This window comes from Lepidochelys olivacea (genome assembly GCF_965140295.1).
Source record: "Lepidochelys olivacea isolate rLepOli2 genome assembly, chromosome: 5".
Taxonomy (NCBI): domain Eukaryota; kingdom Metazoa; phylum Chordata; order Testudines; family Cheloniidae; genus Lepidochelys; species Lepidochelys olivacea.
Genome location: NC_140415.1, coordinates 89,822,164 through 90,065,956, shown reverse-complemented (window position 1 = coordinate 90,065,956; position 243,793 = coordinate 89,822,164). Strand labels below are relative to the sequence as shown.

The 243,793-nt window shown below is 42.2% G+C and overlaps 2 protein-coding genes across 4 annotated transcripts in view; both read right to left on the bottom strand.

Annotated features, from left to right (window-relative positions):
• Positions 1–922: 922 nt before the first annotated feature.
• On the bottom strand, positions 923–159,659 carry FANCC (FA complementation group C). Of its 2 annotated transcripts, XM_084629085.1 has the most exons (16): positions 159,556–159,659; positions 125,657–125,830; positions 123,963–124,047; positions 117,114–117,208; positions 81,428–81,547; positions 80,582–80,646; positions 77,172–77,336; positions 68,703–68,859; positions 43,822–43,874; positions 31,263–31,362; positions 22,230–22,305; positions 21,292–21,373; positions 18,675–18,849; positions 15,395–15,595; positions 12,411–12,509; positions 3,473–3,533 (listed from the first exon to the last, which is right to left on the bottom strand). In XM_084629085.1, exons 2-15 carry the CDS (start codon positions 125,819–125,821, stop codon positions 12,459–12,461), a joined length of 1,590 nt encoding a protein of 529 aa, XP_084485211.1. In that variant the 5' UTR covers positions 125,822–125,830; positions 159,556–159,659; the 3' UTR covers positions 3,473–3,533; positions 12,411–12,458. The 2 variants fall into 2 exon arrangements, with proteins under 2 accessions (XP_084485210.1, XP_084485211.1); XM_084629084.1 differs by lacking the exon at positions 12,411–12,509 and having other exon boundaries at positions 923–3,533.
• Positions 159,660–207,682: 48,023 nt separating this feature from the next.
• PTCH1 (patched 1) overlaps positions 207,683–243,793 on the bottom strand; it is a gene marked incomplete at its 5' end in the record, with an annotated part of 82,814 nt that continues 46,703 nt past the window's right edge. For both annotated transcript variants that reach the window (XM_084629080.1, XM_084629079.1), the window contains 12 exons: positions 207,683–208,006; positions 209,938–210,469; positions 211,622–211,876; positions 213,633–213,732; positions 216,678–216,820; positions 220,595–220,732; positions 222,298–222,578; positions 224,157–224,340; positions 226,868–227,010; positions 232,489–232,798; positions 233,322–233,721; positions 236,194–236,312. In XM_084629080.1, coding sequence (XP_084485206.1) covers positions 209,939–210,469; positions 211,622–211,876; positions 213,633–213,732; positions 216,678–216,820; positions 220,595–220,732; positions 222,298–222,578; positions 224,157–224,340; positions 226,868–227,010; positions 232,489–232,798; positions 233,322–233,721; positions 236,194–236,312 — 2,604 coding nt within the window. In that variant the 3' untranslated portion in view covers positions 207,683–208,006; position 209,938. The remainder of the gene's footprint in view (positions 208,007–209,937; positions 210,470–211,621; positions 211,877–213,632; positions 213,733–216,677; positions 216,821–220,594; positions 220,733–222,297; positions 222,579–224,156; positions 224,341–226,867; positions 227,011–232,488; positions 232,799–233,321; positions 233,722–236,193; positions 236,313–243,793) is intronic.

Sequence of the window (243,793 nt, the reverse complement as noted above, 5' to 3'; positions counted from 1 at the left end):
ATCTAGAACGTGTAGTAACACACTTCTTTTAGATTTGTTTTTAAAGTTTATATATATAATCCAGATTGAACATGTGTAAGCACAAAATAAGGGTTGAGTAAGGCTACAGAAAACAAGATCCAACAAAAGACTCAGGAGGAAAGCAAACAAAACAAAACAAACAAAAAACTTGCTTTGTTGAAAGACAAATTAATTTTAGATTTCTTGTCATATAAGGAAGAACATTCCTCACATTTGTTCCCACTGGACAAATTCCTTGGATTTTTTTTTTTTTTTTTTTTTTTTTGTCAACAGCGACAGCCTCCTTAGTTTCAGATCTATTCCATGCCTTTCGGAAGCAATACCTAGGAAGATGAAAACTAGAATGCCTGTTTTTCTTATGTGTATACCTTGCTCCTAATAAGTGAAAAGATGCAACAGCCAACAGTTCACTATTGATTTTTCTTTTTTATTTAAAAAAGTGCTCTTGAACCAAATAAACTCTTTGCTAAATCTTTACTATTGCTACATCTGCTCTGAAAGAAATACCATGAGCACTTTAATAAATGGATTAGAAGACGAGGGAATGGTCTATACCAAGGGCAGGCAAACTTTTTGGCCTGAGGGCCACATCGGTTTTCCAAAATTGTATGGAGGGCCAGTTAGGGGAGGCGGTCTCCCCCCAAACATCCAGGTGTGACCCGGCCCCTGCCTCCAATCCAACCCCCACCGCTTCTCGCCCCCCTAGGACTCCTGCCCCATCCAACCCCCCCCCCCCCCGATTATCCCCGGACGCTCCACCCCTGCATGCCCCCTGCCGCCCCATCCAACCCCCCCACAATTCCTGACTGCCCCCCCGGGACCCCTGCCCCATCCATCCCCCCTGTTCCCCACCCTCTGACCCTCCCCGACCTCTATCCACACCCCTGACCACACCCTGAATTCCCCTGCCCTCTAGCCAACCCCCCCATCCTCCTTACCGTGCTGTCTGGTACACCGGTGGCTGGTGGTGCTACAGCCATGCCGCCCAGAGCACTGGCTCAGGCCACAGCTCTGCAACTTCGCTGCCTAGCTGCCCAGAGCATGGCGCCGGCGGTGCAGTGCACTGAGGCTGCGGGGGAGGGGGAACAGTAGGGGAGGGGCCAGGGACTAGCCTCCCGGGCCAAGAGCTCAGGGGCCGGGCAAGAGGGTCCCGCAGGCCGGTTGTGGCCCGGGGGCCATAGTTTGCCCACCTCTGGTCTACACTATACCGTTAAGTCGACAAGAGAGGCTGGTCTACACGATACAGTTAGGTCGATGAGAGAGGCGTAAGACTTATGTCAGTGTAGTTAGGGTGACACAGTGTCTGTGTAGACACTGCGTTCCTTACATGGATTGTTGGCTGTCTTGTCAATTTCATGGCAGAAGCCCTGAAATTGAAAAGAAAGCCGGGCAGCTAGAGCCCAGCTGTGCCCCCGCTCTCTTGGAGTGCAGAGTGGCTGGACCTTGCTCCCAGCTGGGAGCCGGGGCGAGAAGCCTGGTTGCCTCCTGCTCCGCCACTGGGAGCCAGGCAGCCTGGCACCTTTTAGGGAACAGGGTTGAGAAGCCAGGGCAGCTGGACCCTGCTCTCCAGGGCTTAGAAACCCTGGGCGGCTTCCTGCCGACTCCCGGTGGGGAACAGGGAGGCAAGACGCCCTGGGCGGCTTCCCCCACACTCCAAGTGAGGTGAGAAGCCTCGGGTGGCTTCCCCCCTGCTCCTGGTAGGGAATGGGGAGCAGAGGGGGATGACAGCCCATTGGGGACCTGAGGAGCTGCCAGTGAAGCTGAGAGACTGGGCTTTCAGCTCCCCACACTGTCCCTCTTAGGTCAGTGGAAGTGTTCCTGGTGAGGATGTGCACCACCGACCCAAGGAGGGTAGTGTGGACATGCACCACCACAGTAATTACTGCAGTGGCTGTAGGTCGATCTAATATAGGCAGGCTTATGTTCTAGTCTTACATACCCTTTGTAACCTCTGTAACTCTTTCTTTTATGATTTACCATAGGTATTAATGTAAGAAATTCCTAAACTGTATTTCAGCAAACCTCCCTACTCCATCTAGAGCAACAGGATACTAGGTGAACAGTTTTAGTTCTGCTATGGAAGAAACATGATACTCACAAAACTGTGATAATCAGGTTAACTGCAGCACATGTGCACACACACACAAATATAAACACACACTGCACATAAAGTACAGATTTTGAAACTAGACAACATATGACAACAAAGGACTGAATATAGTAGCACCCTCCTTCACCAGATGCTACCCACATTTTTTTTTCTTCCAGATAATGGTAGGTATAATAGTTTCACAAACTTTTGGATCATTTTCAAAAGATGGCACAGTGGATGGGCTACAATCCCTCCTTATACCCCTGTCATTACAGGCAAATAGCAATTTGTGTACTTTACTTCACTGTGTACCTGTCTGTATACAGAAATGTGGGAATTTACAGGTGCACCCATTATGTGGTCCTCTGAAAATTTTCCCTTTAAATCTGAAACAACTTTCCTTAACCCTATATTGTGCTTGTCCTCCTTTAACTAATATGGGGTAAAAAATTTCTTCCTGATATAGAGAATCTCCAGCATTAAAGCGAGATCATTTTACAGTCTGCACCGAATCCTCTCTGCGGTATTCTTGACATTGCTAAAAGTACTGTGGTACAAACTATAGAGAACATTACCTTGAAGAATACACTTTCTGATGAATGCCATATACTAAACCTGAGATGAGTTTCATTTTGTAAAATCACTTATAAGAATTTAAGGAGTTGATTTGTCTTTCAATTTCATGAAATTGTATTTCATGGAAGCACATATTCAGAAGGAACCATTAATGATCACTTGTTTGTGATCAGGCTTAGATTTTCACCAAAGCAGAATTCCAGGATCAAATTGTTAAATTACTACCAAACAGCTAGAAATAACCGACTAGTAAATAACATAATTTTTCTGAACTTCATCTCTTCCTTGTAACATTCAAACAGTAGTTTTGATTTATCAGTAATTATTTTACAGAAGGAAAGGCCTCTTCCTATTATTATAGCTTTTGTTTCCGCCTCTAACTGCTGCATTTGCTGGACTAAGAATTTACAGAAAATCTAGACCACAACTAGGACATAATGTGGGCAATGAGGCTGTGAATAAACAGTGTTTAGATAACACAGGTCCCTTGTAAAATAAAACACTACGAACAACATTTTTAACCACCTTTAAAGATTACTGCTATATTCTAACAGAATGACATTTCCAAACATTTTCTGTTTTCACACATGGGGAAAGAGGAATATAAATAAAAAAAAATGAGTTCCCTTTCACACTTTACCGTAGAAAAGATCTGATTAGCTGGTCTAGTCACTGGGTTGATTTGGACAACAATACAAAACTAATCCGTAAATCTTAATTCTTGAAGAAGTTCATTCACCAGCTTCACAGCCCTTTGGTTTTTTAATCCAAGTTGGTTAAATCTGTAGGCAGTACGTATAAGAAGGTCAAAAACTTCATTGGTTGTATTGCTTGCCAGAATCACCTGAAGGAAAAACAGAATGGAGGAAAAGAGGAAATCATTTAATTTAGATTTATTACTCCAAGTGCAATCATTTATAGCTGTGTACTATGTGCTACATGTTGTTTTCTTCTAACTCCCCACAACCCTCCCCCATTTAGTCATTGATGTCATCTGAAAAGCAACTAAATTCCATAAAGCATGAAAATAAATTCCCCTCTGAGAAAGGAAGGAAGAAAGGAAGGAAGGAAGGAAATAAAGCCCAGGGACTAGATCTCAAAGTGCAACAGACCAGCACGTAGTGCACCAGGGAGGAGTTTTATTCCATCCATCCAGCTGCTGATCCCTGAGGGCTGCTCCACACTCTGCATCCCACTCTGGTTCCAACTCCTGCTTCTCATATGTCCTCAGCCCATCCTGGAAAGTTCCCTATGCCAGGAGGGGAAAATGTAGGAGGGGCTGGCATAGCTTCCCCTATGCTAGCTCAGGACTCCCTTGCACTAGGGGAATTCTAAGCTGTTGCCTTAAGGCAACTTTAAATTCTTTTTGTGCTACTGGTTCAACAGGACCATGGATCTTGTCTTCAGTCTTTCAATAAAGGGTTGTTATAGCACAATAAGGTGCTGCAGCCTAACTGTTAAAGGGTTTCACTGGTCTATAAAGGGAAGAAAGCACATAAGACTTGGAAAATAAACAGACCCAAATGAAAAGTTATGTATGCTTCCAAACAACTTTAAAATACATCATTTTTATGTTAATGAATAATCAACAGTCATTTTCTGTAATACACCCAAGATTTCTAACATATCCTAGCAGTGCTTAAAGAAAGTAATGTTATATTTGTTTATTCCAACTAACAGCAGCTAAAAGGCATAATCAACAACAATAATGTTCTAGTTCCACTCACTGCAAAATGAATTTTCTCATGTGTTACAGGCCTTATAAAAGATAAAAGGAGTACAGTACTTTTCCACTGAGAGGAAGAATTTCCAGACAAAGTGCTAAAGCAAAATAATGATGTGAAGTCCTGGCCTGCTTGTATCAGAGGGTTTGACTTCTTATTGTACAACATGACCTATAAATATATGTAACAAATGTAGTAGCTAAAGAACAATATAATAATAATCTAACATTTATGTAGCACTTTATGTATTAATCTTAAAAGGATCCCAAAGCACTTCATGGTGTCTATTATGTCTGCAAATTGGTTCATCCATCAGTGAAATGCAGTCACTTCTGGGGTGAAACATGACAATTATTTAACAGTTCCCAGCAAACAACTCTACGTAAGAGAAAAAAAAAATTAAAGAATACTGGGTTTTCTTGATAGTCTTTCGACTGTACAATATGAGAATCAAAATTCAGAACTGAAGATAAGTCCCCTGTTGCTGGGTTAAAATGGACTCAAGATGCTGTTAAGGTATATTCAGTCCCCAATACAAGGATAACCTTATATTACTATGTAGCAAAACTTTTACCTACCACTGGGCTCCATAGAGAACTGTGACCAGCACTCCTTGCTGAAATGAATATTATTTAATCACGGGACTTAAGAGTTGGAGTATTTAAATATGGACTATTATATCTGTGTTCCACACTAATTTAGAAAGAGATTAGTTAATAATGGGAAGGACTAATTGAATTAGGTCATCTTGTCCATTCTTCTGCAAGTGTAGGATTATATAAACGCAGATCTCAGAATGGATCCTTGTGCTGGTGCACACATTTTCCACGTGTGCAACAATCAGATTATTTTGACCACCAGTTTCCACTGAGGCCATGCTCATGCCCTGGATGTTCTCATATGCGTCCTCCATCCAAGGGCATAAAGGGCAGAGTGGGTCCAACTGTCCCTCAGTTCCTTTGCCAATAGAGAATTCCAGAGCTATAAGACTCCATACAAATGGGGAAGGAGAGTGCGTCATGGGAGTCATGTGGACAATATATCTCAATGAACCACAGTTAATTTAAGATAAGTAACTTGTTTTGCCAAAGAACATACTGATATTTTTGTCAAAAAAAATTAATGCCCAAAAGTGAAATATTCCAATTCAAAATGATGCTACAGTGTCTGTCTTATCTCTGTAAGATAAGTAACTGTTCTTTCTTCAATTATTTGTCCACATAGATCCCACTACTGGTGACTAGTACCTCCTGGCTTGGAGGTGGATGGTATGAGTCCTATTTAAATGAGGATTGCAGGACAGCTCTACCAAAGCAAGCATCCAATATGCAAGTCTCAACTAAGAAATAGTCTTGGGAGAACATGTGGACAGATCACTATGTAGCGTCCTCCAAATTTCTAAGAACATAAGAAGGGTCATTACTGGATCAGACCAATGGTGCACCTAGCCCAGACTCCAACAGTGGCCAGTGCCAGATATTTCAGAGGGAATGAACAGAACAGGCAATTTTCAAGTAATCCATCTTCTGCCATCCAGTCCCAGCTTCTGGCAGTTAGAGGGTTAGGGACACCCAGAGCATCTTTTCTAATTGCCATTGATGGACCTATCCTCCTTGAATTTATCTAATTCTTTTTTGAATGCAGTTATACTTTTGGCCTTCACAACATGAGTTCCACAATGAGTTCCATGGGTTGACTGTGTATTGTGTGAAGAAGTACTTATGTTTGTTTTAAACTTGCTGTCTAATAATTTCATTGGGTGACCTTTGGTTCTTCTGTCATGTGAATTTCCTTAACACTTAACACTTCCTTATTTGCTTTCTCCACATCATTCATGATTTTATAGACCTCTATCATATCCCTACTTAGTCGTCTCTTTTCTAAGATGAACAGTCTAGTCTTTATAATCTCTCCTCATATGGAAGCTGTTCAGACCCCTAATAATTTTTGTTGCCTTTGTCTGTACTTTTGCCAATTCTAATATATCTTTTTTGAGATGGGGCAACCAGAACCACATGCAGTATTCAAGGTGTGGATGTACGGTGGATTTATATAGTGGCATTATGATATTTTCTTTCTATTTTCTATCTTTTTCCAAATGGCTCCTAACATCCTGTTAGTTTTTTGACTGCCACTGAAAATTGAGTAGATATTTTTCAGAGAACTATCCACGATGACTCCAAAATCTCTTTCTTGAGTGACAATAGCTTATTTAGACCCCATCATTTTGTATGTATAGTTGAGATTATGTTTTCCAGTGTGCATCACTCTGTATTTATCCACATTGAATTTCATCTGCCATTTTGTTGCCCACTTACAAAGGGATCTCATAAAACTGGGTAACTCTTCAGAGTCAGTTTTGGACTTAACTGTCTTGAGTAATTTTGATCATATGGATATTTTGGCACCTCACTGTTCACTCCCTTTTCAAGGTCATTTATGACTATGTTGAACACCACAAGTCCCAGTATAGGCCTTTGGGGGACCCAACTCTCTCTGCTATGAAAACTGACCATTTATTCCTACTTTGTTTCCTATCTTTTAACCACTTACTGAACCATGAAGGGACCCTTCCCTCTTATCCCATAACTGTTTACTTTGCTTAAGAGCGTTTGGTGTGGGACCTAGTCAAAGGCTTTCTGAAAGTCAAGTACACTATATCAACTGGCTTCAGAGTAGCAGCTGTGTTAGTCTGTATCCGCAAAAACAAAAGGAGTATTTGTGGCACCTTAGAGACTAACAAATTTATTTGAGCATAAGCTTTCGTGAACTACAGCTCACTTCATCAGATGCATGCAGTAAAAAATACAGTGGCGGGAGATTTTATATACACAGAGAACATGTAACAATGGGTGTTCCCGTACACACTGTAACGAGAGAGATCAGGTAAGGTGAGCTATTACCAGCAGGAGAGCGGGGGGAAAAAACCTTTGTAATGATAATCAAGGTGATAATCAAGGTCTGTAATCGAGTGACCAAAGAGATTGAAGTGTTCTCCAACTGGCCCTTGAGGAATTCCACCATGATGTCAACAATTTCCATCCCACCATCAAACTCTTCAACAAAAAAAACTTCAAAAACAGACTCCAACGAGAGACTGCCGAATTGGAATTAATTTGCAAACTGGATACAATTAACTTAGGCTTGAATAAAGACTGGGAGTGGATGTGTCATTACACAAAGTAAAACTATTTCCCCATGTTTATTTCCCGCCCCCGCCCCTACTGTTCCTCACACGTTCTTGTCAACTGCTGGAAATGGCCCACCTTGATTATCACTACAAAAGGTTTTTTCCGCCCTGCTCTCCTGCTGGTGATAGCTCACCTTACCTGATCACTCTCGTTACAGTGTGTATGGTAACACCCATTATTCCATGTTCTCCGTGTATATAAGTCTCCCCCCACTGTATTTTCCACTGAATGCATCTGATGAAGTAAGCTGTAGCTCATGAAAGCTTATGCTCAAATAAATTTGTTAGTCTCTAAGGTGCCACAAGTACTCCTTTTCTTTTTGCGGATACAGACTAACACGGCTGCTACTCTGAAACCTGTCATTATGCAAGGCACTGAATTTAGCCGCATGGAATGGAAATTTATCAACTTCATGAAAAAACTCATACAGATACAGACAGACATCATCTTCCTTTTCAAATGCAAACAGATGGACATCATACCAAAAGGACTGAAGGTAAAAAATCCATTACAATCTTCATACCACACAGACTATGGTGACAGCTTGTGCCACACACTCTCAAAGAAACTATGGAACCACCTGATCAACATCCTCTACATCAAACAGGGAAAGATTGAGAATGAGCTCTCAAAACTGGATACTCTCATAAAAAAACAACCTTCCACACAAACTTCCTTGTGGCTGGACTTTACAAAAACTAGACAAGCCATTTACAACACACACTTTGCTTCTCTACAAAAGAAAAAGGACACTAAACTATCTAAACTACTACATGCCACAAGGGGCCACAACAGTGGTTCCCTTAACCCACCCAGCCATTACCCTCTGATCCCACTGAGGGTTAACAAAAGAAACTACACCATTTGCTCAAGAAACTCCCTGAAAAAGCACAAGAACAAATCCACACAGACACACCCCTAGAACCCCGACCAGGGGTATTCTATCTGCTACCCAAGATCCATAAACCTGGAAATCCTGGACGCCCCATCATCTCAGGTATTGGCATCCTGACAGCAGGATTGTCTGGCTATGTAGACTCCCTCCTCAGGCCCTACGCTACCAGCACTCCCAGCTATCTTCGAGTACCACTGACTTCCTGAGGAAACTACAATCCATCGGTGATCTTCCTGAAAACACCATCCTGGCCACTATGGATGTAGGAGCCCTCTACACCAACATTCCACACAAAGATGGACTGCAAGCAATCAGGAACAGTATCCCCAATAATGTCACGGCAAACCTGGTGGCTGAACTTTGTGACTTTGTCCTCACCCATAACTATTTCACATCTGGGGACAATGTATACCTTCAAATCAGCGGCACTGCTATGGGTATCCGCATGGCCCCACAGTATGCCAACATTTTTATGGCTGACTCTGAACAACTCTTCCTCAGCTCTCGTGCCCTAATGCCCCAACTCTACTTGTGCTACATTGATGACATCTTCATCATCTGGACCCATGGAAAAGAAACCCTAGTCAAAGGCTTTCTGAAAGTCAAGTACACTATATCAACTGGTTTCAGAGTAGCAGCTGTGTTAGTCTGTATCCGCAAAAACAAAAGGAGTATTTGTGGCACCTTAGAGACTAACAAATTTATTTGAGCATAAGCTTTCGTGAACTACAGCTCACTTCATCAGATGTATGCAGTAAAAAATACAGTGGCGGGAGATTTTATATACACAGAGAACATGTAACAATGTATGTTCCCGTACACACTGTAACGAGAGAGATCAGGTAAGGTGAGCTATTACCAGCAGGAGAGCACTACATTGATGACATCTTGATTCCACCATGATTTCAACAATTTCCATCCCACCAGCAACCTCAGCCTGGACCAGTCCACACAAGAGATCCACTTCCTGGACACTACGGTGCTAATAAGCGATGGTCACATAAACACCACCCTTTACCAAAAACCTACTGACTGCTATACTTACCTACATGCATCCAGCTTTCATCCAGACCACACCACATGATCCATTGTCTACAGCCAAGCTCTACGATACAACCGCATTTGCTCCAACCCCTCAGACAGAGACAAACACCTACAAGATCTCTATCAAGCGTTCTTACAACTACAATACCCACCTGCTGAAGTGAAGGAACAGATTGACAGAGCCAGAAGAGTACCCAGAAGTTACCTACTTACAGGACAGGCCCAACCAAGAAAATAACAGAACGCCACTAGCCATCACCTTCGGCCCCCAACTAAAACCTCTCCAACGCATCATCAAGGATCTACAACCTATCCTGAAGGATGACCCATCATTCTCACAGATCTTGGGAGACAGGCCAGTCCTGGCTTACAGACAGCCCCCAACCTGGAGCAAATACTCACCAGCAACCACACACCACAAAACAGAACCACTAACCTAGGAACCTATCCTTGCAACAAAGCCCCTTGCCAACTGTGTCCACATATCTATTCAGGAGACACCCTCATAGCGCCTAATCACATCAGCCATGCTATCAGAGGCTCGTTCACCTGCACATCTACCAATGTGATATATGCCATCATGTGCCAGCAATGCCCCTCTGCCATGTACATTGGCCAAACTGGACAGTCTCTACATAAAAGAATAAATGGACACAAATCAGACGCCAAGAATTATAACATTCAAAAACCAGTCGGAGAACACTTCAATCTCTTTGGTCACTCGATTACAGACCTAAAAGTGGCAATTCTTCAACAAAAAAACTTCAAAAAAGACTCCAATGAGAGACTGCTGAATTGGAATTAATTTGCAAACTGGATACAATTAACTTAGGCTTGAATGAAGACTGGGAGTGGATGTGTCATTACACAAAGTAAAACTATTTCCCCATGTTTATGCCCCCTCTCCCCTCCCAGTTCCTCACACATTTCTTGTCAACTGCTGGAAATGGCCCAACTTGATTATCACTACAAAAGGTTTTTTCCCCCGGCTCTCTTGCTGATAATAGCTCACCTTACCTGATCACTCTCGTTACAGTGTGTATGGTAACACCCATTGTTTCATGTTCTCTGTGTATATAAATCTCCCCACTGTATTATCCACTGAATTCATCCGATGAAGTGAGCTGTAGCTCACAAAAGCTTATGCTCAAATAAATTTGTTAGTCTCTAAGGTGCCACAAGTACTCCTTTTCTTTTTACTGTATCAACTGGATCACTTTTGCTGAGTCCCTCAAAGAATTCTAATATACTGGTGAAGCATGATTTCCTTTTGCAAAAGGGATGTAATAGGGATGCCTCTTCAGGAAGTAAAAGGCTGCCTGAGCCCAGCTGCAATGGCCTGTAATGCACACAGGTGGAGCAAACCTGGCTAACTTGTAGCAGGATCTTATCTAGTTAAATACAATAGTCTTTGAAAAGTGATAGCCTCACCCTTAGGGTGTTCCTGAAAGGTCTTTGTTTCATAAGAGGACTCTTACAAACAAAATTGGGTCTTTATCAACAGAACTATTTACAGAGGTTCTGCAACTCCAGCTAGCATTCCAGCCATAGGCACACAGACTGGCTTTCTGGTATGTCCTCCAAATTCTTCCCGCCTGCAACCTGTGCTCCCTCCCTCTCAGTTCTAGGTAGGTTGTTACATTTTTCCTTTTAAACATCTGTTGTTATATCTTTTGTGCAAGCATTTGCTGACTTGCTAACGCATAGCCCACCCTAGGGAGATGGTCTTTACCAGTCTGTGGCAGCGTTTTAGACATAATATTCCTTCAAGTGTGCTGGTTTTCAAAATACTCTATTTCTTGTTTAAATTATCCCTGTTGATAGGGGACTTGGTTCCACACCCTGTTTCTGCCTCCTTTCTGTTAGGTGGTATCCTATTGGTCCTCTGTATTGCTCTTAAACATTGTTTCTTCTACATTAGGCCATCTGGTAGCTGCAGAGGCTCTTTCTAAGCCCTTGTCTTGGCCTCAACCTCATCTTGCAGACATAACTCATCCCTCACATAGCAGTAGGGGGTCACCTTCTATGGCACTTGCTCTCTTTGATCTAGCTATCCCTGAACTATGAATTGTGTTACTGCCTGTGGCACCCCATCCTGGTCAGTGCTCCGTTGGATTGTCTGGAACCTCTATCAGAGATGGAAAGGTTCTGTAGCATGTTGATACACTCTCTGTGTGTAGTACTCTGAAAGGTATGCCCACTGCTCAGTGTACCTGCCACCACTCGTGACTTTCCTGGGCAGATCATTATCTTCATGTCATAGAGCTGAAGTTCCTGTAACATGCATTGTAGCTGCTTGGGTGCACTCAGCTGTGGGTTCTTCATGATGCTTTCTAATATAATCAGACTGCATGTCCATCTTGTGCCAACAAGTAACCTGAAGGAATCATTCCATTCCACAGAGCACAACGTGTAGTTCCTTTTTTATCTGAACATATCCACTTTCTGTGTCTGGTAGGGCCTCAGTAGCAAAAGCTATGGGCATTGCATTAGTGTTGCTCCTAGGCCTCCTTCTGAGGCATCATACTGTAGCTCTAGATGCTCCACAGATTTGTAGTATTATAGGACTGATGCATCACTTATCATTTCTTTACTTTTAAAAAAAAAATGCCTGTTCTTGGGTCTCTAACTATCTGTATGCTGCATCACTGGGTTTAACGGTCTCAAAGGCTCTCACAGGCTTCTGATAGGTGTGTGCAGAATCTGGAAAGATAGCTGGCTATTCCTATAAATTGCTAGATTCCCTTCAAATCCTTTGGTCTTGGCATTTCCTCAATAGCTCATAGTTTTCCAAGGTCTGGCCAGATTCCCTCAAGTCAACAGATGTCTGATTTAGGGGACCTCCGTTCTCCTCAGCTTCATCTTACCTGCATTCAGCCTACTATTCCACTCCTGGCACTTGTTTAGGAGTTGTCTCAGCTTAGTATCATGGCTCTGCATTTCCTCTTCCTTGGCGTCTCCTTCTCCTGTAGTAAGAAGTCATCAGCTACAATATGATGCCTGAGAGTCTAACTAGTGCCCAGTTTAGTTTATATTGGAACTACGTCATCTAAGTCCAGGAAGTCATATGACCCAGAAGAGTGAAACACATTCTTGCTTGTGTCTTTGGGTAAGCCTGTTGGTGGTTGACAAGGTTCAATAAAGTTTGAAATATTTTTTATAGGTGATAAGCCTTCAATGACCTTGAATCTAACATGGCTCCTATGAACTCTATGCTTTGAATTGGAGCAAAACTAGATTTTTCTCTGCTTATTTTGAGGGCCAGAGTAGCAAATGGCCTTTGGATTACATGGATTGAGCTGGTTGTCTGGTGAGGTGATTTCCCTCGGATAAACCAATCGTCAAGTTAGAGGTATGTAAACCTGGATACCTTGCCATCTCATGTAAGCTGCCACAACAGCCAGCTACACTTGGTGGAAACCCTCAGTGCTACAGAAAGCCCGAAGGGTGGGACACAATACTGGTAGCAAATCTCTCATACTAAGAATCTAAGGTATTTCTTGTGAGCTGGATATATGGACAGGTGAAAATAGGCATCCTGAAGGTTGAGAGTCACAAACAGTCTTGATTATAGAGGCTGAAGTTATCATCCTGAAAACCTGAAGCAATGAATGAAAGTAATCCAAGCATTGAAGGTCCAAGACAGGGCATCAACTCCCTTTCTTTTTCAGACTAGAAAATAATGGGAGTAGAACCTCTTGCCCCTGAACTCTAAAGGCACCTCCCCCACTGCTCTACATTGCAGAAGGGAGTCCACCTGCTGTTTCAACAATGTCTCATGAGAATGGTCCCTAAAGAGGGATGGGATAGGAAGGCAGGGGTAGGAAGCGCTTGGAACTGTACGCCTTTGTTGACCAACTCTAAGGGCTTGTCTACGCAGGTAATTCACAGGGAAGTTAGGGCAAAAGAACTAGTGTGTGAATTTAAAGTGAAATAACTATTTCACACAAACTCCGTGTGGACACTCTTATTTCGCACTGAGAGTGCCTTTGTGCAGTTTTGGTTAATCCAATTCCAAAGTGGAGCTTAAGACAAGTCTAACACCTGGTCACATGCGTCTCATTTTCATAGGCAGTGAAGTGAGTCACCTACATCTTGGCTCTGGAGGAGGATTTAGCTGCTCTGCCTGTCTCAGAAGTTGTTGCCTCCTATGTCTAGTGAGCCAAAGAGCTCAAAATTGAGCCACAGTTTACAGGAACGCGGGAAATCACCTCACCAGGAATTAAGTCTGTTCAGATTTGGTAGAGAGCCTTTTCCCTCCGGATCGGAGGACACTCATTGAATGATCCGGAAAGAAGAGTTTATGGAAAACTCTCTCACTTTCTGAGTTCTTCTAAAAAAGGAATGACAAATTGAGGCCATGTCAAGTGTCCATTGTTCAGCATAATAAGTGCTTCACAAAAAGGAGCAAGCTTTGAACCCTGGAACGTTACTTCAGCCACAGAGGCCTAGTTTCTGGTACCGAAGAAGTCCCTAACACTAATAAATCTTTTTTTAAGCCTGTGGGTATAAAAATAATCAGAAAACTAACTCTCTTACCTAAACTAATATACTGATTATTTATATAAAGAGATTTAAATCACACAGTGGGCAAGATACACTACCAAATGTTCCATCTCGCAGCCACAGGTGGTTAGAAGAAACCGAAGGACAGTTAGGCCCACTCTGCCCTTTATGTCTTTGGAGGGGATGGGGGGCCGAAGGGCATCCAGGACACAGACGCAAGGGACACTGCTGGCCAAAAGAATCTGATCTCATATGCACTGTGGCACATGTAATCAGAAATGGTACCCACATGGACAATCACTCGAAGAGTAAAGCTCCCACTGACTTCAGTGGAGCCAAGATTTCACCAAAGGAGTTGAGTCTTAGCCATATTATCTTCTCTCCCAAATCTTCTCTACTTCCTCCATTCTCTATGGCTATTGACACCATTATTACCCCACCCCATCACTCATGCCTGCAATTCCTCCCTGTCTTTTGCCCCCAACTAGCAAGTCACAGCCAGATTCTGTCACTTTTCCCTCCTCAACATCTTCACCACACGTTCTTTTCTTTCCATCCCCATAGCTAACTCTTTCATTCAGGGTCTCATTATATCTTATCTCAGCTTCTAAAACATCCTCCTCTCTGGTCTCCCTAAAATGCCAATTCCCTCCACCTATTCAGTGCTAGCACTAATTACAGGAAAATGGGCAGTGGATGGTTCCATAACCACTCCAGCTGCTAAACAGAGTGGGAAGTGATTGATGCCTGGGAGGGCAAAGCGTATACACTCTTAGGCTATGCGTATACTAGAGAGCTACAGCAACACAGCTGAACTGATGCAGCTGTGCCGCTGTAAGATCTTTCATGTAGCTGATCCACGCTGAAGGGAGAAAGAGCTCTCCTGTTGACATAATTAAACCGCCCACAATGAGTGGTGGCAGCTATGTCAGTGGGAGAAGCTCTCCTGGCGACATAGTGCTGTACACACTACCACTTTATTCCAGCGAAACTTAGGTCGTTCAGGGGTGTATTTTTTCACACCCCTGAGCAACATAAGTTTTGCCGACATAAGTGGTAGGGTAAACATGGTCTAAATCTATAGAATGTAAGGTGTGAGGGAACTACATACACCCCTGTACTGTTAGCTACTACTCAAAACATTTCTGTGGCTCTATAGGCAATGACTTCTCCAATGGGACCCTGTGGAAGCACTGTCAAGGAAGAGGATATTTTAGCTGTTCTTATTTAGGTTAGCATGATTTTCTTTAATTCTCTGTGATCAGCTTTTTCGTAAGAAGGAGAAATTTTCAACATGTGAATAATACAAAAGAAAAAGCTTGTTGAAAAACATGGAAACACTTACATGCGAAATAAACTCTTGGGCAATCTTGTGTCCACCCGAAGAAAAGAGCAGAAAACTAAGAAGAAGATGCCTGACAAGGTGTTTGGTGCAAGGTTGCCTTTTATCTGTTTTAGTGCTAGCTGCAGCCTGCAGATCTGTGATAGAGAGGGTTGTACAGCTGAAGAGCATCATCAAACGATCATACACTGCTCGAGCTTCTACCTGTAAGGAACAATTTCAAAAGATAAAGGATCGGAGAAGAATAAAAATTGTGTTTATGGAGTTTTTTTGTTGTTGGTTTTTTTGAGATTTGTTCACTAACAGACATCTGAATCCTTGGAAGAAATTGTAAAAATATGTCAAGAGCTTGAGTTTAAGAGGCACTGTAGAGAACAGGGAAGGAAGGGGGAGGCACATTTTGCTTACGCTGGTTCACACAAACATAAATGGACAAAATGGAAAATTCTTTACTTTCTTTGGTCTTGCAAACTAAGCAGCCAAGGCATCGAGCCAAGTTTTGACCTTTTTTGTCATGAAAGGAAATGGAGAAAATCCCTCAGTAGAATGCAGTCAGATTCTTACATTGTGGGAAAAAGAACAGAAGGCTCCTTGAAGGCTCACTTCAATATTGCAGCTACAAATCAATTAAACCCCCATGCAATCTGACCTCAACTGATAAAACGTTCTGATAAGAACAACGGGTTTTGGCTTCTTCCTGTATTACTTGCAACATGTTTATTTTGTTTGCCTCTTGGAGCAGCCAATATAAATGTATTGTCAAAACAGAGAATGACGATTTTGGTGTCTACATAATAGAAGTTGTTAGTTCATCATAAGCAGCTATTAAAAACATATTTCATTGTAATAATACTGTTCATTACATAAAAAACAGGAAACATAAGGACAAAAGCAAAACATACCACCTAGGACTCAAGGAAGTAGGACACCAGCCCCACAAGTGTTCTTGAGTTCCTTTTAGTTTTCGCTATTTGTTTCCTAGCACTTACTGATTTTTTCACATTAACATTTCTATATATGCTAGCTTGAAAGAGTTTGCTTTTCTCGAAAGGTAATTTCTCATTGAAGTCTGTCCCAGGTTACACTAGGGATGCTACATGGCACTAATGAGACCACAATAAAAGTTTATGAGACATAATGAAATGTTATTGTTCCATTGAGATTGGATTGCCTCCAAACAAGGGCACCTGAATCTTACTCCTTCCCATTTCACTACACCTGCACTGATTCCCCCATTCAACCACTCCTGAGCTGAATCAATAAGGAAGAGTGGCTACAATATATCTAAACCTCTTTAATGGTAAAAATATTTTGGATTTTAAATCGTGCCCCACTACTCCATGATATTCAAAGCAGATGTTATGATTTCAGCTTCCACCTAGTGCTGCATCTGTTAATGTGTGTCTGGTTGCAGTGTTTCAGTCTCTCTTTCACATAACCAGGTGCTACAAAATCCTCTTCTTCCTCCTCTCTGCTGAAATGACTAAAGGCTCCCGTACCTATCAGTCTTCACATTCTTTTTTCTCTGTGTTCTCATTCCCCTGTGCTAGGACTAGAGAAAAGAGGGTGGCAGGGGGGTGAGGGAGGATGAGATATTTTGACTGAGCAGTGGCAAGTTAGGAACAAGGTGGTGTGAAGAAACTACAACTCTAAAGTGCACTTCTGAGGAGCGATCAGGACTTTAATGAAACTGGAACAACAGCAAGAAGCACTAAGAAACGGGGAAGGAAACAATAGACAAAGGGATCCCTCTATGCATATGGAGTACTGTCCTTTCCCCACCACTCCCTGCCACAAAAGAAAACTAACAAATGGGTTAAACCAATTTGTCTCAAACATAAAGTGATTTTTTCTATCATCAGACTGGTATTTTCAAGAGAAATTCATAAAAAACTTTGGAAAGAGACAATGTCTTCCATTGAGATCAGGTGCAATATCCATATCCAAAGGACTTGCATCCTAATTCAGTATTGCTTTCATTGTATTTACAGAGACGCCATTATCTTTTTCTACAGAAGTATGCCAAGTTTGATTATTTAAAAAGTTAGCACCTTCCTCCCATTCATAAGGGATTTTTTTATGCTGAAGTATAAACCTTTAAAAACAAACATTTATAATGGAAGTATCAATTATCCTAACTGTGACACTTGAGCACACCTTCTTATATTATTCAAAGTAAAATAAACACTATTTTCCCAAGTATATTTAACCAGTTATTAGTTAAATAGTGTCTTCTGATATCCCACAAACAAAATGTCCACGATCCTTTTCAGAAACACAGAGAATTTTAATTGTGTGAGATAACTTGAGGTTTTAACTAACACCAAGAAAATACTATTTGCTCAAGACCTGATCGTGCATTGTGCTACTTCCTCTTTGGGGCCATATGACGCAAAATTTAAACGCTGGGTAATATCTGTGACAAAGGAGGATTCCCTGGGTTGGGTAGAACTGGGATAACAGCTCTATACCACACATGCCCACACAGTCTGTATGTAAGGATAGGGTGTGTGGTCAGAATGCAGCTGTACTCCAACGATTCCCGCCTACTGCAATAGTCCCTACAGTCATAGGTAGCTACGGCTAAATTAGTGCAGTTCTTAGGCTGCTTTAACTTACTCAGGGCATCCAATAGGTCCCATGCTGGGTCCAGAATAGGGAAATGCAAAGCTAGCATAAGGCCCACCTTTGTCCTTCTCCCCTCTGTTCCTATGCTGAGTGGAACAGAGAACCAGACCTTTAGTGTTTAAAACAAAACTAAGTAGCCATGACACAAGCTAATATAAGAAAGACTGAATTACATCCTCAGATCACTGCCTAGATTCTATGATGACAGGTGCAACAGAAATCAAATTAGATAGATAATGTTAATTCAGATTCACTGCTGCTGAATGTGAATGAAAAATGCTGCACTGTTTTTATTAGTTCTCTCACTTTTAAAGCACGGCTGTCTTACAAGACTATGTCACAGGAGCTCTGAAATCCTGCCACACACAGATTCAAAAGGAACAGTTACAGGTGTACCAATCAAGCTGATTTGACACAGTCATATTTTTCAGAAAAAAAGTAAATAAAGGCATTCTGGCCTTCAGTACACTTGACAAACCCAGTTTCCAAATGTTCACAGTTGAAAGAGCCACAAAAATTATCTTGGATCCCCTCTACTGCAGAATTTTACAATTCCAGGAGGACCCTGCAAACCCCAGCCACTTTCCCACATAAATGCCTCAATTTTCAGGTATACAATTGGCTAAATACTCTCAGCCATGGCTACACCACCCACCACAATTTGAGTCCTCTTCTCTTTATCATTGTGGGGACTGTAGTAAAATGCAAGCAGCCACAGAAAAGTATCTGAGGATTCATCTTCAGACTTCAGCAACTGCTCTACAGCGATATCAGCCCATTCTCCAAAACGAACAAACAAAAACCAGCTCTCAAAGAGGTCAGCGTAAGATCTGCAAAAGAATCAAAATACATTTCAGTTTTGCTGGCTATTCATGATCTTGTGGGATGCAAAAAGGTTCCCAGCAGGGCTTCCCCATTAGGTGAAGATGCTGTTTAGTAAGGAATTGTGCAGTTCCCACTTGTGGTCAGTGCTAAAGGGCCTGCTGATGTTGTCCACCCATGAACTGTGAAAAGCTGAGGGCTATACTGCTGACACGGTAATGTGGCTTTGACACTTTCTTGAGGTGCCAGGACTGTAAGTCAACTGTGTTACCCCCCTGACTCAGTGAGAGGGAGTCTTTGTTGTGGAAGGTGGGTGACAGCTCCCTGACACTACCAACCCTTCAGCACTCTCTTCTGGGCTCTACCCGCTGCTACTTTGCTTTTCAAGTAAAACATTAGGTGTACCTCAGAACTCCTCAAAAGCATCCACCCTGTAGCCTCCAGCCTCCGTCACTAAACACACATAATAATTACCAGGAATAGTACATATACACCAACTTGTTTGAGTCAACTGTATATCAGCTCCAATATAACAACACAGCACTGTAAACTATTTATAATAAACGTTTATGAACAAATGTAGAGATTTAAGAGATAGTGAGCAAGGACAATAACAGGTTACAAATAAAACAAAAGTATAACAGGCTTCTACTAGAACAAGACTTACTTTTAACAGGCTACAAACATTTGTCTAAAACAGTCTCTCAGCTGATCTTTTCCTGCAAAGTGTGCTGGTTTTCAGTCAAACTAGGATCCACAACACTCATGAATCATTCCCCCCCACACCTCCCGCCCAGGAGGTTTCTCAGTGAAACGGGTAACAAAACGTCCTTTTGCTTTTCCTTATATTTTCCAGAGTTCATTGTCTTTATTCCCAGAGTCAGAATTATTCTCCTCTGTAAAGGCGGTTTCCATTGTATTGACTTACAATGCTTCATTTATAAATGAACCTAGGTAGACAAGTAAACCAACAGTCCTTTTTCTAGGAAAAACTTGATAGTCAACCCTGCCTGGGATGCAGATTCTGAAATATATTTTTCAATACATACATACAACTTTCAACGCAAATTCTTAAATATCATCTATACATACATCTCATAATGCTTATATGTCACCAGTTTTTATTTGATACCTTACAAGATACTATTTATGGATAAAACCATGAAAGCAGAATATTAGGTGTAGTAAGTTTTTCAGGCTTAATAGGAGTTGCTGTTACAGAACAGTGAACCCTTTGCCAGTTGGCACTGAGGGGGTCTTAGGATTAGTGGTGTTGGATACACAAGTTCCATAAATTAACTGTTTCCATGCACAGAAGGATGGATTTAGCTCTGTTAGTTAATATAGAGCGTGGTTGATATGTTGTTGGACATTACTAGGATGTGTCGGAATCATGAGTGGTGTGAACACTTGTAGGCTTCCCAGACAGCTCTCAGCTCCAGGAGATTTATTTGCATTCTGGTCTCTCGAGGGATCCAGGTGCCTTGTGCTGTGAGTCATCCATATGGGCTCCCCAGTCCCGTTGGGAGGCATCCGTAACTAGCTTCTTCTCAGGTATGGGCAGGCAGAGGGGAACTTCCATGAATATACGCTTGGAGTCTTTCAACCACATCAAGGGAGAATAATCACTATTGTGTACATACTGTCTTCCTGGCACATTTACCACACAGCACTTGCCCTGACCTAGTCTATAGTCGCTCCTATGAATTCTATAGTTTGTGTCAGATTTAGGATAGACTATTCCATGTTTATACCAATTCCCAGGGCCATTAGGTGATGGAGCAGCAATGATGTCAATGTCAAAACTTCTAGACAGGACCTTCCTGTCAGGAGCAAGTCATCTAGATATGGATGACAACGGAGCCATTGCAACAGGCCTCTGCTGCTACTATTGCAAACTTCTTTGTAAATAGCCTGGGTGCTGCTGCTAAGCCAAATGGAAGAACCCTTATTAGTAGTGGTTGGGACCAGCCACTAACCTAAGGAAACACACACAGGGACCTGGCTGGAGGGCCAAGTCAGGAAGAAGGAGCATCCTGAGTTTCAGAGAGGGAGAGCAGCAACAGAGTGTGCAGCATGCAGCAGAAGGGGGCCTCAGATCTGGAAGGAACTAATCCCCAGAGTGGCTAGAAGGAGGTACACCTTGCGGTGAGTGGAGCCTTTCACAGAGTAACTATAAGGCCTGATTTTCTGAAGTGCTCATTGACTTGAACTGTGGGCACTTGAGACCTCTGAAAAATCAGGTTAATAGTTTAGCAGGCCTCCTTATATCCTAGGATATCCTATTTTCCTATCCTTAAAACAGAGGTTGAATTTGGGAACTAATAAGAAAATGGCAACTAAAGAGAACTAAGCATTAATGAACCAAGATTATGAACCACATGACTTTTCACAAAGTAATAGAAGAACAGGTAGAAATGATGAGGGATAGTCTAAGTATTTTTATTTACCTAATGCTTTTATCTTCTATTATTGCTTTAAGCATGTCAGTAATGTATTTCAGGTGCTGAGACCAGAGCGTAGCTGGCAAATCTGGAAAACAATAAGAAGAAATGTTGTACCTAATGAAACAATATTTGGTGTGGTATCAAGCTAGAACTAGAACTTGCTGGACACATGATTCAGTCTTCAGTAATTGCTTCTCATTTTTAAACTTTCCCATAGTTTTCAACCATATCCATAATAAATTATTTTTTAGGACAAAAGTTCAGTTGCAAAATACAGAACTAAAGTTCAGGCTATTCATCAAATTAGGCATAAGTGTGTGTACACACACACGCATGCATACACACACAAACAAACATATATATATATAGTTTCTCATCAATACTAATCTAGTATCTCTGTTATCCCAGTCAACTGCCCGTCCTTAGCAGAAATTGCCAATCATGCAAAACTGCTTCACATGAAACATTAGTTTTCTGATATGCATAAATGAGAGACAATGGAGACCAAACTTATTTTCATTTGTGACTTAACTGAAATCAGATTTCCAGATTTTAGAGAGGAGAAAGGCAACACAATGCATTAAACGTCTTATGGGCGTTTTCACAGTGATCATTATTGGGCTTACAAGACATGAACATTGAATACGTTTCCAGTGCTTGATAACTGTTTTTTAATTCCTAGCATTGGCTTTATTATATTGAAAATAATTTGCCTTTCTTCTATTACTCTTATTTGGTTTTAATTTTGTTTAAATCTACGCCATTGTATATAAAAGTTACACAAAAACCTACGTTAAAAGAGCATTACAAAAGTGGCAAAGTCAAGCTCTCAGAATTAAGGTAACCCTTGTGCATTATTTTTGAGGTTATCTATTGTGCAGAAAAATAAATGAAAATGCAGATTCTGTTAATGCTGCAAAACAATTCAAGGCAGAACTTACCAAAAGGATGTTTGAGTAAGGCTATCACAAGATGCTGATGATGATGAGGAAAGTAGGCCTTCAGGGGACATTTATGCTAAAACAAAAAGTCAGTATTTTAAAAGAGCTTTGTGGTCAGCTTCTGAGAATATAAAACCTAAAGATACTATAGGTTCACCTAATGTAATAACCACATACAATAATGGTGCTGTCTGGCATAAAGAGTGTTTAATTAGTTTTAGACCTAACATTTAAGATTTTGTATGAAGAAGGAGGGAATAGAAAAGAGGGAAGGAGGCTTACAAAACCTAGTTATTTATGTTACTGGAATTATTTTACCTCAGTGAAAACAGGCTTTTGGGGATGGTGGGAGTTTAAATCTAAATGTTCCCATACAGTGTTTGTGAATACAAAAAGCAATTTTGTTCTAATGTATAAGAACCAGAAAGAGTAACTGACTAATGTAATTTAATTCCAACAGATGCATAATTCAAAAAGTAAACAAATATTTTGTTATTATTTGTGAAAATTAAGGGACTAGCAGCAGTGGAACCCAAACTATTTTATTTTACAAGCACCTGTTCGGTATACTTAGGACAATGCAGTGAGTTATCCCACTAGCTACCTTAACTCTAGCCTGCATTCTCTAGGTGAAGGGACTATTCAGTCTCGACACCAGCTCTTGAACACAGACAGCATATTATGCCAAATTACATGACAGATCTAAGTATCAGAGGGTAGCTGTGTTAGTCTATATTCACAAAAACAAGGAGGTTTTTTTACCCACTGTTTTTTTACCCACAAAAGCTTATGCCCAAATAAATCTGTTAATCTTTAAGGTGCCACCAGACTCCTCATTGTTTATGACAGGTCTGTAATTCCGAACTCTATCCAATGAGGACTGTGCTTAGGGTATGTCTACACTACGGAATAAGGTCGAATTTATAGAAGTCAGTTTTTTAGAAATCGTTTTTATATATTCGAGTGTGTGTGTCCCCACAGAAAGTGCTCTAAGTACATTAAGTGCATTAACTTGGCGGAGTGCTTCCATAGTACCGAGACTAGAGTCGACTTCTGGAGTGTTGCACTGTGGGTAGCTATCCCACAGTTCCCGCAGTCTCCGCTGTCCATTGGAATTCTGGGTTGAGATCCCAATGCCTGATGGGGCTAAAACATTGTCACAGGTGGTTCTGGGTACATATCGTCAGGCCCCTGTTCCCTCCGTCCCTCCGTGAAAGCAAGGGCAGACAATCGTTTCGCGCCTATTGTCCTGAGTTACCTGTGCAGACGCCATACCACGGCAAGCATGGAGCCTGCTCAGGTAACCGTCACCATATGTCTCCTGGGTGCTCGCAGACACGGTACTGCATTGCTACACAGTACCAGCAACCCATTGCCTTGTGGCAGCAGACGGTACAGTACGACGTAGCCGTCATCGTCATGTCCGAGGTGCTCCTGGCCACATCGGCCATGAGCGCCCGGGCAGACATGGACGCAGGGACTAAATTTGGAGTGACTTGACCAGATCATTCTCTTTAGTCCTGCAATCAGTCCTATTGAACCGTCTTATGGTGAGCAGGCAGGCGACACGGATTGCTAGCAGTCCTATTGCATCATCTTCTGCCAGGCAGGCAAGAGATGAGGATGGCTAGCGGTCCTACTGCACCATCTTCTGCCGAGCAGTCATGAGATGTGGATGGCATGTAGTCCTTCTGCACCGTCTGCTGCCAGCCAAAGATGTAAAAGATAGATGGAGTGGATCAAAACAAGAAATAGACCAGATTTGTTTTGTACTCATTTGCCTCCTCCCAGTCTAGGGGACTCATTCCTCTAGGTCACACAGCAGTCACCCACAGAGAAGGTGCAGCGAGGTAAATCTAGCTATGTATCAATCAGAGGCCAGACTAACCTCCTTGTTCCAATAAGAACAATAACTTAGGTGCACCATTTCTTATTGGAACCCTCCGTGAAGTCCTGCCTGAAATACTCCTTGATGTAAAGCCACCCCCTTTGTTGATTTTAGCTCCTGTAAGCCAACCCTGTAAGCCATGTCGTCAGTCGCCCCTCCCTCCGTCAGAGCAACGGCAGACAATCGTTCCGCGCCTTTTTTCTGTGCGGACGCCATACCAAGGCAAGCACGGAGGCCGCTCAGCTCACTTTGGCAATTAGGAGCACATTAAACACCACACACATTATCCAGCAGTATATGCAGCACCAGAAGCTGGCAAAGCGATACTGGGCGAGGAGGTGACGTCAGCGCGGTCACGTGAGTGATCAGGTCATGGACACAGATTTCTCTGAAAGCATGGGCCCTGCCAATGCATGCATCATGGTGCTAATGGGGCAGGTTCATGCTGTGAAACACCCATTCTGGGCTCGGGAAACAAGCACAGACTGGTGGGACCGCATAGTGTTGCGGGTCTGGGATGATTCCCAGTGGCTGCGAAACTTTCACATGCATAAGGGCACTTTCATGGAACTTTGTGACTTGCTTTCCCCTGCCCCGAAGCGCATGAATACCAAGATGAGAGCAGCCCTCACAGTTGAGAAGCGAGTGGCGATAGCCCTATGGAAGCTTGCAACGCTAGACAACTACCGGTCAGTTGGGAATCAATTTGGAGTGGGCAAATCTACTGTTGGGGCTGCTGTGATGCAAGTAGCCCACGCAATCAAAGATCTGCTGATATCAAGGGTAGTGACCCTGGGAAATGTGCAGGTCACAGTGGATGGCTTTGCTGCAATGGGATTTCCTAACTGTGGTGGGGCCATAGACGGAACCCATATCCCTATCTTGGCACCGGAGCGCCAAGCCGGCGAGTACATAAACCGCAAGGGGTACTTTTCAATAGTGCTGCAAGCGCTGGTGGATCACAAGGGACATTTCACCAACATCAACGTGGGATGGCTGGGAAAGGTACATGACGCTCGCATCTTCAGGAACTCTGGTCTGTTTCAAAAGCTGCAGGATGGGACTTTATTCCCAAACCAGAAGATGTTGGGGATGTTGAACTGCCTATATGTATCCTTGGGGACCCAGCCTACCCCTTAATGCCATGGCTCATGAAGCCGTACACAGGCAGCCTGGACAGTAGTCAGGAGCTGTTCAACTACAGGCTGAGCAAGTGCAGAATGGTGGTAGAATGTGCATTTGGATGTTTAAAGGCGCGCTGGTGCAGTTTACTGACTCGCTTAGACCTCAGCGAAACCAATATTCCCACTGTTATTACTGCTTGCTGTGTGCTCCACAATACCTGTGAGAGTAAGGGGGAGACGTTTATGGCGGGGTGGGAGGTTGAGGCAAATCGCCTGGCTGCTGGTTACGCGCAGCCAGACACCAGGGCGGTTAGAAGAGCACAGGAGGGCGCGGTACGCATCAGAGAAGCTTTGAAAACCAGGTTTCATGACTGGCCAGGCTACAGTGTGAAAGTTCTGTTTGTTTCTCCTTGATGAAACCCCCCGCCCCTTGGTTCACTCTACTTCCCTGTAAGCTAACCACCCTCCCCTCCTCCCTTCGATCACCGCTTGCAGAGGCAATAAAGTCATTGTTGCTTCACATTCATGCATTCTTTATTCATTCATCACACAAATAGGGGGATGACTACCAAGGTAGCCCAGGAGGGGTGGTGGAGGAGGGAAGGAAAATGCCACACAGCACTTTAAAAGTTTACAACTTTAAAATTTATTGAATGACAGCCTTCTTTTTTTGGGCAATCCTCTGTGGCGGAGTGGCTGGTTGGCCGGTGGTCCCCCCACCGCGTTCTTGGGCGTCTGGGTGTGGAGGCTATGGAACTTGGGGAGGAGGGCGGTTGGTTACACAGGGGCTGTAGTGACAGTCTGTGCTCCAGCTGCCTTTGCTGCAGCTCAACCATACACTGGAGCATACTGGGTTGGTCCTCCAGCAGCCTCAGCATTGAATCCTGCCTCCTCTCATCACGCTGCCGCCACATTTGAGCTTCAACCTGTCTTCAGCCCGCCACCTCTCCTCCCGGTCATTTTGTGCTTTCCTGCACTCTGACATTATTTGCCTCCACGCATTCGTCTGTGCTCTGTCAGTGTGGGAGGACAGCATGAGCTCGGAGAACATTTCATCTTGAGTGCGTTTTTTTTTCTTTCTAATCTTCACTAGCCTTTGGGAAGAAGAAGATCCTGTGATCATTGAAACACATGCAGCTGGTGGAGAAAAAAAAAAAGGGACAGCGGTATTTAAAAAGACACATTTTATAAAACTGTGGCTACACTCTTTCAGGGTAAACCTTGCTGTTAACATTACGTACGTAACACATGTGCTTTCGTTACAAGGTCGCATTTTGCCTCCCCCCACCGCGTGGCTACCCCCTCAACTCTCCCCCCTCCCCGTGGCTAACAGTGGGGAACATTTCTGTTTAGCCACAGGCAAACAGCCCAGCAGGAATGGGCTCCTCTGAGTGTCCCCTGAAGAAAAGCACTCTATTTCAACCAGGTGACCATGAATTATATCTCACTCTCCTGAGGATAACACAGAGAGATAAAGAACGGATGTTGTTTGAACGCCAGCAAACACACACTGCAATGCTTTGTTGTACAATGATTCCCGAGTACGTGTTACTGGCCTGGAGTGGTAAAGTGTCCTACCATGAAGGAGGCAATAAGGCTGCCCTCCCCAGAAACCTTTTGCAAAGGCTTTGGGAGTACATCCAGGAGAACCGCGAATGCCAGGGCAAAGTAATCCTTTCACATGCTTGCTTTTAAACCATGTATAGTATTTTAAAAGGTACACTCACCGGAGGTCCCTTCTCCGCCTGCCGGGTCCAGGAAGCAGCCTTGGGTGGGTTCAGGGGGTACTGGCTCCAGGTCCAGGGTGAGAAACAGTTCCTGGCTGTCGGGAAAACCGGTTTCTCCGCTTGCTTGCTGTGAATTATCTACAACCTCATCATCATCTTCTTCGTCTCCAAAACCTGCTTCCGTGTTGCCTCCATCTCCATTGAAGGAGTCAAACAACGCGGCTGGGGTAGTGGTGGCTGAACCCCCTAAAATGGCATGCAGCTCATCATAGAAGCGGCATGTTTGGGGCTCTGACCCGGAGCGGCCGTTCGCCTCTCTGGTTTTCTGGTAGGCTTGCCTCAGCTCCTTCAGTTTCACGCGGCACTGCTTCGGGTCCCTGTTATGGCCTCTGTCCTTCATGCCCTGGGAGATTTTGACAACGGTTTTGGCATTTTGAAAACTGCAACGGAGTTCTGATAGCACGGATTCCTCTCCGCATACAGCGATTAGATCCCATACCTCCCGTTCGGTCCATGCTGGAGCTCTTTTGTGATTCTGGGACTCCATCATGGTCACCTCTGCTGACGAGCTCTGCATGGTCACCTGCAGCTTGCCACGCTGGCCAAACAGGAAATGAGATTCAAAAGTTCACGGTTCTTTTCCTGTCTACCTGGCCAGTGCATCTGAGTTGAGAGTGCTGTCCAGAGCAGTCACAATGGAGCACTCTGGGATAGCTCCCGGAGGCCAATACCATCTAATTGCGTCCACAGTACCCCAAATTCGAGCCGGCAAGGCCAATTTAATCCACTTGTCAGGGGTGGAGTATGGAAATCGATTTTAAGAGCCCTTTAAGTCGAAATAAAGGGCTTCATCGTGTGGACGGGTGCAGGTTTACATCGATTTAACGCTGCTAAATTCGACCTAAAGTCCTAGTGTAGACCAGGGCTTAGACTACCACGCTCATTTTACTTGGATTTTTGTCATGTATACTCAGATACCATGGTGATGTGCATTTTATAAATACATGTAATGATATTCTTTCCCGTCACTTTAATGAGTTTTTCTTTTTTGTCTCCACCCATGAATGCAGGAAAACCAATTTGTTGTAAGCAATTTCTACATCACTCTTTATACAAGGCATCAAAATAGCTAAACAAGGCAACATCAGGGAAAAACAAGTTTAGATGTGTCTGGATCTAATAGTTGACATAAAAGTACAATTGAAAGTCAAAGTTTAGTTTTTATACAAAAAGATATTTGTTCAACTAATGATTAAAAAGAAAAATCAGACATACATTTAATGAACATTCCCAGGCGAAAAATGGTTGTTAACTTGATGTTACTGTTGAAACACTCACTTACTGTGTGGGGGGGGAGGGAGGGGGAACAGACAACAAGAGAGAAGTTTAGCTTTCTCCAAAAACACAGGTTCAAAGTTTAAATGTCCAAAACTAATGTCGCTCAGACAGCCCTAGGTCTGATCTGAACATTGTTAGAAACTTTTAAACAGCTTTATTTGAACATAACACATGGGTTCATCTCTCCAGTGACCTCAGGGCCAAGCCTTTCAACAAGGGTGCCTAACAATAGGTTCCTAAGTCCTCATTTAGGCATCTACATAAGTGGCCTGATTTACAAACATGGGGTAAATCAGTTTGATCTACAAACAAGCTCCCAACAACCCAAGGGAAACATATGCACTGCTACCTCCCCTAAACAGCACTCCTCTACACTCCCCAGCTATGCCATGCCCTTTCTCACCCATTCTAAGTGATCTATAAGGATATTAGAAGGGACTGTGATTGTGGCCAGCCATTATACTGGGGGGAGTACAGGGTTTTCTGTGAACTCTTTCCTACCCTGCACACCTCTGTGGACACAACCTGGTTCTTAGAAAGATTCACAAGATACATCTGTTTGCCTAGCCTTTTTTCCAATTAGCTGAACTATAAATTCCTGGGGTCTCAAACAACTGGCCAGATCCTTCTTCATTCTCAGTCTTTAGTGTTCCTCTTATTTGAAATGTTAATGGAGCAATTTATGTCCCATTAAGTACATGCAGACATAGAGATGGGTACCTTATAAATGCATGTAATAACTGTTACAGTTTCAGGGTAACAACTATATTTGCACCCTCCCCATTCCCATGGTCCACTTCAGGAGCATCCAGTCAGGTCTCAGTTCTCCAGCTGTCACCTGTCTCTGGATAGGGGCCTTGTACTACTCCCTTCTGACCAGGGGTTTCAAGGCTGCACAGCCACCAGCCATACACTGTGATAACTCCAGCAAGCTAGCCTGCCTAACGGCCAGCATCTGTGACTTGCTTTCTCTCCGAGAGCTATAAACAGTGTATTGCCAGCAGTTACCACACAGATCTTTCTAAACAAGTACATTTATTCTTAGGGCAGAAACATTACAAAGAAAATAAAAACCCCCCCCTACCCCCCGCCCGCAAGTTCCTACAGATTTACTAAAAGTCTACCAGAGGTCACTCCTAACCCCCCCAGGGAGTGGTACCTCTCTGAGGTTGTTTACAGTTTCAGCAACTTGCCTTAATCATGCCCCCCTGTTTTTAGTTCCTGGAGGAGCTGTGGTAACCTGTCCCCATGAATTTATAAACCATTCATAAATTTAATACAATAGTTCTCAAAGATACGGTGTGAAGTTGCAATGTCTACAATTATAATATTATTCAGAAAGCAAAAACAATACAATCAAATTAATTTAAACCAAATTTATTATCCTAGTCTGAGACCTTGTATGCTAAATTGTAGCAAATTTTACAGTTGATTTATAAACTCTTGGGGGGGGAAAAAAAGATTTATAATGCAAATGCTCACAGGCACCACCTTAATTATAGCAGTGTGAATATGCACACATAAATTGCATAAAGAAGATCTATTTCATATTTAAAGCCAGCTTCACATAAAAAAGTGGGCAATAATCCATGACATGATGTCATCAAGTGAAGAACTTTCACCATAAAACACATGCAGAGCCAGCACAACGAATTTAGCCCTTCAGCAAGTTGAAGAGTGCAGAATTTCTGCTTATGATCTCCAACCCACCACCCCTGCCTCCCTGGGGCTGCACAATGTACTGCTAACATGCAACCAGGATGGAATAAAATTAATGTGTGTGGCATTTATTCATATTAAATAAGACAGCTGCAGTTTCATCCCTAATTCATACACCTGAAGCTAGAAGACAGATTTAATCACAATGCTAATTAGAGGCAAGTATATCACGGATTCCAAGACCCACCCCTTCACCAACCACTATCTCCCAAAAAGATGTGGAAATCAAAGAAAGTAGAAATTCTCTGGAGTTTGTTTAGAGGTTAAATATATTCAATAGTAGAATAGCTTCCCAACCCAGTGTTCCTGCCATGTCAAACTGCACTGGACAAATTAATGAAATGATTAGAGTAAGAAATTTTGGTACAGGCTAGGAACCTAATGAAAGCTTGTGACCTATAAATATAATTACAATTTTCAAGTCCCCTGTTCTTGGATTTTAAACTCTGAGGGGCTGATTCTCCTCTTAGTTAAGTTCGTGAAAAACACAAGTAATTTCACTGCAGTCAATTGAGTAAGAGTGCTGTAAAATTACCATGAGAGGAGAATAAGATCCTGAGTGGGGAAATTTTAAGCCTCATCTGAACTCTTGGATGATCAAACCTGACTATTTTGTACCGTTGTATTTATTTTTCTTTGTTTTTTTCTTATTACATTCAGCACAGTGCTCAGTAGGATCCCTGCTGCTGCAAAAGAAATACTTGCCTATGGTCTCCCTCACTCTTTCAGTACAAGATTGAGCATCATGCTGTAATTCAGCATGCAGGCAAATGCTGCAGGGCCGGGATAACAATATAATATATGCCGTGCTTAATTTGCACCAGGGCTTGCCAGGGCTGAGCCCTTGCACCTCTAGGCTTAGCAGTTCATAGCCCTGGAACCTCTGGGCTTGCTGCATCAGTTATGAATGTAAAATAATTCCTTTAGCCCTGGCACCTCTTTCATTACAAATTAAGCACTGAATATAAGGGCAAGATAACTTATGTTGGTGAAATGCTACAGCATAACAAATAAATTACTCCTATTTTGCAAAAGGCATAATAGTTTTGCACCTCTATGTCTGATGCCAGTTAAAGGGCCTCAACTATGTCTTGGCATCCATCTATAGTAGTGATGTGAGACCACTATTTGGCTCATTTTATTCCATCAGCATTCTAAAATTTAAAATTGTTCTTTTCATGCTAAATCTGAAAACCTCTCATTAAAAAGTTATCTAAAGAAATAGAGCTTGACTAACCTGCTTGTTATCCTTCTGGTGAGCTTGAACAAAACACCATGTAAACATCTGTATTATGGTCATTACTTCTGGAGTTCCACCGGTTTCCAGTAGTGCATTCCTGAGCATTGAAAAGTTAAATTACGACAGGTCAGATTATTAGTCTGTTAATCACACAGCTTTTAACTGAAGGATAAAGAGAGCGAGAGAGAGAGAGTGCGCATTCTTTCTATATTGTAGCCTTGAGCTGTGTCTGAACTCATCAGGCTATAATGCCAGCATGAAAACTGAAGAAACTAACTTCACTTTAACATTTTTTAAAGAACACACACACACAAACACACACACCTTTTGTGATAAACACAGCATTGTCCTTTGACAAATATTTCACACTTTGAGCTTAATTTTTAAAGGAGGACAGATCCAGACTTTTTTTTTTTTGCAGCTGTGACCCATGCATTTAGAGGTCTAAATGGGGCAGCTATGTACTTAGGTGTCTACATGATAGGGTTTGCATCTGCAACAAATTGTAGCGCAGGGAAAAAAGGGCAACATTAAAAAAGCAGGCTGGCATAAAAAATGGATTTTAAAACTCCAATCCTGCAAAGCACTTAAGCACAAACTTAACTTTAAGCTTCAGTTGAACTACTCACATACTTTACATTTAGCATGTTCTTAAGTGCTTAGCTGGATCAGAGCCCATAAGCAGTTCCAGGGCTTGTTTACAAGGGGAAACTCAGAAAAGTTAAGTCCAATAAACTGAAGGTGTGACGTCAACGTGCCTACATTAAAGCATATTAAACCCCCACCTGGATGCTCTTGTTCAGGAGTAAGCGGCCTCCATTTGCTGTAGCTTAATCTCTCAAATTACAGCTAAATAAATGCACTTTACTCCTAAATTCTATCATCCGCATGGGTGAGGAGGAAGGTACTTTAACATGCTCTAATTTATTAGTATTGACTTCATACATTTGGACAACTTGCCTTAACTTTCCCGAGTGTTCCCATGTAGACATGGCCTAAGATTCAACAAGTAGAATCCACTTGGCCATGTTGCAAGGTGCAAGAATAGCATTCACATTGCCTAAAATTGTTCATTGTTCACAGTTGCTCTCTCACTGTAAGTTCCAAGAAGAAAGTTCAACCCAATTCATATTTAGATTAGGCAATGAAAAGATTTAAAAAATTGAAAAGACCACACAAAGAGATGGAACTTTATAATTTAGTAATACAGTTACAGCTTAGTGATTTAGAAAAATAAACAGCAACATAAACAGAGATAAGGAGGACTTGTGGCACCTTAGAGACTAACAAATTTATTGGAGCATAAGCTTTCGTGAGCTACAGCTCACTTCATTGGATGCATTCAGTGGAAAATACAATGGGGAGATTTATATACACAGAGAACATGAAATAATGGGTGTTACCATACACACTGGAATGAGAGTGATCAGGTAAGGTGAACTATTACCAGCAGGAGAGCAGGGGTGGGGGTGGGGGGGGAAATTATCACTTTTGTACTGATAATCAAGGTGGGCCATTTCCAGCAGTTGACAAGAACATCTGAGGAACAGCGGGCAGGGGCGTGGGATAAACATGGGGAAATAGTTTTACTTTCTGTAATGAACCATCCACTCCCAGTCTTTATTCAAGCCTAAGTTAATTGTATCCAGTTTGCAAATTAGATGAATGAATGTTGTACCAAAATCATATTGTACAGCTGCAGTTTGTACAGCAGTAGCATAATCAGAGCCTCGTGCACTCCGTAATGATTTCAGTTGTGAAATAACAAAATCAATCCAGGCAGTTTCATCTGTCGGGCAGGTGAAACGCTTAAATTGTCGCTCCACAGGACATAATGTGTAACCCTGAGCAAGTCTAGCAGGCAGTGTAAAGGCAGCTAAAGCTAAGGGCAGGGAAAACTGCTTTCCATTCCCCTCTTTGAAAAGCATGTAATGATAGAAAAAACAGATTCTCCATTTCTCCTGGGAACAGTATAGCAAGTTCAGGGTAAGAGGTCTAGTGGGATACCACGAAAATCAGTGTTAGTGTCTTATTTAACATTTTCATTAATGATCTGGAAGAGGAATACATATTATATTGCTAACATTCAGAGATGATACTAAATTGGAAGTAGATGTGATCACCAGCAAAAACAGAGAAACATTACAAAGGAGCCTCCAGAGGTTAGATACATGAGCCGAAAACAATTAAGTAAGATTCAACTTGGAGAAACAAAAGCTAATATGTCTGGGATAAAATAATCCAAAACACAAACTCATGGAAACCATGTTTGTCTGGGCCATGTTGGTGCAAGGTTGTCAGCGTCTCGTCTGTCTCTGTTTGCAGCATTGGTTGTAGTGTCTTTGAGGTTGGGTGTATGGGGAAGTCCAGAATCACTGATTATAGAATCTGCCTTGTTTCTTTTTTGTTTGCAAGGACTTAGATTCCAAGTGTCTTTAACGTTGCCTGGGAGTCCTTCAAGGTGTGCAAGGAGACGTCTGTGCTCGCTGCAAACAATTTTTGGCCTTCAAAAGGTATGTCCTCTACGGCTGCTTGAACTTCCCTGGGAAATCTGGAAAGATGGAGGCAGGAAGCCCTACACATGGACTATGGACATAGCGATGGATCATGCCACCATGTCAACAGAATCAAGAGAAGCCTGCAGGGCCGTTCTGGCAATGAGGGAACCTTCTAAAATGTTGGCCTTGTAGTGCTCCTTTTTGTCTTCTGGAAGATGTTCAATAAAGGTTGCCATGTGAGAAAACATGTTGTGTGTGTATTTGGCTAGTAAGGCCGAGAAGTTGGCTATGCAGAATTGGAGGGTAGCCGACGAGTAGGCTTTCCTTTCGAAAAGGTCTAGTCTTTTCCAGTCTTTATTGTAAGGGGTAGTTCTTGACTGATGTGGCTTCCCCCTTTGATTAACCACTTCTACCACCAATGAGTTTGAAAAAAAAAGCTCAGCCCCCTTAGCCAGTACATAGTACTTCTTGTCGGATCTCTTACAAGAAGGCGGAGCTGTGGCTGGTGTCTGCCAGACAATTTTTGCTGGGTCCATAATGGCTGCATTAATGGGTAGTGCAAACTTGGCTAATGGAGAAGCCTGGAGTATATCTATCGGTTTACGTTCTCTCTCTGGTAGCCCTGCTATGATATGTCAAGGGAATCAGCTACCCATTTAAACAGATCTTGAAAGGATTTAAAGTCGTCTCTAGATGTGGGGGGAGGCAGCATTATTGTTTCATCTGTGACGAAGAGGAGATATGGGTAGGTGGGATGGTATCGCCCTCAGGCACATCCTCAAGTTCTTCTACTTCCTCCTCCAACATTTCTGAGGGAGCTTGGGCAGGTGGTGAAGGTGATTGTGTTGTTCTGGACCTGGGTGGGTTGGGGGGCCTGATGTATAATGCCCATGGGTCCCAGTATGTCCAGTGCAATGGGAGAGCAGGGAGGGTGGCACCCATTGTGGAGCCTGCCAGCCTCTTCCATCCAGAGATGTTTGGTGCACGAGGGTCCAGGTTTGGGTGAGGAATGGCGAGGGGTGTACATCCTTGCCTCCACTTCCTCCTCCTTATTGCTGGAAAGAGGAGGGGACTAAGCCTGCAGGGGTAATAGCCAAGCTTGGTCCCAGTCTGGCTGGGGTGCCATCGGTGCCAAAAAAAGCGGAATCCCCACAGTTGAAGTAATCAGGAGGTTTGCCTGTCTGACAAATTGTTGCGGTACCAGGAGGCACAGTATCGAGGACAGAGGTAGACTCTGGCTGGAACTCAGAAGAAGGAAGGGCTGCTGGTGCCCCAGGCTTGCTGCATTGTATCAGTGCAGCAGGTGCCATTGTCTGGGTTTTCTTTGGCTCCACCGGTGCCGAGCTAGGAGCTTTGGTATGTGCAACTCCATGAGAGCTAGATTGCACCGGGTCTTTAGCTCCTTGGGACATCTTGGTGCCATTGGTACCGGGGCAGACTCTGCGGTCGGAGATCGCTTTTTCTGAGCGGAATCTCACTGTGGTAAAGAGTGAGACCTCTTTTTTGTGGCTTTTTTAGGAACAGAGTCCTTAGTTGCCTTTTTAGAGGAAGATCCCATGTCTGAGGCTGCTGTTGGTGACCACTGGCCAGGAAGTATCCTGGACTCTGGGCCAGAGGCTGGTCTAAGGGATTTCTCCATCATCAGGAATTTCAACTGGAGATCCCTAGGCTTCCTTGTCCTGTCAGTTTTTTGCAGTGGAGACACTTTTGAGATATATGTGTCTCCCCCAGGCAACAGACACACTGTGTATGGCCATCAGAGACCAGTATAGAGAGTCTGCAAATAAGACAGCGTTTGAAGCCTGAAGAACCAGGCATTTCTGAGGCTATGTGGAAAGGAAGAATGGGAATAATCTATTCTTATGCCTCTTATGTCATTGGGAGTTACCCGCCTGAGGCAGGGGAAAGGGGAGGAGTAGGGAAAAAAAAGGGGGGGGTTTAATATGGTAAAAGAAAATTAAAGGAGAGAGATACTAGCTGGGAAAGAACTGAAATAATAGAAACAGCTAAAGCCGTGAGTGCGCTGCTCTTGTTCTGACCAAAGCCAAAGGCAGTAGAGAAGGAACTGGGAGATGGTTGGCTGCGCACATGGGATAACCACTTGGAGCGATGTGAGATGGCTGCCGCACGTGGGCGGCCAGCCGGGGCACTGCTACTACAAACCTCCGATTAGAAGTACAGGGCGCCAAGACACCTAAAGTGGAGCACCCAAAGGGACACTCCTCGAAGAACTCCACATAGTGATGCAGCTGGTAATCCATTTTGACAGTCGCTGTGCTGCATCAGGTTGACCTCTCATTTGTTCCACATAGGAAACAAATAGCTGAGAAGAACCCTGAAAGGCATTTTCTTCACCAGGCAAAAAACCAAAGCCCTATGTTCATCCAGAGTGTGCAGCCTTCATTCATCTTTGTGAGCTTGGGACGTTTGGAAGGAAACGGTTAAGGAAACCATTAAGTGTATTGACTGATTCAGGTGAAAAATCAGTCTCACACAGAAACTTAGAATGAGGCCTAAGTTGGACTTTGTCTTGGTAGAAAACAGTGCACATAACTCTCCCACTCTCCTAAAGGAGGTGACAGGCACTATGAAAGCCATCTTGATTGAGAGGTGCAGAAGTGAGCAGGAAGCTAAAGGGTGAAATGGAGGTCCCATAAGAATAGACAACACTAAATTTAAATCCCAAGTTGGCAATGGACCCTGAATCCATTTGTTCCACAGGGAACTATCTAGTCATGATAGGATTAGTAAAAACAGTTCTACCCTTGATTCACAAGTGATACACTGAGATAGCAGCCAGATGTACTCTAATGGAGCTGAGGGCTTGATCTGACTCCTTAAGATGTAAGAGCTAGTCCAGAATTGTTTGAATCAAAGTGACACATCATGTGAGGCCCATATGAACAAGCGTTCCCAGTTACTAAGGTAAGCCACCTCTTGTGGAAGGTTTTCTATTATTAAGGAGAACAATGGCAGTCCAGAATGAACAGTGAACCTCCTGTGCATTTAATCACTGATGAACCATGCTCTTGTACGCAGCACCTGAGGATTCGGGTGTAGCACTCACCCATGATTCTGAATTAGGAGATCCTTTATGATGCGCTGGAGAAGTTTTAGTTGGGGGCCAAAGGTGATGGCTAGTGGCGTTCTGTTATTTCTTTGTTGGGCCTGTCCTGTAGTAGGTGACTTCTGGGTACTCTTCTAGTTTGGTCAGTCTGTTTCTTCACTTCAGCAGGTGGGTACTGTAGTTGTAAGAATGCTTGATAGAGATCTTGTAGGTGTTTGTCTCTGTCTGAGGGGTTGGAGCAAATGTGGTTGTATCTTAGAGCTTGGCTGTAGACAATGGATCATGTGGTGTGGTCTGGATGAAAGCTGGAGGCATGTAGGTAAGTCTAGTGGTCAGTAGGTTTCTGGTATAGGGTGATGTTTACGTGACCACTGCCTATTAGCACTGTAGTGTCCAGGAAGTGGATCTCTTGTGTGGACTGGACCAGGCCGAAGTTGATGGTGGGATGGAAATTTTTGAAATCATGGTGGAATTCCTCAAGGGCTTCTTTTTCATGGGTCCAGATGATGAAGATGTCATCAATGTAGTGCAAGTAGAGTAGGGGCGTTAGGGGACGAGAGCTGAGGAAGCATTGTTCTAAGTCAGCCATAAAAATATTGGCATACTGTGGGGCCATGCGGATACCCATAGCAGTGCCGCTGACTTGAAGGTATACATTGTTACCAAATGTGAAATAGTTGTGGGTGAGGACAAAGTCACAAAGTTCAGCCACCAGTTTTGCTGTGACATTATCAGGGATACTGTTCCTGATTGCTTGTAGCCCACCTTTGTGTGGAATGTTGGTGTAGAGAGCAATGCCATGTGCCCCAGAGGGAATGAACAGAACAGGTAATCATCAAGTAATCCATCCCCTGTCGCGCATTCCCAGCTTCTGACAAACAGAGGCTAGAGACACCATCCCTGCCCATCCTGGCTAATAGCCATTGATGGACTTATCCTCCATGAATTTATCTAGTTCTTTTTTGAACCTGTTATAGTCTTGGCCTGCACAACATCGTCTGGCAACGAGTTCCACAGTTCAAAATAAATTCTAGACAATCCCACTGGTTTTATAGCATATTCACAAACAAAATCACAAGGGAATGTATATTTAAACTTTCTTTAAGGGTTTCCTATTTCCCACCTCCACCCCCACCCCCGTAGTAAGATGAGGCCCTGAAACATAAACCCTTGTATCAGAGGCCTGGTATGAGGCATAATGCCTGAACTAAAGTAATGGTCAAGACTTCGTTAACATAAAGCAAAGTTAAGCTGTGAGCAAGAGACAGGTCCTGCACATAGTCTGGCAAGGATAGGGCTGATGTTGCAGAAACACACATACCTAAAAGGTACTGGACACTAGAGATATAAACATGTGCAAGGATGGTACCAAGAACGTTCTGATACTAGTACATTCCACACAGACGCATCCCAAAGACAGGGTCAAAAGGATGCGATGGATAAAGTTGTTTTGTTCAAACCAACATGTACCAGGTGAGAGGCAGCACCCTAACATGTAGAGGGGTTGTATCTTAATACATCAGAGTGATGTGTAACTTGTTTGTACTTGTGTATAAGAATGCACCCCAAGGAGGTGTCTTTGTCTGGCCTAGGGGGCAGTGGTAAATCCCATCACTGACTGAGCCGGTCCATTGTCAGGGAGCACATATGTAACTAGCAGAACTGTAGACATCTGATCTGGGGAGCTAGAGACTGCATTTCATTTGGCAATAAACCTGGCTGGGTGCCTTCGTACCTTATCGGAGCCTGTGGTCACTGGGTGGTTCGCTCGAGATCTGCTGTGCAAGCTATCTCCGCAGCGCTGGGACAGCACACAGGCGGGGTGGTGAGTTGTATGGGCCCTTGGTGCCCGGGCTCCACCAATATTCAGGGCTCCACCAATGTGTGGGTCTGGGTCTCTCCCCCATCCCCACCTGCTGCCCCCGCGCACCTCCCCTGAGTGTCCCCCAGTCCCCATTTGCTCCCCCCACGCGCCTCCCCTGGCCCCGGAATGTCCCTACAGCTCCACGCTGCCTCAGCTCTGCTGGCTCCCGGCATCAACTGCTGCCGCAAGGTCCTAATGCCCCCCTCCCGCTAGTGCCAGGGCAGGCTGACCTTGCCCCTGCCCTTCCGCCTCAGACCCTTCCCTTTTCCAGCAGGACCCTTCACCAGCACGGGGGCTGCCCTGCCCACAGTCACTGCTCCTTCTCCACGCTGGACAAGGGGCAGCCCCACCCCCAATGAGGCTACAGTGAGGGGCAGCAGCAGGAGAGGAAGCACACATGTGATGGTAGTCTCCGCCCTTGCACCCATCACAGGGGAGGCGAGGGGGCTTTCTGGACCTCAGAGGGGCTCTAGGAGCATGCACACTGGCAGTGGTATGAGGTGAGTGTGGTGCAAGGGGGAAGAGGGGAGCCCCTCCCCTGGAGCTTGCTGCTGCTGGCGGGGAGAGGGCTGGGGGGAGTCCTCCTCTCTGGCCTGCCTGTACCTCAAACTCCTAATCACCAGCCCAGAGCCCTCACCCCAACCCTCTGCCCTAGCCCTGAGTCTCCTCCCACACCGCTGCACCCCTCATCCCCAGCCCCACCCCACTGCCCTGACCCATGCACCCCAACCCTCTGCCTGAGCCCCTCCCACATCCCAAACCCTCATCACCAGCCCCACCCCAGAGCCCTCACATTTTTACATTATTTTTAAAAATATACAGTAACTCCTCACTTAACGTTATAGTTATGTTCCTGAAAAATGCTACTTTAAACAAAATGATGTTAAGCAAATCCAATTTCCCCATAAGAATTAATGTAAAGGGGTGGGGGGTTAGGTTCCAGTGAATTTTTTTTTTGCCAGATGAAAGACTATATTTTAATACATATACACAGTATAAGTTTTAAACAAACAATTTAATACTGTACACAGCAAAGATGATTGTGAAACTTGGTTGAGGTGGTGGAGTCAGAGGGTGGGCTATTTCCCAGGGAATGCCTTACTGCTAAATGATGAATTAGCACTCTGCTGAGCCCTCAAGGGTTAACACATTATTGCTAATGTAGCCTTACACTCTACAAGGCAGCACGAATGGAGGGAGGGGAGACAGAATGGCAGAGAGACAGACAGACACAGAGTGTGTGTGTGTGTGAGAAGCACTGCCCATTTAAGTTGGCTGACCCCACTCTAAGTATATTGCCTTTTTAATTAGATCAGCAAGTTGAGACAGCAGCTGCTGCCAGCAAGCTCCCTTGGTCCTGAGCCCTGTCATGTCCCCCTACTGTTCTGTGGAGATGGGGGGCAGGAGTGGGGGAAGGGGACACCCTGACATCAGCACCCCTCTGTCTTCCTCCCCCCACCCCGCACAGCAAGCCGGAGGTTCACAGGAGTAGTTCCAAGGCAGAGGGCTGGAGCAGCACACGGCAGTGTGGGGAGGGACCCTGAACTGGCCAGCAATTGACAGCTTGCTGGGCAGCTGCCACACAGGGAACTTAGGGGAGCTGATGGGGAGGCTGCCCGCCCACCCTGGTTCCAAGCCCCCACCAGCTAGCTCCAATGGGCTGCTTTCTGTGAGTGGTGGACAAAGCAGGCAACTACCAAACAACGTTATAAGGGAGAATTGCGCTACTTTAAAAGATCATGTTCTCTAATTCAGAGGTTCTCAAACTGTGGTCCATGAGCTCCAGACAGGTGGTCCATGAGCTCCATTCAGGCACCTGAGGGGCCGCACATGACAGAATGAAGGGCCACCCTCCTAATTAGTGGAGCTGCGCAGGCGTGGCTCCACTAATTAGGTGCCTGGACCCTGGAGAAGATGCACACGTAAGGTCAGGTGGTGGACTTGGGGGGAATAGGGAGGAAGTGGGAGGGGGCAGTGGTGTGAGAAGAGGGGGTTGGGGTAATTTGGGATGTGCAGAGCTGCAGCGGCCAGAGAAAGAGGCGTCTTTCCCGAGCTCCAGCTGCCAGAGAGACGGCCCTCCTTCCCAGCCTCAGCTCTGTGGCTGCTGTGGCGGGGGAGAGACCCCCCCCTCATTCCCAGCCCCAGCTTGGGGGCTTCTGCGGTGGAGGAGAGAGGGAGAGACCCCCCCCCACTCCTTCCCAGCCCCAGCTTGGGGGCTGCCCCGGTGGAGGAGAGAGGGCACATCCATCACATTAGAAAGGTTAAGACTACCGATATTAAAATATGAGTTGTGTGCTTTTATGTGTAGAAGAAAAAAAACGTTAATTATTATTAATATAGCACTTTTATCCAAAGCACTTTACAATAGTTAGCTAATGGCACAAACAACATTTGGAAAGATCATTAAAGTGGTCCACCAAGACCTGCAGCTATTTTCAAGTGGTCCGCGAAAAAACAAGTTTGATCAGCAACATAACAAAACAATGTTAACCAGGACGACTTTAAGTGAGGCGTTACTGTATATTGGCTTACAAGGTAGGTGTCGGGGGGGGGGGGGAAGGGTGGGACTTGGACCTGTTCTGGGCACCACCAAAAATTACACAAACCTGCCACTCCTGCATACAGGGAGAACACATATGCATGCAGCCGACTTATCAACATTGGATAGAGCAGAGCACCACACTGGTGACATCTGATTGCAGATATCGTCAGACACATATTGCATGCTGTAAAAAGGAATTTAAATTTGCTGCGAAATTTTATGCCACAGAAATTGGGACCCTTGTTGCAGAATTTAGGTCCAGTATATACCACAGAACCCACAGGTCCCTGATTACAATTTACTATTATTCTGAGATATCAAACCACTGAAAACTAAGCGATTCCCAAATGTATATGAAATAGCAACTCACCTGCATCTTAATCAGGGACCTCATCAATCAGAGATGTTCTATAACTACTACCAAGAAGATCCCTCGACATTTAAATAATTGTGAAAGAAACTTTCGCCCTTCCCAAGGACAGGTCAACTTTAAGATTCTGTGATTGAGAAAAGCAAATCCTACGCCAGTGAACACCTCACATCTGAGCTGTAAATCCAATCTAATGCAATTCCCAGGAAACAGATATATCCCTAAAAGCTGTTTTTCCTTATGAAGGAGAACATTTGATGAGCTGTGGCTCATAAATGTCTGGTTTACACTAAATATACCATCACGTATTTAAAACTGCTACTTCATCAGTGTGAAACGGGCTATTTGCCTTTTTAAAGGAATGATATAAATAAATGAGTGCAAGTGATAGTCAAGTAAAGAAAAAAAGAAAAAACACTGAAAACCCACTACAAAGAATTGGAAGCCCCCATGTGGCGAATTGTGTATAATGCTTCAGGTTATTTTTAATGCACTGAAAAACTCACATTCCTTATCTACTGGTTGTTCAATACCTTACTAATACAAAGATCAGATTCACTGTCATAGTTGAAGATATCACACAAGTCTGCTGGCTGTCTTATCAACAGGGGCAAATATTTTAGTTAATCCTCAAGTCTTTACACTGCCAACAGTACAATAATTGGAGTATTTACATTTTTAACATTCTGTCTTTCAACCACAAGTTTGTCTTGAAATATAAAACAAATTCAGTTTTGAGGGCCAAAGTATAATCTAGTCAACTGTATCAACAGTAGTTCTTGGGCCCAGATCCCCAAAGGGACTTAGATGCCTAAAGCACAGATTTATGCACCTAAATCCCAGTTTAAGGCATCACTGCAATCCACAGAAGGCCCACGTGGCTCCCGCCCAACACTGTAGGAGCCTAAACTCACTCAGCACCTCAATTTCCATTATAGACATTCCTTAGGCTCCTAAATTTGTGCTTCTGGACAAGTGCACTGCTGCCTCATTCTAGGCACCTGGACACCTATTTCCCATCCATGCCCTAGTGTGAACCACAAATCAGGGGAAGACAGATGGAAAAATGCCTGTCTCACTTCCAGGGCCCTCTCCTGTAGGCGTACTCAGACCACCCCTAACCGGATCATGCCCCATTCAAAATGTGGCAGCAGCAGGTAGTGGTGCTGCCACTGCCCACCTTATAACTTTTAGTCCAGTTGTTAGAGCACTCACCAAGGATGTGGGAGACCCTGGTTCAATTCCCCCTTCTGCCTGGTTCTGAGAAAGGATCTGAACAGGGGTCTCCCAACTCTCAGGAGACTAACCACAGATTATGGGATATTTTTATGTGGGGCTCCCTCAGTCTCTCCTGTTGAAGCTGTTCCACTATGTTTAATAGTTATAGAAGAGTCACTGGAGCAGGGAGACTGGACCCTGGGTCTCCTACCTCTCAGGTGGGTGCCTCCAACCACCAGGCTAGAGAGTCATTCTCTCACTTTCTCTTTCTGACAAAATGGCTCTGTTTATACATAGTGGACCAGCTTCAGCAGGAGACTGAGGGAGACCCATGTCAGAATATCCCATCACCCAGTAGTATGGGCACTCTGAGAGCTGAGAGACTGCTGTTCAAATCCACTCTCAGAATCAGGCCGAGGGGGAAATTGAACCCGAGTCTCCCACATCCTGGATGAGTGCTATAACTGCTGACTGAACTGCACCAGCACCACCTCCTTCTTCTCTGCCCCGCACCATTTTGTGTGGAGTGAGGCAGGCACCCAACTCATTCTTGCAAAAAACAGATTAGCCAGCTAAGCCACCTGATTCTAGGAGAGGGGTTCCTGACTGTGGAGTGCAAGCAGAGATAGAAGCCTGGGTTTAGGTTCCTAACTCTGTGAGAGGTGCAGGGCTTCGGATATACCTCTCTCATCAGCATGCCTGAGTCACCTTTGTGGATCTAGGCCATAATGCCTTTTATATGAGGATCTCAAGGTGCTCTACATTCATTAGGTTTCACAATACTACATGACACAGGTATTATACTCATTTTACAGAACAGTAAACTAAGGTACAGAGTTTATCAGAGATCACATATCTAAACAATGACACAGTTAGGCCCCGCAATTCCGAACTCACAGTCCTCTGTTTATAATCAATCAACATACCCTTATATCAACATTCTGTCTAAAAGTTGAACATTTAAAATCCTCACTGTAAAAGTTACCAAAAAACTTACTTGAAAATTTCATCAACAATTTTGAAGATGGCAGGGTGGCATGCTGCTTGTGGCTATCAAAAAAGAAATGGAAGAAAATTAGACCCTAATTAAGATGCAACTCATACACAGTTAGCTTTCATTGTACAATGTACAACATTGCCAGTGGACACTACTATGCTGCAGTTACTAAACTAGAGATCTTGGACCAAACCCTGTAAAGGGCTCAGCATCCCAGGATTAGACTCCTTAAAAACAACAAGGAAGACACGAGACTGACAGTTACACTAGGCAGACTAGACAGGTCAAATGTACAGATCTGGGATCTAGAACTGTGTATGACAAGTATCTAGAAAATATTAATGGTGGCAGACAGGTGAAAAGGGGGTTTTATGCATGTAACTCCTGCAGCCAACAGAAAGGAGCAGATGAACAAACTTTTTTTTCCCTTTTCTCTGTATACTAGCCCTGTTGGATGCACTCTGACGTTCTGGTTACATCAACAAAACTAATGACAAGAAATTAATTTGCCTTCTTTTCTCCGTGGTTCAGCAACTACAGTATACACTTTGGTCTGACACATTTTTTCATAATCCCATACCCTTCTATGTATCTTGGCATTTCTAATGTTACCTAAAAACATTTACTGCATCTTAGAGACCAAAAATGTGTTTTTAAATTAGTGACTTTTTCAGCCTCTCTGTGCCATTATATAACAGCACACATAAGACCATCACATTTTATGGCCGTTATTAAACGAGATGGTATATTAGTAAATGTAAGCTCCAAAATAAACCCATATTTTTCACTTATAAGATTTAGGCTCTTTTACAGCACTCATAACAGTGGCAACAAAATAAACACTTGCATAAACCCTTATTTTAATTTTTATAAAACAAAAAAGAGTGACAAACATAATTTTTTGATAAAGAAAACACCTAAAGATTTGGTAAGAAAGCAAGTCCTGAAGAATAATTCCATTTTTTTAAAAAAAGTTTCTAATAAAATGCTTTTTATAGACTTCAGGATCCAGGGATGGAATAGTGTTTCCACGTGGTATTTACTGCCATGGCTCTTACTCAAAGTGCCTGAAACACCAGTTTAAATTAAAATTCTGTGCATCTAGTTCAAGCTGAAAAGCATCTAGCACCTTAAAAAAGCGTTGTTTTTTTTAAAAACAGCTTATAGGTAAATGGAGAGTTTACCAGACACATAAACCTTAAAAAAAAAAATAATTATAACCATTAGTATAAACTGTCAAGGAAAGCTCTAAAAAGGCCAGTTCCTTGTTTCTCCCAGCTATCTTTACCATATTGGAAATATTAGGTGGCACTTCATTTTCATGTTTTAAACACTCATTTTTTCTGTCAGACGGGGTAGTTTTGTTGTCATATTGAACGTATGCCACCTAGTGTTTAAGAGTATTCATAGCCGGCTCTTTAGGCATGTGTGAAAAACAGCCTGCGGCTTGTTGCAAGGCTGAAGTCTCCAAACATCCAGGGCTTGGAAGAACACTACGTGGACGAGTTAGGTGGATGTGATTTTTACAGGAAAATATTGTTATTTTAAAGGTACTTTACAAAATATATTGATACCTTTTAGTTTTTTAGGGTAACCATCTTTGTTTTATTTTATTTTTTTCAGCTACAGCATGTATATCTTTTAAAATAACATCATTTGTACATTTGCTTTTAAAAAGACCAATTTTTACATAAATTTCAGGGCAAGCACCACAAAAGTTTTATGAAATTTTCACTTTATGATACTTTCACGTTCTATCCCATAGATATAATTAGAGTTAAATACAATTTTTTATCATTTTTTAAATTAAGTAACCCAATGAATAGTGTACTGGTTGTATCATTAGTTTTCATATTTAATTCAATACAAACATCCATATTTTAATTTATCTGAAATTGACATAATTTCCAGCCTTCTGTACTTGAGTTCCATAGGCCTTGGGTCCCTTGCTGCAGAATTTAGGACAAATTTGATACAGAGCTCACAGGGCCTTGACTATAGCTGTTGCTAGTGCTTTGCCTATAGTAGTACAGTGGTAGAAAAGTGACTATATAACCAAATAAGCCATTTACTTACATGCTGGTGGCGTCAACAGTGGTTACACTGCCACTGGATACTGGAGGACCAAATCCTATTCTTGGAGCAAAGCCCAACTACATGCGCTTTGTGCAAGGAACAGAACTTTTCCATCCAACTCAGTGGCAGGGTGCAGTGAAATAGCACAGTCATTACCAGAGCCCATGGCTTATTATTATTTATTACTTGCATTATCATAGTCCCTAGGAATCGTAGTAATGGATCAAGATCTCATTGTGCTAGGCACTGTACAAACAGAGAACAAAAAGATGGTCCTTATCTCAAGGAGCTTTCCCATCTAAGGATAAGACATGAGACAGAAGATGGATACAGACAGATGGGGGAGTATAAGGAAACAAAGAGCCAATATTGGCTATGGCAAAGAAAGTTATTTATCTTACCTGACTGGAGGTTCTTTGAGATGTGTGGTCCCTATCTGTATTCCACTGTGGACACACATGTGCTCCATCTGCCTGGAGCTGTAGAATTTGGAAAGCAGCGTCCATTGGTCCGCACATGCGCCCTGGCTCACCTCGCCCCTCCAACTGAGCGGATAAAGGGTGGGACAAACTGATCGTCTCTCCATCAAGAATCAGAGAAGACCCAAAGAAGAGGGAAAGGAGAGAAGATAGTGTAATACAGATAGGGACCATACATCTCAAAGAATCTCTACTAACTGTAAGATAAGTAGCTCTCTTTCTTTGAGTTGTGGTCCTTGTGTACATTCCACTGTGGTTGATTGATAAACAGTATTCATATAGGAGGTACGATGCACGATCACAGATGGCAGAGCCGAACAAAGGACCGCTGTTACAAAAGATGCATCAGTGGAGGACTCCTGTACCAAGATATGTATTTAGCCAATATGTGGATTGAGCTCTATGCAGCTGCCTTACAAATATCAAGCAGAGGCACATCTTGAAGTGATGCCATAGATGTTGCTTGAGCTCTTACCGCATAAGGAGGGGGAAGATTAGACAGCTGCCAGCAGAGCAAGATACAGCCCAAGATCCATTTCAAGATTCTTTGGGAGGATATAGCCTGACCCCAGCCTCTCTGCTATGATGACAAATAGTCTAGGGCAGTGTTTCGCACTTTTTAATACCAGGGACCAGTTTGCTGCCTTCCTAAAGTGTGTCAGGGAAATTTCAGGGTCTGGCACCAGTCCACAGACCAGTCATTGAGAAACACTGGTTTAGGAGATTTCCTGAATATTTTCATTCTCTGCAGGTAAAAGACTATGGCTCGCCGAACATCGATGGAATAGGGCCTCCTTTCTTCTGAAGATGCGTGAGGCTTTGGGAAGAACACAGTACTTCTTAGTGGATAGACTGGTTCAGGTGAAACTCAGAGACTACTCTGGGGGTGAATTTAGGGTGTAAACATAATGAAACCTCGTTCTTAAGAAATATAGTGCTAGGAGGATCTGCCATCAATGCCCAAAGCTCACAACCCTGTTGGCTGAGGCGATGGCTACCAGGAATGCAACCTTCATGGATAGGAGAGACATAGGCCAAGAAGCTAATGGTTCAAAAGGAGTCTTAGTGAGTACTGAGAGAACAAGGTTCAAGTCCCATTGAGGAGTAGGTAGAAAGGTTCTGATCAGGCCTTTCTAGAATCTGCTAGTCAGAGGGTGGGCAAAGATCGAGTAGCCCTGTGAAGACAAATGATATGCACTGATTGCTGTCAAGTGAGCCTGTTAGAAACCATTGGACAAACCTGCTGTCTTCAAGGAAAGAATATAGTCCAGAATGAAAGGAGTATCTGTGTCTTCTGGAGAAATAGGTCTTTGATGTGCCCAGTCAGAGAAATGTTTCCACTTAGTAGTAAGGATTCCAGTAGGAAATATTACCTAGCTATTAGAAAGGATGTTCTGTTCAGCTTTACACAATTGCTGTAAGAATGATGCCCATCCAAAAAACAGACTCCAGGATGAAGCAGCCATTGTCTGGGATGCCTGATATTGCTGTTCCCTTGAGCCAGGAGATTGGGACGTGTGTAGGAGGTTAGGGAACCAAAACCGTCTGAGCCAGCGGGAACAATGAGAATAACTTGTGCTCTATCCTACTGAATCTCGTGCAAAACTCGCAGCAGGAGCGGTAATAGAGGGAACAGATTTTTTCAGCATTTACGCAGATGCCCAGAAAGGAGAGCTCGTGGACTGCCAGTTTGGCAAGTACACAGTTTGAAGCCATGCTTGTAGGCAACTAAGATGGAGTCTTGCAAAAGGCGTGAAAGTTTAAGCTTTGGACATTGGGGGTTCCAATCCAGACCAAGCAGCAGTGAGAAGGAACTAGAGAGGAAGTCAGTACACCCCGTCCTTTATTTCCTTGGTAGGAAACACAAGGTGAGCCAGGACACATGTGCAGAGCAGCCACCACTGCTTTCAAAATTCTCCAGCTCCGGGCACATGGAGAACATGTGTACCCACAGTGAAATACACATAGGGACCAGAACTCGAAGAAGTTACTCATCTTGTGCAGTAACGATGGTTCTTCAAGATGTGTCCCCCTGTGCGTTCTCCACTCTAGGTGTCGGTGCGTCCTTGCGCTGGAGATCGGAGATTTCTCGCAGCAGTACTCAGTCAGGGAAAGGGCGCGCACAGGAGTAGTCTCATGCAGCCGTTGGCACCTCCTGTAGCATGCATTCCCCCCACTGTCCCCTCCGTTCCTTCTCTACTGCAGAGCTCGGCTGTGTGAACTCCGAAGTAGAGGGAAGGAGGGTGGGTAGTGGAGCACCCACAGGGGGATGCATCTCGAAGAACCATCGTTACTGCACAAGGTGAGTAACTTCTTCTTCAAGTGGTGTCCCTGTGGGTAGTCCACTCTAGGTGTTTGTAGAGTAGTACCCCACCAGGGGTAATAGGGGTTCGGAGTTATGTATAAGTATGTGATGAGAGCACTGTAAGGCCAACGATAGAGTCTGAGACAAGGCCTTGGGTGATAGCATAATGCTGTGCAAAGTGTGCTCTGATGTCCTGGTTGCAGCTCTACAAATATATATTAAGGGGACATTGTTCAAGAATGCAGTCAATGTTGCCATGGCTCGCGTTGAGTGAGATCTGATGCCCACGGGGGGGTTCTTTGTGATGCAGGTGGTAGCAAGTTTGAATACAGGTAGAGAGTCTCTGGGTCAATACTGTAGAGCCCTTGGAGTGCTCTGCTGTAGAGACAAATAGTCTTGCTGACTTATGAAATGGTTTAGTTGTGCCCAAGTAAAAGGATACAGCCCATCTGACATCTAGCATGTGCAACGTTGCTTCTTGGGAGTCATTATGTGGCTTGGGATAGAAGGCAGGTGAGTGTATGGTTTGGTTAATATGAAAATTTGTAGTCACTATGGGCAAGAATTTTGGGTGAGGACGTAACATGATTTTGTCTTTGGTAAATACAGTGTACGGTGGTTCAGCCATCAATGGTCCTATTTCGCTGACACGTCTGGCAGATGTGATTGCCACTAGGAAGGCGACCTTCATTGACATATGAAGAAGCGAGCAGATTGCTAGAGGCTCAAAGGGTAGCCTTGTGAGACATTTGAGCACAAGATTGAGATCTCATGGTGGTGGAGGTTGGCATACTTCTGGGTGCATGCTTTGTATACCTGCTAGAAAGCACTGTATAGTTGGGTGAGCGAATATTGAAGCCCCTTCTATCTGTTCGTGGAGGGCCATAATGGCAGTGAGGTGTACTTTAATAGAGCTTATGGCTAACCCCATTTCCTTCAGTTCTAGTAGGTAGTCTAGGATCATAGATAGAGGCACCTTGGTCGTGTCCAGCTGTTTTTGCTGACACCAAAGGGAGAATCTGCTCCACTTGTGGCAGTAAGTATATTTAGTGGTGAGGCGATGGCTATTTAGTAATATCTGTTTTACCTTCTCTGAACAGTTCTATTCCCCATGTTGGAAACAGAGAAGAACCATGCTTTGAGATGGAGTTTCACTGGGTCTGGATGGAGCGTCAGGCCCTTGTTCTGGGACAGGAGGTTCATCCAGAAAGGCAGCGGTTGTGGGGCACAGACTGCTAGATGTGAGAGGTATGGAAATCAAGTCTGTCTGGGCCATGTGGGGACAATGAGAATGATGTATGCACTGTCAAGACATTTCTTGCAGATGACCAGTGGGATCAGTGGGAAGGTGTACATGAGTGACGCGTTTCACGGGATTACGAAGGCATCCCCTAATGATCCCGGTGCCAGGCCTGCCTTGGAGCAAAATAGGGGACATTTGTGATTTGTGGCTAAGGTGAAAAGGTCGATTACTGGGTGACCCCATTTTTGGAATATTGTGTGGAGAACACGGTCATGGATTTCCCACACATGTTCCAGTGAGAAGTGCCTGCTGAGGTTGTCGGCTGTAGTGTTTTGGCACCCTGATAGGTCTGATGCTGTGATGTTTATATTGTTGCAGAAGTTCCATAAATTGATGGCTTCTACGCATAGCGAGTGAGACCTGGCTCCTCCTTGGTGATTGATGTAAAACATGCACGCCACATTGTCAGTGAGAATAGAGATTGAGGTTTCTCGTATGAGTGGGAGGAAGTGTTGGTATGCATTGTGTACCATGCAGAGTTGCAGGAGATTGATGCGTAGTCGGGTTTCCATCGCAGGCCACTCGCCTTGTACATTGTGGTACAAGTGGGCGCCCCAACCTATCAGGGAAGAATCTGCTGTAATAGTCACTGATGAGGGGGTCTTGTTGAAAGGGAATCCCGGAGAATACATTCCCTGGCTGTATCCACCATTGTAGAAAGAGGATAACCCTTGGTGGCAGTGTCACATGTCTGTTCAGAGAGTGTTTGCGGGATGTACAGACCGTGCTCAACCGGTGCTGCAGACAGTGCATACGGAGTCTGGCATACTTTACTACGAAAGTCGTAGCTGCCATATGTCCCAGAATCTAAAGACATGTCCTCACTGAAATTTGTGGGCTGATGGTCACCGTGAAAATAAGATTGGTCAATGTAGTGAATCTGTGGTTTGGCAATATTGCCTTGGCTTGTATGGAGTCTAGGTCGGCTCCAATAAACTCCAGTCGCTGGGTTGGTCCCAGAGTGGATTTCTTTTCATTTATCTGTAGACCTAGCTGGTGAAACAGGTCTATTGTGGTCTTCAGCATGCCTGCTGTCTTGTTGGTTGGCACCCTTGAGTAGGCAATCATCTAAATAGGGGAAGATTATGACTCCTTTGTGTCGAAAATGTGCTGCTACTACCACAAGCATTTCTGAGAATACGCGGGGAGCAGTGGACAGTCTGAAGGGAAGGAACCTGTATTGGCTGTGGTTGTGTCCAACTGTGAACCTCAGGAACTGTCTGTGGGCAGGATGTATTGTAATATGGAAGTACGCATCTTGGAGGTAGAGGGCTGCAAACCAGTCCCCCACATTTAGTGCTAGGATTATTGTGGCCAGAGTGGCCATTTTGAACCTGTGGTTGTGTATGAACCTTTTGAGTTTTTGGAGATCAAGATTGGTCTCAATCCCTCTTCTTTCTTCTCTCTCAGGAAATATTTGGAATAAAAACCCCTCCCTCGGTATTGATGTGGTACTGGTTGTACAGCACCTAGCAGTAGGAGGCGGTTTACTTCCTGTGGCAGGAGGTGCTCGTGAGAGGGGTCTCTGAAGAGGGACAGGGAAGGGGAGAATCTAGGGGGGGGTGGCTGTGAAAGGAATGGTGTGACCAGATTGTACAATCTCCAAAATCAATTGATCTGTGGTTATCGCAGCCCAGGCATGGTAAAATGGCCTTAGGCGCTGACCACAATTTTGGGATAGGGTATCTGTTGGCGCTAGAGGTGTGAGGAGGTCATGCATACTCTCAACCAAGACTTCAAAAATTGTGGCTTAGATGTAGATGGACATGTGGACGAGGCCTGGTTCTGTGCAGCTTGTCGTCTCTGAGCCTGTTGTTTGGGTTTGTTCTGAGTGAAGTATCGTGGTTGTTGATGGTTAAACAAGGTGTCTAGTGACATCTAGTGGGTGTATGCCTAGTGTACGCAGCATCGTTCGGGAGGCCTTCGTGGTATAGAGGACGTCATCTGTTTGAGACGAGAATAGTTGATCCCTATCAAAGGGGAGGTCCTCCACTTTTAGTGGTAGTTCTTTTGGGATTCCCGAAGCCTGCAACCATGCTGTTCTTCTCATAACCACAGCTGTTGTGGTTGTCCGCTACATCCATTGAGGCTTGCAGCGTTGCACAGGCTATTACCTGACCCTCGTTGATAATGGCGTTGAGTTGAGGACGTTTATGTTCAGGGAGGTCTTCCATGAGCTCTTGTATTTTACTATAGTTAGTCATAATTTGCTAGTAGAGCAGAATAGTTGGCAACTTTAAGCAGAAGGGTGGCTGATGAGTAAACTTTCCGACCCAAGAGGTCCAGTCTCTTGTGTTCATTATCTTGCAGTGAAGAGAGGAAATGAGGCTGTTTACTGTGCTGATTAACAGCCTCTACTACCAGAGAACAGGCTTGAGGGTGTGAAAAGAAAAATTCCATGCCTTTGGCTGGAACGAAGTCTTTTCTGTCAACCTTTTTGTTAGTGGGTGGTGCCAATGCTGGTGTTTGCCATATTACCTCTGCAGGCTCTATTATAGCCTCATCCATGGGGAGGGAAATCTTGGTCGATGATGCTGATTGTAAGATTTTTAACAACTTATGTTGTTTCTCCTGAACCTCATGTAAGGCAATTTCTTGGCTGTTTGCTACTCTTTTGAAGAGTTCTTGGAACTGTTTCAGGTTATCTGGTGTCTTAGGGGTAGATGGCGTCACCACTTCATCTGGTGCAGAAGATGAGTGCGGGGCACGTGGTGAATCATCCAGATCTGCCTGAGATAGTATCTCTTCTTCTTCTCTCTCTGTCTCAGGGGGGGTCAGAGGTTTCTCTATGTGGTAATGATGGGTGTACTCTGGAACCTCTTGTTGCTGGGGAAGGGGGACCAGAATAGGGGTTCTGGTATGTGGGCCAAGGACCTCATTGTGGCCATTGCATGGGGTAAGGCAGTAATGGGTAAGACCAGTGCTGTGCATAGGGCTGTGACTACTCGGAGGGGTGAGGCTTAGGCTTCACAGCATTCCATGTAGGTCTCATCTGTGATGGGGATGAATGTTGAGAGGAGAAGCGGTTGTCCTGCACGTCTCCTTCCTCACCACTATGCATGGAGAGTAGTGCAGGAGATGAAGGATGGTACTGTGTTATGTAGCTCAGGGACTGTTTGGTGCCGAGCAGTGGTGACTGCGGTGCAGAAGAAACTGCTATGTCAGCAGGACGCAGGAGTTGCGATGGTCCCGCCTTGGGGTTACGGTCGACCATTGGAGTGCTGACCGGTGCTGGATTCGACTTGTTAGGTGGCAGCAAGTCTTGGCTCAGTGCCAGTGGTGGCAGCATTGATCGTGGTGCCGCTGCCTGTGCGGCGTTCTATACCTGGGGTAGTCGGTGCTGTGGAGGAGACTTGACATCTCAACTCCGGGGCCGCGCATTGGGGCTCAGAAGGGGTCCACTGAGGGACGGTGCCGGAGGAGTCTGGTGCCTCATAAGTCCTCACTCTGGATGAGTGGAGCACTGAGGGTAAAGACCTCGCTGGGGAAGCTCTCTTTTTCTGAGAGACCCTTGCTGGAGAGGTCGAGGCTCACTTCCTGACAGTTTTGGAAGTCGGAGCCTTATCAGAGCTCAGGGATCTCGGTTTATGAGACTTCCCGGAGGACATCTCTTGCCGAGGTTGGAGGGATTTCTCCAGCAGAAGCATTTTCAAGCTGAGATCCCTGTCACGTCTTGCCCTTGTTGTTAAGTTGGTGCAATGTATGCATTTCTGGGAGATATGAGTTTCTTTCAGACAGTGAATGCAGAATGTGTGGCCGTCAGAGACTGGCATCGGTTCACAGCAGGAGTCACACTTTTAAAATCCTGTTGAGCCCCGCATAACTGCAGTTAAGCCTCTCCCACCTCTCAAGAGATACCGGTGGGAGTTAATTGTAATGGTAAACTGTAGAAACTGTTCCCAAACGGGGAATTAAGGAGAGAAAAGTCTTCTTTCTTCTCTTTTCCTTTTTTTTCTTCTTTTTTATGAAAAACCTCTAAGAGGAACTAAGGAAACTATGTAACTATGTACAGACTAAGACTAACTAAACAATGTAACTAAGGGTACACTAAAAAGAAGTTCCTATGTAACTTGTAACTTTTTTTTCTCCCCATAAAGTATCAAAGAGCACTGCTGTGGAGCTTGTCTGCAGCCGGTTGAGAGGACGGTTGAGAAGGAACTGAGGGGATGGTTGGGGGAGCGCACACTACAGGAGGTGCCAACAGCTGCATGAGACTACTCCTGTGTGCGCCATCCCCCCCGACCAAGTACTGCTGCGAGAAATCTCTGATCTCCGGCGCAGGGATGCACAGACACCTAGAGTGGAGCACCCACAGGGACACCACTTGAAGCAGATGATGGGATTTTCAGGATGCCATGGTTATCACCTAATCTTTTCAAAAGGTGCCATGGATCTCATATCCCAGGTAGCCCTTGAATTTACCTTGGCAAACGCTCTCTCACACATGGGAAAAAGCATCAGAAAAAGCTTTGCAGGACTGGCATCATCCTCTCTGGACCCTCTCCTGATCAATTTCAAAATCTGCATGATCTGTAGAGCACAATTCAACCTAGAATGCACAGCCAGACGAAGGATATTGAAATTGCAGGTCTGATCTAATGATTTCAGGTGTATATTTCTCATACAATCAAAGACATTGACACCTTTATTTTTTTCCTTTTTAAAAGAAAATTAAACAAAAAAATTGCATAACAACATTACAGTGGAGATGCTACATGCATACACACACAAACCATGTAAAATTCAGCTACTTTTTCTATTATGCATTTTTCTAATTCACAATTAATAGGAATAAGAAAAAACACTGATTTATTTTAACAATGAACACAAAAACAAATATACAGAGAAATAAAGGAGAAAACGTGTATGTGCTTATACATATACAAGTGTTAATGTATGTATAAGTAATAGACACATGTTATGTGTTTTATCAATACATCTAATGTGCTTTACATAAACAAGTATTATCCTCAAAAAGTATATACAGACGAAGAAACTGAAGTACAGAAGTTAAGTGACTTGCCCTAGATCACAGAGCACGTGAATGGAAGAGATGGGAACAGAACTAAAGTCCTCTGGACTCCCAGTCTCATGTCCTATTCATTGGATCCAGCTGTTCTATGGCTAAATAATTCTAACTTTAAGAAACTATTACACTTCTGTACTTTACCTGATTGTTTGTATTTCCAAGTTTTATTTTTTATTAGCACTATACAAAAATATTGCTTAAATTAGTGATAAACATGTCACTCCTGAATTTTTGTTTTAACTTTAACAAATGCCAAATGCATCTTTATTCTATGTATACAAATCTATTTTAAGAGCTTTAAGTTTAGCTGACTTTTAGTAACAAGTACTAAGCAACTGAAAGTCTTCAATTTTAAATTACATAACTTGGTGAGTTCAAAAAGGTAGGATCTATTCACATGCTTAAAGGACTCCTATGTAGAAGACAGAAAAGCTCTTCAGTAATACAGAACATTAGCAGAAACTAGCTCACGAGCAGCCCACTGACGAGTCAGTCCAAATTTGCTGCAAAGCAAACTGTGATTTTATTTTCAATAGCTATTAAAAAGGGAATATCATTTAATATCTTTTATAGAATTCTTGTAGTGAAGAGCATGAGGAATTCACCAAGAGCACAAGCAAAATTAATCCACACTATACCCAGTAAAAAGAAAAGGAGTACTTGTGGCACCTTAGAGACTAACAAATTTATTTGAGCATAAGCTTTTGTGCGCTACAGCTCACTTCATTGGATGCATTCAGTGGAAAATACAGTGAGGAGATTTATATACACAGAGAACATGAAACAATGAGTGTTACCATACACACTGTAACGAGAGTGATCAGGTAAGGTGAGCTATTACAAGCGGGAGAGCGGGGGGGGACGACCTTTTTGTAGTGATAATCAAGGTGGGCCATTTCCAGCAGTTGACAAGAACGTGTGAGGAACTGTGGGCGGGGGAGATAAACATGGGGAAATAGTTTTGTGTAATGACACATCCACTACCAGTCTTCATTCAAGCCTAAGTTAATTGTATCCAGTTTGCAAATTAATTCCAATTCAGCAATCTCTCGTTGGAGTCTGTTTTTGAAGTTTTTTTGTTGAAGAATTGCCACTTTTAGGTCTGTAATCGAGTGACCAAAGAGACTGAAGTGTTCTCCGACTGGTTTTTGAATGTTATAATTCTTGATGTCTGATTTGTGTCCATTTATTCTCTTATGTAGAGACTGTCCAGTTTGGCCAATGTACATGGCAGAGGGGCATTGCTGGCACATATCACATTGGTAGATGTGCAGGTGAACGAGCCTCTGATAGTGTGGCTGATGTGATTAGGCCCTATGATGGTGTCCCCTGAATAGATGGACTACAAGCCATAAGGAACAGTATCCCCAATAATGTCACGGCAAACCTTGTGGTTAAACTTTGTGACTTTGTCCTCACCCATAACTATTTCACATTTGGGGACAATGTATACCTTCAAATCAGTGGCATTGCTATGGGTGCCCGCATGGCCCCACAGTATGACAACATTTTTATGGATGACTTAGAACAACGCTACCTCAGCTCTTGTCCCCTAACGCCCCTACTCTACTTGCGCTACATTGATGACATCTTCATGATCTGGACCCATGGAAAAGAAACCTTGAGGAATTCCATCATGATTTCAACAATTTCCATCCCACCATCAACTTCAGCCTGGACCAGTCTACACAAGAGATCCACTTCCTGGACACTACGGTGCTAATAAGCGATGGTCACATAACCACCACCCTATACCGGAAGCCTACTGACCACTATGCCTACTTGCATGCCTCCAGTTTTCATCCAGACCACACCACATGATCCATTGTCTACAGCCAAGCTCTACGATACAACCGCATTTGCTCCAACCCCTCAGACAGAGGCAAACACCTACAAGATCTCTATCAAGCGTTCTTACAACTACAATACCCACCTGCTGAAGTGAAGAAACAGATGGACAGAGCCAGAAGAGTACCCAGAAGTTACCTACTTACAGGACAGGCCCAACCAAGAAAATAACAGAACGCCACTAGCCATCACTTTCAGCCCCCAACTAAAACCTCTCCAACGCATCATCAAGGACCTATCCTGAAGAACGACCCATCATTCTCACAGATCTTGGGAGACAGGCCCAGTCCTTGCTTACAGACAGCTCCTCAACCTGAAGCAAATACTCACCAGCAACCACACACCACACAACAGAACCACTAACCCAGGAACCTATCCTTGCAACAAAGCCCGTTGACAACTGTGTCCACATATCTATTCAGGGGACACCATCATAGGGCCTAATCACTTCAGCCACACTATCAGAGGCTCGCTCACCGGCACATCTACCAATGTGATATATGCCATCATGCGCCGGAAATGCCCCTCTGCCATGTACATTGGCCAAACTGGACAGTCTCTACGTAAGAGAATAAATGGAAACAAATCAGACATCAAGAATTATAACATTCAAAAACCAGTCGGAGAACACTTCAACCACCCTGGTCACTCAATTACTGACCTAAAAGTGGCAACTGCCCACCTTGATTATCACTACAAAAGGCTTTTTTCCCCTCCGCTCTCCTGCTGGTAATAGCTCACCTTACCTGATCACTCTCGTTACAGTGTGTATGGTAACACCCACTATTTCATGTTCTCTGTGTATATAAATCTCCCCACTGTATTTTCCACTGAATGCATCCGATGAAGTGAGTTGTAGCTCATGAAAGCTTATGCTCAAATAAATTTGTTAGTCTCTAAGGTGCAACGAAGTACTCCTTTTCTTTTTGCGGATACAGACTAACATGGCTGCTACTCTGAAAACTATTCCCAGTGTTTCAACTCAAGGATATATCCTTTTGAGGATGGATTCTTTTATAAAATACACTGTTAAGGAAATGTATTGTATCTGTTGAACTTTACTTAGCTAGGATACTCTACAAGGAAATTCAATTTAAAACAAAAATCGTCTTGCCTCTCCCAATTTCTCTCTTACATCTCCCCCATCTTTCTCCCTTTTCTCTGCCTCTTTCACTGGAAGGTCTAGATATGAAAGATGACTCTGGATCCAGCCAGAATATAACTGGGTGGATCAGTCAAAGCAGGAGGGCAATGTAGGAGCATAGGAACTAGGGTACAACCCCAAATTTTAGTATGGCAGCACAACAGAGTATCACTACCCCACCTAATAAGTGAAACTTTTCACTCTGCAGTGCTGAATCAAAAACAATAGCATTTGAGGGTCCACAACCTGAATTTCAGCTGGAAAGCATAACATAGTTTTGATTCTGGGCCAGACTTTGGAAAGATGATGATGCCAGGAGAACGGCATACTTACAGAATGGCTTACAATCTCAAGAACAACATAAGTTTTAAGGGTCAGAACCTAAAGCCAACGATTAAGGTTTTCTTATGCCCTGCCTTTCAAAGGAGCACAACTACGTCCGCTTCCAAAAGTACTAACTAAAATCTGCACAGACATTACTATTGGCCCTGTATGTGCATGTAGTGAGGACTGTACAAAAACCCTGAAAGCTTAACACACCACCACATAGATATTACGAACACATATATACATACACACACATATATTATACACTTATGTACACTTCAACCCTCAAAAATGCAAGAGCTCCCAATTTCTGAGATGCCAAAGAATATTCATGTAGATTATTTCACTATATGCAATGTGTGTAACACTGATCTTTTGTTTTTATTGCTTCCTAGTAACTACAAAATTTCCAATACTAATTCCAGTTTCTTCCAAGAGATGTAAACTTAATTAACTGCACACCATATAAAATACAAGTTACTAGACCATCACACTCTAATTACAGCTGGAATCCAAATATAACAGTATTGGATATCAAGTTTCGTTCATATAAAGCACAGCAGTCTTCTATCTAGGTCCTGCAGATCTCTAAGGGCAGGTCTACACTACTGCTTAAGTTGATCTAACTTTCATCGCTCAGGGGTTGAAAAAGGCCCCCGCCATGAGCAACAGAAGTTTCACACTGTCTACACTGGTGCTAGGTCAGCGGCCAACATAGCTTCCGCTTCTCGCTGAGGTGGAATAATTATGTCGATGGGAGAGGGTTCTTCCATCAGCATAGTGCATCTTCACCAGATGCGCTACAGCTGTGCAGATGTAGCACTGTAGTGTAGACTGGCCCTAAGATATTTACCTACAGTTATGACACTGTGCTGAGATAATTCATTGTGATAAATGACTCAGATGATGCAGTTCTGAAGCAGCTTATTCACCTTACCTAATTTAGCCACATAACCAATTTTTTTCTGGTTGCTCTTTTGTTCTATATTGTTTTTATTGCAAATAGGAAAAAGAGACTAAATCAATCAGTAATTTTTGGCTCATCATTTTGTATTGTAATTGCCATAAACCATAAGGCACATAGAGGTCACATCCTGGAAATGTCATAATCAATCAAAAACACATACGCACGTACCTCTAAATAAATGTTCTAAATATATTTTAGATGGGATATATTCATCACATTAGCAGATCCAATGTTTCTACTTACTGTAATCTAAATAGCCTTTAAAATAGCATGTAATAAGGGAATTATTAGACCGACTGACCATTGCTCTGACCACATCATCCACCCCCCCTACCAGCTCCGGCTATCATGCTTCACTGCAAGAAGATCAAGCTTCCTGTCATCACCCTCTCAACTGTACCCTCATATCCCTCTTGCATACTCTGGTCTCTTAATGCATTTCCTCCTACCAACAAAGCAAGGCTTATCTGCCTATTTCTCAAATTCTCATCTTTGTGCCTTCATCCACACTACTCCTTTACACAGAATGCCCTCATCTTCTTCATCTCTGTGTGTCATTTGTCTTCTCAGAGTGCAAATTTTTGGGGGCAGGGGCTGAATTTTCAAGTATGTACAATAGGAATGTGCCCAGCACAATATGGTCCCAATCCTGCTGTGGGGCTCTGTGTGTGAATGGAATATAAATATTAAATAAATAAATACAGAATATACCCAAGATTAAAACAGAGATTTTACTTTTTCTATACTGAACCAATGTTTTCTGTAAGCTATGTATAGCACCTATATATTATGGTGAATGATGGCTTTAGAAATATAGAGGGATGGATAGATGGATAAGACCGTTGTATTTTATAGATTATGGGGGAGAGATACTCCTGTGACCACTTTACAGGTGGAAAAGAGAGAGCTGAGAATGTATACAGGCACAGAACCTTCTGTAATTTTGAGTTCTGAAATGTTCAGATCCCTGATTGATGCATAAGCAGGGTCAATGCTAGCAATTATGTAGCTTGTCCGCATGGTACACAACACCTACAATGGGGATCTGCAGAGGCAATGAATAAGAAACAGTTACCTACCTTTCTGTAATTGTTCTTCGAGATGGGTTGCACATGTCCATTCCCCTGTAGGTATGTGTGGGAGCCCCATGCACAGCTGTCAAAGATCTTTTTCCCCTCAGCAGTACCCATCAGGGCAGCTTGAGTGCCCTCTGCCATTGCATGACACTATGGGCAGGCATAAGAGGGCAGAGCCACCCCAATCCACCTCAGTTCCTCTTACTGGGACAGATTTTGATAGAGAGGGGAAAGAGAGTGGGTCCTGGAATGACATGTCCACACATCTCAAAGAACAGCTGTTAGAGACAGGTGGGCAGTTTCTTCTTCTTTGATTGCACGTCCATTCTGCTGGATGTGGGCTCAGAGTCTACAGGAACAGATTGGAAAACAACACATCCAACAGTGACATGGCTTCTGGACTGCTTGACTACAGCATAATGAGAAGCTAACACGTGCACTGATGACCAAGTTATCCAGAATAGGTAGTTGCGCTTGGAAAGCTACTGATGCTGCATATGCTCTAGTGAAATGGGCCAACACTCTAGCTGGTGGCATCACATTAGCCAACTGCCAACACAAACAAATGCACAAAGAAACCCAGGGTGAAAACCTCTGAATGGAAACTGGGTGTCCTTTCATTCTATCCACAACCGTGACAAACAACTGCGTTGAGGAATCATAGAATATCAGGGTTGGAAGGGACCCCAGAAGGTCATCTAGTCCAACCCCCTGCTCGAAGCAGGACCAATTCCCAGTTAAATCATCCCAGCCAGGGCTTTGTCAAGCCTGACCTTAAAAACCTCTAAGGAAGGAGATTCTACCACCTCCCTAGATAACGCATTCCAGTGTTTCACCACCCTCATAGTGAAAAAGTTTTTCCTAATATCCAATCTAAACCTTCCCCCCCGCCCTGCAACTTGAGACCATTACTCCTCGTTCTGTCATCTGCTACCACTGAGAACAGTCTAGAGCCATCCTCTTTGGACCCCCCTTTCAGGTAGTTGAAAGCAGCTATCAAATCCCCCCTCATTCTTCTCTTCTGCAGACTAAACAATCCCAGCTCCAAAGGAACCAAAGGACTTCATGGAAAAAAAGCTAAAGCTCTTCTAACACCTAATGAATGAAGTTTCTCCTCATCTCTATGACTGTGAAGTTTCAGAAAGAAAGTCAGCAAATAAATTGCCTAGTTAATGTTAAAATTGGAGACCACCTTTATTAAGAACTTTGGGTGAGGGTGGAGGTAAACATTATCCTTACGGAAAACTGTATAGGGAGGCTCTGGTACCAGAGTTCTCAACTCACCACTTTCCTCATAAAGGTAATCACAGTCAAAAAGTCCACATTTACAGAGAGGTAGAGAAAGGGAGCAAGTTGCAAGAGGTTCAGAAGTGGCCCCATTAATTTTGGGAACACCAAAATCAGATCCCATAGGGGAATAGGATCTTTCACCTAAGAGTATAATCTGTCCAAACCCTTTAGAAATCTGATGGTGATAGGGTTGGAAAAAAAGATCTATTATCTACCAAGGGGTGGAAAGCTGAGATAGCTTCCAGAGGTACTCTGATAGAGCTAACTGATAGACTTTGATGTTTTAGGTGTAAAAGACCACCCAATACATGACTGATAAGAGCTTATTTGGAGGGAACATTTTTGTCGGGACCAGATGAAAAAACATTTCTATTAGCCAGATAAGTACCCCTTCTTGAAGCTTTATACTATTCAGAAGTACTTTCTGTATGTTCTTAGAGCAAGCCCTTTCCAATGGTGTTAACCATGAAGCATCCACTCTGTCAAATGGAGTGCTTGTAGGCTGGGGTGAAGCAGATGCCAATGGCCCTGGGTAATCATGCATAGATCCAACGGGAGAGATAATGGAGGTCTGACAGACAAGATTGGCAGGGTTGAGTACCAGTGTTGCTGAGGCCATGCTGGTGCTATAAGTATGAGGTGAGCCCGGTCATTGACAAGACTCTGCGCAGTAATGGAATCAGAGGTAAGGCATATAAAAGTAATTCTTCCAGGATAGCAGGAATGTGTCTGTCAATGAACCTGGATTGTAAACATTACTGATGGCATTTTCCGTTGGCCTGTGTTGCAAATAGGTCCACCTGGGGTGTCCCTCACAGCTGGTACATGAATCTGGCCATGTCTGGAGACAGTGAACTCTGATGGTAATTAGGGAAGAACCTGCTCAGCTGATCTGTCAACAAATTCTGCACTCCTGGAAGGTAAGTAGCTCTGAAGTGAACCAAATTGGCTATGCAAAAGTCCCACAGGTGAATCACTTTCTGGCACAGCTGTGTCAAATGCATCCCTCCCTACATGGTTTCATAAAATATAGTTTCTGTGCTGTCTTATTACTAGCAGATTTTTTCCCCTTGATATGCAAAAGGAAGGCTGAACAGACTAGATGAGCAGCTCACAACTCTGACATTTATGAGAGTCTCTTCAGTTCTTGGGAAGACCACAGACCTTAAGTCTACAGTGACCCATGTGTACCCCACAACCAAGGGTGATGCATCTGTGATTAAAGTGAGCACTGGTTGTAAGGGAACGACGAAAACCCTGTAACAGAGTCTTTGGTGGTTCCTCTCTCCCTCAGGGTGTGGGGAAACCTGACCACACCCAGCTATCAACTCTGGGTGATAGCAACACCAGCCCACTTTCCTACTATTCCCAAGGGGGGTTCTGCCCTTTGTAGGGCTCCTTAAGTCTCTCTGGCTGGGGGATCAAAATGGAAGTCACAAACTCTCCACGCTTTCAGGGAGACTCCCTGAGGTTCCAGAAAGCAGGGGTGGGGAAGGGGGGAGGGTATCTACAGTGCTGCCAACAATCCAGTCCCAAGATAATAGGTTTGAGGAAATCACTTTGTCTGGGTTTCTGTGGCAGGCTCAGCCTGTGTGTCTTACCATAGGTGGTCTGCTGTACTTTCCTCAGGGTCGGGATGAAAGTCTCCTGCCTAGGAGTTCCCTTTGCAAAGTCAGGCATTACTCCTGCAGTCTGGTGCTTAGGGTAGTCTTGCTCCTTTCCCCCTGCTTACTGAAGTTTCTTCCTGTTTAAAGCCCTCCTCCCAATCATGCATGATTGACAGGACTGGATAGGTGGGGCTAGCCCAACCAGCAAAGCCTCTCTGCTCTCTTCCTCATACCTGGGGGCCTATACTCTGTCACAGACCTTCACCCAAACTTTCAGAGAGTGTATTCACCGGTTCAGAGATGACAAAACTAACACCAGTACTTGAGCTACTTAGGACATACATTGAAGCCAGCCAGCCTTGCAACTTCCTGAGGTGTAGTGTGGTGTGCTGCACTACACAGGTACATACTGCCGTGTGCCCCAGGAATCTGAGGCATCTGTGAACTGTGGTGAGAGGATTTGCTTTTAGCTCCAGAACTAACCCCCAGTGTTTCAAAGCTTGATTTTGGCAGAAAAGCCTTGGCCTTCGTAGAGTCTAAGACTGCTCCAATAAATTCAATTATCTGTAGTGGTTTCAGGATTGATTTGTCCCAATGAACTGGAAGCCCGGTGTATTGAATGCAGATAGGCTGATGGACAGAACAGTACTTGACCTTTCGACTTGCCTCTCACCAGCCAGTTTTCCAGATCTGGAAACAGATGGACACCTGATTTTCAAAGATACCCTACCACCATGGCCATGCACTTTGCGAAAACATGAGGAGCAGCTGACAGACTGAATGGAACCACTGTGAATTGGTAATGGGTTCCATTCGCCACGAATCTGAGAAATGTCCAGTGGTTGTGGCATATTGCCACATGGAAGTAAGCACCTGTTAAGTCGAGGGCACCATACCAGTCCTCTTATTTCAGGGAGGGAATCATGGAAGCGAAGGTGACCATATGAAATTTTATCTTCTTCAGGAATCTGTTTAATTCTCCTGTATACAAAATAGGCCTGAGACAATCTTTCGCTTTGGGAATAAGAAAGTAGAGGGAATAGAAGCTCTTCCCCTGAAGCACAAAAGGACTTCCTCTGTGGCTTCTGCTTCAAGGAGGGATTAGACTTCCTGCTGAAGGACAGTTTCATGAGAGTGGTTCCTGAAGAGACATGGAAGGAAGACAGAAATAAAACTGGAAGGAACATCCCAGATCAACCATGCTTAAGAACCACTTATCTGATGTTATGTGAGACCAAGTACTTAGGAAGCGAAATAAGCAACTGGAAAACAAAAAGGGTAGAAACAGAGAACTGTGGGAACTGGTAAACTATCCTTATCAACCCATCAAAATGCCTGTTTGGACGAAGCGGCTGGATGAGATGAACCTGCTGATGCAGAAGAGGGTGGTGGTGGTGCTGACCTCCTTTTAACCTCTGCCTTTCTTTTTTGGTGGGTTCAGGGATCCCCATGCTTTCAGGGAGACTCTGAGGATCGCAGAACAAAGCCCTAATGTCTATAGGACTGCTGAGGACAATACTTCTTTCTTTTCATTGCCAGTGCATAGATTCCAGGCAATTTTAGCATTGTCCTGCGCTCTTTTAGGCTATGAAGTCTATTGTCTGTCTTGTCTGAAAATAAGGAAGGACTTTAGAATGGTAGATCTTGGATGGTCTGCTGAACCTCTGCAGGAAGACTGGAAGACTGCAGCCATCACTACTTTCTTATAGTTATACTAGATGCCATGGTGCGAATTGCTGAACCTGCCACATCCAAGCTGTCTTGTAGAGCTGTTCTGGTCACCAGCTTGCCCTCCTCTACCATCATATTGAATTCCTGCTTGCAGTCATCCAGTAACCTGTCCTTAAATTTCATCATGTTCTCCCAGAGAGTATCATAGTGACTTCAGAGCACCTGTTGGTTTTCAATTCTGAGTTTCAGACTTAGAATAAAGTTTACAGGCAAACAAGTCCAGCCTTTGACTTTTTTCCTTTAGGAGTCAACACCTGGTACCATGCATCTTCCGCTCATTAGCTGCTGCCACTACTAAGGAGCCCAGGAGAGGACAAGAATACGGATGTTCAAACCCATTAGAAGTGATGTAGAACTTCCCTTCTTCCCTTCCTCCCACAGCAAAATGGGCAGAGAGGGACTGCCAGAGTGCATTAACCAGCTCCAGAATGGCTTAATTAGTCACTAGAGCCACTCTGAAAGGTGCTGCCAAAGCCAGAATGTCCATCAACTTGTGAGATTTCTCGCAGACCTCTTCTGCCTGAATGTCCATAAAAGAGACCACCATTCTCAGTAGACTTTGGTGAACCATGTAAACCTCTGATGCTGCTGAGTCGCTTACCACCTCCATAGCCTCATCTGATGGGGAGGAAGAGGTAGCGCCTGCACTGTGTCTTGCAGTGGGAGAACTTCCCAAGCGACTTCTAGCTACTCAGTACCAGACCCGGTCCCAGTCCTCGAAGAATGTTGCCTGTGGGGCCAATACTCTTGGTGCGCCCTCGAGGAAACCGACTGAGGCAGGTAAGAGGAAGCCCTAGCAGGAGGAGGGACACCCCATGGTGTCCAGAAAAGGACCTATCCTTGTCCAGGCCATTGCCCCTTCAGAGAATGACACTGCTGCAAGACATATGGCTCCCACGTCTCTGGCAGAGGATATGTGCCCTGCCTACATTGAGACACAAAAGACTGCACCTCTGAGTCTGAGGAAGACAACTCTCAGTCCTCTGATAACAGTGGAGCAGAGCCCCATTGGAACCAGAGATAGGTAGCCAGAGCTCAGGGATGGCAGTACAAGGATACCATAGTTGGCTTGCCTCTTGATTGCACCAGCTTCTGATGTAGTAATGGTACTGTATGCTCCTGAAGAGAGAAAGTAGGAACCACTGGTACTGGTTGGAAACCTTCCTGCACAACCAGAGACACCAAGAGGTTAAGCAGTTCTCTCATGGCTGCATAAACCTCTGGTGTCATTGATGCTTGTCTTGATTCCTGACCCTGATGTCTTTCTATGGGTACGTCAGAGGTTGGACTCGAGAGACATGACACAGGTTGTAGGGTTGACTATCTTAGATGAGGAGTCCTCTAGGAAGCACTCTTCAGAGTCTTTCCCAGAGTCCTTGCCTCTAGCTGACTTCAGTACAGACGATCTTGCCAAACAGGGTACTAAGTCTCTCAAGGGCCAGTCTCTCTTTTTTTGGCACCAGAGACAGAGAGTGAGGTGCTGTAGACATCTCCAATGGAGCACTCCATATCAAAATGCAGTACTCAGAGTCCATTTAAAAAGCAAGGTCTCCAATGGTGGGCCATTAGGAGACACTTGAACCTGGCTGCTCTATCCTTCTTAGAACCAAGCGTGGATCTCTTACAGATGGACACTTGTCAGTAATGTTGGACTCCTCCAAGCATTTTAGACAGCTGGGGTGTGGGTCAATGACAGGCAGGACTTAAACCCCAGAAAGCAAGGCATTGTTCTGATACCAGACCCAGTACCAAAATTTGAATTTGATTTAAAAATAAATAAATAAATAAAAACTGAAGCTTAATATTAACACTTATCTATACTAGATTTTACCTAACTACTAACTTCTAAGAAAAAATTGGCTATATACAAGGAGCAAGGGAAGAACTTGCTATAGCAAGACTGAAAGCACTCCAACAACAATCACTGGGAGTAAGAAGCAACTGAGGGTGATCACTGCACCTTTTGTACCTGCAAGCAGCAGCAGGCAAGGGTTGCTCAAGCTGCCCCAACGAGTACCACTGAGGGAAAAAGATCAACAACTGTGCGTGAGGGGGCACACACACCTACAGTGGAATGGACATGTAAAAATACTCGAAGAAGAGAGAAGAATTTTAAAATGTTAAAAGACACGATACCTCCAGGTGTGTGATTATAGTATCATATATGCCACATTTCAGAGTGTCCATGCCTCAGGTTCACTTTCATAATACAAGATATGTGCATATGACATACCTACACATCCTCAAATGTATTGCTTTCATAAAGGGGTTCTACTACTATTTCTTTGTTAATGGACGCCTTTAATCATGTCAAGTAACCAGGTGCCAAATCATTATAAATTTCTAAATACATTGGGTAGAATTGGTGCACTATATAATAGAATATTTCTAAAAAAAATCTAAACTGATTATAGGGTAACTGTAGGGAACCAGAGGGTAAAGAGCCACCCTTGCAGCCTCAGTGGGCGGGGCCAGGCCAAGGTTCCGCCAATCCCTGGAAGGGGAAGGGTGGGACAGGAAGTACAAAGGGCAGGGCCCTCTGCCCTGTGAGGAGAGCACCAGGGAAGGAGACAGACACAGGCTGCTCCCTCGCGATCCTGCTGCTGACCCAGGCGAAGCCCTGGTCAAGGAGGAGCCTGACGGGGAGGAAGGCCTGTGGCAACCAGGGCTGCCAGCCGCTGAATACCCAGAGGACCTGGAGGGGCCTGACGGCAGCCCAGGCCACCGTGAGTCCGATACCAAGGGGGAGCGGGAGTGGCCCGCAGCAGAATACCTGGAGGAGATGGAGGAACCGGAGCGACCCGCCTGAGAGACTGGGTAGGAAGTAGCCCAGGGGCCAAACTATACTGTGGGGTGGGTGTGTTTGGCCAGCGGGCATGGACAGCCGCGCTGACCCAGCAGCAGGACTTTCGCCTCCCGCCACTGCCAGGGCCCTGGGCTGGAACGCAGTGGAGTTGGGTGGGCCTGCGTTCCCCTACCCTGGTGCCCCCCTGCCTGAGGGGCACGCTACTGACTCCGACCAGCACCTCCCTGCCTGAGGGGCGCACTACTGACTTCGGCCGGCACACCTTCCCCGCTAATTCCCCAACGCCCGGAAGGTGTGGCTGAGGCCTGCCACGGAGACCATAGCTCTCCATCGCCCCTAGGGGCTCGGAGGACCGACCGACACCTGTCACAGTAACAAATGTTTTAAATTAATAATTTTGCTCATGATTTTTCATGAAAACACAAGTAAATGAGTATTCCCACAATGCATTAATCCATAAGGACATAGTTTAGCAATTTAAACATTGCCTTTTAAATACTTTAACTACATGGAGCCCTAGATACAAATCCAGATAGATTTGAATCTGTCCCCAGAAGGGAAATTTTTCTATAATTCCAAAGGGAGAAGTGGGTACTCGGCACCTCTGACAATCAGGGCCTGTTTCTGTTCATCTTCTTATGATCTATGGATGAAGCTTTTGATGCCAAGGCATCATGTTCTGTGAAGTTTTTAATTTTAACATATTTTATTAGAGTAGGAATTTGTCATGGTGTTCTGCACAAAAATTTCTCCTCTTTCCACTACTGTTATGTAGCTACATGACAGCTACTCTCCCCCATGGAAGTTGCTGGATTTCGATGATGCTGTATATGAGAGAAGTATTTGGTGATCCCTCAGCAGAAAAGATGTAATGCATTAATTGTGGTACATACCAGAAATGAATCTTTTATGATACTCACTACATGTTCCAGTGAGCTTGTTTGAGTGGAAATCAACCTTTCAAAAAGATGCAGTGTTGCTTTTTCAAGGCTAGGCAGATGACGAAGCCACAAGCTTAGGATAGCTGATTCAGAGAGGGCAATCTTCTTCCTGAGTTAATGGGAAAATATTGTTTTCTACAAACTGAGCCATGAAGTGAATAAATATTTAAAAGATTGCATATCAATGCAAAATTATCAATCCACATATACATACTTATGCACTGTCTCCTAAAATTGTATATCTAATTATTACCTACCTTTTACAGATGGGAAAACTGAGATACTAGCCCCTGGTCTACACTACGGGGTTAGATCGAATTTAGCTGCGTTAGGTCGATTTAAAAATGACTGCGTCCACACAACCAACCCCATTCCGTCGACCTAAAAGGCTCTTAAAATTGAATTCTGTACTCCTCCCTGACGAGGGGCGTAGCACTAAAATCGACCTTGCTGGGTCGAATTTGGGGTAGTGCGGATGCAGATCGACAGCATTGGCCTCTGGGATGCTATCCCAGAGTGCTCCATTATGACTGCTCTGGACAACACTTTCAACTCCGATGCACTAGCCAGGTACACAGGAAAAGCCCCGGGAACTTTTTGAATTTCATTTCCTGTTTGGTCAGTGTGGCGAACTCAGCAGCACAGGTGACCACGCAGTCCCCCCAGAATCGCAAACAAGCTCCAGCATGGACCAAAAGGGAGACATTGGATCTAATTGCTGTAGGGGGAGAAGCATCTGTGCAGGCCGAACTCCAATCAAAAAGAAGAAATGCAAATATATATGCCAAAATCTCACAGGGTATGTTGGAGAGAGGCTACAACAGGGACACACAGCAGTGCCGCATGGAAGTTAAGGACTCAGGCAAGCCTACCAAAAGACAAAGTAGGCAAACAGTCGCTCCGGGTCAGAGCCCCATACATGCCGCTTCTGTGATCAGGTGCATGGCATTCTAGGGGGGACCCTACCACTATCCGACTACTGTCTGTGGACACCTGCAAGGGGGGAGTCTCACGCCACAGGGAAGAGGATTTTGTGGACGAGGAGGAGGAGAATGCGCAGCAGGCAAGCGGTGAATCCTTTCTCCCTGGCAGCCAGGACCTTTTCATCACCCTGGAGCCAATACCCTCCCAAGTCGGGATCCCCAACCCTGAAGCCGGAGAAGGCACCTCTGGTGAGTGCACATTTGTAACTACAGCACAGGGTTTAAAAGCAATAGTGTTCAATGTTTGATTAGCCCTGAAGAATTGGGATGCATTCACGGCCAGTACAGCTACTGGAAAAGTCTGTTCACATGTCAGGGGATGGAGCGGAAATCCTCCAGGGACATCTCCTTGAAGCTCTCCTGGAGCTGAAAGCCATGAAAGCCTTTTGCAGACGGTTTCTGGGGAGGGCTGCCTTATTTCATCCTCCACGGTAGGACATTTTATCACGCCAAGCCAGTAGCAAGTATTCTGGAATCACTGCAGCACAAAAGCATGGCAGCGAATGGTCCTGGCTTTTGGTCGCATTCAAGCAACATTCGGTCAATATCTTTCTGTGTTAGCCTCAGAGTGACACCATTCATAGTCACCTGGTTGAAATAGGGGAATTTTTGTAAGGGAACAGTAAACGGACCCCATTCATGCTGGGCTGTTTGCGCTTGGCTAAAAGGGATCAACCCAGAAAACAGCCATGCGGCGGGTGGGGGGGGGGGGAGTGAAGGAATCATCCCAGAGAATAGCCACGCGGAGGGGTGGGAGGAGGTGTGTGTGCTGCACATCTACCCGAAAACCACAGCCCCTCCTTTTAAATGTGAAACCCAACCAGCATTGCTTGCTATGGGAAAGGATGGTGTTGCAGTTTGAAACCATTCCCACATGTTATGAAGGCATAAGAAGCCAACCCTGTGTAACAAAAGGCTTACCATGGCTGCCTGGAAACCGAATTCTGTTGCCCAGCCGTTTGTGATGTGTCACCCTACCGGCAGGCGTTCAATATAAAAGGCAAAACACGATCTTGTACCTAAAGCACATGTGCTGTCTGCTGTGAATTGCTTGATTCACTGTGAGTCTCCCTTTTGTTCTCAGAAATGTATCATCTTAAAATTTTACTCTCCCTTTTTATCTCCCCCCAGGTGCAAACGTTTCTACGCTCCCCCTATTATCTCTGTCCCTGCGGTTATTGCAGATTAGAAGGCGAAAAAAATGCACTCGCGAGGACATGTTTGCCGAGCTCATGCAGTCCTCCTGCACGGATAGGGCACAGCTTATTGCATGGAGGCGTGCAGTGGCAGAGGCCAGGAAAGAATCAAGTGAGCGCGAAGAGTGGAGGCAGGACGCAATGCTGAGGCTAATGGGGGAGCAAACGGACATGATGAAGCATCCGTTGGAGCTGCAGGAAAGCCAACAAGAGCACAGACCCTCCCTGCATCCACTCTATAACCGCATGCCTTTCTCCCCAAGTTCCATATCTGCCTCACCCAGACGCCCAAGAACGCGGGGGGGAGACTCCAGGCAGGCAGCCAGCCACTCCACTCCACTCCAGAGGATGGCCCAAGCAACAGAAGGCTGTCAAACAGTTTGATTGTTCGTGTGACTACAATAAACAATGTGGCCTTGTCCTTCCCTCCTCTCCCACCCCACCCGGGCTACTTTGTCTGACCTAATTTTTAGTGTAGACATACCCTAAGAGATTAAGTGATTTCTCCCAAAGCCAAACAGCAGGTAAGTAGGAGTGCAGGAATTAGAACTAAGCCGCCACTGGCTCTTTAGTCCTCTATTCATGCTGCTTCTTAAAATGTGACTACAGGCTTAACAGAAAAGTTGAGAATTTATACTGTCTAATAGTAATTGCCTATCAACTGATTTATAGAAGTTCAGTTAAGTGAACCTCACAGCATATCTTGCAAGTCAACAAATCCATGCTCTGTCAGCTCATGAAAAGACTAGCTTTCTACTATAAGTCAGCTAAAATACGTTATTATATAATTAGAAAATAAGATACCAAGAAAGCATAGGTTTGCAGTGGGACAACACCATAACGTGGGTATACTATGCATGAGGCAAAAAGCAGAGCACAGCAACCACCCAAGAAGAGGAAACATCCCACCACAACACACACTGGAATATGTTTACAGCTATTATAAAACTGGCATTAGGTTAGTTTCAGATTAAAATTTTTAATACAACAAAAATTGCATCTCTTAATGTAACACCCAATTATGCAGAATTAAACAGAACTAAGGTTAGGATCTGTCCTCTGGTGTCCATGCCTTATCATGGGACAGTTTGCGTGCTCTAACGATCCCCAGAGTCTGTGTTGGTGGGGGCTTTTTGCTCCTGGTAGGTTCTACCAGGCTTGGCTGGTCTGTGAGGGAGGGGCCAGACAAAACATATACCCTGGTCCTCCAGGTTGGGGGTTAGGCACAGGGCTAACAACCTTGTCCCGTAAAAAACAAAATGTTACGGAAACAGCAACAGAGAAATCTACCATCACTGTGTGTGATGGCCTTCAGGAGTCAATGACCCATATGACTGCCAGTGGTGAAAGCCAAAAGGAAGCCACTGGCATGAAGACTGAAGTGCTCAACACCAAGACAAAAACCAAGGGTTTTTGGAACATACGGACAATGTATGAAACAGGGAAGCTAGCTCAGATCACAGCAGAGATGAGACGCTACAGCTCACACATGCTGGGTGTCAAAGAGAGCAGATGGATGGGATCAGGAAGACTAACAACAGCCTTGGGAGAAACTTTGCTGTTTTCTGGAAGGGATGATGGACAACACCATGAGGGTGTTGCCATCCTTTTGAAGAAGGGAGTGGAGCATTCCCTGCTTTAATGGAAATCCATCAGCAGCAGACTTATGAGATCCAGACTGAAAGGGAAATATAATAATATCATCCTGATTCAGTGCTCTGCCCTGACAAATGACAGTGATGAAGAAGTAAAGGACAAATTCTACTTTTAACTCCGCCTGTAGTGTGAGAGAGTACCACACCACAACCTAACTATTGTCATGGGAGACCTGAATGCCAAGGTCAGTAAGGACAACACAAACAACAACAGAGCAATGGGAAGACATGGGTGTGGCACCATGAATGAAAATGGAGAAAGGCTTGTTGATTTTTGTAATATGAATGACCTAGTCATTGGTGGAACCCTATTTGAACATCGGGAAATTCACAAGCTGACATGGTATTCTCCAAATGACAGAGATAAGAACCAGACTGACTATGATCAATGGCAAATGGCGACGCTCACTGATAGATGTGAAAGTGAGAAGGGGTGTAGATGTTGGTAGCAACCACCACCTTTTGACAGCCTCCATCAAGCTAAAACTGAGAAGTGTGGGTCCACCAAACAAGGGACAGACATTATGATATTGACAAGCTGAAGTCCCTTGAAATACAGAAAGCCTTTGTTCTGCAGTTAAAGAACAGGTTTCAAGCACTTGCAGACCTTGATGAAGAGGAGGGGAATGCAGGATTCTGATAGTGGTTGAAAACTTGTATAATTTCTGTTCACAACTGTTGTCTACATAGCTGCTTCACATAAGATTTTACATCTCCAGATAGAGGAAAACAGCAAAAATAATTAACACATGTGCAGTACTTTACATTTTCAAAATACTGTTTAACCATTAAATTAGTGTGTATATATTATATGCACTGTACTACAACGTCTTGGCTCAGCAGGGTGAATTAAGAAGAGTGTCAGATTAGATTAACATTAATTTTATATTTTTGTGGTTTGATATGTATTATTATTTCAAGCTTTCTTTCTGATTTTAAATCAGAAAATGACAAGTGAAAAATGGACACTTCTTTGTATTTTTGAAAAAGGATAAATGCAAAGTCCACACAGAGAAACTTTAACTCATAGGCAGGAAAATATTTCTTATACTGGGAGCAAACTGTCCTCTCTGTCCTTGTGCCAGAGGAACTTGGGCATGCTTCACAGGGGCCACCACTGTGTTCTCTGGTAGGTTACTAGTCATACTACTTTTCTAGCATTTACTAATAACTAATTAAAGGAGCAGTCTTCTTGGATATCCAGAAAGAAGCCAAGTAAGGCTCATAACTTGAGGTCAGAGGCTGTAAAGGGCAGACAGACAGAGGTGAAGAATAGGGAGATAAATAATGAAAGGTGACTGAAGTAGAAAAATGTAATTAAGTCCCTCTGAAGGTTACAAGAACCTCAATAGAAGACCAAGAGCCCACCATACAAAGAATAATGAGCTCAACACATCTATGCATAGGAATACCCTCACAAGTACTTTCAGAGGCCCTCAATGAATAAAGTGGCCAACAACAATACAAACTGAATTCCTTTAGCTTGTTGTGATAAACAATCACTGGAAAAGGTAAAACACAGGTCAGAGTATTAGATTCAGAAAAATCCTCTGTGATCACAGAAAAAGCCTCTATCACCACAGAAAATGTTCAGACTCACATTAAGGAGCGACAAAAATATTTGTAATTATTTATTGCCTGTTGACTCAAGTGATATTGACTCAGTTTGGACAGTCTATCCTAGGGCAGTTGTCCTAGGAAAGCTTCCAGAATTTTTACCACTACTTGTGGAAAGTGCTGATCTGAAGCCACAGGAAACAGACACGTCAAAGTCAACCCATTCCTTTTGGATTTTCAGATAAAGTTTCACTAAAACGAAGAGACTTCATTAGTTTCTGATGGAGTATTTATCTAGTAGCACATGTACAACGATAAATTAAAAATTGCTGCCCTGATATCATCTACCAATGCAATGTTTTATTTTGCTGTTACTAGAGCCGTTGGGGGGAAACACTGATTTCTGGTCTTCTTCAGCAATCTCATCTGAACTTCGCAGACATAATGATGATGGGCTCCAGAAGAACTAGCGTCCAGCCCTCCTTAGCTAAAATTATTTTTGGGGCCAGCTTAGGGACTTTGAAGAGATGGGAGAAAGGTGGATGAATGGGGGAGAAAAGGTTCCCAGAGGATCATTTAAATATGAGGAATTCACTGTTTCCAAAAATGTCTTTTTAAAGCTATATAGCTGCCGAAAGCAGGAATTTCAGAGGGAGGGGGATTTTTTTTGTTTTGTTTTGTTGGCTTTAAAAAAAAAAAACCACAAACACAAAAACCTCAGTCTGAGGATTAGTTCAGAAAACATGATATCTAGAGTAACAGCCACATTTTCTTCTACTGACTATTATGGTAGATCGTGCCAAACTATCTCAACCTTAGAATATGGACACAGTTTAATACAGACACACAGTATGAGGACAGGTGAGCAAAAAGTTTCAAATTTATGAGATGGACTCCAGCAAAGACTTCTGTGCATTGTGAAGGAAACACCCTTTTCACTCCAGAAAACCTAGGTGAAGGATATTGTAATCATTCTTATGTCTAGAACTTCATATTTTAGTTGATAGAATCTCTGTTTCACTGAATGACCCTCTTGCTTAAGCTACTGCCCAGTCCACACTCTTAGAGGATCCACCTACCATATGAACATACATCACATATATGTTGTTTTAACATATAAATTATAAGGACTCTTATTTGGGGTCACAAAGACAGCCCTCTCTCCACTCAAAAATTTTATCAGAGGAATGATCCAAGATATCTGGTCTCTTGAGATGCTGAAAGGAGAAAGAGCTATAAGGCAGGGTTGTGATGAGCAGCAGTTGCCCCTGCAAGACATTGTGATGATTAGAGGAATGTTCGGGATGTGAAGATTCAAGTGTTCTAGGTAGGAGTATACTCTTCTTCAGTGGTGTATGCAAAAGGTGATCAAATACAAGTTATGTTTAAATCTTTAGAAATAAGGCCCAGGGATTTCATCCCAACTATGTGGTTTAATGAAGTGGGTGAAGTATTCAAGGCCTTATGTGGTCATTGTGAAATCCCAAACTCAAAAGTTAAATCACTAGGTCTCAGAGATTCTATTCCATTCTATACAGGTTCTATCATCCTCATCACCAAAGTATCTTAGTGCCTTCAAGGACTGCACTGAATGACATGACTAATATCAGTCACACAGGAGTGCCGAACAGGGTCCAAGGCCCTCTCACTTTTGAAAGTGGATGGGGAGCCTGGAGGGAGGAGCTACAGGCCAAGGGCTGCTCTTGGGTCCCCCCCACCCTGGGAAGGTGGAGGCCTGGCTCCAGCTTCTGCCTTGGCCAGAATGCAGGGCCCTGGGCGGGGGCGGAAAGGGAAGAGGAGGACAGGGGCTGGGCCTTGTGCCCCCCCCACACACACACTTTTAAGAAGAATCTGTCACCCCTGGTCCAAGGAGAGAAGTGTGAAACTTTTGTTAGGGTGTTTTTGTTAGGTAGATTTTAAATACCTACTCATTACAATATATTTGTATTAGAGAAGGTGAGATTGAAGGAGGATGCCAATGGAAGTTGGTGAGGTTTGTGCTGGTCTTTATCATAGAATATTAGGGTTGAAAGAGATGTCAGGAGGTCATCTAGTCCAATCCCCTGCTCAAAGCAGGACCAACACCAACTAAATCATCCCAGCCAAGGCTTTGTCAAACCTCTAAGGATGGAGATTCCATCACCTCCCTAGGTAACCCATTCCAGTGCTTCACCACCCTCCTAGTGAAACAGTGTTTCCTAATATCCAACCTAGACCTCCCCGACTGCAACTTGAGACCATTTCTTCTTGTTCTGTCATCTGCCACCACTGAAAACAGCCTAGCTCCATCCTCTTTGGAACCCCCCTTCAGGTAGTTGAAGGCTTCTATCAAATCCCCCCTCATTCTTCTCTTCTGCAGACTAAATAACCCCAGTTCCCTCAGCCTCTCCTTGTAAGTCATGTGCCCCAGCCCCCTAATCATTTTCATTGCCCTCCACTGGACTCTCTCCAGTTTTAATCTATGAGCTAATCTCATCCAAGCACTGGACCACCTTGGAGGCAGAGTTATAAGCAAATCTACATATCGTTAACTGTATTCAAGTGCCTAGTTAAAAATAATCTGCTGGGAGACAGAAGACTTGAACACAAGGAGAACCAAGTTCTCAATAGAAATACGAGAACGAACTGTCAGGCAACACAAAGACAAGAATATAACCAATATTTTTTGGTATGCAAGGACACAAAATTAAATCTGGATCTCTAATAGCAGAAGTTAGGAAGGATCCAGTATATTTATGGCAAAGAGGTACAAAATCTCAGTGAAAGGCAAAATCCAAAAACACAATTACAGTGACACTGTCTAACATATCATAGGGAAAGTAAAATTGAAACAGCACATCAGCAGTCTAGAATCCTTGTTTTCGTTCCAACTTTAGGTCTGCTATTCAGGTAAAAAGAAAATATTCTGTTACAATACAGTAGACATTCAATGCATCCAACATGCAAATTCACCTAATAGTAATTCCAACTGAACAGAGTTAATATTCTTTTTGATGAGGAGGCATAATCTGTATATTCTATGTTACTTACTTTAAAAATGTCTCATTCACAGCTTCTAAAAACTCTGAGCTGAGAACCTCTTGTGATCCACCTCCATGATAGGTAAGGAGCGCTTCCAGTAGAGGAGTTACATCAGGCAAAGTGATAAGAGGGACGCAGAAAAGGGACACTACAGTTACATGATCATCTGAAACTCTGGAGAAATAAAAAAGGTTTCTTATTTTAGGGAAAGAAAACACTCAAAAGTCTTAACTTCTAAAGTTAAGAAAACAATTATTTATTGTAGCAAATGCTGAAGTATTCTCAAATGGAATACTTCAAAACAATCAGAATTTCTGTATGTTGGCACTGAAAACTATGGTAAACATATTGCAGTAGGGACCTCAAACAATTCTAAAGTGCTGGTGGGTGTTCAATAACTACATATGCCTTGCTAGCAATGAATATTTTGCCTTTCCCAGTTTGATAAAGAGCAAAGCAGTCCCTCAGAGGAAGATTACAGTTTCACAGCTCCCACATGGGTATCTTAAGTTCTCACAGGAGACAACCAAGCTGGCTTTGAGATCTCTATAGTTTCCTTGGCTTTTCTCATTCCAGCAGGAATTACTCCAGTGCATACCACAGTATAAATCCTGCTACCTTCAAGTGCTCAGGCATAAAATACGAGGATTTGTCTTAAAGATCTACAACTGAAGGGATGTATAGCATAGTATTTGTATAGCATTAGTACAGCATAGCATAGTAATTGACACTGCCTAACAAGATTGCACTTTTGGAAAAGATTAATGATGGTGCAATCTAAATAGTACTAAGGTGGAGGATAATTTAATATTTAAAGCCAAATTTTAAAAAGATTGACTTTTTCACATATGGATGAGGGTGTTAACTGGGCAGCCAAAATAAGCAATTACATATGCAAAAGTAGGTATTTCCCAGTTTATGTACAAAATTACTTGTTATTACCTGTAGTGGGGTGGCTGCTTCACCCCCATGAAAGAGTGGACCAGGGCAGGCCAGTGCAGCTGCGCAGTCTGGCAGCCAATAGGGAAGGGCCTGTCCGGAGTCAATCAGAACTGAGCTTTAGGTGGCCAATCAGGGCCAGGCTCAGCCCTATATAAAGGCTGCCCAGGAAGAGAGCAGTCAGTCTGTCCCAGACCTTCATGGGAGAAGGTCTGTCTCCTGAGCAGGAAACCAGCACCTAGGACAGCGTGGTGCTGGACAGGCTTGGGGAAGCAGAGGAGAGCTCTAGCCTGATACCTGCCAGACTGCTTGGTCTGAGTAGAAGGGCTTAGAGGGTTCAATGGTGTCAGAGGGGAAGTGACCCAGGGAAGACTGAAAGGAAGGGGAGAGAAGGAGGGCAGGGAGGCTGATGTTAGAGGGTCCTTGGGTTGGGACCCAGAGTAGTGGGTGGGCCTGGGTCCCCACCCTCTTTTCCCCCTTGTGCCACACCAGGCCGTGGAGAGGTAGCTGAATCAGGCTGCAATCTGCCCCCAGACATAAGAAGGGCTAGACTTGGGGGTTGTGGCAGGTCACTGAGGCTGGTGCAAAGACTCTTGATTAAAGCCCTGCACCCAGAAAGGGTGAGTGTGGACTTGGGGGCACTGCTGGAGGGCAGTGTCCTGAAGAGGATGCTGCAAGCTGGGAGCAACACGGGTTGAGAAGCCAACTGAGGGAGAGAGATGGATGGGACACCACCGGCAGAGGGCGCTCTACATAAATTGAGCTAATTCCCTGACCGAACAGCAGGAGGTGCTGCAGTGGTGAGTCCCAACCCCGTCACGTTACCCATGCATCTGAACTTCAGAAGTAAAATTTAACAAGCTATATTTTGAAAATGTGGCTGTTCTTTTGACCAGAAACATCCCTCAAGTCTCCTGGAAAAAGGGTACTGATGGATTAAAACTACAGTTATTTACAGTGTCCTATTCAGCAATAAGAACTGAACATATTGCGATTTGTTGACAGACCTTCTGATGTCTACAGTGGGGAAATGCTACATGATATATTTTCAAAGTTTCCTAAATTTTTGACTTAATATTTCCAGTTTAAAAATGAATATGGAAATAGGTATAGACATTCAGGCTCTGGCTGCAGCCTGGGCTCTAGGACCCTGTAAGGTGGAAGGGTCCCAGAGCTGCACCTGATCCTGTACGTCTACACCTCAATTAAACAGCTCCTAAACCAAAGCCCCATGATCCTGAATCAGCTGGCACAGGCCAGCCACATGAGTCTAACTACATTTAGACATACCCTTGGACATCTCTCCCTGAACCTTAGAGTGTGTGTGAGAGAGATACATGGGGCAGAATCAGACAAGGGAGTCCACGGTAGTCTAGCTCTTTGCAGGAAAGCCAAGGGTGTGGGTAGGCTGCCCCAGAGCTAATGCAAAGACGCCAGGTTTCTGTGCAGACTCCCCTCCTGTTTCCTGGCCTCCTATTGCAGGTTTATCTAGGACCGGACAATCAGATCCTTAACTACTCTGCTGACAATGCACAAGAAGGAATATAATCCTGCTCGCTCTCCCACCGCAATATAAACCCTGTAGTATTAGCACAAGTAGTAAAAATCTGTTTTGTTACTGAAGTGAGCACCTATGACAGACTATACACAGTGTGTACCTCTGAGTAAAATGGAGCCATTTTCACAAAGGCTTTTCAAGTAACAACCACACTTTAATTGAATACATATGGTATGTATCCCTCTGTTTTATTTTTGCTTTAATTTTTACTGACAAACTTTGATTCAGATGTAATCAAAGGTTCTGTTGGTGTATTCTGAAAATATTTTTAAATGTTTATTAAAAGGTTAGTCTTCATTTCAAAAAGCCCACAGTACCAGGTATACTAAGGAGGGATGGACACATTCAAAGTGGTGAGGAAATCAAGAACTAAGCAAATACAATTGTTTTTACCAAAGAGACTGCTGCTCAGTCACCTCAAACAGCACTTCTATCACCCAATTCCATGTATTTAAACAGTGAATCTACTTGCGTTGAGCAGTAGTTACTCACATGGGTAATCTCAATGGTACTACTGAGAGAGTCAGGACTCCTCAGCATGAGTAAGGACTACAAATTTGAACTCTTGCTAACTGTGCACTAAGGGTGACATCTGCCCTTCTGACATCACATAAGCATACAATAATACCTGCACTGTTCACTGATATGAACAAGGAATGGAAATACATAATTGGCTAAGAGGGGCATGTAAGAGCACTGCAGACATGCTACCCTATACCCCAAGGCTGTGATTATCTGGTAAAATGTTTTCTGTGATGTTCCACTTAACTAGCTTGTCCATTACCAAAGCTATATGGTAATTCTAAATATTACCATGATTCTAAATATATTTAAGCCGAATGTTTCAAATTCTGAAAGGTCCTCACTGAACTTCAATGATCCATACTAAGACTTATTGAAATGAAGTTTAGATAACACCTACCTCCCTTGAATGTTAAGTCCATTAAACTGATTTCCTTTGAGTTCTGTCACTAATGATGAGACTATCTGTTAAACAAAATCAATGACATTAAAAACATTTTATTTATAGAGAGAAAAATACACAACACACTGCAAATAGGAAGACATCAGTTGTATTTGTCTGTGCAAGAGACATTTCAATAGTGGTAAGTAGCCTTTTCTGTAGAGTCCCCTCCCCCCACACCTTCCCCCCCCCCCCAGTTCCAGATCAGTGTTCAAGACAATTACAAGTACTAAAGTTGTTAAACCCCCATCATATCATTCCCATTACACAATTAGCAAGCAAATAAGTGAAATTACAGATTTGCATCCCAAGAGTTGAACTAACTTTTAAAGCCTTACAATAGGTAAAAATTCTAAAATAAGTAGTAAATCTTTTTATGAAATAATATTCCTATGATTTTACAGGGAAATGAAAAATCACTAATTTCCCCAAAATATAGGGTTCAACTAGCATTGTAAATAGTGTGCACAGTCAAAAAGAAAATGTAACTGCATTTCTGGCAAACAAATGCCACAAAATATTTTCCCTAAATTTCATAATGTTACAAAACATATCTTATCTAATAGTCATTTTAGTGACACATGAACAAGGATTTTTTTTTAAAAAAACCATACAACTTTAGTATAAGCCTCCCTTTTTGTCATCTCCCATTTTATCTTTCTTCCTTAAAAGGCTATAAGAGGAACCAAGCTACAAAAAGATAAGTCATTCAGTTCATGTTTCTTATAGCAGACACTTTCATACACACTCTTACAAACTGGTGATTTTATTACTAATAAAACCTCCATTACACAAAATACTCACATTTTTAACCAGTTTAGAATAGTAATCTGCAGACGTGTAGCCAAGAGCAGAAATAAAGGTACCAATACCAACTTCGTTAGCTCCCCATGAAGAAGAAGAAAGGAGATGGCACAGCAAGCTCTTGATGAAATCATAGTGAATGAAGGAGAAACAATAAAACACATTTTAGTGTCTGATATTGTTGATGTTATACCTAGATTTTGGGCCAGATCCTCAGATGGACTGTGGCTACTTTGAACCACACCACCAATATACTTTGGTCACAAAAGTCAGTGAAAGTTGCTTGGCTGAAGAGCATTCTAGAGTTGGGGTGATGCTGCTGTGGCTGACAGCGAAAACAAGGATTCAGATGTCACATGCTCTTGATAGTGCTAGTGTAGCAAGAAAAGGGCCTGGCCAGGATGGCCCCATACTACACGGATCCTGAGCTAGCTTTTAGGCCCCCGGATGCCATTCCAGGCTGGTGTAACTTCAAGTACCCCTCAGACCATTAACACTGTGCACAAGGAAAGAAGTGCACAGAGCAACATCAGTCAGTATGGTGGCAAAGGGAATTTTACACTAGAGTTTCACACTACTCCCTCAATTATGCTTAGAATATTTTGGACATACTTGAGGATCTGGCCTTTTTTTTAAGCTGTCTCATTAGGGAGTTAATGGCAGCATTTATGGTTTAATGTTGACATTTACTTAATATTTTCACTACTAAATTCTTTACACCAAATTTCAAAACCATTAGAAAACATATTAAAAAAAATACAAATAGTTGGTATTCCATTTGCTGTAAGCTGAAATCAAATGAATTTTTATAAAAGCCCGGAACAATGATTGCAGGAAGTGCCATTGATGATTCTGTAGGTGGCACTCTTCCTTCTGAGTTAGTACCAAACCAATACCCCAGCATGTTAGTAAGGCACTGCACTGCAAGATATGCTGGCTTTTGGACAAACCAAGGTATCACCCACTTGAATATCCCTCAGTATGAACAGCTCTGCTGTTATGAAAAGTGCTATCACAACTACATTAGTATTTTGCTTATCAAAAAAATTACATTTCAGTTGAATATAGTTCTTAATTTCCAATTGTCAACTGTTATATTCTAATGGAATGTAGTACTAGACAGTTGCCATATTCCACCTCAGTGGTTCATTTCAGGTGCATGTTGAATCAGGACCTTACATGTTATAGCTACCTAAACAACATACAAATTCAACATGATTAATCATATGGAAATGTGTATGAAAGCTAGGTTATTGTGACTGAGTGAATTAGGATGAGCAGACACTGAATAAGAAGGCACTTGAAGACGCTTCGGTCTCAATTTGCCTTCCAAACGCATTTTGAAGAAGTCCTGTGACCTCAGTGGTACTGAGTCCTTTATCTATCTATCTATCTATATTTTTTTTTAAACAGAACCTCATCTAAAATTCTCAACTAAAAAGAAAGAAGCAGTTTAATTCCTGCTTTCAGAACTCCAATCCAAATATTTATATATGCTTTGCTGGTTCACTGGTCCTGGAATTAAAAATATGCCCAGTTTGAAGTACAGTATATAAGATAATAAGCAATAGAAATGCAATAAAGTCTAAAGACAATTATGGAATATCAAGAGATGTGCATCCCAAACTCTTGTATAATTTTGTATTCTTTTCTACAGGATTATTTTACACTGAAGATTTATGGTAATGCCTGAATTTTTTTTTCATATTTATTTTAGAGCTTTCAGCAAAAGAATAGCTGTTCTACTACCATCTAGTGGCAACTGTTCTAAACTGAAAATGAAAGGAAAATATTGTAGCAATTGTTTTATACAGCAGTTTGACAAAAGCAATTAATATACTTTTTAAAAGAATTTCAAAGCAGGAAAAATCAGCAAAAAGGGAACTTTCCTGGTGCGCAAACTTCCAAATACAATCAAAATAGAAACTTTATTCACCTTCACATTTTCCCTCTAATTTTCCCCATAATTAAATTACTAATTACTCTGGTAATTGCTATGTGTTTAACTCTTAGAATGCTATCAGATAGACAGCACCTGGAAACTAGGAGGGTTCAGCAGCTGCAAGGAGGCAAGGGGATGGATTGCTGGTCTGAATGCAAGTTGAAAGATTCAGGGAGATGGCAGAACTGAAAACTCCTTGTCCAAGCATGGAGCCAGAGGAACTACTGTGTCACTACACACAATGGATGCTGTGCACCATTACCTTCACAGGATTTCTGCCATCATTACATACAAACTAGGAGGCCTTGTAGATGAGCCAAAGCCTTCTTAACTTTTCTGGGATTGTTTAGTTGAGTCAAGCACTACCCTAAGATGTTAAATCTACAAAAATCTCTTCTCAGACAAATTTTTCTAAATCTCTTCTAACTTTTATTTCCCTCTCTGGACCTATTTCTATTATACTGTTTTCAATATGGGGTGAACAAAAAAGTGAAGAGTAGTCAAAGTGAGAGCATGACATTGGTTTATATAGCAGTATAGTATTTCCAGTATTGTTCTTTACCCCTTCCTTAATATCCTAACATTTGCTTTGTGATTGTCATGTACTATGAACTGCCCACAATGACAATCAGGTCCTTTTCCTCAGAGTTCATAGTTAAGTTCAATCAATATGTATTACTAGTTCAAACTGTTCCAACATGCATTACATTGCATTTACCATCTCTGTTCTCTAATTGGCTGGATTTGGTAGGTCCCTGTGAAGTTCCTCGAACAGTGAATGATGGCCTTAGTAACAGATTAAAGAGTACAATGAAGAGAAAAAGCAGGTAGTCTGGGGAACACTGCAATTGGTTCTGGAAGAAGACTATCCTAAGCCAGTATGCTTTCTCCTACTGGGCTCAGAACAGAAATGCTCTTGCCACAGGAGGGACTTCTGGAGTAAAGGCATACTGTGTCTGCACAGAGAGGTGACCCTGCACTTGGTCTCATAAAATAGCATCAAAAGTAGCTCTGAGGGGAAAAATTAAGAAACCAGAATAAACACTGATGTCTTTTTGTAAAATCTGCAGTACAATGACTTGAAAGGTTGCTTTAAGACTTTAGAGACCATATGCATTTTTAAACTTAATTAGATAGCACATTTTGGAAAGCAGGTGGGAGAGAGCCTTGGGGATTAGTTTAACAAATGTGTAGACAATTAGGACTTTAGGGTTGTCACTACTCTGATTATTGTAGCAACTCCATGGATGTCACAGTGACAGCAGGTTTAGAGGTGGTCAGAAGAAACATTCATATGAAACAATTTAGTCTGAAAACAATGTTTCAAAAAAACTAAAATTTCTTACAAAAGGCTTTTAGAGTCTGAGTCAGATTGCTGTGGGTCTGGGGTCTCCAGGTTTCTGGGGTCCATGCCTCTGAGACTGTCCTGCCACATGGATTCAGTTCCACATTAGAATACCAAATTTTTCAAAAATTCTCAAACTGGAAAACCCAACTTCTGGCCAGCTCTAAGTAGATGCCTTTATTTTTGGAGATGAAGTTTTTAAATATCATTCATGGAGGTTAGCTGACAATCATGGAGCACATAACATCACTTTGTTACAAGTGGCATATCATTGAGTGGCTCCTTTCCTGGCAGCCCCTACTGGCCTCAGGTTGCTCTGCAGGTGGCCTTTCTTGCCTCAGTTTCCCCTTTCAAGGGGCAGCTTAAATAAATTGAACTCACCCTTTCATAACTCCAATGTTAACAGCCCTCCTTCAGATTTGATTTTATTCATATGAAGTTCACAAATAAAACACAAGTCTTCCACCTCAGCCTTATGCTGGAAATAGCCGCTTCTCCCTGAGAGCTGTCTCTTTTTTTCTTGCTTAGCATGTACAGAAGACCCAAGGCCTGATCTTCTCCCCAGCCACAGCTCCCAGGCTTTTCAGCTGGAGTCTCCCTTTCTCAGGGCCACTGCAGGAGACTCTCCCTTCCTGCAGCTTCTTCTCTTTCTTTCCCTGAGGATTCCCCCAACCAACCCCCCACACAACTCCCTTCTACCCTTTATTAGAGGATTGAGGTGATTCCCCGATGAGGTGTCTCCCTTAAGTAATTAGGGTTGGCTGGCCCGAGGCAGCAAGCCCTTAAGAGGCATGCAACCATGTTACATTCAGCAAGGCAGTGTCAGAAGTAGAACTGGATCCCAGGCCATTTCCTAACTAATTGTACCAATGTACTTAGAAGGGAAATCAAATGTACAATTTTCTGATGTATTTAAATTAATTTACTCCATTTCTTTTTCCCCTTCAACATGTTAATCCAAAAGAAATTACGACAGATACTTTTCTGCTGTTTTTCCTTTTAAAAAAAAAATCTTGCTTGCAGGTTTAAAAAAGTTATGTCCCATGCTATCTAAATGAAATGAACAACCACCAAATGCAAACTAGTCTGGTATTTTGAGAATCTGTATTTTTTAAACTATGAAATAAACATTCAGAAATCTCAAGAACTGCAGTGGTTAAGTCTGTAAATGAGACGGAAGCCTGCTCATTCATGGAATGTCTCAACACACACAGTTTATGTAGCCTATTCCATTTGTAGGATGCTGACATAACACCATTCACAGAATTTCCACACTCTGATCCAATTATAACAATCTCCAATTTTTAATTTTGTTTGAGACCTCTTGCTTGCTCACTCATTAGTTCCAGGAAAAGATATAAAATTGGTTTTCCACAAACCAAAACTGAAAGGCAGAAGAAAAGAACGTTGAATTGAACAACAATGTACACATTTAAACATAATGGAGTTTTTCAGAATACAGTTTTGGTCTGTACAATTTTGTTTTTCTAGCATTTGATCAGATTCCCAGTGTTTAAATTAGCTATGTAGAAATTGTATCAGTATATACCCACATTGAGAGCTGAGTTATCAATACATACATTTGTAGATTCCACACCCTGAAGGGACCACGGTGATCATCTAGTCTCAAACTGGGGGTCAGGATCCCTCAGGGGGTCGTGAGGTTATGACTTCGGGGGTCACGAGCTGTCAGCCTCCACCCCAAACCCCGCTTCACCTCCAGCATTTATAATAGTGTTAAATATAAAAAGTGGTTTTGATTTATAAGGCGGGGTCGCAGTCAGAGGCTTGCTGTGTGAAATGGGTCACCAGTACAAAAGTTTGAGAACCACTGATCTAGTCTGACGACCTGTATAACACAGGCCACAGAGCTTCCCAAAAATACATGGGTTTACTTTGAATGGATGTTTTAAACTGTCTGTAAGGAATTTCTTTAACTACTTGCTATCACAGAAACACAAAACTGAGCTACAATTTCTGCTTTAAAACTTTGAGCAAATTATGTTTTAAACAATGTGGAATTTACAGATTTAATATTTTAGACAAAAAAATTTGTACTATGTGCACTTGTACTTCACTGATTGACCAGCGAACATGAAATGTAAATTTAACGTTTCAAACTCAACTCTAGTTTCACCTTGACTCAAGTCCTTTGCAGAAACAACCCATAGATCCTGGTCCAACAAATCATTGATGCATGTGCTTAAATTTAAGCATGCGAGTAGTCCTAATAAAGCAAACTCAGCAGCACATGGTTCAGTGATTTGCTTGATCAGTGTAATAGGGCCCTGGCATTAGTGGGTGTTCTTCCTAGAAATGTTTTCACAAGAAATGTTTTTGTTTCCTCCCCTTTTCTGTATGCACATTCTTCACATTAACAGGATGGTTTGTATTATCTAAAATTCTATATCCAGTGCATTAAATAAAATTGCTGGCCCCAAATATGCACTGAGGATTTATTAAAGTTTCCTGCTTTTCTTCTCATTTACTTGGAATGGCAACCTGAAACCTGCCCATTTCCAAATTTCCACTGATATGCATGTAAGGCAAGTTGACTGTAAATAAATTATTCTGCTAAACAGCACTACACAAATCAGACAGTTGGCTTTTGAGAATGTGAGCAACTCAGAGTTCCATTGACTAAAATACAGAATATAGATAGATACAGATTTGCTAAAATGGATTAGGATAATTTTGTGATCAGAGTAATCCCAGGAACTATATTATTCTTACACAAAATTCATTTAGATATATAAATCTGTGGCATTTGTTTTCCTAATAATACATGGAAAGTTCTGTACAAACCTTAGCTGCTCACTAACAGAAAAACTGACTTAGCTGGTTGTTTTCATGTATTTCCACCAAGCAAAAAGGGCTTGGTCCTGCAAAGTGCTGAGGACTCTGACGCTTCATCACATGCTTAAAAAGCATTAACTCTGCTTATCCTTAGCCAGTGTCTATTGTGGAAGTACTCACATGCTTAAAGTTAAGTATGTGCTTAAGTGCTTTGCTAGACTGGACCCAAAGTGTATATTAAACCCCACAGTCCTCTTAGTTTTGATTCAGGCAATCATAATCCATTGTTTTAAAACAGTGATACTGGTAAAGTATATGAAAGAACATATAACAAACACTAATTAGAAAAACAACCAAACAAGAGCAGACATGCAGAATTATGTTTTTACTTTAGAAATTAATGCACAATTATGGACTAAATTCATACTCCTGATATGTACAATTTATTAAAAAAGATTAGATTTGCATTTTGCCTCTCTTTCTTAAATGGAAGCAAAATATTTACTATAATTTTTTAAATACAAAATTAACCTGATCTCAACTTTCAAATGATATACAGTAAAAAGGAAAAAAATGAGGGGAAAAGCTGCATTGTTATTCTTTGACCAATTCCAGCTCAGTTAACTTCTGTGAAACTAGCATAGGAAAAACATGCTGTATTACTACTGTGGCTAAGACCACACAACTTTTCAATGGATGAGTTCCAAAGCCTGAAGTTCCATCTGCAAGTCACTAACAAAACCCTTGGAAATGGTAAGAAATAAGCTATTGAACTGTGGGGCTGGCAAGCCTTGAAGTCTACGGTTGGCCTCAAACAGGAAAGGCAATTTCAAGTCTTTTCTTCCACTCCATCTTTAAAAAACACCCACCAAGAACATCTTGTGTTAAACTCTGTGTTAAAAAGGTGAGACTTCTGTTAGTGAAATAAAACACACATTTGCACTAACTTACAAAAGGAAATGTAATAGCTTTAGCTGAACCAACAATAAAACTTTTTAGTTTTTCACTTAAATAACCTAGAGATTTAGAATGACCTTTTTTCCCCAACTTTTAAAAACCAAGATACAAGCTGACTACTACCTATAGCAGAAATCTTTTAATCCATTAAAAATGATAGGAAAAACCAGGATGGAAACTTCCAAGTTTAGACAGACCAAACAAATCAGGGATCACTAGATTTCTAATTTCAGAGCTCAATAATTTCTTGAAAATGACAAATAATGCTTCTTTCAAATGACATTTAGCACAGGTACATCCTTTTGTGCTGCTGATAGGCAGACTGTTCCTAAACAGTTAAAATCCTTACAGAACATCAAATGATCAGTTTGGTATTCAGCTGAAGTATTTTTAATCATACTTTCTCTGCCGTTTCCCATTTAAACAGGAACATTCTAATTACATTAATACTAAATGCACACAGTGCAAGAGAGTGCTGTGTCCAAAGCCAAGACGTAACACTGCACAAGGCATATAGTCAAAACATTTTTTTTTCGGAACTATGTTTCATTAGCCTTATTCAGATTTACAGTTCAGTGTTTTAAAAGTGACGGTTATAAGATACAACACAGCACTGATTCATTTATCTTTCACCTTCATGAGTATCAAATTGCTAGGAAAGTTGAAAAGGGGGGAAAAAATATTCATGGAACTATTTAGTAAAAAGCACAAAACTCATATGAAGCAATGGCTCAATGACTCCTGGCTCACAAAATGTATTCATTTAAACAAAAATACCTAAAACCAACAGTATTTCTTTACATGAAGACTGCTTTTTCCCTGTTTGTCAGTAACAAATCATTATTCTTTACTAGAGCCACCTGGCACAACTAAACTGCTTTGAGAAATATCAGCTGCTAGCAAATTGTGATACTTGCTGTCCAAGTTCAAGTAATCTCCCAGGAAAGTAGAATCCTTAGTTTTAGATTAGGCCCTGAGGATACATACCCACTGTTTATTTTGATCCATAAAACACAAAGAAGCATTTATACTGAGTATTTTAGCGTGGTTACCTGTCTGAAAAGGAACACGTCTTTTTCAAATAAATTCATAGTATCTAATAAAACCCATTTACAATACATATTTTTAAAAAGTTACAGAATACAAAGTAGAACACATTCCTATTGTAAATAATAAGATCTCCTAGTAACATGCTAATTCTCAGCTGTATAGAGAGGGCTAGGGAGCAGCCAGAGAACCTGATTCACAACAGCAATAGAGAAGACAAGGCAACAACTGGATGGAACTGAGACTTCCTCCTTTAGAATTGGAGAACCCATCTCAAAATAAGGACACTTTACCCAGAGTAATCCTTTTAAAAAAAAAAACTACTAAATTTATGGTCTGAGTGATATTTTGTGGCAATGAGCTCCACAAGTTAATTACATGTTATGTAAAAAAAAAAAAAACACTCATATCCTGTTAAGTTCAGTTTCCTTGCTAACCTAAACCGGACACAATCTTTTCAATCTTGCCTCATATGCCTTTTAATGCCTTCAATGGTTTTCTTAGCCATTTTTAAAGATTACATATTTTGATTAGCAGCTCTGCCACTTCATTCTTAAATTTCATCAAAACTCTTGACAACATCTCCGTTCAGGTGTGTTGTTGCTCTTTAATTTATCAGTCTGTTCCAGAATCTCTTCTTTCATCATTTCAATCTGTCCCCAGTCAACAGTAGAGAGACTATACCTATGAAAACATATGGATCCCATTTTTTAATCTACAAGATGCTGAAGCCTACAGAACTTTATAGCATAGGTAAAGTAGACCATACAAAATATGAGCTGGGTATGTGCTAATTCAAACGTCTTCACTTTGATTCTAATATATAGATCTTATTTACAAATCTACAAATTAAAAACGATATCCAAACACAGAGAAAGGGTGAACCAAAAAAAAAAAAAAAAAAAAGAGTGTCTTCGATTACCTAACTCGGCCTAACCATGCCTGCCTGTGCACCACCGCACAGAAACTCCTCTAACACAGCATTCCACATTAAACATCCTGCATAGTTCTTTACAAGTATACTGTAATAAATTATGCATTTCTATAACTAAAAAGTAAATTAAGAGATATTTTACTACTTAAACTACCACCACCCATGCACACAAATAGGCAGCCCACATTTCAGCCACTTGCAATTTTAAAGGGTTGAATTACTAAGCTCCAAAAATTTAAGGTTTATATATATTCAACCTTTCCTTCAACAGTATTAGTGTTCTTGCTATAACTAGTAATTATATATATGCTTTCACACAGTGGTTCTCAAACTGGGGACCCCATTAAAATGAGAGCTGGTGTGAGATTGGCTGGGACCCAGGGCCAAAGCCAAAGCCCGAGCCCCACCACCCTAGATGGTGGGGCTCGGGCTTCGGCTTCAGCCCTGCCACCCAGGGCTGTGGTTACAAGCCCCCAGCCCGGGGCTGAAGCCCTTAGGCTTCGGCTTTAGCCTCCCCGCCTGGGGCAGTGGGGCTCAGGCTTTAGCTTTGCCCCCCACCCCACCCAGGGCGGTGGGACTTGGGCAGACTCAGGCTTCGGTCCCCACTCCTGGGTTCGTGAAGGAGACCACAGTGTAATGCAGTTTGAAAACCCCTGGTTTCACATGCTCTTACTTGTTCTTATCTGTTCTATTTTACCAATACATTTTGGTGACATACTCTAACTCTGATGGATTTTTCTGCTGATGTGTGGTAGATATCTGCTAAATATAGTCTTGTGATCACAATTACATATACAAATATTTACATTTTAAAAGAAAATAGAGGAAAATAATCCCAGCTCCCCCTGTGAATTCCAGTATTAATACTAATCATATACAAACCTAAAACTTAAACCATATACTTTATAATAACAGTTTTCCCAAAGATTTAAGTATAGCACTATGAGACAGGTAGAAAATTAAGCTGTAGTGGAAAAACCCTTCATAGTATAATATACAGTGTCTCTGTTGAAATACATACCTCAGTCAGGCTAAAATGTCTATAGTAATAAACTTCATGTTTGTAAAGTTCAAATATGATCAGAAAAATGTCAGATATTTCTTAGTTTTCCTTTTAAATGGATTTAGCGTTCCTAAAATGAACAATATTGACAGCCCTGGATAACAAAGTCCTTTATGCATGGAACAGGCACAGCACAGGTAGCAGCATACTCCTTATACTGCCTTGTATAAATGCTTCCACCCTGCAGGACCATCTCTAGGGATTAGAGTATAGGTCAATCTCAATGCCTATTTAATTTTTTTTTGGCCTCTTTACTGAGACTCCCAACCATGTTTCCAATTAGTATCAATTGTGACAAATGTTTAATGACGTGGACACCCAGCCACCAGGAATTGGTTACTGAGACCACCAACTTGTTTCGCATATACCACTAAAGAGTCTCCATGTGTTAATGACTGTACCATACTATCAATTTAGAACTAAATCATGCTATATCTACACTAGAGACCATACAGTGGCACAGCAGTACCGCTGCAGCTGCGCCACTGTAAGGTCTCCTGAGTAGTCGCTCTATGTCTCCAATCGGCACAATTGAACCACTCCCAATGAGCTGTGGTAGCTATGTCGGCAGGAGACACTCTCCTGCCAACACAGTGCTGTACACACCAGCGCTTCTGTTGGTGAAACTTACGTCGGTCAGGGGTATGTTTTTTCACATCCCTAACCAAAAAAAGTTATATCAACAAAAAAGCTAGTGTAGACATAGCCTCAGTCTCCAAAGAATAAGGAACATGTCACTGCCTCTGATGCAGCAGGGGATGGTTCCTTCTCTGTCTCCTCATTGTCTGGAGAGAGAGTAAACTGCACCAGGTCTATACTTACTGCAGTATACAACCCTGAACGTACTGGTTCAGCTACCGCACTGGGCAAGTTGGAGGGTATAGAGTCAAAGCTCAACACCCTCTCACGTACCTATCTAAGAGGGACATAGAAACTCTATAGGGCCAGTCTCCCCCTACTATGTTGCTACCTATGATATGAGCCAATGGCACAAGGGAGTAAGACAGAGCTTTATAGCCATTACTCTCTCAGGACACTTTACAATCTTCAGAAATCCCTTAGGCTGAATTTTAACAAGCAATTTGAAAGTTGAAGGGTTGCCATTAGTGATATCTGATCTTAAATATGTGTGCATCTCTCAAGTCTTTTTTCTGTTTTCATCAAGATTTGAAGATAGTGTCTCACTTTTAACCATCAATTATCCAATCAAATAGGAAAGAATTTTTTTTTCAAGAAAACTTGTATATTATTATATTCCCTTTTCTCCTGTCATAGAATCATAAGACTGGAAGGGACCTTGAGAGGTCATCTAGTCCACTCATGGCAGGACTAAGTATTATCTGGTTTTGTATGTGTGCAATTGTTCCTTCCTAAATGGTGTACTTTGCATTTGTCCTTATTGAATTTCATCCTATTTACTTCAGACCATTTCTCCAGTTTGTCCAGATCATTTTTAAATTTCAATCCTATCCTCCAAAGCACTTGAAACCCCTCCCAGCTTGGTATCGTCCGCAAACTTTATAAGTGTACTCTCTATGCCATTATCTAAAGCATTGATGAAGATACTGAACAGAACCGGACCTACTAGTTATGTCCTTCCAGCATGACTGTGAACCACTGATAACCACTCTCCGAGAGTGGTTTTCCAACCAGTTTTGCACCCACCGTATAGTAGCTCCATCTAGATTGCATCTCTCTAGTTTGTTTACAAGGTCATGCGAGACAGTATCAAAAGCTCTACTGAAGGCAAGATATACCATGTCTATGGCTTCCCCCCCCCCCCCATCCACAAGGCTTGTTACTCAAAGAAAGCCAGCAGGTTGGTTTGTCAAGAACAAATCGTGTCAAATACACTTTGCTAATGATTAAGAGTGGTAGTAAAAAACTTTTTTTTAGAGAAACAGTAGAACTATGCAAATCAAAGAAAACAAATTGGGAGGGGACAAAACAAGGAAAAAAGAGATAAGAAATTAAAAAAAAAGATTAGAGATTAAATTACACTTACTACAATTTACTACCAGATGCTGGTTCCTACTGATAAAAAAAAACAACCCAACAACATATTTTTAAACCATATGCATCTTTTTAAAGGAAAGAGCACACACATTTTGAAAAATCTGTAAAGTATACTATATGCTTTGTTTACTACAGAGAACCAGTTTTGTCAAAGAGAGCACAAAAGCTTGTCTTGTGGGGTTATGATTGACAAAAGCAAGCAGCCCAAATAAAGAGGGGGAAAAAAAGCAACCAGCAGAAAAGCTTTACTTTCTCAAAATAAAACCCTGAAAAGCCTGTGGAATGCTGTTTACTTCAGTTCTGTTTTACAATCACTGTTGCATGGGGAATGCATTGACTGAAATGTCTGCAGACTGTGACCACCCACATTATGGGAAGCACTATGATTAAAGAATTTTCTATATTCTAGTATCTGCCAACGCAGTCTGGTCATGCTGTAATTATTATATTTGCAGTCTTCTTGTAATCTGTTACATGTGTTGTGGCAAGTTCTCCTACATCGTTCAACAAGAAAAACCACTGAACATGAATAGCAAGTTATTTTTAATGTGCACAAATGGCTAGAAAAGTGGATACTTTAAATAGTGCTCATTTAAACTCAAGAAAATGTTTTCGAAATACAGAATAGCCAACAAAAAAACCGAAAATAGATCTACAGTCCAAACATTTGCTTTAACCCTCTTATCATAAGTAACAGTCTAGTTTAACACTCTTCACTCCCCTCCCTTTTATATAATGAGTTCAGTCATTACCTTCAGTCTTTAAATTGCCGAAACTACATGAATTGTGAATTAAAAACATTTACCTAGAGAACACTAAAAGACTACATCTATTGCTTTAAGTGATGACACACATTGAACGTTAGATGATCCCAAAGATCTGAATATTGTAACAGTAGTAATAGCTTCTAAAAAATAAAAATATTTACTCTGAGCACAAAAATAAAAAGATTTTCTACTAAAAACTTAACTTCAGACCTACATCTTTGCCTGAAGCAATAAAAGCCAGGCAATGCAATGATGTAGTTTGGTGCTTTAACACAACCCAGTAGGCAGTACAATGCCAGTTAGTAGCACAACACACAACTACATACATATATCAGATGTGGGAGTGATTAAAGAGATGGCACTCTTCATCTGTGCAATAATTAGGCAATGAGTGCTTCTTCTGCAATTCTGCCAAAAGCTGGCTGCAGAAATGATGCTGATTTTAAAAAAGGCATATTATCTCTGCCGGCTGCAGAGATGATGTGGTATACCCCACGGAGCATGTGAAACTGCCTGAAGAGAGAGAAGGAAATGGGACATACCAGAGATGAGGTACAGGCTAAAAATTAAGAAATGGGTGAAAGCCCACTCACCTCCACCCACATCCTAAGGAAATGTCTTTGGCTTTCTTTATTATACACCTGGGTTGGAGTGCAGGGAAACCCCATACATGGTTGCTCCAACCTTCTGTCACCAAAAATAAACTGAAGTGGAAGAAAAAACACGCAAAAATATAAACAAACCAACAAAGATAGACACACATACTTCAATTGCCACCAGTCTTTAATCTAGCAGAGAAATACCACCATATACTGCACCATTTTACAGTGATCATAGTTCCTGAAGATTATTTGCATAGGTTAGACGAGAAATGATGACTCTTCTTTTCCATCCATACCAAAAAAGCCATAAAATCCCTAAAACCACAAAAGTGAGTCTCAGAAAGTGATTAACAAAATTTGAAATACATTGGCCTCCAGGAGACTTAACATTTTCCATTTCTCTCCTGAAAGCATGCCCCCTAGAACACAAGCCTCCCTCTTCAACTGTTGCTGGGGGGGGGGGGGGGAGGAGAGGAAGGAGAAGGAGGAAGGGGGGAGAAATCATTCCCCCCCGTATCTCCCCCCCCACACACCCCGATGCACATCCCCTTCTAATTATGTTGTATTTTACCTGCGGCAAAATGCTACAAAGATAAGAAGTGACACAGAGCATATTCTAGGTATAAATTAAATCCACAATTATTATGAATCAGTTTACTTTGTAGTCAAAATTTTGCATAATGAATTTTACTCCCTTAAAAAGGAGGAAGCAAAAGTAGTAATTGTTTCAAATTATTTATGTGCATTAAAATACAAATCTGATATTCTGTGACAGTTTTTTCTTTTTTAACTATTCAAATAACATAAAAGGTAAAGTGTGTTTATGATGTAGACTTAAATATATCAGTTTAGCTCGTAATCTCACTCTTTTTAAAAACTGTCCAGATAAGAGGCAGAAAAGAACTAATTTCTTAGTATGACCTCTAGCTATTCACAAGCCTTTTAACAAACACATGTTATCCATATATATAAAATATATATATTTTATATATATATATATATAAAAATGTTCTTTTATCTATAAATAATTTACTGTAAATTCAACACAGTTTTAATCTTTTTTTCTGGACCCAATGTCCATGGGGTTCATGTGTCCCCATATGGTGGTTTTATGTTTACTAGCTTAATAAAACAGATTGATGAATAACCCTTATAACTTGGTGTAGTTTATGCACTAATATCTTCTTTCGCATTACTCTAAAATTCATGCCAAAGATATGAATACTTAATCCAACATAACACATTTTGGATGATCCCAACAGTAACACCTACATACTCTAGTTATTACATAAAAATAAAATTCTGAGAGCCTACTCCTGCAATAACTATTCAGATAACACTCTTGCTGATATCCATAGTAGTTATATCTACATAAGGAATGCAAAATTTGGCCCTGAATTAACATGCTAAATCATAGGATTTTTAAATGTCAGACGAGATTCTAATACTGTCTATTAAACTTCCCATTGACCCACATTACCTAGGCAGATCTCCTCTCAACTATCAACATCAACCACCCACTATCATCATCATCATCATCAGTTACAGACACAGATAAACACACATACACAAAGGTTTTATATATGATCAACAGAAAAAAAACCTCTCTTCTAAGAACATGTCCTCCAAAACCTATAAAACAGAACTTTTGCAGTGTACTTGTAGCCGTGTTGGTCCCAGGATATTAGAGAGACAAGCTGAGTGAGGTAATATCTTTTACTGCACCAACAGTGTCTCTTTCACCAACAGAAGTTGGTCCAATAAAATATATTACCTCACTCAACTTGTCTCTCTAATGTAAATATGCTTTGTCTTCTTCCTGGTTTCTCTTCCCCACGACTGATAAGGCTGTGGGGCCAAAACAGCCAGCTCATGGGTGGAATCAAACAACAGTCATCAGCAGATGACTAAGGAATTGAATTAAAACTTGCAAAGAGGATCAGTGACCTCATACTGGCTTTCGGTCATCCAGACCACAGTTTACCCTCTGACTCTCCAATGAATGCACACACTCCTTCTGCTTCAAATAACATTCCCCTTCTCATGGTCTGTTTATAAAAACATAACAGATAACCATCATGCCTCCTGTAACTGAGAGGATTAGTTCCGAAAATGAGAGTCAGGTTAAAAAAATCTTGGCATCACTTTTGACTATGCCCTATTCAAGGAGAACTATATCTGGAGATGGTCTGGAAATGGGTTTTTAGCTAGGCAATTTTGATAGACTGCACCCTTATTTATCTTCTGACCACAGGAACGCATGCCCTCATGACCTCCAGGCTCGATATTGTAATTCTGTCTACTGATGGTGATCAGCCTCCCTGATAACCTATTTACAGAATGCAGCAGCATGATTGCTAATGGGTTTGAGTGATCATGACCATAATCTGTCTGCTGTGTATTCTTTGCATTAGCTGCCTATAAAGTGGCAGATTTAGTTTAAATTAGCCCTACTGGTTTATGAAGCTCTGATTGGGACTGGCCCTGGTTTTATTTCAGACTTTATCCTTGAGCCTCCACTTGACAGGTTTATGCACTCGCAAACTGACCCGTATTTAATAGCTTTATAAATTACTATTAATAGTATTATCATCAACAAACTGACCCTTTAGCCCTCCGAAGCACACAGTTTCTTCCCTGGGCTGCAGAGTTTCACAATAATTCTATCAATTTTACCCTTCCAGGCTTAGTTTTATCGGTTTCACAGTGCCAGACTCTGTAGACAACCCTCCTCTTCTCAGTGCAGTGCTGTACATTTGCCCCCTCTGGAAGGCACAGCCAAAGCAGATGGGGAACACTCAACACCTTCTTAGGCCTTCTCTAGTCCTCTTCAGGCTGAGCCTTTTGAAGTTTCTGCTCTAGGCCTCCTACAGATTCTTCAGAATTTATGTTTTCAATTAAAATAAATTTAGCTTCCAACTCTTAAAAAAAAAACAAAAAAAAAACACCACAACACTAAAACACCTTTCAAATGTAATCCAGATCAGTGATATTTGGCCAATCCTGTAGACTGAAACAACGTCTCAGAGGAGTAGGCTGCTCCCATTTTTTTCAATGGGGTGTTAACTCTGAAATCTAAGTCAGTCAATTTAAATGTCAACACCACGGACGCTTTCACTGTGCTACAGACACCTACTCCAGCCACTCTTGGTCAATTTCCTTATCAAGTAGGAAGAGAAGATTAGGTTAAAACAAAATGTCTGCATAACATACGTAATCTTAAACTTTGTAAAATGCTTTGAGATCTACTTATGGAAAGCGCGGTAAGAGCGGAGTATTATTATCTATATATAACAAAACAGTAAAACTCTTATCTATGCCAAGAGTACTAGACCAATTTGATAACAGAAGTAACTCAAATTTACAGCTAATTTGCAATCAACTATTTATTGGTCAGTATTATGTGACCAATAAATTAATAATAGTCAGTGGCTATTTATGGTCAGTAATATGAGGGAGACTGCACAGATGGTGGATTATTTGGCCCAACTGCCACAGAACTTCAAAGGTTGATTTGCCACCCGTACAATTCAAACAAATCAACACAGCCACCCACACAACTCCACAACCAGCATGCACACAACCCCGAAACACACACAGCTCCTCACAGCAGCATGCACCCCTCATTCACCACCTGCACAAATCAATACAGACCTCCAGCTCAACCCTCCCAGATACAACTCAACACAAATCTCCTGGCACAACACAACCAACCACCCATCCAATAACCTCAAACCAACACAGCCCCTCACCACACCACTCACTCCTTATTCAACTCCCACAACTCAGTCACATCATAACACACACATTCACCCACCCACCCTCACTCAGACCACAAAGCCATAAACTGCAATGGCAAACCACAAACCACCACTAATTATTTATTATGATTTGAAAAGTTAACCTAGGTGGATACAATGTGTCACTACAGTAAGGAAGCAATATTTTACATTTATGAAAAACACATCCTCACTGGTCAACTTGTCCTTTTTTCCCCGGGTAACCCATCAGTCAGCCTCTCCTCTTCAACACTGATTACATCCTTTCTTATTTCTTAAGACACAGCAGCGTTACACTTTTCAACTTTTTTTAAGGTAACTAGCTTATCATATTAGACATCGCCCAAGAACAGATTTCCCCCACCCCGAAATGTCTCTGCAAATTTCATTGGAGTCTAGAGCTGAGGCAGAATTGGTAATTGGATTACATATGTATATGGATGTTGAGAACATTCAGCTATATTACATAGCTAAAAACATTTTAAGCAGTGATAAATCCTCATGCTTCAAGGCTTTAGCAAACCACAAAATGACAGGAATAAGGAAGAAACTACCCCCAAAGACCAGCTATTCTGTAATTGTCCACTCTATGGTTTCTTGCACCTTTCTCTGAAGCATCTGGTACGAGCCACTGTCAGAAACAGGATATTGAATTAGACAAGGAGTGGGCAAACTTTTTGGCCTGAGGGCCACATCAGGTTTCCAAAATTGTATGTAAGGCTGGTTAGGGGAGGCTATGCCCCCCAAACAGCCCGGCCCCATGTGACCCCCCCCCCCAGGACTTTGTTTTTCAGCAAAGTTGCTCTCGGTTGTAATAGCTGTACTGTACAAAACATGTAGGTTTCAGTTTTTCTGCACATCTTTCGTAACTTAAACGTGTCTTTTGAAGGTCTAGCCACAATAGCTGTTTTTCAGTCCACTTTCACTTCTTGTTGTCCAGTTAGGCACCTGAGGAGTCAGACTGATCCAGCTTGGTCTTTCTTTAAAAGAGACAATACTTACTTTTTTTCCTTATTATTCTCTCTGAATTCTATATCAAACAAGACGTTTTGACAGATTAAAGGCAACCTGACACACCCTGCTAATCATCTTAACAAAAACACCCAGCTACTCTGGGACTATGGGTGGAACTTGGGTGACAGCTTGCTACTTTACTACCACCGATCTGATCCCTGGCAATAACCTAATTATTCTTGCTACAAGAATGCTATATAAAAGTTACGTGTGAGTGTGTGTGTGCGCGCGCATGTACATGTAATGAGTTAAAAAAGAGAGCCACCTACTGGCACTTAATATATAGCATCATTCAAAAGTTAGGTCAATAAAGTTGCTGTGCTAATGCACTGCATATGGCTTCCTCACCTAACAAGGTTTCAGAACTAAAAGAATGATGGCTTAGTTGTGTCTGATACTGCACATGGATTTAACTGGCTAGAGCAAATAAACTTTTTAACCCAGCAATAGCAGAAAAGGTGACAGAACAAATTAAGCAGTCCTATGATGCTGCTTAAATCAAATAGTCCTATGATGTATGCACCAAAAATTCTCTTCACTACAGATAGAACCACCAATAAAAGTACAAGCAGGAGTATTGATAGAGACAAGGGATGTAGGGTAGAGATATACTGTGTTATGAGAAAAACAGAATATTAATCCCTCTCCTCTCAAAATAAACTTTTTCCACATAGAAACTGAAAAACAAATGGGGAAATATAATAAATACTGAGCAGTTTATTCTTTCTATTTTCATTTCCCAGTGGCACTATTTTGGACAACACATACACATGGGAAATGCCCTATATTTGTCCCAAGTGGCACTCTGCTCTTTTATTATTTATTTGTATTACAGTAGGGGCCTAACAGTTCCAGCCCCTTTGTGCTGTCACTGTACAAAAACAATAAAAAAAATTATCCTTGCACCAAAGAGTGCATAATCCAAGGATAATTTTAAACAGGTGGACACGACATTTTGTTTCACCCATTACATCATTTTCTTTATACCTCTTCATTCCTATTTAGCTGCTATTTTCTACTAATCTCCCTGCTAGGGTTCCTATCATTTTCATTGTCTGTCCCCTCCTCTAATTTTCTCTTCTACTACTTTCACAGTATATTAATGTGTGTGGTACATGGTACAAACTCATTTGTAAAGTCTCATCTGAACAAATTGGAAAATTTTAGGAACCACAACCTCTTGGATTGCAGAATTTCCTCACAAATCAAGGGAAGCGGACTAGTCTAGTGGCCTAAGCCTAAAATTCTAGAAATTTTAATTTTGCTGCACTCTCAGTTTGCTAAAAATGTGTGTATCTTCGTATCTCTGCATACAGCTGTCTATGTCTAATCAAAACAGATTTGACTGGAACAAACACCTCTTGAGAACGACAAATATACAGAAGACTGGTAAAGCAGAGCTGGACAGTTCAAAATGTCAATTCACAAACAATGTAGGAATCAAAGAAAAAAAGGACCCCCACAAAAATCAATGTATCCATTATTGGAAGCAACTGAACTTCCCAGTGAAGGTGCAGTTGCTATGCAGAAACACATAGCTGAGGCTCTTTTTTTTGGTCCATCATTCAGAAATTATCTTTTCCAATGTGTGAATTAATGCATCTTTAGAGTGGTTTAGCCAAAGACATCCTTGTTGAGATAACAGAATTCATATTGAATTACAGTAAGCAAGTTCTCTAGCATTATATAGAATGCTATTTGTCCACTGCACAAAAGCAAAGGCCTTAAAACTCATTTCACTTAAGACTTTGGCTTGAGTGTGCTTTCCAGGGTGAAAGGTCAGTGTTTCATTAACTGAGTCAACTCAATTACAATTGCAGTTTAATGAAAAAGTCAAGATGATCATAAAAAAAACCCAGGTCATCCGGAGAACATCACTAAAAATCTCAAACATCCTGTGCTTAATTGGCAGTAAATTTCTTGATTTGGCCTATTTGAGTAGTGGGAACCTGCTCCAAAACACTCTAATGCAATTCATAGATACAATAGACAGAACTCCATCATAAACAAACAAACATACATAACTTTGGGGTTACTACAAAACAGGCTGGTGTACAGAATCCAGGTATCTTTCTTTCTTTCTCTCCTGGAAGGAAAATAGATTTTTCATTCTGGTGGTTTAAAATGTTCTTTATACTCACACTAGTGAGTCAAAGTGGGCTATTACTGGGGTCAGGAGAGAGATACAGGTTAGGAGAAAATCTTCAAGATTCGGTTTTAAAGTTTAGGATTAAAAAGGCTTAGACCTGTGGTTCTCAAACATTTTCTAATGAAAAGTAGGGCTGTGCAAAAAAATTCTCACTGTCAACAAAATTAGTGGTAAAACATGCTTATTTTGTTTACCGAACTCTCAAAACATTTTGCAAAATCACCTCAATGTTTTTTGCTAGTTTCTTAAAAAAATTAAGGAAGTCCCCATAAGCAAAAACTGCTATTTTGCTGCAAACATGGTACTATCTGACAAAATAGTGGTGCTGTTCCCATTGTGTGAAGTTATCAGGTTTACAGTCCAAATTGGCACTCAAACATATTTTGAGTGCCGATAAGTGTTCTCTGCTGTACAAGGGAAAGAGAGAGTCCCTTTCCAACAGAGACTACATTCTAAACCCTTAATCTTGCAATCAGCAGATGATTGCACTCAAAAAGGAGCCCTAATAACTTCAACACATAGAAGCCAAAAACTTATTCACAGGTAAAGGGGTCATCCATACACTACCCATTGCAGTATCAACCCCACAAACTGACAGAATTTTACATGTTTGAGTTAGACAGCAGATATTAGCGCCCAAATTCATATTTTTTTCATAGGATTTTAGATATTCCATAGATTTGTTTGGGAACTCTAAAATTCCTTGGACAAAAACAAAATTACCTAAATCACAATTTTAATATTGAAATAGGAGTCTCAAAATTGGCAACTCACATAATCCTCATTTAAAAACTAATGTGGGATAACAAAGGTAACAAGAAAATGTTTCTGGGCTCTTTAGGACTACAAATATATTGTAGCCACACACAGGTCAGAATGTATTAATCCACTGGTTTTCAACCTGTGGTCTGTGGACCCCTGAGGGTCCACAGACTATGTCTAAGATTTCCAAATGGGTCTGCACCTCCATCTGAAATTTTTTAGGGATCCGCAAGTGAAAAAATGTTGAAAATCACTATTAGTAAATTGCTACAGGAATATTACTTAAATCTTTTTATCAGTGTAACACCTTTAAAGAAATATCATTATGCAAGATACTACACTTACAATGCAGTTAACAGAATGTGGCCTATGTGTGCAGGTGTCCAAAAGAACTGCACGTGTCCATAATAGGAAGCCCAGCCATATACAAGGTCATTAAAATTAAATCTTATTGTTCATAGATACTAAGGTCAGAAGGGACCATTATGATCATCTAGTCCGACCTTCTGCACAATGCAGGGCACAGAATCTCACCCACCCACTCCTGCGAAAAACCTCTCACCTATGTCTGAGCTATTGAAGTTCTCAAATTGTGGTTTAAAGACTTCAAGGAGCAGAGAATATACTTATGTTTACTGTATCACACTGTATCCATGATAATCATTATAAGGAAGCAAAGCATCAAAAGAAGGTAACTTGCACAAAGAAAAAACTGGAAAGATTGATATGATTTGTGAGCTACATTACCTATTTGTCTCCCACTGCTTTTTCCAACACAATGAATTCTTAATACGTGCACACAGCTTTACTAAATAATACAACAAACATTGATAATATGCTACTAATCCTTATGAATATAATAAAAAGTCTGGTTTTACATTTATAAATCTAATTTATAAACCTCAATGGGAAATAAAAGACTGCCTGGAGAAGCAAAGAGATTAACAATATATAAGAGTATTACAGAACTGGTCTTTTGTTTCTGGAACAGAAGTTCAAAACTAACCTGCAGCATGACTGAAAGGAGCCTGGTGATTCTGCTTCAGCCATACTGGGCAGCCGCCCATATTACAACATAACCACACATACTGCATGGCTCAGAAAAACTCAGAGCAGGCCAGATGTCAGCTAATGTGAAAACTAAATCATTTTCATTCTTAGAGAAGGATTTCACCAAGTCATGGTTGATTTCATGAGTGTGAAGTCTCTGGAAGCACATACCCTGGCTTCTTACACTACATCTGGCTAGTGAAAAAATAAAGGATCCTGGATTCCCATGCTACATCTCTGTTAAGGCCATTAAAAACCTCACACAATTTTTAAACTGTACATGATTCTAAAATACTGCAACATAAACTATGTCTTTAGTGAAGTACAAAACTGCCATTTTGTAAGATGACTTACAAACAAACACAGATACAATTAAGCAAAAGTCTGTAAGATCAGGGGTTCTCAAATTTATTTATAGTACGGACTGCATCTTACTTTAGAGACTGTCTTATAAATACCTCCCCTCTTAGTAGTGATGTACAGATCTCCTCACCTCCCTGTCAGAATAACACAGCATCCCTATAACAATGATAGCAAATGTGTATCTAGAAAGGTAACATTGAGAAAGTATTTGATGTATTTTTAGGGTTTATTTAATGCAATCTAGCAGTGGGAAATAAAGAAGATAACCAGCATCATGTGACCAACAATAATAATTTGCAGATCACTGGAGGCACTCAACTATTATTTTAGATGACTAAGCAGATATTAGTCATATTTAAAGGTAACCTACAATTCAGTTTAAAAAAAATTCAGCAATATAATATTCTATACCTATGGCTTGGTCTACACTACAGAATTAGGTCAACATAAGGCAGCTTATGTCAGCCTAATTACATCAGTGTACACACTACAGCCTTGCTCCCATACAACACTAACATAATAACTCCACCTCCACAAGCGGCATAGGGCTTACATCAGTGTAATTAGGATGACGCAATGTCCATTTGGACATTAGGGGTTACTTACATGGCTGTTGGTTGTCATTCTTCTCAATTTCATAGCTCCATGCTACAGCCATGAAATTGACAAGAAAGCTGGGTGAGTGGGGAGCTCCAGCTAGAAGCCAGCTGCCCCAAAGCACCCAGCTGGGTTGCACCCACCAGACTCCCCACTCTGAGCTAGGCCTCACCCGGGTCCTGGCTCCCCTCTCCCAGCTGGGCAGTCACCAGGACTCTCAACTCCCCCACTCATAACAGGTCACACAGCAAACAGTAAACAAACTATATATATAGTGTGACAAAGTTCCTCCTCTACCTTGGCGGGTCTTGCGCTTATTGGTGGATTTGCTCGCCTTGGAGCTTCACAGCAGCCCTCAGCTTGGCCATTTTTCTGAATTCACAGTCCAGGTCAACTCCGCCTATGTCTGACCAGGAGCTGGGAGGTCTGGAGGGAACCCAGGCCCACCCTCTACTCCGGGTTCCAGCCCAGGGCCCTCTGGAATGCAGCTGTCTAGAGTGTCTCCTGGAACAGCTGTGCAACAGCTACAACTTCCTGGGCTACTTCCCCATGGCCTCCTCCCAACACCTTCTTTATTCTCACCACAGGACCTTCCTCCTGGTGTCTGATAATGCTTGTACACCTCAGTCCTCCAACAGTCCGCATTCTCACTCTTAGCTCCTAGTGCCTCTTTCTGCCAGCTCCTCACACACACACCACAAACTGAAGTGAGCTCCTTTTTAAAACCCAAGTGCCCTGACTAGCCTGCCTTAATTGAGTCTAGCAGCTTCTTGATTGGCTGCAGGTGTTCTAATCAGCCTGTCTCTCTTAATTGTCTCCAGAATGTTCCTGATTGTTCTCAAACCTTCCCTGTTACCATACCCAGGGAAAAGGAACCTATTTAGTCTGCTCCTGCCCTCTGGCCTGGGCTTTCCTTGTTTTTTGCCCCTGCTTTCAGCTTCCCCCCCGACCGGGCCAGACGCTCTCCCCGCTTTCTTTTCTTTTTGTTGTTTCTTTTTCCTTTCTCTGCTGTTGCTAGAGTGCTGGCCGGCTGCCGGCTGGCTGTTAGCGCCCCCCTGCCCGCGGACGCTGCTGCCGCTCCATTTGAAACCACCTCCCCTGGGTGGGGGGGACCTGCCAGCCCAGTTCCCCAGAGGGGGGGAGTGGAAGGACCCAGCCCCCAGACCCAGCCGCTTGCTGTTTGTCTGCGGACCCATCTCCTGTTGAGAGGACTCTTATCACTTGCTCCGGCATTTCTGGAATGCAAAAAAGAAAACCCGGGAACAGACAGAGAAAAAGCAGTCCACCGGAGGAACACCGTCCAGGGAATCTACAAATCGCCGTGGAAGGGGCCTAAGACTGAGTAACTTTTGAACTGTGCTCTCGTGTGGGGGGAGGCCTTGACTGTGTCTTAACTGTGTTTGTAGGGACACAGGGGGTGTGGCATGGAGCTGCGGCATGGAGCTGCCCCCCCGATCCATCTGTGTCCTCCCAACCCCCACACTACGATCTTCACACCCTCCTCCCCCCACTCTACCATCTTTGCTGGCTGTCTAACATCTGCCTCTGGACTCAGCTACTCGACCTGATTCCACCGCGTGGGGCAGAAACACGAGCCAACCAAACAGGACTGTCTGGACAAGCGTACAGTGGTTCATGTGCCCCCCCCTCACCCAAATTGTCCACCCCACAGCTTGTCCCTTTCTACCTGACCCCAACTCCTGTTAATCACCTGCCACCGCCCCCGCTGGGGCATCGGCAATGAAGGGCACCGGGGTGACCTCCATCCGTGCCATGCCCATCGCCTCCCCAGACTCAATGGAAGCACCCCCAGCCAGCGGGAAAGGCCAGGGCAAGAAGAAGGGGAAGGGCCCCGCTAAAACCACCGGGCCCTCCATGGCAGGTGCCACCCCCACTGCTGCAACCCCGCCACCGACCACGGCATCCTCCCCCGCTGTCCCCTCCACGAGCTCTGCAGATGTCCCTCCCTCAGCCCCCAGGACGTATGCCCGGACGGAGGCAGCCTCCCCCCCCCCCCCCCGCCTGCCGCCTCGTCATCTCTCCCGCCCACCGCCTCCATCAATAGCAGCCGGGGCCCCTTTCCCACCAGGACAAGGAAGCACGATATCCGATGCCTCCTGGTGCCCACCTCGCCCCACGTGGAGACCTACGTGTGGACATTGGCGAGGGTGGTGGGGCCCTCAGCCATTGTGGCGGCCTCCAAAATGTACAGGAAAGTCGTTTTCTTCTTAGCATCAGAGGCTGCCGCCCAGGAAGCAGTGGAGAGGGGCCTGGCGGTGGGGGGGCGGGGGGAAGGTGGTGTTTCTCTCCCTAGAGCTGCTAGAGGACCTGGGCGTCCACCTGGTCCTGACCTCTGTCCCTCCTTTTCTCCCCAATGCTGCCTTGTTACCCGCCCTTTCCACCCTGGGGAAACCTGTTTCTGTTATCAGCCCTCTCCCGTTGGGCTGCAAGGACCCCACCCTCCGTCACATCTTTTCCTTCCGCAGGCAAGTGTAACTTTTACTGCCATCGGCGGCACGTGACAGAGTGGTGCTCGAAGGGTCCCTCCTAGTCCCCCACCAGGGGGCCCGTTACCAGGTGTACTTTTCCATGGGGGAAGCCGGGCATCAGGGCATGTCTGGAGGGACTGCCCCTTAGCTCAGCAAGGAGGGGCACCTGGGATCCCTGAGACCTGGCAGGACATCGGCCCCGTCATTGCCGACGCCCCTGGCCGCCCGGTACCCGAACCCGCCCCCCATCCTCTTCGGACCACCACTTCTCCCGCTCAGGCCCAAGGGGCACCTCCCCTACAACGCCCAAACGAGTGGGAAAGCCCCACCCTTGCTGCTGACAATCTAGCGGGCCCTATGGAGGAGGGTGTGGCAGAGATACCACCAGGCATGGGAGAGAGCCTGCCCCAGGGAGAATCCTCCCTCCCTTATGCTGCCCCACCATTCCCCCCCCCAAGTCCCTGAGCCATCGCCTTTACCCCCTGACATGACCCCTGCTAACCAGCTCCCAGATGATGCCATGGAGGGCTGGGCCCTAGTCCAGGGGAAGCGAGGCAAGCAGAAGGCTCGAGCTCTGCTTCATCTACACGAGGCGGAGGCCCCCCGGAAGACCAGGAAGGGGGGCACCGATGCCGAACCTTCCTCTTTGCCCACGAGTGCATCCCATCCACCGGTGTCAGCCGGGAAAGACGTGGCAGCACCGGAGGGTAGTGTCTCCCCTCCATAGGAGACCTTCCCCTCAGAGACCCTCGAGGAATCATAGAATCATAGAATATCAGGGTTGGAAGGGACCCCAGAAAGTCATCTAGTCCAACCCCCTGCTCGAAGCAAGACCAATTCCCAGTTAAATCATCCCAGCCAGGGCTTTGTCAAGCCTGACCTTAAAAACCTCTAAGGAAGGAGATTCTACCACCTCCCTAGGTAACGTATTCCAGTATTTCACCACCCTCTTAGTGAAAAAGTTTTTCCTAATATCCAATCTAAACCTCCTCCACTGCAACTTGAAGCCCCTTCTGTCCTGATGCTACCCAAAGCCCCCGTGTTATTGCCGCCCCCGGGGCTGTCTCCTTCCCTTTCCCAACTGATGACCCCCAGGGAGCAGACTTTGTGTTCTCCTGCCCCGACCCAGCAGGAGCTGCTATTTTCCCTCCACCGCCCCCTCTCGTCCCAGAGCTTGAGGCAGGCCTAGAAGCTCCAGACCATCAGGCACCCCGTCGGGGGTCCGCATCCTGCTTGTCAGTTTTAGTGGACCATGGGGCTGCACCAAAGTCCCTGCCAGGGAACAACTGGGAAACCGTAACCCCACCCCCTCTATGAGCTGCAGAAGTTTTTAGAGGATGTCCGTGGCTCCCGCAACAAGGTACAGCTTGCTCTCCAGCGATGGGGGGACTTTTTTCAAATCCTCCGGGCCACAAGGGCCCTCATGGGGGAAGGTAAAGGGACAGGGAAGCAGGATGCCGCGGCCTACTAGCGGGTCCGCGTCCTCCGTGACCAATTACTCACCTACGGGATGGGTCACGGACTGCTGCACGGCCCACTGGGAGATGCGAGCATCCCTGCCAGTGAGAACCCGCCTGACCCTACCCATGACACCTCTCACCATTGCAATGTTGAACACCCGGGGTCGTAGGATGGCTCTCCGCAGGTCCCAGGTGCTCTCCTTCCTTCGGGAGGGAGGATACTCTGTGGTTTTCCTGCAGGAGACCCATACGGACTCGACCGCCGAAGACGGTTGATGGCTGGAGTGGGCGGACAGGGTCTACTTTAGCCATGCCACGGTTCGACAGAGTGTTCTCCCCCCAACCTACGGCCCGAGGTGCTAGGGGTCACCGAGGCCATGCCGGGTCTCCTACTGCATCTCCGGGTCCATATGGAGGGGCTCATGGTTAACGTAGTTAACGTCTATGCCCCGACATCGGGCCCGGAGCGGCTGCAATTCTACCAGCGGGCGTCCGCCTTCCTCGGCACCTTAGATTCTCACGAGTGCCTGGTCCTGGGAGGGGACTTTAATATCACCCTCGAGGAACAAGACCGCTCGGAGACCGAGCAGAGCCCGGCCACCATGGACACCCTCCGGGAGATAATCGAACATCACTCCCTAGTGGACATCTGGCGTGACCACCACCCAGATGACACTTCCACGTTCACCTTTTTCCGGGTGGAAGCCCCATCGGTCGAGCCACTCCCGGTTGGACCGCATTTATTTATCACGCTTCCACCTCTCACAAGCCCACTCCTCCAGCATTCGGCTGGCCCCATTTTCTGACCATCATCTAGCCACCGTGACAGCCTCCCTCTGTGCGGAGAGGCCGGGGCCGGCCTACTGGCATTTTAACAAGAGCCTGTTGGAGGATGAGGGCTTCGTGACGTCCTTCCGGGAATTCTGGCTGGCCTGGCGAGGGCAGCGGTGTGCCTTTCCCTCGGCGCGGCGATGGTGGGACCTGGGGAAGGTGCGCACCTGGCTTTTCTGCCATGACTAAACCCAGGGCACCAGCCGACGGAGAAATGCGGTGATAGAGCAGTTGGAACGGGAGGTCTTAAAGCTGGAGAGGCATCTGGCCGCCAACCCCGAAGACCCGCTCCTCTGCGGAGCGTGCCGGGAGAAGCGGGAGGAGCTCCGGGCCCTCGAGGACCATCGGGCCCGGGGCGCCTTTGTTCAATCCCGCATCCGCCTCCTTCGGGAGATGGATCGCGGCTCCCGCTTCTTCTATGCCCTGGAGAAAACGAGGGGGGCCAAGAAACACGTCACCTGCCTCCTAGCAGAAGACGGCACCCCCCTCACGGAACCAGTGGAGATGTGCGGGAGGGCCCGAGCCTTCTTCGCAAGTCTTTTCTCCCCGGATCCGACTGACCCTGGCGCTTGCAGAGTGCTCTGGGAGGAGCTCCCTACGGTCAGCGCGAGCGACCAAGACCAGCTAGAGTTGCCTCTCATTCTGGCAGAGTTCTCAGAAGCCCTCCGTCATATGCCCACTAATAAGTCTCCAGGCATGAATGGGCTGACCGTTTCTACCGCGTGTTTTGGGACGTCCTTGGCCCAGACCTAGGCCCAGACAGTGACGAGTCTTTGCAGAGCGGGGTCCTTCCTCTTTCGTGCAGACGAGTTGTGCTCGCCTTACTACTGAAGAAGAGGGACCTCCGCGATTTACGAAAACGGCGTCCCATCTCGCTCCTCAGCACAAACTACAAAATCGTAGCGAAAGCAATCTCGCTGCGGCTAGCGGACGTGATCCACCCAGACAAGACCTACACCGTCCCGGACCACAGTATCTTTGATAACCTATTTCTGGTTCGGGACCTTTTGGAACTCGGGCGTAGAGACGGTCTGTCGTTCACTCTCCTGTCCCTAGATCAGGAGAAGGCGTTCGATAGGGTGGACCACGGGTACCTCCTGAACACTCTAGGAGCATTTGGTTTTGGACCCCAGTTTGTGGGTTTTCTCTGGGTGCTGTACGACTCCGCAGAGTGTCTGGTTAAGCTCAACTGGACCCTGACCGAACCGGCCAGCTTCGGGCGAGGAGTACGGCGGGGTGCCCCCTCTCGGGCCAGCTGTACGCTCTGGCGATCGAGCCCTTCCTCTGTCTCCTCCGCAGGAGGTTGACGGGGTTGGTGCTGCGGGAGCCGGAGCTGCGGCTGGTCCTGTCGGCGTACGCTGATGACGTTCTCCTCGTGGTCCAGGACTCGGGCGACTTGACGCGGGTGGAGGCTTGCCATGCCATCTATTCGGCAGCCTCCTCTGCCCGGGTCAACTGGGTCAAGAGCTCTGGCTTGGCGGTAGGAGACTGGCGGCAGGCGAGCTCCCTCCCAGCCGCGCTTCAGATCATCCGGTGGAGCGTGGGTCCGCTGCTCTACCTCGGCATTTACCTTTCTGCCATGCTTCCCTCTTCGCCGGAGAACTGGGAAAATTTAGAGGGCAGGGTGACAGAGCGGCTCTGGAAATGGACGGCACTACTCCGATGTCTCTCCCTTTGTGGGAGTGCGCTGGTGCTTAATCAACTAGTCCTGTCCATGCTCTGATAGTGGCTCAACACCCTGGACCCGGCCCCGGGTTTCCTGACCGACCTCCGGACATCATTTCTGGGGTTCTTTTGGTCAGGAATGCACTGGGCCCCTGTAGGGGTTCTTCATATACCCCTGAAGGAAGGAGGACAGGGACTGAAGTGTCTGCACACTCAGGTCTGCGTCTTCCGCCTCCAGGCCCTACAGAGGCTCCTTTGTAGTGCAGGCAGTTTGGCGTGGAGCATACTGGCGCACGCCATCCTGCGCCGCATCCGAGGGCTCTGATATGACCGGCAGCTCTTTTATCTCTGTCCGGGAGGTCTTCCGCGAGACCTCTCAGGGCTGCCGGTCTTCTACCAGGACCTCCTCTAGACTTGGAAATGGTTTTTAACAACCAGGTCTGTGGCGGCCACCGAGAAGGCAGATCTCCTAGCGGAGCCCCTGCTACACAACCCCCAGCTCCGTGTGCAGGTGGCAGAGTCCCGCTCGGTGCGCCAGAGCTTGATCCTGGCAGAAGTCACGAGAATTGGAGACCTCTGGGACTACGACCGGGGAGACTGGCTGGATCCCCTGACGCTCGCTCGGCGCATGGGGCTCTCCAGACCTCGTACCCCCTGGCGCATGCTTCAGGAGGTGAAGGCCGCTTTGCCACCCGCTGTTAGAGCTTACCTCGATCGGGTCCTGCTCGAGGGCACGCCCCCCCCACCCTCTACCCCAGGCCCACCAGACCTTTTAATTGGACCCCTGCCCCGTAGACCCAATCGACCCCCTCACCCCTTTATGGCGAGCCGGCTGCATGAACTGCAGCTGGTATGCTTCCAAACTGCGCCAAGAAAACATCTATACACGCTTGTGCTCCACATCCTTCATGCCCTCACCCTAGTGTCCCGCCCCGACATAAAGTGGCGAGACCTTCTGCCACCTTTGGAGGGTGAGCAGCCCCGGTGGGCCAGCCTATATTCCACCTTGGTCCCGAGGCCTGGCAGGGACATCAGTTGGCAGCTCCTTCACGGAGCTGTGAGCACGGGCATGTACTTGGCACAGTTCAACCCCATCCCAGATACTTGTCCCTTTTGCGGTGTGAGGGAAACCCTGGCACACGTATATCTGGAGTGCACGAGGCTGCAGCCCCTGTTCCGGCTCCTCACAAATCTTTTATTACGTTTTTGGTTGCATTTTTCCCCTCACCTTTTATTTATGCACTCCCCATCTGTGGCCTCACAAAGTCGTGGGATCTCCTAGTGAACCTCCTCCTGGCCCTAGCTAAAACGGCCATCTATAAAACCAGAGAGAGGAGGCTGGCTGTTTGGAGTTTCCTATGACTGTGGGGCCGTTTTCCGATCCTCGGTCCGTTCATGTATCCGGGCGGAGTTTCTCTGGGCGGCATCCATCGACTCCCTGGATGCTTTTGAGGAGTGGTGGGCGCTGTCCGAGGCTCTCTGCTCGGTGTCCCCGTCTGGCTCCCTTTGTTTTGACCTTTTGGTTGGGGGAGAGAGTAAGGGACCCCAGCCCCAGCCATTGCTGCTGCGGACACCACCACCTTAGAGGGGTCCTTTCACACGTGGGTGCACGTGTCCCTCCCTTCCCCCTCCCCCCCCGGATTGTCCACCCCACAGCCTGCCCCCCTTGTTGGGTGCTTTCAGAGGAGGGAATTGTTGATGACACTCGGGCGTGACACCAAGTAACTCAAGGAGGTGGCAGACCTTGAGAGTCGATGAAGCCCCCTCACTCTGGACCACCAGGTAACTCGGAAGGGTGGAAGACCATGAGAGTTGAGAAAGCCCCCCGCTCTGGGCCCAGGCAAGCTTGAACACTTCCCTCCCCTGAAGGTAATGAGGAAACAGTTGTGATTGGTTGCTGTGTTACACATTGCATATGCTGTTTTGTTTTGTAAGTGTGTTATACAAATAAAAAACACCTTTTTTTCTTCAAAAAAAAAAATTACTCTCCTGTAGCCATCTGGCCCGACCCTGTCACAATAAGTAAAATTATTCATTTCCTTATCTTTATCAGCATGCTTTGATACACTTCCAAAGAAGTCAGTCTGTGCTGGTGAGTGCCTAAAATTAAAAGGGTAGTGGTTTCAAACTTCTTGAGTCATTAAAAATTTCAGTATAGATACTATTTGGTTTTGACATTTTACTGATATTATACATTTTCCAAGAAGCAATTTTCACTTTTTGCTACTCAGCGCAAAAAAAAAACAAGCAGAAAAAACAACCAACATTCAGGCAATATTATTTTATAGAATTCAAAAACACAAGAAACAAAGTTCAAAATTACAGTTCCCATAGCAAATATATTTCAGTCCTATTTTAAGTACTGTATGTATGTTCATATAGTTCTGTATCCTATTAGTATATAGTCTCAATGTGGCCAAATTACCACTGCTCTAGGAAACAACTTCTAGTGCACTATGAGGATTCACATGTCCAAAAAACCCAACTGCTTCAGAATTCTTTATTTAAAAAAATGTTTTAATAAAAAAAATTTAAAAAATAAAAATATGCCAGCTGTCACAAGCAAACCTACAGTGACAAATTGGTTTTCACATGCAATAGTGTGTGAAAATGGCAAAAAACTAACTAACTTCTGGTTCAAGTTTCCAAATGGGGAGTTATATAGTCCTAATTACATTACATTGATTGAAATTATGATACCATCTACAAAGGACGCTGGTGGAATAAAACAATTTACCTTAACTAGGAAAAACCTTTAGGAAAAACAGTTTTGAACATTTTAAGATGAAAGCAAGGTCCACAGTAAAGAAACAGTGAGAGAAAGAGAATTTAATTATTGGGGAAAATACTTGGACCGTATCCTTTCAAGCATCCGTAGTAAGACTTGTAAAGTATCTTTTAATCTCAAATTTTTATCTGAGCCTGTGCACTATGCAAGCTTACTCACTAATCCTATCCCCCCCAAAGTCATTTATTTCCATTTATCTTCCTCTCACCATTCCCAAATTCTAAGACACTAAATTTTAAATCTTTTTATATATATATTAATTAACTTACAAGATGAATATGTAACAATTAGAATATCTCACCATCAGTCAAATTCATGCCTTCCATCGTCCCACACCCACTTCATTACCCTTTTGTGATCAACCCTTCCTATGTTATGTCTAATTTAGGATCTGATCGAAGCCTGTTAAAGTCAATGGAAAAGTCCCATGTGGTACAGTGGGCCTTGGATCAGGAGCATAGACTGCAAACCTCCCAGACCAGAGAAAGTTCATTTTTAATTGTCTGTAAAAAACTATGAACACAAATGTCACTGTGCAAATAAATAAGACCAAATAATAGATCACAACTAATCTAGCTACAAAGTCGCCTTTGGCTGTTGTTACGTGATTCCTGACAACTTGCTAGGGTTGAAAATAAAATTAATATGACTTGAAGCTACACATAAAGCAAATTCTCCTCTGTGCTGCAGTAGGTTAACGGCAGGTGGAAGTAACAGCACAGGATTTTACAATAGCACTATGGACCTGATCCAAACTTCAATGGGCTTTGAATCAGGCCTCAAGAAAGCACACAAAGAATAGGCAGGATGCTGTCAGGTGTGTACACTCATCTAAAAACAACACATGCAAGTGGATATGGTAGATAAGAGTCTGTCTCTAACCTTCCCTTAGCTGGCTAATATGTATGTTACAATCTGCAACAAGTGCTATGAAGCAGCATAAATTTTGCTCCTGGTCAGATCAGCAGTTAATACATGCCACAGCATGCCTCCCTAGCTCATTATGGAGAATCTTGCCCAAACCAAAAGGAGGACTTCTACAAAGACAGAATTTCTGCATCATTTTGTTGTGGTGTCTAGGTAAAGACTTAGCCCTTAGAAACTGTGAGAGTAAAGAGGATACAGAATGAATACACATTGATTTTTTTCCCCATCACAATCCATTTACACACAGAGAACAGATTTGTTTCTTTTTGTCACAAAAAAATAAAATATATTTTGCACAGGTAACCGAAACAACAGAAAAATACACACTAGCATTGATACATTGTCATTTCTATGCACATTAGTTTGTGTAGTTAAAATACAGTTTCTTTCTTTATTTAGCCACTATTTTTTTCTCTTTTCATTGTTTTAAAAGAGAAACTGTTCTGTACTAATACAATTTCTTAGTAAGGTAACTGCATCTGATTTCCATTTGAGGAATCAGTCTACCTATCCTCAGGTAGCTAATCAAGGTGTTTCTATTTCGTAGATTGTCTATTAACTTCAGGCAAGAGTGAATATTTATTAAAGATGGCCTGCAGAATAGACTTGTGACCTTTTTGGGTTTTAAGGTATACAAAGAAGGCTTGAAAAAAATTAATTACTGCTTGTTTTTTACATTAGAAACTCAGGTCTCATGTAACCAGGAAGACTCTGTAATGACCGATGAACTTGTGAAATGACAACATCCCAAGAGTCAAGAGAGTGAAAGGTAAAATAAGAAGAGAATGGATTTTTAGTCAGATTGTTTTCAAATACTTTCGGCAGATTTTTGTTTCTTTTGTCAACAGCTCTTTAACTGGAATATCTATTTAGCACTTGGGAAAAGGGATCTCTTTGTTAAAGACACAACACACTCACCAAGAGTTCCTCCAGCAAAATCAGGAAAGACGAGACTTAATATGATATATTTAAGGTAAATTTTACAAATAAAGCCAGCTTTCCAACCCAGTCCACATCTTAAAAAAATATTTACATTCTTTACACATCATAAAGATGCAAAGAACACAAGCACATTTAAAAAAATAAGTCCTTTGCAGCACATCTTTAACTAAAACCACAGTAACTCTACAGCACAGTGAATCCCAAGCATATTGACCTTCAGGACAAGTTCTGAGGCCTATCAGTTTTTTTCAGACTCTCAAGAAAGGAGTGGGATAAGAAGGGATTAGAGAACCAAGGAGGGTGATTTTGGTTAACCCTGAATTACTAAGGAGTTAATGAGTTCAGCTCCATTCCAGCAAATATTTGTGCATATGGAGTGACCTTACTGATGTAGGAAGTTATTCGCCTGCATACATGTTTGCAGTATCAGGCCCTTATTTTTTTAAGATTAGTAATGTTTTACTATAGTATCTAGAGATGGATACATATGAATTGAAACATATAGCCAACAAATGAACTGCTTTGATAAACCTCAAAAATTCTGCAACATTAGCAAAGATTTCAGCTAATAGATATCAGCTCAATTACTTATTATCCTGAAGGCCTGCATATTTGAGACTCTTAGCCATTCCATCAGTATTTTTATCATCTCTTGTTTTGGGTGCAAGTCAGTCCAATGAAATTACACTCATCTAACTGGATGTGCTTTAAGTCCCCAATTTAGCAAATCACTTAAGAACTCACCTAATTTTAAGCACTCGTGCTTAAGATTGTGCTTTTTTGGCTCAAGGAGTAAGTGCATAAAATGTGAACAACAGATGTGCCTACATTAACCCTGAATGAGGCATTAAAGTGGTTTAAGGATTCATTATTTCTTACAGCTCATTAAATATAAATCTGCACACAAGTATTTTCTTTCACTAACTGTCTCTAAAGAAAATTTGGATACAATTAGCTTCTCCATAGGCAAGAGAGATTAAACAAAAACAAAGCAACAAAAAAAGACCTAAACTACAGAGCAAATATAAATTGTTTTCAAAACAATGGCATGTCTCCAGATTATTTTATTCTACCCTAATTGAAAGGTTCTCTTTTATAGCACTTTCTTCCTTTCTGATTTCTGGTCTTTGTTCCTGATTTGCAGTCACTAGATTTAAGGCTCCACTGTATAAAGGCCATTAAAACTACCCTCATTTGAGCACCGCATCTTTTTAACATTCAAAATGATAGGCTAGCACAGATTATGTTATAATTAGAGTGGAACATATTTCAACACAACATGTATGTAGGTTGTCTTTGGAGCGGTTTCTGAAATTACACACAGCCTCTATGCTATAGATGTAGCACCTTTAAATAATCAATTTAATTCAAAGCAGTCGAGGGGAGGATTCATTCGCTTACCAGTATCCAGCTGTTAGCCTTCAATTCCACAGGGTTCTGTGGTTCATTGCTGTACAGACAACATAAGCACCACATTAGAGTTTTCTGGCTTTCATCTGAAGAAACAAAAGCAAATAAGGATACATTAAAAAAATAAAGTAAAAATATAGACAAAATGTATACACAGCAATCTTCTATCCTTGTTAAAATATCAAACAGAAGGCCCAAATGTCAATCTTAACTTTAAAGGCATCTATTCTATCAGATTCACATCACAACCTTGATATTATTCACATGTAGTTCTTGTGTGTTCGTTTCCTTCAATAGTAATTTAAAAAAACATGTAAAAGCATAGAACACAATGAACTACACAGATATTAAAAATATTCAAGCCTATACAGTATTCAGATCTTTAAAATCATGCATAGCATAGTGACTCTTTTAAAATAGTATTACAGTTAATGTGCAGTAAGTGTTTAAATATATTTGTATTTTTCTTTAATATCATTAGCCATAACAACAAGCCATTGTTAGTCAAGATTTATTACTATTTTATCATACGCTTACCTATATATACACACCAGTAAATTAACTTTATCCCTGCAAATTTCAATTATGGATTTGTAAAGTCATTCATAACATGGGTGAAAATCTTGGGGCCCCGTAGATGGATGTATTAGACACCACATGCTGTGGCAATGTAACAGTTCTGCTGCACAGTGGAGCCAGGCCATATGGCGCATAGGAAGACTCCGCAAACACCTAAACACTGCACAACCAAGCTCGATTGTGGCTCTCTCTTCAGGACCGCAGAAGGGTAGACTGGTGAATGGATCAAAGGAAATGAATGGATGTAGCCAGTAGATCCATGCACTACACAGTTCTAACCAATACATATCTCATGTATGTGAGCAACAACAGGGCATGTCCAGTACTCCACCATACACTATACCCTGCCCATGTAAACACAGACGATTAGAAAGTTGGAGGTGAGGATTCTGATTCTAATGTCTTTTGAGCAAGTCTGTGTGCCTGCATAGCCAGTTTACTCAGACTCTTTCTCAAAATTTAGTTCTGAGCAGGAGTATAATTATTTATTTAAAAAAAAGTTTTAAATATTGCTCTTTAGCAGAGGCTAAGCTTATATCTCAAATTCCAGCCCAGAGTAAAATTTTACGGTTATACTGTAAACCTACAAAAACTGGGTTTAACAGTAGAGAAGTTCTGATACAACATTAGCTTACTAAGCGCTATTATTCTTAATAATAATAATATAAAACAGTATTACTCAAAGGGTTTTAGGAATCGTGGGAGAAGAAATTATAACATTAAAATGATTCTCTATAATGACTTTTGCTGTTCTCAGTATACTTGTCATCCAGGATGTAATAAACAGTATAATTTAGAAGTACTTTGTTGGCAAAGCCTGCAGACAAGAAATACAAGCTCCATTAAGGAACTTCTGTATTTTCACCAGGTGATCAAAGATGTTACTAGTGATTTAAACCAGTATTCTTCAATAAATGTCCAACAAGCCTGTAGGCCATCACTGGCCTCCCACTGACTAACATCTCTGCACAGAAATGGTTATCAAACACACACATTTAACTAACTACAGTTTTGTTGTTATATGCATTGGGATCTTTTTAATCTACATTTTTATGAGCCTACATAATTTCCTAGTTTGTTTAAGATCAATGTAAAAGAGGCATCTTGTGTACCATTCACTAGAAGTTCTAAATGTCCTGGTTCTGGTTTGTGCTTTCAATGTTCACTCAATAGAGACAATTAGCTTTCAGCTGTTTGCACACTTTGCATTTTAACAATTTTATCATCTTCAAAAGCACTATTTCAATTTAAAAAATTCCCAGTATGAAATTATTTAGGAGAGAAATTAAACAAATAATTACTTCTTTTTGCAACTAACCCTATTACAGTCCTATACTTTTGGGAGTCAAAAAATTTAAATATTATTAAAAACACCATTGTTATAATACATGTGATTAAAATTATCTCAAAATTGCTACATTGCTAATGCAAAACCAAAAATATTTAAGTAATAAGCAGTAAAGATGCTTTATACACACAAAAGAACACAAATCCATACATCCTACAAAAAAAGAATTTAGTTCAACAATTTTCAACCCTGTCCCTGTCTTATCCCTGCTTATCCACACACATTTACAGTATGCCATACAGAAGTTCTTAATAAAAAATATGGAATTACATAATTCACACAATCAAAACTTTATTTAGTGAGAGGGAGAAGAAAAAGCAGAAGTGATGGGCGCAAAAGATTACATTGTATTATAACTGTTTAATCAGGGACTCACAGACTATACAGAACAGTTACTTACCCTACAGTAACTGTGGTTCTTCAAGATGTTCTAGTCAGCGTGGATCAGTTGATGAAAGTGGCGTCTCATGCATATGAGACTGGCCTTTTTTGACTAATAGTGTCCATTGGGGCCAGATATGTGCTCTGTGCCTCCTTGTGCTCCCATCTCAGGACATGAAGCGGGGGATGGCTGCAACCCTCTCTCAGTTCCATTGCAATTCAAAACCTTGTTGCTGAAGACTCAAAGGAGGAACAGAGAACAGGTTGTGGAATTCACACTGACTACATCATCTCAAAGAACCACAGTTACTATAGGGTAGGTAACTATTCTTTCTTTGAGAATATGTCAGTGTGGATCCCGCTCTAGATAATTGGCAAGTAACGTCCTCTGTGATCAGCAAGAATGAGGATTTTCAGCAGTGTCAGTCAAACAGTGATTGTGGCACTGTTCTTCTGAATCTGGCATCCAACCTGGCTACCATATCAAAGGCATAATGCTTAACAAAAGTGAGTGGATTGCTTCTCATGACTTTCTTGCAGATCTCAGAGACTGGCACATTCTGAAGGAGGCAGAAGATGCTGTCTGTACCCTCTCAGTGGGAGAGACTCACCAGACAGCTGACAGCCAATGCAAATACACTGTGTGACCCACTCGCAATTACACTGTGTGACCCACTGTGTGAAAGTCTCTCAAACAAGATGGCTTGACCTTCTTACAAGCTGATATGACTACAGAGAGGCAGGGGAAGAGAGCTTGAATGGTTTAGTCCTGTTGAGGTAGTAAAGCAAGGTCCTGGAAACATCCAAATACAAGGCGTCTTTTCTCTCAGAGAAGAGTGATGCTTCAGGAACAAGAGCGGTAAGGGGACAAATTATTCAGGTGCAGTTCTTATCCACTTTCGGGATGAACTTAGGAAAAGGTCTCATTCACCAACCTGTTCCTCTGAAAGGATGTGTACAGTGGTCTTGTCATAATCGTCAAGGCTGAATCCCCACTCTAGTACTTCAAGTGCAGAAGGTGGGGGACCGCAAGGATTCTAAAAATTAATACTGGCCACTTCAGGCTGGTATAAAACTTCCAAGGTTACAGCTTTTCTCTGACCTTGAATGGGTAAATGCTGCCACCACCTAAGTGCAAAAACCCCTCTGAGAACCCAGGAAGGCGCACTTGGGAATTCCTTCCTATGGGGTTCCCTCAAGCCCTCCGGGGAAGAGCTGAGAAAGAAAACAAAGGAAATCAGCTGTTGCCACCAGCTAACTAAACAACATGTGCACAAACCTCTTAAGACACAAACGCCAATCCTGTTCTTAAAAAGGTAAATTTTATTTTAAAAAAAAGAAAAATAAATCTAAATACTCAGGCTATTGCTAGATTTAAAGAGAGCAAATACAAAAATTAAGAAGCAAGAATCGCTTTCTTGAGGTTCAGCTTAAAGGATACAAGCAAAACAAAAGCACCTGGGATTAGCATAGAGGATTTCACAAGCCATAAAGAAATAAAAGAGATAAACCTAATTGCCTCTTCCTAGACATTTCCTGACCTACTTACATATCTGGGGTTTCAAATGATTAATTTCTAGATATGATCTGATGATTTTTCATACCTGGCCCAAGCTTTTACAGCATAGTTCCAGCCCTGTCTTTGCTCTCCGGGAGAACAGACAGACAGACAAAGGGGACATTTTTTCCCCAATTTTAAAAAGTTCTAGCCTTCCCATTGGCTCTTTTGGTCAGGTGTTCACTCCCTTCCTTTTACCTATGGACTTTTTAACCCTTTACAGGTAAAGCAAGTAAAAAGCAGCTACTAAGAGGAATTTTATAGCTAACCGGCTGGCTCGGTGTCCATAAAAGGGAGTTACCCTCCCCTTCATTCATTACATGAGTGGTAACAGCTAATAGAAACTCTATAATTGCATATGTATAGTTGGGATTATGTTTTCTCATGTGCAATACTTTGCATTTATCAACACTAAATTTCATCTGCTATTTTGTTGCCCAGTCACCCAGTTTTGCGAGATCCCTTTGTAACTCTTCACAGTCTGCTTTGGACTTAGCTACGTTTAGTTGTTTTGTATTATCTGCAAATTTTGCCACTGTTTACCCCTTTTTCAGATCATTTATGAATACGTTGAACAGTACTGGTCCCAGTACAGACCGCTGGGGGACACCACTATTAACCTCTCTCCATTCTTAAAACAGACCATTTATTCCTACCCTTTGGTTCCCATCTTTGATCCAGTTACCGATCCATGACAGAACCTTCCCTCTTATCCCGTGACAGCTTACTTTGCTTAACAGCTTTCGGTGAGGGACCTTATCAAAGGCTTTCTGAAAATCTAAATACACTATATCCACTGGATCCCCCTTGTCCACATGCTTGTTGACCCTCTCAGAGAATTCTAGTAGATTGGGGAGGCATGATTTCCTTTTACAAAAACCATGTTGACTCTTCCCCAACATATCGTGTTCATCTATGTGTCTGATAATTCTGTTCTTTATTATAGTTTCAACCAATTTGCCTGGTACTGAAGTTAGGCTTACCAGCCTGTAATTGCTGGGATCGCCTCTGGAGCCTTTTTAAAAAATTGGTGTCATATTAGCTATCCTCCAGTCATCTGGTACAAAAGTGGATTTAAATGATAGGTTACATACCAGTTAGTAGTTCTGCAATTTCATATTTGAGTTCCTTCAGAACTCTTGGGTGAATACCGCTTGGTACTGGTGACTTGGTACTGGTTTAATTTATCAATTTGTTCCAAAGCCTCCTGTAATGACACCTCAATCTGGGACAGTTCCTGAGATTTGTCACCTAAAAAGAAAGGCTCAGGTTTGGGAATCTCCCTCACATCCTCAGCCATGGAGACCGATGCAAAGAATTCATTTAGTTTCTATGCAATGGCCTTATCATTCTTTTGTGCTCTCTTAGCATCTCAATTGTCCAGTGGCCCCACTAGTTGTTTAGCAGGCTTCCTGCTTCTAATATACTTAAAAATTGTTTGCTATTACTTTTTGAGTCTTTGGATAACTGTTCCTCAAATTCTTTGTTGGTCTTCCGAATTATATTTGTACATTTCTCTTGCCAGAGTTTATGCTCCTCTCTATTTTTCTCAATAGGATTTAACTTCCACTTTTTAAAGGAGGCTTTTTGCCTCTAACTGCTTCTTTTACTTTGTTGTTTTGCCATGGTGGCACTTTTTTGGTCTTCTTACTATGTTTTTTAATTTGGTGTATCCATTTAAATTGAGCAACTTGTTACGGTGTCTTTAAAAAGTTTCCATGCAGCTTGAAGGGATTTCTCTTTTGGCAACTGTACCTTTTAATTTCTGTTTAACTGACTTCTTCATGTTTGTGTAGTTCCCTTCTCTGAAATTAAATGCTACCATGGTGGGCTGCTTTGGTGTTTTCCCCCCTACAGGAATGTTAAATGTTATTATGTTATGGTCACTATTACCAAGTGGTTCAGCTACATTCACCTCTTGGACCAGATCTTGTGCCCCATTTAGGACTAAATCAAGAATTACCTCTCCTCTTGTGGGTTTCGGGACTAGTTGCTCCAACAACCAGTCATTTAAGGTGTCAAGAAACTTTATCTCTGCATCCTGTCCTGAGGTGACATGTACCCAATCAATATGGGGATAGTTGAAATCCCCCATTATTAAGGTTATGATTTAGTCATGGGTATTTTTAGTAAAAGTCACAGGCAGGTCATGGGCAATAAACAAAACTTCACGGCCCGTGACCCGTCTATGACTTATACTATAAATACCCCTGACTAAATCATGGGGCAGAGGGGAGAGAAGGCGGGTGGAGGGCGCTGCTGGAGGGAGGCCCAGTGACACAAGCTGCCGGGGACCACTGAGCAGCATCTGCTCCAGCCGCCCGGAGACCACTACCCGTATTTTATTATCTTCCATCCTCTTCTCCTTACTAGGATATAGAGAAACTCCATTAATAGAGCATCCCCTAACGGATGTCTCTGTCCAAACTACGTGTTCCTCTACACCTGTCAGCTTTCAATTCATCCTTCTGAAGAGGGGAAGGACAGTGCCAACAACATAGAGATTCTTTTACTAAGAAGAGATTTTGCAATTTCCCCAAACAAGTCTCTGGGAATAGTGGAAGAAGTCTGAGAGTTAGGCTTCCAGAAACCCTACAAAGGATTTTTAAATAACTGCTGCGAGGAGAGGTGAGAGCCTCCTGATAAAATTTTACAGACAGGAAGGATTAATTCAAGCACTTTGGGAAAGGTTCTGAGAAAAAAAGAGGCAGGTGATCACTGAGACCCCTTACCTTGCAGATGTCTCAAAGAACCTCTTACTTATTCAAGGGAAGAGGGAGTGGATGGATTTTAGAACAGAGGCGAGATTATGGAACAATTACTATAGTTTCTGATCAATAACATAATTCAAAACAAATTATCTGCATCATCATGTTTTTATGAACTACCAAAGAATGTGCCCAGAAATTTAAAAAATACAATTTGAAAGGAAAATGCTAGAAACTCTTGCAGAACGCTAGTTTCAAGTTCTTACCATATCCTACAACAAAGGGATTCCAACAAAGTCTTCCTAGTAATTGACCAATTAAAGGGAACCTCTGAATTGCAGTAGTGGAATTCTGTAAACAAAAACAATGTACTGAACACCAGAAATACTTGATCATCATTAATACCTAGAAAACTGTAAATTACATATTATTTGTTTTGCTAAAGGTACACATTGGGGAGCAGAAGTCCTTCAGATATTTAATAAAAGCAAAGCTTTCAGACCACATCATACTTCAACCAGGTCAGCTAAACCTCAACTATATTTCCCTTAGGGTAATGTTTAATTATGTTGGAAAATTAACTTAATTTTCCTTATGTGGAGTAGTCATGAAAGGCTATAATATGTGTAAATAACACAAATTTCCTGGTAGCAAAATACAATTAAAGTAGTCTGTTGATCCCTACAGTTTTCTTACATTATGCCATGGAGTTTGTGAAGAAACTAATAGAAGTTATGGCATAAAGATAAGTATCTACATATTACTACCCCTGCTTACTACATGGCAAATTACATCATAACGAGGCAGTCACAACATAAGATTTGACAGACACTGAACCTACCAAAAAAACAAGGAACATTTAACCAAATAGAAAGCAGCTTCACTATAAAAAGTAGTAGATAGTGGGGTTTATATAGACCCGTATGCAATCAGCCTTATTTTTCAGTATTTGTAGCTTTACTGTCTAATAAATGAAGGCTTTAAAAATGGTAGTGTGCTGAGATAATGTGCAAGTAGCAGAAACAATAACCCATCTCCTGCTGCTGCAATAAATTCCTCAGATTTGTCTCAGATTGGGGCTGGTCCTAGACTTTCTGGGGCCATATATAGAAGGTCCATTTGAGGCCAAACCTCAGAAAGTATTCACCGAAGTAGCAACATTAAAAAAAAATAGATTTTATTTTTATTCTCATATAAAAATATATCTATTCTTAAAATATACATACAGACACAAAAAATTCTCAACACTCAAAAATCATTTTGAAAACTGCACTTTAACTTCAGAAAAAAATTAATACTTTTCTTTTTTGTTAATCTTTACATGAGGTGAAGAGCATTTTAACCTCACAACTTGATACTGTATTATTGAAAACTGCTATGATGAATCAATGCACACAAAAGTTACAAAAAAAACACCTAAAGTTTATCTGACACCCCCCCCCAAAAAAAAAAAGATTAAATACAATACTGAAATCACTAACCAGAATAGTTAGTAACATTTGCCAGTGATCTGACCGTAGTGCTGGAAATCACTATATATGCCACAGCACTAGGTTTAGCATGTCAACAGACTCTTTAGGATTTAAGGGATCAGTTACAATTTTGCATGTAAAGGCCTTTAAATAATCCAATTTATGACCTGACAACAAGAATCAAATTTGTGTTTATTTTAAAGAGTTTTTAAAAGAGTCTACTCAATTGGCTAGGAAATCTCATGTGACAACATAACCAATCAAGAAGAAAAAGCTCCTTTCACAATAAATCAGGGACACAGGAAACACATTCCTGTTTGCATTACCTGTGGCTGTTTCCCCAATTTGCCTCTCTGATCCAGCAATACATTAGGTCAATACCACAAGCCTCTCTGCTACCATTCACTTTCTGGTTTTGTCAAAACGTGGGGTTCAGATTGTTTGAGGCAGTCTTCAAAACAGTTCATTCTTCCTGTTAAATTACTTACCATATGTTTCAAGGATTCATAAATCTGCTGTAGAAACTCCTGTAATTTAGGCAAGTGAAGGCAGACATCTTGCTGGGATTCCAAAGTGGTGGTGTGACCCCACTCAACAGCCTTATCCAGCCAATACTGAAAGCTCAATTTAGGGACAGCAGTATCTTGGGCCATCCCCTCCCCCTAAAAAAGATTAGAACTATAATCAGACATATCTAAACATACAATGGGGAAAAAGTTTGCTAACATCTCATCTGTGAAGTGGGAGGAAATTAAGACAATCTTTTTTTCAGTCTGTAGATGCTCCAAAAAGCAGTAAAGTGCTTCTATAGTTATAAGAGGGTAAAATAATGACCCCTTTATGTCAAAGTAGCAGTGATGGAATAGTAATCAGTACTTTAAAATATATCACCCAGCTGGGGCTCAGATTTTTACTATCTGAATTTGTCATCACCAATATTTCATTAGAAGAGTAGTAAAATAACATGTGGGGGGTATGTGTACACAAATGCATCTGTGCTGTGTGCAATGTATTGTTTGTGAAACTCCACTACCCATCACATCTAATATCTTATTTTTACAAGAAGATATAACATATATTCTCACAACAAAGCTTATTTAGGATTTATTTCATACAATGAGAAATCTAAAGTATATCCAGTTTTCAAATTAGTATGAAAGTTTGAAAATAGCTTGTTATCAAAAGTGAAGAAATGTTTGAAAATTTTATATCTATTAGTATCCTTTAACTTTTAGGACAAGAAAAGTTATTTCCTTAAAAGTTGTCTAATGAATTTAATACTCTATTTTCTGTCTTTTTCCCCTTTATTTCTTATTAAACACAGAAATTATTCTTACTTACAACCTTATTTATAAATCTGTTTTAATTAAAACTGCACGACACACTATATACTTGGAATGCAATATTTCACCCAGAAATATCTGGCCTAGGGCCAGAGCAGTATGACTAACTCCAAGCATTCAAAAATCATGAACTAAAACCAAAATAAAATACTTCAAAAATTAAATTGGCTTAAAATCATGATTTTTAATCACATTTTTTACCTGCTTTCATTTTTCTTCACTTTTTGCAGAAGCCATCTGTGATCATCTCAGGGTCAGAATTCAGCACCCCCCCATACACACCCCCTCTTTATTCACTGCTCAGATGACACTTATCTCACCCTCTCCTAACCCTTGAGTTGCGGGAAGTTGCTGTCCTAAACCATCTCTAGACAGGATAGGCAGATGTCTTACTCATGTACTCCCTACCTGCTCCTCTAGCCGTCTGTCTCCCATCTACCCTCCTAATTTACTTCCCCCTCATATTCTCATCAGTCTGCTACCTATCTCATTCTCCCCCTCTACTGCTTCCCCCTCAGTCTGTCCCTGGGCCTTCCAACATTCCTTCAGTTCTTTAGTTACCTAGCTCACTCCTTTTTCGTGTTCTCTTTCCTGACCACCACTAGTGTCATTCACTGCACCCCCACATTCTCCTGCCTCCATCTGGCGCTCACACAGCAGTCTGGCTGCAGCCCCATTGGAAACAATAGGAGAGATCGTCCATTTTGTTGGTGGAAGCCTCACTTTTATCTATAAAGGTTAAGAAGACATGGTGGTGATCTTTCTGAGAGCAGTCTGTGGTTTAGTTCCATTGACAGTGAGTAGTGGGAGGTGGTGCGCATACTAGATAAGGGCAAAACTTCAAAAGTTGGTAGGCAGAAATGAGAAATTCAAGAGACCCTTTAAAAAAATATTGTGAGAGTTTGAAACACTGCAAGAATCTAAAATTCTACCAAAATCCCTAATCCCCCACCCCAATAAAAAAAGGGCTTAGAAAACCAGAAGGAAAAGATTTCAATAAATTCTTGTTCATTATGTTTTTCATTTGAAAATAATATTCTCTAGTTAAAATGAAAACTTTAAACAAAGATCTCAGTGAATCTAGTGCTCATGAAAAAGCATAGAGAGTGACCAGTGGAGAATGAGTTCCTCCATAAGATACATACAACAGTATGGACAGTGGTACAGCAGACTTTCCACAATGTGGAAAGTTACCCTGAAGGGAAGACCTCTAGGGCTGAGAGTATTCAGTGCCCGTGTCCATCCCCAATCATTGTCCTTTCTGTAAAGACTGCTAAGGCGGCTGTCAATTAGTGCCAAAAATGTGGTGGCAATTTCATGATATGGACTCTTGTTCACTGGGAGCTGAACTCAGACAATAATAGAAGCAACTGGAGTCAGTGGATACTGACCCCTAGTTTGCGACAGGGTACAACCTTTTGTAACTCTGCCCTTGTCATGCGGGCCAAGACAAAGTTCAGTCTGTTGCAGTACACCTACAAGTCACAACTGCCTCACACAGACCACCATGATCTCTTTTCACACAGGCTAAATAACAGCTATGAGATGCTTACTAATTCGGCACAAAATTAACCTAGGCCAGATTAAAACTGGTGGTAAATATTTTTTTAAACAGTAATAAACAAACAGATAAATAAACAATGGACCTCAGTATTGTTTAGACTATTACAGGACTTTGGATCCTACCCAATAAGAAAACAAACAAACATTCTATTAAGTAAGATAGACCAGTTGGATGGCTAGTGTTGAAAGCATGTTTGTTTTAAAAAGTGATCAAAGGAAATGTAAACAAAGCCCACAATTTTTTTCGTTAGTTACTAAACCCCTCACTTACATTTTTTGTTGCTGCTGTCAGTTGAACACTTATGGAACAGTGCAGTATCAAACTCCTATTAATCCACCACTGTCCTGTCTTATTAGCCAATAAGTATTAAAAAATAGATAATGAGATTTCATAATGCCTCTGTGGTAATAAGCACTATAACAATTAGTTACATCTGGATGTATGATTTTTGGGGGGGTAAATTAAGCCTATTTATAGTATTTTAGTGGGTGAAATTCATCCCAGTGAAGGAGGCCTACATAAGGCCCTCCACACTGCTTAAAATGAGACTTGCTACCAGAGTGGCAGTTCAGGAGAATCCTCTGCACTGCCTGAATATTGCAAAGAGGGTCTTTGTGTCAATAGCATATAGGCTTACAAAGAGAGGTGATGAAGGAAGAAATGCAGGACTTGAATACAGTATATAGATTGGACTGGGAGCCACAGGAGAGGGGCTGGGGCTGCGTAGCAAACTTCTACCCTACTCCCAGAACAGAGAGTGAATTTTCTCTTCCCTTCTCATATACTCTTCACCAAATCTGAATAAATTGTATTGCTCGCCTAGGAAAAGTCTGCAGTAAATTGCTATACAGATCATAGTGAGATGACCTATTTCAGAGGGGTGTACTTACTGTAGTCATTGTAGGCATGAGCACCTGGACATCATTTTTAGCAAAGCACCTAAACAAGTGCTTAAATCCACTCCTGGTCAAAAAGATGCTTAACCTTCAAGCATGTGTGTATATGTTTTGCTGAATCACGGTCTTGACTCTTCCAGATTGTTACCAAAGAATACGTGTGAGCTGCAAATTCTCATTTGTACCTATTCTGTCCTGGGCATCCTGCCTTCTAAGATATACCTCAATGTTTGCTTTCTTCAGAGGCCTAAAACTTTCCCAGTCAAACAGCAACATTTTTGTGTACCTTTTAAACTATGGAATCTAAACCTGCAAAGGGCACTTTTCCTGAATTATCCTGAGCGTCTCCTTGATTTAGTCTATAGAACTGAAAAAATAACAAATGCAAAAATACAAAGTACACACATAGAATACTGACCTGATATATCACTTTAAATTCAAAGTCTTCCATGTGGTGCCCAAACTGATTAACAAAAATACCCCTGAGTAACCACTGGTCTTGTAATTAAAAATAAAAATAAAATAAAAAATAACCAAATATAAAGACTGTCAAAATGAAAAAGATTGCTAACAAAATTACAGAATGGAAACTCCTCTCTGGTAATTTGGTCTATCCCCTCAGAACAGGTTTGTTCCCTAGTTTATTTTCAGAGCCAATGGAATTTCTTCAGTTAGGGATTTGCTGTTATACGCCAGCACTCCACGTCTGCTCTGACTGCCACACTCGAAACCCGATCCTGTCTTTCTACTACATTTGATGCAGATCCAGAATTTAGAAAACGGAGAAGTTCTCATTTAGTATGATTCACCTCAAGTTACTCCCTCTGCCTTCTGGAAAGGAAAATAAATCCTTGCTCCTCCTGCCTCAGAACCTCCCTATCAAACTCCCGTTGTTCTTCACTTTCAGGCAGTGAGGAACCCTGCAGAGCTTAGGCATGGGGTATTTGTTACATCCTTCAGAGACTGCGGGCAGCATTTCTAACAAGGAATGGATTAGCTTTATTCTATTGAGTGAGTTATCTGGATTAGTGTCTGAAATGTAACATATTTAGTCAGTAACTTTTGTTACCAGATTCTCGGGCACAACTCCACACGTATACCAGAATGTTCCACTTTAAGTGCTAACAAACTTACTGCTAGAATATAGTTGTCACATACCATAACCAAAACATACAGGTACAGACTACAATATGAAAGTCTGAATCCATGACTGGAAAAGTACATGAACACAAAATTAACTTGTTCTGGGAACTGAAGAATATCAAGATCTCAAAGAAGATATCAAACTAGTTTTCTTAGAACTGGAATGAATTCTATTTGCTGTAACCATCTCTTTTCCCCAAGCCTAAACAAAAACACCTTAACACATACTGTATAAATATTATTCCCCTGCAGTGGGTATAGATCCATGTTTTCCTTGGGAAACATACACATTGGCATGGAACCATCTGAGTAACAGGGACTGTTAAGCCTACAAATGCCTCCCAGCAGTTCCAAATGACTGAAATGCAGACTGTACTACTGAAGGATGACATAACCTATTTAAGCGGCAAAGAGTTCTGTGGCACCTTGTAGACTAACAGACGTATTGGAGCATAAGCTTTCGTGGGTGAATACCCACTTCGTCGGATGCTGGGTAGTCACCCACAAAAGCTTATACTCCAATACGTCTGTTAGTCTATAAGATGCCATAGGACTCTGCCGCTTTTACAGATCCAGACTAACACGATTACCCGTCTGATACTTGATAACCTGTTTACTAGATCTATCAGCTAAAACAGGTGTGCAGTATCTAATCACGTTTCAGAGTAGCAACCGTGTTAGTCTGTATCCGCAAAAAGAAAAGGAGTACTTGTGGCACCTTAGAGACTAACAAATTTATTTGAGCATAAGCTTTCGTGAGCTACAGCTCACTTCATCAGATGCAGTGAGCTGTAGCTCACAAAAACCTATGCTCAGATAAATTTGTTAGTCTCTAAGGTGCCACAAGTACTCCTTTTTTTTTTTTTTTTTAAAGTATCTAACCAGGATTTCTATCATACTTATTTCTATTAAATTACCTGTATGGTTCCCACTGTCTTTCACCAGCTGCTGATAAAGTGGTCACTACTCACCAAAACATTACTGAAAATGAGCCAAGGTACCATACAGCAACAAATTCAAATTGTTATTTTTTGAAGAGCAGTTTCCTTTAAAAAGTTGATGCTTTTTTATATATATAAATAGGAGACGCTCAGATACTATTTAAGTAAAACATTATTTCATACTGTACCATCAGGGGTTTACAAATAAATTAGGTGAAACCACATCGTCTAAAATCCAACAAAAACTTTAATATAACCTCTCTCAGTGCCTGCGTCTCCTACAGTGGTGATGGGTAGCTCTAAACTCCAAAAGAACACTTTATTCACTTTCCATTACCCCAGCCTTTCTCAAACACCACCCACTTATTGGGGGAAGGAAAGCCAATTATATTATTTATATTAAAGTAGTGTCCAGAGACCTCAAATAGGATCAAGCCCCCATTGTGTTAGCTGAACATATAAAGACAGGCCCTGTTCCAAAGAACAGCATATCTTCAAAATCTGGAAAACGGTAATTTGTATCTATGTTTTGTTACCACTCTGATGGGTATTAAAGGATTGCTAAGCAGCACAGTATGAGGTTTCATATTATAAAGTCATTTTATAATTGCACAATGTCACATTATTGTCCCCTTGTACCACAGTCCATCTGAGGATGATTTAACAGCCATAATAAATCACAGTAATTTAAAACAGCGAGAAACTATATGACCCCGAAAATCACAAAGAGACAGTGAATTTTAATAAGAAGATCAGGCCACAAACTTAATGTCTTACAGATGACAAATGATTTTTAGCTAATGCCAGAATTAAAAAAATGATTAGCACAAAATACACATTGTCTACTCATTATATTGTTTCTCAAATATCCCATATCTCCTTGATTGCTTTATATTTTTCCTGCAAATAGATTTTTCCTCTCATTATGAAAATTTTTCTCTCAGGTTTTTAGGATAGGGTAATATATCATTAGTTAAGAATAATATTTCAGGCATTCTTAATTCTACTGATTAAACTATTTATTATTTGTATTATGGTAGAACCTAGAATTACAGATTTGAAGGCCAGAAAGGATCATTATGATCATCTAGAGTAGACTTCTGTAAACACAGGTCATAAAACTTCTGGAAAATAATTCCTAGAGCAATCTTGATTTAAAAATTGGCAGTGATGGAGAATTCACCATGACCCGTTGTAAATTGTTCCAGTGGTTAATTACCCTCACTGTTAAAAATGTATGCCTTTATCCAATCTGAATTTGTCAAGCTCCAACTTCCAGCCATTGGATCATGTAATACTTTTCTTTTCCAGACTGAAGAGCACATTATCAAATATTGCTCCCCATGTAGGTAGTTATAGACTGTAATAAAGTTACGCCTTAGCTTTCTCTTTGTTAGCTGAACAGATTGAGCTCTTTGACTGTATCCTTTACACATTTTCATGGCTCTCCTCTGAACACTCTCCAATTTAGCTACATTCTTCTTGAATTGTGGACACCAGAACTGGACACTGTCAGTATTCCATCAGCAGTTGCATCAGTGCCAAATACAGAGGTAAAATAAACTCTCTATTCTTACTTGAGATTCCCCTGTTTATGTATGCGAGGATTGCATTAGCCCTTTTACCACGTATTGCTCTAGGAGCACATGTTCAGCTAATTATCTATCATGACTCCCAAATCTTCTTCAGAGTCACTACTTACCAGGATAGGGTCCCCCAACCTGTAAGTATGGCCTGCATTCTTTGTTCCTACATTTACCTGTATTAAAATACATATTGTTTGCTTGCACCCAACTTACCAAGCAATTCAGAGTGCTTTGTATTAGTGACTAGTCCTCTTCATTAATTACCACTACCCCATTTTTTGTGTCATCTGCAAACTTTATCAGTGATGATTTTATGTTTCCTTCCAGGTCATTGACAAAAAATGTTAAATACCACAGGGCCAAGAACCAACCACTGCAGAACTCCACTAGAAACACACACACTCATTCAATGATGATTCCCCATTTACAACTATATTTTGAGATCCATTAGCCAGTTATAATCCATTTAATGTGTGCCACCTTAATTTTATATCATTCTAGTTTTTTTAATCAAAACTGTATGTGGTACCAAGTCAAATGCCTTCTAGAAGTCTAAGTATATTATATCAACACTATTACCTTTATCAACCAAACTTGTAATCTCATCAAAAATAATATATAAAGTTAGTTTGCCAGACTCTATATTCCTATAAAGCCATACTGATTGGCATTAATTTTATTATCTTCCTTTAATTCTCTATTAATTGAGTCCTGTATCAGTCACTCCATTATTTTGCTTAGGATTGATGTCAGACTGACATGCCTCACATACCCAGGTCATCCTGTTTACCCTTTCCAAATATAGTACAAGAAGAAGTTACTCACCTTGTGCAGTAATAATGGTTCTTCAAGATGTGTGTTTCTGTGGGTGCTCCACTCTAGATGTCAGTTCGTCCCTGCGCCGGAGATTTTTTACAGCAGTACTCGGTCGGGGAAGGGTGCGTGCAGGAGCAAACTTGTACAGCCGTTGGCGCCTCTTGTAACGCACACCGCCGACCATCCCTTCCATTCCTTCTCTACCACATAGCTCGGCTGTGTTAAATCTGAAGTAGAGGAGGGTGGGTAGTGGAGCACAAACAGGGAAACACATCTTGGAGAACCATCGTTACTGCACAAGGTGAGTAACTTTTTCTTCTTGAAGTGGTGTCCCTGTGGGTAGTCCACTCTAGGTGCTTGTAGAGCAGTGCCCCACCAGGGGTGGTAGCGCTTCAGAGTTATATAAAAGTGTTTGATGAGAGCACTGTGAGGCCAACGATAGAATTGGAGATAAGACCTTGGGTGATAGCATAATGCTTTGCGAAAGTGTGCTCTGATGTCCAGGTTGCAGCTCTACAAATGTCTATTAAGGGGACATCGTTCAAGAATGCAATCAATGTCGCCATGGCTCGTGTTGAGTGGGATCTGATGCCCGTGGGGGTTCTTTGTTATGTAGGTGGTAGCAAGTTTGGATACAGGCGGAGACCCATCTGGAGAGTCTCTGGGTCAATATTGTAGAGCCTTTGGAGCGCTCTGTTGTAGAGATGAATAGTCTTGGTGACTTGCGAAAGGGTTTAGCATGTCCAAGTAAAAGGCTACAGCCTGTCTGACATCTAGCATGTGTAACGTTGCTTCTCAAGAATCCTTATGTGGCTTGAGATAGAAGGCAGGTGAGTGTATAGTTTGGTTAATATGAAAATGTGTAGCCAGTTTGGGCAAGAATTTTCGGTGAGGATGTAACATGATGTTGTCTTTGGTAAATACCGTGTATGGTGGTTCAGCCATTAACGCCCCTATTTCGCTGACGCGTCTTGCAGATGTGATTGCCACCAGGAACACAACCTTCACTGACATATGTAGGAGAGAGCAGGTTGCTAGAGGTTCAAAGGGTGGTCTTGTGAGACATTTGAGCACATGATTGAGATCCCATGGTGGCGTAGGTTGACATACTTCTGGGTACATGCTCTGTATACCTGTAAGAAAGAGCCATGTAATCAGATAAGCAAATATTGAAGCCCATTCTATCTGCTTGTGGAGGGCAACCAGGTGTACTTTGATAGAATTTATGGCTAACCCCGTTTCTTTCAGTTCTAGTAGGTAGTCTAGGATCATAGATAGAGGCGCCTTTGTCACGTCCAGCTGTTTTTGCTGACACCAAAGGGAGAATCTTCTCCGCTTCTGGCGGTAAGTATTCCTAGTGGTGAGGCGATGGCTATTTAGTAATATCGGTTTTACTTTCTCCTAGCAGTTCAGTTCTCCATGTTGGAACCACACAGAAGCCACGCTTTCAGATGGAGCTTCGCTGGGTTTGGATGGAGTGTTAGACCCTTGTTCTGGGACAGGAGGTCCGTTCATAAGGGCAGCGGTTGTGGGGCACCAACTGCTAGGTGTGACAGGTATGGAAACTAAGTCTGTCTGGGCCACGTGGGGGCAATGAGAATGATGTATGCTCTGTCGAGACATTTCTTGCAGATGACCAGTGGGATCAGCGGGAAGGTGTACATGAGTGACACGTTCCACGGGATGAGGAGGGCATCCCCTAATGATCCCGGCGCCCGGCCTGCTCTCGAGTAAAAGACTGGACATTTGTGATTTGTAACAGGTCGATTACTGGGTGACCCCATTTTTGGGATATTGTGCTGAGAACACTGTCGTAGATTTCCCACTCATATTTCTCTGAGAAGTGCCTGCTGAGCGTGACAGATGTAGTGTTTTGGCATCCCGGTAGGTATGATGCTGTGATGTTTATATTGTTGTGGATGCACAAGTTCATGGCTTCTACCCATAGCGAGTGAGACCAGGCACCCCCTTGGTGACTGATGTAAAACATGCATGCTGTATTGTTGGTGAGAATACAGACTGAGTTCTTCCGTATAAGTGGGAGGAAGTGGTGGCATGCATTGTGTACCACGCAGAGCTCCAGGAGATTGATGTGTAGTTGGGTTTCCGTCGTGGACCATTTGCCTTGTATAGCGTGGTGACCTAAGTGGGCACCCCAGCCTATTAGGAAGGCGTCTGTTGTGATAGTCACTGATGGGGGTTTTTGTTGAAAGGGAATCCCTGAGCATACATTCCCTGGTTGTGTCCACCACTGTAGTGAGAGGATGACCCTTGGTGGTAGTGTCACTCTTCTGTTGAGAGTGTGTTTGCTGGGTGCATAGACCATGCTCAACCAGTACTGCAGACAGCGCATATGGAGTCTGGCATACTTTACTATGAAAATCACAGCTGCCATATGCCCCAGAATCTGAAGGCATGTCCTCGCTGAAGTTTGTGGGCTGATGGTCACTGTGGAAACAAGATTGACCAACGTAGTGAATCTGTGGTTTGGTAATATTGCCTTGGCTTGTATGGAGTCTAGGTCAGCTCTGATAAACTCTAAGCACTGAGTTGGTCGTAGGGTGGACTTCTTTCCGTTTCTCTGTAGACCTAGCTGGTGAAACAAGTCTATTGTGGTCATGCCATTTCTGGTCGGTTGGCACCCTTGAGTAGGCAATCGTCTAAATAGGGGAAGATTATGACTCCTTTGTGTCGTAAACATGCTGCTACTACCGCAAGTGTTTTTGAGAATACTCGGGGAGCAATGGATAGGCCGAAAGGAAGAACCCTGTACTGGTAATGGTTGGGTCCTACTGTGAACCGCAGGAATAATCTGTGGGCAGGATGTATTGTAATATGGAAGTATGCATCTTGGAGGTTGAGGGCTGCAAACCAGCCCCCCCCGTCTAGCGCTGGGATTATTGTGGCCAGAGTGACTATTTTGAACCTGTGGTTGCGTATGAACCTGTTGAGTTTTTGGAGATCTAAGATTGGTCTCCATCCCCCTCCTTTCTTCTCTCTCAGGAAATATTTGGAATAAAAACCCCTCCCTCGGTATTGGTGTGGTACTGGCTCTACAGCACCCAGCACTAGGAGGTGGTCTACTTCCTGTTGCAGGAGGTGCTCGTGAGAGGGGTCCCTGAGGAGAGACAGGGGAGGGGAGAGGGGATGTTTGTGAAAGGGATGGTGTAGCCAGATTTTATGATCTCCAATACCCATTGGTCTGTTGTTATAGCAGCCCAGGCATGGTAAAATGGGCGTAGACAAATGACCAAAAGCGTGGGATGGGGTATCCATTGGCGCTAGAGGTGTGGGAGGTCATGCATACCCTCGACCAATATTTCAGAATTGTGGCTTTGATGTAGATGGGAGGTTAGACGAGGCCTGGTTCTGCAGAGCACATCACCTCTGAGCCTGTTTGGTACTGTTCTGAATGAAGTACCATGGTTGACAACGGTTAAATGAGGTGTCTCATGACCTCTGGTATCGTATAAACCGTGGGCATTTATTAGGAGGTGAGCGTATGTCTAGCGTGTGCAGCGTCGCTCAGGACTCCTTCGTGGTATGGAGCACGAGAATAATTTATCCCTATCAAAGGGAAGGTCCTCCACTTTTAGCTGCAGTTCTTTCGGAATCCCCGAAGCTTGCAGCCATGATGCTCTTCTCATAACCACAGCTGTTGCGGTTGTTCAGGCAGATGTGTCCGCTACATCCATTGAGGCTTGCAGCGCTGTGCAGGCTATTACCTGACCCTCATTAATAAGGGTGGTAAGTTGAGGATGTTTGTGCTCGGGGAGGTCCTCCATGAGTTCTTGTATTTTACTAAAATTAGTCGTAATTTGCTAGTAGAGAAAAGTTGGCAACTCTGAACAGAAGGGTGGCTGAGGAATAAACTTTACACCCAAAGAGGTCCAATCTCTTGTGGTCTTTATCTTGTGGTGTGGAGCGGCTTGGTTGTTTGCTACTCTTTTGAAGATTTCTTGGAACTGTTTGAGGTCATCTGGTGCCATTGGGGTAGACAATATCACCGCTTCCTCTGGTGCGGAAGATGAGTGTGGGGCAGGTGGTGTATCATCCATGTCTGCCTGTGATAGTATCTCTTCCTCGTCTATCTCTGTCTCAGGGAGGTCAGAGGTTTCTCTGTGTGGCAAGGATGGAGGTACTCTGAATCCCCTTCTGGTTGGAGAAGGGGGGCCAGAATATGGGTTCTGGTATGTGGCCCAAGGACCCATTGTGGCCATTGCATGGGGTAAGGTGGTAATGGGTAAGGCCAGTGTTGTGCATACCAGGGCTGAGAATGCTCGAAGGAAAGAGGCTTAGGCTTTGTAACCTTCCCTGTAGGTCTCATCTGTGATGGTGATGAATGTTGGGAGGAGAAGCAGTTGTCCTTCACGTCTTCTTCCTCGTCGCTATGCATGGAGATCGGTGCAGGAGACAAAGGACAGTACCGTGGTATGTAGCTCAGGGAGTGTTCAGTGCTGAGCAGTAGTGACTGCAGTGCAGAGGAAACCTCTATGTCACTGTGGCCTAAGAGCTGCGCTGGTACCGCCTTGAGTGCTGCCCTTGGAGCACTGACCGGTGCTGGGTTCGGCTTGTTAGCCAGCATTGAGTTGTAAGTCGGTGCCGGTAGCATTGATTGCGGTGCCAATGCCTGTGCCGCACTCCGCAGTGGAGTTGTCCGTGCCATGGAGGAGGCTTGACATCTCGACTCCAGTGCCATGCGTTGAGGCTCAGCAGAGGTCCGCTGAGGAATGGTGTCGGAGGAGCCCAGTGCCTCGTAAGTGCTCTCTCTCTAGATGAGTTGAGCACGGAGGGTGAAGACCTCACTGGGGGAAGCTCTCTTTTTGTGAGAGTCCCTTGTTCAAGAGGTCAAGGCTCACTTCCTGACAATTCTGGAAGTCAGAGCCTTATCGCTGCTTAGGGATCTTGCTTTAGGAGACTCCCTGGAGGACATCTCTTGCGGAGGTTGGAGGGATTTCTCCATCATAAGCATTTTCAAACCGAAATCCCTATCACATCTTGCTCTTGACTTCAAGTTGCTGCAGTATATGCATTTCTGGGAGATACGAGTTTCTCAGGATGCGTGGCCATCAGAGACCGGCATAAGTCACACTTTTTAAATCCTGTTGAGCCCAGAATGACTACAATTAAGTCCCTCCCAGAACCTGCTGGATAGATGAGGACGGGAAGTTAAATGGAGTGGTAAACCGTAGAGCTATTCCTAAACTGAGAATTAATTAAAGAATTTATTTTCTATTTTTTATTTTTAGAAAAAAAGCCTTTAAGAGGAACTAACTAAACTATGTAACTATGTATAGACTAATACTAAGATACTATGTAATGTTTTTCTTTCTTTCTTTCAGAAAGTATCAAGGCTAGCACTGCCACAGAGGTCCCTCTCAATCATCCTCGGTTGCAGATGGAACTGAAGGGACAAGAGGCTAGAAGAGGCTCCAACGGCTGCAGGAGACAGCTCCTGCACACGCCCTTCCCCCAACCAAGTACTGCTGCAAAAAATCTCCGATCTCCGGCACAGGCACGCACAGACACCTAGAGTGGAGCACCCACAGGGACACCATTCGAAGAAGAACATTAGCTTTCTTCCAGTTTTCTGGTCATCCCCAGTGTTCCAGGACTTACTGAAAATCAACATTAACAGTCCAGTGAGATCCTCAGCCAGCTCTTTTAAAACCCCTGGATGCAAGTTATCTGACTTGCTAACTTAAATGTGTCTAACATTAGTGTCTGCTGTTTAACATCCTTCTGAAATAATAGTGAATGGAAAGAATGTTACCGTATGATATGATTACATCATCCGTTTTTTCCCAAATACATAAAAGAAATATTTATTGAACGTTTATTGTTTTTTCTGCATTATTATTGATAATTCTACCATTTCCATCTACTAATGGACCAACTAATGTTAAGACTTTTTTTTCCTAATATACTTTAATAATTCCTTATTGTCCTTAACTCTGCTGGCCATAAATTTCTCCTTATGTTCCTTTGCTTTTCTTATCAAATTTTTACAGTTCCTAGCTTTTGATTTATATTCATTACTGTCAATTTCCCTTTTCTTCCATTTTCTTCTTCAAATGTGCCTTTTGGGCAGCTCATAAAGTGTTCTTAAACAATTCCTCATTATCAGTCACATTTTTCTGATTAATTTCTTCCTTCCAGCTTATTTGATTTATAACTGTTTTCAGCCTTGTGAAATTGGCCCTTTTAAAGCACCAAGTATACATATCACTGATCTGGAGTTTATTCTGATTGCACATTATAAATATAACCCAGTCTTGATCACTTGTACCTGTGCTACGATTAATTTTTAGCTATGTGATCAGTTTCTCTTTATCTGTCAAGATAAGGCAGAAGACAGAATTCCCCCATGGTGGATGCAACACTTTCTGAGTTAGGAAATTGTCATCTATAGCCTTTTCAAATTCCAAGGATGTATTAAAACCAGCAGCACATCACCTCCAGCATATGTCACTCCAACTGAAGTCCCCCATCATCATACAGCATTTTTTATCCCTACACATTAAAAGATAGGTGCGTAAAGAGTTGGTTATCCTTTCTCCTAGTGTGTTTTGGTAGTCTGTAGCAGACATCAACTAATATCCCACCTTGTGCTTAGCATACCAAGTAGCTTAGAGAAGAGTTTTAACTGTGCGGGTGGATAAGAAAGACCATTTTTAGAGACTGAGACGTAGCCTGGATGTGAGGACGTGGACAACGGACGAGTCAAAGGTGATGCCCGGGTTACAGGCCTAAGTGACAGGCAAGTTGATGGTGTTGTCCACAATAATGGAGAAAAAATTAGCGGGAGGGGTTGGGGGAAAAGATGAATACCTCTGTTTTAGCCATGTTTAGCTTGAGCCACAAGCTAGACATCCATAAGGAGATGTCAGAGAAATAGGCCCACATTTTAGTTTGAACAAAAGGGGATAGGTGCTAGAAAGAAAAGCATATCTGAGAGTCATCACATGTAGAGGGTAGTTGAATTTGTGTTTGCTGATGAGGTTTGCAAGATACAAGGTGCAGAGGGGAAAAAAAACAGGGAACCAAGGACAGAACCCTGTGGGACCCCAACAGAAAGCTGGAGGAATAACAACATCCTCCAAAGGACACTGAATGTGTGATTAGAGAGGTAAGAGGAGAACCAAGAGAGAACAGTCACAGAAGACAAGATTTCAAGAAGAACATGGTTAAATGTGTTGAAGGCGGCTGACAGGTCAAGAAGGATGAGAATGAAGTACTGGTCCTGAGCTTTAGCTAGGAAGAGGTAATTAGACATTTTGGCAAGAGCGAAATGCAAGGGAAGGAAGCTGGATTAGAGAGAGGGTTTAGGATGGCATTGGAGGAGGGACTCTAGACAGCACTTGTAGACAGTGCATTCAAATGAGTTTAGAGATGAAAGGGAGAAGAAAGATAGGGTGGTAATTGGCTGGGTTTTTTCCCCCAAGATTGGAGAGACTAGAGAATGCTTGTATTGTGAAGGGGAAAGAGCCAGAAGAAATAGAGCAGTTAACTAGACGAATTGGGGGAGGGGGGGGAAGAGAATTGCGAGTGGGCAAAAGGGAGATCAGGAGATGGGATGAGGAAAGCAAATAAACTTCTGCATCTGTGACGGGTGCAAGATTTGTAGGAGTAAAGGAGAAGGCATGCTGAGGGGAGGGTGAAGGTTATATCATATTTTGTAAATTTTCCCTTGGAAGAAATCTGAGAGAGAGAGAGAGAGAGAGAGAGAGAGAGAGAAGTGGAGGCAGGAGGAGCAGAGAGTTTGAGGATAGGGCCAAAGGTAGCAAAAAAGCAGAGGGGATTGTGGGTGTGAGATACAATCAGCTAGGAAGATGGCAGAACTGAAATAGAGAACAAATATGTAGTGGAGAAGTCAGACTGATCACAGGATTTCCACCGAAATCACTCCACAGTGTGAGAGCTGGAGCAAAAGGAAGCAGATGTTGAGGATGAGCCAGGACTGAAGATCAGCAGGGTGGATTTTGAAATGGGAGACAGAGGCAAAAGATTGAAGGGTGGAAGAGAGTGATGGATGGAGAGAGTCAACAATCACGTCAATGGTAGAAAGAAAAGAGTAACAAAGCAATAGCACAGCATATAAAGTTCTTCGGAGAAATAGTTTCAGAACAAAATCGAGTTTAGGGAAAGAGAGTGAGTAATTTTAGTAAACCTCAAAAAATGAGAATTAAGTTTAAGTGGTATGATGGGGCTTACCAAAGCAATTAATTAGAGACAAAAAGCAGGAGTCCCTGAAAGAAAATCTGTATATGGAAACAGACCACAAGTATATACAAGGGAAATGAAGTCTGGAGTTAAGTAAAAGAATAGGAAAATTTATCCACGTTTATCTGAAAATTTCCTTAAGTAATAAGTTCACAGATCTATTACAATGTCAGCCTGTTTGCAGCATAGAGACAGACTTAGACCTGTAAGTCACTGGCAGAAGGGGAATGCCCCAGCTCCTGAATTTCCTCCAGCTGAGATAACTTCCACAGCCAGGAAAATTCAAATCTACTTTCTTAAAAGTACAGATTGTTTTAAATATACTTTGAGGAAAAACACAAATTTCTTCTGATACAGAGAATGGTAAATTCCACTTAATGATAACAAAACCCATATCCTTGGATGTTAGTTTCCATCACTATTCTGGATGATCCATTTGTCTCCAGGGTGGGCCACATCTGTGGATATTAGGAAATTTTCAGATAAGCATGAGTAAATTTTCATATTCTTCTTCATGCTAAGATCTACAGATCCATTACAATGTAATGTTCATAGCAATGTGCCTCCAGGGTGGGAAGCAGGATCATTCTTTAATTATGGACATCCAACCTGAGGTAGATCTTATGTAAATATCTCCTCCATCTTCCCCTGGGCACTAAGGCTCTTAGAAGACTTCTGCCAAATAAAGGAAATGGCATTGGCTGAGACTGGATGACCAATATATGGAACTTGGTGAACTAATGGCTATCTAACAGATCTGAATATGGGAGACATGACTACTCTTCCCTGAGACTGACAGTGCTCCTAAAGACTGGACTTTGGTCTTGTCTACATTTGCGGTGATATTTAGGGTCCATGTAGCTACATGCTGCAGAAAAGGTAGGCTGTGTCCACATTGCAGTGTGTAGCGACACATGGCAGTGAAAGGCTCTGGCAAAAGGCTCCAGCTGCTGGAGACTTTCACCACTGCCTCCCTCCTGCCAGAGCCTTTTCCTGCTGCTGGACTCTTCCACTGCAGAAAGGAAAAGCTCTGACAGTGGGACACTACACTGCTAAAAATAGTCGTGTCAGCATGGAAGGCACTGCTTGGGGGTGTAGAGAGACATGTAAGGTGTGTGTGTATATATATACACACACACACACATACACACCCCCTAGGGGTCTGGTGTGTCTATACACTTCTCACCTAAGCAGTGCCTCACTGTCTTTACACTTATTTATATCACTTATTTATCTCTGTACTTTACACACCACCATAAGTGAAGACCTACCCTTTGATGCTTAACCAAAGGAAGAGTATTTCTTGAGTTTATTTAGGGAACCATAGAATATCAGAGTTGGAAGAAACCTCAGGAGGTCATCTAGTCCAACCCCCCACTCAAAGCAGGACCAATCCCCAACTAAATCATCCCAGCCAGGGCTTTGTCAAGCCTGACCTTAAAAACCTCAAAGGAAGGAGATTCCACCACCATCCTAGGTAACGCATTCCAGTGCTTCACCACCCTCCCAGTGAAAAAGTTTTTCCTAATATCCAACCTAAACCTCCCCCATTGCAACTTGAGACTATTACTGAGTGAATGCTATGAAAGTTGTGAGAACTACCTGTCTGAATTAGAAGCACAGTACTGCGTGTTACAGAAAGCCCTCAGCTTAAAAAAAAAAAAAAAAAAAAAAAGCTCATCTGATCAGGGTTAGTAACCACTAGGAGGCCTACTTTAATGGACAGGAAGTATAGGGACATCTCCTTGACCTTTTTTCATCTGATCAGGGTTAGTAACCACTGGGAGGCCTACTTTAATGGACAGGAAGTATAGGGACATCTCCTTGACCTTTTTTGCTTGGACACAATAAAGCTCTCCTGGGCTATGACCATTCAAGGCTATGTTTCACTGATTAAACTAGTTAAACTATGGGCTTTTTATCACCCAGCAGAATAAGTTTTATTTGATTTCTTTTGGGGGGTACACGAGAATAATCGCTTCTTCCAAATATTCATTTTAACTTGTCTAGTCCCAATGGAGGGCTTGTCTTGCAATAGCAGACCTCCTCTGTGAGACAGAGACCTCAAAATTTCCAATGATAAGTTAATCAAGTTTGAGAGCCATAGCAGCATAAACAGTATTACTGCAACTCTCTCATTCCTATCCTTTGTATTTCCCTGGGGAGCAGTGGAAAAGATAGGAAGACTTATAGTAGGGACCCTACCCAGCTTTGCACAATGTCATTCACCACCTCACATCCCAGGTCCGGATACAGAGGCACTTTATTTACTGTTTCCAAATGCAAAGAAGTTGATTACCAGCCCAACAAATTGCCTTATGTTTAGTGAGATATTACTGGGTATAGGAGCTACTCATCTAATATGTCTTCTGCCATGTAAGGCTTAACATTCATCTCTCCCTTGGCAGACAGTGCATGTAGAGATCAGAAACTTTGTTAGACCCAGGACAAGAGAATTTCTCTCTGGGATAGTGCCAATAGGGTTTTCATAATAACTACAAAAAACACAAACAGACACAGATTGTCAAAAACAGAATAGGTCTGCTACTATGGAAGGAGCAGTACTCCGAGACCTGACTCAATCAGTGTGTTCCATCTGTGTTCTCTTTCTGGTACCCATCCCCTTAATTGAATCAGGCAAATCCCTTAAAAATCTGTTTCTCTTCATTCATCAATATGGGAATGGTTATTATACAACTGGGTCCAGATATCTGCCAATGGATGAGATAGGACAAGATGGAAAGGGGATACCCAGAATTAGGGCTTCGTATCATAAGAATTCTGAATCACTGAAACATGCTTGTGTATGAGATCAGAATTCCCAATAGGCTACAATAAGTACTGGATTTTTGTTTTTGTGACACCACTTGTTTTCTATTATGGCAACCTTCACCTTCGCTCAACATTCTTCTAATATGAGACCTTGTACTCATTCTCAGCCCAGGCTTATGATTGACTTCCCTGGTATTGTGTGCCTGTTTGTTCTTGAATACAAGATATTCCAGGAACCATTATTTTTACTGTATATTAGCTTCAGTTTTATATCTGTAAAGAACCCTGATGAGAAAAATTGTCCAGGAAAAGATAAATGAATTGCCTTCTTCCCTAAAACCAGTATTATTCCTAGCATGATCCTAGAGAGAGCCTGGGAAAACATGTAAGATCAAATGGTAATGATTAAAGTTGGAGGGGGAAAAAAGTCTGCCACTCATCTGCAAAACATAAGAACTGTCCGAGGATGGTAAAATGGGAATGTTTTAAAGACAAGCCTCCACTAGGAACTTATTTAGATGTTTTAGGCTGGGCCCTGCTCCATTTGTTCCCGATTCTCTGAGGCTAGAAATTGCTGCACTCCAACTCAGTCCCTGTTCCGCCTGATGTAGATGACAGATGATTTCATTTATGTTGTGACATTTACATGGGTTGCTATCTAGGGAAGGGACAAAGCTGTTCCTGAAATTCTTGCTTATCACCACAGGATACCCCCCTCTGGTCAATGTCCAGTAACCCAGCTGAACAAAGTTATTGGTAGCCTTTTTGCTCCCAATTTGAGAGAGCTTGGCTCAAGTTCAAAGTCTCACTCTAGACACAGCTGATTTAGAGGCCTGCAGTTAGTTCTGAGTCAACAAAACTCACTGACCCAGAACTCGCTCTAACTACCACTAGCAAAGAGGCATTTTCTCCTGCTGTACTTCACGGACTTCTTCAATTTGCCATATAATCTATACCCATTTCTATAGCATCTGGCAGCAGTCAGGATTATAAATAAACTTTTCTAATCATTCTGAATAATCTCAGATTTCCATAAATATTCCCATTGTATCACTAAGATAAATGGGATGTGAACTGTCAGAGTGTCTGATCCCAAGGACCATGTCCAATATACCTGATGAAAGATATCAAGCCCACTTTGTTTTCTTTCCAGGGAGAATCACTTAGACCGTGTGGCAACCTGAATGGAACTTGGATGAATGAGCATAATTTGCAGGAGGGAAGAGTTTAGACGAGGCATCAGGAAAGTCAGTCAATCTGCACATGACTGAAATGCAGTTGCAGAAACTCTGTAAATAATTCACTGAATAAGGAGCCAGCTTAGTTTTACTAGCATGGAGTACTTTTATATTATTATCCTGCACCTAGTATACATTCACAGCAGTTAGTCTAGTGCAGTGGTTGTCAACCTGTGACCGGTGGACTGCTTGCAGCCCAATCAGCACACAGCTGTGACATCCTCAGAGCCATACAGGTAGTATTGAATGCAGCCCAAAACAGTAAATAGGTTGAATGCATTGAATGCAGTCCACAATGGTAAACAGGTTGAGAACTACTGGTCTGGTGAGACGTACAGCAAGGAAAAGAGTGTGATTAACAGGCAAACAAAACAACACCTAGAACCAGAGCAAATAGGCAGCATGGTCTCAAGCTTCCTCCACGAGATTGGAAAAAGAGAGAAAGAAAGAAATCCTGCCTGAGTTTCAACCCTTTAAACCACAAGTAGGGATGTTTTGTACACCAATTAACCACTGGTGTATCAGTGCCTTCCAGAATGTTCCCTTAAAGGTCTCTGATTAACAGAAAGCAAGAAACTCCTTAATTTATAAGTATAAATTATACTGAAATATAAATGACAAATAAAGCTTAGCCTTATTCTGAAAAGATGGGCAAGTATGAAACTAGATTCTTCAGAGAACCAGAGTAACAGGTAAATAATCTTCCTCTCTCTAAAAGATATGATATTGACTGAATTTCTACCTTTGGGTATTAAATCTGGATGGACTGATTTAAATAGGGTTATTTAAATCAGCATGTGGAAAGTCTTGATTTAAATTGATTTTAATCAACTTTTCCATTTGTACTCAGGAATTTTGTTAAAAAAAGTGCATTTTCATTGGTTGATATAAACATTAAAACATGTTGATTTACAAGTAAATAGAGCTTTTACATTAGATTTGGTATATCCTAGGGTACGCTATAACTATATATATTTATTAAGCAATTATATAGCTTAATATTTTAGATTTGTATTAATTGTACATTTTTAGTACGTTAGAAAATGGTGAATGATACATTACTTATTTACTAGATAATTAACTTTTTGTGCATGATTTGTATCAAGCTGCATTGGATGGTAACTGGAATTTAATTAAACACACAAAACAGTATATACAATTTATTTTTATTAAACAAAACAAGCCCTTAATACAGTATAGGACCTATTTTGCCATATTTATAAAGCTTGACCTCAGAAGATAGAACTGGGGAAAAAATCTCTCTATATATAGACAAGCAGCCTTTAACTCAAGATTTTTGATAGAGGTTCATGGATTCAGCTTTTTTTTATTTAAATGTTTTAAGAGATTATAATAAATTTAGGCCTTAACATATTTTGTATTCAATTCAGATGTCATTTTAAACCTGTTTATTTCTAAACCTGTTTATTTCTAAAAACATTTATAACAAATAAAATCAAAAAACCCTATTTAAGTTAAAAGAATCTGATTTTTTTTTTTAATTCATCTATTTCTATCCACCCTGGAAGGTAAACTCCACAAAAACATATATTCTTCAACTCATCAAGGGGCCAAAGCCATCTGAGATTGTTTCTTCTGTCCTGGAGAATTAAAACTTCCCACAACTCCTTCCACCAAAAAGGCGGTGGAAAAGTTGGTGAAAAATATGCACAACCAGTAGTATGACAATCTTGTCCCTGAGATCAGAACAATAATACATAATCTACACTGCAGGCAAGAAAAAGTAAAAGGACATGCCTTTCTTTGCATTTGTACCAAGTCAACAAGTCCCATTTATACTTGAATACATTAAAATTGGTGGCAAAGGATCACTTTAAATGAGTACAAGAACATCCTCTCCCATAACTTGGATAAGAAGAAGGTTCTCCGGCTATGAATTTGACCTCCACCCAGCAAGTTCAACAGCAATGCATCAACCTGAGCATTGGTTTCATAGTCAAAACAATGCTCTGTTACACACTGTGAATTTAATCTAAAAGTGAAAGGATATAGTCCCAATCCTCTAAAAAGTTAGAAATACTTGGCCTTTTCCTCTCATTTGTGATATTTTTATACCCATGTAATGCCACTGACCTCAGCTGGATTAATCCTGATTTAAACTAATGTAAGAAAGAGGAAAACCATGGCCTAAACTTTTCAGCACAAGTATGTGAACATGAGATAAGAAGCTGTCTACTGATAATTAAATGTATACTCATCCCAGTACAGCACCTATGGCCTTCTGTCTTATATTAAGTCATTTCCCTCTTTCTGGAGATAAGCTCCACCCTGAAAAGGCTGTGGAATCAAAATTTTAGGGTTTTTTGTGTGAATTCAGATATTTTTAACAATACCTGGCTCTTATATCATGTTTTTCATTAGTAGATCTCAAAGTGCTTTACAAAGGAGGTAGGTATCCACCATGCATGTGAGGAGGCTGAGGCATAGAGACTTGCCCAAGGTCATCCAGGAGACCAGTGGCAGAGCTAGGAATAGAACCCTGGTCTCCTGAGTCCCAGTCTATCCACTAAGCCGCAAAGCCTCCCAAGGACTTGCTCAGGGAAGAATGTGTCACTCAACTTAGGTAACTCAGGCTTGATACAGGAGACTACTTACAATGGTGAAGGAAAACATGCTGAATTCTAGACTTTCAGCAATATAGAAAATGATAATACAGTAGACTGGGGAAGAGATAAAACTTTTTACAGAAATTCCAGTAAGAGCCCAGAAAGTCAGTCACAATGAATCTAGATGAAAAAGGGGTATGCTTGTACCAATGTCTCTACTGGCTACTTCAGACTATGGTGAAAAACTGGGATGAATTAATTTAATTAAGATACAACATGAAGCATATTGTCAAATGAAATCATGCTCCACTAGCAGCACACTGCTGTAAGAGCATCTTGCAAAGGAGTCTCAGGTATTTTTCCCTCCATCTACACATACACAGAATAAGGTCTTCTTAGTAAAGGTTCATTTAGGACACTAAATCCACAAGCAACAAAGGTTATTTCTGCTGCAGAATAAAAAGATTATATGGCATCGAGAGCAACTTTTTCTTTTAAGTTTAGAACACCATGTGTTTATTTACAAAATTTAATACCATTCCCTAGGAATTTGTAACTGTCCATTAATTCTTTTGAATTAGACAAGATGTGTTTTCTTTGGGTTTCTTAAAAGAATACCTTTACAGAGAAAGATTCCAGCTAGTTACACAGACTATACAATTAAATTTACTATACTATTACAATTTACACAGATTATTGCAATTAAATTTAGATAAGATTTAAATTAATTCCATTAATAATAAATTATATTAAATAAATTATTTAACTTATTATAATAAATTATTATATTTGTTTATTATACTGTATTATATGTAATTACTTTAATATAAATTATATTATATAATTTAATTTAATATAATATAATTTATTTAATAAATTAAATTAATTAAATTTAGATAAGATTTACATTAATTCGTATGGGGAAATTGGATTCACTTAATCATTTCACTTACAGTAGAATTTTCAGGAACATAACTACAACGTTAAGCAAGGAGTTACTGTAGCTCTCATATTCTAATGGAAGGGAATTCCTCATGAATTTACGTCAGTTTATGACAGATGAGAACTTTTGATATACAGTATGTGAAGTATTTGCTAGTGGTATGTCTCTTGCTCTAAGAAAACTGGGGTCTCTCATATGTCAATTTAGCTGTATAACATGATAAATTTATCACAGTGCTTTGAATATTTCAATACAGTCACAGTTAATCTAGATTTGGAAAATAAACCTGTCTAGTAGCTCTTGAAGTAGGGAAGAATGATAGTTTTGCAGTTAAAATACAGATCTGGGAGCCAGAAGACTTGAGTCTGATTCCCAGCACTGACACAGACCTCCTGTGTGATGCTGGACCAATCACGTAATCTTCTTGTACCTGATTTTCATCCTATAAAATTGGGACAATACATATTAATCTCACAAGGATCTTATGAAGCTCAATTTATTAATGTCTGTAAAATGCTTCGAAATCTACAGATAGAAACCACCATAGAAATGCAAAGGATGATTATTGTTACTTTACATTCCCCAATCATTTGTGTTCATGAAACAAACCATAATACTTAGGAAGGTCTTTGGGGCAGGGACCATCCTTTTCTTTTGTAGGTGTACCACACCTAGCACAATGGGATCCCGGTCCTTGACCATCCCTAGATGCTACATAACACATAATGTGAACTTGTACTGTTAGTAACTAAAAATGGCATTGCAGAGCTCCATGTTCATTGTGTCTCAATGATGTCATATCAAATTTGTTATATTTGCAAGTCAAAAGATTTTCTCCCCCTAACTGAGAGCCCATAAACTCTGAGCTCTGACAGTCAGTCTGGGCTTCTTAGGATATAGATATTCAGGCCTGTCTGTAAAGGCCTATATTCTAAGAATTTAGGTGTATTCTTATCACTTAGCTAGTGATAGAGGTATAAAAGAAAATCAAAATCACTGTCTGCCAGTGTAAGGGCCTTCTCTTACCGTGACAGTCTGAGGCCCTGTTCTTAGGCTAAGGCCTTTGGCTAAGCAGCAGAGGCAGCCATAAGCTGGGAAGCGAACAGTCACATCCTCACATTCCAAACTAGTCACATTGAAATAAGGTGCTACTGGGCTGTTAGGAATACAATCCTGTCCCGATAATGCCTATCGCCTCCAGAGAAAGGGAAGTGCCTAGAAGATGTAAAAGGAAACTTAGTTTGATAGCATCCTGTTGGCCAAGAACTCACTTATCAATAGCTGGGATGTGAAATCCTCATTTCTTTATTGTTCTATCACTGTAGTCCCATTTCCCTATTGTTTGTCTGTATAATCTCTGTCTGGTTCTGTGATTGTTTCTGTCTGCTGTATAATTAATTTTGCTGGGTGTAAACCAATTAAGGTGGTGGGATATAATTGGTTAAATAATCATGTTACAATAGATTAGAATTGCTTAGTTACATTTTAATAAAATGATTGGTTAAGGTATGACTAAGCAGAACACAAGTTTTACTATATAGTCTGCAGTCAATCAGGAACTAAGGGGGGGAATGGGGGTGGGGAAATTGGAATCATGTTTTGCTAAGGGGGGGGGGAATGGGAACAGGGACACAGGTAAGCCTCTGTGGTGTCAGAGCTGGGAAGGGGGACACTAAGGAAGGAAACTGGAATCTTGCTTACTGGAAGTTCACCCCAATAAACATTGAATTGTTTGCAAGTTTGGACTTTGGGTACTGTTGCTCTCTGTTCATGCAAGAAGGACCAGGGAAGTAAGTGGGTGATGGAATAAGCCCCATAACATCGTTCTTTCCGTATTATGGATCCATCGTTAATAATGACTCAAAGCCAAATTCAGATATACCCATGCAACTGTGCACCTGTGCAATCTACTTATGACTAAAGTGGTTGTACAGGTGTAGCTGAGGGCATAATTTTACCTACACAAAACATATTACTGGTGCTGATGCACAAGACGGAAAGAACACAGTTTAACTGCAAAAGCCAAGGAAGAGTTTGTGAGGCTGGCAGTTGGAAAAAAATCTTGTTTCTTGAAAATGGAACAAATTTGATATCATAGAATATCAGGGTTGGAAGGGATCTCAGGAGGTCATCTAGTCCAACCACCTGCTCAAAGCAGGGCCAATACCCAACTAAATCATCCCAGCCAGGGCTTTGTCAAGACTGACCTTAAAAATATCTAAGGAAGGAGATTCCACCACCTCCCTAGGTAACGCATTCCAGTGTTTCACCACCCTCCTAGTGAAAAAGTTTTTCCTAATATCCAACCTAAACCTCCCCCACTGCAACTTGAGACCATTGCTTCTTGTTCTGTCATCTGCCACCACTGAGAACAGTCTAGATCCATCCTCTTTGGAACCCCCTTTCAGGTAGTTGAAAGCAGCTATCAAATCCCCCCTCATTCTTCTCTTCCGCAGACTAAACAATCCCAGTTCCCTCAGCCTCTCCTCATAAGTCATGTGTTCCAGTCCCCTAATCATTTTTGTTGCCCTCCGCTGGACTCTTTCCAATTTTTCAACATCCTTCTTGTAGTGTGGGGCCCAAAACTGGACACAGTACTCCTGATGAAGCCTCACCAATGTCAAATAGAGGGGAATGATCACGTCCCTCAATCTGCTGGCAATGCCCCTGTGTATACATCCCAAAATGCCATTGGCCTTCTTGGCAACAAGGGCACACTGTTGACTCATATCCAGCTTCTCGTCCACTGTAACCCCTAGGTCCTTTTCTGCAGAACTGCTGCCGAGCCATTCGGTCCCTAGTCTGTAGCGGTGCATGGGGTTCTTCCGTCCTAAGTGCAGGACTCTGCACTTGTCCTTGAAACTCATCAGATTTCTTTTGGCCCAATCCTCTAATTAGTCTAGGTCCCTCTGTATCCTATCCCTACCCTCCAGCGTATCTACCACTCCTCCCAGTTTAGTGTCATCTGCAAACTTGCTGAGAGTGCAATCCACACCATCCTCCAGATCATTTATGAAGATATTGAACAAAACTGGCCTGAGGACCAACCCTTGGGGCACTCCACTTGATACCGGCTGCCAACTAGACATGGAGCCATTGATCACTACCCGTTGAGCCCGACAATCTAGCCAACTTCCTATCCACCTTATAGTCCATTCATCCAGCCCACACTTCTTTAACTTGCTGGCAAGAATACTGTGGGAGACCGTATCAAAAGCTTTGCTAAAGTCAAGGAACAACACGTCCACCGCTTTCCCTTCATCCACAGAGCCAGTTATCTCGTCATAGAAGTCAATTAGATTAGTCTGGCATGACTTGCCCTTGGTGAATTCATGCTGACTGTTCCTGATCACTTTCCTCTCCTCTAAGTACCTCAGAATTGATTCCTTGAGAACCTGCTCCATGATTTTTCCAGGGACTGAGGTGAGGCTGACTAGCCTGTTGTTCCCAGGATCCTCCTTCTTCCCTTTTTTAAAGATGGGCACTACATTAGCCTTTTTCTAGTCGTCCAGGACTTCCCTGGGTCGCCATGAGTTTTCAAAGATAATGGCCAATGGCTCTGCAATCACATCCGCCAACTCCTTTAGCACTCTCGGATGCAGCGCATCCGGCCCCATGGACTTGTGCTCGTCCAGCTTTTCTAAATAGTCCCGAACCACTTCTTTCTCCAGAGAGGGCTGGTCACCTCCTCCCCATGCTGTGCTGCCCAGTGCAGTAGTCTGGGAGCTGACCTTGTTCGTGAAGACAGAGACAAAAAAAGCATTGAGTACATTAGCTTTTTCCACATCCTCTGTCACTAGGTTGCCTCCCTCATTCAGTAAGGGGCCCACACTTCCCTTGACTTTCTTCTTGTTGCTAGCATACCGGAAGAAACCCTTCTTGTTACTCTTAACATCTCTTGCTAGCTGCAACTCCAAGTGTGATTTAGCCTTCCCGATTTCACTCCTGTATCCCTGAGCAACATTTTTATACTCTTCCCTGGTCATTTGTCCAATCTTCCACTTCTTGTAAGCTTCTTTTTTGTGTTCAAGATCAGCAAGGATTTCACTGTTAAGCCAAGCCGGTCACCTGCCATATTTACTATTCTTTCTACACATCGGGATGGTTTGTCCCTGTAACCTCAATAAAGATTCTTTAAAATACAGCCAGCTCTCCTGGACTCCTTTCCCCCTCATGTTATTCTCCCAGGGGATCCTGCCCATCAGTTCCCTGAGGGAGTCAAAGTCTGCTTTTCTGAAGTCCAGGGTCTGTATTCTGTTGCTCTCCTTTCTTCCCTGTGTCAGGATCCTGAACTCAACCATATCATGGTCACTGCCTCCCAGGTTCCCATCCACTTTAGCTTCCCCTACTAATTCTTCCCGGTTTGTGAGCAGCAGGTCAAGAAGAGCTCTGCCCCTAGGGTTCCTCCAGCACTTGCACCAGGAAATTGTCCCCTACCCTTTCCAAAAACTTCTTGGATTCTCTGTGCACCGCTGTATTGCTCTCCCAGCAGATATCAGGGTGATTGAAGTATCCCATGAGAACCAGGGCCTGTGATCTAGTAACTTCCGTGAGTTGCTGGAAGAAAGCCTCCTCCACTTCATCCACCTGGTCCGGTGGTCTATAGCAGACTCCCACCACGACATCACCCTTGTTGCTCACACTTCTAAACTTAATCCAGAGACACTCAGGTTTTTCTGCAGTTTCATACTTGAGCTCTGAGCAGTCATACTGCTCCCTTACATACAGTACAACTCCCCCACCTTTTCTGTCCTGCCTGTCCTTCCTGAACAGTTTATATCCATCCATGACAGTACTCCAGTCACATGAGTTATCCCACCAAGTCTCTGTTATTCCAACCACATCATAATTGAAAACCAATGAGACATGCTGAAAATGGAAGTCCATTATCAGAGATATCGACCTGGCTCAGACTTTTAGGGATATTTATGAAAAAAAATTAGGGGGGAATTAGGGAGGTTGCTTGGATTAGTGGCAACTCTCAAAGGTGCGATGCCAAACAAAAATACAGGGGGCCTGGGGTAGTGCTTTAAATGCTTGCAGTGCATTTTAGATGCACTTCTGTGAACATTATAGTAACAACAGTGGTACAAACTGAGGTAACATTTTATTTAGTAACATCAGTAACCAGATCAGGTCTGATCACGATATTGGCCACATCCTCACTGCTTTGCAAGCAGGTTTCTTTGCTTGGTCTTTCGCAAGAATACTTTGCCGGATTTTTCAAGTGGCAGGGTTGACTAAGTAAGTCCACTTTAGTGATCATCAGTGATTCCAAACCTTTATCACCAAGATTTGTTCTGAACTCAGTTGGTTTCCCACGCAGAATACAAAATTCTGTATCAGAGTTTCTTTGAAGATCACTTGCATTATCTGAGCTAGAGCATTGTATGCTGTTTTGCCATAGGCTTCGGTTATCTGTGACATGGTATGCCATTGTTCATCACAACTGGTGCACACTGGAACAGATGACATGTCATTGACCTGACACCAAGGAAACCACTCCTGTAGTGTGTCTTGCTGTGAATAATCCTTCAGCAGATACAGAAATCACTGCAGAAGACTGAATAAGTGACATCTGAGTGTGAGAATCAGCAACTCCTCTTTTTGCAGCATTCAGTTCGTCAAAGATCATGATTGTATAGTCTAAGAACAGGCAATAAGGTTTCACTTGTGAAGAAATCATCAAGTGTCTTATACGATCACAACTTTCAACGCCTAGTTCTGCAGCTTGTTTTTGGCATAGGAATGGCATCCGATGTCAGTTCAGTTGCTTTGTCATGCTTGGCATCAGCAACCTAACCTGTATGCTTGCAGTCACAATGCTTTTGAGATAATCTTTGTTTTGCTGCAATGCCCAGTTTCGACTTTGATAACTGGCTGTGGGTCGCTACTACTCCAGGTTCAATTTTTGATTGTTGCTAATATAGCTGATTTCAGCTCTGCGTGGACCATCTTGACTTTCACTAGGTTGTCGCTTATGGTCTGGTTTTGTGGCTTGTCACCTCAGCACAAGACTTATCAGCATCTGTGTTGGTTTTTTATTTTGCTGCAAAGGAAGATAATGTAGACTGACAGTCGTAACTTTGCACCTGATGCCCCAAGAATGAACTTCCAATTTTGCTGCTTCAGTCCAGAAGAACATGGTGAGTAGTTCCCACTGCTGGATGAGCTGAGTCAGACACAGACCAAGCAACAGCCAGCATGTACTTACATGTTACATTATCTTATAGATCTATACATCACACAGCTTCTGACAGATGATGAGCTCCATGCTCTGGTCAACAAATATTAGATGTCAGTAAGAAGTTCATCTACAGTGATGGGCAGGAACTTCGTACTTTTCTCAGCCACAATGTGCACAAAATGACATAGGATTATGGAAAATTAGGGAGGGTTGGAATCTCGGCATTACACATTTTTACAATGCCACTTTTCAACATAGAACCATGTTTTAAGTTTATCAGAGGAGCCTTAACTCAGAAATCCCTGACATCAGAAGGTTTAAATCTTAAGCAATGTTGAATTAATAGAGAGTTATCTCTTTCCAAAGCTATTCCTTAGTATATTTATATACTCTCTATACTGCTACTCTATTTGTATTCCTGGGGATCACTGAAGCCCAATAATGAAAAACCTCTCTTTCTTTTCCATTCACCTTCAGTACTACTTCAGCACAAATATAAAATACAAATGATATTCCCACCTTCTATATTAAACATTCCTCTGAAGATTGCTTATAAAACACTCTGAAGATAATATGTGCTATATAATTATTTTAGTATAAGAAAAACTATTGCTAGAGCTACAAATCAGACATGCCATCTTCTAAAATGAATACTCAGCCATAAACATAACAGCTCTACAATTGTACGGAAATACTAAAAACACACTTAGGGAAAAGGAAAGATATTATAGAATAAGAGAAAATCAGAGACAACATAGAATAATGAAAAAAAAACAGAAGGAACAGAGATGAAACACAAAGAAAAATAGTATGTAACAGTCAGTGGCCATGTACATACAGACATAAAACATATGTGCAACATGGGAAATAGAAATCTTGATTTTCTTTTCCCAAATCACAAGACTGTCACTAGGAAAATCTCCACTGGGGGTAGACAGTATTAGGGTTTATAGCCACTTTACAAAAGAACTAGAGGGCAAGAATTTAAGAGATCTATTTCTATCCAAAAGATGGCAATGGTGAAGAAATATCAGCCCATACATTATCTAAAGATGGATGGGGAGAGATGAGACAGCAGGAAGGAAGAAAAAAAATAACCAAAAAGATAAGATGAAAGACAGGAGCAGAGAAGAGAGCTTGTTGTCTATCCCAAAATTTACAAGACAATGATTTTCATGGGCCTGTCACTATTTTTAAAGTGTCCCAAATTTATCTGAAATAGGACCTATCACCATAATGTTGTGGCACAAACCGTCATCCCACAAAGATTGGAAGGTGGCAACCCTAACATAAGAAAAGCAAAATGTGGGTTAAAAAGTACACAGAAAATTGATCCGCTATAAAACAAGGTCTTAACAGTCACAGATAAGAAAGCTTCAAAAAAAAAAAAAAAGAATTCAGGCATTTTTGAAGTGGATGGAACAATAGAGAAGGTCTGAATCATCATCAGTAAAGAAGAGAGGGAATGGTATTATGTTTACTTGCTACCTATTTTTCAAGTTTTCTGGAAGGAGGATTTTTGAAATCCCATCTACAATTGTGAGTAAAAACCTCAGACAAACTTGGCTGCTTCTCCTGAAATTTCTTTTCCCTCCATTTGTATCCCTCCATTAGCTCCCACTTCTCTATGTTTGATGCAATAAACTGCTTGTATTCACTTTCAATGCCCTTCACAGTTAATCCCCACACTACCAATCATCTCTCATTTGCTATCAAGCTGCCAGCACTCACCTCCCCTCGGCTCATGATGTCAGTAAGTCCACTTGTTTAGTTTTATTTCTGCTTTCTCCCATTCTGTCCCTCATGCTTGGGAGGCCTTCCCCATAAACATCTGCAAAACTACCTCATTATCCACTTTCAAATCCCTCTTCAAAACTCTCCTTTGTCATGATGACTACAATATATTTGATAACAGTTAGGCTGCTGGTTTGTTATGACCACTGCCTATTATGTTGACAAATTCTATATCAGGGGTTCTCAAACTGTGGTCGGGACCCCTTGGGGGTCACAAGGCTATTACGTGTGGGGGTCGCGAGCTGTCAGCCTCCACCCCAAACCCCGCTTTGCCTCCAGCATTTATAATGGCATTAAATATATAAAATGTGTTTTTAATTTACAAGGGAGGGTCGCACTCAGAGGCTTGCTCTGTGAAAGAGGTCACCAGTAAAAAAGTTTGAGAACCACTGTACTATATCATTTCCTTATACTCCTCTGCCTGTCTTTTGTCTTATGCTTCAGATTGTAAACTCCTTGGAGCAGGCACCATTTGTGGTTGTTCTGTGTTCAGCACCTAATTCAGTGGGGTCCTGGTCCATGACTAGAGTTCCTAGGCACAACAGTAATATAAATAATTTCAGTTTGAAAAAAAGACTAGATACACTGTGGCAAAAGATGCACATTGACAGTTTCTGCCCTAGAGCACAGAAGTCTCAAAATGTTGGCTTACACCGTGCAAAAGTTGGGTTCAGATTGTTCGAGACCAGGTATAACGAAGTTGCAAGTTATTTGTTCTCCTCTCAGTAGATCTTTTGGATGTGTATTTGTATGCTAAAATTGTATGCTGTTGGCATGAGGCCTAAAGCCATTTGCTATAAACTGTACAGTGACTTTATGATTCCCACTTGCCATCCTAACCTGAGACTGGATGGTTAGGGCCATTGGTAACAGATACAGAGACTTTCATCACTGTATTGTGAATTCAAATCCAGATTTTGTTAGTAACTGACAGAAACAGACCAGTTGTTTTCTGATGGTTGTGACCTATGTGAAATGAATATTTACATATGTTATCTCCTTGCAGTTCCTAGTATATACATGTCAGAATCACAAAAGTCACCCCCATGTTTGACAGTAATTGACAATCTTGTTGGCTTTCTCAAAAAAGTTCAAAAATAACCAAGGCAAGCTGACTTAACTATCTTCTCTCAGCTGCAGAACAAGGACGAAACACAACAGCAACGTAGCAAGGAGAAGCTAGCAATGCTGTATGGCAAGCAATGTACATTAATGAATATGAATTTATGGCAAAGTACCATGAGAAGAGTCACAGTGTAAACCCTTTCCATACACCTTACGCAAAACGTTACAAATACAGAACCAAATACAGCCCTGATATTGCTATACTGTCTTTAGTAGTAACAGGAATGAATTTGTTCTGTAATGGCTTCCCTACCATACAGGCAAAGTGTGAGGTTTAATTCACTGACGTTTATAAAGAGCTTTGTTGTGGTCAAGTGGAAGATGCCCAAGAAATGCAAAATATTATTAGGAACTGAGTAAATCCTGGCAAAGTTAAACCCACCCCCCGTTTTCCAAGAGCTGCAAGGGATTTAGAGATGTGATTCCCATTGAGTGTTAGGGCGTCAGCTGTGTACAGTTTAAACAGGCATCATCCGATGAAGTGAGCTGTAGCTCACTAAAGCTTATGCTCAAATAAATTGGTTAGTCTCTAAGGTGCCACAAAGTCCTCCTTTTCTTTTTGTTAACCTAGTTAGTTTCAAGCTAGGGAGAAGCAGCCCCAGGTGCCCCGCTTGGCGCTGCAGAGACCCTGCCCCTGCTCGGGGCTGCCACACACCTTGGGGAATAGGGTGACCAGAGAGCAAATGTGAAAAGATCGGGGTGGAGGGTAAATAGGAGCTTATATAAGAAAAAGACCCCAAAATCGGGACTGCCCCTAAAAAATCGGGACATCTGCTCACCCTACAGGAGAAACGCTTCTCACCAGCGCAAAGGGACCAAGCCGGGATCAGCTGAAGAACACCCTGTTCTCACCTCCGCCAGTGCCGGCGCGCTCAGGCCTGGGCGCTGCCCGGAGCGAGGGGCGGGCGCCAGCGCAGGGTCCCGACCCCCGCTGGGGGGGGAGAGGGGGGAAGCCCGCGAGCGAGGCGGCGGCGGCGGCAGCAGCAGGGCCTCGCAGCGCCCCGGACCGGAGCCACTGCGGAAGGGACCCGCACCCGTCCCCCGCGACCGGGCCCGCCCGGAGCGGAAGGCACGGGCACGGCACCGCCCCCCCGCCGGCGGCCGCAGAGCAGCCTCTAACCTCACCGCCCGGCGCTGGGGGGCAATTTCGGCCTCCCCCTTGGCGCCTGAGGGACACGGGCCCCCCCCCTCTGCCCCGATAATGGAAAATGACCCCGGACCCTCCCCAAGCCCCGCCCCCTCCTCTTACCCCGTGGCCCCGGGCCTCGCGCCGCGCCGCCGGTTTGGAAATTTCGCGCCTCCTGGGACGCCTGCGCTGGAGTGACGTTTCTCCACGCCTCCTCCCCGCCCTAACCAGCTGCTCCTAACGCGCGTGCGCGCATGGGGTGGGGCTATAGGGAAGGGCGGTGTTGGGGTCGGACCCGTGGGGGCGGTGGGGAAGAAAAACGGAGAGAAGCTGGCACGTGGGGCCTGGAGGGGAGTAGCGAGCACGGGGAGCGTAGGCGGGAAGGAGCTGAGCAGGACTAGCTGGATGGGAAGAAACGTGCTATATTTAGGCAAAACATCACTGTTATTTTAGAAAGAAAAGGAGGACTTGTGGCACCTTAGAGACTAACAAATTTATTTGAGCATGAGCTTTCATGGGCTCCAGCTCACTTCATAGGATGCTCACGAAAGCTCATGCTCAAATAAATTAGTTAGTCTCTAAGGTGCCACAAGTACTCCTTTTCTTTTTGCGAATACAGACTAACACGGCTCCTACTCTGAAACCTATTATTTTAGAGTTACCCCCCCCCCCCCCGCCTGACTGTCTCTCTCTCACACACACACACAGACCCTACTCCCCCACCTATGAGCTCGGCACAATACTTGATCTGAGTTTGTCAGCTCCTGATCTGTTTGCATCCCCCCAGCATGCTTCAGGTCGCTACGTTTCGTGTCATAGCTGCGACACTAGTTTACCATCTCTTTTTGACAGTTGTGCTTAACTTGGATGCTCTTAGGAATAGGGTATTCCAGAAACAAGTACAGCAACTTCAGCCCGAACCGGTTGGATTTACAACAGGTCACACTCAGTTGCTTCTACCCCATAGAAATTAAGCAGTCAAAACTGTGGTTATGTTATTTATACATTTAAAAAACATTGCACTGCTGTGTGCATGGCCACACTTACGAAAGCATTGCCATAAAGAGCCAGATCATACTCAGTGAAATAGTTCCCCTCATTTTAATGGAATTACACAGATGAGTAAAGCAAGATTTGACTCTAAATATAAAAATGAGGAAACAGAGTAGTTCAGTGGTTCTCAAGCTTTTGTACTGGTGACCCCTTTCACATAGCTAGCCTCTGAGTGCAACCCTCCTTATAAATTAAAAACACTTTTTTATATATTTAACAGCATTATAAATGCTGCATGCAAAGCAGGGTTTGGGGTGGAGGCTGACACCTCACAACCCCCCATGTAATAACCTTGTGAACCCCTGAGGGGGTCCCGACCTCCAGTTTGAGAACCCCTGGTCTAGTTCATATGACTCAGTGGGATAAGGAAACTCATCTTTAATTGGCCTAGAATGTTAGTAAAGGTTGTGATTGATGTGCTGATGGTTATTCAGTAGCCTGTGTAAAATAATATCTAGCTCTTCTTTAGCACTTTTCATCAGTAGATCCCAAAGAGATTCACAATCTTTAATACATTTTTCCTCACAATACTGCTGTGAGGTAGAGAAATGTTATCCCCATTTTACAGATCAGGAACTGAGGCACAGAGCAGCATAGTAACTTACTTAAGGTCACACAGGAAATCTGTAGCAGACTTCTAGGCTAGGCTAGTGCCTTAACCACTGGACAATTCTTGGTAGTTTTAGTCCACTTCCTAGGAAACAGGTGACCCTATCATACCACCAGCAGTTTTTCTAGTTTCTGATTACTACATGGAGAAAATCCTCAGATTAATTTCTCCTCCTCCTTTCTTGTCTTTTCAATGTGGGGTTGGGTCAACCTAACTTTAAATGCCAATTGACCTTTTTCCTTCCCACCTAAGCCACCTAGAAATGCAAAAATTATGGGTTCTTATTTTAATTTTGTGAGTTTCTATTTGTGTAAAATAAGAAGTACCTTTTTCCTCTGAAGACTGAAATGTTGTATTGGTACTCCAATAAGAGAATATGCGCTAGGACTGTCTGCTCCCCCTGCTAATTTTGTACATGTATCAGGTCAAACTTGCTGTTGAGTACATTAATTATGAAAGGGCCAGGTTCTGCCACTCTTGTTGCTCTGAGTGTTATTTTGATCCTCAAGTAATCTCACTGAAATCTCTGACTCCCTACACAAGTTTAGTACTTAGGAGTTCAGCCCATTCATCCTTTCCTATGCTATTCATATATTCACTTTTTTCACTGTTTCATTTACTCTCCTAATTTCAGTCTAGTTATCCTCATTCACTATTTCCTCTTAATTCTTCCTCTTTTTCTTCCATTCAGTCTCCCTCACAATCATTCAATTCATACTCAAGCTCTTCCTCATCCCATCCTTCTCCCCACTGCCTTCCTCTTAACTCATCTCCTGTTATCTCTCATTCACATCCTATTCTGTCTCACCCATCTGCTCTAAACCGCTTCACACATTCATCTACTTACACACACCTGCTCAGACTCATCTAGCTCTCCACTCACATCCTTGTTCCTAGCCCAACCCCAGTCAAGAATTTTTGGACAACTTTGCACCTGTATTTCCCTCTCTCTCTAAAATGTTCCTTCCCCCATCTCCCATTGTGAAAAAATCAGTACTGACTATATCACTGTGCCCCTCCTTTCTCCTTAACAGAGAAGTGGCATTAAATATGTCTGATCCAAAAGTCCCTTGAAGTCAGTGGAAAAACTCCAAATTACTTCAACAGGCATTGTCATAGGCCCTGAATTTTTTAACACTTATTTGTGTCAGGGGTTTAAGATGGCTTTACTTAACAGTCTGTAACTGTAAGAATATCACTTGCAGTTAATAGTAAAAATATTACTTACCTCTTTCTCCCCTCAGAGTTTAACTACTGCTTATATTAATATCTCCACCTGTTAATATTTCTTACACTGTTTTTATATTTTTTATCAAATCACTATTGCCAGATGAATTTAAAAGTGTTGGATTTTGAAATTTTCAGGGGCTTTTTTGGGTAGTGGCAATTTTTTTTTTCAAACAGGATTACTTTCTTAACTCACAAATACAAACTGGCTGGAATGTTTCCCACACATCCAGCACATCTGGAAAATACAACACTGAGCTTTGGGTGTAATGCCCACATTCACACTGCGACTCCAATTCATAACTTATGTCTTTAACTATTTCACTCCTTCCCTTTCTTGTCAAATAAAAACACAGGAGAATTTATATTTATTTTCTATTACCAATTGTGTTAATTCTTACTTAGATGTCAACATTTATTAACTCTTTCAATGATGATCAATTTAGCAGATGCATCCAGCTATTCTGGTACAATGGAGGGAGTTTGAGTAGTATACCATAACATTTTTCCATTTTGACATTGATACATCATTGGTCTGGTCTGAATTTATATCCTATGTTTCTGTAGTATGTAGCAAAAAGCTGCCTTTATTAATCCACCTATCAATTACATTATCAATATAATAATTCTTCTTCTTCATGTACAGTATGCCAGTATTTTTATTTTGGCTCTCATCCACACACAGACACGTAACTAAAGATCATTACAACATGGCAGTAGTTGTTAAAAATACACAAGAGAGTGCGGGGAGAAGAAAATCCCATATGAGAACAGTCATGGGAATGATTACATTTGAAATAGGTAAAAAATAAGACAGTATTGAAGGGAAACTGATCAGAAAAAAATAATAATGGCAAATGTGAAATAGACTCACTAGAGTGTGTATATAAAACGTGCCATTCTAGTGGATGGAGAAATATATAGAGAGGTTATCTGATAGTATGATTTAGGTTTATTAACACTCATTTGGGGTGGCCACATTACAAATGATCAAGTTTATGAATGAATTATGTATGCCATCTTAAGTGAATGCCAACAAAACTTTTATACCATATTATCATGTACTCTCTATGAGGTTTGCCACTATTTTACAGAAAAAAATGAGTTTTAAAAATATTATTGGTATTGTTTTTCATATCCCTGTGCCTGTAACATCAGGCACCTTATTTACACATAGTCCAGCTGTCCAGGTCTCAAAGAGAAAATATGACCAATAAATCTTAGAATCTTCTAAAAATTATCTAAAATAACATTCCTATACATAAGAATGCCATGATTGTAAGCTCTGCTATCTCAGGATAGGATTTTCCAGATCTAGGGGCAAGTACTGGAAACCTGGGAATCTTCCCTTTCCAGTGGTTTAAAAGCTCCCATGTCTAGCCCTGCAAGTTTATGAGCTATACCAGACATTACAATTTTCTTTGGTGCAGGACTAAATGCTCCCATCTTAGTTCTTGGGCCAGCGTAATTTGGTGGGGAAAACTCCCTAGTGGGGGGGAAGAAGGAAACATCTCTTTGGCAGGTTTTGAAAAAAAATCACAGCTGTTTGAAGCTACTCAGAGGTTTGGAATGCTAGAATAAATACAGCGGGAGTTAGATTAATGGGCCAAAGTGCAGGTGAGGCACTCACAGGTGCATGGCAAATACAATTTATCAATGCATATATGGTATAATTCATACACGTTAAAATCACCAGCTAAATAAAACATGCAGCGTTAAAGAGCCAAGACCTTGGGCTTAAAAAACAAAACAAAAACACACAACAGACCTCCGTCACATTAACTAAAGGAGACTCTCCAAGAGAGATCATGTGATATAGATCTGTGGTTTGTTAGGACAGTTGCTACAAGGCAATATAATCACAAACACTTGAGAAGGTCTGATTCCATCCACAGAGGACAATGATGCATATATATTGACCAGTACGTCAATTGACTGATGTTTATACATTATTTGGTGAAGATTTACAAAGGCATAAATATGGCATTTCTAACTCCCATTTATACCTTTGAAAATCTTCCACTTTGTGTAATGTATTTCTTCTATCTTGCATTAATACCTTCAAATGGAATCTGTTCTACTACTCCTTTCCTTCAAGCATCACAGCTGCTTAATATCCAAACCCCTGACTCTTGTGAAGCATTCACTATTTTTCTGTGGTTTGTGTGTTATTTCATTTTTCTAAATCACTTATACTTTATTTCTGTATTTCCTAACAAAATAAAACAAAAATCCCTCTCAGCAGAGGGGGTGAATTTTTCTCTCTGCACAAGTTCTCTTAATTTGTCTGAGTGTCTCAAAATGGGAAAGTTCACAAACAATCTGTTTTCCAAAATCTTGCTGCTGCTGCTGGGAATCATATTTCTGCACTTTTAGTTTATTTTCAAGTTTCAGGCTGTGATAGTCCTTCCTAACCAATCAGGGAAACTAGGGACACTACAGTGTACTCTATAGCCAAGAGGAAAAAGCTAAACTTTTTGTCTAAACAACAGAACTGCTGGACTATGAAGGGTGTGTGTGTGTGTGTGCAGATAGGAGAAAGCACTTTGTCCAACAAAGTTATAACAGTGACTCAAGCCAAACATAGAAAAATAAACCAGCTATTACTGTCTGTTCAAGACTGAACTTGTTGAGGTATGTGGGGTATTTTTCTGAATATACCATGGACTGGAATGTCATTTTTATACAGCTAGACATTGGACGCTAGATCCTCAGCTCATGTCAATCAGTGTAGCTCCATTGACTTCAATGAAACCACACCAATTGTTGTTTTTCAACAAATAAACATTGCTCTGCAGTATTTAAAACCCAAACATTTCAGCCCTAAGGGACAGAAAATGAAAAATACTATGAGCACAAGTGAAATTAAATGTATAACTTTTCATTACCTATGCTGAGAGATATGCAAAAATAAAGAGCATGGAGACAAGTAAATTAGATTTTTAACATTCTTTCACTTTTAATAATCCAAGGTGGTGGTAGTAAGGTAGGTAAATGAATTTGTTTACATCATATGGGAAGACATTCTGTGTTTCATGTCTAATAGGTGCAGCAGAAAACTCACAAACAAAGGTGTGGGGGGGAGCGGGTTAGTTATGGCAGCTTCTCCATCCTGCCCTCTGGGCTGCAGCACTGCCTGGAATCTCTAGTGCTCTTCCCCCCCCCAAGCTCTAATGTGTGCCTTCCACCCCTGGCATGCCTCCTATGCCAGGCCTTGCGAGGGGCTCTGTGTGGGAAGACTTACAACTGTCTTCCACAATGCCTGCACGAGAGGAATCCTCTCCTGGCTGGATAAGAGGCCTTTAGGGCTCCTTTATGCCACTGGCACAAAGGGGCCGGAGCAGGCCGCTTATTTTTAAATTGACAATGTCCCTTTCCACAATTATTTATTAAGTTGTAAAAATAATGTGTTATGGTAATTTAAACAAAGTATCTTGAGGAATTAGTTTAGGACTATATTCTTCCAATATCTTCTCTAGTGATTTCTATTTCCTGCTTCCCTTTTTCCCTATTTCTTATTGTCTACCTGCTTGAAATTTTTCTTGTAACACAGAAGTAAGTATTTTGATAGTCATTTTATACTATGTGACTGTTACCGCAAACAACTTGTAGACATTCCAGTATTTGAACTATAGGCCATCTCCTATGTTATTCAGGCATTTGGACATCAGTTTTTAAGATTCTAAATCTCCTTTATACACCCGAACACTTTTACTAGCTTTATAAATATTTGAGTATTTCATTTTTCGAGTAAAAGTATATATAGCAAAGTCATCCTCTGTGTGGGAAAACCTCAGGGGACTGGAAACTCATGGCCAGATTTTCAACTGATGTAAATTGGTTTAGCTACACTGAAATCAGTGGAACTATACTGATTTACACCAAAAAGGGATCTGACTTTCAGTGAGTTTTAACTCTCAGTTTCCTTGAGGCCCTCACTGAGAGGCATGATTTGGTACCCTTCCATCCCTACCACGGAACTAAAAGAAGGCCTAAAGGAAAAATGAAGCCAATGCCTCCCCTCTCTGCTACTGAACACCCCCTCTCGGGGGTATGGCTGATTGTATAATGGGGCAGGGGGACTCACTCTGTAAGGTAAGTTTTGTGCAGTTATTTTTTATGGTTCAAGGGACAGTGGTCATTCCTCCTCCCACTGAGCTCAGGTTTCAGAGTACCAGCCGTGTTAGTCTGTATCCGCAAAAAGAAAAGGAGTACTTGTGGCACCTTAGAGACTAACCAATTTATTTGAGCATAAGCTTTTGTGAGCTACAGCTCACTACTTCGGATGAAGTAACTGCAAGAGGAGCTTCTGTGGGGTTCTGAAGAATTGGGCCTGCAGTATTCCAGGGGTATTTGGTGTTCATTACAATAGATTTCAGTAGTCCTCTTAGCCTTTATTCAAACTGTGTCCCAAATGTTTTGCAATCCTTTATAACACATATGTTTACCTTTATTAAACAAGTGATTTACTTTTATATCACATCCTTACCAACTAGCCAAATGCATGTTCAGTCTTCATTATTTGGCTGCTTGCCTATCTTTTCAATTTACTGTATATTGATTGTGAGAGGAGCTGAAATATTCAGTTTAAATACTGATTATATTTCTACTATCACAAACTCCCTTGTGTAATCATACTGTGAAAATACTTCCTGTTCCTGTACCTCTCACCATTCTCAGCAGGTGCCACAGAGAAAACACGAGTGAAGTCAATCACACCTAGGATACTGAGGAAAGCAAAAAGACATAAAAATGTTCCTTAACTCCCTGTTGCTGTTGTGGGATGGTCGAATACTTGATCAATGTCAGCATTTTTGTAGCCTGATGCACAGGAATTGAGTGCAGCACACAGATGCAGAAAACTGACTCTGTATGACATTCCCTTTTGCTCCTCTGTGAAAAGATTCTATAAATTGTATAAAAGGACATAAAGTACAGAAAGCTAATCTCTTTGCCTTAACATGCTCTCTCACTGACAGCTTCTAGCAATGTGAGATATTTGAATCGGAATATCAGTTTCATATATATGAATATATTCTTCATTGTTGCACACATAAAACTACAATGTATATTTATACATTTAAGAACCTGAAAGTCTTTAACATCATTCAAAACAATAAAAAAGGAAATGGATTTAAATTGTTGGAAGCAGGAATCAAAGTAATAAATCTGCATATAAAAGGGAGTAAAATCATGTCTGAATCAATTTTCAGTGGTTTTGTGATGTGGACAACTGTCTGCTAGGAACTAGAATGTAATTACAAAACTAATATTCACTCGTAACCTAAATCATGATTTGATCTTTGGTCTCCAGATATGAAGTGAATAAAAGCATTCTAAGTTATTATTTTTGATTACAAAAATGAAATGATTAGCATAATTAAAATACAATAATACTGTGCTTAAAGACAAATGACATAATTCTACTATCGGGGGTAGCCGTGTTACTCTGTATCCACAAAAACAACAAGGAGTCTGGTGGCACCTTAAAGACTAACAGATTTATTAGGGCATGCCCTAATAAATCTGTTAGTCTTTAAGGTGCCACCAGACTCCTTGTTATAATTCTCCTATGTTAGCTACCACACTTGGCACTGAAAGTCCTAATGCAAATACCCATTTTCGCTTTGAAATCTTGATTTCTAAGTGCAAATATTGTTAGTCTGAATTGAAATTTCAATACACGCCTCAGGATCCTTCAATATATCTTAGGATAACTATGTAAGTTTCTTTTTTTATTGGGGCATCACTGGTTGTTTGGAACCAAAATGTGACCGATAGTGCATACAAATTTTTACTGTTTGCAACATCCTTTTCTTGTAATCCCTTACTCCATCACTCCAAGATATTTTGAAAAAGTTACCAAAGCTTTCCTTTTGATGTTATGAAATAATTTTAAAAAATCAAATTTTATTGTCTCTTCCTACTGCTTTAAATCAGCTAACTGACAAACTTCCCAGAGTGATGCTGCTGAACAGACAGATGAGAAAGCAAAATCCTTCCATATTGCTTCCCAGAGCACTAGACACGCAGCAAAGTACAATGGCTATCCAATGGAGGACAACATGGAGAACCTGGGAGAGGGGGGAGGGAGAAATGGTAAGAGATATAAAGTAGATGAGTTTCTCTTATATGTATAATCTGCCATATTGAAATAATTGTATTGAAAGTGTACATAATTGCCAAAGTGTAATAATTTTGGCTGAAAAAAAGTAAATCGTTGCAGGCTTATAACCAATGAAATTGTTGCATGCAAATTAGCTATAGAATAAGAGTGAGGAATGAAGGGCAGATTGAGTTACCTCTGATATCACAGTGGTCTAGGACTCTTGACATGGCATGGATACATACCTTGCCGTTGCATGAGTGTAAATCAGTATGGCTGAGAACTTAAAAATTGGACAGTAAGAAGCTGTGAATCCCAGTGATGATTGAACCTCATGATATTTGGAATAAAGAGAGCTCTCAGCCATGCTTGTAGCTGTTTCCATTGCTTCACACTGACTCAACAGACATTTAGGCTTCCGAGTGTCACACAGAAGGACAATCCTGGGATCTTATTATATTGTACCAATGTCCCCTTCTACCAGCACCTGAGTCCAGTACGGTGAGGGGATGTCCTAAAGTAGCATGCCTCCATGTATTCCTCTCCGGGTTGGGTGTTTTCCCCCTTTGCTTATGTGGGTCCAGAAACTCCTGACAAAAACCCAGAGGTGTGTTCCAATCATTTATATAAAAGAATATTAGGTAAGGAAATGGGTGCAGATCAATGGGCCTAAAAGGGGCTGGGAAATTTAAGGAAATTCAATTCCAGCAGTGAAACGATAGCACAATCCTTTCCCCAACTTCTGGTGATGCCCAAAATCTTTACCCCTCCCTAGCCTGGGGCCTCTTATTCTAACAGAAGATAAAGCTGAGATGCACCAGCCTGGTGAGGTGGCTGTTCAACCTGGTGAGGTTACTGGTCCTTGGCTCCTTGGCTTTCAGCTGCCCTCAGAACACCCGTGAGTTTAAATCCAAAGTGCTCACAAGACCTTTTTCCTAGGCTCATACACTGTCACACCTGTAACCAGAACAGCACAGTCCTTCCTTTCACAGAGGCCACACACACACACGGCAGCCAAGTGGTGACTGTCCTTCAGCTCCTTTCACCTGTTGTGGAATCCTCCAGCTTCTTGTCCCTCCAGGCCATTGATTCTCAAGGACTAGTCTGCTTGCACTTAGACTTATTACAATATAATTTAAACATTTTCAATCTTTTTTTTGTATCAAACCAAACAAATTCTAGATGCCAACATAAAGAATTCTAAGTGCCAAAAGTACTATACATTAGAAAAAAGAACAGACCAAGATATTTACACAATGCTTGGATTCCCATATGTTAAGCGCCATATTCTCAGCACACTGATTTTTATGGCACTTGTGACTTAGCAAGACCTACTAATGTGTATTAAGTTAATTGGAATTTGTCAGACTTCTTCCATTTAATCTTATATCCAGACAAGTGTTCAAACCTTTTGATGAGTTCTAATAATTTCGGTATCGACCTCTGGGGGTTAGAGAGTAGAACTAACCATCACATCATCTACATACAGCAGTTTTTTGTTCTATGTGATCAATCTAACTTAATCTTTAAATATTTAAACGCTCAATACTATTGAGGGTAAACATTTCATTCTAATACTTTCTAGATTTCAAGCTAAAGAGTTCTAACATATATGATATGCATAATTGTTATTACAGTACACATGTGAACACAAAGTACATTATTGTGCAGCCACAAGAAGGAATTGGGTTTTTTAGGGCATCCTTCATGTAATTGAGTCTTAATCTACAATGGGTGGAATTTACGCCTTCTTGCACAAAGCCTGAGTAAATGGGCTTTACAGTAAATCCTTCATGGAAGAAAGGACATAAAATTCACCCCACAATCTGTCGGCAGGCTGTAAGCTGCACCCCAGTCCCCGTCCAGCTACTTTTCCAATCTCGAATAGGGGTACTCCTCTAACATACTCCATACATGAGAGGAGGGAGGGCTTTGGTCCATAAGATCTGCATAAGCACAGATCTATTAGACCCTCCCTCTTAGCCCCAGGTATACTGCTCTGTTCAGAGATAGTGAGGAGAAAAACTGTTACCAAAAATATCTAAACTAGTATTCAGTATGGAGTGCCTAGGCAAGAAACTCAGTTATTATGATGCAGGGCATGATATAAGAACCTAAACAAAAGCATTTCCCAGTTTTATCACTCCTTGCATGTGCCACCTAACTGCCAACTGCCAGCTATTACTCAAAAAGGTTTTGCGATTACATGGCCTGCAGCCCCTGGAATGTGGTGTTTTGAGGCAATACTTGTAGAGAACAAGAGGTGCTGTTAGTGAGTAACCACTTCCCCCCTACACACACTTTTCTACATTACCCATAAACCTATCTCCATTTGTTTTGTCTCCTTTTTATTTTCCATTCCTTCACTTAGTTTATTGAACAGTACAATATAGTGTTTCTTTGACCTCCAAAAGGAAATACTACCCCAATATTCCAGTGCCTTCACTGTGTAAAGAAATAGTTCGTCATCCACACTCTTTTGCCTGCAAGATCCATAGTTGCAAATCTCTGGAATGTACTCTTTCATAAATCTCTTCTCAGTTGTTTTAGCAATCCTTCTTCCTTTATTGGTATTAACCTTTTTTTAACCTTGTCTATCTTCAGATTTAGTCCCTTCCTTATGACATCCCAGACAAAATTTCACTTTGTTTTCCTATCTTTCTCTTGTTAAAATAGTGTTCTCTAGTTTCCTAAAATTCTTGCTACCTCTACTGAATATTTACTTTGGATCACCTTAAAATCCATATTTACAGTGTATTTGATTCACAACTAATAACCATTTACATCTATATAGTACCTTTTATTCCAAAGGGCTTTATAAACTAGACTTTACATAGTTTATAAAGCCCCTTGGGATAAAAGGCAAGATTTAAGTGCAAGCTATTATTAGACAGATGCACTATATATTGATGGTATTATTACATTTACATATAAATGTAATATTATATGCAAATATATTCCAAAACCAAAAATTATATTAAGATAGAGTTAAGACTGGGAGTATGTATTAGTAACATAAAAGGATAAAAAAAATCACAGGGATGTTGTAATTATCCCAAATTCACAAATTATAAACAGTTCAGATTATACATAAAATTTATTATTATGTATATATATATATATACCAAATATATATACTTGCAAATGTACAATTAAATCACCAAAAGACCCTTAACTCTTCCCTGTAACAATGCCATGCAATAATCATAGGATGATGATGAAGTCATTTTACAGTTTGTGATTCCAGGTTAGTCTAAACTGATTTTAAAAACATTAGGTTCCCCCTTCCTTCAGTCCCCTCCATCCCTTCTCAACCCCAGAGTATCACCACAGGGCAGACTTAAGGTTGGTCAGGTGCCTTAACTGTGTTTTTCTATTGTTTATCATGTTTTTTTCCATTTCTTTTCATTTCAAAGGTTTTCTTTTAAGTATAGCCTTAACTCTGAAGATTATGGGTTTGTAATGCTTGGTTTGGAGATAATTACATCATTGTAATTTTTTTACCCTTAAGTTGCTGAAAGGTATCTTCAGTGTTAACTTCACCTTGATGTAGGTTTTGTTTGTTTTTTAGCCTTGGAATTTTTTTTTTAATTTAAAATGTCATACATGAATACTAAACAAGAACCCAAACAGAACGCTACCTTGGGATACTTATTATGATTTGGAGATGTGAGCTATCAGCTTTAAAAAACTACAGCTTTCAAGTGCAGATTCATCAGTATACCACAGCAATGCAAAGCAGCCAAAGCACACTGGTCAGTTAAACTGTGGCTACAGCTGCTTTTTTTTATCACCAGAACAGCACAAAACAGCTGAAATGTTCTGGTGAATCTGGCCCTTAATTTGTTGCTGATTTATTGACTTGAAGGGTTGTTTTAGGAAGACTGGTGCTCTATAAAAGGAAGTATTTGGGAAGCCCTGTTCATGCATCCTTATGCCTCTACACTTTATGGGCTTTCCCTATGCTCCTGTTTCAGTTCTTCTGATAGTGTCGCCTCAGTGCATCGTGTAGCTAAGGCAGGAGTGCAAAAAGGAGGTTTTCTAGCACTGATGCCCAAGCTAGTGCGTAGACCCAGGACCTGCAAGAAGTAGTGTCAGTGGGCTCAGTGCTTCCCCAGCCATGAACAGAATGCACAATAAGATTGGTATATTATACTCCTTAACTTCCTCTGAAGTGTCAGTTATTAATGGCTGCTGCACACAGATAAACTGACTTGATCATGGACTAATGGTCATGTTTTTGTTGCTAAAATGTAGCTTATGCAAGTTAGAGTAAACAAACTTTACTACTATTTTTAAACCTGAATTTGATCATTTAGAAACATTGTTTATTCTCTGGTTTACTGTATATCAAAACTCGGCTGTGAACAGGTTCTCACCTCAAACGATCAAATGTTACAAATTTGTTAAATGGGTGAGCAAAATTGTGGGTAACTCTGAATATGAGAAGCACCCAATCTGATCCAATCAGCAAGTAAAGTTAGTATGCTGCTAGGGCTTAGCAGCAGTTTTAGTCCTCCATAGATTTTATTGTTCTTCAATGAATGAATGAAATCAATCACAGTGCATTATATGCAGCCACACCTACAGAGCTAAACAATCTTTGAGATGGTAGGGTCTTCTATTAGAGGCAAGGTGATCAAGGCCCAGATTCTCAAAGGAACATAGGCACTGCAACACTGAGCAGTAGTGCTTAACTTGTAAGGGCCTAGAAAAATAAGGAAGAGCACTTCATTCCACATAGCCTGAATTGGCTCTTTATACAATAAATGTGGAGAGAGAGGTGTCTTAGAATGTGATCCACAAAAGCCAGCACAGTAGGTGGGAAGCCACCTAAACTAGCCAATGGGAGATGCTGATGAGAGGGGTATGGACTGAGCCTCGCCCTTCTCAGAAAGATAGGTGTCTGTCTCTGTTTAGCAAACCACAAACAGTAACCTGGCTCCTAGAATCAGGCACCTTAGGTGCCTAAGTAGTCTCTTGGGGGAAATGAGTTAGGCACCTGCCTTCCTCCACACAATGTGGCCTGCAAGGTAGGTGCTCACTTTATAACTTTTAGCCCAGTCATTAGAGCACATACCTGGGATGTAGGAGACCCAGGTGCAGTTCCCCCCTCTGCCAGATGGGAGAAAGGATTTGAATAGGGCTCTCCTGCTCTCAGGAGGTTGCTCTGATCATTGGGCTCTAGGATATTCCGATGTTGGATTCCTTCAGTCTCTGCTGTTGAAGCTGCTCCACACTGGATTAAATAATTAAAGAGTGAGTGGAGCAAAAGAACTGGACCCTGGGTCTCTCACCTCACAGGTGAGTGCCCTAACCACCAGGCTATAATCATTCTTGCTCATGTGCTCTCTGGTCCAATGACTGTTCCACTGTGGATAAATACTTAAATAGTCATTAGGCCAGAGAGAGTGAGAACAACTCTGTAGCCTGGTGATTAAGGCACCCATTTGGGAGACCCCAAATTCAGTCCCCCTACCCCAATCACGCTTTAATTATTTATCCACAGTGGAACAGCTTCAAGAGGAGGAACTGAGGGAACCCCAACATCAGAATATCTCTTAACTCAGTGGTTAGAGCAGCCCCCTAAGAGGCAGGGAGCCCTGCTTAAATCCTTTTCTCCCCTTCAGGCAGAGCAGGGGGAAATGAATCTTGTCTCCTACATCCCAGGCAAGTGCTCTAACCACAGGACTAAAAGTTAAATGGTGGGCACTTTCCTCTCTGACAGCTGGGTGTTGAATGGGACCTGATCTGATAGGCACCATAAGTGACCCTACTGGATTAGGCTCCTCACAAAAAATAGGTGTTCATTTACCTGTCTCCCCCAGTTTGTGGATCACCTTGGGGCTTAGGCAGGAGAGAGGCATCTGGATGCCTAGATAAAGGCAGCCAATGACATGCTCAGAGGCAGGAACATAGGCATCTAGGAAACTTTTACCCTGAAAACTTAGGGCTTGTCTATACTTGCAAGTTTTTTCGATAAAACTAATGTCGCCAAGGAAAAATTGACAAAAGCAAAGTCACCAAAGCGTGTCTACATTTGCTCCCTCTGTCGACAGATCATATCCACATTTGGGGCACCTTTGTTGACAGTGAGAGCAATGGACTGTGGGTATGTATTCCACAGTGCCTGGTAATACCATCCATTGCTAGGTGTTATGGGAATGCGGAAATGGAGTGCAGCGCATCCTGGGATGTGCAAAATGTACTTTCATGCACCTCTTTGTGTCCCACCGCTCCAAAGGTTTCTGGCTTCCTTTTGCGCCATTTTTCCAACTGGCATTATTTTGTAGTGTGCGCCAGCATCTGCAGTGAGAGAGGATGGATCCTGCACTTCTCTCGTATGCACTGTTAGTTGTCGTAAGGACATCGCACATGGCAGCACAGTTACTCACAAAGTTACTTGCAAAGTTAGCAAAGGATGAATCGTAGGTACCCGAGTGTGATATGCATGGCAGCAACTTTTCAATGCTTTGTGCATTCACAGAACAGCTGCATACAGTAGACCATCACTTTTGAGCTAGGGAAACAAGCACTGATTGGTGGGATCGCATTGTCATGCAGGTGTGGGATGACGACCAGCGGGTACAGAACTTTATGATGCGTAAAGCAACCTTAATGGAGCTATGTGCTGAGCTGTCCCCAACCTGGAGTGCAGGAACACCAGATTGAGAGCTGCCCTTCCAGCAGAGAAGCATGTGTCAGTCGCTGTGTGGAATCTGACAAATCCAGACTGCTACTGGTCAGTTGCAAATCAATTTGCAGTAGGAAAGTCCACTGTTGGGGCTGTATTACTCTAAGTGTGCAGGGCAATAAATCGCATCCTGCTGCATAGGACCTTGACTCTGGGAAATGTGCATGAAACAGTGGATGGCTGTGCAGAGATGGGTTTCCCTAACTGTGGCAGGGCAATTGCTGGCACACACATTCCAATTTTGGTGCCAGACCACCTTGCCTCTGAATACATCAATAGGAAGGGATACTTCTCCATGGTGTTGCAGGTGCTTGTGGATCACCGGACATCAGTGCAGGCTGATCTGGAAAGGTGCATGACACACACATCTTCAGGAACAGTGGCCTGTACAGAAAGCTGCAGGAGGGGACCTCCTTTCCAGACCACAAGTTCACAGTGGGGAATGTGGAAATGCCCATAGTAACCCTGGGAGACCCGGCTTACTCCTTACAGACCTGGCTCATGAAACCTTATGCAGGGCACCTGGACAGCAGCAAGGAGCATTTTAACAACAGGCTGAGCAGGTGTCGCATGGTAGTTGAATGTGCCTTTGGCCGTTTGAAAGCTCGCTGGAGGTGTTTAAATGTCAGACTAGGCCTTACCGAGGATAATATTCCCATGGTCATAGCTGTGTGCTGCACTTTGCATAACATGTGTGAATCTCAGGGTGAAATGTTTGCTCAGGTGTGGTGTACTGGGATAGAGCGCTTTGCTGCACAGTTTGAACAGCCCGATGCTAGGGGTGTCAGAGGAGCCCAGAGGGCTGCTATTAACATTAGAGAGGCTTTCTGGAACCACTTTGAAAATGAGGGGCAGTAACACATCTGCTTTAAAGTTGCTTCCCTGTTGCATCCATGTACAATTTTTGGGGACAAGATCTGTGCAGTACAATGCTTTAGACCCCTGTTCCCAAGAGTGAATTGATTGCTATAGGCTTTTGTAGAACACAGAATAAAAATGCTGTACGATTAAATACCTTCGTTTTTATTCATTGTTAAAAAGGATAAAACCTCACAACTGTGTGTAGCTCCAGCTATCATTGTTTCAGCTGTGGGAGGTGTGGGGGGGTGGAGTGATGGGGAAACTCAGGAGTGCTGTGGAGTGAAAAGGAATGTGTGGGCATAGGCGGGGGTGGGGTTGGCAAAGAATTGTGCATCTCCTGCAGTGGCGCCCGACCATGGATCTGCTCAGTCTGCAGCTGTATCAATGACTTGAGCATCTCTGTCTGATCCTCCATAACTTTTAGCATCCGCTCTGTTGCTTGCCTAGCAAAAGCAGCACTCTCTTTTCTGTCCTGCCTTTCGGCTTCCCAGCACTCTTTCCGTTCCCTGTTCTGTCTCTCATTATGCTGTAGAACTCACGGAACATGTCTTCTTTGCCGCACCTAGGTTTTTTTCTTATCTGCCACAGCCAGTCCATAGGGATGCGTGATGTGTTCTTCAAAATCTGTGATGAACAGAAGAGGGATTGCTACATTCCAGCAAACGATTGAAACATTTTAGTAAAAAATGCATTTTGCTAGTAGAAATCACTTTCTCTGTGAGACTCTAGGCAGGCACACAGCTCTGCGAGCACCCCGATCATGGTGAGTTTCGGGAGTGGGGGAAGGCGGTTATGCTTTTGGACAAAAAGATCACGGCTTGCAGGGCAGCTTTGCAAGGAACTCATTCTAAAATTATCCCACACTTTTTCACAGGTGGTCAACCTGCTGGCTGACCTCTCCCTGCTGAGGGTGACCAGAGAAACCAGGACTCAGCTGCTGAGTGCTTGCGGCTGTCACCCCAGTCTATATGCAGCTCAGCTATGTGCTGCTTTGGTCCCAGCTCTAGTGATTGCTAAATGGCATGGTATAATTTCCTACAATGGGGGAACTAACAAGGCTGCAATCCCTTGGAATCTGTGGCAGAGGATTAACAAGTACTTCTTGGAAACTTTCCAGAGCCTGGATTCCCTGCAGGTCTCGATGTCCATTGACACCCTACTTGGCCATGCAGATTAGCTACCCAAGGCAATGTCCAGCTCACAGAAAACACTACCTGCCTCCCATTTTTCAATTCCCTACACAAGCCACAGCAACTTACCCAGAGTCTCATCTGCTTCCTGCTCCCTGCTGAGCACTTCTGGAGTGGAGAAAAGTTCCTGGCTGCCTGCCCCACCGGGCAACCCTGCTGGAAGCACCACATCTTCTTCTAGCTCGACTTCTTCATTCACAATCTCAGCCTCCTGGTTACCCCCTCTTTCAGCTGCATGCGAAGTATCCACGGGGCAATTGGGCGACAGAGGTGGGGAAACCACCGAGGATAGCATTCAGCTCCTTATAGAAGTGGCAAGTCTTAGGTGCACCACCGGACCAATGGTTCGCCTCCCACGCCTTATGGTACCCCTGCCTAAGCTCCTTTATCTTCCCTCTGCACTGCTGTGTGTCCCGATCATAGCCCTTTTCGCACAAGCCTAGAGAAATTTGCCCATATGTGTCCCGATTCCTATGGTCACTCGCAGCTGCGACTGAACAGACTCCTCTCCCCATATACCGATCAGATCCAACAACTCAGCAGTGGCCCAGGCGAGAGTGAATTTGTGTGATAGCCAGCCATGCTGACCTGGGAAGCCACCTGGGAAGCTCCTCTGGGAAGCCAGCAAGCATATAATGAGATTTAAAAGTCCCGGGGCTTGCAAGTGGGACTGGTGGGTTGGCTGCAGGGCAGCGGAGTTCAAACCACTGACCAGAGTGGCAGCAGGGGAATTGTGGGATACTTTCTGGAGGCCAATAAAATTGAAAAAAAAAACCCTGTGGTGTCTACACTGGCTGTTTGTCAACAATAAAGTGAGGGGAAAAGACAAAAGTCTCTTGCAGGGGTGGAAGTTTTTTGTTACCAAAACTAGGGGTTTTTTTCCAGAAGAAGTGACGTTGCAGAGTGTACATTATCACTATTTTGTCACCAAAAGCCAGTTTTTGGTGACAAAACTTGCAAGTGTAGACAAGCCCTCAGGTGCTGACTAAGTTCAGGCGCTTATACCATTTAGGGGGAATTTTGTGGATCATACTGGAGCCTAAAATAGGCACCTAAGTACCTTTGCGGATTGGGGCCCTAGTGAATAAAGCAGGAGACTTGAAGTTGAGACGTAATTTCTATTCCTGATTCTATCATTAACTCACTGTGTAACCTTGAGCAAGTTACTTAGCTTTCCTGTTCCTTGGTTCCCTCATGTGTAAAACTAAAATAATCATAATACTTACCTACTTTTGTATTTTAACTTTGAGAGCCTTATATTAAAGCCACTATAGATAGGTGCAAAATATTATGATGAGAAACACACTTGCCTAGTGTTATCTTGGGAAGAAGTGCTTTTGAATGATTTTTCCAGACGTTAAGTACATTTACTGAAAACACATAAGATATAGTGGTGAAATGCTTTAAATGTGATTTCTGGTGTTACATACAGTAGTGTGCAAAATGTTGCCAATGACTATATAATACATGTAATTAATTAAGTTCTTTAATGTTTACTCATAACTCAGTATTCAACACAAATGTAGGCCAAGTATAGGATGCAACATTACTTTTAATCAGAAAATCCATTGCATGGCACATGAGCAATAGCCAAGCTGTGGCTAAGAACAGATGGCTGGAAGAACTAAGAACTTGACCCCATCTGGAATTTTTCTCATGCTATTATAAGGGTAAAGTAAATATTCTGAAAGGTTTGGGGGTCTTCACTTGCAGAGCTGGCATTGCAATAACATTGACATCTCCAGGATTCATGGTTTGCAAGGCATGCTGTTTGATAATGGATGTTCTGTGCCATAGAAAGAAATTATAAATGGAACTCTAATAAATGGTGCTCTTAGCTCTGCCAGTACATTAATGTAGATGTGAAAGACATGTTAAGTCTGATCTGTAACTGGGTAATGTTATGATTAGTGTTTGTGATGTAATAAAGAAAACCTAATTAAGAAACTGCCAGGGGAAAATACAAGAGGCCTGTTCTTTTAACAAAATCTGCCACCACTGAAAAGAGATTTTAAAATGTCATTTAGCTAACTTTAGCAACACACCATTTAAAATCATAGTAAAACCTATTATTTCTTGTTCAGAGACCTTGTAATTCAATTGGTCTAGTAAGCTTTGCTATCTCTAGTTAGAGAAAATTCTTAAAAAGAAACTGCTACAAAAATTTTGTGTGATGTCTGCAAAGACCAATGGGTTGTTGTTGTTTTTTTGGTGATACAGCCTCAGCTATGTAAGATTTTAAAATGTTTGTAATCTCTGTTTTGTAGAAAATGTTTGTAGGCCATCTGGTGTATTTTACGTATTATCTAAAATTTAATTGTTAGTATCACTAATTATTAAATATATTTGAAGCTAGAAAATGGTCATATTGCAGGAATTACATATATTATACACTGAAATTTCATAAATCTTTACTGTGCTCTTTCCACATAGCTTCTCATTCATTCATTGTAATAATAAAAACTTCTTAAGCAAAATATGCTGAAGATCATGGTATAGCTTCAGAATTTAGTGGTCTGAGCATAAAGTGCATGATCCTGCACAATTTAAATCATTGAGAGTTTTAAAACTGACATCAACTGGTGCAGAATCAGACCGAAGGAGTTCAATCCTGCAAGGTGCTGAACAGTGAAGCCCTGATCCAGCAACAAACATAACATGCGGTTCACTTTAAGCATTTGAGTAATCCAATTGACTTCAATGGGATTATTCACATCATGAAGATAAGCACATGTTTAGGTGCTTTGCTAGACTATTCAGCACCTTGTAGGACTGAGCTGCAAATTATGGCAGGTTTGGACTTCCTTTGTGCCACATGAGCAAGACAAAAGGAGTGGAGAAGGCCAGAGGCTCCCTGAAAACACTGGTTTAACACTGGCAGGGTCAGTTCAGATCTTCATCCTTCTGGTGTTAGTAAACTGAGTTTAATGTTTTTGGGGGGTGTTTCAGATGAGACCTTAAATGTAAGACCTTGTCATGTTATAAGAGAACAAAGCAAACACTTGCTCCTAGGTATTATGAATCCCTTCCCTCAGTATTCTGCAGTGTGCTGTGCATAAGTCTCGTTCCAAGGGTAGTTATCTTGCAGTGGTGTTGTATCTATGTAGGACTATATTCTGAGGCCGTATGGACATATACTTCTGTTTATATGGATCTACTTCAGCTACACAGTGGATACAAAGTTGCACAAAACCTCTGCTGTTGCACTCAGCTGCCTGTCTCTGCAGAGACTTGACAGGTCTCCCACAGTCAGTAGGTCTCCACAAATTTGGATCCTCGTGGGTAAAACCCAGTGTCAGAAGAGGATGGTGGGCTATGTGCTCTAATCCTTATAACCAGCAACAACCAGTAGCTGGTAGTGGGACAGCTAATGCATGTCCCAGTCTTGCTGGGCATGAGGGCTCCTTCTTTGAGCCCAGCCTGCTGTGTTATAGCCCATATTCACCTGAGAAAAACACAGCTTTTCTTGCTCTTTCAGAATAGGACCAGTAGTGTGTAAATCTCTTTGGGATCCTTTGGGAGGAAAGGCACTTTACAAAATTAACAATAATCATATTTACTATGCAAAGGGCTATTTACATTCTACTTTATCTTTAAGTTAAGTTAAGCAATAAGAATCAAGGGGCAGAGCATTTCCTGGGGATTAATGACTGTCTGGGAGGAGTTTAAGGGCCAAGCTCCAGCTAAAGGCCATTAACTCCATTGTCACTAAAAATGCTTAGGAAATGCCTTGTGCCAAGGTCATTATTACCCTTATAACAAATGTAGGCACATGTTTTTTTTTTTCTTGAGGGTGTATTTTCATTTGGTATGCACAGGAGAATTTACACTCTTTTAGTATTAGCCAGTTCAATTGCTGGAGTCACCTCTCAACATTCCATTCCTCATATAGTTTTAGTTAAATGTATTGTGAAAAATGGAAGCAAATCACTCTTATGTTTTCCTAACCAACATACCTGATCATAATTTCAGACTTTTTGGCAGATATGGGATGTCTTCTGCTGTCTACCAAACAAAACAATGCTGCAGAGACATTTCCCTGAAAGAAGAAAAAACTTTATGGACCAGGTTCTCACATGAAGATCCAGCTCCCTTCATGACAAAGGTTAAAACTGGCCCCAGAATCAAGGAGTTTCAACCAGCTGTGCTCCCCTTTGAGCTTCGTTCAGCAGATTGAGAGTGCAACTGCGAATTTAGCCCTGTATGATGTGCATCAGAAAGTACTTCAAATCCTCCTCATTATTTATTATGTATACACAAAGGCATGATCTTTCACAGTACACCAGCTAGTCAGTTGGCCAAATGGAAATTTAACTTGGGCAAGATTTATATAGGTTATAATAAGTTAGAAAAGCTTATAAAAACAGTTAATAATTAAATGTAAAATGTCTTTTGGGGGCTACAGCTGGGCAGTGGAAGCAGAACTCACAAAAATCCATTTGGAATGGATTCTGGTGGAACTGAATTCGGTCAGCACAAGTGTTTCTCCTCATGATAATCTCAGTCAGTATCATAAGTAGGGATGGGAACTGGTTCAGATAAACTAAAAACTGATTCAAATGTTCATCCCAAACAAATATAAAGCTGAGGTTTACAAAAGGTTGGTTAACTTTCAAAACATCAACGCATACCTTTGCATTTTTGCAATATTTTGGTTCCAGCCAAAATTAGGATGGACCAACATATTGCAAAAAAGATTGTCCTTGTCATATTTCTGTTACTGCTGAAATCCAGGAAGTTCTGCAAAACGCTCAAGAAAGTTTTATCTTTGTCATATACTATATTATTGTATAATGCCTAGCAGAATGGAGCCCTGACTTCGATAAGGCCTCCAAACACTGCTGCAACATAGTATTAAATAATAATTATTATTATTATGTTGCAAAACTCCAAGCTGATTTCCAGACCAAAATGTAGACTGCTCATCTGAAACTTTTGATGTTGGTCAGCTAGTAATGGTAAGAACACAGCCCCCAAAGAAACATCACTTTTAAAAAATTCAGATTTTATTTAATTAAACTTTTTTCCACTATGGAATTTCACAGCTCAGGTGATCACCTGATGATAGAACTGACTGGCCTTCAGAACTCATCGTGACTAGTCTTCGCTATGATGAAGAGAACTATCAACATAGTTCTTTTTACCATAACTACCTGTAAATTGAGGTGTTTCTAAAATTGGCTGTCTTGCTTGATCAGAACCATGCTCTAGCTATGACATCTGTTTTCTTTTTAGGATATGCAGAGGCCCTGCCCAAGGTCCTACATATCACTTCAAGTTCTTAATACAGAATTTATGTGGGACCTTAAGTGGTACATAGGATCTTGCATAAGCCCTCCTCTCTGGGGTGAATTTCATCCTTAAAGAGCAGGGGATAATCCAAGTATTTTGGTCAACACGTCTTCTTATGTGAAAAATCCTTATACTTTTCTCCTTATCCTTCTCCAAAACATGTTCACATAACTATTCTGCTTACCTTACCTTTGTATATACTGACAGTTTTCATCTTGTTTTAAAGTTATATCCCATTGGCATCTGTATAACTTTTGTTTCTCCATCCCAGAGGACTGGAGAACGCAAATATAGTATCTATCTTTAAAAGGGGGAACAAAGAGGACCCAGGGAATTATAGTCAGCCTAACTTCAATATGTAGAAGGATACTGGATCTAATTATTAAACAATCAACTTGTAAGCACCTGCAGGATAATAGGGTTATAAGTAATAGCCAGCATGGATTTGTCAAGAACAAATCATGCCAAATCAACCTAATTTCTTTTTTTTGACATGGTTACTGACTAATGCAGCCCAATATGCCGTTAGTCTTCTTGGCAACAAGGGCACACTGTTGACTCATATCCAGCTTCTCGTCCTCTGTAAGAATCCCATGCACTGCTACAGGCTGGGGGCCGACTGGCTAAGCAGCAGTTCTACAGAAAAGGACCTGGGGATTACAGTGGATGAGAAGCTGGATATGAGTTAACAGTGTGCTCTTGTTGCCAAGAAGACTAAAGGCATATTGGGCTGCATTAGTAGGAGCATTGCCAGCAGATCAAGGAAAGTGATTATTTCCCTCTATTCGGCACTGGTGAGGCATCTGGAGTATTGAATCCAGTTTTGGTCCCCCAGTACAGAAAGGATGTGGACTAATTGGAGAGAGTCCAGCAGAGGGCAACGAAAATGATTAGGGGGCTGGGGCACATGACTTATGAGGAGAGGCTGAGGGAACTGGGCTTATTTAGTCTTCAGAAGAGAAGAATGAGGGGCGATTTGATAGCAGCCTTCAACTACCTGAAGGGGGGTTTCAAAGAGGATGGAGCTAGGCTGTTCTCAGTGGTGGTAGATGACAAAACAAGGAGCAATGGTCTCAAGTTGCAGTGGAGGTGGTCTAGGTTGGATATTAAGAAAAACTATTTCACTAGGAGGGTGGTGAAGCACTGGAATGGGTTGGAATCTCCATCCTTATAGGTTTTTAAGGCCCGGCTTGACAAAGCCCTGGCTGGGCTGATTTAGTTGGGGATGGTCCTGCTTAGAGCAGGGGGTTGGACTAGATGACCTCCTGAGGTCTCTTCTAACCCCAATTTTCTATGATTCTATGATTGGTGCGGGGAAGCAGTAGACATGATTTACTGATTTTATCTTGATTTTAGTAAGGCTTTTGATACAGTTCCAAATGACATTCTCATAAGCAAATTAGGGAAATGTGGTCCACATTTCCATGATTAAATCTATAACACTATTTTTAAAATACTTCAACAATCCTATATGTTTACCATATGGGCTTCCTTAGACGCCAAATCAACTACCATTGATCTCAATGGGAATTGATTCAGGTCCTAAGGCACTGATCCTGAAACCATTTATATATGTGCTTAACTTTGCACACTTCAGAGAACTTAGCACTTGCATAATGTTTTCAGGATCAGGGCTTAAATCTTGAAAATGGAATAGATTATAATTGATTATTGTGCATGTATTTTTTTCCATTAAGTTCTTTCAAGCTTGTTACTGTAAATTATCTGTTGAGAATCTATGTGCTACATTTTGTCTCATTACTCCTAGTTGCATTGTTTGGTTTTGTGTCTTTTTTTCCAAGGCTAAATCCATAAATAAAATAAAATTAACAACAAACAGTAGGTTCCAACACCCAAAGTTGCGTGTGTTTGTCAAACTTAAATTTTTTGGGGGTTCTCAATGAGGTTAGTGGTTGTAGGTCCCCATCGTTTTAGTGCTTCCTTTCCCCTCAGTCTCTCCTTTTGTCCATCCCCTACTCCAACTCACTCTGCCAGGCTCTAATCAAAGCAGAGCCAGAGAATGCTGAGCAATTAATCCAGACTGCCAAGTTAAATTGAGGACTGTAACAAATTTAAGTCCCTGTAGTCTTATTGGAAAACCTGGAAAGTAGGCAGGGCGCCCGCACACTTCTAAAGGCCCCTTCCCCAGCCTAGGGGGAGGGACCACTGGACCCAGGGACCAAATGAATGCGGGGAATAACTAATGAGAAAAACAGGGACTGAGGTGAAGGTCATAGGTCCAAAATGAGGATATGAGATGGGGACACCGAGCGGAGAACCCCAGACATCACCTACTGCTCCTCAAAGCTGTCAAGGGAGCCAGCGGACGCTGCCCAGTGGAACTCTGCCCGGATGTGTGAAACTACGGAGGAATGGAAATAGGCCCCACAGTCGCAGAGCACTGCCTCATCCAGCATCCGCCTCCTGGTATTAAAGATGGAAACTTTGGCCAGGGCTAGGAGGAGGTTGACTAGGAGGTCTCGCAATGTAGGGCCACGGATGGGGTGTGCAAAAAGGAACAAGTGCAGCCAGAACCTCAAAAAGAGGTTCTGGAGGAGCCAGAATAGGGGCTGCAACCTGGAGCATTCAAGATAGGCGTGCACCAGGTTATCCCTCATGCCGCAAAAGGAGCAGGCCTCGGGTGCAGGGGTGAACTGCGCCAGGTGTACACCCGTGCTCACAGCTCCATGAAGGAGCTGCCAACTGATGTCCCTGGAGGGCCAGGGGACCAAGGTGGAATAAAGGCTGGCCCACTGGGGCTCCTCACCCTGTTTAGGTGGAAGATAGTCCCACCATTTGGTGTTGGCGCAGGACACAAGGGTGAGGAAATGAAGTGTGTGGAGCACAAGCATGTACAGTTGGTCTTTAGGCGCAGTTCGGAACCAGACCGGCCACTTCTCCCAGTACGCTGTGCAGAGGGGTGAATCCTTGGGGCCAGAGGCCAGATGCCTCTCTAACTCTAAGACCTCCCGCTCCAACTGCCCTATCACCGCATCTCTCCGCTGGCTGTCGCCTCAGGAGTAGTCGCAGCAGAAGAGCCATGAGTGCACCCTCCCCACATCCCACCACTGCCTTCCCAAGGGAAAGGCATGCCGCTGCCCCCGCCAGGTCAGCCAAAACTCCCAGAAGGATGCCATGAAGCCCACGTCCTCCAGTAAGCTGTTGTTAAAATGCCAATAGGCCAGCCCCAGCCTCTCCGAACTCAGAGAGGCCGTCACGATCACCAAGTGGTGATCGGAGAATTGGGCCAGCCGGATGCTGGAGGCGTGGGCCCATGCCAGATGGAAATGTGAGAAATAAATGCGGTCCAACCGGGAGTGGCGCAACCGATCGTCGTCCTCCTGGACATAGGTGAAGGTGGTATTGTCATCCGGGTGGTGGTCGCACCAGATGGGAGTGATGGTCCACAATCTCCCTGAGGACGCCCACGGCTGTCTGGGATTTCTCGACTCCTAAGTGGTCCCGGTCCTCGAGGGTGGTGTTGAAGTCCCCGCCCAGGACCAAGCACTCGTGAGGATCCAGGGTGCCGAGGAAAGCCGACACCTGCTGGTAGAAATGCACTCGTTCCGGGCCTGTGTTCGGGGTGTAAACGTTGACCAGGTTTAATGTCAGCCCCTCCACACAGGCCTGGACGTGCAGCAGGCAGCCCGGCACGACCTCGGCGACCCCCCAGCACCTTGGGCCGTAGCTCGGGGGGAGAACAGGATGGCCACTGAGATGGCTAAAATAAACCCCATCCTCCCACTCTAGCCACCAGCTAGCCTTGAAGGCTGGAGCCATGTGGGTCTGCTGCAGGAAGACCACAGAGTACGCCCCCTCCCAAAGGAAGGAGAGCACCTGGCTTCTGTGGAGACCCACTCTACAGCCCCGTGTGTTTAACATGGCAAAGATGGTATCTTTCATAGGGAGGTCTGGGGCAAATCCTCACAGGCAGGCTGATCGACAGCCTCCAGTGGGCCCTGCAACAATTCATGTTTGACCCAAAAGGTCAAAAGGGAGTTGTGGAACTTGCGGGCCCACCGGTAGGCCACGATGTCCTGCCTCCCGGTCCCTCTCCCCTCCTGCAAAAGGCCCCTCATGGCCCAGAGGACGTGATGGAAGTCCTCCCAGCACTGGAGAGTGAACTGCACCTTGCCCTGTGAGCCACGGGTGTCCTTCAGGAAGCAGCGCAGCTCATCCCTCAGCGCAGAGGGGGACACGGAAGCCAATCCACTGCCATCCTCTGGTGGAGCCCCTGAGAAGTCCTCACGGCCCGCAGAGACAGGAAAACAAGGGAACGAGCCCCAGCGTGGCTGCGCCGGGCAGCCCATCCCCATCCCTGGCATGGAAGGAGTGGGTGGAGGGAAAAGAGCAGCCCCCATAGCATCGGGAAGAGGGGCATGAAAACCACCCCCTGAGGGTTGTCCGTGGGCAACGGAAACGAGACAACCTCGGGGGTGGCAATAGCATGGGAGGTGGAGGGGAGAGGGGCAGGAGATGCTGTGGGGACAGGAGCAGGGCCGGGATCAAGATCGGGGTGGGGGCATGAGCATTAACTAGGGTAGGAGAAGGGGCGGGAACAGGAGCAGGGGCTGAGCCTGGGACAAGAGAGAGGGAAAAAATAGGATCGGGGCAGCAGTAGAGACTGGGTCAGGATAAGGAGCGGTAGCAGGGGCAGGGGCAGGGACTGATATGGGAGCTGGGATGGGAGAGGGGGCAGGAGCTTGACCCAGGGCAGGAACAGGGACAGGAATGGGGACAGGGATAGCATCATGATCCCCGGCTGCCGAGCTGCCGGGGTGCGGCTTCTTTCAGCAGGGGTTGTGGACCAAAGGGTCAGGGGCAGAAGTGGGGCCTTCCCCGACGCCGGGCACGGGCGTCACGACAAGTGCGTTACCCGCAACCATGGCGCCAGGCATGATGGAATCTACAGTGGGGCTCCCCTCCGAAGGGGAGGCCAACCGTTCTGTCTGGGTGGTGGAGGGTGTGCCCACAGGCCCGAGGTCTGGCTGCTTAGCCTCAGCTGTCACCCCGAGGGGCTCAGCGGCCTTGGACAAGGTGTCATCTGCGGCTGGGCAGAAAGGAAGGGCCAGGGGCGCCCCAAGGACCAGAGAGGGGGCAAAAGTTGGGGGTGAAGGGCAGGGGGGAGGAGGGGGTGGCAGGAGTAAGCTGCTGCCCAGATTGAGGCCTGCTGGTGGAGGGTCATCCTCCCCCTGGGTGACCGCGGTCAGAGCCAGGGCCTCAATCTCATCAAATATTGAGGTGAGTTCAGTGCCTGCGGCCCCGGCAACCCCCCCGCTAGTCACAGGGGCAACAGTTGTCCTGGTATCGACAGCGGCAGGGGGCACAGGTGGTATAGGGGCACAGGTGGTATATGGGAACTTCCACAGAGGCCTTCTTGCGGGGGACTCAACAAGGGGGGCAGTGATGGTTCCGTCCACTGCCATGGCTCCCGTGGCTAGTGCCTCCTGCTGGGCTCTTTCTGGGGGTGCAGCGGAAGATGTAGTGACATCAGCCCTCTGCAGCATCTTTCGGGGGGCCTCCTCTCCCTCTCGTCAGAGGGGAGGGATCGAGCCCGCGATTTATGGACGCTGCATTTCCCGCGGACGAGCACCCAGCCCTCCGAGGTGGTGGTGGAGGGCTGGTCAGCAGGGGCAGGGCCAGGGGGCAAGGGTGCTGGGGCACGGGGTAGCAAAGGCGGGATCGCGGAGGGAAGGGAAACCTCCCCCTAGGGTGGGCCCTCTTGCTCAGCTAGCAAGGGTCTTGCCGCCCTCTCCTCCATGGGTCTCGGGAGTCCTGGGCATCTCTCCGGGCCGGGCCATGGGGCAGTCCCTCTGGACATTCCCTGTCGCCCGGCAGAGGAAGAACCGGGTCTCTCCCATTGAATAATGAGCCCAGTAATGGGCCCCCTGATAGAGCACCAGGAAGGACCCCTCGAGTGCCACCCCTCCACGCGTTGCTGGTGGCACTTGGATCTGCACCTGCCGGCGGAAGGACAGAATGTGGCGGAGAGTGGGGTCCTTGCAGGCCAGCGGGAGAGAGCTGATGATGGAAATGGGCTTCCCCAGCGTGGAGAGGGCAGGCAACAGGGCAGCGTTGGGCAGGAAGGGCGGGACGGAGGTACCACCCGTACACCCAAGTCCTCCAGGATTCTAGGGGGACGAACACTCCCCCCCCCACCTGGCCCTTCTCTACCGCCTCCTGAGGGCGGCCTCTGATGCCAGGAAGAACACAACTTTACCATACATCTTGGAGGCCGCCACGATGGCTGTGGGCCCCACCACCCTCGTCAGCATCTGCACGTACGTTTCAACGTTGGTCAAGGCGGGCACCAGGAGGCAGTGGATGCTGTGCCTCCTGGTCAGCGAGGGGAAGGGACCTTGGCCTTCAGGGATGGTACCGAAGGTGGCAGTCGGGGCAGATGGCACGGTGGTGCATGGCAGGGTGGCAGCCACCTGGGGGTATGCTCTGGGGGCTAGGGATGGAGCATCCCCAGATCTGGTGTAGGGAACGGCCGGGGAAGGAGGGGCCGTGGCAGGTGTTGGGGCCGCGGCAGTGGGAGCAGCACCATCGGCAGGACATTTTGTTTTCCAGACGGGGCCTTTGCCTTTTTTGTTCCCCTGGCTTTTTTTACTGGTGGAAGGGCATGGCAGCAGCAGAGTCTGGACCAATGGTGGCCAAGAGTTCAGCCGCAGGGGTCGGCACGGACGGTGGCGAAGGGGGGACCACAGGGTCAGCAGGGGTGGGGGCAGGAACAGGGTCCTACTCCATGATGGTAAGAGGCAGGAGGAGGCCCTAATATGGGGGTAGGGGCACGATGGTCAGCCGCTCCTCCCTGCTAAGCAATGCGCAGGGGAGGAGGGGCCAGCGGGAGGGAGAGGGGGATTGTGGGGGGAAGGGGCTAACCACTCCTCCCTGATAAGCTGTATGCAGGGAAGGAGGGCGCCCCGGGTGGGTGTGGGGGGGAAGCGACAACTCCTCCCCACTAGGCTGCAGGCAGTGGAGGAGGGCATTAGCAGTGGGGGATGTAGGGGCAAAAAGGGGGCACAGGTACTGGGTAGGGATACGGCTCCTCCAGCTGCAGGGAAGGGAAGGAACTACAAAGTCATTGGGGAATCTGTGAACAGTGGTGAGGGGGGCAACTGAAAGGGGGCACAAGTGCTTACAGAGGGGGCATGGGCACTCAGGTAAGAGGGACTGAGCTTGTGGGGGGCAAAGGAGGACAAGGGGGAAAGGGGGCCAGGCAAAGCACAGGAGGAAGCTTCCGGTCTAAGGGCAGGACAGGCAATCAAACCAAATCACAAAGTTTGGGGTGGGACAGATAAACACTGAAGGACTAGGGCGGGGCAAGCAAACTAACAGAAAGGGAAACTCCAGAGGGTCAAAGCAAGTGGCAGTCAGGGCAGGCTTCGGGGGAGGGGCTGGGGAGCACAACAGGGAGGGGCCTCACCAGCCAAATGCAGCTGGGGGGAGGGAAAGTCCAAGGTAAGGAGACATGTGCGCCCACGTGTGCTTGTGTAACTCAGTGTATTGCTGCTCACTGCTGCAAACAGTCCCAGGTGATGAAGGGGGGAAACAATCAGCCTTGTCAAGGGGCAAAGAGCAGGTCCAGTTGGTATGTGGGGTGCTGGAGGGGGCAGCGGTGGTGGTGCAGATAGTAGGGGGGAGCAGATGGACAAGGGCTCCACACCTCTCCCCCTTGCTCCCCACAGCAGCAATAAAAGTCACCACCACCCCAGGAGCAGAGACGTCAAAAGTCACTCAGTTTGTGAATAAAACCCCTCCACAATGTCCCTCTGCAGGAGTCCTCCTCTTCCTCCATGGCAGCAGCAGTTCCAACACAGCAGCAGCAGCCGTGTGCAGTAATCAGCAGGCCAGGCAGGAGGGACTCATAGATGGTGGTGGTGGTGGTGGGGTCCTGGCTTCTCCCTCCGGAGGGAGGGGTGGGGGGCAGGTCAGTGGTAGGAGGGACATTGGCCTGCAGAGGGAGCTTTGGGCTGGAGGAGCTAATTCTCAGGACAACCAGCAGGAGGCGCCACGCCAGAGAGTCATTGCCCCGCTATAGTCCCCTTAACAAATAAGGATACCCTGTCAGTTTTTAGGCTCCATTGGTTCCAAGTGCTGCCTGTGGCTGTGTGAGTTATTGGCTTTAATACAATGTTTGGAAATTCAGTGCTTTTAGTATAAAAGACTAAGTATATGGGACCCAATTATATTCTTCTCTAAGATCTTACAAGGTGAAACATCCACCCGTAGAACATTAACAGGACAAGTTGCAGCAGTTAGAATGAAAGGATGCCAAGACAAAACTATTTACTTTAAATGATTCCAATTTTTCCGAGCAACAAATGGTTCAAGTCTCTCAACAAGACAATTAATAAAACCACTGTCCAAAATTGCAGTGATAAAGCTAGCTTAGCAGTACCTGATTGTCTAGCATGCAGCATAGTGCTTTGTAACCAAATGGATAATTTCAGGGGGATGCCATTACAACACCTTAGGCTACATTGAAAAATACAGTATCATGTATTGGCAAAATCTTAAAGTATCTCCAGGTTTCAAACAGCCTATCTGACTGTGGCCAATCTTGAAGAAAATGTAGAAAATTATTTTGTTTCCCTTGGGGGTCTGCCAAGTACTGAAACATTTTCTCCATATTAATCATGTTGTGCGCTGACTGTTCTTTCCTGCTGAGGATAGCTGGATGTCATTCCCTCCAGATCTTGTCAGCACTGCTCTCAAGTTGGCTATAGGAGTCACTAGAGAACAAACCTAGGCACTTCTTCCATGACCTGAGTGTGCTACCAAATTCCAAGAACTGTATTAAGGTAAAAAAGTGCCTTGCTAGGTGGAGACTCTACCAACACATGGGTATGTCTCAGACGGATTATGACATTCTGAGGCCCTAAACTATGTCAAGTGTAAGAGGCCCCATACCATAAAAAAAAAAAATATTTTCACAGAAAGGACATTGAATATATGAACATGAAAGCTTTATATTTGCATATATACAAAGGCAAAGTTGTAAAAGTAGAATAATAATCTAACTAAAATATGTCTTGCAATATGCCTATTTGCATTATAAAATAGCTTCAAATTAACATGTTTTCATCTATGATTTCTTAATTAATAGATATGAAAACTTTATATCTACAGAAACACAAAAACAGTTACAGTTACACAGACCAGCTTACTTAATGGAAGCAGTACAGCCTGCAGTATGTCTGTTTGCACATCACATTAATTTTAACACTGACATTTAAAACATTTTCTTTGTAATTTTTGGAGAGCAAAGTCATTGATGATGTCCTCAAATGATAAGCTACAGAGATTGTCATTTTAGATGCACAGAATGCTTAGGGCAGATAGCTTTTCTTGCAGCATTTTCTAGGCAGACATCTCTCTTTGCATTCACTTCTCTATCCTCTGTCTCCTCCAGGACCACTAATTAACCTTGAGTAAACATGTCGGACACACAGAGTGACAACAAGCTATTTGCATGAAAGAGAGAGAATTTACCAGAAAAAAGACTGGTAATCTCTAGACTGGCATTGAGAAAGTGAGAAAAACTAGCCTATATTAAAGCAACTATAATGAATATTATAGGCTTTAATATCCTATAAATCATATATGTACATAGTTTGAAATAACTTGCTCACCAAGTACTCAGAATATTTTGATATATATGTATATCTTTCTTCACTTCTTTCAAAACCCTCTATTTATCCTTTTGTCAGCACTCTCTGATATTTACTGTGAAGGTTCCCAAAACTGACAGAGGGAAGGCAGCACAAATTTATGGTCCTCAAGATCCACTTGACTCAAGTCCATCAGATGATCACTTGCAAACTCCATCATATGAAGCATGGATAGCGCATGAAGCAGAAAGTGGCGTAAGCACTAAAATACACAATTGTACATATATACAGATCAAAAGAAGAAAAAAACATTAACACTTAAGAAAACTAAGAAAAACAGGAGTGAAGGCACTATACAACTGAGCATGCTGGACCGTAAACAAAAGATGGCGGCCTTCCAGCTATTACCAGCCAAGGTAATGTACGTGACATCACTCTTAGGATGAGTTCCATACAAATATGAGCATGGCAGGATTGCTTCATGACACTGTCATCTCTGACCTCACATTTTTCCGAATTTTATCAGCAGTGAGATTTATTTATTTAAATAAATTATGAAAGCACGGTCAGAATTTTACCAGTAGCAGCTGGCCAACAAAACACTGCCTTAGGCGACTGATAGCAGACTGCACTTGTAAAATTATTTTTCTATGAGTAAATTATCTTTTTTCTCAGCCTGGCCTCCCACCTGTCAATAATCGACAAATTAGTGAGGGGTTAGGGCATGGTAAGGGTATTTGTGTAGCCAGATGTGTGTATTTGTCATATTTGAATGAAAATGTGTATATTTAAAAATCTTCTTTTTCCCATATCTCCTTTATTTATCAACCTATTTTGATAAAATTTGAAATGGAGTCAGTTTTTTCTTCTTTAGAGGCCCCCCCATAGTCCGAGGCCCTAAACTGTATTTTATAGTTATCTTATGCCTTAATCTGGCCCTGGTATGTCTTCACTGCAGAGTTAGCCTGGGTGATCAACACCAGGGTTAGCTGAGCCTGGGTGTGAGCAGCCACACTTCAAAGCCATACGTGACTTAGTGTCCTGACAGGTGCTCACTCACTCACCTGTGTGTTGCTGGGGCATCTGCTATGGTTCTCTGTGCTTCAATAAGTTGAGCCACTCTGATTCTTTCCCAGGGAATTGTGGGAGCATAGGAGGACTGGGTGCACAGGGGAATTGTGGGAAGGCATATGAGGACTGTCAGCGCTCAAGTGGTTTAGTTTGCATCCTCACTGAAAAGTGGCTGGGTTACCAGTCCAAGTGAAAGTGATACCCGAGTCTATTGCTCAGTTAGCCCAGACTTAAAGTAGTGCCAGACGAGGGTGAAAGGATTTGAGTATGGATGAGAGGGGAGAGCTAGGGTCAACATCTGAATAAGAGCCTGAGATTACTCTGCACAAAAGACATCCCCTTACAAAGAGTTTGAGAGTCCCACAGTTAAATGCTGAAGTGGTTCCAGGATTCCATATGTCAAAAGAGGTGCAACCACGATGGAAACTCAGAGATCATGAATCCTAGCAAGCCAACAGAGTCACTTTTGAAATCAAATGAATTGGAATTGGTAGGTTTCACTCAACCGTGATAATTTACTTTATAGATTAAGGTGTGCATCTATCCTGGTGCGTGAATGGGGCTCCTAGGTGCTACCACAATATTACTGTGAATAACAACAACCAATTCGGTAGATATATTAGCCCAATTTGGTGAAGGTGCTGTGTACCCTCAGCTTCTCCTGAAGTCAATGGGAGTAGGGAGCATGCAGCACATCATAGGAAACATGCATCATCTCACAGGATGAGGCTCCAAGTCGGCTGATTTCAGCCTCAGGATCTTTCCCAGACCTAGCCTTTAATTCATTTTCCTTCATGTCTGATTTCTCCTGTGATCGTTCTTGGAGTACCCAGGATGGAGAGTCACCTTATTACCCCTTGCCTTTGGTGTGAAGGAATCTTGCTTGTGGTAAGAGGGTGTTAGCTCCCTAGCACCACCAGCTTTTCAGCCACTCAGTCACTCTGCTTTGGGCCATGCCAGCCTGTCTCTGTCTTGCAGGTTAACAATAGGTGCACCAGAGTCTCCTTGAATCGTTCCCCTATGATATCCACCCCCTGACACTGGCTACTTACAGAAATCCTAGATCCTCTACCCCCAAAGAAATTTAAAAACTAATCTCCTTGTAGTGACTACTGTACAGTCCCTTTAATACTTGCTCTTTTCTCTCAGCAACTCCTTATGAGATCTGGAGAATTTTGAAAGAAAACTCTCTAGGATGGTGACTCCTCTTAATAGAATGTTGTTGCTTGAGGTTTTGATGAGTTCAAGACAATAGGCAGTCAAATGGTCAGCCCTGAAGACAGGGGTGAAGATCTTAGTCCTCACTATCAAAAATGAAAGGGTGATTCCAGGAAAAGATGAGTGAAATATTCTGACACCTCACATGTGTCCCCCCAAACCAAAGACCTTCTCCCCCATTACATTTGCATTAAATAGATCTCAGAAAATGAAAACTATGCCATATTCTTTCAAATAAGTCAAACCTCTTCAAATTTGCCTGGTACTCTCCCCAAGAGTGCAATAATATCAAAATACTTGAGGCGTAGGAGAAGTGATCCATAGGCTGTGGAAGCCCCTAGGAGCGTTGAGGGGAACAGATTCTCCTCAACAGGGGCTGAAAGGACAGCCCCAAAGCCAGCAACAATGCCACCTTTTTGTAGGTGCTTCTCCTTAGTTTTCTTTCACCAGGTCTACAGCTCGCCAAACAAAAGTGGGGAGGAAACAAAATGTTAAATGAGGGGCATAAGAAAATTCTGAAACACCAGGTGCACCTTCCTACATTTTAGAACAAAAAGTGTATGCAAAAAAATAAGCCTACCTGGTATTTATCTTGGATTCTCTGCTAGAATAACTTGCCAGTAGCAAATTCCACACACTGCAACCATAGTTCCTTCTACACACTCACGTTTCCCATCATCCGCACATACACACTGCATAGAAAAACATTCAAAAAGCCAGTATCAACATTATAAAAAAAAACCCCCTAAAGCAGGTTATTGCCTCCCCTATATATTGGAACACAGGGCTCTTATGCCCACCACCCATTCACAGCCAAGTCTTCCAAGCCTCCTTGTCCTACATGATCATGTCCCCAATGATATTTTTTTATAGAAACTCAAATGAGTATTTTCAGTAATGTTTTGGCATTAAACACACTTTCTTTTTAATTTGTCTCCCTCATTTTCTGTTATTTCTCTCTTTCTGCTCTTCCCTCCTCCTCTTTCTATCTTGCTTACCTGTCTGTCACTTTTTACCTCAGAGAGCCAAGGTGAGTGAGGTAATATTTTTTATTGGACCAACTTCTGTCCAAGGGACAAGCTCCACAGAGCACTTCTTCAGGTGGAGCTCAAAAGCTTGTCTCTCTTATCAACACAAGTTGGTCCAATAGAAGATATTACCTCACCCATGTTGGGGGGGTCTCACATCCTCGTACCAACAGAGTTACAACAACTCTTTTACATCTCTTTTTCAGTGTCTGTTTTACCTGAACTTAAGGTCTGATCCAGTTCCCATGGACTTGAATGGGAGCTGGATCAGGTTCTTCACTTTCCTTTTTCAATATTCCCTCCTAGATCTCCCACTCTTTGTCATGCTCTTGATTCCCTTGCTTTGCAACACTTTCCCCTGACTCTCTCCCTGCTCCTTCTCTTATACTTTGCCTCTTTCTACCTAATCACCTGCTTGTGGCTTTCCCCACTCTTTCACTTTTTTGGGGGGGTCTTTTCTAGTCTCCTTCTGTGACATTACAATCTGGACCAATGAACAGCTATGTCCTGTCAGTTTTCCAACATGTGATGCTTCTTACACTGCTTTGCTGTGAGAGCTACCACTCTTGGCCTGCTCTCACACAACATGTAAGTTACTCCCAGTTATATTGTATGAGTGCTATAGCCAGCCACTCATGAATTATACTGCAGAGCAACAACAGCAAACTCCCAGTCTCAGACTTCCCCCAGAAATGTATGTCTTGTACTGCCCAGCTCTCTCCTGGACAATACAAGCTCATATAAAGTCTGTCATTTTATTAACAGAAAATGGTATGCACAAATTCAGTTATCCCAAATGGAATTTCCCCAAACACTTCAATCCAAATACACTGATTTAGATAAAACAGTAAAACAAGTTTATTAACTACAGAAAGATAGGTTTTAAGTGACTGCAAGTAATGAGGCATAAAAGTCAGAATTGGTCACAAGAAAATAAAAATAAAACACAACTAATGCCTAACTTAACTAAGTGCATTCAAAGCAAAGGTCTCTCTCACCATGTTTCAGCATTCTTACTGGCTGAATTTCTTTCAGCCAGGATCCCTCCCCCATTCTAATGCTGCTTCCTAATTGTTCAGGTGTTGTTGATGCAGTGGGTAGAGAGAAAGGAAGAGATAATTTGGGGAATCTGCTCTTCCTTCTTTCTCTTCTTCGAGCATCATCTCCAGCTGAAGTTCAGGAGATAGAAAGTCTGTATGGATGGGAATCCCAAGCTGTTTCTTTATCAAGATGTAGATTTTTCTCCCACACCATCTTTCCTGCCAAAGAATGGCCACTTAACTAGGTGATGGTCCATTTGATTTTGTTGACTCTGGCTGAGGCATCAGCTAGTCTTTGTCTCTGGGCAACTGGTTTGTGACTGCTCTCCAGACTTGGAACATGTATTAGTAATATCATACAGTAGAATTTTATAATTTTAATATACAATGTTGCCACACATATTTTACCAGGATAATAATGATCAGCAAATTATGAGTTTTCAAATGATACCTCACAAGGCATACTTTGTACAAAATGTATCAATCTTGTAAAAGGGGTGAACATAGGGGTGCAGACTGGCACTCTATCACCCCTTTTTTGATCTTTCCAAGTCTCTCTCCACTCATTCTGGATCTATTCATTCCATTCTCTCTATATCCCAGATGCTTCTAGTGTGTATCCTTCCTTTACTTAGGTCTGGCTTCAGGACTTTGGGGAAGGACAATAAGATGATGCTGTTAAAACTCCACAGTGAATCTGACTCCTTTTTAAAAATAAGTGCTTGTGTGTGTGTGTGTGTGTGTGTGTGTGTGTGTGTGTGAGTGGGTAGGAGGAGGGGGAGGCGTGGGTGGAAATCTTCAGCCCACCACCAACTTTCTGGAGTAGGTGAAGTGAAGTCCAGATGCCAATGTTGGGTTCAGTCCATAGTTTTCAGTACAGCTGGTTGAAAAATGGTAGGGTTTTTTTTTCCAAATAATTTTATTCTGAAAGTTATGTAAATTATTTTGAGATTTTTAAGTGTTTTATTTATACTTTCCCCCTTCTGTCATCCTTTAATCATTTTTCCTTTTTTTCTATTTTTCCACTGAAAAAGGGAATAGAGAAGTTAAAAGTGTAAAAAATAAAAAAAACTGAACAAAAACTGACAATTTTTAAATTTGTGTTTTGCTGAAAAAAATAGAATATTTTTTAAAAATAAAACATTTTTCACAAAAAGTTCAGTTCTGAAACAAGTCAATCTGCTGTTTTAAAAAAAATCCATTCAGAAAACTTCAGTAACCTCTAGTGAACAACATATAACAATGGTTCAATAGAGAAGTCTCTAAGTAAGCTGGGAATGACATGGCCCATGCGGCCCCAGTCCACCTCTGGGTTGTTTGTACAACCTGTGCTGATTTCTAGTGGTGTCTAGATTTCAAAGATACCAGAGTATCCTGCACCTACTGAGACACTTTCTAACAACTTGTAAAACATTAAAAACGCTCTGGGCCTGTCAAAATGGTTTCCTAAAACCTCCTGCACTACAATCCTGTAATACCATTTTGTAATGGCAATTCAGAATCCAAGAAATGTAAGGCAAGCAGTGTTAACTTGATAGGTAAGCTTTGATCTTTTTGAATCAAAGTATTTAAAATCTTTTTAGCAGCTTAAGACTCACACCCCGATTCTCAGTTATGCCATAGCCCCTTTATGTCAGCTCTGTTGACAAAAATGGCCTATGAAGTTGGCAGAACCAGCCTCCAGGGGAATTCCCATAATGCATGAGGCTTCCAATGAATGTCCCTACCTGCGCTCAACCCCAAGTATATGCACGATGGTGGAAGGAATGAGTGATCAGAGTACACTGCCCTCTGGCTGTTCTAGGCTATTGCATTGGGAAGTTGCAGGCAAACATAAATTATATCAACCTCTGTGGTTGGTATGGTGCATGGCTGCCTCCACAAGCAAGGAGCCCACACACATGCTATATAGTATGTATATATAGTACTGCATATTCTGTTATCTCCTCTCCCAAAATGCACTGAATTTAGCTCAATGCAGTTCAGACAGAGGCCTTGGATTTCCTTTCTTATTCATTTTTTAATTAATACTTACAACACTAAGTTTGCCCATTATGCAAACACTTACACATATGGTTAACTGTGCTAATGAGAGTAGTCCCACTCGCAGCAGTAAAGTTAAGCATATGTGTAAGTGTTTGTAGGATTGGGGGTCTAAATCATTTCCTGTCCTGGACATCTAAATTCACCACTGTTACTTAATGGGAGAGAATATTCTGTGTTAAATGTATGTGATTAACTAACATGGTTGTTTATGCTTGAGATATAATTATTAATATAACTCATGCAAAACTGGATCCACAAAATTGTATGGGGAATATATTCAGGGACTCCAATCATATTGGGAGAATCTGTGAGCATTAACACAAAACGTAATAAAGTATACAGGCTCAGATCATCCTCTCCCATGGAACCCTCCCAGGAGGGTCCTTGCTGCACACCAGGGCCGGCTCCAGGGTTTTTGCCGCCCCAAGCAGCAAAATAAACAAAACAAACTTGCCGCTCAGTGGCGGAATCCTGCCCGCCGAACACGGAGGCGGAGTTATGGTGCGGCTGCCGAATTGCTGCTGGCAACCGAAGATGAGTCCCGTCCCGGCGTGGAGTGGCCGCTGAATTCCCGCTGCTGGCAAGGGCGGACTGTCGCCCCAGAACCCGACGTCCTGCCGCCCCTTTACATTTGCCGCCCCAGGCACCTGCTTGGTTCGCTGGTTGGCATTTCCAGGGGTGTGCAAGAGGCCTTGTGTTTCTAAGGTAGTTCTGACTATTGGGTCCTTGACAGTACAGCACCCTTGGAGATAGGTGCCATGGATGTCTCCTGGCAGCAGCTGCCTTCAGGACCAGAGTCACCATAGAAGAATAAGGCTTAGATAATCCTACAGATGAATTATCTCTTTTTGACTAATCTCTGTAGGGCCAATGGTGGGGACAATGTACATCCACCCTGATCCCCTCCCAGCTACACTTTCTCTCAGTCCTCCGAATCTTGACAGAGCCCAGACCATATGGAGAAGTCTCCACAGTGGCTGGGGAAAAGATGTGAGGAGAACAACATTGAAGAGGTAGCGGAGTCTCACTTCTGTGCAGAAAAGGGGAGATCACTATGCAGAGGGTCCCTTCCCAGTATAGGCCTAAGTGGCAGTATCTGGGTCATAAAAGTTAAAGTACAATATTTTTCTTGAATTGTGGGCTTTATAAGACTTCAAAGAAATGGAAACAGAGAGAGACCAATGTTGGAAATGTAATACAGAAAATTCTGATTTAATACACATATGGTGAAATTATGTGATACTATACAATATTGAGAAAATATTAAACAAATTATGAATGAATTGTTGGCATAGAATGAAAATTCCCTATTGGATACAAGAATGGGTCTCTTGGACACCCCACCTGAAGGTGATGTGGCTTCTTCTCAGAAGCAGACATTTCTGCATATTGGTTTTCTTTTTGCAGATTTGTGTCTTACATGACAATGGAAATCAGAAAGGCCCCCAGCAGTACATGAGTTTGAGAAGTTTCACAGAGTATCACCAATGAAAAACTAGTTTACATGAAATGAAATAAGACTACTGAGAAAAAAATGAAATCTTTAGCTGGACACAATGGTGTAAAAAAGACTGTTTCATTATACTCAATGGACTGAATCATGCACATGAATAACTTTACTTATATGAGCAGTCCTACTGAAGTCAATAGAAGTACTCACTTACTTAAAGTTAGGCATGTGCTTAAACACTTCAAGAAATCACAGCCTTACAATCTAGGTCCCATTACATAAAGCAAGAATCTCGATGATACTCCTGGTACGCTCATTTCAATAAAGAATTTTTTTTAAAGATTTCTTAATAATTCCTAAGGAACCATAAGTGACTATCGTGTAAATCCTTCTTAGTTTGTGGACTACTGCTTCAATGGACTGTAATGAATACTTTGGAGCATTAAAACCTTAATGCTAGAGAACATTCTCAGAAGCTGGCTTAAATCCGTATGCTAAAATTCATTTGGAATTTGTTTTCTAAAATAGATTAACATTTTCACAGACAAATGTGGGGTTTTTTTTTGTGTATGTAAAAAATACCCTCACACTTCTACACACATATTTTCCCCCAAGTTACTCTGAAGTGCTTGGCTATAGTATGGAGACACAGTTTGAAAAAATTAAATTGACAAAATAGAACAATGTTAAAGTTGCTTATTTTTAAAGTCAGAAACCATTACTCTTAATTGGTTTCCCATTCCTGAAATTTCTAAAGGTCTGAATAATTTTTAGTAGGTCTCTACTACAATCTCTTCATTCAATAAAATGGCCAGATTCATCCCAGCTATAACTGCACTGACTTTACTAGGGTTATATAAAGGATAAATTAGACTCATTCACTCAGTTTCTGTACCACCAGAATTTTTCAGTTTTCACTATGTGACTTTCACAGGTTAACAGAGCCTAACCAGAACAAAAATAATTTTGCTATATGCCTGATCAGAAAGCTTTATAATACTTATTCAAAATAAAAATTGTTACTACCATTTAGTTCCCACCCTTATAACTAAACATAAAGACACTTCAACATGTGTGACCAGGTAAGTATGTTATGCTTATCTGGTTATTTAAATATAAAATATTGGTTGTTTATTCTGTTAAATTAGAATCTTCTATTATTTTACAGGCAGGTCTCAAAAACTATCACAGAAGCAAATATTCTACACTAAAATGTAGCTGTCTATTAATACGATGTCTTTTACTAGGAAACAGACATAATTCATTGTCACTTTCCCCCATGAAATGGAGGCCTGACTGGATTTTTTTATCCCATTTATTTGTTATTTAGGGCCAGATTGTGAGGCCCTTATTCACGTTGGTAAACTGTTACTCACACCAGTAGTTCTACTGAAATAAGGAGCTCAACTCCAGGCCTTAACAACTAATAAACAATTTATGTCTCACATTATCTGATAGAACAAACTGTTTGGCTCACAGAGGTAAATTTTCTATTTAAAATTATGAATGTCCTAGGAACTTTGTAACTGGATAAGGATAATTGGATAATTTCACCTCTAGATTATTGGATTGAAGCCAGCTCAGCTTGGTGGTAACTAAAGGTCATTTGTCATCTGACATATATTTGGTGACCCGTGGAAAATTAACTGATGTACTCAATAAACAATAATTGCTGTACAAGTGTCTGTGAGGTAATGGAGCCTCCTAAGTGGGAAACTAGAGACCTGATCCAAAGCTCATTCAGGCAACGGGACCCTAGCTTCCAACCCAACCCAGAATTTTTCAATTCCTCTGTACAACGAACTAAGAACATACACTCATGACACAAGGAGAAGAGGTTTCCAGTGGTAACATATGCCTGGGTTGAAAAAGGGTACTGTAACAACCTCCATTTTTCTATTCCTTCATGCATATTGAGTAATAAATGCTTGGTTTCCTGTTTTTGTCTCCTCTTTTCTTAGAGGACTACCCAGATACCTTTTCTTTACAAGTCTGGTGCTTCCAAAACCCAAAGTTTGAGAGGAAAATGCCAGGATTGGTCATTTGAACAATTCCTTGAGTTAAAAACCTTTTCTTTACACCCACGTTTTAAAACACAATTTAAATATGTTGTTTTACCTGATGGGTGAATCTACTCCCCTGTTGCTTGTGGAGATTCCTTCTTTTGGCCTGGTTTAAAAGCTGCTTTATACAGGGTTGTGGAGGCTCAGTTGAAGGGTATCCTGGGAAATGAGTTCCTAAGCTGAGTGCTAAAGCATGTGAAATAGGAAGTATGGAATTCTGGGAAATGGTCTCCTCACAAGAGGCCGGGTGCTGAAGTGAGCAGTGATTGTCTGGGTGCTACATTTTGTCATCTTATTTTGCTTTTACCCTATGCCTTGAGCTCTGTCTCTTAATGCTATTTGTTGCAGTAATAAAAAGTGACTATATTTGCACACTGGTGTCTGGCAGCACTTTCTTCATGAACCTGTTAAGGTGTCTGTTATCTATTGTAATTGCCCTTCAGATAGCCTCTCTTGTTGACACTGGGCCAGATCCTCAAAGGAATGTAAGCACATAATACTGGGAATTAGATGCCTAAATACCTTGGAGGACTGGGGCCAGTGTTACTACAGACTGAATGAGCCAGTGAGTCAGTAGCATCTTTGGAGCAAAACCCTTCTTTAAAAAATAGCTGTGAATTAGCATGTGCTGTGTCTACATTAGCCTTTCTGGGGAATCTACTACTGTCTCACTATGACCAGCGGAGCTGCACCAGTGGAGACAGTGGTGGAAGTGCTAGTGTGCCCACGGCCCAAGGATTTTTAGCATGTATCAACTAAATCTGAGCAGAGCAGGTTTAGCTGGTACGATAAAAATGCCAGTGCTCTGTCTATACTTATGTTCCCACTGATGAAACTGCGGTGGTAGTAGTGAAATGATGTGAGATTTCCCCAAAGACGTTATTGTAGATTGCGCCTTGATTTGAATTCAACTGTTAATAGAGCCAAAGTGTGAGGGGCAAGCTTCCTTAACTTGTGCTATGGCCCCACAGGTTGACTGCATTTTCACTTTGATCTGTCCAAACATGATAGTATCCCTTCAGCTTTCTAGCTTAAGAAACTGAGAGTGCACACTCCGTCTTATTTAATTTTTATTAGCTAAATTGACGATGTAAAGTTAGAATGGGAAAGTATTTTTAAGCCACTTACTTGTTTCCTGGCATGCATCCTGGGCCAGTAATGGGGTCCACCATGACTGCAACAAATAGGATAGGAATAATTAAATGGCTTAGGGAACTAGTAATTGTTCTCATTACTTGTGTCAGTGTTTAAAAGTAATTAAAATTTGGCAAAGGTGATTTTCAGATATAAGCAGCTGGTGTCTCAGATTCTCATTAGGGAGGTAAGTTACCAAAAATGAAACACCTGTTTCTATATCAATGCTGCTGCAGTTTAGCAGTACGCAACATTCCTGGAGCTGTTAAATATATGCGTTATGCCAACAAAAATTCAGCCACATATTTACTTAAGCCTTGAATAAATACGGCTGATTTCTAACAAAAATCTAAGTAAAGTTTTACCTGAGGTTAATAAAACGCAAAGTAAGAAAATGTGTCATTTATAATATAACCATGAAGAGTAATACAAGGTAAAGAGCTATTTTTTAATGCAAAATGGGATTTTAAAAGAAAAATCCTCCATTCTGACTGGCTGTCAGCATATTAATATTTTTCCAGTTCGATGGACTGAATGATTCTCATGAATTACTGGGACTGGAAAAGCCTTGTTAGCATTACCAACTGGTCAGGATTTTACTTACCATTGACTATATTATGGGTTATAATTAGGGCTGGATGAATAACTGATTTTTTTCGTTTCAGTGGTTAAATTGAAAATTTTTTAAAAAATTCACTTTGGATCAAACGCAAATGAACATTTTTTTGTTTTTCTTAATGAAATAATAATTTCTATTTTTGTTGAAGCAAAATATTTTGTTTAACCCACAATGATTTTTTCAGATTTATATCTTTTTTAGAACAACTTTTAAAAATGTGTTTTAAATTAAATTTGGGAAAATTCTGAAACAAAATGTATTTTTTTAAATGAAAAGTTAAAACATTGGCCAAAAATATTCACCAAATTTGACCTGAATTCACAAATAGTTTTGGTTAACCTAAATCTGCATTTTTCAGTGAACAAAACTATTTGCACACAAAATTTCTCCTAGCTCTGGTTATAATACATATAAGTCCTAGCAATGCAAATCTTTTCTGACTCTTTGCTCTTGCAATTAGTCTTATGGACTGCAACGGAACTATTTATGTGAGCAATGACAGTACATGTGAGTAAGGGTTTGCCATCCAGGTCCTTAAATTATAACCAAATTAATAATTTACAATTCATCTTCCAGACAGTTTATAAATATCACCTTGGATAAAAAAAGGAAAATAGGTATTTGGCACTGAAAGACTGAATGTGAATAAACCAAGAGCCTGATCATGTCTTCCACTAAAGTGAGTGGAGAATCAAACGGTGGATGTATTGTAAGTATTGTATGTTTATGCAAAATCATGTTCTGGTTGAAAAATATGCAATTAATAATCCACAGTGTCACAGGTGATAGACTAGTTTTGCCTAATATTACATATACAAAGTGAGGTAGGAGCAAACAGAGAGGAAGCCAAACCAAAACCTGGCATCTGTAGTTTGGATTGGAGTTTACAGCTTGGATCTACCTCCAGAAGGGGCCAAATCTGAACACAGATTCCAAATATTTTGAACACTGGAGGATCCCAGTTTCAAACCCCAAGTTTGGGAGATTCGAGATCTTGGGTTTGGTTTGGCCAGTTACAGAGATCTGAAATTCAGAAGCAGGATTCAGTTTTTCATGTTTGGCTCAGGCCCAACTCTGGTAATAAAAAGTAAGAACTGGTGCATTAATTCTGAAGCCTTTGACTGTAGAATCTAGTAAATTGGATCAATCATACGACTTACACTTCCAAGAACGATTGCTACTTTTCTGTTACATAGCTTATGGCTACTGTAAAAAAAGCATTCTACAAACACCAAATACGTAATCAATAAGTTATAATATTTTTTATTCATGTTAGAATTTCTATCAGTGTTTGAACATTAATATTTAGAGAGTTTGTACAATTGCCACTCCAGGTTTAAAATGAGAACCACACTAGATCACAAATGGTAACTAAAACACAATTCAGAATCGTATGAATATTCACACTCTCTTTCTTTCTCAACACTGTTAAACATTTTCTTTTTCCGCAATGGGGTTTAAAATGAAAAGTGTGCACTGTAATCATGTCTCAGCAATGTTCCAAAACATAATGGTATCATCATTACATATAAACTCTTTAAAAATATACTTCTGTCAAAAGACTTGATGACTATTATGTACACTACAAAAATAAATTTTCATATAAATAAATTATATGGCATACTTTTATCTTTGTAACTGAAATGACACAAACCCACTCCTGCCAAAATAGGCAGGCAATGAGACCCAGTTTGAATATTTTTGTCCTTTTTACTCCTTACACTAAAACCTACAATGAGTCCTTAATGTAAATGTTATATACTCTTTCCTATTTAACATTAGTAAGCACTCTATACAAATAAAAATTCCATTAAAAGTAAAAACATAGCTGTAATAGTGTTTCCAATAGAAATAAAATCCCTGCATTTTGTTTGTTATAAACTGGCATGACAAATACTGTAAGAAAACATTCTTATGATACAAAAATATAAATATCACCCACGATTAAAAAAAGTTAAAAAACAAACCATAAAACACAAAGTTGCCAGCCACCGAGTTCTCCCTTTGCCAATGTGACTATAGGAGAAAAGGTCTACATTGTGCAGAAAGCAGACAGCTCACCCACGCACAAACACACAGAATAAGGAATTGGGGGGAAGAAGGGGAGAAGAGATGAGACATCAAAATTTTCCTTGCTCCCTCCCTCCCTCCCACCATCTACAAGAAAAAAAAAGAAAAAAAAAGTAAAGGGGTGGGGGACTGACTGACTGATACCAGAGCAATATCAGTGGGAAGCCATAGTGACCTCTGACACAGTAACACGTACACTTGGCAGTTGAAGGTAGCTTCCAATTAGTATCATACAGTTTTGTTGCAGAGTTTTTATGATCTGAGGTCACTACACTGCTAGTGCTAAATTGGGGCCTGTTGTCTTTTTGTCATTAAGAGTTTTCATGTTAGACAGTGAGCTGGACCAGTAGGCAGTTACGGGATTAACCCTTAGTGTGCATCTAAACAGTAGCTTATGTACCAATGGGACAATGCCAGGCTCATCAGCTGTTCTTTTAGTGTTCACATTGGATACCTGTAAACAAGTGCCTCATGTCAAAGTGTTTTCAAGGGAGCAAAAAAGGCATGACAATTTGTGCATGATAGTCATAGTCCTCCACTTTGCTGGGAAGGCCTGCAGGAAAAGAGCCTTTCAGCTACTGGAGAAGTATAAATTCCAATCAAACAATGCCTGGCCTGGAGTGGCCAATTTTGTATTTAGAAACACAGATCTTGTGTTTTTTCTAAACTGAATATTTGTTTTATATATATAAATAAATAAAAATTCAATTTTAACTTTAAAAAAAAGAAAAGAAGCTAAATTAGATTCATGAAGGGCTCCCAGTTCAGTTTAGCTATTTTAATTACAAGTACTAATGCAGTAAGAGTTACCTTAGCGGGGTGGGTGGAAAATCACCCCAGGCCTTAGGTGTCAATTATTATGGTCCTGGATCAAGCAGATCAGTAAAATAAGAAGTGAAAATAGATGAAGAAAATAATAATAAAAAAAGTTCTAATTTTTGTCACTTTATATTAACTTGCTTTCTGCCATGTAAATAAAGTGATGAGGGATGCCAGATTGCTTTGAACTGTGCCGTTACTGTAATAAACAACCATATTATTCCAGTACCACTCTATTTTACAATATCGATATCAAAATATGGCATCAGTACATACAAAGGCATATGCTAACTGGATTTTAGCAACTTTCAATACCCAACACCCTTTGCAGTTAAGGGAAATGAGTATGTTTTGCACTTACATGGCACCTTTCACAAAGGATATCAAAGCACTTTCCAAACAGTAATTAAGCCTCACAACACCCCTAGGAGGTAGGTAAGTATTATTATACCCATTTTACAGATGCAGAAACTGAGGCATGGGGAGGTTAAGTGACTTACCCAAAGTCACACACAGCAAGTCACTGGAAGATTTAGTTATAGAATCCATATGCCCTTACCTCCTGTCCTCTCTTCTATTTTAATCATCCATTTGACAATAGCAGTCTGGAGATTCTGTTACGTGCCAAGGCATTTTTCACTGGCATTTAGCAATAGGGAAATCCTGACTCTGACAGCATCAGTGAGTTAATAAGCCCACTAAGGGTTACCATACAGTAAAAAAAACCTACACTACCGTACACTGGGAACATACATACACACACATGCACACAGCAAAACAAAACCTGCACATAGCTAAACCTACTTAAACCACCAAGATTAACGTGCTTTTCTTCATATCTGCTCATTTAAAAAAAAATTATCACGCATAGCGTGTTTGAAAGTTAACAGTAACATTTCATACTACCACAGGGTTGTGAAATGCAAATTTTAAAATATTTTAAACACATACCTTTACAAAAAATCCTATTACATAAGCAATATTTGCATAGAATTATACAAGTAAATTATACAATATTTAAGCAGCAGCAACATATGCTGAAATTTAAGACTAGATTAATCTTAGTTGTGGCACAGAGATCAATGTACAATAAGTACAGAACACAAACAATATTGTCCCACTCTATTAACAAGAGTTAACTCCAGATTATACTACTTTACATTGTTCCTTTGTATATTACATATGTGTACACCTTTTAAATATTTATAGAAATATTTAACAACATAATACAATAGGTTACAGTAACAGTGAACTGTTATCCTGATGCAGCATGTCCTTTTCCATAACTTCAAGCAGTTCTCTTCAAGCAGTTCTGGAAAGAGGAGGTTTCCCCATCTTTGGCCTCTTCTTTGCTTCAGTTGTTACCCTTTACAAAAGAGAGAAAACACAACTGTTCACTTAAAGCTTAAGAAACATAAACCAAACCAACCCAAAATGCATGTAATGATTCTTGTGGTTAAGGTACAGGACCAAGAGTTAGGAAATCAGGAATCTATTCCCATCTCTGTCACAGATGTCATGTTTTAAATGTCCACTAATTTTGAGTGCCTCCATTTCTGCGTACCTGACTTCAATTAAAGTCAATGGAAGCTGCAGGAGAATGAGGTCTTAGGCATCTCAAATTGGACACCAACTGAGGTACCCAAATTAGTGTCCACTTTTGGAAAATTTGAACCTGGCCTTCTCTTTGCCTCAGAATCCACTTCCTTGGGATTCCACTACTTGCCATCTTCCCAGGAGAGCTGTGAGGATATATTCGTACAGAACTATAAAAATACTTTGAAATCTTTGGATAGAAGCTTTAGAAGTGCAAAGTATTTTAATTAGAACTGGTCAAATATTCCCTTTGGAAATTTTTGATGGAAAATACCTTTTCATCCAAAATGAAAATTTTCATTTTGCTCAACGTTTTTTGTGTGGTGATGAAACACTTTGAAACTTTTCAAAAAATTTCATTTTGTTTCTGTGGACAAAACACACATATTTTTTCACACCTTTTTTCAGATGGGAAAAAAGTAACAGTGAGAAAGTGACCTCCTCCAAAACTATTTTGGGTGTGTGTGTGTGTGTGGACCCTCCCCCCCAAAATTATAGAAAATTTTGAATGACATGAAACATTTTCATTTCTTTCAAAAATGTTTTCTGAAACACACACCTCTCATTTTTACATCTTTATTTTATCACCTCAAAGCCATTGGGGATGGAGGAGGGGGAAGAGTTTACCTTCATTTTCATTTTATGGGTCAAATCCTCAAGGGTCAGGAATTATCTCTGACAAACCTAAGGAGCATTCACAGAGCAACTCAGTGATGGTTACCAAAGCCCAAAGCCTGTAATAGTGGCAGCTCCACTCCACCCATACAGGGTGACTTGTTCAGTTCCTGTTCAGCAACCCACTGGACACGCCCACATACACAGAACTCCACTTCATGAGAGCTTGGACCGAGCCCACTTAAAGCAACACTGTGCAGGAATGTGGGTAATCTCCGTACAAATACTTCCTTCAGCCTGCCTTGCACTGTGCAGCAGAACTATAGAAGTTCTGATGCACCAGAGGATTTGGCTAAGTAGTTTATATTCTTTTTACTACATTATATTCAAGGGTCACTTTCTTTTGAAAGTAAGTAACTGGTGGTTTTACTCCTTCCCAACAAATGTTGTTATGTGTGAGATTTTAGGAGGCAGCCTGTTTGAATGATCTGAGCATACCTGGGTACCAGGAAATCCAGGTCTGACTCCTGTTCCATGGCCTTGGACAAGTTGAACAATGGGTATTCTATGCTGCAACTGGGAGGTGAACTGCAGTGCGTGTTGGCATAAGCAAGCTAGTTCTGAGCTAACCAGCTAGCCCCCATGAGTACCTGAGCAACATCCTGGGCGGGACTGTACTTGGATGGCTAGCTCATGGTGCTGCCAGTGCCACTGTGGCTACAATGCTATTTTTAGCAAGCTAATTGGATCAAAGCTGCTCAGGTATGCCTGCAGGTACTGCAATTACACTTCCTGAGTGCACCATGGATACATCCAATTTTTCTGCTTCAGTTTCCCCACCTGAAAAATTGGGATAGTACTATTTACTTTAATACTTGCACAGAACTCTGAAGAGGTCAAGGGCTAAGTATTGTTGGTTCACCCAAGCTTATTTTCTAATGCAAAATGCACCGATATTTATGGGTGGGAAATGCCAGTCATTGCTGCCCAGAGGGTAAAGCAGCTGGGAGGAAAGATACCTTAGAAATTCTTGTCTTTTTCCTTTCCCCCGCCCCACACCATTGTCTGGGAAGGACAAAAATGTACCTTAATCTGAGCTGTTGCCATTTGTCCTTTCTTCACATTCAACATCTTGCAGTTCTATTACTTCTACTTTAGAGTTTCTCCTCTCACAACGTACATTAAAAGGCACATGGGGGTCCTCAAATGTTCCATGGTCAGTTTCATGGTATCCTTCGTAAGATGGAAAGCCTCCTCCATGAGAGTTATGGCTGTGCACAGCAGGGTGTACAGCAACAGTAACTGAAGCGGAGGCAGTCACAGTAGTGATAGGCTGGCAGTATGCTGGCACTGAAGTACCCATGGCAGTGAATACTGGGCTTCTAATGTTATGAGAGCGAGCCCTATGGCCCGAGCGGTCCCTATTGCTAGGTCCAGAATGCCCTTCAGTAGAAATTTCAAAAGCGTCCCTGCGCGGCCTGTAAGGGGGCGGTCGTACTCCTTCCCTCAGTTCTCGTCTAGGTTGTCTGTTATGATGCCATGTCTGCTGGGAGCCGGCTTCTGGCTTAGACTGTAATTTTGGACTTGGCTGATGACATCTTGTCTCTGGCTGAACCACCTGGAAATGAAATGAGATACGCGGTTAAATCTCTGCCCTAAAGCATGTAAACAGAAGTTGCACATGCTATGGAAATATTTTCCCTGGTACAACTCTGAAGTGCACGGTCCTGGACTATCTCTAGAAGTGAAGCATTCTGGAGTCTTATTTGTGCCTTTTTCAAAGACAGTTCTCTCCCAAAATTGTTACAAGCCGTTGGGAAGTACAACTTTGCAGATAAACACAGGACTGTCATTGAAAGCATTATGTATACCTCCCACATACTGCTCAGTCTTTTGAAAGGGATAGATCGCAAGCACTACAACTTAAGTGGTTCAATAACCAAAATTGCTGGGCTTTGGCAAAGACTCTCTTCCAGCTGGGGTACATACACAGGATGTTAGTGGGACAGTTTGTATAGATTGCAGAAATCTGGTTTCTGGATCTCTGTAAAAAGCGTGAAGCACAGCGGCCACATCAGTCAATAAACCGTGACCAACTTCAAATGTGGCTCTGCTTGTACCTATTTTTAGGCCTCTGCTGAACAAAAACAGATCCGCATTGCAGCTCAGCGTGCAGCATCCTGGGGGGTAGGAGACGGAGCTTTTTAGTTTATCTTTGAAAGGAAAGTTATGCTGGCCCAGTGGCTTAGGGCTTGGGCACTGTGCTGACACACAGCAGACCCAAGGTTTGGAGAAACCGTGAGACACTCTTTCCCTGGTCTGCACCAGCCCTTATCCTCTAAAATGTATTACTGGAAGAGAAATATAGTATGAAGATAGCCCATGTGGCTCTGGGTGGAGACCCATTAATTCCAGAGTCCCTTCCCTTCTCTTTCACAGAGGTCATCTGGAGCAAAGGACCTGCCAGTCCTGCACTTCCAGCTCAAGCCAGTATACTGCAAAGCCATTTACTGATGAAAATGCGCTGTGCTTTGATACCACCATTTTATCTAAATTTCCTTCCTAAATGAAGGGGTGAAAAAGCCTGAGCACCCATCATCTGGAAGTGCTCTTAAGTTTGGGCCAGTTGCAGCCAGAAGTACAATGGAAAAAAAAAGAAGTCAGAATATAAACGTTGCTATACAAACTGAAAGAGACAAATTCTTCTAAAAAGCCAAAACGAAGTAACTTCCTCCCTTTTGTCCCCCAAACCAACATGTGGGCTACTTACAGTAGATCTGGCAAAGACAGGATTCTCAGTTGCTTCCACTATTACTTGGTGGACTGGTGCACCAGAGCTCTGAGTGGCCTCGTACTGATGGAGTTCCTCACTGATTCCTGACACTGTAGTCTGAGAACTGTACTCGGAATCAGATGAATCTGATCCATTATTTGTGTGTCCAGGTGGCAGTGCAAACCTCACAATGCTAGGGGCAGGCTCAGGAGATGGAGTAGGCAATCTGTTCCGTCCGTTAGCTGGAGAAACCTAATAATGATAATTAAGCCCCCGTATAATTACTAACATTCAACAAAAATGTTCCTCACCAAACTACATTTACTCTTGTCACCAAAACCATTTTGTTATTTATTATTTGCTGCATTCTCTGTTACGGTGCACAGAGCTGTACCAAAAAGAAAGAATCACAATCGCTGTCTGTGGATGTGAACATAATTATATATATTCCTGTCAATGTCTGGATGTGTAAGGGTGTATATTACATATATTTCTTGGTATGTCATTAAAAGGGTAATTCCATGACTGTGTATAGTGTGTATCCATTAGAAAATATGGTTCTGTGTCTGTACATAGACAGATGGATAAACACATAATAGCAAGTACTCTGTGTGTGTGCAGGGCCGGTGAAAGGATGTTTCGCACCCTAGGCGAAATTTCCACCTTGTGCCTGCCCACCCTGCCCCAGGAGCCCTGCGGCAGCTCCCTGCCCCCCCCCCCACCCTGAGGTGCCCCCCCTGCAGTAGCTCCCAGCCGCCCCCTCCCTCCATCTCGGCAGGGGTGCTGTGCGACAGCTCCCCGCCCCAGCTCACCTCTGCTCCGCCTCCTCCCTAAGCATGCCGCCGCTGTTCCACTTCTCCCGCCTCCCAGGCTTGTGGCGCCAATCAGCTGTTTGGCGCTGCAAGCCTGGGAGGGAGAGAAGCAGAGCGGGGCGGTGCTCAGGGGAGGAGGCAGAGCAGAGGTGAGCTGGGGCGGGGAGTGGTTCCCCTGTGCGCTGCCCCCCCACCCCGTTATTTGCTGCAGGCGGCCCTCCCTGCGCCCCATCTCACCTCCATTCCATCGCCTCCCCGGAGCGCGCTTTTCCCGCCCCCAACCACTTGGTGCCCTAGGCTATCGCCTAGTTCGCCTACTGGTTGCACTGGCCCTGTGTGTGTGTGTGTGAGAGAGAGCGTGTTTTTTATATATATATATATATATATATATACACACACTCCCCCATATCTATATCTCCACACACACTATGCACACAGCCATAAAGTTATTCTCTTTTAATAACACTAGAGAAAACTCAATGATCATGCCTTAGAGGGGTAACTGTGATATACCCAATGAGCTATCAAGTGGAAGTTTGAAGGCTATGAATGCTCTCTTGCTGGATTTGCACTGGATGGTTTAAGGCCCTGATCCTGCAAAGGGATCAACCGCATGGACCAGGATCTCACTAAAGCCAACAGGATACCACAAGAGTGTACTTGCAGATAAGGGAGGATCCTTTTGCAGACTTGTGGCCTAAGGCAGTGGTTCTCCAGCTGTGGTCTGTGGACCACCACTGGTGTGTGGAGCCCTTCCTGGTGGTCTGCTGAGTTAAATATTTTGAGAATGAAGCAACGGAGGGGCCGGAGTGTTAGGAGGAAACATAGATCTACAAAAGGAGCTCTTTCACAAAATGGCCTGTAGAATGAAGAAGTTGAGGAAATCCCTGCTCCTAGGGCATAGTTAATACATGAAATTCTGCTTAAAAATAAAGCTAATTAAATCATGCATTTGTATCTAAATCAAAGAGACAACTTCCAACCCACTGGTTATTATACAAGACACCTTCTGATTACTAATCAAGAATATCAAATTAAGAAAAGAAACCATATTTAATATATTTTTTTAAATAAAACAAAAAAAAGAGCAAGAAACTTAAATAAAAATCAGAATTACAAAGAGAATAATAGGTTTCTAGGGAAGAAAGAAAAAAAGGACACATTCATTTCTTCTGCTCATAAATGTAACTACTGACCTCAGGATATGGTCCAAAGAATGAAAGAAGAACTGGAAGCAGCACCAATCCATTTAGAACTCCCAGAATAGTTAAAATTGCCAAAACAGCAAAGAAATACCTGAAATATTGTTTAAAACAGGGAGAAAAGGGCCATGAATACCATTAGACATACAGAAGATTGCATACTACTCCCCAAAATAATGTAACTTTTAAAAAAAAATATGCTAATACAAGTCTCAGAAACGTTAAAAATATTGTACAAAATCATGACTTTTAATTAATAAATGTATTTATTTAGTACCTTTTGAATTAGAGAAGCTACATTCCAGAACCCAAGTGTTAGTTGATAAAGGAAAGAAAAAAAATCAGTTTGTTAATTTACCAAAATCTTGTGGCATGTAATGTTATTTATAAATGTGTTACACAAACACAAAAATATGGAATGTGAACTGAATGGCTGAATGGACTGAAAGCACAAATACAATGAAAAGGGGCCCCCATTAGCGAAAACCCAGCAGAAGCAAACAAATGAAGTGAAGGGTGTAGAATTTAAACAATTTAGCCAAGAAGGAAAAGAAGCCCACTTCTCCCAGCAGCTAATCCACTGTGAAATGCTTCTGCATCTAACAGTGGAATCTCTAATTAAATCTCTAGTGTATCAGGTAAGGCTTTCCCTCGCCGTTCATTAATCACAACTTTCCGCCTAGAATTCTGTGAGTTCCAGTTTTACCAAATAGCTCAAATTGCAACCTTTTTAGAACACAGGAACCAGCTTTCTGCCAAGAAAATGCTGCCCATTCTGTAGTAAGCTTCAGCATTGTACTGAGTAAGAGCACTCCACAATGGCAGAGCTGCATTGCAGGCTAATCTTTTGTTGAACAATTTAGCATCTCTGAATACTCTTGTTTTGCGTCAGCCAATTCAAACATAAAGGCTGAAGTACTATGGAGGACGAGGAAAGTGCACAAGTGGTTGTCCTTTCCCACCATTGAGGGCTAAGGTCTGGGATCCTTCATGAATACCAAGGTAAACCTGTCAGTAAAAGGGAAGCCTTACTAGTTGGTATTCGGCACAGCTGGAGTTCAGACTAAACTCAAGGCTGCGTTGCAACTAATGATTTCAAGGGCTCAGTCTTGGACAAATTTTTGGATGGTCAGGGTGCAGGAGGAAAAGTAGGGGCAAGTTTCCTAATAATAGCGCCACTGCTGATAACATTGTTTAGCAGGCGACAAACTTTATTGCCTATGTTTCCACATCTGATCAAATATATTAGATTCCTGTAAAACTACAACTATCCTGCTGTTGTAAACATTTTGGAATTTTTGATCTGCATTACCAAAATCAAGGAACCAATCTCCTTCACTAATATAAACTACCAGAACTTCATGCTGGGACATGTATCAACAACAGGCATTAAAACACATTTGCATCTCATCCATCTAACACTAGAATAAACAGGCTGATTACAAGTCTGGCCACTTAGCATATACAATGTCTGTTAATTTACTTAATCTTCCTAAACACATTGATGGGCTAAACTATCCCTTTCCGGAAGTTTGGAGTCTTCTTCACTCACTGTAATAGTACTTCAGATTTGCTCATTTATTTTACATCTGTCTTAGAGAAAAACAAGGGGAACTGAAGCCAGATTGTGCTAGAAAAAAAGAAACTGATGGGCAAAGACAAAGTTAAACAACAAAAGTTTAAAATGTGAAAGGCTCCTTTTATTTGTTAAGCAAATATCAAATCCCAATTTGGAATCAAACAAGACTACATGCTGCCATTTACTATGTCATGAAAATGTGCACACTATCTGCTTATGTGTTCAATATGTAGAGTATTACAACAAAGATGCTACTGTAAATTTCATTCAATCTGCAGGAAAAACCCAATCCTGTGAAGTGCTCAGCATGTTATAGGAGCAGGCCCTAACTGAATAGTTCTGCCTCATTCCCTCACCACCAACAAAAACTGAGACACACAGAAGACTTGGTGGAAGTTGCACTTAAGGGTACATAGTGTGTAGTTATGAAGACCATGAAGCTATGATCCATGCAATTCTTGTTAGGCAAGGAAATAACCTTCCTTTCCTTGCCGTCTCCAAATCTCTCTCTCTCTCTCTTACATACACGCACACACAGCTAAAACTTAATAGTTAGTCTCTCAGTCATAGCCTTGACATTTTTTTTGTTACATGACCTGATTTAGTTTACATCTATTTATCTAGCTCACTTCAGTCTGAACAGTCCAGTCATCTATCAGACCATGAATGTTTGGTCCAGCACTACCCCAGTCCTGCTTTTTTTTTTTGGGGGGCAATAGTCTGCCACAAAGAACCAGTGTTACTTCTAAGATTAGCCAGTTTGCAGAGCTCCACAGGTTGTTTGGAGTAGAATAGGATCCATTTCATTGCACTTCTCAAATTCCCTTCAACAGAAAAAATTGCTCTCCTCTCATACTTGACAAATTCACATTCTTAATTAAATCCACAAGAAACAGCCTCCCTTTAGCTGTAAACAGGTCTTCAGGCTTTGCTTTACAAATTTTAATACAAACTTCTGTGTTCACGCTTATGGTTTCCTACATCCCAAACAGGGCTTCAATTTTTTTGTCAGTTAAAACGTGCTGCAAACTTCATACAGGGATAACAGGGGAGAGGGAGGGAAAGAGAGTGTCAGTTTCAGGATGTTTATAGTTCTTCCTATTCCTTCCACACAAAATGCTGTACATATGAAAAGTCTGGGTTAAAGGTCAAATCCCGCTAACCATTGGACAATATTAGGTATTTGGAGCTAACTTATTTCAGAACTGAGCAAAGAGGCAAGAGAGGACCCCTTTTGTTTCATTTTAGGCCTGGAGTCTAATTTTTCCTGGAACTTAATCCAATGTCAGCAAAGGAAGTATTACTGCAACTAGCATGTAACAAGTTAATAAAGCAAAAGTAAAGCAGGACCATCATGTAAGCATGCACAGTAGTAAAACAGCAGATACACTGAAATGACCAAACATCGAATATCAACACGTTAAAAAAAATAAAATAAAAAAAGTCAAGAGATGCTTTACCTGACAATAAAATCAAACTCGGACCCTGCAAGCATTAACACTCCAAGCAGCGTAGATACGGCTCCATCCAATACTGGTGCAAACATGTGCTCCAATGCAAGGACAGCCCTGCGGTTCTTGTCTCCTATGGCGGTTAAAAATGCCTATAAAAAAATAAATTCCATGTCATCGTTTCTTTGTACACAGTCTTTCAAAACTCTCAGCCTGTCCCAAAGCATGCAGGTTTCCTCCCCTTGCCCCAGCTAATTACTCCAATTTACAGTTTATTAAAATATCTTTGTGGCTGCCTAGAGTTCAAGACAAGGTCTGATTCTGCAGTCATTGTATACAGCTGCTACTGAAGTCATGGGAGTGGAGTGAGGATTGATTGCAGGGTCAGGGCCACAGCAATAATTTTCTGAAACAACCCCCGCCCCACCTCATAAGGATTGGTTGCTCTGTTTGCTTGTTTCCACCCACAAAGGATTTGTTTAATTTTGAAAGAACTTCTCCTGTAAAAATTATAAGACTACTCTTGCAGTTCTTACCTGGGCAAAACTCCCATTGATATCATGGGAATTCTGTGGTAGCAGGGACCACATGACTTGAACTATTATTTGTTGTGGACTTGGACGTGATCCTGCAACCTTTACTCACATGCATAGTAACACTGACTTCAGCATCCTGTATCTTTCTGACACTTTTAAAGCAGAATTCTCCACTGATGTCAGTGGATCTCTCCATGTGGGCACAGGACCCCATGCTAGCAGATCTGTATGCACAATCAGCCCCTAACTGAATGAGATGAGCAGGATTTGACCCAAAGTATTCAGTGGATCTTCTCATATAAACAAGCACTACAGGACTATGCTCCTCTTATTCTTTTTAGTTATATTCCACCCTATGCAAATATATTTACAATTTTTACTACTTCAAAACCAAACAACTATACATCTGTTTCAGGGTTTTATCCTGCCACTCATCACTATAGTGATGTGAGCACCGATGTAATTTATAGAGAATCTATCCTCCTCCGCATGACTTCTGAGTAAGCAACTCACAGCATATAACATACTTCAGTACTCAAGATTTATAAGAATAACAGTGAACCATGGAAAACTAAGGTATCCAGGATTAGTACATTTTATATATACATGCTCAGCTATGGATAACAAATGGATTTCCATATACAGCACAGGATATGAGCTGATGTGTACTGGATAACTCACATGAGTCAGGGCTGTGGGATCAGACCCATAACATAGTAACAAAATATATGCACTGCACATGGATAGGTGTGTATTTAAAGGATACATAATACAATGAGTGCAGTGTTGATGCAGAATTTATTTGGAGGAATTTAAAAAAAAATGAGGTCACAGCTCACAATTGGCAGAGAAAAATTGAGCCACAAGTGGATTGTGAATTTGTCTTAAACAAGTACAATTAAATCCTGTATCAACACTATAAGCATTGCATATTTTGTTTATACAACACTGATGGGGTTATTTATATTCGGTTAGTTCTATGAATGCATTGGCCAGCAGTGCTGCTATAGTTTAACATCTATTAGGTGCTTTCATTGTAAAACACATTTTTGAAGGGTTTTATTTCCAATGTCAGTGTGGGGAAAAAAGAGGTTTTAAGTTTGCTGGGGACTGAAACTTTACCCACATGTGATTTTATTTAGATAAAAATGTGACATAAATTAGTTTGGTTTCTCTCTCCACTTAGAACTGACAGCCAAGCATTTTATATTTTTGTGTTCCATTTTTGTTTGTTTATTTATTTATTTAAAATTTGTCATTTGTTTCCCTATAACATGCACCATCACTGAAACACTCACTATCCTACCACAAGCCTTAGCAGGCTGCTTTATATCAACAAGCCTAAATATGCTTCCAGCTGCCTGTCACTTTCTCCTTATATTACCCCTCATCCATAAGGCCCTCTTAAATCTACTCACTCCACCCCCCGCCACTTAAAACTGAGGGTACCTCACAGTTCACTGCCATTGTGCACCTCAGCCTGCTGCACCCCTACCATGCTTCTGAGTTTCTAATCCTCAAAATTCCCCTCTAGTCCCTGCTGCCTTCTCACTCCCCCAGCAATCCTCTCAGCAGTTTGCATCTCCTCAACTCAAGGTTCTCTTCTGTAGTTGTGGACCACATCTAATCCCCACCTCCATTCTCTCCAGTCTACTTCTCTTCCCCCCTCATTCTTTGAGCCTACTGGATTCTGATGGTACTTTTGAAAAAACAAAAATATTAATGTATAGTTATAACCCTTCCTACAATAATTAAACTGGCCTGTCCAGGCTGATCCCTTTCTATTCTCTATAGTATTGTTTCACTCCATATGGATAGTGATTCTTAAATAATCTTCTCCTGAAAAATGTACGGGAATGACCCCATGCTGAGTGTATGAAGAGCCTTCTCTGTATGTAACATTGGGAGTTGTGAAAACCAACCACTGTTGAGAACGTGTTGAAGCGGGGGGAGATCATCAGACACTGGGAATTCATTTAAATCACATGTAATTTTGGATTAAGTAGCATGTAAACTTTTGAAATCCCGTATTTTCCAAATTCTAAGAAAAAAAATCTCATATGCTATTTTCAGCATTTCAATTTGCAAACAAGTTGTTTAATCAAAAGTTAGGGGTGTGTGTGTAGAAAATAAGGCTTACGATGGAAGTCTACATGCAACTCTAACAATAGAAATATCAACATTTCCATAACAAACCAAAATTTTCAAACTTCAACACCCAAAATTAGGCACTTTATTCCATATTTTGACACCTAAATAAATGGCCTGAATTTCCGTGATGCCAGCTCTCACTGGCTTAAACAGGAGGTGCAGTTGCTTAGCACTTCAGAACATCAGGCCACTAATTTATGTGCCTAAATTTAGGAACCCAATTTGAAAATGTTTCCAACTGTGTTTATACATTCTCTCTCTCGCTCTCTCTCTCTCTCTGTGTTTCTTCTGCACTACTCTTCAGTCAATCAATGGGAGTTCTGCTTACCTATGGACTGCAGGACTGGGACCATTACTAACAACTAATATGTTCTGAAAGAAAGGCACCTAATGGGAGATTTTCAAAGGCAAGCACCCAACTACCATTGAATATTTATGGGAATGGTGCCTAATTGCCATTTGTGCCTACGAAAATCTCCCCCAAAGTATTAAATTTGCCATAATAGGCAGCATCTAGACACAACAGGGAGTGCATAGTTATGTACTGTTATAAGGTCCTCTGCAGCACTTAGAGACAAAAGAAAGGACCAAGACAGTGGTAGTATCGGAATGCTTGTCTACATTACCAGCTGGATCGATGGGCAGCGATCGAACCAATGGGGGTTGATTTATTGCGTCCACTGGAGCGAGAGGTGCAGGCGGAGTCAACGGGGGAATGTCAGCTGTCAACTCACCACAGTGAAGACACCGCGGTGAGTAGATCTAAGTACGTCGACTTCAGCTACGTTATTCACATAGCTGAAGTTGCGTATCTTAGATCGATCCCCGCCCCTAGTGTAGACCAGACCTTAGAGTGTGAAGGTCTTAATAGACCTTAACAGTTCTGCTTAGTACACGTATTGATACGGATCATAGAAATACCTACTGCATATTAACTGGAGACCCGTAAAATCATATTTAAAAGCACTTAAAAGTGCATTGTTGAATCCAATCTTGTTTCATGCATCACTGACTTAACAGATGGTAACTATTCTTTCAAATCAATTATGGTCTATCAGGCAACAATCTAACTGGCACACTAACTCTTGTGCGGTGTTTGAGCTTGGTTGTCTTTTGAAAATCAGATCACACATTTGGATACCTAACTATGGATTTAGGAGCCTAACTTCAGGCTCCCTTTTTAAAAAATCTTGGAGAGATTTTCAAAATACTTTCAAAATGCTGCCTAATTTTACATACCAAAGCAACATGAACAGTGAATTCCACTCCTATGCCAACAGAAGCAATCAGGATGACCACAGGCACTGCACTCAGCTTTATTCCAATTAGACCCATCATGCCAAACAGCTCCACGGTCATCAGAGCCAGCACCACCACCTAAATGATTTCAAACAGCTGTTAGTAACTTCTTATGCTCTATATAAACAAAGGAAAGGACTTTCAAAACAATGTGGGACTAGCAAATGCAACCCTCACAGCACTCTTTCTCTCACCTTCCAAAGGCAAGCTATTTTTCCTTATTTCATTGAATTCAATTGCAATTACCTGAAATGAGTCAGTTTAAAATTATTCCCCCAGGATCCAGTGGGCACAGCAACCATCAATTTTCTATTGGTTACCTCTTGTCAATACTATCTAAAACATAATTTATTATTCCTCCCTATCCCCATCCATCAGAATATAACTTTTCTGCTTTTTAACCCATTTCCCCAACAATATTCTCAAAAATTAAAGGAAGAGCCCTAAAAGTAGAAAAGCATCTTTTAAACAGCTGGTTTGGGTTCTTTCTGCAGAATTCATGGAGTAAGTGAAGATGACTCAAGGGCAGGTTTAAAGTCCGGAAGAAAGTGAATGCCATAATCAGCTGATGAGTGTCAGGTTACAGAGTGTCTCTTAGCTTTGAAGAAACTTGGGGGGAATTGGCCTGGACAAAGCAAACAGTTAAATCTAAGGGAAAGCTTTTATTTTCTTTCATCTATCTTGTAAAAAAAATGGAGAGAGGTGGGGGGAAATCTGTGGAGTAGACGTAAAAGTTTCTGGAGCCAAAAATACACATTTTTAAAAGAGATGGCGGACTCTTTAAAATAAACCCCCTTTTCGAAGAAAAAATGTAAGTGCTACAATAAATGATTTTATAAGCTAATGAATCACGAATGATAACATAAATTGTTTGATTGAGTGCTATGAAAAATATTCTAGACTAAACATTTACCTTTTAACATACCTGTTGCACAAATGTACAGTACAAAAACTAGTGACTGCTCTGTGCTTTTCTACTTCTGGCATTTTATAAGCTATACAATAGTTTATGGAATTTAAACACAGGAACATCATCATTCAATTTAACATGAATGTTTATTGCAAGGAATTCATGAAGGAGTATTCTGTATCATTTATAATTTTACTGCTCTTTCTCCTTAAAGACATACACTCCTTTCTCAGTGTGTATTGCACAACTGTTCACCTAGCCATACACCCTTCTTATCCTTCTAAGATTCACATCCAGAAGTTAGTACAGCAATTTAGTGTTTATGGGCAAGATGTAGAAATAAGAAACCGCCATGAAAAATAATTTTGTTTGATTTAAAAACAAACAAACTTGGGGGTGTGAGGAACGTAGAATTTTTTAATAGCTACTTAAAAATTCCAATTTTCCTCCGTGCTTCATTTCTCATGTTCATGAGTATCTGAGCAGGGACAAACGTTTAGTTATGTTTATAAAAAAAACTTTAAAGCTACTAGAGTGTGGTCAAAAGATTAAGGTTATTAAGGGTTATACCTTTACCATGAACCCTACCCCCTCAAGTTGAATAAATATATCATGAATGATGCAATATACATACTCCACCAGAGGCCCAGACATAAACAAAACCTTTCTGACTGCAGCAAGAGCTAGGCTGAAAGGAATTTGCCTTTAACAAAGACCCTTATAATAAACTTACAATGATCCCAGCCGTCCAGGGGTTCAGGAGAAAGAGGGCACACACCAGAAATGTGCAAGCCAGAACCACGCTAATAGACAAGAGAAGCCAGTGACGAAGCCCAATGTACTGTTCCCAAAAAAGAAATGGGTATCCATTTGGGTAGCTGGGGACCCCAAGACTGGTGTAGTTGTTACAGATAGCTCTCACTTTTTCAATAGCTTCCACAAAGTCAGCAGTTTCACGCAATCCATTGAGGTAGAAAGGAAACTGAGCATATTCAATGGGCTCAGCTGCTGGAACTAGGAGAAAGATGATAATTTTTAAATACGGATTGTAAAGGAAGAAAAAACAATATGCAGAGAAATAAATATGATTAAAGCACTTTGTTTTCTATGGAAAAGTGTTAAATATGAGTCACAAATTAATTACTTTGTTGAAACTCCAGAACTTCTGTGGCAACTTTAAAACAGGTGACTATATTTCACACCTTGCAGTGTAATTCAATGATTACACTGTACATCATACTCAAGACCAGCTTGATGATATTATTTAATGTAAATGGGTATCTAATATTATATTAGAATTACTGTGGCACATATCACTTTATTGTCTGTCCACAGTACACTGTATGTAATATAAAATAAATAAAAGAGCAACCTTCTCAAATACTTCTCCCTATATTTTGTTTGAAAGAAGATGAGTTTCAAATAAAACTGTGTTACTCCAGTTTTATGCTGGTGTAACTCCTGTGAAGTCAACATATATTTATCTAAAATCAGTGGAATTAAACTGCTTCTAAACTAGATTTATGCAGTGGTGAATCAGGCCCTTTTATTTTGTAATACTTCAGCTGTTTATTTTAAAAGCCACTATCCATTAAAAAAAAAAAAAAGTAAAAAACCCCTAACAGTAGGGGCTTATTGAGGAAATACATAACATTTTATCCTTTAATGATCTGACAAACTTAAATTTTCCATGCTTCTTTTTGAATGTAATGCTAAGTCTACTGTAATACCAAAAGAAAAAAAGAGCCTTCCACAACAAGCATTTAGTTACTGCCGCTGTGTGTTCCAGACCCTGCAGGGTCATTCAGTTGACTTGCTAAACATGATTTGCCCTATTATAATCTCAACTATAAATTTTCATTAAGACAAGACTTGGCTGACTGCCACAAAGCTCTAGGGTTTGGATACAGTGAAGCACAACTTGCTTGTTATCCAATCACATTTCCAAGAGAATCAATCCTCTCCTTCCCCTTCCACCCCTCAGTTACCAACTAGCAATCCACCCAATAAATCCAGTGTAAAAGCTAAGAAAATCAATTTGGGATTACCATTCATAATGTAAAAAGGTGAATGGGGGCAGGTGGAAAGGAAGGATGACACTCTCTTACACTGACTTCTCCCCTACCCAAACAGCTCTAGCGCAATACAGGTATGGGTGGTTTAGATGAATGACCTAACTTGCAAAAAATTTCTTCCACACTAGGGTGACAAATTTAGGATAAACATGATATCATTTTCAATGATGAAACTCTGGAATGGCAAAGGCAGAATGTTATGCACTCTGAAGGTTTCCCTTGCATACAAAATTAACAAGCAGTGTTAAGAAGAAATGTCTAATGCAAGTTTTAGAGCTTAGATATAAACTATTATACAACTAATTATTCAACATGACAAAGTCCTGCAGTGGTACCACATTATACTATATTACACAACTGCATCTGTCTCCCGAGATTTTAAAGTAACACAATATATTGTTCCGTTTATGCTTCTGAGACCTGTACAGTGTCAAGTAACTAGAGAGTTACTGGGCCTTTAAGGAAGGGGTGAGGCACTTATATAAACTATAAGACATTAAGATTAAATGTTACTTACTTCTCAGCCTTGTTTCTGGCATATAGTCTGCTTTGTCATGGACCCATTCTGGACGGTGAGGCCGGATGTTGGCTTGAGAGGCAGCGTAGGCCACGGGGTCATTGCTAACCCAGGCTGTCAGGTAGATGTAGAAAGCATTTGGGTTAATGATTCCATCTGCATCCACCAGACGCTGTTTAGTCAACTGCAAAATGGAAAGATTAGAAGCCTTTCAGAAAGGAGTTTTGCTTTCAGAGCTTTTGCTGCAAAGCTTTAAACAAAAAAACTGGAATATGCAACACACATACAGAATCATTTTTTGTGTGTGTGACTTCACATTAAGTGACTAAACAGACTATTGTTTGAGAGTGAGCAAATATCTAAATATCTGTATTGAACTTTAGAAAAGTGTTTTGTTTTATTTTGTGAAAAGCATAAAATATTTATTATAAACATTAAACCAGCAGATGGTTCCAGAATAGACTGAACCAATTAAATCTGAATTCTAAGAGACTGTCTACAGCCAAGGGGGAAAAATGACCAAGTTGGAGAAACATATTTAAAGGAGGGGGAAAAAAAAATCTGGCAAGAGTCCCTATAAACGTCTGTGTGCAGTTAACCTCTGTTGTTAACACTGAAGGAAATGCCACCCAGTAAATGGAGGAGAGCTATAAAAATAAAACAACATCTGTATAAATTTTGCTAACACTTGCCTCCTATGACCTATGTATTCAGAAAATGCCAAGCGCCAAGAAAGTAGACGAGTGCACTGTGTAGCTTGGGTCATTGTTGGCAAATGTTTTTGTGGGGTAAACAGCAGTGGTGTACTTCCAGGGTTTTGTAGCCAAACGCTATCCAGCCAGAGGATGTCTTGGATGAAAAACATTATGATTTTTTTGTTTTGTTTAGTTTATTTTAAATTCTGGACTGACTCCAATTTCAGGTCTTTTTAATGAAATGAAAAACAACAGTGACAGCAGTTTAAAAAAAAAAAAAGCTGGATTCCAAAGATCTGGATTCAATTAATCCACAGGATATGCAACAACGATATGTCTTCAAGCTGTCTTTGGAATTGCACAGTACAGCTCACAGCCCCTGTGGGTGCACGACACTTTTCTCCCTCCCAGGCACAGGAAATTATATCAGAAGCTATGGTCCAATCACATTTGTTCCGTGATGTACCTGGTACATACTACCGAACAAAACTACTTGGGCATCTCACTTAAGTTTCCTCTTCAACTCCCTTCTTTTGCTTAATTCCTAACTCAAACTCCTGTTCAACTTGACAGCATGCTGCTGTAAAGCACTGTGTTTTATACACCATAGTAACTTTGAACAATGTACTCCGTAAATCTGTCACCTTTAATGCCAACAAAAAAAGGAAGACAATAAACAGAGCTGCCGGGAAGATCATTAGAGTGACTATTTTCTGCCTGAAAACACAGAAAGTCAGCTATAGTTCTGAGAGAAGAGAACCTAGGCTACTACTGTATTTTTTTCTGAACTGCCCTTTAAAAGTATAATTTTAATATAAACAATCAAAAACACCAGGCTTTGTCTTCGAAATGGGATCATAATAAAAAATCTTCAAATACAACTGTATGCTATTATGTACTATATAAAAAGGAGCTCTCTGTTCAGGTTGCTTAATGAGCTGTAATTCCCAGCTCACATAGACATACTCATGCTATCTCTGCTCAAGCTAGTGCACTAAAAATAGTAGTGTATCCGAGGTAGTACAGACAGCAGCTTGGGCTAGCCGCCCAAGTATGTACCCAGGGAGTCAGAGTGGTACATACTTGGGTGACTAGCCCAGGCTCCTGTCCATGCTACCTTCTATTTTTAGCATGCTGGCTTGAGTACAGCTAGCGTGGGTATGTCTATGAGAGCAGGGAATCACACTTCCCAGCTCAAATGTCGATGTGCCCTTAACTCATGATAGTGCAGGAGTAGTATAGTTGGGGTTGCCAATTTTGGTTGGATGTATTCTTGGAGGTTTTATCACATGACATAATCTTTAATTAAAGATTACTCTTTAATTCCTGGAGACTCAAGGACAATCCTGGAGGGCTGGCAGCCCTCACTATAGTATATGATGGCTCCAATACCCTTTCACCCACCCCTCCTAAAAAATATCTCTTAAAAATGTGCCTTTCCATTCAAATTGTTGGGAGCAAATTGAGTAGTTGGGTATCTATATTTTAAGATTTCTATTCACCAGTGAAAAAACAAAATAGACAGAGGATGACCTTATATTACTGGTTCTTCACATACTTGAGTGGAGTTGCACCTGATTTACACCAAAGTCAATGGCGTTCAAACTGATGTAAAATTGGAGAAGAATCAGGCCATGTAAAGCTCAAGCCTGCCTTCATATACAAGGATGCAACTCCTATTGTGTTCAATGGGAACTGAGCTCATGCATTTAAGAGCAGAACTGGACTCAAAAAATATTAAGTATGCACCACCTAGTATTTCATAAAGATAGACATTTGTGATGATTGCTTTTGAATATTACAGAATGCAGCCTCAATCCTGCAGCATTACTCCCATGAGTAATCCAACTGAAGCAAGCAATGCTAATCATGTGTGTGAGAACTGCAGGATCGGCTTTTTAAACTCAACAGATACCAGAAAAAACAACTAAGTAATCCCCATTTCTTCTACACCTCCCACTAGTTTGTGCATTTCCACATAAACAGGTATGGTCACAGTGACATATGGGACAGTACCTGGCTGATGTCGATGGGTTTATCGCGGTTGCCTGTTTGCACCAGAAGTTTGTAGGCCAGGACAGCATCATCAGATCCATTTTTGTAACTGTTGTATGTGATTTTCCCAGTTTCCCAGTCGCTGTCAAATGCATCTTGAAGACCTACAGTGAGTTGGAAAAGGGGTGGAAAGATTAAACATGCAGAGTAAGAAACCACTCTTTAAACAAATTACAGTTGGGAGAAACAAAAGTAATTACTCTTTTTACATATATACCTATTTTGGGTCAGCCTGTAGCCTCCCTAATGAAGCTGCAGGAGACGTAAACCCACCCCCAGCCTCATGCTCACTGCGTGGCTGTGTTAGGACTCTCCCCATATTGTGGCTGGAGTGCAGATGCACAGAGTACAAGCTAGACAGAGTCTGCTACGATCCCTCCGTGAAGGGGGTGGCAAGAAGGAGGAGCCTTGGCTTTTGGAGCTGGCCAGCAGAGCTGAGCTCATGAGAGTGGGTAAGTAACCTGCACTCAGAAAAGAGCTGTAGTAACCCACTACCCCCAGGAGTGAGTGGGGAGCTGGGAAGGCATTATGACTTCCAGTCACAATTCCTTCTCCTGGTGGCATAGCTAAACATTGTCCCATTCACAGGGCTAGGAGTTAGGTCCGAGAACTCAGTTTGTAAACCAAAAGAAGAGGATTCACAGAGGTCTTTATTAATAAACTACAGTTGTGCAATGCTAATATTTTTTAAAAATGTGTATCTCCACGCTTTGCAACCCCCTGCCCCCACACATTACTGAAATCTCACCCTACGCTGAATGGGGCCAAAACAGAAACTCCATTGACTACCATGGAGTTAAATCAGGGAGGAATTTAATCCGTTATCTAAAAAGAAACATTCCCCATACTGCTCCTGCCCTCCTTTCCCCCCCCCTTCATGAGATGCTGGCCAAGCACATTAGCTCTTTCATTAACTGTCTTGTGCTACTGCAGAGCGCTAAAGCAATAGGTTCTATGATAGAACCAGAAATTCCACTGCAAGGGGGAAAATAAAACCACACTCAAACTTTCAACTTCAAACAACAACTCAGCTGCTTCTTGAGCACAGCATGAGTGAACATGGTTTTGTCAATTTGTTCCATCTGTTCAACTTGTGTAGCTAATACAAGTCGTGGGATCTGCTGCCAGCATGTGTAAAGATCACAGCCAACACCTATTCACTCTCAACTGTTATTTTCCTCTTTGCCACCCTTTCAGGGTAGGGTGGGGGAATAGCTCACAGCACAAATTTGGATCAGATTTAGAACAGGAAGCCACAGGCCAGTGCAAGGAGGCTCTTTGAGAACAGATGACAAACCGCATGTCCTGGGAAGGGAAGGAAAAGCACCGACCCACCTCACAGCTGCCTTGAGAGGCTGTAATCAAAACCATCATTACAGAACTGATAGGTTAGCTACAGCTGTAAAGAGATAAGAGTGTTGGAAGAGAAAACATGACCTAAATGACACACAGCCTTAGGGCCTGAGTGCTCATTCACCTTTACAAATGCTTACCCCTCCCTGGAAAGTTGCCTCCCTTGCAGACCTCCATAATCATACTCCCCCCTTCCCTCACTAAAGCCAACAGGTTCAGAACAAAATAATAAAGCAAACCTTCTAAACCCAGCTCAGACAGTACTCCAGCCCCTTGCCCAGAATATTTAACACCAGAGACTCTAACATCATCTAAGTGACTCCAAAGCATGCAATATGAAAGCTCTGCTTGTTGGGCACTCGGAGTGGGCAAGACATAACTTAGGAAGTGGAAAAATACAAATCTCTCCTTCCTGAACACAGGTTTTTCCATTAAAACCTTCTGTGAAATAGTTATAAGCACCAGTTGTGTTATCAGAATAATAATGTAAAAGAGCACATTGGGAGTTAAAGGAGAGCTATTCAAGAAGAACATGGGAGAGGAGGAGAGACCACCAAAGAAAAGACGACTCGTAAGTTACGATAAACATGACTTTCCTTGGTAAAGTGAGCATAAGATGCTATACTAAACAGACAATATTTGGGGCCAGAGTTTTCAGACTAATATACACTTCATACAAAGGGGACAACTAGATACACAAATAATCAGAATTAGCCAAATGCATTCAAAATTACTTAACTTGTGCTTGCAAATTCAGTATACAACTGTGCATAAATTTTACATAACTAACTTGCGTGAAAATCTAGTCTTTTTTGCCTCCTTTTATACTTAGGAAAAAAAAAAGGATCTTTGCCACAAACTCCAAATCCATTTTGAATATTTTATGACTTAGATGGCTTATTCCCTTTATGCTGTTACTGGAATAGGCATGAGTACCAGCACCAGTTTCTTATTATTGAACTGGTACATTGCTGAGATCTAGAGATGTCAGAAAGAGTATCTAAGAAATTCCCTTTAGGTGTGTATAACTTCTTAATGATTTCAAAATCGCTTCAACTTACAGACCACCAAAAATACCACGACACTTTTAAATAAATAAAAGTTTTGAATTCAAAGGAAAATGTCTTCAGTATGGGCAGGTCACACCAACATTTAAGCTACACATTACAAGTACAACCAAAAAACAAGTATGTTTTAAAAATAATTGTGATCAGCAAAATCTTTTGGAATGGAAAGATAAAGCAACATAGTGGTGCCTTTCTTTGGCAAAGCTATACAAATGAAGGAATTTTTTAAAATGGCATATGCAGGAACATAAAATTTGTCACATGAAGCAGTGACCTATGCTTGATGTTTCACACGAGGAAGGTGAACCCCCTCCCTCCAAAGTGCATCTGGCCAATTTTGCCATACTGTACATGAGATGTTGGGGATGAGGGAATGAATTCCTTCCTGACCCATGCAAATAGCAGGCACTGTGAAGCACAGGGTATGATTACCCTTTGGAAAACAAGTGTAATTATAAGTCAATCAGGGAATATAAATTACCTCATTTACATCCAGTTACTTATATACACAAAGTTCACATTTCCAGTTCTAAATGAAATTATTAAAACGTTAATTCTTTCCTTGATATTTTCAGGTAAAAGAGAAAATGCTTGCATTATTGAAAATCAAGGAGCAAGACAACATTTTAGAAGATTTTGTGGAAGACGGAAGCCATATAACTCCACTGAAAATAAATCAGTGGGAGTCTTGTATGGCTAGCGCCAAGAATAATACTTTGATAAAAAATGCTGCTGTTCACATACTATTGTTACCTACCACATCCACCATGCAAAAATTTAAGTGCCTGAGGGCCATATTCAGCCTGCAATCTGTGCATTGACTTCCTAGTCAAGTCTATGGGAATTATCGCTGTAGTTCAAGCACCTGAAATGACCTTAGTTTGCCATTAGAAAGATCATCCTATCATGTTCTCTAACATCCAATCACTTCATTCTCATACAGTTCCACCAGCTCTCCATTCATTCCAGGATCCAGTTTAAAACTGTCCCTCCTCCTTGTTTTTAAAAAGCTGAACAGACCTGTTCCAGCCAGCTTCACTGGCCTTTGCTCTCTTTTTACTTCCTTTCCATTCCACTCACTTAGTCTTGGATTTAGCTAGCACAATATAAGAATTAGGTATTATTATTATTACTATCTGCTCCTTCACATAATTGCATTACTACAAGTGTGAGAACTTTCTCTAGTATAGGTCTTTGATCCCTCTCCTTCATCAACACTCCATAATCTTAAAACATCTCCTCTCCTTTGCCTACACTCCTTAATGTTTTTCTCCTTCTATTTTAATCTACACAATATAGTTGTTTTATATTAGTTGTACAGTTCTTCCTTCTAAATGTCAAATGATAGTCACATTTATGACCCAAAAAGAACAAAAGTTCATCAGGGTTGAGGTTTTTGCCAAATCACAGGTTTGGGGAACCTGCTTATTCTACCCTAGTGTTTTTTTGTTTTGTTTTTTGGTTAAATGTGTCATGCAAGTTACATTTATTATCTCAAAAGTGTGTGAGTTACACATACATCCACCGCCTATATAGAGCTTCCATATGATTTCAAGGGCGCAAGGGAAGGATGGATAATGTGGTATGCAGGGCTTGCTCAGTTTTGGGGTGAGCTGTAGAGGTAGTGGCTTTGCAGAAAGGAGGTGTGGCTTGGGCCAAATCCCTTGCTCAGTATTATCCTCCCAGCAGCAGAGTGAAAAAATGGAGCAAAACGAAACCACTCCTGAACATGGAACCAGAGCAGTTATTGGTGCTGGTGTGCAGTCTTCGATAAACTCTGAGTCCCTGTGGGATGCAGCTGTGATTACCGTAAGATTCATTTGTCATATAGATGTCAGATTCACAATAAGCATATAGTGGAATCTTTAAGCACTGGGATATGGAGTGTGTGGTGTTCTGGTGTAAATAAATGTGGAGAGACAGATTTGTCTCTGAAAGAATCAGGTACCTGTAATGGGTATGATGACTGATTACCTTACTGTGTCACTGAAAAACAAGCTGGGTTAGGTAATATCTTTTATTGGACCAACTCCTCTTGGTGAAAGAGACAAACTTTCGAATTACACACAGCTGTTCTTCAGACCTAGCGTTTACCACACAACACTGCCAGCAGCAATCTTGCCCTCATTCCAAACTTACCACTAGCACTGCACGCTGAGCATCAGCACAAACTTGAAGACACAGAAATAATTTCTACAATAAACACCCTCCCCTCAAGCTAACTACTCATGCCACATCTCTTTATTCTGTGTACAGGAAATTATCTGCATGTCTGTATCATTGCGAAACATGCAAAAAAGGGGACACCCCACAACTGCCTGTATTTCTTTCTGTTGTTTCCTACAAATTGCTTTATGTAAAAAAACCGTAGCAGAAACAAATCTCAGTTGAATACCAGCATATAATAAGTGTATTTGGAAAAGCAGGTTAAAAACTATTGCCGTTTCTTCTCCTGCAACTAAATGCGCTTCTGAGCAAAGTATTCCAAGCAAAACTTTCAATAAATGAATGTCACAGAAGACTGATGAAGGAATCCCAAACTTAAAAAACAAAACAAAACTAAAGCTCCTCTCAGCCTCCCTATATATTAAATACAACAGGGAGCTTGATCATTTTTGTACTGCAGGCCACCCAACATATTCATCATGCTGCCCAACATATCCACAGAAGTAAAAAAAAAAAAACCCCAACAAAAATATTGGCACTTTTACGCACGTGTTTCCTAGGAATTACTGGCTACCTTAGGAGCCTGTAAACAGTTATGGAAAAATTTAGACTGTCTCCATAGGTTAGCACAATTTAGTTTTTCAATTGACTAATACTTCCTAAAAGTTTTTCCAACATAAAGATGGGAGAGGGAGAGATGCATTTCTAGGCAGAATTTGATGACCCAAAACTAAGAAATGTTCAATTTTCTGAAATGTTACTGTTTGTTTTCAGTACTAAAGAATAAACGGTTTCAGAATGAATTACTATAATAATACTACGCGCTTGGCCCCTGATCCAACAAAGCACTTAAGTAACATGCTTAACTTTAAGCATGTGAATAGTCCCAACTGAAGCCAACAGGATGGCTCATGTACTTGAAATTAGGTCTGTGTTAAAGACACAGGCACAAAAAGATATCAAACCCCTCTATTAGCCATTCAGCAATTTTCTTACCTTGCAACCAGTCTCGAAAGTAGTGCAACCACATTTTGGGAAGCTGCTTATTTTCCTCCATCAAAACGTATGTCACATTGCTGAAACTTTTGTGAAGGTCATAAAGTAAGTGCTGGATGTTGGGGTAGTCTGCTTTCTGTGTCACTATATACATGTTGTAGAAGGAGAAGTACTTGAATTGTGCAGCAATAAAGTCATATTCTCGGGTTTCCCGTGGTACAATGTCTGTGAGATCCAGTCCATCTCTCACCCGGGTAGTACCATAAAGACTGACACCAAGTAAACCCAGGAAAAGGAAAATAACCACAACCTGCAATAGAAAATGGAAATGCAGTAAGTCCTACGTTTCTAAAGAAAACATGCTGCTTAGGGCACATTAGAGGAATTATTTTGAAATTTACTTTTTTAGTATCATGCTTTTAACCCCTACACATGATGCACCCCTTCTAATTCCTACTATAGTCAATGGGAGTTGGACCATGCTCTATACATTTTAAAGGGAACAAAAGTTAGAAATCTACTTTTAACTTATTTTCACTGTTTACAAACTTATATTACAGATGTCAGCGTCTCCCTTTACTCAAAATCTCTGTAATAAAAATACTGTCACTCGACACATTAGTAAACTGAAAGTCTTCAAGTCTGAAATTAGTGCTAAGATTTTAGAGTTCATTTAAGAATAAATATTCTAAAAGGAATCTCTGCCTGTTGGCAGTGTAATTTACCAAGCTCTAATGAGGTAACTCATATTGCTCCAAAGTACAAAAGTCCTTTCCTCTTGGCAAGGGAGGAATATGTATTTTTGTGACATGGATGTGCATTTTGCAGGTTACCTTGGCTTTTGGTTTTAGCAGGAATGGAGCGTAATGCTTTTCGGCAAAAGATGAGAGTGTCCATTTAGTACAGGGTGGCTCAAGACAATGCATGTTCGAGTCTGAAAACTGAGAAAGCAAATCCCTTGTTGAGCTTGTGCTTTCTGGGCTCTGGCAGCTGAGGTTATCCTGTGTCACTGTGACCGGCTGCACAGATACTTCTGAGCGAGGCTCTGCTGTGGTGTAGTACACCTGGGTATGAGGGTCATATTCTGTGCGCAGCTGCACTGTAGACTGCATTGTAATCTGAGTTTCATGTGCAAAACTGTGACTGCTGTAGGGTGGTGGAGGGCTGTAGCGAGTGTTATCATTATCTGCATATGCTTGAGGCTCAATCTGAATCACTCTGCTAGTACATGGACTGAAAGAGAAGAGACAAACATCCATTTACACTCATATACATTTTCATTTTAATCAGACTAGACAGGGTAGTCTTTATCCATGTACAACTAATAGTTTTTTACACTTTAGTTATATATAATTTTTATGAAGGTTTTGTTTTGCACTTTTAAGGAAACATTTTGCTAAACATGGGTGAAAAGAAGGTGCCTACATAAATACATGTGTATCTCTTGTGCCTGCATAAAACAAAAACAAGATACCAACGTTTGTGTGAAGAAACTAGCATTTGTTCACACAAGCCAGTTAATTACACATGCAAATCAGGTAGCTAGGCATGTAGTTCCACAATTTGCATATACCGACATGGATTTGGGTTTGCATCTGCTGTAACCATAGTAAAGATTAAACTATTCAGAAGAGTAGAATGTAAATACACAATGAACTGAGTTCTCTTTTTAGAACTATTCAAGGTTATAATTTCAAATCAATCAGCTGTTAAACATTTGGGCCTTGTCATTGGGGACAGTTTGAAAATACTTGCCATATGCTGACTGCATGTTTTAAAAAAATGAAGTAAGCATAAGTGAAGATTAACTTCTAGGACGGAAGGGCAACATAAGACAGAATTACAGAAGTATTCTCTTCAAGCACTCAGTTTTAGAGTATCCTATACAACACTTGGCAGCTATCTAGTTTACAAGGACAAAGATGGACCTCACATAATCAAAAACAAACTTTTTTTTCTTTAAGTGTGGAGAGAAAATAAACATAGTATGAAGCATTGATAATAGAACAACAGTATCAGAAACTTTTAATTGAAGTTACATAAATGCTACAAAAAAGATTTTCAGAATGCTGCCTGCCAAAACAAAGCAAAATTGCATAGGCCCAGATTCTGATCTATGTTTTGTGCCACTCAGATGGGGTAGTAAATAGCAACTGTGGATGCTTGCAATCTCTGAAAATCAAACTCAAAAATGGAGGACCCAAAGTTAGTGAAAACTTCCCCAACATTACATACTGAATCTATGGCAAAGCCAGGAATAGAACCTAAGCTCTGGGTTCACAGTCCCTTGCTTAAACCACTCCCTGTACCTTGAAAACAAAGCTAGAGATGACATGGCATGTTCTCCCTTTTATAAAAAGGTTAAATTGTGTCTGGTCCTTAGGGTGTGCAAAGGGGAGAGGATGCAAGGTGCCTTCTCCTCGGTGCACAAACCAACTGCAACGGGTGGGGAACTGTAGTCAGTGCTTCAGATTAGCTCCCCCAGTGACCAGGGGCACTGAAAGCCATTGAACAAAACTGTATACCTTGAAAATGATGGAGGTCATGCATTCAGTTGCTATTATTACTTCAAGCCAGGGGTGCTGATGTACTGCAAGAACCCCCCAAGTTCCAGTGCCCCTGACAGTGACTCTAGCCTTGCCATGGGTTCTGCTTCATAAGCATTTGCCACAAAGCTGGCTCAGTGCATGCGGGGGGTAGGAAGGGGGACGGAGTTCATGCTGAACCATTTCCTGGATGGTGGAGCTGGTGCTGCAGCCCCATCACTGAGGCCTTGTTTACACTATGAGAGTTACAGCAGCATAACTATGGTGCTGCTGCTGTGCCTCTGTCATCTCATAGTGTTAACCCTCACTGCAGCAATAGAAGGGATTCACTCCACCTCCCTGAGTGACAGAAGCTAGGCTGATGCTAGGAAGAATGCTTCCGTTGACCCTGCCAAGCCTACCGCAGGGTTTTAGGTCAGCTCAGCTGTGGTGCTCAGGGATATGGATTTGGCACACCCATGAGCGCCATAGCTATGTCACCCTAAGTTTTATGTGTAGACCAGGCCTAATTCTGTCCAAATCTGTGCTGCTCTGGCATGGTCCTCTTAGCACCTCTCCCAGCCCTACAAAGAGCGGGACCCTTAAGTCATTTCCCAATTCTAAACTTTTGGAAGATTTTTTTTCTGTAATGTTGAAAGGTTTCCATGTATAACAGTAATAATTATATAGAGCTGACGATAACTTTAAGTACAAGTGATGGGGGCCCTCACATTTTGGCCTGTCCCCGAAACACCCGAAGTGGAATTAACTCTTCTTCCTCCCGCCCCCTTCTTTGGGACCCTGCAAAAATCATAAAAACAGTGAACTAAACACTTGTGGATATTCTCAAAGCATGGGTCCGCTACAAACTTCTGGAAAGTTATGCTCCAAAGAGTAAAATGAGTGTGTGTGGTACAGTTTATATGGTACAGAGAGAGCACTGTTTATTGTTTTACATCTACTCAGGCAGACAACCAAGATAGCAAACATGCTTCACCTGTTAGCAATAAAACCATGCTGACAACATGCTACTATGGGCTTGATCCTGCAGTCCTGAAGCATGCAGAACTCCTGCTCACTGCAATGGGAACTATTCACACAGAAGGGCTGCTGTCAGAGCCCTAAGTGTTCATCACAAGGAGATTGTTTGATACAAAGTAACCCTCCCAGACAGCCTCACCTTGTAAAGCAGCAGAATATATCCAATCTCCTGTCCTCCCGACGGTAAAGGTCCATGCTTAGAATAGCAGGAAAAATTAGCAGAACCATGGCAAAGTTGAATACCACAACAACAGCAGCCTAGAAACCAAGCGGAGGTAAAGAGATGTCATCACTAAGCTTCATGCTTTTAGGACACAGGCTTTAAAAAGCTTACAAACACCTTTCAATTCCAGCATGTCTATCCATTTGTCAAGTCAGCTCATGAGTACATTCAGACTTTAGCCTGGGGGACTGAAAGAGGTATTTTTACATTCCTATTTCATTGTGGTGAGTCAACTGTATTTAATTAAAGTTTGTAATATTAAATTTTATATTGTTCTTATGTATGTCCAAGACATGGTGATGGACATATTTTTAAAACTGAAAAAAATAAATACAATAAATTATATTTTTGTGAGAGAATTTGTATTATTGCAGTTTTAATAATGCAGAAAGAAAAAAAAAACACCCTTGGGTTAAAACTGTAGCTATCAATGTGAAGATTATGAAGTCATTTAGCTACCACTATAACATTACAGAATAGTGTTAAATCAATAATGGAAAAAGCTCTAATGAGCTTTAATGAAACTTTAAACTTTAATTAAAATGCTATATGTAGTAATGTACTACACATTTGATGTAATTAGCTAAATTCTAGCTATAAAAACCAGAGTAATATTTCAGGATTATTTATAGAACTCCCCCACTCAAGTTTAATAGAGTTTGATTAATGAGCCAACTTTATTAAAATAACTATTTAAAATGGAACAAGGATATTAAATATTAACTTTAAAGTGAAAATTAAATTCAAATCTCAACTGTTCCCCTATGCATGGTATATAAACACAGAGGGTGCAGCACATATTATTGTTATTTATTTGTTCTGTAGTACTGTTCAGGAGATCTGCCATGGACCAGAATCCAATTGTATTAGGTGCTGTCCAACACAGAACAAAAAGTTGGACCCTGCCCCACAGAGCTGACAATCTACAATCATGAAATGATAAGTGACACGAACAATGGGATTCCTTCACCCGATTAGAGGGTAAAGAGTAAATTAAAATACACATCCAAAATCATTCTCTAAAACACATATTAAATACCATGAATGACCACAAAAGATACCATGAATAATGGAAGGTCTGGGGGCGGGGATGGAAGAATAGCATTTCAAATTCAAATGAGCAAAATGTTCAAAATTATTTTGGGAAAAAAAAACAAAAATCAACAAAAAACTACGTTTAACTCTTTGGGTATGATCTAAGTTACCAATGACATATACAAAGCATGTTACTCTACCGTGGCTCAGTGTGTATGGCTCAATCTAAGGAAATGGCATAAAGAGATGACATGTTCTTGTCTGCCTTCCCCCCATGTAACTTCTGAGTTATATGCAATTCTGGCCCAAATTTTCAAAAACGGTCACTAACTGAATTTCTCGGGTTTTGAGTGCCCAAATTGCTACACCTTTGGCCTGATGATTTTCAGAAGGGTGAGGATTTACTACTCCAAAAGAAGTCAAAGGGTGTTTCAGGTGCTCAGCACGTCTGAAAATCACACTCCATGTGTTTCAAAACTGGTAACCCAGAATCTGTGGCATCCAAAATTAATATCCAGTTTTGAAAATGTAGCCCGTAGCATCTGGCCTTGGACACTGTAATTTTGACTTTTTCTGTGCCTCCTCTGCAAAACCAGAGTAATAAACCTCCCAATGGTGTTAGGAGGAGTAGTTAGTGCTTGCACAGTACTCTGAAGTTGTGAAACACAAATTATTATTACAACTTTCTGAGAATGACAGAACCACTAGTGTAAACATTTTCTGGTTATATTAATCCTAAAATTGTAAATATACTGTACTTTAAAGCAGTTTATGCTTCTGCTCCTTTTTATATTAAGATGCTTAAAGGAAGATTTTCATACCACTGATCTGACTGGAGATGTTACTATTGATAGAGTTTCTTTAGCATTAAAAAGGCTAGTTAGCATTTAACCAACACTTGAATCTTTCAGGGAAAAGATCCGAGGACCATTCCATGATTTATAAATACCCACACACAAAGGTATGTAAGGTCATAGCCAGGACTGCAAAATTAAGTGATTTCCTTTTGATCCTTTCTAGAATGGATTGAATCTGTCAGGAAAACAAGCTGCTGCTTTAGCAGGGGAGGTATTTACTGAGCCTACTTTGCAGAAGTTTTTTTTTAAATTATTATTATTCTGCTAAGTCAATCATAGTTGAAGTATCTATAAAGCATGAGTAATTAGTTCAGTTAAAGTAAGAGCCTCTGTCAACCTTCCTCCAAACTTTTTGAGATTTTGGTAGATCAGTCAAGCCTTGCTCCCAATTTCCCAATACAGTCCCTAATTTTTCCAGCACCAAAAAAACCTTCTATCTGGACCCCCAGCTTCATAGACACCACCCTCCCCAACACTTCCAGACACAGCCCTTACCTTACTGGATTCCATTGTGGGTACCAACAACCCTTGGGTCCCAGCTGCTTTTGGGCTCTATAGTTAAAATTGCACTGGGATTTGTACTTCATATTCTAGTGGGTAAATTTAGTTTCCACATTAAACATAACTACTCTTCCTAGGACTACTGAATTCTCCATAATGCAATTTTGGTCACAGACATACTGACTTTGCCAAAAAAAAAAAACAAAAAAAAAAAACATTTTTAAAACAATCCTTTTGTGAAATTTCCTTCAGTCTCATAGTTTTATGGACTCCTCTAGCTGAAGGATCTCAGTCCTTACAAACTCCAGACTTACTCACCCACTCACACAGACAGAATGACATCTTAGGTATAGGATAGTTTTTAATTTTTAAAATGAAATACATCAAGAGTTGTTCTCCTTATCAATCTTAACTCATCATCTCATCAAAGAGAAGCCAACGGAACTGATACAGCCTATCTCCCTGAATCCCCAGATCAGCTCCTAACATATATCCCTGCCTCTGGGGACCCAGGGAAGCAAAAACAGCAGGAGACTTGTGGGAAGGGAGCTTGAGTAGGATGAGAATCAGGGTTAGAAGGTGAGTTCTGCAGTGAGAGGAGGGGAGACCGAGGAAGAGCAGAGTTTCTATGTGCCGATGTATCAGGACCTCAAAGGCTCCTCTCAGTGCTACTGTTTGTTATGGAGGTTTGGTGTCTGGTTTGAGTGATGTTTGGGTATTGAGGCATGTGAACAACTTGGGCCTTCACTGACAATTTCCTTGATTTGTTGTGATTATATCAATAGGAACTGCACCTTAACTCTAAGTCTGTAGTGTGGGAATATAGCCCCAGTCTACAGGGAATCTGAAATCAGCAGCCACAAGACCCAGCAGAAGGAGCTGGGAGTGGGAAGAGCCTCATGCTTCCCTCTTGAAAAGTCAACAAAAGTTCTGGGATTAGTCCTAGAGAGAGAAGTAGGTGAGGCCTCATTGGGGGGTGTGGGATGAAGGGGCTCTCTAAAGGGTGAGCATCAAACACACTCCAAGAATTTAGCTGCTTTCGCTGAACCAAACTTAAACATTTTAGTAATCTGCTGCTTTAAAATCTGGTGGCTGCTGCTGCTGCATCTGTTAACTGAAATAAGAGAATGGAAGTCTGTGCTGGAGTCACTGAGGGAGAAGCTAGCAAGGCTGGTAGGTTGGGGCCCTGCCCAAGGTATGTGCTAGTCTTTGCCATTCCTGGCAGACCACCCAAGGAGAGTGGGTGTGCTGCACAGCCAGAGGTGATGAGCAGATGAGGAGGCCTCTCACAAAGACTTCCACCTTATTGCTGCCTATCTGCAACTCCCTTCTGATAGCATACATGACTTGGATTCTCTCCCTCCCCTCCCACCCCAACTTTACTTTTGCTCCTTAAATCCTCATGACAGGAGCAGAGAAAGTTTAAGGAGCTGGAAAAGAAGAGGGGGAAAGCCTTTTCAGTGTTACTCCACAGAGTAAGATAATGAATGTATTTAACAACTTACATTCTCTCTCTCAATAAAGCGTGGGTATCTCTTTCAGCTACATAGTATGTTGTGTATTATGAAAAAAATCCCACACATGGCAACCTACTTTAATATTTAGGAAAAATTTCATCATTCTTGCATTGAGGAAAATTTTTGTTGCAACAATTTATTGGGCTAAATTCTATGCTTGATTATTAGAACATCCAAGTAACCCCACTACATATACAAGACCAAATTCAGCCCTGGTGTAAGGGGGCTAAGTTCTATTGATTTTCATGGAGTTGTGCCCTCTTCTGCCAGGGCTGTATTTGTCCCATGAATTCAATAGGGTTGCATAGTTACGGCAGAATTTGATTCATTTGTTATATTCTTCCACCTCCTCCCCCACTTAGCAATAAAACAAAGAGCTGTTTTTGAAGATGTTCTTACAGCAGATTTGGTCAAAACAATTCACAGATTTCTTTGATCACCTACACTAATTTTAAGAATATTATACAGATCTTCAAATTTAGGACCCAATCTTGACAGCCCTGTAGGAGGTGAATCAATGTGAGTTGGGGGTTGCTCATAAAGCATTCAGCATCTCAAATTCTATGCCCCTGAGTTAAGCAATTTATGAAAGCAACAAAAAACAAACAAACAAAAATCACATAGTAAAAGCAGTAAAGCAAAACAAACCCCCTCAGATAATATGTTGTAGAAGCTCACTTTAAGATTGGTGATTTTCATTTCTTTATATTCTATAAAGGCTAATACATTATGTAAGATCTGTAAAAGTTATAGAATAAATTTGAATTTAAAAGGAAAACATTAGCCAACTCTTGAGACAACAGCCCCCTATTTTGTGGCCTTTGAATTTCTTAAAGTAACTGAACAATTCAGAAGTATGGATGAGCTACATTAACTTCCATAGCAGAAGTTCAGAAAGAAGAAAGTGTTGATATGCTAGGCTGAAAGTTGTGTTCCCATTTATAGGCGCTAGTCAGGAAACCATTTATTCTCCCTCAGCAGCTGGATTATTTTACAGATCCTGGGCCTCAAAAGCCATGGAAGCTTTGACAACTATCTTGCAATGTCTTGAGGAAGGTGAATGAAGAAAGAAATAAGGTCAAAAGCAACCCTCTTTTTAAGCCCATCTGCTAAAAGTTTGCTATCTAGATTAACAGAAATCAGCATCTATGAAAAGAAAACTGCTGTATTTCAATGCTTTCTAAGCTCCGCTAGGAAAATGTCAAAGTCAGCAAGGAGTTCTTATTTAAACAAACATGAATGAGAGGGAGAAGGAGGAAGAAAAATGCAAATAAAGAAATCCACATGTAAAAACAGACCACCCACTAGAATCTTACATGGCTGACTGATTCTGAATGCTGTGATTAAATGCATCACCTGATTTTGATTACACCTGGTGAAGTAATAAAGAACAAGTAATAGGTGCCCCCATTTCTAACAAGAAAAGGCTTCATTTTTATATTTTTCATTTGTGTCCACAAATTGTTCAGTTACCAGCAGATCCTCAGTGCAGGTCATAGGGTGCATACTTTGCACATTATTCCATCTGTCACATGTATAAAATCTGCTACTACATATGAGCAGAGAGAGGTTATAGCAACATACATGAAAAGACTGGGCAAGTTAAGTACTGTTTTAGATACTGGAAGGATTAAGTAGAAGTTCCTACAGAAAGATTCTAAGATAACTGCTACTTTATAAGAGACCTTAATTCTGATGTTTATCAGTCTAATTTGAACATGAAAACCACACTGGACACACTTGGATGTGCTAAAACCTCAACTGGAGCATCAGACATCTGTTTTTTAAAAGCATGGTACATCTGACAACATGTGCCTGCTACTGTGAACTACTGATTGAACTGACAGCAAAACTGTAGGTCACATAATGTATCTGTCAAACAGAAGAGAGAAAAAGTTTAATATATATATATATGCACACATGGAGTAATTCAGCTGCTCTCTCTGTGGCTGTCCCACTGGCAGTGGAATTGGTGTATATTTGAGGCAGACTCCCCAGGGCTTGAGCGCCCCTTAACAGCATGGAGTCCACATCTGTGAAGGCCCCCAAAACACAAGAGTTGAGTGAGTGGGGCCATAGAATCTCTCTCTGTGTGGATCCTCCAATTCTTCTTCCTGAGATCAATATATTGGGCTGAGATAGCCTCCACGGAGCCATTCAGCAGCCACTGTGTAGTATATGAAAGGAACGGGGAACACAAGTTCCCAAGGACTCCCAGTGGAGATATCCAAAGCCCTTTCTACTAGTTGGCCTAGGTGCTGGATCCTTGGAGTTGGGCCATGGAGTAGAAGAGATCATAATAAATTATTTCATTCCCAGAGAGTGTTTAAAAAGAAAAAGGTTACTTTTAACACATTGTATAGGCTCTAACAGTGAGTGCTGAAATCTATGTTAATCATTGTGTATATGAATAGGCGTGAATCCTGAACAAAGTCTACAACAGTTGATCTTTGCCATAAGATATTAAGTAATTCCTTTATCAATATCCCCCATAAGAGATGAAAGTGTCTTTCAGGATTACCTGTATTACCACCCTGCTCCCTTCCCCCATCCCACAACAAATGAGTCACTGCTGAAGACTTGCATCCCTAATTTTAGATATCATTTGAAGACACACAATGCAAAACAATGATGCCTGTGTTTTCCTGTACATTCTCTATTATTCATTATCAAAATGCCTACTGAGAAGAAAAATAGTAAACAAATTATTAATGTTCAGTGGTCTTCATGCAGCTGTAATCAGGAACTGCTTATTGTTTCACAGCTTAATGCAGACATGCCTGAGCCTCTGAAAACTGCAATAATTGCCACAGGTATTAAGAAAAATTGCAGCCCTCACTTCCGCTGGGTAGGTCAAGGGTCAAGCAGAATGAAAAACGATTAGAGAGCCAGACTACGATAGAAGAAAAATGACTATTGAAAAAGTACAGTTTCTCTGCTCTGTATTAAGATCAGACAGTGCTATAAATTGCCTATGTGTTAGAGCAGTGTCAGAGGAGAACCTCCCAGAGCTCTCTTCAAAGAGCCCTTTAGCTTTTAAGAGGCGCTTCCTTTAGTATCTCTCAATATTTCATCTCTCTGAAAACATTTTATCACAAACATAAACAGAAGAGACAGAGAGAGCGCCTTCCATTCATAACGTTCACACATTCTCTCAGAGTAGTTGGGCACATGAAATTATCAATATGCCTTGTTCCAATACTCTATTAAAAAGACATTGGGAATAAGGGAAGTACCTATTGCTGTGGTAATAGTTAATGTGGTAGCAACGCTCCTTGTTGCTGTCCTTGCACAAGGAATTATACTCCCACTCAGCAATCTGGTTTTGTAGGCTAGTGTATAGCCTGCTGCTTTTAGCCGTGGAGGCGTGTGTGTGTGTGTGTGTGTGTGTTAAATCCCGCTTAGTTTTCTACTTTTCTCTTTTTGTGCTGGAACACCGTATGGATGGGTGAGGGTGCTCTTTCACTCTCCTGCAGGACACCAGAGGGTCAGGACGCATGTGCAATAACTGGGAGGAGCAGAGTTAGGGTGGAAAGAATGTGAGTGGTAGACTAGGGACCAGAAGTCAATGCAGTGGAATGGAGAAGTACCAGGTATTGACCATGA

Excerpts from the sequence above, each read along its gene's own strand:
- FANCC (XM_084629084.1), bottom strand. The coding sequence starts at position 125,821 with ATGGCCCAAGATACTGCTGTCCCTAAATTGAGCTTTCAGTATTGGCTG. Across the intron at positions 117,209-123,962 it reads TCCCTTTGTTGTAGGATATG|ATGAAAGCCAGAAAACTCTA; the intron begins GTAAGAACTTGA and ends TTGTTTCTTCAG. Across the intron at positions 3,534-15,394 it reads CCCAAGAGTTTATTTCGCAT|GTGATTCTGGCAAGCAATAC; the intron begins GTAAGTGTTTCC and ends TTTTTCCTTCAG.